Genomic DNA, 288,358 nt, shown 5'->3' with positions numbered 1-288,358 from the left:
CTACATTAAAATAAACGAGTATTAATTTTTGGCAACACAAAACCAGAGGACTGCGATAAGCCTGCCTGAACTTGCCTCTGGGACACAGTGGACGCATCTTCTCTTTTTAATTAGTAGTAATCAGACATGAGGGTTGTTTGATGGTGTTGGTCGAGCGATGAATGCTTACTGTTCAGTGCATCTTAACAGTAGTGTCAATTTTTCCACTTCAAACGAGACTCTTTCCCTAACACCGTTCTGCTCTATTTAATTACAATTCTGCCAGGCTTAGGCTTGTTGCTTAGGACGATGACCGAAAAAGCACCATTAGAAACCCCTCCACGTGCTGATTTTCTAGCATTTCTCTCCAAAAACACCCCCAAAACTAGTGAAGCTAAGGCTCCGGTTCCTCAAAGGTCCCGAGGGCTGCGTTTCATCTACTTCACTGACCGAAGATGCAGCCATGTTATCAGGACAGAGGCTGCGCTGTCAGAGCGACCAAGTCTTAACTCCGTCCTTTTAGACGAAGGCGGTCTCCACGCGTACGCACACATTCGGTACAGGCCTCATCTTCCCAAAAAGAAGTCAAGTTTCACAACATAAGCAAACTTGTAACATTTTGTGGCTGATTATTGGGGGGGGAGGGAAGGGGAAACACTGCAGAAAGGAAGGAAAAAAGTGGAACTTTTTGGCTATCAGGGGGAAGAAAAACCTGGGTTAATTCTTGACATTTACTGTAAACAAGAAGCCAGAAGCATTTCAACAAAACAATTTGTTTCAACTAGGCATTTCTGTTATGCCGGGAAGGTACGGGGCTTTTCTGTTGTTTTTTTTAATTACTGAATGTTGAAATAGAACACCTCCTTGAAGCATTCATGTGCATCAGTCTATCAAACCATTTACTCAAATTAAATGTGTAATCCTTCAAAATGCCTCCTTTTAAATTAATGAGTTTAAGTAGCTTGAGTTCACCTGAAAAGATCGTATGGGCACCTGACCTCATGAATTCTTTCTATTAATTATATCGGAAACTCGTTGGAAGGGATACTCTGCGTAATCTTACTGTACCCCAACAGATGCAAGATTAACAGGGCTTAGTTCCCCCTACCCAAATCTGTGGCATTTAGAGCCAACAGCTTCAAAAAAAAAAAAAGAAATAAAGGGCAAGAGCATATCCCTCCTCTCCTGCCCCCTGCGTTTTCTGTACTGGAAGTTAAGAAAAATGTCGGTTCCAAGCTTCTCCCTAACAATGCAGAGACAAACATGATACCACTGGTTTTGGCTATAAGTAGAGTCGGTGGCCCTCCAACTGACGGTTAATCAGCTCTTTCACAAGGAGAGCAGAGAATGAGTCATTCTGTTTCCACTCAAAGGAGTTTAAAGGTGCTTATGTAAATATCATAATTAATCAGATACTAAAGCAGGCATTGCATTATTTAGCACCTCCGCCACAGCCTTATTTAAGCCCTATGATTTTAACATTTACCGTTCAGATATGCACACTTCTCCTTCAACACTACAACAAAGCAGATTAATTTAGCCTCTCTGATTGCTGTTTATTTTTAGTTAGGACTTGTTTTGTGCTGACAAACCACTTTAAAGTTACAGCCGTCGTTCCGCCCCCCCCCCCCCCCGCCTCCCCCCAACTCTTCCCTCCACTTGGCAGCCACAACTGTGCCCTGGGCTAGGCGCTAACATCCGTCTCCGCACCCCGCACGTCTCTCCGCTCCTGGTGAAGGAGCCATCCTGAGCCAGCCCACCCCACGCCACGGGCACCCACCCGCCAGAAATGAAAAATTAAGAAAAAAAAAAAAAGGGGGGGGGGGAGGGAAGGGGAGATGAAAGGCAGCGAGGAAAGAGGGTAAGCGTTCCCCGCCAGGGCGGCCGCTGCGTGCCGCCGGCGCCTCACCTGATGTAGTCGTTTCTGCAGAGGATCATGCCGCTCTTGGTGTAGCAGGAGGTGCCGATGTCCCCCAGCTGGGCCTGGCAGCAGGAGCACTTGAGGCAGCGGCTGTGCCAGTAGCTGTCCATGGCGTAGAGCAGGAAGCGGTCGGCGATCTTCCCCCCGCAGCCGGCGCACCTCTTCCACGAGAGGGAGCCCGCCGTCACCGGGGGCGGCTGCGAGCTGCCGCCGGGGTTCACCATGGCCTGGGCGAGAGACGGGCGGCGACGGGTCAGGGGGGACCCGGCACGGGGGGGGGACACGGCGCGGGGGGATGGGTGGGTGGGGGGCGCGGGGGGGGGGGGGGGGCACACGGGGCCGCGCAGCGGGCGAGGGGGCACAGCCACCACCCCACCGCCCCCCCAACCCCGCTCCGGGCTTGTGCAGCTGCAGCTTCACAAGTCGGGAACAGTCCCGGGGTTTGTTTTGCTTATGGAAAAAAAAAAAGTAGAAAAGTGTGTGAAGAGTAAAAAAAAAAAAAAAAAAAAAAAAAAGTTGTGAAACTGGTTTTTCAGTCTGGGAGAGGCTCGGGGCGGTACCGAGGGGCTCGGGACCGGCCGTCCGCACCTCGGGATTTTATAAATTTTTTAATTGTTATTATTATTATTTTGGAGAAATAAAAACACCCAGAGAAAACACTCCAGACTGAGGACACTGGCCCGAATAATAGATCATTGAACTTTGGACGCCTGTTAACTTCCTACACAAACACACTCAACTTTTGTCTCGCTAATCTGCCCTTGATCAGCAGTTTAAATGCTAAAGCTTTGTTACTCAAAAAAAAAAAAAAGTTTCCCGAGCGTAGGAAAGCAGCAGAATCACGAAGCGCACCGCTCTGCTGGAGTTACTCTGGCCGCCTCCAAAAGTGCTACCGAGGGCATTTTTCACTTTCTAATAAATGCTGTAACGCAAGCAGGACAACCGAGACATAATATAGGAATCAATTCATAAAGCTTACTCTAAACCGATTAATTTGTTGCCTTCAATCCAGAGCCCAATAAACTCCCGGTGTTCCTCCAGTCACTTATACTATAAAAAGATCAAGTTATTTACTGCCAATTAAGCAGCATGTTTTGTCTTTGTCCTTTGTAAGCCGTATGTGCTCATGCCGAGGCATCTGGCTATCTGCTCAGGACCTTCAGACTGATACCTCCCGAGCGGCGAGGACGAACTTTTCCTGACACTGGCCCAACTCGGCTGCAGGAGGAGGAGAACCCAGGCCGATTTTAAACACACATTTCCTCGGAAAGAGTACCTGGAGGTATGTCCAGTGACCGCACAATAAACCAGAAGAACTGCACCAATTAAGCTGTAACAAAAACCCCGAGACTTTGGAAAGAAAACCACTCTAAAAGCCATTAGCATTGCATTTATCCGAACGCATCATATACCTTTATGTAAATTGATTTCTGATGCATTTGTTCAAGGAATTGCCTTTTGTTACAGTTTCCAGCTACAGCCTAAATGAATCTGCATTTCCTGCTCCGAGTCTTTAAACCGTTTCCCTACGCTTTAAATCACTTCGAATTTCTTAACAGAAAGAAAGAGACTCCGTGCCACCACCTTAGCCCGTCTTTGTCGAAGGCAAATATATATAAATATGAAACGGGAAACGTTATGCTGAGAAAACCATCCAGTAACCCCATTAAGCTAAAGCTCTTAAGGACAAGCAATACCTTAATGCTGATTAAATCTAAAAAGATGAATCAAGAGGACTGACCAGAAAGTGACTCCCTTGATAACTAAGGACGGGCCCTCATCAAGTTTCACGTAGAGGTGGGGGGGGGGGGGGGGGGGGGGGGGGGGGGCGAAAAAAAGCTTTTAACTTAAATAGGCTTACTCTAGTAATTACACAGCCAAGCAATTTAGGTCCTGGGATAGGAGTCAGTGAAATAGAAAGCAGAGCTGGAAGCTAGAGGCAAAATACCCCCGCCCCCCCCCCCCCCTTAACAGCGTCTCTGGTGTTTTTTTAATGGAGACCAAGGGAGGGACAAGCCGAGAGCTGGCAATTTGTAGTACAAAAATGGATGCTTAATTCATGTCTTGGTTTTAATTAGGTGATTCACCGGATTTCTCCTGGATTGAAACAAAAGACCGTGTGGGGGGCAGGAAGGGAATTGGAGAGGAGAAAAATAGAGAGCTCACTTTGATCTTTTCTGCCACTGTTTCAGAATAGTGTTTACTACGGGGGAAGCGGGTGCCCCGGCCCCCCGGTCCCCCCGTTCGGAGCCGAGGCAGGCAAAGCCCCTTCGCGGCGGCAGCTGGAAAGGGGGGGGGGGGGAAAGGGAAGCCGCCCCGAGCAGCGGCCGCCGCGGCCGCCAGGCTTTGTAGGCGGGGGCCGCCACAACGCCCGGCTCCGGCGGCTCCCCCCGCTCCCGGGGCCGGGGCCGCTCCGCGCCCCTCCGCCGCGGCGGGCAGCGCGGGAGGCCGGCGGGGCCGGGCCGGGGCGGCGGGGCGCGGGCGGCCGCACACGCGTACGCTGGGAAATAAGGGGTCGTTACCGGCACTTCTTACCTGCTTCCCCTCTATATTGCAAAAAGGCCGGGGAGCAACGTCGCTCGGGGTGCCTGAGGAGGTCTCCTTGCAAAGAAACAAAAACACAGCGCTCGCCCTCTCTCTGGCTTTCGGGAGCGCTGGAGGGAAGCCCCCCGCCCGGCAAGGGGCAGCCCAGGCTGGAAAAATATAGATATTGCTATGAGAGGCGTCTGCCTGGGTCCTTCCTCCAGCTCCCGCTTCCCCGGAGGGGAGCTGCAGAGCTCAGTCCCCGCCGCCGAGCTGCACACGCAGGGCGCCGCCGCCGCTCGCTGCTGCAATCGCCGGGTAAGTTTGGCAATGTGGCTTCACTTTGTACCGCTTCCCCCCCGCCCCCCCCCCCCAACCACCACCTCCGCCCCCTTCTCTGGGCTGTGGTGGCTCCCGAGCCTCCCGCCGAGCGGCGCGGAGCGGAGCGGGGCCGGGCGCGGAGGAGAGGGCGAGAAGCGGCGAGTTTGAGAGGGGCCGGGCGCGGAGCTGCTGCCGGGGATCCTGAGGCGGTGGCAGGACGCGGGAGGAGGCCCCTCTGCTGCGTGTGTGTGTGCGTGTGAGTGTGCGAGCGTGTGTGTGTGTGCGTGCGGGTGTGCGCCCCGCTGCCCCTCACACATGTGTTACTGACAGAGCAGAATCCCAACTACACTCCGGCTCGGCTCCGCCGTCAGCCCGACGCAGCCAATCCGCCCCCGGCTTGTTCAGGCGGAATAATAAAACCTGCCAATCGCCGAGAAGACAAAGGAATGAGTGAAAGGGGAGGAAGGAAAAAAAAAAACCACACCAAAAAATGAGAGAAAGGGAGGGGGCGAGGAGGAGGAGGAGGGGAATGGAGAGGAAGGAGGGAGTCAGGTGGGCAGCGGTGGCCGCGCCGCCCGGGCGCTGAGGGGAGGTGCGCGGCCGGCCGTTAGGGCGCCGCCCGCCGCGCTCCGCTCCCGGCCACCAGTTGAGAAACTTGGCGGCTCAGGGCCGTCCCGCCTGTCCCCCACCCCCGGCCGCCCCCCGAGCCCTTCCCGCTGCTGGGCGCGTCGCCCCGTCCCCGCCGCCCTCCTGGCGCTCCCCCGGGGCCGCGCACCCCGGTCCTCAGGGCGGGCGGGCGCGTCCCTTCCCTCACGGCCGTGTCGAGCCGCCGAATTTTAAACGTTTCCCCCGGTGAAAGCGTCGGGGATCCGCGTCCGGATCCGGCCCGCTATTATTAGCACCCTGTAAAGGTTTAAAAGGGTTAAACTGCCGCAATTGGCTGGCAGTTGGCAGCGCGGCTTGTCGTTTGAGAAGACAACTGCATTTCTGAGGAAGAAGCCCAAGGATGAGGGCAAATCAGAAGAAGTAATATTCAGTAGGGACACTTAAAACTGGAAAAAAAAAAAAAAATTATTAATTGCACATTTTTGAGGCCTAAGCATGGAACATGGGATAAGGAAAAGTACAGCACCATGTAGCTAAAAATGACCCTTGAAATAATAAGAATATATATAAACATGCCATAATTAGTGGGTGTTTTCCCCGTGAACAGTTATTCCTGCAAGTGGCGGGGATTTGCCCAGCTGCTGGAATAGGCTCTCGCCCGGTATCGCCTCACACCCGGCAGATGCACGCACGCCTCTGTCACGCAGCGTACGCAAGCGTGCTTCACCGAGCGCGCCACGGCTAAAGACTCGGATAAATTACAGATCTCCAGGATCTGTGAAAGAACAGAAAAAACTTCACGATACAAATTTCTTGATTCCAGGCTGCTGACGTAAGTAGCAGCCAATGCAGCGAGGACGGTGGGACTGGCTGGCCGCTGCGGCCGCAGCGAGGCAGGGGCAGCTGCCCTGTGCGCACACACGCTGCCCCTGACCTGTGCCACTGGAGAGGGCAGGACGGGTCCCAGCACCACTCGGGGCGGGGGACAGCTAATTTCTGTTAAATAAATATGTAGTGATGGCAGCGTGACTGAATTACGAGTTTACGTGCATCCACTGTCCACTGTCCAAGGGAGCAAGTATTTTAAACCTGTTCCTGCTGGCGGCTAATGTAGAAGGGTATGTACCCACACAGGTATACGAAACTTTAGCCGGGAGTGCTTATTTACAAATAAGTGCATGGGCACAAAAATGCAGACCGACTTCCCTCTGACAGGCCGACTGGTATATCTGGTCTCGGGAATCACAGCCCAGGTGTACTTTAACCACATCGCCACCTGTGGGCCTCCTTCGTTTCTGCATCCCTGGCCTTAGCTGGACCACAGAGGCGTGTGCCCAGTAACCCCTTAAAATTTAAGGAAAAAATGTCTAGCTAGGAAAAATGTACTCGGGAAAACATAGGATACTGTAGATGTATATTTTTTTCTAATTATGTAGCAAATAAAACAGTGAAACTTGAATGCTGCCACAGGTATGATTTAAATGCAGGAGAAAAGTCTATTTCTGCCTTTCTCCATAGACTGGGGTACATCCAGAGTCTGTGCGTAAAGCGGCCTGGGAGCTTCCAAGGGGAAAAGGGGGGAGAGGACCAGTGCTGTGGTTAAAAATAATCTATTTTTTAAGTATAGGTCTATGAACTAGATCATCTGGATGTAATCTCCATGTACCTATAACATTTAAACATACTCAGCAGTTTTAGATTTGTTATTTAGGATCTGGTACAATTTAAAATAAAGTAACAAGGCATGCTACAGATAATCAACAGTCACTGTTACTCTAGCTCTCTGACAGTTAAGAGCACAAGAATAGAGGAAATGCCAAGCTAAAATAAAATCTAAGTTGTCTAATTATCTAAGGCTGTAATGGCTGGAAGCTACCAAATTCAGGCTCTGGAAGAGCCATCAGGACCTCTCCTTACTGGAAAATATATTCTACCAAGAAACTCTGCCATAGGCACTAAAATGTTTCCTAGTCTTAAAACGGATAGTGATGCAAAAAAAAAAAAAAGGGAATTACCTTCTCAAGGAGCAGAGTTCTAAACAGCCTTCCCAATGCCATTACAATGCTCATATCTTTTTCTGCAATCTGATCTTCACTAATTTTTGTGATTAATTTTAACAGAGGAAACCTTAACTGAGAGCATTTTGCAGAGCAATATTTTTCTAATTTTTCTTTTGTGCAGCATCTGCTGTTGCTGTGCTGTCATCTTCGTTATGTTTTTCATTGTCTATGTGCCATAATGTAATTAGTTAGTTCAACATCATCTGTGCTATTAGATGAGATGTTTCTATGGTAAGTTAACAGAGTTCTGTGTAATTGGTAGATTTCAGCAGTAGGCATGAATGTATCCATCAACTTCAGGTCGATTTGAGTCCGCAAGATTTAAATTCACTTGGCATACGTTATCCTCGAAGACTGTTAATTTTGGCTGAATGGATAAAAAACACAATGCAGAAGAAAATCTGGCTGCTTATATCGCGGTACCGTTGGAGTGAGGGAAAGGAAAGCATAAAATTGCTGGCTTCGTAGCTGCAATCTGAATGTCTGGAAAATGTTACAGCCTGTGATCCAAATCATTCTCAAACCTCGACGTGCCCCTAAGATAGCAGGTAGTCCAGAATTCATCAGGGTTATCTCTCTATTCATGAAAGGAGTCTTGGTTCTCTCCCTAAATACTGTGTTCCTTTGGGACCTCGACTGTCTTTGCCTTTTCTCATTAGAGGGAAATGTTGAGGCTGCTGCTTTGTCTTGAGGTCTTCCATGCTGCACTTTGCTAGTCCTTGTGTCTTGCGAGCTACACCTTTTGAACAAATTAGACTTTTAAAACAAACCCTCTGACCCCAGTCTCTTTGGAAACAGTGATGAAAAATCAACAGCCATTTGTTACTTTAAAGTCATGCATCCTCTTACTCGCATATGATCTTCTGTTTTAGGGCCTCAAACAATTTAAAAATGTGACTGGACTAAGTATTTAAGTCAGATATCCAATGATACAGGAGAGTACGCTCCCTGGCAGAAGCTGGGAAGAATCCTGGATGGCTTTACTCTCAGCATTCTTTTCCAAGCAGTAGACTGTACGGTTTGCCCCAAAGAGCAAGATAATTCACTTTTAGAAATATGTGTATAGATTTTGACTTGCTTATAAATATATGAGTAACTTTATTTACAGGAACCCAGAACCATGGAAGGTAATTAGTAAGTGTGGACCGCTTAGGTAAGGGCTTGCAAGATCCTTTTATCATCACTGTATCCTTAACTTAGGACAGGAGCCAAATAATATAAATGACAGTAATTATAGATATATATTTATATTAACAATGAAGTCCACTTTAGGAAGAGCTGAGGTTATATTTGTAATGACCTCATATGGCTAAAATTATGTTCACTAATTTGTCCTGTGCACATTCCTCTTGGGAGAACTGATATATTACCACAAGCCATCAGTAGCAGAAAGTCCTGGAAGTGAGTTCTGCGACTAAAGTCAAAGACATCAGAGTTTGAAATTATATGTAATTTATGTTTTAAATTAAAAGTCTCTAGAGGCCACTAGAATATGCATATGTAATAATAAGTTCACTACATAAAACAATCTTACAATAGGAAATGCTGTATGGATTTTGAATGAGGGCTTTACATTCCACAGCCACAAGGCACTTTTTAAGCAAATCAGTTTAAATTATTTTGATATTCTTAAAAAACATGGACTGAGGATTGATTTTTGTTATGACATATCTCTAGAGTGATATTTTGTCATAAATATAAACATGAATAGACTATTTTTACGATTCACATGTCACCATCTTTAACAGGGAAAAAAAACCCCTTTGCCAAATACTTAAAAATATCAACTCATAGGGAACTTACCTTTTAAAGTTAAAAAATCTTTTCTTCACAGGTATTTTTATAGAACTTTCATTAACATGTTGCCACTGTTCACTAGTCACCATAACAAATGGTCAGATTAGAGGATGGGGCAGCACAATTTGGTGCTGTTTGAAGGCCCAAATTATAGATTAAAGTAGCCACTGAGCGACTTTAAATTTACAGAACAAGAAAGATCAGCTGGAAGTGGATTAAAAAAGAAAAAAAAATCTAATTCAACTGACCAAAATGCTCTTACCTAATGCAGAGGTACATGTTTATAACACTGTCATTTATGCTTCTGAACATACATCATGTTTTGTAACAGTATGGTTTTGTTAAATCACTGCCACTTCTTTTCAGTCAGGATTCACTTCAAAAAATTTCAGCAGAGAAAGTAAACTTGTCTTCTTTTCCCTCTCAGATAAGAAATCATTGAAACATTAAATGTTTTCCACTCAGAGCTGACTATTTTTTTCCTGTAGCCATTTTTTTAAAATTTCCTTTGTCAAAAGCACATATTTTGAAGAACATAGCTGGACTTTAGTATGACTTCTGAAAACAGTCCTGTGCAGAATTTAGAAAAAATTATGTTCTGGAATAATGTGTTACAGTGAAAAATGAAAACTTAACTCTAGCCTGTGTTACTTAATTAATTAGCCAAGTGAGTTTAAATATGCAGAAGAAATTAGTATTATGCCCAAGTGAATAAACAGCATGTTTAATATTTTTTGATGGTGTTGTCCACGTATAATACCTTTATAATTGCATTGAAATTATTTTCAAAGATGTGTGTCCAGTAGCAAATCCCGTGTCATTAGAATATCTGCCTGTTATGAGTGTATCCAGGAAATGAGTTATTTACTGTAGCTCATTGCCGTGGAGGAGTACGTCTGATAGCCTTGTAAAGTTCCCATACCCTCTGAACGACACTGGAATTTACAGAAAGATCCACGACTGATCTTTTCCACCTATTTTGCACTTGTCCACCAAGAAGACCCTTGTGATACCTGGCTTGGGCTATCGGAAACCAGCGGAGGAACATTTGCAAGAGCCACTTTCTCTGTAGGTCTTCTGGGGAAGTCCACAACCTAGAGTTTGAGAGGATTCTGTTGTATGATACATCATTGACGGGAAGGCATTGTTTGAGCTAATACATCTAGATGTTTGTGGTGACTGTTTCGGATGGGAAGTTGACATTAGCCATTGTTTCAAAGAGCTGAGAGAAAGCAAGGGACGGACTGAGAACTGAAATGCACACATTACAGGGGTCTCCCGTTGAAGTTGTCTTTTTAATTTAAGGGCTAGCAGCACAGTATGAGAAAATGGAGGGTTACAAAAATAAAGAGGAAGAGCAGCCTGGTGACTTGTGTCTGGCAGAAATGCCTCTATCGTATTTGATTTGAAATTTACATAGATGCCAGTGGTTATGACACAACTGTCACTCTAAGTTCACTTAACTGGACATGAAACAATAATGACAAACAATCAGAATGACAGTTCTCCTTCTATTCTGCAGCGAGGTTCTTCATATCTCAATTCTGCAACGTTCCTTCTGTTCACTCCGCCAGACAAATGTGCTTCTGTTATTATGATTTCTCCATTTGACTTGGTGCAGCCTTGCTTTCAGGAAGAGTTTCCAAGCTTTCTATTCAGTTTTCTAGTCATATCATTTATCAAAGCAAGAGTTTCTAAGTAACAGTTTTTAACATTAACTCTTTAATAGTTACTTTGCTGATGTAATCCTTTATTTTAAAGCATTCTCTTGCGTAAGAATATTACATTATTTTTCATATAAAAATATAGCCCTCTACTTTTCCTAAGCTGATTTTCAGAACAGGAGCGACTACTATACTCCATGACCATAACTCTTTTTATCATTCTACTATGATTCAGTAGATTTTGCTGTCTTATAAACAATCTTACAATTAAGAGCTAATGTTAATGGAATAGATTGTTGTCATGGGATAATGGTTTCCTGCTGCTAGATGAATGCTGTGGCAATGCTAGGACATTTATTGAAAGTAATAGCGAAGACAAAATGAAGAGATTTATTTTTAAAGCAGGTGCCACAGATCCAGTGACACCATTCTGTTACAATTGTTTTATTTCTATTTCACTAAAAGACTGATGAAGATGGAAGCATTTTGCCTGATGTGTGCAAGTGCAGCAAAGTGACAGTGGCTCATTTCACTGTTACTGAATAAGCTGCGCTGCACTTGGCTCAGGAAGAGATTTATTGTGCGGCTCACCCAATCAGAAAACAGTTTATCCATTAACTACAGCTTTAAAATATGTTGTGTTTCTATGAACAAGATGGGGCTTGATGCTTTCTTTCACAGAAGCAGTTAGGCGTAGTTCGCAGAAAAGGAGGAGAGCGAGGCCGTACAGCGTTCGTTCCGTTCTGCCGGTCCATCCAGAAGCTCCCTTTCCCCGTGCCCCAGGGAAGACAGGCTACGGAGGGTGAAGCTATCCATTGCATCTTCCCTTCCTGCCCAGTCAATGGATCCTGGCCTCCCTTCCTCTGCAGCAGGGGCTGTTGCCTCAGCTGAGGCAGAGCAGAAATGGCAGAGCATTGCTCTCACCAGCACTACTCTGCAGGGCGGGGAGAGGAAAGTCTGTGACTAGTTTAGTGTTTCCTCTGTTTTTGAGTACACATGTGGAACTGCAATAAAACACCTTGATTACCCCAAGTATCCAGCTCCTACAAAACTGGAGCTGATTGTCTGGAAGTGCATGGGATCCACTCAATCCAACACGCTTTCTCTGGGCAGGTATGCCCCAGTTCCCTGACTTAGGCCTCTAGAGATCTTTTGTCTTTTCTTTGGAACTGTAGAGCAGCTATTCCGAGTGGCAGTGTTGTAGCTATGACAGCTGAAGGATATCCCAGAAACAATAAAAAATATGATCCCTTCCCACAAACTTTGATCATTCCAAAGCATCTTTAAAGCTATGTTGTAAAACAGCATAATGACTTTATATGACCATAAAGTCCCTGCTGGGATTTCCTTAAGAAACAAACTAATTTTATTATTAAGGCCCAAGGACCTTGATATCAAACCAGCAATTCACTGTTCCAAGGACTTACTCTCCGTGGCTGCTCACAGCACAGCTCTGAATTAACTTCTAAGACCAGAGCTTGAAGGCAGTAAACAACTTTAACCTTTTCTTGACCCCAGACACATCTCACAAGTAGGAGTTCAGTAAATGCATGAATTTCACTTTAACCCATGTGCAGACATTCTAAGAACTAATTCACTCTTCCTTTTCTGAGTTTTAAGACATTTTTTATATTAATAAATGGGCAAGCATTACAGCACTTGTGCCAAAAATCCATCAGATAAGGATGGTCATCTGCTGAGCCTAGCTGTTTATGAAAGGCAAGCACTAGAAAGAACATCATGGAGAAAAGCAGAAATGGGAGACCTGTAATCCCGACAGAATGAATCCTGGCAGCTGTGAGGTCCATCAGGTTACCTGAGGAGCACGCAGGCTACAGAGCTCCAGCAAATACATACTCTTCCAGCTAGATCGCTGTAGCAGCAGTGTGTCAGATTTGATCTGCTTGTGCCTTCCAGCATCAGTCTCCTATCTGAAGTTCAGGATTCACAGGAAAGTTCTAGGAGATGGAGAATTTCCACATCTTTAAAACACTGGAGTCACTTACCTAAGTACCTTTAAGGACGTGACTCTAAGTATTGTAAAGTCCTATGATTTTATCAAAATATTTGGTGTATCTATTTAAAAGTCCCAACTCTGGAATCATGGTCTTTATACAAATCTGCTTTTAACTTTTTTATTAGGAATTTTGAGTCTTCCTAGTTAAGTAAAAACATTAATTCTTAAAGATCAAACAGAAACAAATAAAAATTATTTCTTTCCATTTAGAATGTTATTTTTAAAATAGCTCTTCATTTGCTCTAATAAATAGCGAGGAGTCATGACTTCCAAATTTTTGGGATTGCCAGTCCAGTAAGCAAATGTCCTACCACCGCATTTTGAATCTGCTCAAGGAATCCCCCGCAATTCAAGGAATTATTAAACCTATTTTGTCAATAGGGTTCTCCATATCGCCCAGGACTACACACAATCAATCAATATTGAACTTCCATACCGCATATTGCTCCCACAGAGGGCCAGAATTCCCCATGTTGGTTATCCTATCTTAAAGTGAATCCCCAGCCTCTTGCAGCTCTTTTGACTAAGGCGGCTATGTATAGCCCGCCTGGATCCAGCCCAGATGCTTTATTTCTATTGCATGAGATGATTAATTATGTGGTTTCTTTCTGTTTGTCTGATAGACGCTGAGGTAAGAGAGTGATGGTTGCTTAGTGCACTATTATTAAAAAGCTGCTTTTGATAGCCCTGAACAGGCTTGAGTTGTGTGCTACAACTAATCATAAAGCTGCTTACTTGGAAATGTAATGCTTGTTAATACTATACTGTACTCTTATAAGTAAACTCATTTTTGATTGGCTAGATTTTAACTATAATCAGTAATTAAGGGTCAGCCATCCAGTAAACTCATTAGTTTACACCAATTACATTTGGTATAGTAACTAATGATTTCAAGGATCAAGCCATTTATTTCTAGGCTTTCAAAGTATAATTATTGTGTAAATCAGATAGTGTGTAAATCTTTTCCATACGTTTTGGTTGGTAATTGAGAAATAAAATGGTTTCCAAATGTATTCTCTGTCCAGTTTTTGTTCTGCAGTAGATCTCTCTGGGGACTCTTTAAAGTATATGGAAAAGGTGATGTCAACAGAAGTGTACGCTGGGCAAACTGAGACAGGATTAATTAATAGAGATGAAAGAGAAAAGCCAGCCCCTTGCAAATCATGGTCCGGGCCTCAACTTGGACATCACACCTTAAACGGCAGTTTACAATCCTAAGCATGAGTCACACAGATTGACAAGTATTCAAAATAGAAGATAATTAAAAATCCTTTATGTTTAATGTATAAAGGCCTTTCCAATACGCAGTCTTTAAGATGGTGTAATCTCTGGAGCATTTTGCTTTGAAGTTTAATATGTAGTTCCTCACATCCACATAACATTTTCAACACGTTAAACAAATTAGTCTCTGGTTACAGAAGTTTTTAGACATTTACAAGTTGCCGTTTAACTGAATTTAATATGTGCCAGCGAAGTTGCTCATGCACTTGTTCATTTAGAAAAATGCACTTTTGGAATGTTTAATAAATAAACCAGCCTTTCCTATCCCTTCAACTTTGGTGTTTATTTGAAAGCAATCTACTTTAAAAAGACATTAATATCCCTAGAATTATTATTAGAATAATTGCTTTTACTCTTCTCAGAACACACATTTTTTCTCATTTCCCTTCAGCACAGACAGCTTTCGACTCAGATATAAACTTCCTATTATTATTCCCCGCTCCCCACCCCAAAAATGAAGAATAGGAATTATACACTTTTCACTAAGGAATAATTAATTTGTCTCAAGTATTAGAACAGAGAATTGTAGAATGACTTTGAATGGTAGTCTCTAAGGAGTAGCATTGTTTGTTCTCTTCGGTCTTTAATGAGCTTTAGTAAATGGCCAGGAAAAATTACCTTCTTTCTGTAATATGAGAGAAGCAAAGAATGAAGGAAGCTATAGAGTCCCTGGGAGAAAAAGGAGCAGCCACACACAAGCGCACGCATACAGCCCCTTGTACCACGTCGCTCCTAATGGTTACTGTTCTCCTTTGGAACTGGGCACTAAAGCTCCAGTTTTTCCATTACAGTTAAAACATATAATGTCCTCAATATTTTTGTAGGAGAGAAAATTCCTGGATGTCTCCCACGTACTGACAGTGTCTGGCTTATGTTGGGGGACAACTGCCTATAGCTGAGCTCTGGAAGTCATTCTGGCTTCCCCTGCTTTGGCATTGATTTTGTCTTTTAAGACCCTTTAGTCTATTTTTGTTGTATTTCCACCTTTAAAAGCAATTTCCCGTATAGTGCCCCAGCCTGCTGCCCTGTCTTTTAAACAGACTTTTCCCTCCACCACATATTCATTATCACTCCTGTCCAGAATGGGAACTGAGGCGGCTGCAGCAGGTGCTTGTTTCAGCTAAGGATACAGACCTGCCGCCAGGGATAACAGAGTATGTTCAGGAGCACCTTCTCCTTTCCTTCCCTTCCCTCCCACCTCCATGTGTGTCCTCACTACCTATTGCCATAACGTGCCAGCAGTGCTGAGGCAGCTGCCGCTGCTGCTCTGGGGTGTGAGAGGAGCTGACCCGCAGCAGCCAAGTGGGAACAGCTCAGTCTAAAAGCATCTTGTGGAACAGGGGCTCTCTCCAATCCATCCTGTTGGAGCTGTTCCAGTTTGTATGGAATAATTAAATATTAGCTGGATTGCTATGTGTGCGTGCTCTCAAAGCATTACGGAGAGCAAGAAACCTGGGTTCTGTTACCTGCTTCCAGGGAACGCTTCCATACTTCGTATCAAGTATTCATTGGGGCAGGCCCAGGCAGATGTGGCTTCCCCACCTAGGTGAGCATCTCTATTACAAGGCTGGCAAGGCAAGCGCAAGCTTTCCCACTCGAAGAAAGGACCCAGGTCACACTCCTCACAGCTAATCTCTTGGGGAGGGTGCTAATTCAGGGGGCAAGAGATTCAAGTTCAAATTGCCTCAGGCAGAGGCTGAATACGTGTCTCCCATATCTTGCCTAAATTGCACCAGCCATGAGACTGAACCACAAAAGCTTGGGAGAGGAAGGGCACAGAAGCAAGGAAGAGGGACGTGCAGAAGGCGGCAGCGCTATCTGTCATTATTCTGTGAGAAAAACCTGGTGCGGGTGTCCAGTTCCTAGAAAGCGGCAGAGCAAGCGTGGTAAGTAGGTAAAGCAAAGCACAGGGTTACAACACCTTCGTCTGATCGTGGCTCTGGATCGTGGGAGGTGCTCTCATGGCAGACATCAGATCGCTGACTAGAGTTCAGGGTCACGAGGGATGTGAGGAGAGATGATGAAAGTGGGGAGAGCTGCCTGGACCCATCCCAGACATTTAGGGAAAAGATAAAAGTAAAAAGCTGCTGCCAAAGTAAAAATAATTTCTCTCCATCATGGGTCCTCTTCAGTGCAATCATTAGAGAAAAATAAATGGAGAAAGATGGTTGAAAGGCAGATAGGAGACAGCGAGGACACAACTAGTAAGTGAGGCGGAAATGTTGGAAAGAAGACAAAGAGGAAGAAACATAAGTAAGCAGCAGGAGGATTTGACAAAGAAAAAGGAAAAGGAAAAAAGCCATGACTGACCAAGACACTTCACCTCTCATTGCCTCAATCTTCTGGCAATAAAATAACAACAGTAACACAGTCACAGAGCATTTCAGTGACTTGGAAGTCCATAAATGTTTAGGAGGCATTTAAGCGTCCTGTTGATGAGGACTGTGTTGAAAAGAAAACAGGAAAACTTAAGCGAATGTTGTGACAAGTCTGAAGCACTGCTATCAGGAGGAAAAAAAGGAGCAGGAGTTACATGCCTAATTTCATATGTGTAACTGAGTATTAAAATCCACACCTAAGCATGCTTAGCTTTTTAATAGTAGAAAAGATTGGGCCTATTTCAGACCAGTAAGAACACATGGTTTAAGGCATGCAGCCGCTCTTTCTTCAGTAACAACCTACTGTGACTCCTATAATTTATTCCTCCCAAGATTCATTTGAACATCTGCAGTATCATTATTTGAGTTTGTTATACTATTAGCTTTAAAATTTTATAAGCCATACAGTAGGATAGGTGACAAGTTGAAAAGTTAAGGAGGGTTAATTTAGAAGTTTTAAAGCAAAGCTATTTTTGAGTTATACAAGTACAAAAAAGCATCTGAATCCAAACCTCCATGGTTACATTTAAATAACTCAGAAACTGCTGAAAGGATTTTCTTCGAACTTCACTCAAGACAAATCCCTCTGGGCTAAGACCAAGCATGAGAATTTAACTCAAAAGGTGATTGTTGTCTGAAGGGAATTTTCTTTCCCCACCCCCACCCCTCTTTTTTTTCCCCTTCTTTTGCTTGTTTTGTTTTCAATGCTCTGAAAAAAAAATAAATAGCACTGAAAAATAAGGGTTTGGAGTGTAACTGTTTCATATCCATTTTAACATTATAATAAGAAAAATACTGTTCGTAAACTACCTTTTTATTAAAGCCAGACCCCCTGCTTTGCCTTCAGCCATTACCAGCAGCCTTAGTACCCACCTCTAGCAGGCATTTGATAATGCCGTAACTGGATGGCTCAACAGAGAAGTATCGAGCTGTACTCTTAGCCCCATCTGCAGCTTCTTTGCATGCCTCAGCAGCTCAGTGCAGCTATAATACTACCCTAAATGGACAACTGAGGATTCCTCTTAACAGGAAGTCTTTGGAGATCAGACAATCAACAGCTCTGCAGCACTCTTTCCTTCGCTTCCCATCCCCAGTTCATGGGAGGTGAAGCGTACTCTATACCTGTAGGCTGACCTTAACTATGTTTGGATTTCTCACCGGTCCAGGATTTGGAAAGCAGAAATGTAGCTGGTACTCATGCTTTTCTCAGCTCACTGACTGTTAACTTGGGGCATCTAGCAACCTCATTCATTCTTCCCCTTTACAGCTAAGACCAAGGGACTCACCTCCTTGTCGTAGCTGTAGGAAATGCTGTAAAGGAAGAATCTAAACAATGAAGGTGGAATTTTCTATTTTCTTTCTCAAAGACCTTGAAGTCAGTCCTCTTTAATAGCAGCATCATGGGTCCTGGCAGCCTGATTATCTGGATTTAAAAAAAAAAGACAGTGGATTTTTTCTCCCCCTGTTCATTTCAACTCTTTCCCACATTTTGTTTTCTACAGATTGTCCCAGTGCAGACAAGAGCCTTTCCCTCCCCCTTCTATCCAGGCTTGTTTCTGATTCTCTGGCAGCACCTCCCACAGTTACTCACTCATTTGTTTGTTTGTTTTTCCATTTGCAAATTTTGCCCCCTCCAAAGAGCTGGCTTGCCCAGGGAAATTACAGTAACTTATTTCATTTCAAATGCATTCAGAAACGCATTTGAATTGTTCCTTTTCATTTAGAGCAGCATCCAAATTTGGAACTTGTGAAAAACTGAAGGGGAAGGTTTAGAATATATTTGCTGAAATAATTCACCACATTTAACCCAGGCAACTCAGATATATGCGGAAACAGCTTCCCTTGCCTATCTTCCATATACATGACCTGGATTAAAAGCTGCTTTGGGCAAGGGCCAACTCATTGTTTGTGGCCCTAACACAATGCGGTGTGCAAGCTGTGGCAATACTCTAATACCTAGGGATTTGTTTCAGGAGACCCTGATTTTGGAAACAAAATACATGTTTCCTGATGACTGCTAACACTGAACAGTGGGAAGTATAGCTGAAACGGGCATAGAGAGGAGCATCAGGAATCCAAAGTCGTGGGTTCAAGTTCAAGTTTTAATTTTGGGGAAGTCTACTGTGGCAAAACAGAAAAGCCTTGAAGTTGCTATCAAGATGTGGTAGCTTACAGAGGGATAAGGAGCTCCTGGAAGCTCCCTGCTGCACCACCCTACAGGAGCAGGGAAATTCTGGCAAACATTGAAAAAATTGAGAGAATTTAAGAAAAAAATAATTCACAATGTTTAAATAATCAGAAAGCTTTTCCATTCATAAATGTCCCATCTGCTCTCCACCACCAAACTTCTGGGGTACCATTTTTCAGTCAGCACTTGGCACTCAACACTTCAGGCTGTCTGCTACTATCTCATTCATACAGCTTTTTCATTGCAGGTCAATATTATCTGACTAGGTTCAGATTAAATCTTAATATACCGTTCATGTGGAAAACCCCAACTCCAAGCACATTAAAAAATTGCAAACATAAACAGTGCAGTTTCCATGGATGACAACGTATTAAAACGTATCTCAAAGGGAAGAGGTGCATGAAAAGGAGGAATCACAGAAGAGAATGCCCTTCTTTTTCAGCTGAGATTTTATGTAAGAGTGAGAAAGAACGTGGCAAAGAGAAGAAAGTTCTGCCTCCTCACTTCTGGTTCCGTAGCAAAGAAGATTTTCACATCAGCCATGGTAAAATTAGGCAGAGAAATAGCAGATCTGAATATCGTATGGGAAGATGTGAAATGAGGAAGAGTTCACTGCAGTTCAAGGATGGCAAAGTATAATGAAGGCAAATGGAAAGCAAGGGCTGAAACTGAAAGCGATGAGCTGAAGGAACCTGATATGAAGACACAAGTTTAATTAATTAAAGACAAGGCAAAGCAAGCTGAACAGAGAAGACCCATTTAAAATGTCAAAATATATTTTTAGTTGTGGCCACTAAAGTAAAAATAAATACAAGGTATGTAGAAAAAGCATGAAAGTTGAGGGGTGCAAGATGGGGTTCAAGGATGGGAGTGCTTTCTCAGCCTGAGACTGCAGAGAAGCTCTTCTGAGAGATAACAGGACTGTCTTTAGTGCTTATTGCTGCCTTCCAAGTGCTCAACATACTACTCCATCATTGAAAGGGATATCACATTACCTCCTAATCTGTTTAAGCTAAGTCAGACAGATTCACTTCACCTGATGATGAACATGGATATGAGCTAACCAGGCTGGCTTTACTCGTAGTGCATTAGGGAATGCTTGCTTGGCCTCTTCTGATGGCAGAGCTATGGGGAGGGACCAGGGCAAGCAGCAAAATGTGGTGTAGTTTCCAACTAGTAAATGGTGGCTAGGCACTGGGGAGGAAATGTGTTTGGTCTAGGAGAGCGCATGAACATGTAAGACTGGAACAAATCCAGACATGTGGAAGGATGCAAATTTTTTTAAGGTTGAACAAGACTCAAGGAAAAAGTCTTCATCAGCAATAGAGAGTACAAGGAAAGTCCATTTCTCTACGTCTCACTGATATGAGTAAGGAACGCTTTTAATACCTTCGCTACTGGTGCAAGGATAATCTCTGCAGAGGTGTATCTATGTGCTTGGGAGAAATTACAGTTACTGGTTGGTTAGTGACTAACAGGAACCATAACCAAAGAGATTAATGATTTTACTGTCTCTGGTCCAATAGAAAACTGTAGTCTATGCTACTTCAGCTTCATATACTCAGCATTTGCAAATGCCAAGCAATCAAAATTTTTACCAACATAAAAGTGAGCAAAGTTGAAGAGCAACTGCACATAAGGGATCACTACAGAAGATACAGTGGCTTTCACTTCAGGGTAATAGCATAATACCCACGTTCCTTTAGGGACTTGTGTGAAGTGAATTGGTACTGTTAGGAAGCACATCAAAAACTGAGCTTGCGTATCATTAATTTATTCCTATTATCCAGAGTGGTTCGGTTCTCCAAGATAGGTAGATCATGGGAAGTTTGTTTTGCTTCAGCTGTTGCTATAACAATTCAAAGAGAGGGAACAAGAATTTTTGTTCTAAAAATGGATAAGTTTTAGGTACATTAATATAATGTCTTGAACTGAAACATGAAAATATTCTTGGTAGCCCCCTCTGTGGCGCTCCCTGTAATTATAGCTGAGAATAATCACAAATCAACTTTTTGTGAGAGGCCACCTCATCTGCGTTTTTAAAGGGACTGCAGCTGTAAAACCTTTGTAATTACTTTTATATCTATCTTCTATGTTATCATTTAGACTGAGGCTTTTAATATCTGACTCAGTAGGCCTTATGTTGTTTAGTTCTCCACCATTTATCTCCTTATTTTGAGCCCTTGTCATTCACATTTCTGTACAATTCAGCTGAAACCAGTAGTGCGCTGTTCATGTTACTGGTACATTGCATTGCACACATTAAGAAGTAGAAATTGCAATCCAAGTCATGCACAGAACATTCTTACACAGCACATAATTTGACAACAGCTAAATTAATCTGTGTACATGAGGTTTCTGGTACAAAAGGCTCCAGTGAAATCAATGGTACAGGCATCATATTAACTCAGACCTAGCGTTTTCAGGTCCATGAAGCTTAGTCATGTGTCTGCTAATTTAGAACTCAAATGTAAGCAAGAATCTCAGCTATCCTTCCTGAACAGTGTGAAGTTTCAATCCAATTTACCTTGCATAGATGAAAACATAAATCAGTAGCTGGTCCTCACCACACATACTAATTTAATGAGCTGGGGATTTGACCACATGTGTATATATACTCGGGGAACCTGAAGACCTCTCCCTACATACTGCATTTGGTTTGGATGGATGCCAAAGAACTATCTACAAGCTAAAGGGAGGAGAGAAAGGCAGTTTGGCCTATAGGTTAGCACCAGGGCCTAGAACGAGGGTGTGAGCCACAGGTCAGGGGTCAAGCACTATCCATACATTCCAACTGATGATCAGTCAAAGAAATGTATGTGCTGCTGCAAGCAGCATCACAGCCCAGACAGCAGCCCCAAAACATGTCCCAGGACAATGTCTGGGGTGACCACTGCTCAGCTAGAAGGCCTTTTCCGCCCCTTCCTTCAGTTAGGAGAGAAGCCAGTACAACACAGATATCTCCTGGAAGAAAGCTCCAAGAAGAGGGTGACACAAAAGCTTCTTCAGACCTATATTTTGGCTCATTGCCAGGTGTACTACAAAACAAAGCTCATTTCGGGGTTTTTTTCTAGTAGATCTTCAGAGAAGGTGTGTAATTACAAGTCTGTCAGAATGGAAAATGAAGACAAAAATAAAAAGACAGAGGATAAATACTCATGAACAACCATCTAGTGTGCTTTGGCACCATTCACATTGCATGACTTTCATTGATCTGACAAGACTGTGACCTGAAACACAGACTCCAAGCTGGCAGTGTCTCCTCAACTTCTTTCTCCTCTTTGCCTCGTCCCAAAGACCATTGACCCAGAGGGATGAAGCCTTTCATTTATCATTCTCAGACCTCCATGCATCTGAGTCCATCCATAAACAGCTCCCTTCCACTGAACTAGGCTAAACAAATTGTCTTCATACACTTGTCCAGGCAGCAGCACATCAAATCCTAAATTGTTGTTTCAGTTTTGCAAAACAGTGAAAACAGACTTCTTTGGACGGATGCTCCAGTGGGAACATGCTGCTGCCCAGGTGTCAGGGTGTGCCTTCCACCCAACCAGGATGAAGAGGCAGATGAAATAGTCTATAAGCAGCTGGGATAAGTCTCACAACCACAAGCCCTTGTTCTCATGGGGGACTTCAAATTACCAAATGACTGCTGGAAATACAATACAGAGGAGAGGAGACAGTCTAGGAGGTTCCTGGAGTGTGTGGAAGATACCTTCACACAGCTGGTGAGTGAGCCAACTAGGGAAGGTGCCCTGCTGGACCTGTTTGCGAACAGAGGACTTGTGGGAGATATGATACTTGGAGGCCATCTCGGGCATAGCAATCATGAAATTACAGAGATTTTGTTTGTTGGAGAAGCAAGGAGGGGGCTCAGCAGAACTGCTACCCTGGACTGCTGGAGGGCAGACTTTGGCCTGTTTAGGAGAGTGGTTGACAGACTCCCTTGGGAGGCAGTCCTGAAGAGCAAAGGAGGCCAGGAAGGCTGGACATTCATCAAGAAGGAACTCTGAAAGGCGCAGAAGCAGGTCATCCCCATGTGCTGAAAGATGAGCTGGCAGGGAAGAATACTGTCTTGGCTGAATGGAGCACTTTGGCTGGGACTCAGGAAAAAAAGGAGAGTTTATGACCTTTGGAAGAAGGAGCAGGCAGCTCAGGAGGACTACAAGGCTGTTGTAAGCTTATGCAGGGAGAAAATTAGAAGGGCCAAAGCCCAGCTGGAACTTAATCTGACCACTGCCATATGTTATGGAGCCGATCATCTTGAGTGCCATCACATAGCTTGTACAGGACAACTGGGTGATCAGGCCCAGTCAGCAAGAGTTAATGAAAGGCAAGTCCTGCTTGACTAACCTGATCTCCTTCTATGACAAGGTGACCCATTTAGTGGATGAGGGAAAGGCTGTGGATGTTGTCCACCTAGACTTCAGTAAAGCCTTTGACACCGTTTCCCACAGCATTGTCCTGGTGAAACTGCCTGCTCATGGCTTGGACGGGTGTACTGGTTGCTGGGTTTAAAACTGGCTCGATGGCTGGGCCCAAAGAGTTGTGGTGAATGGAGTTAAATCTAGTTGGTGGCTGTTGGTGTTCCCCAGAGCTCAGTTTTGGGGCCAGTTCTGTTTAATATCTTTATCAACTATCTGGACAAGGGGATCAAGTGCACCCTCAGTAATTTTGCAGACAACACCAAGTTGGGCGGGAGTGCTGATCTGCACAAGGATAGGAAGGCTCTGCAGAGGGATCTGGACAGGCTGGATTGATGGGATGAAGTCAACTGTATGAGGGTCAACACCTGCACTTGGACCAAAACACCCCCATGCAATGCTACAGGCTTGGGGAAGAGTGGCTGGAGAGCTGCCCAGCAGAAAAGGACCTGGGAGTGCTGGCTGACATCCAGCTGAATATGAGCCAGCAGTGTGCCCAGTTGGACAAGAAGGCCAACAGCATCCTGGCTTGTATCAGAAATAGTGTGGCCAGCAGGAGTAGGGACGTGACCACCCCCCTGTACTCAGCACTGGTGAGGCCACACCTTGAATACTGTGTTCCATTTTGGGCCCCTCACTGCAAGAAAGATATTGAGGTGCTGAAGCGTGTCCAGAGAAGGGCAACAAAACTGGTGAAGGGTCTAGAGCAAAAGTCCTGTGAGGAGCGGCTGAGGGAACTGGGGCTGTTTAGCCGGCAGAAAAGGAGGCTGAGGGGAGACCTTATCGCTCTACAACTACTTGAAAGGAGGTTGTAGCAAAGTGGTTGTCAGTCTCTTCTCCCAAGTAACAAGAAATAGGATGAAAGAAAATGGCCTCAAGTTGCACCAGGGGAGGTTTAGATTGGAAATTAGGAAAAATTTCTTCACCAAAAGGTTGAAGGAAAGTGGTTGAGTCACCATCCCTGGAGGTATTTAAAAGCTGTGGTGCTCAGGGACATGGTTTAGTGGTGGACTTGACAGTGCTGGGTTAATGGTTGGACTTGACGATCTTAAAGGTCTTTTCCAACCTAAACGATTCTATGATTCTGTTCTGTTCTTGAGCAGGTAATCTCAAAAACATGTCTACCAATGCCAGCTGTGTTTGGCCTCACAGAGAAGGCTGAGCTTGAAGAAGCTGGGAAAAAGCAGAAAAAGTCAAATTGATTGGGGTAGGATATAGAAAAGCAAAATGCTTTGATTCACTACAAAAGCAGAGACTGCAAGACACATTCAGATAGCACTACTGCTGGTCCCCTCTGGTTAGACTCTCCCTATCTACCACCAGAAGAATTAAATATAGGCCAGATTTTGCTTAGGTGCCAAAGGAAATTATATTAACCATCTCTGTGAATCTGAACAACATAATTAGTAATGATCTTTACACTTGAAATTTATTTTTAAAGTGTGTTTAGCTTATCTTATCATATCAAACTTATTAAAAAAATTAAAAATCAGAAGTCCTGTGATGTGAGAATAAGTGACATTGAGAGTGAAAAGTCAGCACATCCGCAGCCTGTGGGATGGGAGGGCCATCTGCTATCAACATTTCAGAAACATGCTTTGGGTGGAAAGTTTCCTTGCAGCCTCAGGCTTTGTTATAGTAACCGAGTTTAGCTCTTAAGCTCTTGTTCTACCTGTAACTCTAGTTCAGAGCACCTCAAATCTAGGCCTTGGTGAGGGCCCTAGTGTACTATCCTCCAAAAGGGGGTAGTCCTCTATGCTGGGGTCTCTTGGTGGAGTCATGCTGGAATAAGAAGAACTTCACACAGGGGCAGGAATCCCTGCTGTCAGGTCCCAGATCATGGTATAAATAAAGCTTGTCCAGAAAAGACACACAGAGGTTTTCTTCCTTGAAGAAAAGCCAGCAGAAACAATTTGATTCTATTTCTTTCCCTCTCTCTTAGCTATACAGGAGTGTCATTTATTTTTGCATATTTTCGTTATGCAGAGTCGCACTGGACCCAACATTGCAAGTATCCCCTTCATTCCACTGGTGTTTGGCTTCTTATTAGAAATGTTATCAGAAGGTAAACACAACACACAGTAAGGTTTGCTGTGGAGTAACGAGGTTTTAATACTATACCATGCCATGTCAACAACTCAGAAATGTTTTAACAGGTTAAAACTATTTTGGGTAATTACAAAGAAGCTGAAAGGAAAAGCATTCCCTCAAGCTGACAACATACATTTTATACAGAAAGAGACAAGATATGAGACCATGAAAATTGCACAGACACAAATATTTGAGATGTAACCGAGAGGCAGAAAAATATATTAAAATGATCATTGATTGAGCAACATGGAAAGAATTCTCTCAGCAGGGAAAAACAGATTTTTGCAGGTCTCTGAGAAAGCACAACAGACACCATTTTTGTGGCAATACTTAACACTTCCACCTGAAATTTTAAAGCCACTTCTGGATATTGATGACTGTCTCTTTTGATATAGCTATTACTGCCTTTTTTAGAGATAGAGAAACCAGGTTTCCGGAATGACTAAGAGACTTTCCTAAGGCCAAACACTAAGTCAGGGGCAAAGACAGAAACAGTCTAGTTCTCCCCAATCTTATTCTCAATCTACCCCATTAACAGATTGTACAGCCATGAAAAATTATCTCTTCCCCCTGAAAAGGTAGGTTTTGCGAGGAAAATAACAAGTTCCACCTGTCTCTCCAGCTGATACTAGCAGTAGTGAAAATTTCATTCTGCAGAAAAACTGCCAATGCAGCACTTGTAAAAAACCTCCAAATTCATGTGCAGATCAGAAATTGACGGTGCGCTTTCAACAGCTGCAACTACCACACACCTTCAGAGAGTCATTTGAACTCATCAGCTCTGAGTCTGGGATACACGGCTGTCGTGGTTTAACCCGGTGGGCAGCTAAACACCACAGAGCTGTTCACTCACTGCCCCCACAGTGGGATGGGGGAGAGAATCAGAAAGAAGGTAAAACTCGTGGGTTGAGACCAAGGACAGAAAAGGAAGGGAAAATAATAATAATGATAAAAGAACACACAAAACAAGTGATGCACAATGCAGTTGCTCACCACCTGCTGACTGATGCGCAGCCAATTCCCGAGCAGCGGCTGTGACCCCTGGTAAGCTCCCCACCCAGATTTTTTGTTCAACATGATGTCATATGGTGTGGAATATCCCTTTGGTGAACTGGGGTCAGCTGTCCTGGCTGTGTCCCCTTCCAGATTCTTCTGCACATCCAGCCTTCTTTCTGGCAGGGCAGCGCAAGAGGCTGAAAAGTCCTTGTAAGCACTGCTCAGCAACAGCTAAAACATGAAGGTGTTATCAACGTTATCCTCATCCTAAATCTAAAACACAGCACTATACCAGCTACTAGGAGGAAAATTAACTCTATCCCAGCCAAAACCAGGACAACAGCAAACAAAGCCCAGGTGGCCTGGTTGTACATAAAGTTCTGTGCTTCACACAGAGTGGAGCAATGCGAGGTTGGGGCCCTGCAGATTTGTGCAGGCCCCAGGTTAAGTTGGGCAGGCCCGTGCTGCAGCCCTGGCGGCCCTCCCACAGTGCCGGTAAATGGAGGATGCTGACAGGACATACGCACGTGCAAGTGTTTAAATACTCGTTGTTGGGGACTACAGGAAAGCCTACAATAGACATTTTGCCTCAGGATGTTTTCCCTACTCTGTTGCAAAAAAGCAATAAAAACATGTGCTACTCTGAGGGTTCTTTCTCTACTTAACCAGCCCTTTTGTTATCATCCAGCTTCTCTAAGACTCTACCCTTTCTCCCAGCAAGCCAGCGCTGCTCCAAAGGGCAAAGCTCAGGTCTCAGGCAGGAGTTGTCAACACACTTTTTCACTTGCCTGATTTCTCGCCACTACAGGTCAAACCAGGATGGATTTAAGGGTGTCCATCTGCAGGCCTGTACAAAGCTGAGCCCTTTAGCTGGGTCAGGTAACCCTTGCGCATGGATCGGCTACACGGGGCATGAGCACAGGGCGCCAGATACGCTGTCCCCACAGGCAGCCCCACAGCACTGGAAGCATGCAGGGCAAAAAGGTTTTCAGGAGTGCCGGCTGTCCATGTCCCTGGCATAAACCAACTGGAGGAAACTTGGAAAGCCTGGCCTTTTTATTGTCCAAAATTAAGACTTTGATTAGCTGCTGGTGCAAAACCAAAACCAAAACTCCACCTTGGGAGTCTGAGGAGTGCATGCCATGGCCCACTCCTCACTGGTGCCAGGCAAACACAAGGGGGAAAGAAGGGGGTGAGGAGGTGGGTGGGAAGAGCACTTCCTGGCCCCCTACGCCCTCAGGAGGAGCATCCTTACCTCCGCACCCACACCGGCATGCAAATGCCTTTCAGGGAGCCCTTCAGGCCACCCCAGGCTTGCCTGTCCCTGGCCGCCCCGGCGGTCCCTTGGGCTGGAGCCTGGCCTCCACTCCTCCTGCACCCGGCCACGGCCATGGGGCCTTTCCCTCCCCTCTCCATCCCCAAACCCCCATGGACCTTCATGAGTCCCCGCAACTTGTGATAAATTTCATAATTATCCAGCCCTTACTACCAACACCGAAATTCATCACTCAAAGCAAATTAACCGAGATTCATTAGAATAAGACATCTAGTAGGCACATGTACTTTATTAGCCTCTTACACCAATAGTTTTAATTAGGTACATATTTCACAGCTCTAGAGCTACTTGAGTGAAGGGCTGCTTTTATCTCTTTTATTTACAGTAACAAGCTATCAAACAAATACCACCATAATTAAACTCAGATGCCAAAAAAAAAAAAAAAGAAAGGATATTTTAGAATTTTTATTAATGGTGACCTACTCAAACCTCAGGTTTGGTAAACTTGGGTTATTTAATTAATGAACAAAATGCCCTGCAGCCAGGCAGGGTGCTGGGGCAGGATGGCACCCGCCCCTTTCCCCTTTTCGCTCCCTCCATGTCACCTTCAGGTAGGGGAGGAGAGCTGGCCCTGGGATAGATGCCATCGTGAGGAGAAAAGTGATTAAAATCCAGAACGTTGCTAAATTATTAATGAGGAATTTAAATGATGTTATAAAAGAGGGAAATACAGGCTAAAACGTTACACATTCATGGAATTTTTACTCATGCATAATAATAAGTTGAAAACACTTTAGTTATAATACTTCCTAAATTAAAGGGCGGGACACACACGCGCGATGTGTTTGTCGGGCCCGCCCGCGCCGCCCGCCACTCGGCGATCAAGGGCGCCACCTGCCGGGCGCCGCGGCGAACCGCAGGGCCGCCGGGTGCCGGGGCCGCTGCCCGCCCGGCCGCGGGGAGGGGGCCCTGCTGAGGCCGGGGGGCTCTGCCGAAACCGGGGGGCTCTGCCGAGACCGGAGAGCTCTACCGAGAACCGGGGACCGGGCCTGAGCCCGGGGGGCCTTGGGCCGCCGTCGCTGGGGCAGCGGACGTGGCTGTCGCAGCCCCACTACCGGGTGGGCCGCGGGGCTGTGGTGGTACTCCTGCCGCCTTACACCGTTATCGGCTTTCTCAAGTGCAGTGTAAAGACAGGTTTTTAACTTGACAGATGTTAACAAAGCCCGCTTGTTTGGAGAGCGTACCTTGCCTGCATGCATTTAACCACCTTGTCAACCTTCTGGGACTCGTGCTGCTCTATGCTGTGAATTTGTTAAAAAAAATTAATATTGCAGGGAATAATCATGTGAACAGAGCCCCTTTCTGCCCCCCTGCATATGCCGAGTCTGACCTGCTCCCATTGGGCCCACCAGCCCTGCAGGCCCGGCCCGGGGGTCTGTGTGCACCCACCTAAAACCCCACGGAGCCGCCTGCTTGTGATTCTGTGTCCTTGTGAGTAACAGCAGCAGCTGGTATCAGGAGAACAAAGCGTTTCCCCAGGTCCAAGCTGCAAGTGGCATGTACCTCACATGGCTGTTTTTTTGTGTATTTAGTCTCTGCCGTAAAGACTTCCCACGCTGCCTCTCCAGACTCCCCGTGCTGTTTGTGGGATCCACAGAGTCACAACACTTGAGGGTCTCATCTCTAAAGACCTGTTTAAGGTTTTACCCAGTCAAGCAGTCATATGTATCATCTACCACAAATTGCAGGCATCATTTTCCTCTCCCATGGCAAGGTAAAAAACCTGCAAGCCCACAAAAGTAGCTGTCACTGGAACACAACCTTAGCCTCGGACCTGCGTGTCCCTCCAGCTGAATTCCTCAGGGACATTCTGTACTTCCAGGTACCTTTCAGCCTGATAAAGCTGCTTTTGGTAGCTCTGCAAAGCAGAGAGCCACCATCCGATTACAGTGGCAGCAAATAAGACAAGAACAATCCCAGGCCATTCTGGACTGTAAGGTCTATACAAATGCTGCAAGTCCGGCTGAATGCTAACTGGCAGCTAGCACCAATTACTGAGTAATGGGCTCTCCACATGCCCCTTTCCTTAATAAGTAGACACGGTCTGCACTCACTTTTGGAGCTCAGTTGTCTCTGGTTGTAACACCAGCTGAATGCTTTGCAGTGGGCTAGCCTCACAGTGACTAAAGCTCAGATCGTTATAGCAAAGTCTCAACCAAAAGGAACTGCCACACTCTTCTCAATTGGAGCAGATGAAATAAAGGCTCTTGGACACGGTTCCTACCTAGGAGCCTGCCAGAGCCTAATAACTGCAACATGCTGTGATTCTAAAATAAATGTGTCATGGAGAGATACCCAGGCTAATTCATAGGGAGGTAAGTTTGCCGGGGCGAAACTCTTCATTAGTGCAGTGTTATTTCTTCCACTGCTCTAGCCGTTCCGGTCCCTTTCTCCGTGGCACTCTACAGAGCACACTGGCTGTCGTGACCACGGATGGCAGCCATGGTCCCTCTGGACAAAGCGGTGACATTCAGATCAGAAACAAAAATTGATCCTTTCTTTCCGGCTTTGCTTCCTATGAAATCTCCACCGACCATTATTCCTTTGCCTGGACAACACTACCTAAAATTTCCGCTGCATTTTGGGCACTATGGTTCCTTCACAATTTCTGTCACAGGAGAACTTATTGCCTGACTTTAGCTAGATGGAGACATGAACAGGGTTTCACTGAATGCTCGAGTCCCACATTTTCTCCCTAGATCTTCAAAGGAATATACTGAACAGAAGATAACAGAGAAGATCCCTGTGAAATCATGGTGCAAAAAGGAGTTACTGCCAAATAATCCCAAAGCATCTGAGATAGTTTCCACAAAGAAAGCAGCAGGGACTCCTAAAACACAGTTCCCATACATCCTTATTAGGAATGTGACACCATTACTTTCACAGCTAACGCTATGAAAGGCTGCTGAAATGTTCAAAGGAACTTCGGTGGGTTTATTTTTCTCTTTGGAAAACAAAAGTTATCACAAAAGGCATTACAAAAAGGAAGAAACTTCCACAACCTTGAGTCTCTGCAGGCAGCAATTACACATAAAATGTTGTCCCCAGTTTATATCCTTAAGCTGTTTTACATTTTTGACACGGGGCGGAGGGCCTTTGTAGCCAGGTAGTTAGCATCGGATTAAGATTTAATACAAGCAGCTGTGCTTATTGCAATTGTGTGCAATGCTGTGACTGAGATTTTTACATGGATGTACGTCAATGAATTCAAAACCATGGCTTATGCAGCAGCCATGGTTCGCACCCCATGTATTATAGACTATCTGACAGTATTATAGACAAGGAGACATCTCTGTGTGTGCCAGAAGAGAGAAACCAGCCACTGTATTGAAGGCCAGCTGAAGTTTTAGGTGCCCCAAAAGGCACATTAAATTCCAACTTCATGGATTTATTACCGTACGCTAAACTGATGTGGCCATCTTTATCTCAAATTAGTTTCTTCCTAATTTTCTATATATATATGCAACACAGTGAAGTGTTGATGGCTGTTCCATACTCCTTCCCCTTCATGTATTTTGGTTCTATGCCTTGACATCCTGTTAAACATAGTTACCAGGACGGAATTTCCTTCGGTGTTAGTTTTAAAGTGCATGTGGGAGGTGGGAAGAAAACCCACTGACGGCACTAGTTCATTGTGTGAACCAGGCAGTAAATACAGATGTGGAACTCCATATTCATGCCTCAGCACGGGTAACTCTTCAGTGTCGCACCTGCAGGTATTTATACGATCACACACTGAAATAAATGCAGCGTGTGTGGGTGTGTAGAACTGCACCTGTACATATAATGAGACATTCAAATAAATCCACTAAGTTTTGTTGCAATCCCGCTTGACAATGTTCTTGTACATTTTGTCCTGCATGTTCAGCAGCCTTATCCCTGCTGCTGAATCTTTCTCTGGACAGGGTTAGACGGCCCTGTGTACCCATCTCCCTCCCTCAACCCAGGAAGAAAATCTCTTACTTAGTCACTTCCTCACTGCTTTCATTCTAAAAACCAAATCCTGTGAACCACCTGCCTGCACAACTTCTGCTGAGCTTTAAGTTGCTGGAACTGAAACTGGGCACAGAAGGCAATTTGCACACCCTTTGGATCTGCTTATTTGCCTGCTTCATAAAGATCATACAGGCTTTCCCGACTAGGCAGCTATTGAGTGGTGAGTCCGTGCTGGCACAGCAGTACGATACATCCTGGGATTGGTTTTGAGAGCCCTCTTTCAGCTAGTGAAAGGATACAAACCTAAAACCTCATGGTTTTGTGCAGCGTAGAGCCTAGTACTTAGTATACTAAAAATACTATTACATTAGTCAATGAGCACAAGGAACACAGACATTGTTCTCCCCGTTTTTCAGAGGAGGAAACTGAGCCAAGGTATGCAAGTAAATTGCCTAAGTAAGCATCAAACATTAAGCTGAATTTTGGAACATCCCTACTTACCTGGAATTTAAAGCTGTGAAGTAATTCAAAGCTCCTTAAGACTGAACAATTGCCTGCCAGGATGGGTAGGAATTTCATCATCAGTGGTAACTTCGAGTAGAAGAGAAAACACAGAGAAAATTAAACCATTATGGGCATGGAAAAGTGCTGTAACCTCTGGATGTTGGCTTAGAAACATTTGAACTTTGTGTTGTAGTTCAACCCCACCATAAAGACACGAAGTCTGCATATCTGTACACATTTTAAGAAAACAGGAATACTAAGAAATATAAGTTATTCTTTCACACATTACAACCAGACTCAGCATTTCCTAATGGCAGCTGTAGATGGAGAGAGTACTGCCTAGTCTTTAGGCCAAGGTTCTGTGAGTAGAGAAACAAATTCCACTCTGGATTTTGCTCATAACTGGCTAAATCAGTCAATCATTCGATGCCTTAGTTAACACATCCATATCACAGGTATTATAATTTCTCAAAATATTTCCCTTTACCAAAAAAAAAGAGGTCCCTTCTTTGTCCAGCCACATATTCTGTTTCCCCTTCCTTTCTGATGGATGATGTGGTGAAAGAGAAATTTGTTTTATGACAGTTACTGCGTTTGTTGTGCTGACATCATAGAGTCAACGAGAACAAGTATTTATACTTCTATTATGCCTTCATTGAACTGAACAAGGTGTTCAACAGGACATTTTAATTATAAACCCACTTCTAACAGCATGAGTAAAGGTGTTTAAAAAACACAATCAAGCATGAAATAGAACAGTAAACATGCCATTTCAATTACAAAATTATGTATAAGCACATCCTTGCACAGCACAACATTTGAAGACTGAGAGAAATGCTAAAATCCTATCTGAAACCCTGCGAGGCTTTGTGCATGGGGTTGAAGGAGTTGAAATGCTCTCTCCTCACACTCTTCTGTGCACTCACACTGAATTTTTGACTCTAGAGAGAAACTCGCGAAGTCCCAAGCTGACAATTTTTGTACAGATTTCCATGGAAGGAGGCTAGCCTTAAGATTTTTGCGTTGCAGTGTCATGTCATGTTCGGGGAGCTGTTTTTCACTTCCCGGCCCAACGGTGCTGAAATTGAAAAGCGAATGCACGGGCACATCCTTGCATTGTTATCCACCACCATCTACCTGTACCACTGCGAAGTGCTCTCCACCAGGAATGCAATGGAGTAAATGCTGTATCGTGTTTATAGATACATGCGACCCACCAGAAACTCCTGGACATCTGTGGTCCGCGGGCACAGCAGCATACCAGGCTGCCCTGGAAAGTCCCACACTCAACACCACTGTCCTGTGGACTTCACTGAGACCCTGGTTCAGGGAACTGATGCAATATATTGTTTTACAGCGGACGCTCAGGGGAACATACTGAACTCCAACATTGCACTCTGGAAACAGCAGTGGAGCTGCCTTCCCATTGCAGAGCCACTCACTCCAGGAGCTTCTGAGCAAGTAAACAATGCCTCAGTTTGGCAAAGTCCACCCTCTCTCCAGTGAATCAACACACACTGCTTAAAATAATACAAGGTTGTCACAGAAGCCTGGCAGTTGTGACAGACTGCTGTAATTCAGGGATTTTCGGCGTTGTAGGCAAAAGGGAGTGTTGGTGCTCCAGTGGTTAGGGCTAGGGACAGGGCAGGGAGGTCTGTTCTGTCTGAGTGGAGGCAAGTGTGCAGGGAAAGGGCAGCTGAGATGGGAAGCTGGCAGCTGGCAGCTGCAGGTAGGCTTGCTAACTTTCTGCAGCCAGAGAGGAGTGTGGACAAAGGCTGCTGCTAGGTGGGACTTTCCCCTGGCCGTCAGGGAAACTCCTCTCTCCAAAGCAGCAGCAGGATGCCCACCTAATTCTCCAGCACTCTGGAAGCACGTATCAAACAGGCAATGAGGCCGCAATCACTTAACTTCCCTAAATAATTGCCTCCTTAGCAATGTGTAGAGCCAGCTCTGATGGGCACGTGTCAGAAAGACCTGGGCACAGCACTGTCCCACTAAGCAAAGGCGACACCTTTTCTTTTCTGCATGTGATACCACTTGGTGCTCCAGAAGCAGTTGGCAATGTGGTCTGTATTCTTACCAAAGCACGGCCAAACTACCCCAGCCTGTCCTCTGCAGCCCTTGTGGAGACAGTTTCTCTGAACAACCCCAGAGAGGAGAAAATTGGAACAACCCGCATTTCCACCATGCAGATTAGACCTGAACCAATGCTGGATGCATTAAGTTCCCAAAGGCATCTGGAGATCATATGTAAAATCTGGTGCTACCCTGTGATCTGGACTATTATCTTTTCCACAAACCATACTGTTCTGTTTAATAGGCCGTGTGACTGTCCGTGGTGTTGAAACATCTTCTAGAGAATCTGACCTGGAAATTACTCTGTAACTGTGATTTGAAATTAATAACTTTCTCAAGAAGTTTATGACCACTTAGATGAACCTGTAAATACAGCAGATAATTAAGAGAAGTATATAAGAATCAGTATTTAATAATCTGCTAAACATACATGTAAAAGCATTTGATTGACAAGAAACAACTGGCACCTGTAGGTACTTAATAGCACAGACAGCATTAAAAGTTTGACTGCTATCCCTTTTTTTAAACAAAATTTGTTACTCTCTCCCTAGCCTTTCAGACCTGAAGGAAAAACTCGGCATATTTTTTCCGTTTCTGGAAAAGGAAAACCTGTCTATCTCAAAATGCCAGAGCACCTCATTAGTGGAAGCCTTGGTTAGCTTGTAGATAGCTGGCAGAGGTGTTTTGTTGTGCTTGTTTCCACTTCGTTTTTCCCCGCTATTATGAGTAAGTAGAAGTAAAAGCATAGTTTTCATTGCCTTTAATGGGAGCAGAATCAGCTTTTACTTCATAGCTATTTTCCATTCTTCTCCTGGCACTACACAGAAACACATGTGAGGTGAGACGCAGAGGTGAGGTGCCTTGGCGGTGAGGGTTCCAAAAGCCAGCACTAAATGCAGATAACATATTTTTGGCTAGTTATGCACATTTACAGGCATATCTGTACAGAAATTTAAGAGAGGCACTATATGGAGAAGTCATTAACTGAGATTTAAATTTGGGAAATACAGGAAATATGGGAAAAACTAAAATTTAAGGCCCATGTTTAACATCTCTCTACTTCAAGCAAATCAGCAAATGCAGCAAGGCTGTGAAGTTCCTTTGTACTAGAAGAAATGAACATGAGACCTACCTGACTCCTGCATCTTCTCTTTGAATGTACCACTTCTGTTAGAGGAAAGCCATGTTACTTTTGCTGTCTTTCAGAACTGCTGGAGCCAGTTCAGGTCCTCCTCAGCTTCTGGATAAATCAGGTTGAACCTCTACAACTGACCAGATCCACAGAAGGTTCTCCATGGGTTTCTCACCACCAGATATAACTCAGGGAATAATTAGAAATTGGGATCATAACTAGTTAGTCCTGAATAGTTATGAGAAGTAATGATGCATGGAAAGGAAAACATCTCATCCGATGAAGAGAACATCACTTTCAGGGTCAATATTAAAAAATCATATGTTTTTAACTGTACATTTGACTCAGAAGCAAGCATGGAGCTTGGTGTTTGAAAGGTCAGGTTTTAAATTGAAGCCATTGTTCAAACATCTTTCTTTGCAATGAGAAGCAGAAACAGCCCAGGCGAAGACAATCTTCATCTGACTCCTAGCTCGCTGTCTGGCTCTCCTGTGCAATTCAAGAGCTGTCCTAGGGTTGGTCTGCCCGAGCCTGCCTTCAGTAGGTGTTTGTTTCTCTTCCCCAGGCACGGTCATGCCCAGGAGATGAAGCCTGTGCAGGAGGACTTCCTGACTGTAGCTGCTGGGCATTGCTGAGCCCCAGAGCCCAAGCTGTGGCCTCTGTAGCCGCCAGCCGGGACACTGTGCTCTGGGGCTGGGCACCTGGAGCACCAGCCAAGTTCACAGATGGAGAGGGAACAGAGAGTGGTGACACCAGCTCATCAGCAGGCCCAAGGGTTGTCAAGACCTTGCAGGCATGAAGGCAAAGGGGAGTGATAAGGAGGTAGCTGAGACATGATGCAACTGCTTTGCAGAGTACAGCCACAACGGGAGCTGTAATCACAGAGAAAACAGCGTGTCTGTGTGAAACGGTATTTCTGCTTTGTTGTGTAAATACAGGAACTATGACTTTATGTCTCACACTTCGAGAGACGTACTCTTGGTCTTGTTTTCTTCAATATCAGAGCTCTAAGAAATACAAAATGTGTCTCTATTTCAGCTCTGGCTCGAGGTTAATCTCTAGAAACAAGTAATGTAACATTTCCATCTATCTTTTCTACTCTTTTGGCGGTTTTAATTATACTAATATGCTATGACAATTTAAACAAGACATATCTCAGCTTCTGGCCTGGTCTGTAATGGTTCAGCTGCTACATGTGCTCCAGCATATTTTGCTCAGACAGGCTGCTGCTGGAGGCAGGGGGGAGGCAGAATAGTGCCCTTCTGTCATGAGAGATTTCATTGCACTGATCATTGTATGTTTGACAGATTCTTTGTCAATGTCAAGTGTCTTTTGTGGTTAAGCCCAGTAAAGCTAAAACAAAAGGTCTCCTAGATATTAGATATATAGTGACATTACTGAATTCACTTGGAGGCAGTAATTTTTTGTCAGCCTATGAAAAGAAAAATGGAGCTAGTGGGAAAACAAAAGGAAGATGCCGGCATGCCTTTTTAGCTATTTTTGTTTATGTCAGACATTATGATTGACATCTGGCCCAGAACACCCCTTCAACCATTGAAGCTGGTGTCATGAAACAGAACAAAGAGAAATTGCCAGCCAAGAAAACACCACTGGTTCAGAAAGCACTGCTTTTTGTTTATTTTCTTTTAAGTGTTTCATTTTCAGTAATCAGTATCATTACACAAAAGCAGTTCTTACTAATTGGACTTCTTAGTTTCCTTCGTGTTTGCTTTCTTCCTGCCTTCTTGAATGGCACCAGAGTGCTGGTTTGGTTGGATGACAGTCTGTCATAACAGTGATGTTTGAGGTTAGTGAAAAGTGACGTGAAAAATACAATCCACTGGCCTTTAACTAAAATAGCAGCTCTGGTTTTTGTGGAGTTGGCAGGCAGCGTTTTTAAACCCCTTTCATGGTGAAGGCAGTTGCAACATGTTTTTCTCTGTATCAAGCAGTTCCATCATGAAGTACATTATCTACGTCTGTTGTCATATCAGGATACTGCCTTTGAAGAGCACTTTGCTGTTTGTTGTGTGGGTGCTTCTCTTGTTAAGTGACCTAAAAGGGTTAAGGGAATTTCACGGTTATTCTCCAGGGCAAGGCCAATTACAAAGCTTTAAAATTTGTTTAAGAGTGATTTTGGGGAAATATTGGTGACCAGAACAGGTCCTGCAGACACACAACACCAAGGACTCCTTGCCACCAGCGTTCTGCAAGCGGTGTAGAATTTCAGAGACCTGGTCAAAATTATGTATCAGCAGGAGGGAATTATTCCTTAAATTTCTAACTTCATCTTGAAAGTATGATGCTAAATTAATAACAAAAGAAGACTTTTCACAAGACGAGAGCAAGACAGTCTATCAGCCACTTCCCTCCATATGGTTATATGCTGAAATCGTATCAGAACTCTTAATCACTTAAAAAAATTCTAAGGGAATTGGCCCTTGAATGCATCACATATGCTGGAGCTAAACACACTTGCACTTTTTTAATAGGGTACCTTTCAGTATTGAACACTGGGGTATATTCTCCTGTAGAAGCACACACTTAACTCCCCTCAGCATTAATAGCAGATATGCTCACACATCGAGTGGAGAATTTCCCTCTGTCTCTTTGCACAGTGCTCTAAAAAGAACTTTGAAGAAATTGAGAAAAACAGAGAGAGCAGTGTATTAATTTTAATGAGATGAAAGCAGTACATGTCATTCTTAAATTTCATGGAAAATGCACCGTTAGTAACAAAGATGAGTAGAAAATTTCAAAATCCTTTTGAGCAGCATTAAAATCAGTCTTCCCTGATGTTCTGTTTTCCCCTACTTTTCAAAGCACATACATTAAACTCATTTTATGCTTATAATGTATATAATGATTCTAGACAACATAAGAAGGACACTGGGATTCTTCCTATTTCAACGTATAAAGTGGCAAGCCAATTTATGCAGCTTAAACCATTGCTAAAGAAGATGTATCAAAAATTGCCTGTGATCATTACAAATAACAGCCTGAAATGTTCACAAGAAGCTGTTTGCTTATCATATTTTCATTAAAACATCTTTTCACCTGCTTTGCTTTTCCCATGCCTGTAACCTGCATTGTAATCAGTCTTATTAACTGAGAACATAAATATGATTTATTACGGTCTGATAATGGAAGCTGCATGGACCAAGAGAAGGGATATATTGTCCTTTGATAAAATGGCTCTTTTCTCTCAAATAGAGCTCTATCATGAGAGCATGCAGAATGTAGTGAGTGATTATTTCCTGAGGGTGAATGATGGCAGAACCCTACAGAAAATCTTCTTGTTGGCCATGACAGCCTCCGAGTGTCCCCAAATCTCACCGAGTTTGACAACCTGCAGACACTTTTGATGAACTGTATTCTTCTGTCAGAGACAGCCTGTCTGGGAGGAGAAAAGGGAACCTTTATCGTCTGATCTGCTATTATTGTCTTGATCTTTTATAAGCAATCTCTAATGCACATGAATATAATATGCTTTCACACAAGTGCCAAACATAATAGAAATGTAGTTAAAGGACCCTTTTCCCGGTTATGTAAATGTCCTAATACCAAAATTAGAAAAGATAGTTTGTGAATGATAGCAGTAAGGAAAGGGTAATCAAAATGTTTTAACATTATCTTTCAGTTTTAAAGACCAAAATCTGTGATAAATAGCATTTATGGTAGATATGGGGAACCAGCTTGTGCTGAAGCTTTTACCTAAAAGAGAATAGTTTTGAGCATAAAAGTAGTGTTATATTTTCATAAAACACATAAATGGCAGCTGGTCTTAAGCCAGGAATGATTACTGGCAGATATGACTTAAAGAAAATGAGTATTCCACTCAAAATCCCTCCATGGCCGTTATAGAAAGAACAAAGCGTTATTATTAAGTAGTGTATTTGGACAAAGGGGTGTTCAAGACCAACTAAAGTTCGCCAACAAATCTCTCTTTTATCTACATCCAGAAGAACAAGCATAACGAAAATCTTTTCAATTAACAGCTGTACACATTAGCAAAACACTCGTCTTTCTCAGCTCAAGCAGTCTGGCTTATTTATCACAAAAAAATGAAACGTTGGGGAGGAAGGTTTCCAAGTTGCCCAGTAAAAGCAAGATACTTGATTTTTCATTAACCTTTTGACATCTGGAGCTGGGATGTCCCAATATTAACTACTAATGGTCTTTTGCATTACCAGTTGGTGTTGAGAGAAGTCCCAATTGTCAGAGTCAAAAGGTTAATCAGCAATTTCACGCCGGTGGTGTGGTCAGAGTTTGCATGTTACTGTCTGGACAGGAGGAAGAAGAAAATGAAGTCGTTAACAGAAAACTACGTCCCAACATATAGATTGCATTTTTTTACTGGAAAATATTTCATGATCTATTTACTAAGTATTCTGACTCTCTAGAGGCCTTTGCAAAACTTTGCTGAGAAGTCTGGGTCCAAATATGTGACCAACTTGTTTGGTTTATTCTACTTTTCATAAGGAAAAAAAAATTTACTCATCCACCAAGTGTTCAGCCTAGGCCAGTGTGAGGGAAAGCCTTCCTGGTCTGTTACGGAGATTTAAAAAAAAACCTATCCAACTGGGGCTAAATCAGCCTGAGAGTTGTGTCCTGTCTCCTGGAGGTGAAGGCACCTGAATGCCCACTCATTCAGGGTGAATTTAGTAGTGCAGATGCCATATGAGGGATGAAGTATGTGCAACAGCAAAAACGTGAGTGTAGAAAATAAGTCAACAGCAGCATTCCCGTAACAAGTATGGGCAGCAATATTATTTCATGTGAAAGCACTCATATAAACAGCCATGCCAATACCTCAGCTGGTATCATTTGACCAGAAATAGCCATAGCATACTTTGTTTTGTGGCCCAAGAGCTCTCCTAGCCATAGCAAAACCAGATCTATTTTCCAAAAGAAAATAAAAAATATTTCTGAAAACATTACAGCCTGGCACTTGCTACCAATAACAATGTTCACACAAAATGACTTCTCATTTGCCCTGGCAATATCTGAAATTGTTAACCATTGTTTGTCTTGTGTTTAGTCCTGATCAAAAGCCTTCTGATGTAACCATATGGATCAGGCCAGTTGTTCTATGCTTTTGAGACATTCTATCTTTTTCCTATGGCTAAGGCAAATAAGTAGTGTATCTGGCCCTAAACAACAGCCTTCATCCTGGATATTTTCTGCATCACATAGTTCCTCTCGTCTCTTCCTCCAGTTCCAAAAAAATTGACGACTAAAATCTTCTCTTGATTGCTTCAGTTTTAATGGGGAAGGGTTTTACCCTGAAATGTTCTGAAAAAAAATTACCAATCTTTCCAAGTGCCCTATTACTTAGTCCACCAATTAGCTGACTGTGGAGCCTGAGTGTCCTTGTACATCTTCCCAGTCCCCATCTGTATACTTGGCTGCATATGTTTATGTAATTAGAAATGGTGAAAATCTAATAAAATTAGGACAAACCTGAGTGAGCCATAATTCTGTTTAATCTCTCAAACTGGATTGTTGAAAGCTTGCTGAATTCCCCAAACCTCTCTCAGGTGCCAACGAATGAGTCAATATCATACCAAAGATCTCACAGCATAGCAGACGTAAATTGTACTTCCAGAATCTCATACACACCCTCAAATAATGAATCTAATGCCTCTAAAGTAATGTCAGGGAAAAAAAGCGGTTTCCTCCGGTTGCCAGCAATGTACTTGGTGGCCCAGAATGGAAAAACGGTGAATACACAGCAGATTTGCACGGGGAAGGAGCAGTCGCTTTAAAGGCTTGTGCCTTCCTATGGCAGTAATAGAGCAACCCAAGCCTTCTGCTTTCAGGGGAGGACCACTGACATTATCACACTGGGCTTTGCTAGATCCCCTAGGAAGATATGAAAAACTCAACAAGATGGGAGAATGAAGCTTTCTTTCATCTCAATGCGATGCCTCTCCAGACTTTTCTTTTAAAAGCCTGTTTTAAACTTTGTTTTGTACTGCGATGGTAACTGGTGGTTTGCATAGAAATAATCATCGGTCTGGAAGAATCCCAGACCACTCCATACCTCTGTCCTCTCATCACCCACCATTCAGGGGAAGCCAGGAAAAGAAGTGAAGAATGATTTTGGCTGAAGCTAGGGGTAATTTTCTTTGAAAGGAAGAACAGAATTATTTAGAGTTGAAGCACAGTAGAGCAATTAATAACTCTGTTCTTGGAAGAAAGGCCCCAAGATCTTTTATCTCAAGTTGCAAGGGCTTTGGTTTTGCATCTAAGCCAAGCTATGTATTTGTTGCAGAATGGGGCTCTTCAGTTTGAGAAGATGTAAGGGTTGTGGCTTTGGGTCCTTAGCTTGGAAGAAAATGTTGTCTTCTGATCAACCAGCTCCTTTTCATTTTTTCTCCCTGTATGTTCGTCTTCCTCATAGACTTAATCTCCAAGTACGTGCCTTGTTTACTCTGTGACATCTGACAGAATTTCTGCCAGGAGGTGACCAGGCCAGAAGCAGGTCTCCCATAAGCACACAACTGAGGTACTGCTCCCAGTCATACACTTTGGGATGCTGAGGTCATAGAAAATAGAGCTGGAAGGAATCATAAAAAGTCCAATACCTGACAGTATTTCCCAGATTTTTGACTACTCTACCACTGAAATCCTCCAGTGATGGAGGCTTCATCACTGCTCCAGTCAATTATCCCAACAGAAAATTGTCCTTTCCTAAGAGACAAAACCAGTCTAACGGTAGGAGGGACTGATTGCTTTCTTAGACGTTATATGATTTGCTCAAATACCACTTAAAAATATTTATGCGTTTCACCTTGTTTCTTCTCTATTTATTTCTGTCTGTTACTTCTCCTTCACCATTTTTTTTATTTCATCTCCCTATTACCTTACCCTTTTTCTTTAAGGCACTCCCTTCCTTTTTTGTCTTTGAGCTACGTGCTCTTTGACATCCTTGTATTTCTTCTCTTCTTTGTGTCTTTCCAAAACCACGAAAAACAGACTCTCATGTGCCAGTGGCCTCACTATGAAGACCCACATCTCTCCAGAGGGGAGCCAAAATGCCACATTTTCATTCATTGCATCAAAACCACTTTTCTTGAACAATGAGAAATTATACAGATGTATTCAGATTCAGGTCTAAAGGTGATGGTCTTGAGCTGTAACTGAAGAGCATAGCTAGCTATGGGAAGCACACAATCTGCTCTCACCATGCACATGCATAGGTATGCATTACATAGCCTCTAAAAAAGGAAATCAAAACTCCTGACAGTCATGTTAACAGATGGCTGCTTCCTGCTGACTGTTAGGGTATTTCATGTGTAAAATTAGTCACAACACAGGTCTGGACACCAGATTAAGTGACTTTGTAATTCATGCCAGGGAAAGTACCATCAGAGAGTTAAGGTAGAGCATCACTGTAGGCAGAGACGTGTTCTACTTTTGTCCCCTCAAGTCAGGCCCATTGCTTTATTTTAATGTACATGTAATACATAAGTACAGTAGTGTCCCTGTGGAAATCCAGGCTGCTTGGCCTAACAGGTATTTGGGGATGTCAAGATAATCGCCAAAATTCAGTGCAGCTCAAACACCAGTGTTTCATAAAAAACAACTTTTTCAACTTATTCTTTCAATTTTTGGCAGAAAATTATCAAAGAGGCAACTACCCCTGCTGTGGCAGGAAGCAGTATGATAAATAAAGGGGAGGGCTAAGGAAAGTTATTCTGCACTTAAGAGTAGAAAACAAGTTTGTTTTCCAGCATATCTGTTTCATGGCACATTTTTGCTGCAATATAAATTTTTCAAACTGCAGTATTTTCCTATCTGCTTTGACCAGGGTCTGCGCTTGAAAGGGCTGAGTGCAGTGGTCTGAAGCAAGACTATTGTGGGCATCTGATAAAGGGGCTGTTTGCATTAGCATTGAGGATCCACAGCAACGAGAGCTGAGAATGTGCCTTTCCATAGAAGGTCTGAACATAAAGCAGGGAAACTAAACTTGGTGTTCGGAGGCAGAGGTCCTTTGTCCCCTGCATGATCTCAGACAACGTATTTCCTTTCTCCAAGCCTCAATTTTTCCCTGAAATAGGGGCTGACAGCTTCCTATCTTCTCTCTCTGGACTCATGGCTTTTTTGGTTAGTGGCTGTTCCTGATTATGGGGAGGTCTGATGACTGTGAGTCTGACCTCCAGGAGGCCTCTGGACACTTCTATATTGTATTTGATAATGAAGCCTCCTGTCTTATCCAATCAAGACAAAAAAAAGTAAGTCAGACCAGAGGAAACTGGCTCAGCACAAAATGGCAGCCTCAGTGGTGTAAAGTCGGAGCCATTAGCTATTGGCTACTATAGAAATACTGAAACTGCATCAGGGATTTCTTTTTTTAATTGCTATTTAGGGATTTAAATGAGATTTTTAAAAAGAAAGGAAGACAGAATGTTTAGTCTACAATCACTCTTTGCTGCCAATACAGGCTATCATATAAATTACTTAGACACTTTTAAAAATACATTATTTACTCAATAACCCATAATGGGTCCAGAGCTCCTTTTACACGCTATTATAGAAGTACATAATTGCTGAATTTTCAAATGGATATTTCTTCTAGGCAATAGTCTGTAATGGCTCCTTCAAAGCTCTTAGGCTTTTATCATATGAAGGCCTAAGTAGAAAATGTTTAGTTCACTGATCATTGACCTAATAGAGAGCAACAGCTTCTCTGGAACAACTATTGTCTGCTAGGGCAGATGATGTATGAATGACATTTTTAAAAATTCTTGGAAGTATGTGCTAGGGAAAAATTACTGTTCATGTGCAAAGCAAGTATTGCTGATGAGATCATCAGAGTTCTTTTGTTTGGTTCTGCTTGGTTTAGTTTTTTAGTTTCTGTGCGAGCCCAAGATCAAAAAAAGCCAGTGGGATTTGTGTATGAAATGAGGACTCAGCCTAGGACCCATTCGTATCAATGAGAGACATTTCCGTGTTCTCAGAGGTCATTCAGCTCAATTAAAAATTGTCTCAAATGAAAATGCAGGTATTTGGTACACATTACAATGTAAGAAGCTGAATTCTGAAATCAGGGGAGTAAGGAATGCTGCAGCGGTTGCAAATCACATTTCTTAAAATCATACTGAATACAGGAAAACCCACAGGTCTATCCTGAGCATGATCCAGAAAGGAAAAAGGCAACTAGACATGTTTTCAGCACTATTGCTATGAATCTCACAATTACTGGGTAGCTGTTCTCTACTTACTTTTAGCTTTGAAGTTTGCTGCTTCCATTTCAGACACGAAGAAAGGTTCAGGTTCCTAAAAGCTTGCTGTAAGAAAACATATTTTCTCTTGGGCAGTAAAGCCCAAGCAGGCACTACTGCCAAGTGAATGTCAACTGGGTCTAAGTGCAGGCCCAGGGAGGATGGATGTGAGCTGGGGGCAGAGTCAGGCAGAGACCCTCAGGGAGGCCGAAGGACACCTCCAGCTCTGAGCCTGGTGGGCCAGGGGAGAGGTCCTTGATGCGTGGCACAGCTCCCTCATGGGCTTGGTGGCAGCAGGAAGTGCAGCTCACCAAAGGAGGCTACTGAACAGCCAGCTCGGGAGCTGGCTGTGATCTTAACAGCTTGTGCCATCAAACCAGACCAACTATCCCCAGCACAGCTCTGGGTTGTATGCGACCTGACGTGAGAAGCTCGCCCATGCCTTTTATCATGGATTTCTCCAGCCTAGTAAGGCTGCCTGGGATTCCTAGTATTCTGGCATGATTAACAGAAAAAAATACAGTTGCTGGCAATTCCAATATTTCCTTCTGTTTGATGCATCTGATCGAAGAGAAACTGAAATCACAGACCAATATGCAACCAGGCTGCACCAGTTAGCCTCATCATGCAAATGAGGCGTACTTACAGATGAACTTATTAGAGGTCAAATAGTTTTAGGCACCACGGATAATGAAGGCAGACCGCTTATGTTGCAACAGTCAGAGCTGGAATTTAATCATGTTGTTGATATCTACTGCAGCTGTGAACAAACACAGAAACAGCCACAAAAATCAAACCGTTAGAATGAAAGGAAGGTATAAACCAGACAAATAATAATAATAAAAAAAGACTCAAACCAAGAAACTTAGTGGTTTCAAGAAGGAATAATCTTGCAAGTTAGGTCTGGAAAGACTGAGCCCTGCTTCTTTTGGCTGAGCAACTGGAAAAGTACGGGTTGCAAGAAGCTGATGGGCTGTCACTGTCCATTCCAAGAGAGAAACGGCTCCTGTGTACCTGTGGGGATGGCCCTGCAAGGGGAGAGGGGAATGCCCCACAGGACGATGCTTGGAAATCAATCTCGAGGTGAAGCATAGCCCATGCTGGGAAGCAGCATCTCCTAGGAAAGAATTCAGAAAGAAAAAGAGAAACAGCCTCCTGGGGTGGAAGTTATAACAGAAGTTACGCAACTGACAGACTGGATTAGCAATCTGGTAGACATTATGAATAAATAAATTCTGCAGAGGCATTAGCCCCTTCTGCCTCAACAAACTCCTCACAGGCTCCTACCGTCCTTTATGCAAACACCTGGGGAGACCCCGAGCAGACCCACAAAAGTTTGCTTGTTTTAAGGAGCAAAGATGAGATCCAGCAGGTGAAAGCCACAAAATGGAAACATTTGGATTCATTTTGGCAGACAGAAATGGCTAAAAATACCGTTTGGCATTTCTTCTGATACCAGTTGGTAGTAGAAGAGCTCCAAAGATGTCAACAGGAAGCCCTAGAGGTTAGAGGGAATGATGTAAACGCATGTGACATAATGCTTGGTGTAGAGATTTCCTGGAATTGATTAGTGCCATTCATGATAACAGCAGCCAGCGAGAGTGTGAGGACTGGGTGAAGGCCCAGGCAGCACTCAGGCGTTGGATGTTTTTCTTTCCCTTTTAATGCGATGTCTGGTCTCATTGTTTCGGATGCATAATACAATAACTGCATGTCATTCCCATGCAGCTTTGTCTGGGAAGACTTTGAAGCAGCACACGCACCAGCAACATGCAGCTACTCCCACACGAAAGGTCGCAGAGACAACTGCAGAGGTGGAAGGACAACGAAGACTCCCGGGTCTTCCTTCCTCTAGAATATCCTCCCCTCCGTTCCTCTATTATTCCTTGAAGTACAAGATGCAGTCAGGTCATCCTCATCAGTATATTGTTCTATGCCTAGTCTATACACAAAAGCCGTGAAGTGCCATCTATATTTAACGGCAGGCCTCTGATCTGTGTGAGTGGGTGGAAATTGATAGTGAGTGACATGGACGCTGACAACGGTACACAAACTCCGCGGCACTCTTAAAACTTTTAATTGCATTTTAAAGAAATGTAACAAGGCAATGTTTAATGAGTACTTTGTTTAAGAAATTCTGACTTTATAAGCTAATTAAAGAGAAGGAAGGGTTACTGCACCAGGGCAACAAATCCAGGCTGCTGAATGTCTATTCTACAGCAACGCATAGCTCAGATTCCATTGGCAGCCTTGCAAATCTCCAGCCAGCCAGCATGAATGATATTTTTTTTTTTTTTGACTGGCAAATAAATTATTGTTATCATCATGATTATGTTAATAGGAAAAAAAGTAAAGGATAGGCGAGTAGTTTTTTGCTAGGGCTGGTAAATTTTCATGACACTTTTTGCAAAGCTATCATATGGCTGGCTTAGATGAAACTGGAAGGCTTTATGTGCGTAGCATTTAACTTTAAACATTCTTCATGGAAACTTACACGGCACATAATTTACATATTCAATACCAGTGACAATTTACTTCTCCCATCTGAGCAGGGCTTTCAACTATGCCACTTGAACTAAATTAATAAACAGTAATTAGAGAATGTTGTGCGAGCGAGCTGTTGATGTTGAGAAGATTCTAATCAACACCTTCTTTTAAGGGCCAATTAAAGCTCAATGTATGCAATATAAACATCTTCTTGTATTTAGACATGAACTGGCGAACAAGGTAAAAAATAAAAATCAGAACAATTAGAGAAGGTTAGAGATGATCTAATGGAATGATCGTGAAAGCAGCAGTAATTTCTGAAAACCACTGGCCACCTTCCATGGTGAAACACTAACAACTTGTGCAAGTTAATTCTGACTAGGATAAACCTTCATGCTTTTCTCTGAAAGCAGCTCTGCCTCTGCCTCCAATTTCCACTGCAGTATTCACCTGTCTGTAAGACAACCCTGCATCTAAAGTGACTCCAGAGCTGCAGTGGAAAGAAGGCTTCCCTGGGGGGAGGCAGTAAAGGTGAATGTACCCATCCCATTAATGCTGCCTTGTAGCAGAGGGAGAGGCTCCCCGGCAGGTGGTATGGGGAGGATTTGCACGGCACAGCCCCCACCAGCACCGCTGGTGGGAATACAGACATGAGGATGAGCCTGAGCAAGAGGTAAATCTCCCCCAAATTGTCTCACATCTATTACTGGGGAAGAGCAGCACAGGGGCAGTTATGCCAGAGCAGCCAATGAACTTGTGACTGTTGCCCGTGTGTACTCCTTCATCCCACTGGAAACATAATCTGGTTTATTCCTGAAAGGTGAATTTAAGACAACCCTTGTTTCCAAAATTCCTGAAGGACAGAGGAAAGGCCACCTTTGATTAAAAGAGATGATCCTTAGTGTGCCAAAGGGAGCCTGTAGTAGCAACACAGACTTGTGTATCACCATTATGAACTGTCAGTAAGTTAAAAATAAGCATAACTTCATCCAAACCACTGCTTCCTAAAGCACATCTAAATAAAAAAAATAAAAAAAAAAATCATCTAAGCTGGTGCAATGAAGCACATGCAGAATTTGTCCTCCAAGATAGAAGTTACAACAGGCTAATAAAGGTAAGCGAAACATCTGTTCCAATACTGCACCAGTATCATTTGGAGAAAATGACTGCATCACTTACGGCCGTTTGGTATCCAGAAATACTACCACAGTAATAGGATGTTGTCACCTCAGGCTTTACTGAAATCTACAGGAATTTTACTTGTTTAAGAATTATAGGATTAGGCACATGATCAGTATTTCTTCCCTTTGAAAATAAACATTTCCACTTACCATTTCTATAGCAGTGCAAGATCATTATCTTGTGACAGTATTTGGTTCCACTGGCATTATCTCCTAATTAGCTATTTAAAAATATATGTAAGAGGGTGGAGGTGGCGAGTGGACTTGTAAACCTGACAAGTCTGATATGTTCTTACAAGCTCTGCTAACCCCAACCATTGAAAATATATTAGTAAGGCCAAGCTAGCACTTTAAAGAACAACACAGCAAAAGCGTCATGTCTTGAACTCCAGGAGTTCAGCGCACAGCAGAGGGGCTCTCACTCCCGGAGCAAAGCCCTTGGGCAGGGGAGGGGAGCAGAGCAGGGAGGAGGGGGAAGCAGCACACCAAATGGGAAACCAGCCCTGGGAAGAGGGGCAGCACTGAAAGGCTGACAACCTCAACGGTGTGGTCAGCCCCACACTGCAGTTGTATCATCACCAAAGGTGTTTGGTGTAGGACTTTGGGGGACTTCTGAAAAGCAGAGAAGTTTACGAGGGATGAGAAGATGGAAGTAATACAAAGGGAAAAGATCTAACAGATTGTCTTCAATATCCTCTGCACTGTCTCTATATCCTGGGAGATTATTGCATTTATAGGCACCAAATCATAAAAGCTTTCTCCAAGATGCTTCATAATATAGGAGCAGGTCTGGGATTTCAGTCTGTGGCATGGTAAGAATTAGGAAGATGGGTATTCTGGTATGCTGGACTCGTTTTTTCTCCCAAGAGTTAGGTTTAATTCCTAACAAACTCTTTGTAAAAAAGAAACTAGAACGTATGTATACACAGCAGGTCATTTTGGAGGTACTCAGGGACACACAGGAAGCACCCCCCCAGCAAAAGTATTCTTCTAACCTTCAGCAGAACTAAGAACAATGATTTGTTTCTGCTTCTGTGTTGCCTTTAAACCTCAGTTCAGTAAAGGTGTTGGTGATTTTCAGAGTATTCTGAACAGTGGAAGGCGGCAAAGTTAATGTCTGAAGAATACCAATAGTATGAGACAGGCTCTAAACTGCTGTTTACTCCAGTATCTGCAGGTCGATTCGATATGCAGCATGCAATATGATTTTTATTCTGATCAGATGGAATTTCTAGGCCTGGATCTGCTTGCAATAACCATGGTCCATCAGTAACTTCACAGCAAACAGGGAGGTGCAGAGGGAAAAAAACTGATGTAAGCAGGAGGGGAATGAGTCTACATTAATGTCCTCTGTAGATTTTTGTTTTCCAATGAAAGTTTTCTCTTGCCTAAAGTAACTTCTGCCCTTTTTTCACACCTCTTCAAGTCCACTTGATGAATACATTAAATGAAATTCCTCACTTGCCCTTAATACTTTTTAAATGCAAGCCAAGCCTCTTGGCTTTTCATACTGGGACATCTTCTTTTTTTAAAATGCTATTGGATAATTTCTCTCTCTTTCATAGGCTGGTGCTTTGGCCCGTATGCACCCTGTACGCTCCCCAAGGCTCATGCATAACTGCAATGGACCATTAGTCCAATTAAGTCTCCAGCAATTTCAATGGCTTATGCAAGAGTAGATGGGGCACAATATGTAATTTCAGCTTTTTTTTGTGAGGGTTTTCAGTCCTTCCGTGAACTAAATCATTTTATCAGTTTCTCTCTCTCTCTCTCTTTCTTTCTTTTTTTTTTTTTTAAATTTGTCCCATTAAACTACAGAACTGGAACATATTCATGAATAGTTTCTTTCTGCTTTAACTCAAGGAGTTCCTGACATAACAAAAACTGGTAATTAACTGGCTCGAAGACTTTTACAATAGCCTCTTTAAATAAGTCCTAGTATGCGGCACTTGCAGCACTGACTCCACATTGCTGATACCACTGCAATGCACCCGCTATTAAACAAGGTTTGCTACTCTACCTCAGCATCAATTCTTGGCTGTTTTCTCCACTGCTCTCCTACTTGGAAACATCAAAGTCCTCCAGGATTTCTTTGTGTGGCAAAGGCTAGCGATGTCCTCCACAGCAGGTCCCTGCTCTCACTCTGCTTCCTTAAACACGCCGCTATCAGAGGGCCACTTGCCACCAGCGTAAGGACCAAGTGGCGGGTGTCCAGCAGCTGGGCATGGCTCAGCCTCTCAGCTAGTGCCACAGGCTGCTCTGTGCTTTCAGTGCTGATGCATTTTGGCACACGCTGGCCGGCCCCACTACCTGCCCCTGCTCCACACCTACTCAGAGCGGGGAGGGGCTCCTCCTGGTAGAAGAATCAGGCTTCGATTTTTCAGGTTTCACTCAGCAGTTTGTGATTTGTAGCTGCTGCTGCATGTTGGTTGTAAGCATAGTCGGTTTTGCCTACTCATGCTTATCTCCCCTGGTTACAATACATTCTGTTTCTGATGAAAATATTACTCTGATGAGTGTTTCTCAGGCTCCACCATACTCTCATGCTTCCTGCTAACTAGCGCAAGCCTTATTGTTGCAGTTCCTAATATTTTGCTTCATTTGTAGATCTAGCAATTTAGTTTGTAAGTAGCAAGAAAGAAAGTATTAATCTATATCTTCCCCCAGTGCTCCAGACAGATTGGTTCACTACGGAACAATTACATACATATGTGCTAGCCTATATGTCTTGTAAAATCAAATCATATAAGGATGCTTTAGCCAGAACAAGCCATAAAGCTAGACAAGGCATGGAAAAAAACATTCCCAAATATGTACTGCTTAAATTATAAAACTATAAAAAAATAAAGCGGAATTGAAAAGGGCAAAGGAGACAAAATGTAAACACAAGCTTTTATATGCTCTGTGTAATACAGAGTGAATGTCATTTTGACAGGCTGGTATCATGAACTGCCAATGTAGTTCAGAAAAGAAAGGGATATCTCCAGCATTACAGCAATGCTGCTTTCTCACATCAAAGCCAGTTACAAGATCTATGTCTGTGGTTGCCAGGTCTAACTGCCTACTTGGGAACTAAACCAGGGGAAATCATTTCCTAAGTAATTGTATTTAAAGTGTCCAGAAAGATCATGAATCTTCAGAATCTCCTTTAGAGATGCAGCCTTTTTAGTGGGGTCTCACAACAACCCCCCTCAGTGCAACGAGTGCCTCAGTGCAGCTGAAAGCCCCCCCAAAACCTGCCGCAGTCAGGCCTTCTGTAGGACATCAGTGAGGCAATTGTAACACACCGCTAAGTTGATTTTGTGCCTTTGAAAAATCTCCTCCTTAACACAAATACTCCATCACTGTCAGCTGAACACATTTAACTTTTGAATTAATGTTATTTTCAAGAGGTCAGACATGTGACAGTAACAACAGTCTTTTGCCAAGCCATGTATTTCAGGTCTGCATCTGAATTTCCCCAGAGCCTGGTATTGTATAAATACGAATAACTGACTCTGGCTCATCGCTAATGCAAAACTTCTGTTCTCTGGACTCCTTCAGGGCTCCACTCGTGGCTTCCATCCCCACGCAGGCATGGGGAGGCAGAGCCACTCGGTGCCCTCTCCTGTGGCACACACTGCTTAGCAGGTCAGAGGGACCTAACAGCCAGCAGCTAAGAATAACAGCACTCATTTTTCCTCCCATTTTGTCCCCATCCCAAAGACCGCCAGGTGTCTCAGTGGAGGTTTAGATGATCGCTACATGGTTTGTGAAGACTCACGCCTCCACCGAGGGCCGCAGCTGCCAGGCTGCGCTGGGCGCTGGGCCGGGGGCACCTCCAGCGCGGCTGCTGCCCGGCCTGGCACTCGTGGGTGGCGCAGAGGAGCAAAAGCCTCTGGGAAGAGGGACGTGGCTGCCTACACCCATGGCTGGGCTATCGCAGAGGAAGAGGAAGACAGCCTCCACTCTGAGAATGGTCTATTTGATATTACATTGCAACTGGACGAAATACCAAACCAGTGCTCTGTACAGTGTCTTTTGGTGGTTCTACAGATCTAGGATGTTCAGAAGTATTTGTGGAAGCGCTATTTGTGGAGGCACATGCAGCTGGAAGGTGCCTGGGCTTGGGCTTTGGTGGAAACAAGCAATGGGTCTGCCCCACCGTGCCAATCCCTGCGACTCTGGCAGCGTCAGTGAGTAGCAGCGGGCTTTGGGACAGGCCTGGGGTGTGCGTGGTGCCTCAGCCCAGTCCCCGTGGTAAGTGAAGTCGCAGATTTCTGCAGTACAGTTTCACTGCGACCCTGCTCTCGCCCAACTGACTATTAAGAATACCAAGCAATACTGCATAAACATTGACATTAGTTTTCCCCATGCAGTAATGCTATAAATCCTGCTCTGCTGCTGTGAGAAGATTTTGGGGGGCACAGCTCCCCTCTCTGGACCTACCTCCGGGTACATGCCCAATTCCTGGGATTCCTTTTCTCCCTGTCTCTCAGCACAGGTTGCGTCCAGATCTTCTGTCAGTTAAATTTTATTTTCCAGCCTGCTTTGTAATTCAGAGAGTGTTTTGGTTCACTTGGCTGGCACACAGTATTTTCACCACACCCTTGTCTCTTCAGACAAACAACCTCTTTTCTAACCTCTGGCAGAGCTAAACCGAGTGAGTAAGAAGAAACAGTAGTTAAGGCACAATAAATAAAGCCACCCTGAAGAAATACCTACACAAAGCAAGATGAATGGGCATCATCTACCTGGACAGTGTTGCTGCTAAACATGAGAGGAATAAAGCAGACATGTCAGGTGCACTAGGACACATGACGAACAGGGAACGACGTTTCTTGAAACCGTAGTTTTATCTCTGCTCGTTTGGATCAAACACTTGTAATAGTTGTGGATTAATTTCCTTCCCGTAGTCAAAACAATAAGAGCCAGGCACCATTTTATTAATTTCCAAACCAGCGTCAGATAAGCAGAATTGCATTTAAAAAAGTAAACACCCTGCTATAGAATTGGAGGATATGTAAGTGTTTGGGGCTTTTTTTTTCCTGTGTCTATAAAGGGGGAGGTTTTTAGCACTATGAATAGATTTCATTTTGTAAGTTGTGCTACAAAGCACTGATAAGGCAACGGGAAAGCAGCAGAGATTGGGGCAGAGCAGGAAGAAATACCACCCGTATTAGGAGACAGCCACTTACTTAGTCGCTCCCATTTGAATAAAGATGCCATTGTTCAGCCAGAAGAATGCACATATTCACAGGCCCGGCACAGAATAGCTCAGTGTATCTAGAACTCCAGAAGTGTCCAAATTACAGCCCCAGGGCCAAAACTGCCCTTGAGTCTTTCTGAAGAATGACCCTCTGCTTAATTAATCAGTGCTTTAACTGTGAGTGATCCCAGGACACACTTTTCTCAGGCCTTTTTCTTAGCCCTGCTTGTTCAGAACAAACCTTTAAATGTTCTCTGGCTGATTTTTGACCATTTTTTTTCCCCTTTCAAGATTATTATTTCCTGTTTTACTGTGAAAGCTCGTTAGAAACGAAGACCAGCATCTAGATGATCTCAGTTCAGTTTACTTGGATAGGGAATGATTGACTCGGGATGGAGAGACACTGGCTCCCTTTCAAGGCCTACCGAAAAAGATTAAGTCTACAGACTCCCAGAATATTGCTACTGCAATTTTCTTTCCATATACTAAGGAAGAATTATAGCAGGGCTGATGAGTTTGTACATGCCATTTTGTTAGTCATATTTGATCCCATTGCCATAACTCCAGCTGTTGTGCATGGGATCCTTACCAAGATCTCTTTCCCATTTACTCTGCACGAGACAAGTTTGAATTTACAGCACTGAGAACTCCTGCTGGTTGTCACAGTCCAGGTTGTCTGGATTCTCATAAAGCTTTCCTTTCTGTCCGGAACAGAACTGAGATTCGATGGCAACTAGAAATGCATGAAAACAATGAAAAACTTTGTGCAAAATTTCTCTCCAAATTGGGCTCCACCTTGTCTACCTAGCTTTGATGATAAATTTCATCTTACTCTAATTGACGTTAAAGTTTAAGAGGGAAAGTCAATGGTTCTGCTTAAAATGAAAACAGCAGTGTCTTTTGGGTTTTTGTAAACAGTGCTTTTTTCAGTGAAAACCAAGTGAATTTTGACTATCTTTACAAACTTGTAAAAAAATATACAAACTAAAAAATGTCAAGGTTTTAAAAAAGTCAGCATGAATGTTTTGAAAAGCTATAATGATAATATAATCTGCAGCTAGGGAAGCTGGAGCCATACTGTTTGATAGGCCCTATCTTATGATATCCAATATTAAGCTAAGTAAAATGATATGACCGGATGGCCTAACTAAATTTAGTAGTCTGGTGAATTGCCACTCTACTAAATTTAGTCAGCCCATAATGGGCATTAGATATCTACAGTCGAAATGATAAAATCTGTCTTGCTTTTTTAGGCTCCCAGCGAATGCACAACATACTACGTGGCATTATTAAGAAATAAGCAAATCTGAAAGGGAAACCAGGGGAAGAGGGAAAACAGGACCCTAAGGAACACAGAAGGAATCGGGGTGTGCAAATCACATCCTCACACTCAACACTACACCGGCAGCAGGCAAAGGTACACGGGTGCTTCTCAGATGTGTGAGCTGAAGGGAGGAGAGGGGGAGGAGGAGGGCTCTGTAGGTGCATTGATCCTCCCCACCATAAAACTGCCACTCCAAACGTACTTTGTGCTGGAGCCATGGGAAGAGGCGTGGTTATAGGTGGGAGCTGGGCTCTCTGAGCCTTGCTGCTCTTAGAAAACATATGCTGGCTGCATTTTCATACCATTCCTTCTACATTTTCCATTCTGTGCTTTGTAATCCTGGTGGTAAACAGGGCAGTATATTTCTGTGTAGATTTCCATGCATCTGTGAGCCAGCTTTACAGCTATGAAAACTGCTAAGTCACTTTTCTCAAAACCATATTCAAGGTGTTACTTACACAATTCCTGCTGTTTAAGGGGATTTCTGCTGCTCAGTCCATGTGTGCTGTTGCCTCTCTACTGATGTGAAACCATGTAGGACACATATATATATTTTTTTTAAAATGTGGAATCTCATAGGGTTAGAAGCTATTCTGGTATTAATGAGTAGAGAAGAATGGTAATTGGACATGAAAAGGAATCACCATAACATTATTCCCATGACCTTAAAAAGAGTTGCATCTTTCTTGCCTCATATAAGAAGCTACTGGATGCCCCATGTAATTCAGTGATACTTCTTGATTACAGACAAGAAATAGTGCCCTTGTCCTCACTTCGGTTCCCAGTGCAGCAACGGAGACTTAGACCTGATATTCAGCAGGTTTTGCAGATCTGCCTTTATACTGAAGGTTGAATAGCATAAACTGTAAGTTAGCTTTGATCCCCTCCCTACAATAGGCAAATTTAACCTGTTTGAAGTTCTGTGTGCATCATTCTCTCCAAGAAGCAATTTTTACTGATCATAGCTGGGTGTACATGTTCAACAGTCAGAGACTCAGAACAGTGGTTTTAAAAAAGAATATATCTCAAAATAATCAGTGTAAAAACTCCTCATTTCCTTAATCCTTTACACTAAAAGGGAACAAATAGCTGCTTGGAAAAATACTTTGTACTTTTGGTGAGGTGGAGGAGCTTCTAAAATAGTAGCTAAGAAGTAGGTATGAAAATAAGATCATTACAGCTATTACCTGTATGCAGTTCATCCGTGCAGACACAGCGTTTTAGAAACAAGAGAAAGGAGAGGGACAGAGCCTCAAAATTCAGAGCATTTTGTTCCTTCGTGACATTCCAATTTTCATTTAGAATTTACCCTTTCACAAGATGTTCCCAATAAATGGATGTGGGAAATGTGATCACCCTCTCCGAGCCCCCTCCTCATAACTTTTGGAAAGGCTGGCCATTTCAACCCCAGTTGCATTTGGAGGTTGTGTAGGTCTCAAACGCACACAGCTATCACAGGTATCCCAAAGCGCACCCCTACCTATGCCCCCATCGAGGCACGAGCCCGCCCCCACCTCGGAGGGGCTGTCACAGAGGAAACCTATTAGACGCCAGAGAATCCAATCACAGCACCTAAAGACACGGGGAACCAGGGTGCCCTAGTTCTGCTGCTCACACAGTAACTTGTTTTTCTTTTTATAATTATGTCTTAATCATTCTTTATGCTGAAATAATCATAACATATTTACAACCAGACTCTATTTTAATTTTTGTCTTCAGATCACTTTCTGTGTGGCCTCATACTGCCATTTCCAGCCCAAATGACACCCTTCCTATCAAACCCAATTTGGATTTCTTTTCTCAGGCACAGGTTTGCAAGGTATTTTTGTCAAACGATTTACTCAAGTTCAGATGTTACAGATAGACCTGCTGGTGTAAAGAGGCAGAGCAGCAACTCTGGATCGGACCCAACACGTACTGGGTTTCTCATCGCTGCATTGTCAAACTCTGTAACAAGACCTCGCTGTGTAGCATGGCTTTGTAACCCAACAGATGTGGCGCTTCCCAGCTCACTCCAGTTGTGCTTCTCACTTTTAGTACAAATGAATACTTACTGGCCAGTAACCACCAGCGTCGTTCTCCCAGACATCATTAGCCTTTTTGTGGCTGTTGTTGCTTTTTTCTTTTCTGATACGCCTTTACCCCTGTCTGCCATATTTTTTCCAAATTACTTGTAAATATTTGGAAAAATGCATTAGTTTCGCATTGCTCTTAAGAAGAGTTTAATCTAAAGACAAGTTTCATCTAGGCTTGCTCATTTATGTATATTCATGTTTTACAAGCTTTCCCCCTTTGCTTTTTAATCAAACACCTGTTTTCACAAGGACTTCACTTCTTCCTAATTGTCAGTCCTTATTATTTTTGTTAAAGACTGATTTAAAAAAAAAAAAAAACTGTTCTATTGCTCATCCATTTTAAAATCATAATTAACTTCATCTCCTTCCTTATTTGCTAATGGGTCTATTTTCTCTCCAGTATTTCCTTTTCCCCTGATACACTCATAAAGTCTCTCTTGTTTCTTTTATCCCCTTTGGCTAACTTTAACTCACTCTGCCTTAAGCTGAGGAAAGGGAGACCTTCACAACACAGCTCTTAGAACTTCCACACCGTTTTATACTTTCAAAGTCTTTTGCAGACGTCAACTCATTAACTTTCATAATATGCCAGAGAGGTAGAGAAGTATTATTAACAAACAGCTTTATTTTGAGAAGGAAAGTGGAGGGAAGGTCCTGAATAATCAATGCTGACTGCAGAGGGGCTGCCTCAAGGGCCAAAACCCCCATCCGTGTGCCCAGGCAAGTAGACAGCTAAGCCTGGTAGTGGGCGCAACATCAGCAGCAGCAAAGTTGGAAAGCTGAGCTCAGGGAAGGGATTGCAAAATCTCTCTTTCAGCTGCCTTATTTCAGTTTATTTTTTAGGTGAAGACTCCACAGAGGTTACCCACCTAGTCAGGTGTTTCTACACGATATTAATACATCTGGTTAAAAATGCTGCGGGAGAAAGCAGTGCAATTGTTTGCCTAGAGGATATTTTTAAAAACTTGTTGTTGCTTTATATAAGTGCCTGACAAACATCTTTACTCTTTGATAGCCATTACTCTTTGAAAAACAATTTCAAAACCATATGCTCAAGGTGCTTGAACTAAGATTTAACTAGCCCCATTTACACAGGGGCATATCAAGGATGTATATTCTCATGCAAATATGCCGGCCTGGGCTTCCTGCAATTTTCTTTGGTTTTGTTATACAGGATTCTCACAGCGTTTCGTAGCTTGTGGTCCATGGACCACTGGTGGGCTACAAGATATCAGGAAGTGGTGGATGAAACAACTGCACATTTTCTGAGGAAGACTGAAAGCCTAAGCTGTACAAGCATGTTCCAGTGAGCAAACAAAGAGCAGGGGGTGAAATCAAATTAACAAATGAACAATCAAAGCCTATCTTAATTTTTAGTTGGTTTGCAAATGAAAAGCATTTTGGTTAGACACGCAGCACAGCCTGGGGATATTTTTTTCATGATCCTAAACAGTGGTTAAACACTGCTTTGCGTGTCTGGAAATCTAAAAAGTTAAATGATTTTCATAAGACTCTCTTCTTCTAAGCTGGTGTCAGCAACATCTTCATCACCCTTGCTTGAACTGAGGTGCATCACAACACTGCTCCCTGGCATGGAAGGCCTAGAGCTTACTGTGATCCTGCCCCTTACGCTAGCTGACCCAGGGGATCCTTACTGAGCCCCCTGAGGAGCCCTCTCCCCTTCCCCTTCTGTCCATGCTGCCCTCCATGCCCACCATGCCTCTCTCCCACAGGCACAGGCAGGATGGGCTCCCCTGCAGCCAGGGCAAGCAAAAGCTGGTGCCATGCTGCAATTTACGGGGCTGGCAGCCAGATGAGGTACAGAGCTGTGATTTTCCTCTCTCCTGGGGAAATTCCCAGGGGTGGAAAGTGAGATGTGATGGTCTAATTCCTCCACCTCCAGTGCCTTCCCCAGAAAGAGGTCCAGGTTATTTCCCAGATCTCCATTCGTGTATGTGTGTACAGAGGGGAAAGCAGGGGAAGTATCCAGCCCCTGAAAATGACTTGGTGCTGTTCCTGCTGAGCAGGAGAGGCTCTGCACACAACCTGCTTAGCACTCCCAAACTGTGCTGGCCAAGTACCTAGTTCAGATGTTTATGGAGGTTTCTTTCCGAGGGCTGAAAGCTTGCATCTGTGCTTCCAGTTCACATTCTCTCACAAATTCGAACAAAAAGCTTGTAAAGTTCAGCATCTTCCAAATTGCCCCATATAAGTCACTACTGAAACCATATCCAAATGGCTCCCCCCCGCCATACCTTCCACAGAAATGACCTAAACTTTGTCAGGTTCACATGTCCCTAGAGATGATCTCATTTCACTGCTTCAAAAGAGCTTTGGTCTGCACAGCCTGTAGCAGCAAATTTACACTTCAAAAAGCAGACAGCTTTTTCCACATCTTATTCACTTAATGGGTGAGAATGTAAAATTAGTTCCGTTGCTGATGAGGACCTTGAGCCAAATGAAAAGTGTTCATTTGTCAGCACAGACTTACAGCCTGAAACATGATTATATAGCTAATCCAATAATGGGTTTTGATGCTGAGCATTTATTTATATACAGTATGTCTTGTTATCTGTTGATAATCAGGCTCTACAATTTACTCCCTTTTGTGTCATTAGACATAGCAACATCTTCCAGACATATTACATTTGCGTGTCAACATACAAACATACACAAAACCTTTCTGACCAAAATACTCTCTTTGCCTATTTGCTTTGAAAGACCATTTGAAACTGAGCTTTTTGTGGTTTAAAATATTAGTAGCAAATTAATCATTTTAGACTGAGAACCTCTCTGCATCTTAGAAGTCTTAATAGATTAAAATTTGAAACATAAATTTAGTTTCCTTATCTATAACATCATATGAACTGATTTATTCTTTTTTTGCCTGATGTGAATACCAATATCTAATTATCTCAGGTATAAATTTTTATACATTAAATCGTCCCTGTCCTAAAGTATTCCATGTCCTAACATCAGACAGTATCTTACACTTTGCTAACTATGCAAACACCACTATTTGATGGCTGAATGGATTAATCTTTTATAGAATAGAAAGAAAGTATAACTTGTAATGTTAATAGCAGGCAGGGTTCCTACATCAAGTACATTAAATCAAACAGAAAACCAGGAAGTTGTTTGTTTGATTTTTCTTTTTTTAAGCTTTTGACTAATCCCTGTTGCTAGCTAATGCTCCTGCAGTTGTGTGAATGACTGTAAATATCTAACACTGAATTACCGGGACAGTTTACTCCTCATTTAAATATAGAATACACAAAATTCAAATATTTAAAATGGGGAGACATGTTAATAGCTATGCTATAGTATGATACATTGCAACATTCACCAGATATTTTTTTTAAAAAAAAAAAGTCTATGGGAAAGTAAAATCACTCCAGTATTAAACTGGGAGTTAATTGCAAATGTGGGGCACACCTGCAAACTCTGCAAACAATCCTGCAACACTACGCAAGGCAATTTCTGTGCTGAAGGATAGCTCTGCCTGCAGAAACACCCAGGAACACCTCTGAGGGTTGGGTGAAGTCTCCTCTAAATTTGGCAGTCAGGAACCTTTTAGAAGTAAAGCTATTAAGTAAAATTTACCTCAAAGGATACTGCAAATCAAGGGTGCAGGTGAGACGCAAATGATGTATGAGCCAAACTCGAGCTTTTGCTGCTGCCTCTCCTACGAGCAGGATCAGGCCTCCCTGTGTGCTTTTGTTTAGCTGAAATTTACTCTACAATAAATACTTATATATTGCTGCAACATGATGTTTTATTGGGCTGCACTAGTTTACAAAAAACAGCAGGCTGGTAATAGCAGTGCTTGTGGTTTTGCCTGTAATTCATTTGTGCATGGTAATGCACAGGGAGAGATATGATACAAGATAATAAGGCAAATTAAAAAACCGACTAAACTCAGTACTTGCAATATACAGTATATTAGGACCGTGTTCAGACAGGCTGATTCTTTGGATATTTTTATTTTTTGTTTTACCTCGGCAAGGTAATTCATTAGGTATTCGCTTGGGTAAAGAATAAATGAATATAGCGTACATTACATCCTCACTTTAGTTGCAGAAACAAATCTTTCCTGTACCCGCCAATGTAATCTTCAGAGTTTTCGTTATATAAAACACCTCAAGAAAAATGCACCTCGGTAAGATTTACACTTTATTACTCTAATGATTCTACAAACACTGCCACAATGTGATGAAAGGCAAAGCAGTCCTGATCTGATTGAGAGCTAATAAAAATCAGTACTGAAAACTGAAAATAGCACCCTTATCATCTTTCTTTCATTTAGACCTGATTACTAGGGGATTATAATGCAATCACAGCTATGTGTGAGAGGTAGCTATGGGAACCAGTTTTAACTGTTTATCTAGCCAAAGATCTTAATTTAAGTTTGAACACTCTGATTCATTTATATGTAAGACACCAAGGAGACAAAATGCAGAAGAAACAGATGCTCACTTGTTCTTTCCATTTAACTTCATAAGCTACCAGCCAATTTGTCTTTCAGGGACAAAATTAATTTCTGATGACAATGTGAGCAAGTAATAAACTAGGAGTTCCTGTCCTGGGAAACTTGTTAAGGCCATGTAATGTTCTGGAGTTATTTAGAAAAAAACAATTTGCTCATAGACTTGCAGGGACATCTGTAACAGAGTTTTCTTTGTCCCTGTGCTGTTACTCATTTCTGGGGGCTTTATGACACCTTTTCCAGAGGTTGATTTGAAAAAGTTCAAAAGGAAACATATTGCCCATTATTTCTTTCCTGTGGGGTATTTTTTTTCAGACTGCTCTTTTTTTCCCCTTCATATTCACAAATCATGCAAACCTCAACACACTTGCTTTGCTACTTCAACACAGCCGAAGAAAGTAACCAGCAGCCAGGCAGCCTAACAAAATTAATCAAAAATTATCCGAGGAAAACAGTTTTTCGGAAATTTTGAGGCAAGTACACACCTGAAAACATCTGACAGAGCACTCAGAAAAAGTCTGCTATGCATGTAGATGGAAAGAGCTTTGCCCATTAATGCTGTTAACTCTGTTAAGCGGCCATCATTAGCAGGGGAAAAAAATAGCAAAATGGTGGGGGGGGAGAGAAAAAGAGAGAGAGAGAGAGATCCACCCTAAGAGCTTGTATTTTTGGTATGGGCTGTGTGTACATGCTCCTGCATCAGTTACTTAACTGAAACGTTCTCTATCTTTCATTATCTTCGCTGGTGCTATTTCCCCATTTTGGTATTTCTCTTGCATGTACAGCTCTTTACTCTGGTAACACTTTTCTGCCATTTGGCTCATTCATTGGGGTTTTATCCCCACCTGGCAGTCCCTCCACATCTGAGGTTTTCGGTAATTTAGGTAAATTTCTACAGTCTAATGTCTGTCCATTAGTACATTTAAAATCGCTCCGTCTGCTGTGCTTAACATTCGTTTACAGCTTATGTTCTTCACATGAATGTTCCTTTTCCAGCAGTTCTTTTGAAGAAAGTTTAAAGTAAGTTGCAAAATGTTTCTTTTTCATCTAAACAGGGAAATGAATTTAAGAAAGGAAGAGAAGAGCCTGAAGGTTTAGCTCTTTCAAATTTTAAACAGAATTCAAAACACTCTTGGAACACATCTGTCGGAGAAAGCACAAGAGCACCTGCATTTTAAGAGTGAGTCTCTTCCCTAACTCCTTCCTTGATAATAGCCTGCATGAACAGCACCTTTAAACCACATCAATCCCAGACGCTTTCCATCCATCCAGTTATTATTTCCCTTGGCACTGAAGTGCAACTACCTCTAGACCGCAGCTTCCCAGCGATGTGCAGCCCACCGTACAGCACCACGGCTCACAACAAGAAGCGTTTAAAACTGTTCAGCTGAAATTATAAAAAAAGGGGAATTTTAAACAGGTAGTTCAGACCAGAGCTCCGCCTGGATACTGCATGGAGCAATACTAAATCTTGATTTAAAGGCCAGATGGTTTCAAATATAAATGATAAGAATGAAGTATGGAATGGAAAAACTAAGAATTTAATGAAAAATATTAACTTTACCATGGTTCTTTTTGTATTTGCTTAGCAGGACCTCACCAGCACACTGCCTGAGCACACAGTGCATGGCCCGACTCTGTATCTATAGGGAAGGGTACACCACGGTTCAGCTGTTCCCTTCTATTCTCCTTTACTTTCAGTTAGTTTTCAGTGATCACGTTAGTGCTTTGAGACATGCCCACCCAAGTGTGGTGGCTTGGCCATTAGCTGAGCACCAATAAGGGTGTCACCAGCAAGGCCCACTGCAAACTTATCAGTGGGACTTAAAGAAAATTTAAGTTCATTCCTTTAATGGAGATTTTTTTTCATACCATCCTTGCCACACAGCTTTGAAGGCTTGCGTGCAAAGGCAGGATATATACCGAGGCCATACAGATGAAAACAGAGCATTAATTCATGTTTCAAGAACACAGAGTGAGGAAAGTTCACACACTTTAGAAAAAAACACAACATTTTGCAAATTAAATTAGTGGTTGGGAGAGATGAGATCAGCCAGTGCTCTGACATCCTCTTGCACAGGCAAGCGGGAGATGCAGCAGGGACATGACAGCAGTGTGCCTCTAAGGGGGGGGGTGATGAAATTTCCCACTTAAGACACTCCGCAGGTTTGGGACATATTGATTACTGAGGCAAATTTAATAAAAAAGAATGTAAGGATATAAACGAAAGACTCTGTCAGGAAGGTTTGGGGGGGGTGTGGTTGGCTGGTTATTTGTGGAGCTCTGCGACAAATCTGAAAATTGGTGTTGGCCCGCTGGGAAGCACAACAGCCACCCTGGGAAAAAGATAACAGTTTTCTGGGCTGCGAGTTTAGGAGAGCAATAGCTGGAGTAGGGCTATAGTTTATATAATATTAATCATCCACAAAGCAAAATGTTAATTAGCATGCAATTAAGGTGGAAAGCATCCTTACTTGGATTAAAAAAAATCCTAAACCAATAATGTCATAAAGTACCAATATTGGGAAAATTGAGCATTTCGGTCCACTTTACCAGTCACTCAGAGCCCCTGGCAAACTGGCTCAATAAGAGCAATTTAAGGTGGGGAAGTGCATAAAGGGGGGGCGGGGGGGGAAGATATGGGCTGGGGCAACTTTGGGAAACCTATTCCAGAAAATCACAGCTGCCACTTCGTTCCTGTGAAGGTCTGAGACCCGACTCAACACCACAGAGCAAGATTTCTTAGATGTCTCGTTTTAAAATTTGCAACAGTCTAATGATTTACTTTTTAAAACTTGCAGATCAGGAAGACATTAGTAGAACAATGAAAAACTTGGCATCTAAATAACTCTATAATGTATTTCCAAAACCAAACAGATATTTTCCACTCTTCCACAAAACTCAATATAGTATAATATATTACACATTTCTATGCAGAAAGTCTTACATAACCTATCTCCGTTTCAATGAAGCTGTAAATTTGGCAGTCGGATATCTGAAATGCAATTTTGATTAAGTTAAGAAGTGGGAAAACCACAGCTGGGCTGGAGTCAGGTGAGTCTGAGAAAAGAGAAAGAGTCCATAGGCCTCTCTAAAAAGCCCGCAACACAAAATGAACATGTAACATTGCCTTTAGGGAACTGAGCCCACAAGCCCAGAGGACAACAGACTTGTTTAGGGTGGGAGATTGTAAAGGAGGATGCCTGTCCCCTGGGCTAGTTTAGTGTTTTACAGATTGTAACCACCCTATTCCTGCTACAACAGAAGCAACATGAGCTCCCTCAGCAGTACATTAGGGTGCAAATCAACAACAATGAATGAAAAGTTTCTTTTAGCTTCAAAAATCAGCACAAAAAACATATGTGAGCTATACGAGAGCTGTGTCGGTAATACCTCAGTCTTCAGTGAGATAATCCCAGACTGGGTCACCTCTGGTCTTGGAGGGCGTCAATCTTTGGAAGACCAAGAAGTCAGCAGATGCTCATCCTTTCTGCAATGCCTCAGCAGAAACCAGGTCTTTGTTTCATGGTGCATAAAGGCGGTGAAATCCATGAAGCTCAGAAATCTCAAGGACTACAAAATAAATCCACTCCCTTGCAGTGCTAATACAGGAAATTCCAGTGCGAGGGAACGCAGCCTCTGTCCAACATACCACAACCAGCAGAAGAATGTGGCTTCAGAGGAAAAAAACTTTTAACTGGTTCCTAGTGGGGACGCCTATAAGTTGACTTTGCATTACAGTAACAAGCCTATCGATCTATTCAGTTGTGGATGTATTTCTGCCGGCCTTGCCGTGAGAGCAGCAGAGCTGCGGCGGAGGGCCTGCTGGGCGTCCCGCGTGGGCAGGCCACCCTTCACCTGCGAGACCAGGCACACGCGGAACATGGAAAAGGTGATTTTCTTTTCCTGATGAGCTTGCGAGGAGGCAGGCAGGACTGTGAAAGTCTCTACCCTTTCCGAGAACTCAGTAAAAACTCACCTCTCCCCCTCCTCATGAAGTCAGTAAAACCCATCAACACCAAAGACATTAATTTAACTATGCAGCAAATACAAATTGAAGCTTAACTTGTACCATGAAAAATGCTTTTTGGTGTCTCCTGCAGCTGCCAAGACTACCAGTTAGCACACATGATATTGTCCGTACCTGTCTAATAGGAACCTGACTACTGAGAGCTGAGACTCAAACCATGAAGACCACATGTGGCCTTCAGAGATAACTATTCTGGAAACGTCAGGGGAAAAAAGGGAAAAGATGAGAATTGGGCCCTGAACGTGGCATAGCTCCAATAACGGCATCTTACAGCCTGCCACTCTCATCTTCCCTTTGATAAACAGGTGGCAACGGAGAGCAAAGCACGTGGCGGGGTGCAGGTCCCAGCGTCCGCCCCTTCCTTCCCTTCCAGCTCTACCTGCCTCTGTGGCACGGGGCAGGGACAGCATGGACACACCTTGTGCTTTGAATTTCTGACCCAGGACTGTCCCTTACAGCAATATGCCAGCTCAGCTGTAGTAAATCTAGGGTTTTTTAGGTTTAACCATATTATAAATGTTAGCCAGTAATCACAAAAGCAAAATCCCCCCCTTTTTACAGAAGGGCTCTCTCCATCACCCAGGTAAAAGCTAAGAACCTGAGAGTGACGGTTACTGACACATGAAAGCTTGGCTGTTCCAGCTAGAGGAAAGGCACCAAACCTGAGACAAATATTTTGTCAACCCTCATGGGGAATCTTGTAAAGCCATCTCCCATCCTGTAACCGTTCTGTGGTTAAATAGTAGCTTCAGTTCTCTGATGTTGCAATCCAGCACCTTTCACGGGCATTAAATTCCCTCTAAATGAATTCTAAGAAGAAAAAAAAAGCATTCTGGTCAGAGTTATTTCTATTGCCCAGTTATTTTATAGGAATCTGATAACTAGTTTCCTGCTACAGAGATTACATCTTGAATACTTAATGTCAATTTGGAAATTTTTTAGACAAAACAAAAATAGATCTAAAATATAACACACACAGTTTAGCTAAGTGTAGAACATTAATGCAAGGCATGATTGGAAAAAGAGCAAGTAAATTGGAGGAGGAGAGCAGACTCAATGGATATCTCTCTGGGTTAGTACATGCTATAACTGGTCATTCAGGCATTTCTGGTTCTGAAAGTACATTTTTCTTAGCATAAAAATCTCAGAGTTCAACAATTCAAAAAAAAAGTTAGAATGAAGGATAGAGTGCAGCCAAAGGATAGCCTTTAACAACCATTTCAAAATGAAATCTAAATATGCTTACATATTAGATAAATGTTGGCTTCCAGGGAAGCTTTACAACACTTTAATTCCATCCTGGACTGGGATATATGGAAATGTTTTGAATTTCCATAAGTGTCCAGAGCTCTCTGCTAAGCTAACAAGCTGATATTTCTATTCATATAATAGAAGCTATTTCTTCCCTGAAGTAACTCACCGGACTGTCTTTGGTGACTTTTCTTTCTTACTTCTTTTGAGCTGCAGTACAATTTCATTAATAAGACTATACAATAATTATTCTTCTCATATTCTCATCAGCTACTGATAACTCAACTGCCCTATTTTTTGCCACCTGGATTCCAGGATCTACTCCTTTTTTTTAAAAAAAAAAAGAGGTTTTTTCCCCTCTCATTACTTAAATCTCAGCAAAGCTAGTGGGTCGCATATAGATAGAACATCTCACTGGCCGCTCTCACTTCCCCCCGCCATGGCACAACTAAGTTCTCTGGAAGTTTTTCTTACCCTTCATAGCCAAATCATCAGCGCCCAGTCCACGACCCATGGCCCATCACACACGCCACATGCACACAACTCCTGTAGAATAGACAAATTAAGGCTGGCCTTAACTTTCCTGAGCCCAGGATATTGTAAGGTGAGCAGGGAGACCCAGTGAGTTGTCCGAATGCTGCAATGACCCAGGGAAAGCGTTGGCAATTGTGCTCCCTGCAATAGAGGAGGAAAATGCAACCCTGAAGTCAAAAACATTTAGCGCTAGCTGAGATTTGCAGACACCTGAGAAGAGCAGACTGGTACCCGTTCCCAAGACATGCTAGGCATCCCTCCATCTGCATTTTGTCCTTGTTCATATACAGGTAAAATGAGTAAAAAAAAAATCCTGTAACTGGCTAAATCAATCAATGATCCTTAACATGAAGCAATATATCAAGAAATGCCTCTTGACACCGTACCTTCAGGCTGGTACAGGCAGCCCGTTCCTCACTGCTCGCCGCGCTGACGCTGTGGCTGGCTCCAGGTCACGCAGAGCCCAGCCGGCTGCCGTGGCAGCTCTCATGCAGCAGCTGGCAGTGCCCCGTCATCCTGTGCTGTCCCAGAGCTCCTCGGAGACCTGAAAACACAGTGGCAGTGGTTCCTCCTCAGGCAGGACTGCTCAGCCACTGCCTTCATGGATACAGCACCGGCAGCTTAACACACAAATCCTTCTTGAGGAAAGTACGGACGCAGAGTCCGTAGGCTCATGGGTGCAGCCTGCAGTGACCATGGGCACTGGTGATGACAACCTATTTACCCACACAGAGTTACAGTATTAATTTGCAAGCAACAGACAGAAGCAGGGCTGTCAGCCAACCAGTAATATTTTGTAGAGCTGGTGCCATGTGTCATTTATTAAAGGTCTTACTTCAGCAAAACACATGGTTTAATGCTAAGCCCAAGGGTGTCCCAGTGAAGCCAGTTGCACCTCTTATGGTCTTCAAGACAGCTACCTAAAGAGCTGAATAAACGAGGCTTTAGTTATTTTACCAGAACTTTTTCTCTGTATTAGCCTTCTTTTTCAGCCTCTGTGTTTAAAGTTGAAGGAAATTACACAAAAAAAGCAGAACATAATTAAAGCGGGATTCATAGCAAAGAAAGGAGGTGCTTTGATTTTAACTGTACTTAAGGAGGAACTTGAAGGCCAAAGAAAACGGCCCATGGTGCTAAACAATTTTTATAACTTGTCGTTGTGCATGATGCCTTTAAGCGAGTCCATCACTGAAGGCTGTACTCTGTCACTGAACCTGAAATCCTATACAATGTTTTTGTCTGGTCTAGCTTCCCGTGGCTAGTGTATCTCAAGACAGGAGGGAGATCTTATCAAAACAGGAGAGATTAGGAACAGCACGCAAACCTGCTCAGCAAACAGATATGAATCTTGAGAGACACCCTCTCCTCACAAAAGCAGAGCCTACAGATATGGGTTAAAATGGGTGAGCTGACTCTTTCAAAAAGATGAAAAACCATTTGGCTTCTGCAGTCTGAAAGGTGATTCCGCACTGTAACTGCTCGTCGGGCAAGGGCACACGCAAGCCCTTTAATACGGCTGCCCAAGACATAGTCCAGGAAGAGCAGCTTTCACAATTTGGCAGCTGGGTGTGGAGATAATCATGTGGATACGGGCACTGACCTCTCTGCTAGAACAGATAATAGAACAAAAAAAGAGGAAGATGCCAAGGAGATACTTGATTTCTTTGGGTAATTGTGACTTGCAGTTTGTTATCACACTCAAGTGGAACATCAACAGGTTTTGGGTTTTTATGTGAATCTTTAGGGAAAATTGATAACATCAGCAGTCAGCTATCTCCTGTTGCCACTGTCTTGGTTCCTAACACAACTAGTAATTCAGACCCAATGGGCTTCTTATGATCATTGTGGGTCAAGGTCTGGGGTAACAGAAAATGATTGCAAAAGAAAGCAACGGAGAGGAGGCTGTCCTAGGCCACGGCACGAAGCTTTTGTACAACTGAAAACCCACACTACAGTTACGGTGTTGCCCTTTGTATTCCCTCCACTGTGGAGGACCACTACTACTCTGGCCAGGTGGCCTGTTCCCTGGATGCAGGAACCTGCTCACATCAGCCCTTGCCTTCTCTCCGGCATGAGGGAGAGGTTCCTCTGCCTTTGAAAGACTGAAGTGGATACCTCATTAGGCCTTGATTATCCTCAAGCAATTGCTTAGATTTCTGCCCTATTACCAATCTGCCTTTTTTAGCAGAGGTCGTGGAATGGGCAGTGGCTGTCATGTCTTCGTTATAATGCATCATTTGAAACTTTTCAATTAAGCTTCAGATCAGGCCACAGTACTGAGACCGCTTTAACGAGGGTGAGTAATGACCTTGTGCTGCACGTGATTTCTGGCACACCATCAGTTTTAATTCTTCTTGATCTTACTGTAACCCTTTGATACTTTGGATCAAGGGTTCTCTTGAAATGCTTTAAGCACATCGTAGGACTTTCAGGGACTGTTCTGACATGGTTTCTATCCTACTTGTCTCATCGTAGCCAGACTGTCACCTGTAAGTTTTCCATATAAATTCAAATTGCCAAAGATTAAAAGGGAGCTGAAAATCTGGCCCTTGCGTAGAACCGGGGAAATCTGGCGTGGGTCCCCAGAGTGAGCGAACCTAAGGAGGATTCTGCTATGAGAGCAAGGTAACCCCTTTGATGTGCCAGGCCCAAGTACAGCAACACTATGATTAGAACAGAAAGCTACATTATGCTGGAGAAGTGAATTTAATAAGAACTACTAAGAGAGAGACTTCCAGAAATTTAGACTTCCCAGTTAATACCCATCTTTACATTACATATAGGTCAAACTAAAACTCTGTTATTCAAAACACAGCATGGACCCTCATGCAGTTAAGCCAGTGATAGACGTCACATTGACATCAGCAGGGTAGAAATCTCACCTTTAACTTAAGGGATATTTGGACCCAGATCCAAACCCAAGCCTTGTAGCCAGGACCAGTTTTTAAACCGGCTGTGTGTGGATGAAGCAGATCAGCCTTGGTATTTTCAAGGTGCTTTCCCAGGTCTTGGAGTCTCATGAACCTGGATTTTGCTCTCTGGTAAGAAAGAACAGCATCTAACTATAAAATTCATTTCAGTAAGAATTTCCCAGAAGCCCCTTGACTTCTCCAAAATTCGCGGGCTCCCAATGGCTGACACAAGACTTCCATGAGCATGAGGTGATGAAACAGATAGAGATTTGGTCATAAAGCCTCATTTATAATGCTTCCATAGCTTTTAGGTATGAATGTTTCACAATGTCTGGACGCACAAATCCTCAAAACACAGCCCTTTTCAACAGGAGCAATCGGTTCCTATGAAACAGCATGAGACCAGATGCACTGAGGGGCCAGACTCAGCATCCACAAGGGAGAGGAGCAGCGACAAGCCCCCACCCCAAACCATGGGGAGCACCTGCAACTTAGCTATGGAGGAGACGGGCAGCGAGAGTGGGACTGCAGCCTGTGCCTTGCAGGCAGGTATGTGGGAGCCATCACCATTAGGCCCATGGCCCTGGTCTGTCCCATCAAGGTAGTCGGCACAGGGACTACGCTTGCTGAGCTTGCCAGAGGGGTGTGAATTTTTAGGTAGTTGTTCTCATCTGAAATCTTCCCCCAAGCACCCCAAAAATCTCCCCTCCTGGCTCGCAGGGCACATCCTGGGCTGTTACCCCTGAGCAGGCTGATTTATGTCAGGCTGCTGACAAAGTCTCAGAGGCTGCCTACAAACAGAGCAAAGCAACAAGATGTTTAACAGTTCCCCTCCTGCTATAGTTTAGATATTGTCACTCTTAAAAGCAATGGACTGAGCTACTTAAAAGTAATAACTCCCTGTACCTTTTTTTTTTTTATTCTTGAAGCTCTCCTTACACGCAGCATGAGGGGGTTTATCTGGAAGGGCAGCAGAGAAATCCATGTGTTTTATTGCAGTTGGATGGCACTACCAGGGAACTGAAAAAGCTTTCAAACTTGCTATCAATCACTTGATATATGCAGGAGGTGATATTTATTGATACGCCTCTAGTCACCAACTGAAACGGTTTGTCTTTCATTATACGCTTTATAGGAGGCCTTTTTCACGGCACTTGCCTGGTGGCTTCTGCAGACCTGGTAACGGCGAACAAAACTCATTTCCCAAACCAAGCTTATTTGATAGAATATACTTTTTTTTTTTTTTTCCTGGGATGTAGCAGGCAGAAAACACTCTAATCTGACACTCTTTTGGCTGCAAGGAGAGCAGATCAGCGGTACCATTAGTGTCCTACAATAGCAGGCACAGAAAAGAGGTGAGGGAACTCAATGGATTTCACTCTAGACAAAATTATCATCGCTATGTCAGGATTGACTTCTTTGTTAACCCAACACTGTCACACCTATTAGCATGAAAAAAGGCAGGGGTCATTTAGCACAACCCTATTTACTGTGCACTGGAAACACACCTTCCAGCTCCTGCAAGCCTTAACAAAGCTGCAAAGAGCAAATCGCAGCAGTGTGCTGTATCCCCACCTCAGGTCCTCTAGGCAGCAATTATAAAAAACGGTTGTGTTATCGCCACATTTCAAAGTCAGGGTACGGCCATGCTGATGTGTGGCTCTGAACCCAGCAGCGCTTGATCTATTAAACACATAAAGGGGTCTGTGTGCCAAAGGAGTCTGGCCTAATCATGGGACAGAAACCACAAACTCCCAAATTCGAAACCCAGGTTTCTTCGGCTACTTGACCAACATTTCAGAGCACATCCATACATTTTAAATTTCACACTCTAATAGGAATACATAGCAATGCTCCTTTCAGAGGTGTTGCATTGATTAATAAGCTTGTCACCAAGGATGGAAAATGCTACATAAGTGTTAAGCGTTGTTAACTAACGAAAGACAATTCCATACATTCTGGTGGAATCCAGAGAACTTCAACAAAATTTATTAGTTTCATTTGCATATATACTCTGTCTGACAACAGTGATCAAGCTGGTGAAAATTATTTCAAATGGTTGTTATGCTCCACGATTGCAGAAAAAATTAGAGTGAAAATTCTGGCTCACAAGGCAGAATTGTGCCTGATGAAAAATCTTTAATTTCTGAAATATAGAGGGAGAACAAATAAATATTTCTCTTGTCAAATTTGCACTCACCTCAGTGATATTTAGCTTAATAACTGTGCAAAGAAGGAACAGTATTGATGAATTAAAGTACAGAACAACATTCTGCAGGAAAACTGCAAATGCTTTCCATTTCAGCCACATGTCCTCACTAAGGGCTCAGGCTTCTTGGCAAACTACAGAACATCTGGTTTAGGCACCTCTAGCTCAGTTTTTCTGTGATTCACCTTCAATGCCACATCACCAATGTGAAACGCTATAGACGACCTGAGACTTTCCTGGCACAGGGCACTGATTTTGGATTTTCAGAGGGCAAACTGTGGTTTTCCTCAAATGAAACAATTTGATCAATCTCTGTATTTCTAGATAGTATCATCCTTCCTGTGAAGACTTCATGCAGCAGAGTTTGAGATTAGAAACTATGTCCTTAAGCTCTCATTTCTATGCCTTTGCCATAAAACCATGGTTTCTCCTGATCAGCGTTGTAAACAAACAAACAAACAAAAAAAAGCAGTTGAGCAAGTCTGGAGGCTTCTGCCTCCAGGACTTCCAGAGAAGAGGCCCACTGAGTTTGTGACCTAACAGATGGGAGGCTGCAAGAGTCTCGAAAACACAGGATACTTGTCTGACACTGCCTTACTCTGAGATGAAGCAAATAATTTTACCCCAGATCTTTCCCTTTCTGTTTTTCTGGGCCAAGGCTGTCTTTTAATTTATGTTGGTGCTGCATCCCCCAGCACAATGGGGTTCAGATGGCTCCATGTGCTGCTGGAGTATGGCTTTGTCTCTTTTGTTCTAACCAACCATTTGGAGATGGAGAAAGATTTATATCTCTTTCCATTACATTGCCTTGGAAAGAAAAAAGAAAAAAAAAACCAAAACCCATAGGCATAATTTCCTGACATATTTGTATATGCCCATTTTTGCCAAGGGATGTGCTGTGCATCCACTGTGAATCGCTGGAAATGTAAGGTAGCTGTCATACACCATGTTCATGTGTTTACCAAGAACCACCAGCCCTTTGCCTTTAACAGAAGATCTGTAGCCTAAACAGGCAGCTTTAAGAGCTCTCCTGACTCAGTTGCAATCAAGATACCATCTACTTAAATAAGCATTTGTACTCCCAGTGATTTTAGGAGATGAATTACTGATCTTATTACCATAGTAAATACCCTTGAGGCAACGTACAGGCCAACAGAATATTGCTTTCTGCTGGTACAGTACCCATTTCCAGGAGAACTCCAGGAGTATTTCTAGCCATATGGTAATAATAAAAGATTTGCTTAGTCTATATTTGCCAGAAAGTCCCATTTGCAGAAGTGGCTTTTAAATCTTTGACACTGTTCATGGGAAACAGCTTGTCAGCTATGAAAATATTCCTACCAGCTCCTGTGTATCAGCCTTACCGGTGGGGTGAAGAGATTTGCAGGTGGCATAGCTCAGTACCAAGCAGAGGAGGTTTTCAGCTGACATGATGACTGGCAGAGTAACATTACCTGGATAGGCAAAAGTGGTTCTTGCCTGCCAGCAGCGGTGCAGCCTGCGGTGCCCTTTGAGGCCAGTCCCCTTTCCCTGCACAGCTCTGCGTCCAGGCAAGCAGTGGGGAGCCGGAGAAGGGCAGGGAGTGACGGCATGTGGGAGGGCTCCAGCTCAAGCACACTCCATTTATTTATCACTGAACCATCATCTGGTCAACAGGAAAAGTTGATAAAACTGTTGCCTCTGGGGCTCCGTTCTCCTTGGGTACAACAAAAAGGTGAAGCTGGTTAAGGTCAGTGCACAGGAGGCCCTATAGAAGGTGGGAGCAGGTTGGTCATGAATTACTGAGCATCATCTGGTATCACAGATAAGCAGAATGGGTAAGAGACTAGGCAGGCTCTACAATAAGGGATGGATTTAATTAACAATTGCACAGAGGGAGCAGACCGTAGCATTTTGGCATGAGGACGTCCTACATCTGACAGTTAATTAAAGAGACAGGGAGCACCCTATTATAAAAAAATATATTAGTCCTCAATGTATTTTAAAAATTACATGAGAAACAAAAACATATTGTATTACCCATTCTCTCCAGAGCTGCCTGGTTACGCCAGCGCCCAGCAGCGCAGGCTCTCTGCTGATATTCTGCACCGGGGCCTATTTAAAAACACTGGTCCAAACTTGGTTCCAAAAGTACAACTCTGCTGAAGTCAGGGGGTTGTGCAGATGTAACTAAAGGCAGATGTTGATCCATATTAACTAAACTATTAAATACATCAATCTTACCCAACCGTCTGACGCCTTGCCCCATTTCGCATCATTTTGTTTCCCAAAAGTTTATTTAAATTCAGCCAGCTGACAATTTGCAAGCTTCTGGGTAACCCCATTTTTGTCACTTCTTGCTTGGGTTTGGGGTTTTTTTTTCCTTCTCTCTTTCTCTCCTTTAAAATTATTATTTAATGTTAAGCAATTCTTTTAATTATTTTGAAAGTTAAAGAAGATCATCATTGCGCAGTTCTAGCTGTTCCTCTCCTTAGTCAGTAAAAAACAACAACAAAACAGCCAAGGAAAGAAGCTGAAACAAACCAGAGTTCAAGTCTTACTTCTTTTCACATATGTGTTATCAAAACAATTAATTAATTCACCAGCTCCTCACCTTATGGGTCTGCGTTCAAAGGAGAGCAGACAAGTGACTTTGATGATCCCAGCCTCAGCCCCAGCAGATGTTTAACCACGTCCCACAGATCAGTGCAGCTTCAGCGGATGGACTCTCCCCCCGGGGAGCCAAGCATGGGACACACCATTGCTAAAATGGGCATATATGGAAAATAGAAAAGTACATCCCTGAGCACACCTGCCCAAGTAAATAGCCTCTGTTCTTCACTCACCTGAATAAAGAACTGCCCAGTCATTGGAAACAATCAATGAGGGGGGGAAACTCTTTACTAATCAATCTATAGGAAAAAGGGTTCACAGACTTCAGAGCTTCCCTACTGGCAATGCATCTGATTTTCTATGTTATTACACCAGCTTTGAGGCCATACAATTTGACTTACTCTGGGCCTTTTCACTGACGACAAGGAAGACCCACCACTGTATCTCTGTCTTTTTCTAAACACATCCATTTACTAGAGCCCATCCTGCAGAAGCAGAGTGTTTTTTCTGAATCATATTTAAAAATCAGTGCTGTAAATTGTACTCTTAAAAAAAAAAAAGGCCATAGAAAAGGTGTGACCTGAATGCATAAGAATTTTTTGAATGAATAGAGCCCTTAATATTTAGTTTTGCCTAATGAAGTAAGGCATGAATGTAAAAGGATTACTATTCCCGTAACGTTCAGTTCACACACACAAAGTGTAATTCATGGAACCTGGCTTTAATTTTTTTCATATAAATAATTAATGCTGCATTTAAAGCATGTTAAAATGTTTTATTTCTTAATCAGCTAATTTGACTCAGAAACAAAGATACCTTTATTTTCATTTTCCTTGACTAGAGTTACTGTAGTAAAAGGTCCCCTCTAGCTTTGGCCTTCACTCTCAAGTTTGCTGCTGCCAATTAGTTTTCTAAAGTCACTATTTTACAAAATGTTTCTCACTTTTTAAAAAATGTAATTGAATGTCTGTACATCACAGAGTTTCTTGTGTTCAGACACGGGGTGTTAAACATTCTTTGGGTTGACTTGGGTCAGCTTTAAAAAATCTCAGACACTGAAACTTGAGAAGCAGTCGTGTGCTATAGTGTTTTCTCCACATCCTGTTAAGTATTAAGTGGTTATTTAAGATAGAGTTGTTATACTCAGCAACTGACTTAAAGTGCTCGATATAGTTTACAAGACGATTAATTAAATGAGAGCATTGCATGTGATGCACATGTATTTCCATAATCATTCACATCGGCCTATAGTTGCCCTTTAATTTTCATACTAATTAAAGTAACACATTGAACTGCAAATTGTAAATGACTGCATTTCTCAGTAGATGTTAACACTGATGTAAGCTGAATGGCGAATAAAAAAACGCAAGAATTAAGCAGAGTGTTTTTTGACTCTGATCCATTCAAGTTTCCCTACTCATTCCATTACTGGACCATGTCCATATGTTAACAAGACAGCATTTTTTCCTGTGTTTTCAGCCCCATATTTTTCTGAGGTACAACGTGCTTATTTTTTTGTATTGTGGTGTCTGGTTAGTTGATTTCCATCTGATACAATAGAGCAGTTATACAGGGTTCGCAGTTACAGATCAGGTTTTTTAAGTGGTGGTGGGACTGAGGTTTGTAATCTGATGGGCAGGAAGAAAGGAAACCGAAATGTGCAGCTATTTCGCCAGTATTTTTACCTCTTAATTACATCTGACCCATTATCCTCCTTGATTCTTGTTCAAATCTTGACACGGCTGACTTGGAACCTGAAATGCAAACCGGACGGCTGTACCTTCAGGTTGCATCAAGGATGGGGGAAGTTACTCCCTAGAACATTTACTGGGACTCAGGAAAGAGAAGCAGCAGATAGGAACAATTATCCCGTGGCTCACACAGCTGCTGGCATTTCGACTTGGCACACGCTCTGATGGGGACCACTGCATCCACCTCAAGCAGTCTCTAGCATGTAACAGACATATGGTAATTGCTATTGAATGAGAAGTAACCTTGGACTATAGGCATATGAAAGACACCTTTAAAAAAAAATCCCTGACAAAAAACCCCTCTGTCAGGGCCAACAGCTCAAAAATTAACAACTAATCACTCCTTTCAATGTGTCCTCCATCTAATTGCTTCCATGATGAGGTGAGGGTTTTTTTCCTTTCAGAAATGAGCATTATAAAAGATTTCTTTTTAATTTAAAATGAAAAATTCCTCCACTCCCAGGTGACCTATCCAAGAGAAATAATAATAAGCACTCAATTGCTCAGAGAGCATCAGCTCTCACACATATTACAAGGCTGAGTGTTCATGCTCTCTTACACCCCCCTACCCTGCTCCCTTCCCGCAGCGTGTCCTATCTCCAGATCCTAACTTGGCTCGGCCCAAGATGTTATTTGTTAAAATTAACTTTCAGATCAGGCTGGAGTCAGTGTACTTGGCAAGGAGAGGAACCAAGACTGCAAGGGAGGGAACAGCTTCAGGAGGTGGAGAGGAAAGCTGCAGCCTGGAGCAGCGTTTTTCAGGGAGGAGAGCAGGACACAGCAGTGCTGCAGCGGGACACAGCAGCAGAGCCAGGTTTGCTCCCAGGTTTGTTGCTGCCACCCTGGGCACCGTGCTGTCCCCAGGTCCCTTCTTGTGGGCCAGGCAAAAGCTTCACCTACATCTGCCTCTAGCGCCCAGGCTGCGGCCACGCAGGGCCGAGCCCCTGCTCCTGCCTTGGTGGGGGCACACTGACGTGACCGTTCCCGTGGTACGCTTTATTCTAGAAAAAGTCTTCTGAAGTTCTGTTGTGGCAATGCTGAACAGCCATGCATCGCAAAATGAATAGAATCACGCTGAGGGAAGACTGATAGACTGTGGAAATAATGCAAGACCCTTTTTTCCCCTCATAAACCAAATTTCCCATACATTTCTGGAAGATTAATTTAGATTTAGGGAGGTTTTGAGTGAGGTACTGGAAAAAAACACTCTAAATGCAAGGCTGGTTTCTACCTGACCTTAACTACTACATCAGCTACTACGGCTCCAGTACATTTATATATGGAAATGTACATGCACTTCAGCTTAATTACCTAAGGACTCTACAAAAGAAAGCCTTTAAAATGTTTTAATTGCAAATTTAGTCTTTCCAAGAGCTACATAACAGTGGTATTATCCATTGACTAATTAACCATGTATTTGAGCAAAAAAATAAAATAACTCTCAGCTACATGGACACAGTCCTGCTTGCCTTAACTAGATGATGCACGTAAACGTGTGCACATACAGAATTAAGAAGTAATTTAAGTTTGTTGGATTTTGTTTTTCCTTTGAGACTGGTTGCTGTAACGATAGATTTACTTTCAAGTTTACCCTCAAACTCTCTTGTAAGAAAGAAAGGGTTATAAAGGAAAAATAATTCCTAGAAGTAAAACCTCTTGAAGCTTTCTGACTCCCGTGACACAAAAGGACTCGATGCCTGGTATGTTTCTGAGTGGGAGGTCCAGCTGATTCTTCTACTTGGATGCAAATCTCCTCTCCCCCTCTCTTGCTCCCCTAACTTTTCCTTTGCACTTACCTACTAAATATAGCATGGGCTTTCTCTTCCTCTGCTGCAGCCTGCAGAGATTGCCTCAGGTGGGATATGGCTGGTGAGGTGCAGTCGGCCAATTTCAGTTGCTGGCAGTGCAGTTTGCTTTGCAGAGTGCCAGGCTGGCACTGCAGCCCCAGCAGACCACGGAGCAACCCGGAATAAAAGCAGGGCTGCTTCAGCTCAGCAGGGTGCTGAGCATCCAGGAAGGGCACTTACATGAAAGCTGAGGGCCTGGGAAGTCTTTCATCTATCCAAAACCAAACCCTTTTTACACTGACTCATGACAGCTGGTTATGACGAGGAAATTAAAACTAATTTCAAAGTCACTCTCGGGCACAATTGTCAGGCTTTCATTCAGGAAACTCTCTGAACAAGCACTTAACTTTAAGCAGGTACCTAAATCCCATTGAGCAGAACAGGATTTATACACCTGTTTTAGTGCTTTCTGGGGCAGGGATGGCCCTCAGCAAGTGGTATGTCATATTCCCAGGGGTCCCAAAGTCCAGGTGGCTTAGTCTCATTCAGGTTTAATTGCCAGTGCCCAGCCAGCGCTGGGATCACACCACCACTAACCACATTTTTATTTTAGCGCGCATCCTGCCGTACTGCAAACCTGCCACAGCCCTGCAGGCAGCAATCCTGCTAACGAGCTGCAGCACGGAAATCTGAGCACGAGAGCCGCCTAAGAAGGTTCACAGTCACAAACTGCCACTGTGGATAGCCACGCCGCTCTTTCAAGCCATGAACAGCACATTAGAGCCGTTCCTTGAAGTTACAGCTGGGGCTTTTTTCCTTTTTTTAATTCTTCTGATGACCATCACTGGGGTCCTGGCACAGCCGTGATAGCACTGGGAGCCCCAGTCCTCTCGTACCACAGAAGCAGTGTGTGCAGAGGGGGCACATTTGCGGTAATCTGCCTTTTACAAGATACAGATGAGCCTGCTCAGCAGCAAAATTAGCATGCTGAGAAGAGCTCTTCTCACCCGAGAGTAGCAAACTGCAGAGCTGGTGGGAGTAGAAGGGAAAGGAAAAGGGGAGGTTGGCAATATGACAAGTAGCGTGAAGTATTTTTTTGAGCATTAACACTGACCTAGGCAAGACACAAAGTTGAAAAGTAGCAAGCATTTTCAATGAAGAACCCTCCATGTTTCATAAACTTCCATTCATTCTTGTTACTTAATTGGAAAGCACAACCAGAGTTTTCATTTCTCTTCCTCTTCCTCTGCTGGCAAGATGGGAAAGAAAACAGAAAGAAAGGGTCACCATTAAGCTTTCTAAGGTCTTTACTTTTGATACTGTGACTTGCTTTGGTTATTTTTTCATTACTTATTTTCATTAAAATAAAAGGTCTCCAGAAAAGCATTTGTTTTGGTTAAAAGCAAAATTAAATCTGATCTACCATTGAGGAAAAAAACAACTGACTCTAAGGAAGACAACCTTCATATCACTGTGCGTACATATTAAAGAGGGCATGTGCGAGTCAAAAATGTACCGACAGACCAGCATAGGTCAGATCTATGAAAAATAGAAAAGGATTTTTAACAATCTTTCAGCCCTCTCTTTATTAGACCTTAATTAAATCAATGGGTCAAAGCAACAGAGGGGAAAAAATGGTTCAGCTAGGGGACACTGATCAACCCCTTTCAGTGGACTAAAAGATCTCTCTTAAGCAAGAGCTAAGCTTCAAAACAACATCTACCTCATGTAATATGTAAGCATAGACATTATGTCTTAAGAAAAATTATTTGTAGGACTACCTTTTCTTGAAAATAAAAACCTATTTATAAAAAGAAGTATTGCTAATAATCACAAGGTAGGTCAGTGAGCATGCTTGAATGAGGATAATCAGGCAAATCTTTTGGGTTTTGGTTGAACATCATCCTTACACATGTTGTGAACTTTAGAGAACCCAGTGAGGAACTGAGCACCAGCTTTGAGTTGGTTGGTGGTGTCGGATTCAGAGGATGACACAGCTGTGTTGACCATTAGACCCATGAGTAGTAATTGAACCATTTAACTAGATTAATTGAAACTCTGGATTTGCCCTTTTTTGTCCCCGCAGACTTTGCCGAGAAAGCTGAACCCTCCCTAAGATGCAACCCTTATGCATGACAGAAGGGACAAATTCAATTACGTCAACACAACCTCAGTAGCATCAGCAAAGCTGGAAGGCTTCATCCCTGTGATGCAGGGTGGCGCTTGAGCCACTGTGGCCAACATCACTGACAGAGTGAATGCTGGCAATGCAGCAACAGAGTCTGGCCCCAAACTAGCAGGTAAACCCCCTGCAAGAGCTGTATTGCAAACACAGACAAGGCTGGGAGAACATATTGAAAGAAAAAATGGTTAAGATGAGCATTCTACCTTGAAGACATAAAAGATTACTTGTGAGGATATTCAAATGCTAAGATACCACCCCTGTCCTTCACAGCATCCGTACAGCGTGCTTGCACTGCAGAAGCCAAGCCAAGCGGCGAGGACGAGCTGGCACCCAGCATGGCCGTGTCCCTCCAAACCAGCACAAGCCCAGGGGAAGGAAACGTGACTCAGAGCCGGAGTTTTCTCCCCTGCTCACCCCTGGCTGCAGGGGAAGTTGACTACCCCGTGCCTGGGTCGTGGCCAGGGACAAGGAATGCCTCCCTGGTTCCTGTCCCTCTCCTGGGTTTTGTGCAGATCAGGGAAATCTTGAATACATTTGTCTGATCCTTACTCTAAGTGCAGACCCAGGATCCAGGAAGCTCCTGTTATAGCCCTACAAAAGAAAAGAGAGATTTATTGCCTTCTTGATCTATGCCAAATTAGGAGACAATCTAACATCCTAAAGACAAAATAGTAGACTTTAACCAAAGTGTGGCAATCAGGAATTAACAAAGTCCGATACCAATATTTATCTATTAAATAACATAGAATACCTCAAATTAGGTTACAATTGCAAACCTGCTGTTTCAGGTCCTGTTGGTCGTGGCCAGTTCTGTAACACTACTAAGGGAACTACTCTCCCTCTTGCCTGAAGAGCATTTGGAGCCATGTTACATGTGCCATTTAGCCCAGGAGAGCGGTCGTCTCTCCAAACCCCCAAACAGTTCTGTGCAGTTTTCATGACAGGATGCATCCAGGAAATATCACCAGGTTGCCATACAATATCTTGCCTTATTACAATAATTATTTGTCTTCACTACTTAAACCACTGTTGCATGAGAAAGTTAATATTTCCAAGCCACTGGGTGGGATACCTTTCCTGGAAAACATGCTCTCAACAGGAAACCCAAACACAGTGCTAGAGAGTTCTCTTAAGTAGATTTAAATAATTAAATCCAAAATTCTCAAACCACTCGCTGTTTCAAATTTATTTCTTTAATAACAAGCTTGTTTCAGCAACACACTGGATTAGGGTTTCATTTATTCAAAATTTAAGGTCTGTCCCACTCTGAGTGTTATTTTAAGTATTTAGGGGAATTTTTGTGCTTGTGAAAACGAAGAGATTGTTGCATTATAAATTCATTTCCTCTGTTATTGCACAGGCCATGCACTGTGCAGCTGTGAAAGCGCCGTAAGAGCCCCAGCAGTGTCCTCATGCTCAACTTAGACGGGCGAGCCTTTGTTTTTGCAGAAAGAGAAGCTGGCCCTTTCTTACATCTTCAGCTACAAGTACTTCCTAAGCAGCGATGCCGACACCGCTCGGTTGTGCCGAGCGAAGAGCGGGCTTTCAGTGACAGCAATGACTGTGCACTGGGGAGGCGGCCCAGGCGCAAACAGCCGTCTTCGCGCAGGACTTCCAAGAGGGGCTGAGCCCGGCGCCCACAGCGCTGCACCAAGGGGCGTAAGCAGCTCCTCCAGCAGGTGTTACCTCGTAAGGAAGGGCTCAGCCGCGCTTGCCATCCGCACGGGCAGTTTTACAAACAAGCAAGTTTCTTATACGTTCCTCATCACCTCCAGGCATTCATATTCTTTTTAAGTACAGGAACATTAATTAGATTTTGACCACAGACCCCGGATTTGACTTACCCTGACAGGGTTTCCATTAGTGTAATCTGTAGGGGAATTCACTGTTTTAACATCTGTGCGCCTAAGGCCTATCTCACATTTACTGCCGTGGTCTGAAAAGCCTCCCTTGTACGGCTGTGTGTTTCTTCATGCTCCCAATTTCACAGAAGTCATTTCAGCACCAAACGGTAATTAGCAAAGGGATGGGCCTCAGCTGACATGAATGCAATTTATTGTTTTCCACAAGGCCCTGAACCGAGCAAACAAAGAACGCAGTCTTGCTGTCTGGCATTTTATTAACTTGTATTGTGCGACATACCTTACTGAAGGGAGATCTCCGAGTAAATGCAGCAGCTAGTATGCAGTAACATGCGTGCTTTTGAAGAATATTAATTTCAGTTCAATTAGGCAAGTTTTGTGGGACCTCAGCCTCTAAAATAGGACAGCCACTTTTATAATTATCTTCTGTATTAACTTTATCACCACCCGACTTTTTACATAAATGCAACCTTTCATCTTTAAAATGCCAACACTTCTTCAATTTTGGCAACCGTACAGCATTGCTAATTATTTGCTCATTATGTGTGGTTAACTGATGAATCATTAATAAATGAATGAATGGCTAATATATTTTTATGGTAATTGGAGATATAACTGATTGCAGACTTCCTTTGCTTCTCAAAACTGCCCTGAATGAGCAGTAGCTACTTAATTGTTTACAGATGATATTTATGCCACTGACAAGCTCTTCTCATCGCTGAGGTTTACCAGAGGTGAGCCCCCCCCGTGCCAGCCGCCGTGGGCACGGAAGGGTGATGCTCTCCCTTCCCTGCAGCTTCGCAGCAGATGGGCACATGCACACAACTTCGGACGGGTTTCCCACCAGCTCCCCACGATGGCTGGGAGCAGGAGGACCAACACTATCGCATTTATTGTCGGCATTTCCAAGTAATACCATACCGTGACATGGAAACGATACCTTTCTGCAAGTGTTCTCCTGCAGTCTGGGTGTCTGCAGTGAGTACCGCAGACAGGACAGAGAAATCAGGCTCTGGTGACATTTTGTTTTACCTCCATACCGTGCATTACAGTAAATGGCTTATATAACCTCTCGCTGCCAGTGCACAGTTAATGAATTCAGAGATAATTGCTGGGTTGATTTCTCTCTTTTTTTTTTTTTTTTAATAACCTATCTTTCCATAAATCATTCTTAGAGTACACAGTTCCAAAACACAGCATTTAAATCTGCTTGACAATTCAAATCAAAAAGAAAAGATAGCAAGATGGCCAAACAAGGCTCCTTTAGCTATGCACACACGTCCTGAAGATCAAGTTAAAAATGCAAAGGAGATTACCAATTCTTAATTATAATTATTTAACCAGGTGGGTAGTTTCTCTAATGAACATTTCTATGAAAACAGAATAACTAATGACGGTCTTAAAGAAGTCTTTGTCTTCCCGTGTACTAATGATCACATTTATAAATATGCAGGAAGGCCCCCATGTACATTGCTAATGATAAGTAATTAAGCACCAGGCGTCAAAAGCTATAGAAAAGGGTCAGGGTAATGCAAGAGAAAATTAAAAATGCAATAAAATAAGTTGTGGAGCAAGATTAAATTTCTGGCTTCTGGAGGCCTGGCTATAAAGAAATCTTTGCCCCCTTCAGTATAAAGCAGGGCTGCTGTGGGGTATCAAAACAAAATCTTCTAAGCACTTTCATTAGATTTTACTTGCCTCTGTGCTTGTACTCATATTAAAAACAAGTGAACCACCAGCCATTTAAAACAGACGCTATATTTAGTAAAGCTGCAGTTTCTCTCAATGTTTATGAGAAATCACTGTAGCTGAGATTATGACTATCACCAACCTCCTCAGAAGCACTTCAAAACTTCTGACAAAAGAAAACTGGGACATAGTAAAATCGAAAACTGATTTTGTTATTATTTTTTTAATGCGGAGGTCCACCCACAAAGGGCCCGTGGTTCGATCCCTGACGGGGTCCCCACCAAGGAGGACTCAGACCCGAGATGCGCAAAGGGTTGGCTCGAGCCCACACCTTCGGTTCAGCCACTGAACCCACACCACAGCCTGTCTGGAAGCATTAAAGGCAGTTTCCAAATTAAAAGAAACAGGTTGTCTTTGGTAGCAAAGACATGTTTGCCTCTAAGTGTAAAGCTGTTAAATTCGGGTAACGCTGACATTCTTTCCTGGGAGCTCGTCATGGCGTCCTCTGGCCACGGCTCCTTGCCACGGCAGATCTCCCTGCGCCAAACCTCAATTTTCTGCTGCTGCAGTTCAACAAGATGACAGTCTGGGTCTAAGAGAAATAATTTGCTATTATTATTTCTCAATGAAAGCAGAAATTAAACTTGTTTTTAAAATCATGGTGAGGAAACAGTAAAGCGGGGGGGGGGGGGGGGGAAGACAGAGTGAGGGGAGCACAGACAAGCGCCGTCCCCTCACAAAATGGCCATGTTTCTGTAGCTGCTGCAGCCCTGCAGTGCTGCGGGGCCACGGCCTCCCTCGCCACGATTCCCCACGGGCAGCAACTTCACAAGCTTCTTGGCCTGATCTCAAATTTAACCAATAGGTTAGATTAAAACGCAGACAGTCCTCGTATTTAGACCTCATGGACACCATGGCATTAATTGCAGATAGTGCTGTGGCATTTATTTCAGGTGAAACCAGTGAGTCTCCTGCATGTCTAGCCTTCCAGGACTTCTTTTTGAAAACAATCTTAATATTAGACTTCCAAACTGACTTTTCATTGCCCCAGGCCGGCTATTTCTAGCACGGCCTTTAGCCTGGCCGTGGCTCAGGCTCTCACACGAAGCACCACGACCAGAAGAGCGTGCAAGCCCTCACCGGGCAGCGCGGCACATGCTGACAAGTCAGCTTGGTTTTCACTTTTATGGGCTGTGCAGGCCGGCCTGCCTGTTTGAGCTGTTTCATTTTGTCTGCAGCCGAAAATCAAATAACCTGAAATAAAGCCTTGACGGCGAGCCTCTGTGGTACAAGCGAGCACGCCTGGCCCAGTGAGCGGAGCGCGTGCTGCTGCGTCGCGGCACGTGGCCAAGCTCCACCTGGGGCTGAGGCCCAAATCCACCCCCCAGAGGCAACTGTCCCCTGAAAAATGTCCGCAAGGATATCTCTGAAGGAAACATCCTCGGGGAGTTCACGATCTCCCGACAGAAGACTGTCGTCTTCTCCCCTTGGGGGTGAGCCCGCACGCGCGGCTGCACTCACTCTGCCAAATGCCACGCAGCCCCACGCCACTGCCCCATGCAGCCCCACGCAGCTGCCCCACGCCTCTGGGACTGCCCATGAGGGATAGCCCAAACTGCCACGGTGTTGCTGCCATGGCCGGGGTCCACAACGAGAGGGGACAAGTGTCTGCGTTGCTGCTTGCAACCGCTAAAATACAAGAGGGATAGGAAAAGCAGGTATTGAATTACAGTTATCTTCAATTAAAAAAATGTTTGTCTTTGAAAATACATATCTGTTACTGACAAGCTCTGAAAACCACTGCTCCAAGCCTGTCAGTAAAACCAAATGTTAAATGGAAAATATTTGCCAGGATTTAAAATTAGACCTACACATTACTTACAGATGTTTCAATGAAAAACACTTGAAACTCAACCACATAGAGTAATAAACCCCACAATGGTGTATTTTTTTTATACTTCAAGTTAATTTTTATTATATAAGTAGCCATACGAAGAAGCCATTGCATACTGCTTAAATTAAATGTGGAGGAATGAAATCAGCAGTATCCCTTTACAGCATATGGTCCAGCAAATCAAATTACAAAGCTTTCCACATCTCATTAACTGCAATGAGTACAGTGAGATTTCTAATAAGTCACTTCTTTTTCATGTGAGAGGTGAGCAGTGACTTATTGTAAGTATTCTCACAGGATGACCCTTGCGCTGAAATTAAGAACTAATCTAAAATGGGAAAGGTCATTTGGTCAAGTCTGATCATAACATTTCCTCGTTATTGTTTTAGTTGGCATTGAAGCACATGCTTTCCCGGTGCACCAGCTGAAAAATGCCTTTGATAATTTCACTGACAGCGAGTAACCCACACACTGCCATTTAATGAGTTTGGTCAGGATTAGCTGACAATAAAGAATACAGTATAAATGTTTTTATAGAATGAATTTTTCAGCAGGAAAATTTCATATAGGCGTACTTAACTAATTTATTTGCATTTACCACTGAGATGTCAGTCCAAGTACCACTCTGGTGAATACTCCTGGTCCCCAACTAGACAGCAGCCTCCTGAATCTCACCCTCCCCTTGGAGGTAACCTGCTCCCTGCCCCCCGCTCACAGCCCACCTGTAGCCACGGCTTCAGTTGCAGCGGGCACGCCAAGGAGAGAACCGCATTCAAACACTCACTTCCTCCTCTGCACAGAAAATCAAATCATCATACAAATGCTCATCATGTGGCTTTGCTTTATGTGGATTCCTGATTTAGTGGCAGATCTGGTCCAGGAACTGAGGCATTCCTGGCTCCCCATCTTGGGCTCAAATCTCTAACCTGAACCCAATCTCCCTTCCGCCATCAGCCTGAAATTGTTTGCTATAGGATATGTTGACTGTAAAAACACAGCACAGTGCACAATGAGAGAAACATCTCAAGACAGTGGAAAAGAGAAAGCTCAGCCAGGCCAGCTGAAACACTTGGGAGGAAAATCAACAGGCTGTTTTTAGCAATTACAAAGTTGTTGGCTGATCTGATGTAGCTGGGCAGGAAATTCCATAGTTTTTGGAAACCATTGACAAAAATGTTCTGGCACTTGTGTTCTCCATTTTGTACTTCAAGAAGAGTTAATGCACTGTGCCCAAGAAGTTCAGCATGCAAAGGAAAATGGGAGAAAGCGTTTCAAATAAATATGGAGATGCATTGTCTTCCACAGTAGAAGAAAAGTATTGCGACTTACTCGAAACCTCCTGACGCACCATTCTAATGACTGGGCAGTAGCGGGAACGTGATCGTTCCCGCCAGGACGTTTCACTTGGTTATTAACCTTGTGGAAAATTCTGGAGGACTGTAAACCAATCCTCAAAGGATGGATTTCTTATTTGGTCTAAAAACACTGCCTTATTTTTGTGCAGCCACTACTGAGAAGGCTGAAACCAAGCTACTGTTTAGTTTAATTTAATTCCCCCTTAATGTTCATTAAATACTAAGTTGTTATTTTAGGGCGCCTCAAGATGAGTTGCTAGAGCTAATTTTTGGAAAAAGCAGTGTTTGAGCGCAAAACCCAGCGTGCAGGGGATGTTCACATCATTTCCTTTGAGCTATTTTAAGCATCTAGCATCGAACCTGTTCAGAAGCCCTGAGGTCCGCAGGCCCATGAGTGGGGACCGATGGGCGCTTACGCCCAGGTCCCAGCAAGAGGGGGACAGGGGCTCAGAGCACCTCCGTCAGATGGCAGGCAGCCATGGGCTTGCCTTGAGCAGAGGCTAAGCCCAGGATCAGCGGCAGCGAGGAGGAGAACAGGAGAGGGAGGTCGGGCACCGCGAGGCTGTCTGGTCCCACCACCCCACGGCTGCACCTGTGGGGCACCAGCTCCACTGTCAGCTTGTGCTTCCCACGTCCCCTCAACAACAGCCAAGGCTGCTCTGACCCTGCTTTCCAAAACACTGGGTGGGTTGGGTGGTGTTTTGTTTAAGTTGCGTCTGAAATATTAAGGGGGTGGGGAAACTTTAAAAACACGAGTTGGAGCAGTGACACTCAGACTGCAGAATGCCTGAAACAACAATTTTTTTTGGCAAACATGGACAACTCTCACATATCTCACTAAAATTAACTTTTGACCTCCAGACCTCAGAGAGTCGGAGTTTCAAAAAAATGCAGCTTTGCACGATGTGCGCTGAATTACTGCAGTTCTCACGTGCATACAATTGGGTAATTATGTTTGCAAAAGTTTAAATTAATTAAGGCCAGATAGAACAACATACTTTAAAACAACTTGAGTTAAGCTGAATGCAACAAAGAATTTACTGAATAAAAGCTCAGCCTCTTCCTTTGTGCAATCGTCACGTTGCCCAGAGTAAAGTCCTTCGGCACCCCCAGTTATGCGCCACTGTCTTTAGCATCTGCTGAAGATCTGCTGCAGAAGGACAGCGTATGATGGCACAGTTGCAGGGCCTTCAGTGAAAAAGGATCTCGTTTAAGAAGTCATTTGCCCCTCTCCACTGAATTCATCTGATGCTCTTGATTGCGCCTAGTTACTACATTTATTTAACTACATATAGACATTCTGGGCATATGGAAAAAAAAACGGAAGAAGCCAAAGTGATGATACACTTGAACGCAGCACCCTGCAGCTGTTCTTGAGGGATTAGTTTTCAAAACATGGGGACCCTTTAGTGAACTTCTGGCTCCCACTCCAAGCTTGACCAGGCTGGTCTGCATGAAAGTTGAGGGCATACAGCGTGGACACGAGGTCACCCTCCCAGGCTCATCAGAGCCACAACTGAGCAAAGCTATCACTTTCTAAGCACCAAATGTAGGCAATTGCTATTAGCATTTCCATGCATGTTTTACTTTAAATAGTTGCTGGTTGCTCATCCTTCCCGTAGCTGAAAATTACCTACATACCTAAACGCATACACTTGTTATGTGCCTGCATATATTTATTTTAAAATAGCTTATGCATATATAACACAGAGACACAAAAGTTCTCCGATGCTTGTTCCTGGAGGGGTAATAACACAGAAATATTTAAGATGATTCAACAGTGGACGGCTCGGCAGATGTCTCCAGCGTGGTGCAAGACATTAACGTCTGCTGACTCATCATCGGAGTTAATTCTGCCTGGCTCATGTTCCCGTCATCTCAGCAGCAATTTAGTACTTGGTAAATTTTCTCTCATCAGGAGTAAATGTTATCACAGACTTGTGATTATGTGCTATTTGAAACTGGTAGAGCTAAAGCCATGTGTGATAATAAAAGGTAATTGTTTACCTTTGAAGTTGATATCTACGGCCTTCGCTGCGCTCTGCAGGAAATTGGGCCAGTCCACGACCGCTCGGGTGGCCAGGCTGCATCTGACACCCCTCGCCAGGGCGTGAAAATGAGGTGGGTGCACGTGCAGAAGATGAAACAAGCTAGCGGCACTTTTATAGACTTGTTTTCCCCTATTGAGTGAAGCCGAACACAATAAAAAAAATTCAGTAAGGAAAAGGTTCCCTTCTATTTAATGTAATGACATTGCTGGCTAGTGTGGAGTAATCAAACTTTCTGCCAGGATGAGCGATGCAATACCATCCACGTATCCGTAAGCATACCTGAGCATAGATGCAGGTGTCACGGTCATGACGGAAGGTACGGGAGCGCATCAGCATAGGGCTGCCCGGTGGCTTAAGCCCAGCCCTAAGCCAGCCGCGCTGTTTTTGTGGGGTCCTGCCACACTTTGGCTGCGAGCAGCATCCGAACACCCGAGGCCACAGTTTCCTGTGCGTACAGCCACCATCTCCGGGGACACAGCGCGGCCATCGTCACCTCCATGCCTGGGACAGGTCACCCCAGCATCCCTGCAGACAATGCACTCCAGCTGGTGGACATGGTGCAGGGGACAGCATTTTGGGTGCTCCAAGGGCAATTGCTCCTTCAGCAGGCAGAAGCTGGGGTGCAATTTCACACCAACCTTAGGAAGAGGAGCCATCAGTGCCCAAACCTGGCTCTCCAGCGACTGGCCTGGCCACAGGGAGCCACAAGCTCCAGCTACCACGAATTCCCTGATCTAAGAAATACAGAAAGGCGTAAATCAGAAATACCAGTTGAAGGGATTTAGTGTTTGTAACATATGCTATTAACATGCTGTTAGCTTTCACAACTCATTTTCAGGGGATTATAACTATTCCTAACAGAAATGGCCAGGGAGATGAGAGGTCTCAACATTTTTGCCTGCTTTTCCTTATTCTGCCTTATCCTCCCAAACAATCCACACTGGAATTCATAAATAAAGACATATGCACATTTGGAGCATGTTCAGATCAATTATCCCACATCTTTTTTTTGGAGCTGGGAAGAAGGTATATTGCCTAAACTCTAATGCCTGTGGATCTTTAATATTAATGTGATGCTCAAGAGATAATTACTTCTCATGAACCGGAATGAGTCTGGCCAAAAAGGTTGAACACATCCAAAATTCAGCTGATTTCAGCGCAGCTAATTCTGGTTGAGGTTTTTTTTTTTCTCCCCCGCTGGACACACTGCCAGATGTAATAGAAATAAGCCCCACTGAAACTGGCTGAGGATACATATCATATTCTGATTGGTAACAGATCTGCGGATTATTGGAGGGGGAAGAAGAAATTACTAAAAACCAAAAGTCAGTTAAAATACCATTATGGCTCAGGCATGACCCCCCCCATGAAATGAGAGTCTTTCCCAAGGAGGATCCTCAGATGGAAACATACCTCCTGCCCTGGCACAGGATCTCAGAAGGAAGCGAGAGGAAACCGTTTACTGTAACCCTGCCCATGGCTGAACGCAAGAAAACGCTGGCGCCAACGGGACTTCTGGAAAAAGAAGAAAAGATTAGGTTTGGATTGAACTAAAATCGAGGAACGGCAGACCTGTGGCAGTACGCTTTGTGGGTAACCTACAGGGAACAGCAAGGTTCAAAGCCAGAGTGAATAAAAGCTGCCTCTATCACTTTACAGAGGGAGAAGCATCTCAGTCTCTTGTATCAAGGCACGGGAAGAGGACAGCCCTCACGTGCCTCCCCTGCTAAGCAACACTGAGCCCAGCTGCCACCAGCACGACAAGTTAATTCCTGCAGCCTGGCGAACGGCTCCTCACCGTGCGACTGCCCAAAACGGGGCTGGGAAGCGGGGAAAGGAGCTCCCGGGCAGCCCAGCTCTGCCCTGGCTCCTCCATCCTGCGGCGGATGAGTCATGTACGGAGCCGGAAAGGAAATAAATGCAAACACATGGCAGTCAAAATGGCTTTCACAGAAAAGAAAACATTGGGCTGGAGCTGCTGTAGGTGTGCAGCACGGAGTCGGTCCCGTGTGGGACGGGCATCTCTCTGCGTGCAGCTTTGCACAGCCGTCTGCCATGGCACCGGGAGTGACGAACATTTCCTGCCTTGCTAAAGCTTGGGCTATATACCCCATTTCTTCATAGCTGGGCTTTAAGTGTTTGATTTACATGGTCCTGTTTGACATGAGAAAGGCTGGAAGAGGGGAAAAAGGGGCAGCAAAGCAAAGGGAAAAGACAGCAACCCTGGATACAACAGGAGCGGAGGGAGGTGAGAGGAAAAAAAATCTAGCTGGAAAGAGTACATCCGTCTACTTCTAGTATTAAATGCAAATATACACTTAAAAATATAGGTTACAAATTCAAATCTGGAAACATAACCCGTGCCACTTTTATTTCACTTCTGCATACAAGGGTTGTTTAATATTTTTTAATTGCACTATCATATCCTCACCGCCCTGCAAAGAAAGGTGGCAGCTGAGAGATTAACCGTGGTGTAGCAGATCCCTGCTACAGGACCTCTGTTTCCTTTGCTTTTGAAGAAGGCTTTCTGCCGAGCCTGGTGCTGCTTCTCCCCACGATGTACCCCTGCGGCTGCTTTTGCTGAGCTTTCTGCTCTGATAGGAGTTTAAAAGCACCCATAGAACATCCCCATGATTTTTATTTTGGTGGTCTGACAGCATCTTCCCAACAAGTTAAAGGGAAAAAGATTACTGTTTTCAACAAAAGCCCGCAAAATTTGATGGGACAACAGACAAAAAGAATTTACTCTCCTGGCAGACTTTCTCCACTCCCCCTCAGAATGATGTGACTTTTTACAAACCGTGCCAGTACTGCAGCCTCCTAAAAAGTCATTAACGGTGTTTCTCTAAGCACAGTAAAATAATGAATTCTACCAGACTCCTCTACCAACACAGTCTGGACCTTGTTATGTGTTCTTGGGCCTTATTCCTTTTACCACCTAGGAAGACCTTTCCATTAACAAAGACAACGCCCTGTTCTAATAACACAACGTGTCTCCAAAGTCAAAGAAAATACTCATGATTAAAGATACTCACGGAGCAGGGCCATGACTTTTTAAATGCCTGAGTGATAAAATCTTTCAACCCATTAATATCAGGACTGCTTCAAAACTGGGAGGAATTCAGTAGTTATTGCCACAAATACTCTTCATACGTATAGCGTACTCTTGGATACCAGGTTCTTATTTTGTGACGAATACACACATACGTTTCGGGTGTAAAGGTGTAAGAGAACAGTCAGCCACAGCGTGTTTTCTTAGCATGAGGCAAGACACTCTGCTCAGCTTTTGCATAATGATTCAGCCATGATTTTAAGTATTCAGTTCTACTTGTATGACTTCTTAAAATTCCCTGCAATATAATTATACTGATGGGAATGCAGAAAGATAATTGCTTTTAGAGAAAAGTTTCTCTTTTGTTTCACATTCATCTGGCTTCCATAAATAGAACAAGAGACCTTGAACAGCAGCAATATGCATCCATGTGTCTCTAGTTATTTACTTACAAAGCTAGACCTTGACAAATGTAATTTGTTCAATAAAATTAAAAAGGATGCACAATAATTCATTTAGACAAAAAGGCTTGAAAAAGAACGTCACTGGGAGCGTGCCTCATCACTGGAAGTGATCAGCTGATTCCTGAAGAACTGGCAGGTGCTCTCCTTTCGGAAGGCAGCAGTAAGGTAGTACTTCGGGGAAGAAAAAAAGTGAGCTAAGAATCGGAGCAATTCTTTATTCAGGCAATAACTATACAAATTAGATCCATGAAAGCCAGAGAATGACTGTGCCTTGAACCCTGTCTGTGTGCATAGAACAATGGAGAAATTAATAATTAAATCTATTACATATGCTCATAACTCAGCACAAAAGATACTTCACTAGCTCAAACAATTCTGCATTTTCATTTGAATAAAGCTTTCACACATTTTTTTCTCATTATATATGTATTATATTTTAAATTTAACAGCTTATTTTGTTGCCTTTATGTCTTGAATTAATAAGGCCACACTTTAATGCACTAATGCTGAATAGCATTAGCATGCTTTACAGTCATTACTTGGGGGAAAAAAAAAAATCCCTAGTTTCCCAGTGGTGAAATCAATTTGCCCATAACTTCCTGTCTCTCATAACTTCTGCTAGCAGAGCTTGAAACTTTGTGCTGCTTTTCTTACCAAAAGACTTGTTTATACGTTCTGGCTGTGGAAGGGGCAGGATCTGAAGGTAACACTATTCTGTGAAGTTTGCACAAACAGTTCATGAACAGGCCGATATCTTTTCAGCCAGTTAAAGCAATTAGCAGGCCAGATACAGCGACCTAATGCTATTTCCCTTGCAAGGAATAATTTAACCTCAGAAGCACAGATGGCTCAGTGAGTTCTGACCCAAAATTATTTTCCTTTGGCCGGGCAGGGGGACGCAGACACCCACAGAGCTGGCAGGGGCGCGGAGGAGGGCAGGGGCTGGAGGACCCGCCGACTTCACCCCTTCCCAGCTGGGAAGGACGACCGGCTGCAGCATCCAAACGCTGAGGGTGGAGGGAAGAGGAGATCGGAGAGAAAAACTACTGAGACACTTCAGATGTAAAAATTACCGAGAGTTCCTCCCAAGTCCTTCCTAGACGGAGGCTGACTCCAGGCCCTCGCAGCCTGCAGCCCACGCAGGCCCTCCGAAGGCTGCCAAGTCAAATAACGCTAATTGCATTACAGATTGCGAGCAGAATTCGCTGTTCTTTTCAACTAAACCGAAGACTTTCCATTTCCATTTTGTTTGGGGAATTTAAGTGGCGTGCGTATTCCTACCGCCGGCCGGGATATGGGGTTAGGAAAGGGGTGGCAATTGCTCACGCAGAGACCAAAAGCAGATCTGTAAACTTGAGAAACCAGAGAGGGGAACTGAAGGAGCACACTGGAGACTGTCAGCTGTGGAAATAGCCACCTTGGTGGAGGCTCGCTGCCCCTCACACGCGTTGGGCAGCACGTCCTGATAGGGCTGGCTGCACCCCAGCCCAGCGTGGGGAGTGGGGACACTGCTGTGGCTTGCCCACGGCAGGCGCCAGCAAACCTCCCGCCCCCCAACATGGGGCACCTGCACCCACACCCACGCTCCCCGGCCCGCCACGGGAGGCACCGCTGGGGTCAGCCTGTGGGGGGCACCGAGCCACGGTACAGCCCTCACCCACCCCCGAAAATGAGAATTTGGGGCAAGCAGCGCCGAGGCTGCTCGCTGGGTGCCAGCGGGGGGAACACCCCATCTCCGGGGGCACAACCACGGCTAGCGGTGCTTCCTGCGGCAGCACGCAGAGGAGTGATTTTCAGCTGTTGCTAGCATCAGGGCACAAAATTCCCCCCCAATTCCCCAATACATTTTTGAGAATATTTAAAAAGGTTTCATAACTCAAGTAGGAAAACCAGACACCCATATTTAACTCAAAAACTTTACATCATCCCATTACTTCCTCAGAAATCTATAATACAGAAATGCATGCATGTGTCCTGTCTCTTTTTGCTTAGCTGCACATGTCACATTCAAAAATCTAACGCGACGCAGTCTGGAAGTACTTTGCAATTATTAGGATGGCTCCTGTTATCTGGCAGCTCCAAGGAGAAATGAACTCCAATTTTTAGAGCGAACAGAAATTCTGACAAACCCTCCCATCATTCATTTAATACGGGAAGACTCTAGTCCTCTTGAAAACCTCTTCAGGATTGCTAACCTCACTCCATCAGCTGCAACGTAATATACATTTCGCACTGCAGCATCCCTTTCATTGGTGTTTCAGCTGAACAGAGATGTTATACTGTCATGCTTATTTAAGCAGAAGGGTTATCACTGTTCCTTCATACAATACTATATAGCTCAAAGGTGCAATAAGAAGCCAAGAAATATGCCAAAAAGGTTTGGGAAAATAAACAACGTCAATTTGCTCCTTTAAGTATCATCATGACAAATTTACCGGGCGGCTGGTGAGATAAAATGCAGCACTTTAAATACCTAAACTAATCAATAGAGAGAACCGAGCGCACAATCCATTTTCTGAGAAGGGCAACCTTTTAAGGTTCATTCTTCATTCGCGTAAATGCAATGCAAGGGTCGTTATTTCACTGAAAGCAACCCTCCGTTATATTATAATAATTAGGCTCGATTTAGCACAAAAACCGGCCACCAAAAAAAAGCCACCTGACTTTAAAAAAGGGCTAAGCCCCGGAAATAAAGATGGGGCCGGGGTTTATCCCCAGAGGGGTAGGAGGGAACTCCCACCCCTCGCCGGGAGCAGGAGGTGCCGAGGTGAGCTCGGTGGTCGTGGCCGAAGGGGGCAGCCGCGGCAGCCCCCTCCCCACCCCGCCCGCGTCAGCCCCCGCCCCGCGCAGCTCCCCCCCCACCCCCCCCCCGCGGCAACTCGCCCCCCGCCCGCCCACGGCCGCCCCCCCCCCCCCCCCCCCCCCCCCGCCCCGCCAGGCCCCGCCGCGCCCCCACCCGCGTCCGCGGCGGCCCCGCCGCGCCGCTCCTTGGGCACCATCTAGTGACGGCTCGGCTCCTCCGCAGCCGCTGCCAGCCGGTGCCGCAGCCCAGGGGGGCCGTTCCGCTCCCCGCCGCGCTTTGGAGCGGGTTTGGCTGTGCGGAGGCCTCCCAGGCCTCTGCGGGGGCCTCCCAGGGGCCGTGCGTTCCCTTAACGCTGCGGTCCGCTGGCAGGAGCCAAGGGCGAAGGGCGGCGAGGCGGGGGCAGCGGGTGGGGGGTAAGAGCTTCTCTTGAGTTTGTCCCTGCTGTTTCATAGAACGGTTTGGGCTGGAAGGGACCTTTAGAGCCCATCCAGGCCCACCCCCCCTGCAGTGAGCAGGGCCATCTTCAACTAGACCAGGTTGCTCAGAGCCCTGTCCTGCCTGGCCTTGGATATCCCTAGGGATGGGGCCTCCACAGCCTCTCTGGGCAACCCGTTCCAGCACTTCACCACCCTCATTGTGAAAAATTTATTCCTTAAATCCAGTCTAAATCTCCCCTCCTTTAGTTTAAAACTATCACCCCTTGTCCTGTCACAACAGGCCTTGCTAAAGAGGTTGCCCCCGTCCTTCCTATAGCCCCCCTTTGGTACTGAAAGTTTGTCCCTGCTGAGCTTGTCCCTGCTTGGGTTTGTCCCCGCTGAGCTCTCCCAGCTCCCGAACTCGCAGCCCTGCAGCTGCCTCCCACGAGTTGTTCAGAGCCCGGGAAAGACTGAATCTAGCAGCTAACAGTTTATCTGTCCCCAGGTTCAGCTCTGAACACCGCCAGGTTAAAAAGCAGGCCCTCTGGCAATAGTTAGGGTGACAAAAAGCACAAATGCTCTCTCCAGTTACCGGTCGTGTCACCGTAACTACACGATTGCCACCCCCTGAAAAGGGGAGGGGGACAGGTGAGAGCCTGCACACAAACCCAGGCGCAGGCATCACCCTGGGTGCCCGCAGCCTCCTCTCCCTCCCCATGCCCCACCAAGATCCTGTGGCACCTTGGCACGGGCCGAGGTCCTGTCGCCACCCCTGGGCTTGGGCAGCCACATGGGGGTCCGTGTTTGCAGAGCAGGGTCTTGGCAAAGAGCGGGTGAGCACACGGCCTCGTCCCACTCCGGCACCACGCTCCCAGGGCTCTCCGGCAGCACAGGACTTCAGTTATTTGTTGGCCAGAGCACTCTGTATGTTAGTGCCAACAAAAAAAAAAATTCCTGTATGCCCTTGGGGAAGCCCCTGAATCTTGCCATGCCTCAATTTTCCCCTTTATAAAACACAGCTATTTACTTTTTTTAACCATATAATAGCACCGTAAAAATCCAGCGCCATTTCCATTATCCTCATCTCTGAATGTCCCTCCTTTTCTAACACACTACCTGATTTCTGTCCTGATAGGCTCAACTGTGACTCCATCACCCTTCAAATATTGCTTAGAGTAAAAGACAAAATGCCTGTGATTAATCGAACAAAGAAGCTCTTTGCAAACCTTTCCCTGGAGCATTCTCCACTGTGTCCTAAGTGACGCCAGGGAGCACCGGCATCACCATCTGCTGAGGTACAGCACCCGAATGGGGACCGATACAAACCACCCCCACAGTCCTGGGACAGACAGGGCTCTCGCAGCCGCCGGCCCACCACACTGTCGGTATTCATGCACACTCAACTTCAGAAGAAGGAAAAGGATTAGCAGCACTTCTGGTCAAAGCAGAGGAGATAGCATGAGTTTAGAACAGCTTTCCCATGGCGGCACAGGAAATCTGCAGTGAGATGGAGGGTATGACCGGAGACTTGTGATCACGGCTCACGCTGGGAGCAGCGAGGGGCCACCCCTTCAGCGGCAATGGAAGGGCACACGCACTCGCTTCCGAATACAGAGCGAGTTTAATGCCATTCCTCGGCACAACCTATCAGCAACATGGTTGCAACTGGCCTAAAAGCTGAATTAAAAGTGAACTCCCTCTCCAGTATTTGCAGTGGATTTCTTTGCTTTTGACTTTGTTTCTCATAAGCACAGCATTACTTAAATCTAGTGAACTGAACTTCAAGAAGAAAATAATTTCTTATATCTATTTATTTAAAAAACCCACAAAACAGATCTTTTGCCTTCCATGAGAGTCACCTGCAACACGCAGCCACGGAGGATCTGTCCCCTCTGCGTGCTGAGCGCCGGTGGTGGCCAGCAGCAGTTCCAGACAGAAACTGATTTCACTGGTTTTCTGAAGGTAAGTACATTGGCACAGATCCCGGCCGAGAAGCCAGAGCGAACACAGGAGGCATGCAACATCTCCGACAAGGAGGCCAAAGGAGGTGGCAGAGCTGTGGGACGCTGCTGGGCTGGCGGGGAGGGGATTGCTCGGAAGCAGGGGCAACGGCAGCATGCTCCTGGCAAGCACCACAGACGTCATGTGTTCTGGACAGAAAGATCCTTGTATCCCCATAAAAATGGAAAAGCTTCTTTTGAAGGGGGCAGGGGGATGAGGGGGACAGGACAAAGAGATGTAGAAACACCCGGGTTCAAACAAAGTTTTATGAGAGTTGGAGTGCACTCAGCCTGTAAAACAGCCTAACGGTAGTGGCAGGCCACCGTGTGATGCACTGCCTGGGCAAAGGTATCTCATGGTGGTGTATAATCAGGATATGCTGCAAGTTTTATGAGAGGGATACCACTGTCAACAGGTGATTGAATAGCTTTTCACATAAGGAGCAAATGACAGACCTTGCCAGGGATCACCAAGGGGAAAGACAGAGACCGCCATTTACCTTGACATGTTTCTTCCACACAAGCCAAACTAATTGCACACGTCAAAAGGAAAAGGCAACGCATGGCTTTCGTCCGCTCCCGATAACGATCAGATAGGGCTCTTCCTGTCTTCTCCAGCAGCCCTTCCTCCAGCATAGCATGCAGAGGAGGAAGAAAATACAGCTTTGAAGGTCAGGTAATGGCCTAATTAAAGCAGAATTCCGACTCCAACGCTGCAGCCCTGCCCTTTTAAAGCACAGCGCTGGGTCAGGCTGTCAGTTGTGGTTTAGTGCACTGGTGCTGTTAGCACACCCCTAGTAATATGCTCTTTGGCTTAACGTGGGTCATTTGACATGCAGGTTTCTAAATAATTGCAGCAAGTGCAAAGAGAAACGTGTTAATTTTAAAGCAGTTATTGCCCTGTGAAGGGCGCCTACCCCCAGCCCCTCTGGAGACGGGGAGAGCTTTCAGAGGCTGTGAGAGCAAGTCTCACCTTCAAAACCCAAACCACAGAGTGGATGATCAGGGATGGGGGGGACAGTACAACGGCCTTTGCAGCAATGCTCGGGCAGAGTTTACATCTGTTGTTTGCACAGACCCCTAAGAAGTGTGCTGCAGTCCCATGGGCATGGAAAGCCCTGGGGCATCGCTCTCTAAAGCAGATGTGATGCTACAGCCCTCAGCTTGCAGGCCCATATTTATGATGGCCCAACAGTATTTCTTTAGCGTGTAGGAAAAGGTAATGCTGCTTTTGACAGCGTTACTGCATGGCAAGGGCACAGGTGCTCTTGGGCGTGTTTTTAGTTAAACATAGGCCTGAATGTATAGCAAAAACTTAAAGGGTTTTTTTTTTGCGTGACCTCAGCCCATATTCTTGTGCTTTCGTTTTGTATGACTGGTCCTTGCTGGGGAAGGGGAAGATGCTTGCTTTCTTTTTCAAAATGAAGCAAAAATAACCCTGGTAAGTAAAGATTAGTAGAGTTTGAGCAAGAGGGATGTTAGTCTGGGAACACAAGTGGGCAGGTTCTATATAATACGAAGTTTTCTGCCTCTCCCCAATACTTCCCACCGGCTGCATGCTTCACCACAAGGGTATCCAAAGCATTCACTAGACAGGGCTCTGAAACACTGCTGTTCTCAACGGCTACAGATGCCTAAAAGGATCAGATCACCTTCTTTGATCTTTTTCTCCGTGGATTTTAAAGTGGTTAATATAGCAGACCAACGAAGAAGGTAATTGTGGCATTTCTTTTCTCCAATCACACAAAACTTCAGAAGCACAAATCAGACTTAGGAGGAGAAAAGCAGGTGCAATTGCTGCGCTCTAATCCCCTGACGCTGCCAGCACGGACCCTTTTCCAAATGAGTCAAAGGAGTTAGTTCCAGCTTTCAGAAAGTTGCTGTATGTTGCTTTATTTCCCATTTCAGGGGCTAGGATTTTAATTTTGGAGTCTTAAAGAACATCTTGTACCCTGATATAACAACATCAATAACTCATGACCAGCGCTGCAAATACAGCGCTCCCCAGACACCCACACCTGTTCTTTGACCCTTCCCGGTGCCTGAAACATGACAGGCAAGTACAAAAATTAAATCCCGTATTAAGACATAAATTATTATTTTATTATGTTAAAATGCTAGAGGTTAGTACACGTTAATTGAGAGCATTAGTCATGCCACAGTAGAAAGTTATATGGGAAGAAGATTAGCAAAGAGACATAGGAGGAGCCCTTGCAGGGCTCAGGAGTTCTCAGCTGAATTCCTGGCTCCCCCACAACGTTCTTGCATACCTGCATGCAATTCACCTATACCAGCATCCCTGCTATATTTGCAGGCACCACACTCCTGGTTTACGAGCGCAGTCAAAAGCCCAATCTTGCCATTATCTCAGCGCAAATCAATATCGAAACACCTCAGCAGGCATACCCAACCGGGGCAAAGCCCCGTTCCTCAAAATTGTTCCTGTTTGCTGTACCCGATGGCTGGCAGCAGCGTTCTCGTTGCCGGCAGGAATGGGAATCCAGCGGGGCCTTTCCCTCCCCTGCACGGGCGTCCCTGCCGGAGCGCCGGCGGGCCCACGCCGTAGCTGGGCGAGGGGTCAGCCTGCGCACAGGCAGCAGGAAGGATCGGAAGGTGCAGTTTCTCAGGACAGATGAATCCCACCTGTGTTTCAGTGCCTTACCTCTGATACAGGATTACAGTACCAGGTTGTCTAACAAAAACATTACAATGGACAAGAGGACTCTATTCAATACTATCTGGTAATAATCAGATATTATGGCAGCCACATGCCAATACTGCTTACCGACACAGGCTTCCCTTTGATCTACAGCACTATCGGTTTATGTGCCAATAAAAATATTTATGTGCGGTAATACTAACACAGCTCTTACACCAAGTTATCTACAAAGAACAAGCATCTATACTGCTCTGAAGCAGGAAAAGAAAGCTCTTACCTGATGGAGAAACTTCTCTACCGGATAGATGATGATGACGACAGATGCCCAGAGATGGCTAGAAAGACGAGAAATGCAAGATGCAGGAATTCACCTCCTCCGTCTACGTTAGTCTACTTGCTTCGCACGTGCAGGGTGAAACATCTCTTTCTGATGAGTAGCTGCGGGGAAGTTGCTTAAACTTCTCAGTTATGCTCTATGTCACCTGACAGACTGGAAAATAACCATTCCTAAAACCGGACACCAATATTCCACAACTAACCTTCCTCCTGCCTTTCAACAGGCAAATCTTCGCCCAGCAGCCAGTGTCGCCCACCACCTGCATGTTCTTCACAGAAATTGAGGATATGAACAAATGTTGCTAATAAATCTTATTTGATGCATTTATAGACAGCTGATCTATTGGTAGCTGAAGCCTAGAAACAATCTGCAGAACCCAAAGAAACACTCGTAATCTGAAGGGACGTTCAGAGACTGGAATCCTCTCAGTTTTGAAGTGATGTGGGTGAGGTTTTGCGCCAGCTTTGGGCAGGTAGAGAATTTGGCTTTGTTTATGTTGTTTAAACATTGTTTTGCAAAAATCTTCTAGGATTTTGTCCCTGTCCTGGTTTTTATGGCGGTGACATCAAATGAGAACCAGCTATTTATTCCTTGAGGGTTCCCCTTCCCCCTGCCTGATTTGGGCAGAACAGCAGTATGGGTTTCTTTTTGATTTATATGGAAAGAGGAAACCACCCTGGGCAAAAAGTCTACAGTCAGCAGAAGCGGCACTTTGTCTTCAAAGACTTAAGACACAAGACTCCCAAATGATTAATGTTCCTAACTCACATTTTTCTTGCAGATGTGACTACAGAGGAGAATATGAAGAGGAAATGATTTTAAAAAATTGTTAGAAATATATTTTCGTAACAAGGAGCAACAGAAAACGATTTCCTGGGGGGCTTTCAAAACATAAAACCAACAATTACAAACTCAGATGCCAAACTGTGAATGGATGGTAATACCTTGGCAGCAAAACTAGATATTCTGCTTTCCTAGAAAGTTATTGATACTTGATCAACCTGAAAAAAAAAACAACAAACAACCCATGAACGATTTATTAGATATCTACATATTAACATAACCACCTAAATTCAGGCTCTGCATTTGAAAAGCCGACAAACAGTGTTATCACACCACTCAGTTTGCATCGCTCCTAGCTATGAAATATCACAGACTCCAAGAAATTTTAGAATATCCTGTACGGCTGCGATAGCCAGGTCCCCATTCCCTAGTCTTCTGCAGTATCTTTGGAATTAGGCAGTAAGACTTCCAGTTATCAATCATTATTTGAATTTGGATAAACAAAATGAGATTGGCATGGGGGAGAGTCTACCAACACAGCCTACAGAGAAAAGCAGAGTCTTTTGGATTTGAACACATCTTTTTCATGCATATGAGAGAACACAAGTAAAAGAATGAGTTTAAAATCAAGACATAGAAGCAGAACAGAATATGATGAAATACGTTTTAACAACCATCTCAATGTATACAACAAACCACGACATCAGGGTTTCTCCCTCCTCTCTCGGTCACGAGGTACACGATTGTCTTGGAAAACACCGCTGTTAAAGGAGCAATAAGATTTAACATCAGGATCTTTCATTGCAGAGAGCTCTTTTAGATTTGTTTCCTAGATACTGGAACTGAGTAAAAACCAAACTGGACTGCTCAACAGATGCCGAGAGTCTGTTTCAGATACGCAAAGAAACTGGGCTTTGAAAGCGCACTTGAGCGGCTGCCTGGGCATGCTTTGCTCCCTCTGACTACTGACAAGGTTTTCAAACTTCCAAAACTGTCTTTGAATGACTTTTTGGCTTTGCAAGTCACTCTCCATTTATCTCAGTATGATCAAGTGACGAGAACTATGACTGTGTATGTGTGCGTGTCTACACATACATGTGTGAGAGGACGTTTCTGGATGGGTGAGTTGGGGAGGAGGGTATGGAACCAAAGCTACACGAGCCAGCTGCAAAGCCTTGGTCAATACAACCTGTGGACTACAGCCTGATTCTCATCTTGTCAGGCACTTGCCCTGCAAAAAGATTTTTTAAAAGCAAAAAATACACAAGTTAAATATCCTTGCTGGGTTAAGTGACTGTCAGATACATCGGGTAAACGTACCCAAACTGCTGTATGCACAGTCACTGGTGTGCACAAGCTAATTCAGCACAATACGCAAGTACTACCTCCGACGCATGGGACAGGGACCTCTATTGCCACCAGACTCTCAAAGGTGATCCTGAGTAAACACCACGTTTGATAAACTCCACGCTGGAGCGTGATCTCATGTGCTACAACAATACCTGCAAGATAAGACTTGTCCTTTGGAAGGTTTGTGAAGGAATGAAACCTTTTACGCTATCTCGCCGAGCCAGCTGAGGAAAGGAAGAGGCTGAACACAGATGCCATACACTCTTCACGCGTTTTTCCATCCACTTGGGGGAAAATAAAAGGTCACTGACAAAGACTGTTTGCTGGGGTGGGGTGGGGGGCACTGATGTTTTCCTGTTTTGCTCTGTTTTTAAGGGAAAAAAATCCCTTTGTTTTTTATTTTCTTAAGACAAAGAAACCTCTGATGAAAAGTTTTGTGGAAAACAACATTTACGGCAATTTTTGCTAAAAGTAAACCTTAGGTTTCCAGTCATCTCTCCGAAGTAGCCTTTAGTATTAACAGATGTCTGGTTGGAATCTGCCTGAGCCAGTGAACTCATTCTGAACGGACACCAAAAAATAGTGCACAGTTTTTGCTCTGCATAATCTGAACATAAGATGCCTTCTCCCAGACTTCATGGGTTTGACTTCTGTCACGCAGTTACTGACTATTTTATCTTCAGGAAGCAAGGATCTCAAATGCAGAGCAGACGAACCTCCCCGTCAATGTCATCTGCTTTTCCAGATCTATAGCTTAGCCATAAGTATTACTGGAGCAAAGTGCTGGAAGTAGGTATTTGGTCTGGGGTTATAAAGAGCAGAGATTTCATTTGTCGGCATACAGGCCTTGCTTATAATAGCAGTGACCTTGATGGCTGCAACGTTGAATTAATTAATTCAGTCAAGGGAAGGCACTGAAGATCCAAAGCAGATAATTAGGCCAAAGATAGCCATCGTAGCTGCTAGCTTAAGGATCTACTGCAATCTCATATAGCGCTTTATATTTCTGCCTGCACTTTCCTCTGCATTCTTTACATACCCTCTTCACAGATGCATATATACCCTTTATTACCGTATCAACTGCTTTACGCAACGTTTGCCCTTATGGTCACTCATCGTTACTGCACTGAGGCAGTCTTGACAAAGCCAGCCTGTAACTGCACAAGTCTCTAGCAGTTCAGCATTCCTTTTCCCCTTGCCAATTCTCCGAGTCACGCAACATTTTAAAAGTTATTAAATTCTAAATAAAGGAGATTAGGGATGCCAAATTCTAGTCTGTGCTAAAAATGGCAATCAATATTTGTCAAGACAATAATGTCTTTAGGGCCAGAAGGCTGTTATTCTCTAGACTGATTTTCTTTTTTGGTAAAGAGACAGTTCATAATATTTTCCAGCAACTGCTGCAGCAAACCCAGAGTTCTGGTCGAGTTGGGGCATTTAAATTATCATACCAAATTAGGTACTTTTCTCTCTCAAAATGGAACAGCGTTTTTCCTTATTAATACTGAATTTATGTTTGAAATAGCACAGATGAGTTCATATCAATAGCAGGGTGAAACAACACATGCATGTATACAGTAAGGTAGTGAAACATCTCTTAAAGCACCAGAGGAAGGCAATACCTGTATACTTTAACTATATAAGTATACTACATAAGTAATATATAGTAAGTATACTACATACGTAATATATAAGTAACTATAACCACAACTCCCATGAATGACCATTTTAATCTATTTTGTTCTGAGATACATTTTTTTTTCCCAATAGGAATATAGGTAGTCATTCTTTGTGCAATTATTTTGACAACCCTGTTTATTATGAGAAGTTAATGTCTGCGTGCAGCAAATCTGAGAGTGGATTCAGGACCAGCCTTGTAAACGTGCAGAAAATGGGCAGAGAATGTTTATCACAGTATTTTCCATTTTTATGAGGATGCAGTTGGTTATTATGACAAGGTGAAGGGTCTCAAAGCCTTCATTTTTAGGCCACAGGTGTTCTTTGTAGAGGGTTTTTTTTAATAAAGAGTATTATTAGTCCTTTAAATTAGCTCTTATTGAAAGTTACCACATCTGCGTTATGTGGTAATGAAGCCAGGGGGAGGTCATAGCAGGGGACTTGTGCTTGAAGAAAACATCTGGACATTGCTTTGACATTCACTAGCAACTTCTTGTATTTTATTAAGAAGCAAGGAAATTATACCGAAATCAAATGCAAGATTCAAACAATAAATAAAATGAAAATATAGGACCTGAAAAAAAAAGAATCTAGCTTTGAACAAAAAACCCCTTTCCCTTCTTTCACTCCCCTCCCAGGAATTCCAGCTGATGAGATTAATTACCTGTGCAAATGGCAGCATCAGTGGAAAAACAAATGTTCAACCAGTATTTAACGCAAATCTGTAACTCTACGGTTACTCTGTCTTTCACAGGAGAAGCTACAGTAATTTTAAATAAAGGATATTTTTGTATTGTAACTTTTTTTGGCTGTCATTTTGTTTACTACATCATTTCAGAAAGAGGTGCAGTGACCTTAGGAAGTCCTGTACCTTTATATAGGCAATCTTTTCCTGCACTTCACCCTGGCTGATATAAGCAGAGAGACTTTGTCTGCTGTGCACAATTACACCTCTCACTTCCACCAATGGAAGTAAGAAAAAAAAATCTACTTGCAATGAAAGGGGGATTTAAAAGCCATCAAAATTCTCAAGTGGAAGCTGTTGAGTAACTGCGGGATGGTTCTTGATCACCAAGGCTGACAACTAAATATTTAGGAACTATCACATTAAGAAACTTGGCTGGGGCAGATGACTGTTCAGCTCCATAGCGCTCGCAGCTAGCAATGTTTATAGGGCAATGGCTACAGCATGCGTCAGAAATCCCAGACAGAGTAGCGTACCCATGCTCACGAGAGTTTCTTGTTTTAAGTGCTTGCTTACAAATTGAAATGGCATTTCTATTCTACTCAAGTTCTTACACCACACTCATCACCGCAGTAACTGAGCGTCTTCCAGTACCACAGCCATCGGTCAGGTCATTTGTTCCCTCAGGCAGGGAAGCACATACGTATCAATGCAGTTTTAATGCCAGTTTTCTATTCTTACAAATCTCTGTTTTAATATTAAGAGCTTTTCACTGACGCTTTCAGCACAGCATATACCCTCTGCAAATTTATTACATTTCTGGCCAGAAAACCCCATGGCAAATTCTAAGGGCCTATAAATATATTTGGTTTTAGGTATCTGACATTATTACAGACGAGCTACAACCCAGCTCGCCCCTCCCCTCCAAAATCACATTAGCTGCAAACGAAGTTCACAATTATGCAAGCAACATCTTCTAGAAAAAGAGCATGTAATATGAATGTGACATGCAAATATTAACACAGGACACCAGACTTCTTTTCTTTCCCCTTCCCACTGGGTGTTTTATTTTATAGCATTTGCATTAGGTAATCAACTGAAACACTTCAACAACAGAAAGCTGGCAGCATAGTAAGGAAAAATGGAGATTATTTCTCAAACAGCTGTGACAAAACGGTTTCAAGTTGGAATAGTATTGCACAAGCGAATCAATTTATGGAGGGTGAGTGGGAGCGAGCATCTTCAACATGGATTGTGAGGAAAAAAGGCACTATTTAGCTGTGTGTGTGTTTAAAAAGAAAAAAAAGTCATGAAGCACAGTCCATGTTTTTCAAAGTTACATTCAGTACTGCTTTAGAAATGCTCACAAACCTGTCTCTTTTTACAGAAGCTACAGAAAGCTGCTGATGTAAATATCAGACAGTACAAGTGTATGAACATTTACAATTATGCTCCAGAAAAGTCTCAGGAAGAGGGCTCTTTCTATAAATACTGCTGCAAAGGTTACGTAGTTGCATAGGCTTACAGCAAAGGAAGCATTCATGCAACTAAGCAGCCTTACAGTTTCCTTAAGTTTAATCTCTAGTAGTCATAAAATACGCTCTAATTTTGAAGAGCTGAATTGGCAGTGCACTCGAATCAGGCTTTTCCACTGGCTGCTTAAGCAGCACAGTTCAGACTGCATCATCCATACACCTTTTGTCATATACACATTTAGCAATGCCAGGTAAGCATAATGGAAAATTTTAACAGAATTATAACAGAAAATAACAGAATTTTCCCTGATATAAAACAGAACTGCTCTGAGACCATAAATAAGCAAATGTTTATTCCTGGAAAGTAAAAATAGCTAAGTATCTTCAGAAAAACTAAGTACCCAGAAAAGGCATTTCAAATGAGCAGGATGGGCTGCTTCTTCCTCTCCCGTATGGTACAGCTATAAACTGTCATTCTTGTTTGAAAACGAAGCCATGATCAGCGTACCATTAATAGAGAGGCAGCTTGAAAATCAACCCAGAGCAAGCGGGAGTATGCACGCAGGACATTCTGCACCCTAGCCTTGTGTCTGCTTGTAGATGCACTAACAAAACATGAGTGAAATCCTAAGAGTGAAATCCTTGTTGCATGGCTGCAGAATTATTATGGGAAAGAGCTAAAAATACTGTTGCTCTCCTGTCAACGCTGCCCAGACTATCACAAGTGCTCCAGGCGCGCTGTGGTTATGGCTGTGTCGTGACCAGCGCAGCTGGACCTGCCGCCATTGTGCTGACATTAAGAGTTTCAACAGGGCTACAGTTTTGCACAAAATCTGGGTGTTAATTTTGTACGAAAAGTACAGAACAATGTAACAAAACCTACTCTCAAATATATATATTATATATTTTTATATATATATATTCAGTACCTTTCAAGCAAACTTAGCCCTGCAAAAAGTCAATCTCGCTCCTGTACAGAGACTACAGTGACATCAGTTAAAAGATCCATGTTTGGGAATTTGGGAAGCTGCATAGTAAGTTTACCAATCACACAACCTGCAACAACAAAAATCCATGTATTGCTGCTTTTCACTATAAGTCATTAAGGGAAAATACCCAAGATATGTTCTGTTTATATACTGTAAAATATTTTTACTACCAACAAGTTGGATTGTTTCTGTTTCTGAATAGAAGATGAAAAGAGCAGGTTATTAAAAATCTGTAAAGCTCCTTTTCCTATCCAAATCTGATAGTTCTGAATGCAAAGGATTCTAAAAAGTTCACAGTTGACTTAATGGTTGCACTAGATATAAAAGTAGACAGTTCTGATTCCTTCTGTGTTCCACAGACAATAATGTTTTCAGAGTACGTCCGGAATGAATACCTCTCCACCTGTAGCTAGCATTTTGAAAAAATATTCCTAAAATTGTTTGTCTCAACCCCGTCAGTTCACAGCAAAGAACAGGAAGTGATATCTGATCAAATAAAATACGTTATCTTATATGAAATATGAAAAATATATTGCTCTTTTAAAAGTAAAAAAAAATTGCATTGTTCTATTATTTTTGTTGTTGAAGACTCATAATTAAGAAATTCTAAATCCTGGAAAGGAAAAAAGGAAACAGAGCTTTTAAAATTGCTTGCAGAATAGAAGAGGTCTCTGCAGACCCTGCTGAAATCAGTAGAAGTTTTGCCTACTTATTTCTTGTCAGTACCGTAGCATTTGTCTGCACGCCGCTTTCATTACCTAGGTGAATATTTTATGTGTTCCCTTAGTAAACTCTTCTGCTCGCTTAGAGGTGCTCTTCTGAAAATTCTGAAGGAGACTCAAGAAGATAAGCTGATCCAAATTATTCTGAAGGAAACAACATAGTCAAAATAGTATCTAACATAAAACTCACTGAGTGGACAATCTTTCCTGGGATTATAAACATTCATTTTGCTTCAAAAAAGTTACTGCTTTGTTTTGGAAATTTTTAGATCTGCATAAGCTAATTCTTGTGTATGACTCCTAAGTTCCTTTCTTTAGCTAGGGAACATGTCTTCATGCGTGAACTAACACATCCTATTCCCAAACACGCTGGCATTATTAATGATGTCAACAGACAAGAACTAGAACAGGAAACCTTATGCTATGCTATGTAAATGGTAAGCTATCAGAAGGAACTTCCCTGATTATTTGGGAAGAACAAAGAGAGACCTATTTTTAAAATTCAAAGGGAAAAATCCAAGAAAACAAAGAAAATGCAAGACGTACTTGTTAGTCTCTCATCATCCTCTCTGTAATTGGGCTGTTGCTTTTGGCTGCAGACATCCAGTTCACAGACCATTTTCCATTTCCTTTGTTTTCATTAGAAGAACAAGCTGGTTAAAGAAACTCCGCTTGGTGATTTTAAACTACGCTTTCAGCATCACCCCTTAGGAATTTAAACCTTTACCACCATTCCTTACTTTGTCTCCTCAGTGCCTTCCCCCATTAAACCTGTGAAAAGCACTTTAAGAAAAGGCAGGTGTAAGATGTGTAAATACTCAGATCTTTAAGGAAATTCAATAGGAAACAAATTCTTGTAGTTCTCCACTGCCATTTGCTATAATGCAGTGGCCCCAAACATCTGTTCTCAAATTTCAATTTGCTTCATCTACCAGGTGTTTCACATTCTTAATAATGGCAACTCACAAATTTACAATAGTCACATAAGGCAGGTACATAAATACAATGATGTCAATCAAGTTCACCGCAGCTTTCTCAACCAGACTACACACGACATTTTTCTTCTTTTCCTCTTACCATAATAAAAGGATGAAGACTACATTTCTGTAAAGAGAATCCCTGGACAACATTCTGATATTGAAGTCAGAGGGGTCACCGAAGTGCATTTCAGCAATGTCCAACAGTTAACTCAACCAGGAAGTAGATGTGATGTTTTTCACTTCACACATAACAGAACTGGTGCAAAAACCCCACTTTAAACTAGTTACTTTAAACCTTTTGGTCCAAATACATAAAATAAGCAGTATTTACAGCATTTTACTCCTTTTGTAAATGCAATGCTTTAAAACACGTTATAAAGCACCTTAGTAAAAATATTCTACAGGTAAAAGTATCGAAGTAGTAGGAAAACCCTAACCATACCACAGCTCACTAATGGAGTCATAATATGGATTCACCAATACCTCAGTTTACAATTATTACAAAGAATCCATGGAGAAACTTAATGCTGAATTTAAGGTTTTTATACCACTGTGGAAGGATCAACTAGAACTGCAGACAATATCAACTTTCTTCGTAGTTTTCCCAACCTCAGTCGGCGGCGGTGGGGGTAAAAAATGAAACAAAACCCCCACTGCTCTGATTCTTTAACTTTTTACAACATTAATGTGGAAATGATGTTTTAATACTAATGACTAGTTGTAATTTTTTAATAAAACCACATATATAAATATGGGCAATTTCAGCAGCAGCAGCATTTCTCAGCAGAACATGATTAACCATCCCAATTAATATCGTGTGACATGATTCACAAAAACAAAGCACAGATGTCAATCAGTTATTAACACTACTCATATTGTATACAACCAAAATTTCCATGTTGAAAGCTGGGAAAAATTATTTCCTCTTCACAGAAGTATAAATGAAAATAAATTGCTCTGAAAATTAAAAAGAGCATCAACAGAAGCATTTTTTGTTTGTTTATATTTTCAACTAGAACTGCTGTGTATTAATTGCTCCGAATTAAAGTGTAGATTTCTTCAGGTAAAGGATATTAACTCCCACTGAAAATATTAGTTGGATAAAAGAAATGAAGCCTTTGCTTCTGGATTATCAACATAATTAGCCAGTATCCAATGCCCTGGAGGTGATCCACAGCCCACTTTTCTCAGATCTATAAGGAAACGTCTTGGAGGTCTACAAGCAATCTAGTTTCCATGGCTGAGGACTAAGATGATGATGTGACCAAAGATTTAGGTCCATAAATCTAACAGTATAGTGTTCTTAGTTTGATTTAGGGTAAATCTTTTCATAGAAAAAGTTTTGAGCCAGAATATACAATTCTCCATCTTTTTCCCGAACTGCATGTGCTCTGACAAACTGAAATTGCTCCAGTGCAAATTCGTAGAACTCATTCTCCATTTTCCAGATTTCAGACTGTTGTAGCTTGGCAATTGTTTCTTTTGTGGGAAGTTTTTTCTCAGTTGTTTTCCTAAGATGAGACTTCTTTCCTAAATGCAAAACGAAAGCAATAACTTCACTTTAAAATTCACGTGATTAAAAAATGTTTACAGTCCTTTTACTTACAGGGTTTTATACTCTCAGCATGTTGATAAACTGCATTAGAAGTGACAGAATTTAATCCAGAATTTATTAACATAACATGCAGGGTTGGAAAATTGCAGTCCCTCTCACTAAATGTTAATGAATTTTGCATCAGTTCTTTCAATTCTTTCTCCTTACTCTAATAAACCCAGGGAATGAACACTTCATTTAAGGAACACAATTATTCTACATAATGTACTTGGAGCAAGACTGGTCTTTCAAAGTTAATTATTTAGATGTTAATCTGGTATCAAATCTTAAGAATTTTACAAACTGCAGAGAGAGAGACCTCTTTCAAGAGACAAAGATGACCAAAATGACGACAGCATTTTCCTTAAGAAGTGCTATCTGTGGCTTTATAATAAACTTGTTAATGCCACACAACTAGGCTATACCTCAGACCCTTTTCTCCCTCTGTTTGCAGAGAGAAGCCCTGCTAAGACGGACCTTTTCTTCATCACAAGTTGCATGGCCAGCTCCTAGAAACTGAGCTACTAGCTATAGGACAAATGTCTCCTTACAACCCCAGGAATATAAACACGTACTTGGGCCTTTGCATCCCTTGGGGCTTTTTGTACCGCCAACCAGGTTGCATCCAGCACTGTTAATTTCAGCAGGGCTTCTCAGGAAATGGAAATCTGCCACTCCCAGACATTTTACAAAACTGAAGCCCCTGCAAGACCTTTCAAAACTGGACTGATAAACACGTCACGATTTTGTAAGTGTGGTATACCTACACAACTGCCTTCACCCGAACTGTAAATGTTTACAATGTGTGTAAAGCAGGAAGCTACTCGGGCTTCCCTCAAAAATTTGTACTGAGTATCTTTAAAAGAGTTTGTCTCTTCTATAGGAACATCAGCCAACTGAGGGGCAAACCTGGCAGAGACTCAAAACTATTCATCTGGGTCTAAAGAAGTCACGTTAAAAAAAGTGAGAAGAGGATGAAATAATCCATGGAATTCATGGAAATCAACCGTTTCAATACCTGTCCGGTACAGTTCTGTAGCACCCCTGAAGAACCGGGGCAAAGCTGCCTCCAATAACATGATAAAGTCTTCAAGCTCTTCAGTAACTCCCACTAGGAAGTATTCATTAATCAGATTGTATTTGGCTTGTTCCAAAGCCCATCTGCTTCCCACATTCCTAAAATGGCAAAGAACAATTACAGTGATTTCTGATGTCAGCCAACAATCCTTGGTCCCTAGATGGCGATTACTTCATAACAGGACATTTGTATAGGAAAGGCAAGACTCATTTCAAGTTATAACCATTCCTAACTTCATTTCCCTTTCCAGTTTCTCTCATCCGTGTTCTTATCTAAAAATTTGACTTCTGTAGTTATTTTGACTTATAACTAAAAAAAAAACCCCATGTGCCTATATGGTTAATGTCTCTATTAATGCAATTTTGGAGGATTTGTATTTTCTCAATAGCAACATTCAGTCTCCACTTTCACATTAGATACCAGAAATGGTTCTGGTAAGAGCACACCTTCCCTTTTGCATCCTACAAGCACAATTCTGAGCTACAAAGTCATTGCATTTAATGGGAGGACTTCGCTACTAAACAACAGACAGAAAATAAACTGACATTTTTTACTCCTGTTTATAGCTCTAGACAGGGTGAAAAGATAGGTTCAGAGTTCCTTCTTTCTCTGCTTCTCCACCTGGTCCAGGTGTAGATAGGTCTGACCAACAGCCACTGAAAAAGGACCTCCCCCAAGGGGTCACTTGCTTTGCTTATGTTTGGATGAACAGTACCTCTGATGAATAATTGCCCTTGATTTCACTCAGAATGCTTCAAATCATCTAGTTCCTTTTTCTTTCTTCCTTTTTTTTTTTTTTGCGAAACAGTTTTTAAAGTCTGTGCCATTGTTATAAAACATGCTGCATTGACGTCTGAACACTAGTTGCTTTTGTTTCAGTTTTTACCAAGTAGCATTGACTACTGGATGTCTGGTAAAGGTTCAAGAAGATAAATTTATCCTGTTCTCAATTATTTTATTCTCCCCAGAAACTCTAGGAGCTTGAACAAAGTATCTCCATTCAGAAAGACAGATATTGTAGACTGACATAATAGAAAAATGTCAAGACTCCAAATCTACAAAAATTATTTCTAAAATCGAAAACATCTGCTTTCCCTCACAGCACTGCTGATACAGTATCCTAACATATTGCTTGTTTAAAGAACTTCAAGACTGTTTCACTAAAATCCATATTCAAAAGAAAATCCATTACTAAAGTACCTGCTGTCCAGTCCGTCACACTTTCCCCAACTGTGCTACATATTAAAGTTTGTTAAGTTTAGATTTCAGCGCTGATATACCTGACTAACAGCTTAAGCTACATTTATCTCCCTACCAGCATTCGGAGCTGTGGCCACAGAAGAATGGAATTTGAAGCCAAAGTTTCTCTGGAGCACAGTCTGAACCTCCAGCTGCCACACATTCATCAAAGGTCTGAAACAAAGACAAAATTGAGCTGAGCTTTAAAATCTAGCCTAGATATCAAACATCTCACCATGGTTAGTTGCTAAATGTAGTGGGGACAGAAAAACAAAAAATATGATGTGAAAGAAAAAAAAAGTAATTTTTTCAAGTCTTGCTTTCAGTGTTATTAGGAGGACCTATTTGTCTCAATTAAAATAGTATTTGGACAGTTTTTTTATGGTTAGAACTGCTGAACAATTTAATCTTACCTGATACATTTGATATACCTTTGATACAACCTTGATAAAGGCTATATGTCAAAACAAGCAAAACCAGTCAGTAAGTGGTGGTATCATTATTTTTCCCATACAAAAGAAATCACTAAAGATACAGCGTCAAATGCCATCGGGGTTTGTGTGACACTGGAACAGCTGGATCTTTATACCATAGCACACTGCATTTTGTGTTTTAGATTAAACAATGTTCAATTACATTTTAAATACTATGACAAATAAGTGCCATTTCAGAGGCCAATTTGGTTTTGGCAGTCAGAAGTGAAAGCAAGTTGTTCATTGCATAACAGAATATCCCATACAACATCGTCTACATGGACAGGCAGCTGTAGTGACACAGAGTTTCAACTGCAGTAGCACAGTTACAGTAAGAACTCCATTAGCATTGGAAAGAATTTGTAAATCTTTTACCCACTCACCATAAACTAAGTATTTACGATACTTCTAATCAAGATATAGGCCATGTATCTAGGATAGATTTTTAAATATTTACTTAAAAACAAATAAGTGATCACAGAAACAACTTTTTGGAGTGTTTCTTCTGCACCATTACAAGTTTCTGTTCAAAAAAACTATGTAAAAATATATTTGCTTAATTTTTCAGTGTCCTTTGCTTCTATTTTGAAGTGAGGTTCCTGAGATAATCTGAAAAACTTACTGATATCAGGCCAAAGCAGGGATTAACCTGTCGTGCCTTGGTCCATGTTGCACTTTGAGTTTAGAATAGCTCGTACATGTCACGTATGACAGATAAAAATGCAGCTTAACTAGGAAAACAAGACATTGGTATGCTGCTTCTAGCATAGTTCTCTAGAGAAGTTCTGCACTGATCTATCACGGGTACTTTGTAACATCAACATTACCTAAGAACTAAATTGTTTAAAGGCACCTCCTAACTTATGAATGTATATACTAAATATGAACTGGCATCTCTCAAAAGAAAGACTTCTTTGCTTGTACCTGCAGGTTATTTTATAGTTAATACACAAAAGCAAGTAATTTTCTGCGTAAGATGAAATACGACAGGCCTCCTTCCCCACTTCTGCTTACATATTTCCCCCGACTACTCCATCCAGAGATTATATTATAAGAAACACTTGTCTTTACAGACTCTGTTCTTAGAGCCAAGCTCTCTATAAGTGTGGAAGCACATGGATATAGAAAGAAAATGAATGAACAACTCTTCTATGTGAATGCTGTGGTATGACTGGGAAGGGGCCAGGGTGTAACGTATGTTGAGATTCCTTTCCACTTAATAAAAGAACAATTGACTTCCATTAGAAAGACTGCATTTTTGACCTTCGCTACTTTTCATTTGAAAAGCTCTTAGTGAATCTACTATAACACGGATTAGAATAGATAGTGTTATAGACACTGCAATTGGGTCAATCCATTGTTGAGCTTACTGAATTTTAAGTCTAATGTATGTTAAAACTGACACCTCTATATAGGTACAGTTTTATTGGAAACATCATAGAAAAATAGTATTACCTGATTTAAATGAAAGAAACCCTAAAACTTGGCATAGCAAATCAATTTCACTTCAAATGAACTAGAGATGCTTACAGTATGAGTTAAATCTGTACGCACAAATCTCAGACTTAAATAAAGTGGTATGATAGTGACAAAATGAAAAAAAGCATCTTTAATAGAAAAAACATAAAATTATTAATGCAATGCATTACAAACAAGAATGCATTTCAACTTCTTCCAGCAAATCAGAGTTTACGGCGCAGTCCACCAAGTAGGAACATTAGGGATTTTGGCTTAATGTTTCCCAGTGAATACCTAACAAGGTTGTCCGGATTATAATTCAAAACTAAAACAACACTGTTAAACTTCACTCTTTTTAATAAATATTAAGTCCTATACTTGGTGTAGGAAGGACTTGGTAGCGTGCTCAGCTTTCCAGCTCATTGACCTCTACCAGGAAGGAATTCCACTGGCCAAACTGTGCTCCTCATGAAAAGGATCAGAGTAGGTTACAAAAGATGAGATCTTGCCTCTCTTTTTAAAAATACCTTTGTGATACCATAGGACCAGATCACCTCTGTAGCCAGTTCTATGAAGATACATTTTTTAAGCTTAATTTCAATTTGTTATGCTTGAAAGCTTTCCTCAACCTATGCTGTAGGATGTCGGGATAAACTGAAATGCAGTAGCAGAAGATGGCGCCAAAACCTAAATAACAAAGGAGCAGTTATCAGCTGGAAGGAAAAGAGGAATGGTCTGTTCCCAATATCTAAAAACCACAATTTGGATGGGCAGGGGAGCACACGAAGTGATTAGTCACATTTATTAGCTCTTACGGTGTTTAGACACTAAGCTGTATTCGGTGTGATTTTTGCTTAGTTATTTTTTCAATGTCTCTTGGTATTCGCACAGTGCTACACTAAATTGTAAACATTACAGAAAAATTTCATCAGTTTAAGAAAATACTGCCACTGAAATTTTAAGAAATGTTTAGCTCTGTAAGTACAAGACCCCCTTACATTTTATAAAAGCTTCCACACTGTTCTAACTATAGTTTTATGAAATATATTCATATACTTAATACCCTACTTTTCTTCCTGATTTAAGAAAAGCCCAAAGCAACATGCTCCAACAAATGTCTTACTGTGAATCATGACAGTGGACAAAAATTCTTTCTGGCATAAATATATTATGGAGCCTAAATGCTGTTGCATTCTGAAACTGTATTAGCAATCAAGGTTTGCATATGCTAACATAAACTACTCCTATAGTCACCTAAGACAGATGGGGGAAGTATAGAAATGTGTGATTCATACTCAATAGTTATCAAGGAGACTCTTTATACAATTACTTTGCAATATTTACATTAAAAAAAAACATACTGGGCTGCTAATTATAAAAAAAAACCCTCATCAAGCCAAAGCATCAGCAGTTCGACAGCTTTTGGTAAAAATGTATCTCAGTCTTCAGCAAGAGGAGATGAAAATTTCTTACGTAGGAGGATAAACTTAACTTCATACTTACAACTCTGGATACCTGAAAACATTTTTTTGTTTTATTTAATTTCATTTTTTTAACAAATTGCAACATGAAGTGAATTTATAAGGTTACAAAGAACATACTTAATATTACACTCTGGTCCAGTATGGACACGAAGGGGAGAATATAACTTACAAAACCAACATCATCACCAAGGCTGATACAAGAACTATTCTGCTTTTGTCAGGACATTTTAAAAATTGTTTTCACATTAACTTTAGTAAGAACAACATATATAATAAAATGTACTTTACCTTCTTATCCCCCTGTTTTCGCCTCCGTAGACCTGGTCTGTAATCATCTCCAAAGCGCAGAAAGTAATAATACGAAACTAGTCGTTCTATAGGATCTCTTATGACATTTATGTAAATTGGTTTCTTTTTAACACCAAATCTAAAGTAAAAGAGGAAAAAAAAATCCTTTAAAAGCCTGTCTCTATTGATACAGCTGAAATCTATATACAGAGGAGATGATGGTGGGAGGAAGTTTAATCATCGCTTCCTCTCATCCTCATATCCAGTGTGTTACGTGGATGTGAAAGTCAATTCAATTTCAGGTTTCCTAGGATTGCTATTTTAGGTTATTTTTTTAATTAGAGAAACAAATAAAACTGAAATATTCTCACACAGTAGATACTAAAAATCTTTATACAACCATCCTGACTTTAGAAATGCCTTAATTAGTCTAGCAGCCACATACTTGTTTATAATAAGTACAAAGAAGTTTGATATTGAGTTCCTGCCCTCCTGAACTGTGCTATGCAATGCTGCAATAGTTCTCCTGGCAGGTCTCCAGCTGTCAGAGACATGAACTCTAACAGAAGGAAGACAGAGATCAGAGCCCATCCATTACCTGGGTTGAATTCATATGGCTATGCTTATTAAATATAAGCCTAAGATAGTATTTGTAACCATATTAACTTCTCTATCTAAAGGCATTAAATTTTTCCTTAGACATTTACCCTAAGCAAATTTTGATTTACTGTGGTACAAACTGGAAGCTTGATGAAATGAGGTGGTAAGCTCACGGGACACACGAGAAAGATTTAAATCACCCAAACTGTTTTGTGCAAATGTTACCTGTCAATGATCTATGTTCAACACAGCTTCTCAGTTTTATTTTCTTTTCCATTTGAGATGTTACTGTGGCAAATAAATATGGTATCTAAACATTAAAGAGGTTATATCACAATGGAAATTGCAAGTGTGTCAAGTGCCCTGAAGTAAAGCTAGGAGCTGGGGAAAAAAAAAAAAATCTCTTCTGTTCCCATGCAAAGCGGGAAGTGTTCTGCATTGCAGAGGGCCATTCAAGCCTCCTAGCTTGACTAAACCAGAGCGCACTCATAGATTTAAGATGCAGTACCATTATTGTTAAAGTGGTACTCTGTAAATTATAATACCAGATACTGCTCTCATGAGGAACCTAAAAGTTGAAAAGCTGAAGAACAGAAACAGAACAAGCAGCAGAAGAGAGGAAGTTGGAAAAAAAACCCAAAACAAAACCCTATTAAAAGGCATAACTGGCAAAAGAGACCAGCACTACAGATACAGGGATTGTTCAAGGCTACAGAAAGAGCAATTGATTCTTCAGATGTTGCCAGCAGAGCACCAGTGAATCAGACTGTAGCAGTTAAAGGCGGCATTGCTGACATCTCTCTGTATGCCAGCTCCTACTCCTCAAAGTCCGCAGCATAGGAGTGTCTGAATGTTTCAACCATTTTGATGCAAAGTCTAGACTTGGAACCGCACCCTCTTTCAGGGCCCCTGAAGTGCCTGAGACAGGCACGCACGTCCCCTTCTACAGACTCTACTGCAAGTACTGTAGAAGGCTGTAACAAACCATTTTGATGTAGTAGCAGCCTCAACCAGCAATATGTATCTGTGGCTTAAATGAAGGTGTCAGAGCCCTCAGAAATGTTTGTGCTGGACTGTACATTCATATGGATTTACACATGATTTCGCAAAACTAGCTTCAGCTACGATAACGTAAGCTACTTACTATTATAACTTACTAATAATGATAGATATTTGGCAATTACATTGTCAAAGAACTTTTTTCCCCAACCATTTACCAGAGAAAATAGAGAATAAGGGTGGATCAGAAATAAAAAAAAAAAAGAGGGGAAAAAAACCCCCTTTTATTACTGTACTTTTGACATGGATAGGTTATGATAACCTGTCGTCAATACTGTAAGTCATCGATTAAATCTAGTACTTTAAGCTTCAGCATAATTTAAAGAGGTACTTCTGATATCTGACAGCGGACCTAAGTTTGATGTCTGTGTATAAGCAGGCACAGACTTTTCCAAAATATTTTACACTTCTCAACTACAAGAATGTTCCCTACAAGAACATACCTCACAGCCTCAAAAGTGTGGGCCTGGCCAAGCACAACCAGAGTATCTGAGATATTATTTTAATAAGGAAAACCCAAAGTATGAGAAAGCAAGCTGTTGTGGGGGAAAAAATAAATCATTTAGGCGAAAGGAAGACAAACCACAAACACAAGGATAACACAGTCCTGGAGGGAAGATGCAGACGAAAAATCTCTAAAATGGCTTAGATGCTTTCTAGATGTAAAATAATTATTTTAGGTTAAAAAGTTCCAGTATCTGAAAATCTTTTCAGCTTTATGAAGTGGTTAATATATAAAATAACATTCACCCTCGCTGTTCCAGAAAGCTGTTATTCAGTCCCACATTTGTTAATGGTGCAGCTTTAAAAACTTTAAAAAGGCAGAAAGGAGGCTAGTGAAATTTGATACATTTTATTTTATTGATTGATTTGCAATTAAGACTTCTTGCCTGTTACTTTCTGTAAGCTTCGAGCTTTTACTTGGTGCCATTGGTAATCTCCAGCTATTACTGTAGCTTTTAGCATTTTCTACTATATAATATACTGTACTGGGAATGTATGAAGCTCTTACTTCCCCTTCTCATTCTTTGTAATAAAAAGCTAGAATTAAAAATCAGTGTATATAACAGAATGAATAATTAAAAACAATGACTAAACAAAAGAAATTCTTACATACAAAAACTCTCATTTCATTAAATGTTTTAATACACAGAAACAGAACATTACTTAGGACTGACCAGCAGCAAGAGGTAAAAGTAGTGGTTACTATTGTTTGTGCAGTCGAATATGCTGAGATCTGAAAAATCCACTTTCAATTTTAAACCATTTTCCACACGCTGCAAGTGCAAGAGGAAGCACTGCCTAGTAAGTATCTTAAGCAAAAGTGACTTGCCACTTCAAGGAGAGGTTTCACAGAACTGAGCCGCTGAGGATCACTGCTTTAGATCCAGAAGCAAAAATAAGACAAGAAAAGAAACACATGGAAGCGGGAATACAGATACGATCCTGAAACTTTGAAGTCACTAGGACGGTTTTTACCTCATTTTCTTTTGAACTAATTTTAGAAGTAGTACGGGATTTAAGTCCACAAGAATTATTTCAGTGCTTGTTACAGAAAGTCATATACTATAGGCCAGAAAACTGCTTTAAAATACAACTTTTAATATTTTGATAAACTGTAAAGGGATACTCTGATAGAGAAAAACTACGTAACTTAAGAGGCAGGCGGTATTACTTGTTATATGAAACATACCTGAAAACAGGTCTGCTGGTTTTGGCTGGGATAGTTAGTTTTCTATATAGCAGCTAGTGTGGGGCTGTGGTTTGGATTTGTGCTGGAAACAGTGTTGATAACTCAGGGGTGTTTTCGGTACTGCTGAGCAGGGCTTGCACAGAGCTAAGGCCTTTTCTGCTTCTCATCCCACCCCACCAGCGAGTGGCTGGGGGTGCACAAGGAGCTGGGAGGGGGCACGGCCGGGACAGCTGGCCCCGACTGACCCAAGGGATATCCCACACCATATGACATCATGCTCAGCATATAGAGCTGGGGGGAGAAGGAAGGAAGGGGGGGACATTTGGAGTGATGGCGTTTGTCTTCCCAAGTCACCGTTACACGTGATGGAGCCCTGCTTCCCTGGGGGTGGCTGAACACCTGCCTGCCCATGGGAGGGAGTGAATGAATGCCTTGTTTTGCTTTGCTTTGCTTGTGTGTGTGGCTTTTGCTTTACTTGTTGAACTGTCTTTATCTCAACCCACAAGTTTCCTCACTTTTACTCTGCCAATTCTCTCCCCCATCTCACTGGGGGAGGGTGAGCAAGCAGCTGCATGGGGTTTAGTTGCCAGCTGGGGTTAAACCACGACAACAGGTATCTCAAACTTTCCAGAATGGGAAGCCAATCCTAAGGCAAAACTACCAACGTTCCAGAAAAAAGCAAGGATTTGCAGTATAAGCAGCTTGTAATTCAGACAAGAAATACTAAACCTAGCATATGAATAGTTTTGAAATGAGACTCAGCTACATTTTATCATGCAAAAAGATGAGAGAAAACTGAAAATCAAAACCAAATATTGCTCATCACAGGAGTTTCAGTGTGTGAATTTTTCAAAAGTGCAGTTGTCAGACTCATCACTAGAGGGCATTAATATCCCAGCTGGAGCCAAGCAACTTACACTACTAGGCTACTCAACAGATCAATCCAAGGGTAACATACTTTGCAAAGTCCAAATAGGATATATGTCCATGGTAAAATCCTGGTTTCATTTCCTTCCAGGAAGTCACATTCTTCACAAATCGGACCTGTAAAAGTAGACAGCACAAAGTGTTTCTGTACAGCTGGAACATCTTAGGCTTCCTCATATCTGGTGTCTTCTGGTTTGTAAGTAAAATCTTACAATGCATTAGGAAAAAAGTCTATTTTGAATATTACCCAAGAATTTGTGCCAGCTAAAATAGACTTTTCTGCAAGCATACAGATGACTCATTTTAGATCATAACAACTTAATGATCAGAAACTAAACAAAAGCAGAATACAGCAATCAGAAGGGCATTTCAAGGAAAGCTACCACAAAAACATTAGCAAGACAAACATTTAAATTTTTGTTAGTCCATTTTATTTGTAATTTGAAAGGAGTATGAAATTCCCTCAGTAACAAGCAGAAATGCAACTGCACCTTCAGTGGAATTGTTTGACCTGTATTTAGTCCCTCAAATAAAAGTGTACCCGATTTACAAGCATGTTCTTAGACCTATTTTACTGGGACATAAGAAACAAATCTGATGTTTCATTTGCTCCCCCATCCCAAAAGGCAATGCATGAATAATCCAGAAATTTTATAAATGTGTACAGTGTAAATTAGATCTATAGTTTACCATTTTGAGCAGTTACCTCAAGCCTAACATTTCAGTGAAACTTCCCATGTTAAAGAATGAAGTAGCCCTCAAACAAGGGCTGATAAAGTAGTTATCGGCAAACTTCACAAAAATAGGAATAGCTTTACATTTCAAAGATAAAAAACAAAATAAGGCATAGGCCCCAAACCAGAAAGTATGATCAAATTAAGTGGGACATGCAAATCCTGATATAGCTTGGCTTTATTAGATGAACAGAATATTTTAACATCAAAGCATTTAAGTCTGAAAGTTAATTCAAAACTAGTGAATTGGATAATAAAGAAAAGATGATAAATTTGTACTGCCTGAGCTGTTTGACAATGATATGCCATTTCTGAAGCTGAGACTTAGAAGATAGCGTTCCCTACACATCTACAATATCTTTTCTGTCATACAGTGACATAGATAACCACGAAGATATTGAGGTGAGACAAGAGAGTCAAAAAAGAACAGTTTGGGAGCTCAAGACAACACACTAACATTCTGTAAGGTCTAATGGATTAAGGGTGTCCTGAAACATAATATTTATTATAAACAACCAATTGAGGATTTTAAGAGGCAAGGCTGGCCTGCTGCTGTTTCTTCAAATGTGCAAAACTTGCAGTCTAGGATTTAAGAGGTTGATAACCTTTACTTAATTCTTCAAACACTGGCTCTTGAACTCTCGGGTAAAAGAAATGGTTATTACTTTTTAGTAACAGGCAGCATTCATTTTTTCAGAGTACAAGTTTCACACTCTGCGGTATTTCACAATTTAAACCATATATTGCACATGAAAATTGTGGCAAATTTGGCTGAAAAGCACAGTACAATGTTATACAATGGTGTTCCATAAACTGCATTGGCTTTCTGTCTGGTTTTGTCCACAGCACACGCTGATAATATATCTATGAGACTTTGAATCCAGTTGAACTACCTTTACTGCAACTGAAACAAATCACACTTTCATTGACTGTACCTTTCAAAGATTAACAACAAGGTATTTCCAGTGGAGAGCCTCAGCTATGAATACTTCTATACCTGAGAAAGAAGTTTCCTAAATGCAACATATACATTATCCTCCCTTCCCTCACCCCAAACCCCAAAATGTCACAGTCGGTTGATACAACTCCGCAGGTAAACCAGTTATGCCATCTATTGTGTGTAGTGCAGCATACATTTTAAAGCATACATTTCGGTTACGTTTCCATGAACAAGCTTTCTGATGCACCAGCTAGATTTCAGTTTCTAATAGACTAGGACTAGAAGTTAAGTGCAAAATCCCAAGGGTCAGTCCTGTCTTAGATCCCCATCCCACCATCTAGCATCAAACCTTAAATAGTTTAATAGTTTAAAAAAAATCCTTTATTGCCTTTGTCTTCCAATGTTGTTGTCTTCTAAGGGAATAATTATTATGAATATAGGATGGATGTTCTAGCCTTTTATTAACTTTAACATCAGGCATGCTAAGAGAAGGCTAGGAAGGTTTTATAAGACAGCTGTGCCATTTACATCTGCCTTAAGATGGACCAGCAACAAACTGTGCCCCTGAGAATTTAAGCTTTTAATACCTATAACTAGCCTGCAGGCAAGAGATTATTCTTACACACACACAGTTTGCAGCATTCCAAAAATCAGAATAGTTCCAGGTCACAGACAGCCTAATGAGTCTGGATTCACACATTTTAGGGCAGATGAATATTCTTGCTGCTTCATACTGTTAAATATGATCAATTTTACCTTTCTTTTCAGGGCTTAGCAGATATTGGAGATTTCAAGAGACCGAGCAAGCTTCCCCATCTGAACCCAACTGAATAAAATTTGAGGTTACTTTGAAAGTTCAGATAGACGTGAATGGCATTCCTGTGAAGTTGTTTCATGGTGCTTTTATATAATCAGCTACAAAGTTGCTTCACAGCCTCTAGTAAGTGAGAAATCAACTGAGCTTCACTGAATTAAAAAGCCAGATCAAATGTACTCTGGGGGCGTAAGATGTCCTGAAAGGTAAGTTAAATACATTCAGTTTCTAGGACGATAAGAATTTAAAACAAGTCCCAGTGAGTCAAAAGGGAAAAAAAAAACCACCCCAAAAACGAAAAACCAAGCATTCGTGGTCAAGCAAAAAGCCCTGGGAAATCAGTGCGTGCAAACCGAAGTGATGCTGTAAGCTGTCATCTCTGTCCACTAACTGCTTCCATCAATCCCTCTTCTCCACAGTCTGAACACACAGATACATACCCTCTGCCCCCAAGAGGTGGTATGGTCATTACCCTGTTGTCTGGCATCACACAGACTACTGGATACCAAAAAAGCCCCAGCTTTTCATGTCATTATATTCTAGTTTTGCTTGTCAGTTGCTGAATAACTGGCTTAAAATTACAAATAACGGGATGGATGAATATCACAAGCCCAGCCTGGTGAGGACACATGAGGATTTTCCATTTGAACTACAGTAAAAGGGCTCTCAGGTAAGACTGAAGACCCATTAAAGGAAATCTTAGATTCAGATTTAAAGACCAAGCATGATGACTGAACCAGAATCCCTCTGCAGGAAGGCACTGGTAGCTTAGCTATCCAAATTATCATAACAAGCGAATGACTTAGAGTGAGCTCTAAATCAGAGGGTCAGGAGCACTGGAAACAGGCTAGCAGCACACTTTTGGCTGCGTGCCATGAGAAACCACCAGCGAGCTCAAGACGAGGGCAGCTGAGAAACAATTTTGTGAAATGGTGAAAAGACAGGGTTCACCAGTTCAGCCACAGTCCAGCCAGGATACCCGCCTCGTGTGAACAGTTCTTTCTCAGAAGGAAAAATTCAATTGGCACATGTACAGCAGTGGACACTAGTACCCACTAGGCCATCTAACTCCAAGAGAAAAAAATGTTAAATGTTCAGGAGCACATGGCAGTACTTCTAACAGAGCTGCTGCAACCCTTCACCAGCAGAGGAAGTAAATGCTACTAAAGTCAGTACAACTCCAAGGGGCCACTGTTTTAGAATACATTTGGAAGCAAGACTGTATGTTTTCAGGTTGCTCTTTTGGGAAAAATGGAGAGATTAACTGTGGGAGGAAAAAGAACAAGGAATAGAAAACAGCAAGCCAAGGTAGCAAAAAGCTGGAAAATTGTACCATGGCTTTTCTATGTTCACAACAGTACAGAAAGCATGTTCTCATACCCCTTTTTCTAATAATATATTAAGAATACATGCTGTGAGATAGAACAGTAATTTTGTTTTAAATGATTTAGATGACAACTTTGCCGTAACAAAAAAGCTGAAGTTTGTGTAGCTGGTATGCCATCCAACGAGCCATAACACAGGCATACTTGTATGGCCGAAAAGTATCAGTACTGAAACGAGCAAGCAACAAATAAAATCCAACCAAACAGCTACTCTGACTTAATGAAAGCAAGTGTTTTTGTTAAAGACCACACAGGTCAGAAATGCAACATGGGCAACACGGCACAGCTTGCTGCAAAGAAAAGGCCCAACCTTTGGAAAGAGGGGCAGTTCCCAGGATCCTGCTGTCAGAGAAGCTGCAAAAGAAAGGAGGGCTGCTGGGAGAAGTTCCATCTGCAACTAAAATGGATATATTAGGGACCCTTATCGGGTTGTCTCAAATCAGCTACAGATTATATCCGGAGTGGACTTTAAATAAGTATTTTTTTTTCCATATTGCGTTCAAGAAGTAAGTGTTTCACATATGGGCAGAGAACAAAATCTCTTACAGAATTAGAATAGTTTGGAAAGAGTACAGAAGAAATAGTGCATAGTAGAGGGCTTACAAATTTATATCAGGCCCAAGACAATCTTCACCTTGCTTAGGAAGATTTGTTTTAGCCAACAGTATCACTGCTAAAACAATTTTGCCTCTATGATGTATTTACATGTTTTACTACTGGTGCGCATACACCTAATGCACTCGAGTCAGCTATACTGACGAAGGTGGCACGTGAATATTTCATGCACACCCAAGACCACAAAGAGTACACCTACATCAGCTACTACTCAGCACCCTTGCCATCTTCACATTTGTGTTATATGACTTACAACGGCAAGTTGCTATCTTGATACACTAAAGAGAAATAATTCTTTGTAGTTGAGCAACTATGCAATACATAAAGTTTTTCATTGTCAGCGTTTCCCAGTTAATGGCTACTAAAGAAGAGTGTCAGTGGTCTAATTAAACAACATAATTTACCACCTTGGACAATAGCTTAGGACCACGTCAGTGTAGGACTGCTGGTATTGTATACCTGCCCAGAATTGATGGATTTTCATTTTTCATTAGCTAATTATTAGGGGGAAGATGAGGAAGAGAGGTTCTCTTAGAAAAAACTAAGCCAGTAAAGAACAAATTTGATTTGAATGAAATTCAAACGAAAGTAGAAATTTAAGGCACGGTTGCCTATGTTTAATTTATACTATCAACGGCTAGCTCTCCTATCCTTCAAGACAGACCACTATGACTCAAAGAGACACCGTGACAGAAACAGAATCTGTGTTTGGAAGTGCAGCACTAAGTATGACTGACCTGAGCAGGATTTTTAATTAACAGATATAGGGTTGTTAAGTCTTGTGAAAAAAAAACCAAACCAAACAAACAAACAAAAAAATCACACTGCTGTTGGTGCATAGGTCTTTAGTACTTGTTCTGTGCAGTGGACAGGACTATAGGGGTGGCTACCAGATTTACTCTTAGTAATAATATATGACAATATCACTTTCATATTTAGGAAAAGATTTCACAACAGCAAAAACCTCAGAGTAACACAACCCCACTATCACAAAACAGGTTCCCAGTTCCACTCCAAGTACAGTCTGTGTCTGCTGCACTGAGATCCCTGCTTCAACCCTTCTCCCACACAGAGACTGAAAGCAGAGGGCCCGTTACCACCTGCCTCCCCTCACCCCAGTACAGCAGCCACGCTGAGCTGCTTCTGCCTGTAGGCACGCACTTAAAGGAGCTGGAAGCCTCAGTACTGACATACTGCAATGCAGAACAGCTCCTGCCTCTACTGCATATCAGCTTAAGATGATCAGCATACAACAAGTAGTACATACCCAAGAGTTTGGAAACATTTGTTTTACAGACAGGGATGATGATAAAGTGATGTTTCAGATCTCTGACCTTGGTTCCTTGCATGTGCACCCAGGATGAGCAAAGATATATTATTTAAAAAAATAAAACAAAAAACCCTACTCCCTCACCACATCACATCCCAAGAAAAACAGTGCATTGGTCCTCCATCAGCTTGTTTTAATACCCCTCATCTGATGCAATGGTAGCCATGATCATCTCTAGCCTCAGACTGCACTGATTTTAGCGAGAGCTTTAAGTGAGTGCAAAGTCACCCATCCTTTGGAATGCATGCTATTTACAACCACTTCTTTTCCTTCTGTTTTTTTATCACCTGTGAGGTCTGACCAGACCTAGTACCAAAGGCAGAAGTATACCCTGACAGCATGGCGCAGTGCCTGCCCCACTCAGAGAGGAAGGCACGTAAGACTGCATTCACTGCAGATGGAGATGACAGGCAAGTATTATTACACAGCCAAAAGGGAGACGGTTGACAATACAATAAACTTTTACATTTGTAACAACAAAGGTCATTTCTGCACCAGCTGTATCCATTTTTAGCTTTGGTTTTGCCTGATAAACAGATACTTACCACCTCCAGCAGCCCAGCAAAACCCTAAAGCTATTACTTAATAAATAATATTAATTCTCTACGAAGAAAATATAAACACATTAGAATTAATTTATATTGGAAAAATGTGACATAAAAGCCAATTCCATCAGACCATGTAAGCTTGCAATAGCAAAAAAGTTTTCTATACTTTCCCCTTGTTTAATAAAGACATCCCAAATGCAGCAGCTTACCTGATCTTGCAGAGACATAACAGGATTATTTTTGGTTGTATTGATATGTAGAACATGATATTTGTTTTTTGCACAAAGATCATAGGCAATATTTGTGAAGGATGTGCTGGCAGTCTTAGGTACTCTGTTGTAAATAATCACCACATCATCTTCTTCATCCAGTGTCACATCTTGTCGGGGGCCATCTACTGTGTGACGTTGTTCTATTTCTCGGACTTCATGCCTGGCAATAGCCCTTTCTGTTAAGGATGACAAATACAAAATTTCAATGTAAATATCACCAGTTCTGAAGTTCAAACCATAGAATGCAAATAACCTGGTGAAAAGCAATAACTCCTCAGCGATAACAGAAACGCTTGCTGTCATGTATATATTTCTGACGCATCTGAAGCAAAACTTAATCTATAAAATGTATGAATGCCAAAAGGTGAGTTAGTCTGACACAGAACATGAAGACTAGGAACAATATACTTAGGGAACACATACTGTATTCTATGACTCATGCTAATGCACTGAAAGCCATTGTCTCTAAAGAAAAAATGTCTATAAAGTGCTATCAAAATGGTGGCATCCCCAAAACAGTCCAAATAATTTGTGTACAACGACTATTTAAAAATTATAATAAAAGGAGTAACTCAAGCAATTTGGAGAATATGAATTTTCTGAAAACAGCAGAAATACTAACGCTAGAGATTTAGTCAATTAACTGTGTAGAGGCACTGGAAATCAGATGAAACTGTTGTTTTGTTATTTCAACTGATACAAGCCCAAGTGTTAAAGCATTACAATAAATGGGTTTGCAAAAATTCAGTGAGATTTATTAATTTCAAGTTTGACAAGAACAGAAGTAAGAGGTGCTTACAAAACAGTTAACATTAAGGTGAAGAATGATCTGAGCACCAAAATACATCAAATACATCAAAAAGAAAGAAACATGGAAAAGCAAGCTATGAACAAGACATTTTGGCAAGGTGAGTATGTTGCAAATAAACCATTTTTCCTTTTATACAAAGGGCAATACTCTGAATAATTGAACTCTGCTTCAAGTGCTAAAAGCCTATTTGGAAAATAAAATCCACAGTATAACAGCTTTTTCCCCCCCGCTGCTGAATATAAAATACTTTGTGCTGATTCAGACACAGCGTTGTTCTGTTCTAGATAAGTATATACTTTAATACGATTTGTAATACAGATGTCAAAGCATCTTTTCCAATCCATTTATTGTGATATTGCCTTTAATAAAAGAAATCTGCGTCGGCCAACAGTGCAAGCTGAAGTCGGTACTACAAGAGTAACCTGTATTCTCTGTATTATGTTCCTACACAGGGTATAGCTCTTTCTGAATGACACACTTTTAACGGCAGCAGCTCCTGGCGTTTACTTCCCTTGCTTCCTGTAACCCAGCTCCTTCTATTCTCTTTCACCACATCTCTTTAATTATAACATAAAATCACTTTTAAAGCAGAATCATTAAGCTGTGAACACCACTAGCCTGTAATTCCACATAAATTGTCTTCAACCACAAACTTCCATCTGTCTGAAATGCTTCAAAGCTTAAACTCACTCACTCTCTCATATGCTCGTATCTCACACCCCATAACTAAGTTACATCAGTATGAAAATGTTTGTAGAAAATGCTTATTGAGTATATCTCAATTTTCCACATGGCATCTGTTGCTCCCCACTACATCAGTCACAGTTTTTGCTCCTTCCTTTCTCATTTGCTACCTCTCCCATCACTGCTGGCAAACATCCTACTTTGGAAAGAGATGAGGCAACAGGCTCAGGTTTCATCTATCTGAAGATGGCTTCAACACAAAGGCACTGGCAACTCGTCCCTTCCTGCCAGCAATGGATCAGTGGAAGCATTTGGTAGGGGACATAGTTAACCACATGGCTGCCCAAGGCTACGTGGATACTGAATACCACCTAGAGAGGCTGAAATGAAACGAATTTCATTTGTGTTTTCTACACCAGAGTAGTGGATCTCAGCTAGATTTGAATCATAACTGCACAGAACCCCAGGGCTGATGAGGCTGGCTGGGGCAGAGGGAAGCTTCCCCCTTTACATGCAAGAAGTAAACATTTGTGGAAAACAGACATGATTTGCAAGAGGAGCGATGAGAAGTGTTCCTCTAATGAGGTGTTTGAAACCATGATGATTCAAGAATGAACACGATAATGGCACTTAAAAGGCCAGGTATAAGATATAAAAGATGTATGATGGGATGCAATTAGCTGAAAGTCTCTTGCACACAATCACCTCCAACTTCGTATGGTGAGAGAGGAAAGCGAGAACCCGTGCAAGGAGGAGAACCTTCATAAGCATGAAGTGCACAGACAGTTGCATTATCAAAGAATAAGGAGGCTTTAGACTTCAAATTAAAATGAAAACTAATCTTTATGATGAAGAACTGAAATAACTGCAATAACTAAAAACCAAAAGCTGTGATGAAGCGCAGGATATAAACTGCTGAAGTGCAAGGGAAGCTAAAGCTAGTGAGAAGCAGATGAAAAACCTGAAAGAGTCTAACCTGGCCAGCCACCCTAAAGGCCTCTTTCATTGTAGTCCATCAATAGGACAACAAGGAAAATTGCAAGTTTTGTAAAAAAATGCATGTTTTTTCCCAGTCATGAACAGTTTGCATTTTTTCCTGTGAAGTCAGGAAGCTTTTCTGTTCAACTGAAAATTCAGTTTAATGGTTAAATGGCAAGTGATTTGATGTATATGAATTTTATTCGTTTGTTTATTGGGGGAAGGGGAGGAGGTCCAGCAGTGGTAACATGCAACTCTTTACTAGTCTTTGGGAAAACTATGTTAATCAGGAGTTCCACAATTTGAGGAGCTGGTGAGCATTTGATTAACTACGTCATTTGCTGTCCTATAAAATTTAGATCATCCTGGAAGTAAAAGTCCTGTAATGGCTGAAAAATGAACATTGCTTATTCATGTTTACAAGTACACTAGAAAATGCAATGTATACTTTAATGACTTTTTACATGTGGAAGATGGGGAGGAAGAAGATGCTAGGTATATTTCGGTTAGCAAAAATCTCCTTAGATGACAGCCCTGCAAATTTAACTTTGATGAGAACTTGTATACCTAATGTTGGATTGGTTTCACTGAAATCAATTGAAAAAAAAAATCAGGTCAGGTCATTTCTTTCCTTATCAGAGATCCTGTGGACAAAACGATGTCCTACACTCTCACTGCTTTCATTGCATCGTACTTAAACTTGATTTTGTAAGAAAAACATCTAGGCAAAATTATTAAGAGCCAAACGTCTGGGTTACGACTGTCCACGCTAAATTTTGCACTAATTAGGTACATCAGTTAAGAAAGCTAACTGGGATTTAAGCAAGCAGTACTTTGAAAACAAGACAGTTTTCATAGTAATATAATACATGATAATGCTAAAGTATAAAACATTCTGTCTCACACTTTTTTATTACTGCCTGTTTAGGTTCACTGTAACAAATAATTACTTTACAGTTGGGAAAAATCCTGTTCTGTCATCTGCAGTTGTCCTACGTGCAAACTTTCATCAACTGCTAGGGCAATTTGCACACACGCAGTACCATATATGATCAGCGTAATAAAGGTTGCTAGTTGCTACACTGGTTCTTTACCAGCAGATGAATTATCTGGAGAAAGTCTTCAGTTGGCAGCAGGTTGTTTTGTGAACAACAGAACAAGCTTATTTTCTCACCCATACGTCTACATTCTCTTTGAAATCCTCCTTTATCCCATTTCTGTAACTGCCAGCACCTTCCCATGACTTATGTTTCTTGAGCCATCCTCTTATACCAAAAACCCCAGGAATTACCATGGCTAGCAGCAAGTCGGTTTGCCAGTCAGAGACTACCAGAAAATAACACATAATGGCGAAGTCATGTCTCCTCCTTCAGCAGAAGCACTAATAGCAGCATTCGATCGCTATGCCACCACTGATTATGGAAAAAATTGAAAATATTTCTCTTCAAGATTGCTGCCCTTTCAAGTCATCGCAGTTTATCAACTTGGAAAGAAATGGACAGACTAAGTTTTATTGCTTAGCTCTATTTTATTAGGGTCCCAACTAATAAAATCACCTGTGAAAATGCACTGGATACATACATACCTACAGAAATATTTGAAAACCCAACTGAACAATATTTACATAATGATAAAACAAATCACTGTGATCACAGGCCGTTATTGCCTACATTTCTTGCACATTCAAACAGATGAATGTTTTAAAAGAAGTTTATTAGCATTTACTTCAAATCCAAGTGTTAACTACATGCAAAATATTATCTTCCCAAACAAAATAGAGTGGTATGGATTTTTAACAACTTAAAGGTTAACAAAACCACATATTTCAAATTCCTTACATTTTTCACAAAAGCACAAGGACCTCCTGGGATTTTTAACTAGAAAATCTACCAAAACCACAAACTCTTCTGTCCCCTATAGCTTAGCACTTACTGCTCTTGATGAAGGATACGTTTTGAGCCTCGCTGACTGTCAAAGTCAAGTTAACTGAGGATCTAGAAGAACAATTCAGAGCATACGGCCCTACTTCCCCAAACCATGCACTTTGTCCTCTACGTCTCTTTTCCTTCTGTATGTATCTACAGCTAGTATTTAGGCTCTCTCTTCAACATGTCTTATGCGCCTGCCATGCTTCCTTGTGAAACCTCCCACTCAGATAAGGAAAGGCTCAGCCTTAAAATAAATTTTAGCTCAGCAGCCTTCAAGTGTTGCCCAACAGAAGAGAAAGATGTAGATTCAAACTTCGCTCACACTGACTTGATGTGAAGGAACTGGACAGCGAGCATTGATAGCACCACCCCTGAGCAAACAGTTGCTGTATGTCTATGACACTGGATGCCACATCAAACCAATAAGCAGGTTTCTTCCAGTTGGGAACAATATTGAAGCCAGATGACTTGGTGTCTCAGCTTTCTTTCCACTGTGCTCCCAGGCCAATTAGGCAAGCAGCTGGTAGCCTGAGGCACCGAGCTGCTCTCAAGCTGTTTCCCTGCCCAAAAGCTGCACTAAACACAACTGGCCTAAATACTGAACCAGAGCAGGACCAAAAACCTACAAACTGTTGGCTCCATTCTCCTCTGATGAAGAATGAAAACTGAACAGCAGCTTAAAAATGAACCATAATTATGCAGCCAAGTTAATGTCCTGATTCATTTTCAAATTATATACACCCACCATATACACGTTGTCTTCATCCTTCATTGAAATGCAGCCTCCTCCGGGAGCTGTTTAGCAGCACATTCTTATAAACCCGAGCAGTGCTGCCGTACATGGATATCAACACTTCGGGGATGGAGAGGAGGAGAGAAAGAATCAATGGTGCTATGACAATTTATGGCGATGGAGGATTTGTGCCACTATACCCAATTAAAACTGCAGGAAAAATATAGACTGAATTAATAAAAAACACCTAAAGTTAAAGTTGTTCAAGGTATCAGTATTAACATACAAACTCTTTCAAAGACCCTTAAGGATAACAACTCTATCCTGCTCTAGTTTTAAGTCTTACGGACAGCAGAACTACCACACTGGTTCATTAGCAACTTCGTGACTTAAAAACCAACGTGTGTTTTGGGCAAGCCTGTGGTTTCTCCTACTTCCTTTTCCTCTGTAAAAGTATTCCATGAAGTCTGCTTTCTCTTTATTGCTGATTAATGAATGTTTACTACTTTCAAAGGCAATTTTGAGTGAGCTGTTGTGGGAGGAGGTGGAGGGGGTGTCAGTAAAGTGCAGCAAACTTCTCGCTCCAGTAACAACAGCGTTCTGAAAACCAGTCTGGGGGGCTTCAGGTTCTCTCAGGTGCGACTCCTTACAACTACCTCTAGGTGACCATACTTAAAACCGTAATTAACTATTCTGATGCCCATTAGCAGGGGTAAATATAGATATTACAATCAATATTAAGGAACACGGAAAGCAAAACGCTTGCTGTTTGATAAAAGTACAAACTGCCAGCATTGCAAAGTGCCTCTGCTTATCAGAGCAGAGTGACTTTCCACCGGTAAAGCAAACACAACCGAAGTGTGAAGCAATACAACACAGGCAGACTTACCCTCATCTTGCCAATTATTTATTAACAAGAATAATAAAAGGATTGCTCAGAAAAAAACCTGCAATTTTAGTTAACTTTTTTCAGTCACCAGTGAGACCTGATGCTAGTGAGAACATCGGTACTCAAGCAGCAGCCCACTGCCCTTAGGCAGAGGCTAGATGGTCCGATAGCGCTCCTGGCCCCCCCGCCACACGGCCAATCACTTCACACCTTCATGAACTTTGGTTAACAAACATACCATTCCAGGAACCACGCTTGTAAAAATCACTGCTAATGCCATATGCAATAGCCATAATTTATTCTAGTTGAAAAGAATAAATCAGGCGTTTTCACTTTCTTCTTTTATTAGATATTTATCTGTGCAGCTCAGAACAACTTACATAATTAAAAATGTCTTAACCCTTAAGATATTTTATCTATTTGCATTTTAGACAAGAGAGACTGTTGGTCTCGTTGGCAAATCTAGCTATCTTTAATCAGCCTATGAAATATGTACTAAGCCCTTTAATTTAACGTTTGTCTTTAAAAAGTCCTCAAATTCCAGGACAGTCTCAGCACATACATGCTCTGAGCCCAGTTCTGAACTACAGCAAGTGAAGATCATGTGCAAAAAGCACATACATGGATGGAAACAGAGCACAAAACTTAATAATACCAGGAAAGGTATTTTCATTTTTTTCAGTCAGGACAAAAAACCCCATCTTTTTCTTCCCTTCCAAAAATTCAGTTGCATCAGTGTAAAGAGATTCTAATAATAATTTTAAAAATTTCATTCCAGCTTGTTTTTTTCCTAGTAAGGCATGAGAAGAAACAGGTATAAAAGATCTTCTGTAATAAAAACCAGTAGTTTAGTGAACAATTAAAACTCACTAACATTGTCAAAACATTTTCCTTAATAGTGGTTAATGCATTTTCTGAACAGAAGGAAAAGAAACAGTCTAGACAGAAGAGAATTATTTTCAAACTTCAACAAATGCACATTGGGACAGATTAAAAGCAAAAATAACCCCCCCCCCAAACCCCCAACACAGACCAGCTAGGAGGCACCTCCAGCTAGGCACTGAGATTGTTAACTAAAATCTAATTTTCAGACAGCTGCTGCATTAGAAGTAGTGATGCTGAAAAGCCTTCTACAGTTTCATTAGCATTTGATACTCGTCATTTAATTTCAAGATAGCATTTCTGCCAGGGCTTTATTTTGAACATGTAAGTAGAAGCATATTGATTAGTGTGTGATATTGTTAGGGGTCTGATATGAAACTAAAAAATAAAAATGTTTACCCAACAGTAAAATTAATATCCCATATATACATCCAAGCTGGTTTTCACGTCAGAGCCTGCATTTCTTATTTTTCTGCGATTTTGTTTTAGGCCGTCAAATGCATTTGTAAGGAAGAAAGTATTTAAAGATTAAGCTCTGACCAAGTATTTCCTTTTTTATCTTTTCCCCTCCCCCCTCCCAAACTACAGTTGACATACAACCTTACACATTTTTCCTCCAGCACTCCACTGGGCAGAATATTTTAATGAAAGACTATGTTGCGGCCCTTTTTTGATACAAGACCAGACATACCATGCACATACTATAAAGTCAATCTGTGTTTAGTTACACAATACATAGGGCAGGTAAGGGCCTACATCTCAAGTTGCCCTAGGAAGGGCAAAACTAAACAAATACCCATGAAAAGTCACAGACCAGATGAACTGCACTGAGAGATCAAAGCCTAGGTACCCCAACAAGCATGGTTACTTTCAGAACAAATGCGGTTTATAGCACACACTTTTGTGTAATAACATGCAATAAAACAGAAAAAAGGAGGTTTTGTTCCACCAAATACAAAATTTTGAAAAACTTGTAAATGCTTGAAAAGGTGCATACTAAACGCACATCTTCAGCTTTAACCATAGCATCACTGCTATGATTCCTGAATACTGCAAATAATACTGATTAAAGGTACATAAAATTTCACAGAAACACTTTAGGCAACATGGTGTGGTAGTAAGATTTAAAAATAAGCATACGTCAAACAACTCCATAAACTCTCGAAGTTCAGACTGAACTGTTTTGCTTGACCCAAGTGTTGAATTCAAGTTAACGAGTTAGCATGAGAGCGAACACAATAGACACGATTCATCTTTTTCACCCCAGTCACTTGCAATTTCAGATTTCTATAGGACAAGGAAACTTGAATAACAGAGACCTGTTAAGAGAAGGATGTAATCACACAAGGAAAGGTTTGTGACTTTTCAGAACCCCAAAACTATCTGTTAACTGTTACTATAATAATGAAAAATACTTGCAAATCAGGGATTTGTCCTCTAAATAATAAACCACAGCTGAGTTCGTAACAGCAGGGCTTGCTCTCATTTATAATGCCTTAATATTGTAATGCAGGTCTTTGGTGTTAGCAAGAAAAGTTAATGAAACTGTTTTATACACAGATACAATTGTCACAAGCGTTCCAGTATCCAAATATGCATGTCACTCCTTCAAGCAAAATCCAATTCAAATAATGAAAGAAAGCAAGATCAATACAGATCATTGGACTCCATTTAGTAAGGCAGCCTGGACACTAGTTATTTTATACAAGCTTTCTCCAGACATACAAATCACTTAGTTTTTCTAAGAGGGTACTGGGCTAGCATAAAAGCAAAAATGACCACTAAACTGTTAAAATCATTGAAAGACCTATATGTATGGACAATGCCATATTACAGTAAGTCGCCATCACATTTAATAAAACTAATTAGCAAGATATACTGTTATTTCCAACATATTATACCTCTCACTTCATGGCTACACCAACAAATCTGAAGAATAAACTCTTGCCAGCTGGTCTAGCAGCCAAAAAAAGGAACAAACAGCAAACAGCGTCGCCTTCTGATGAGAACAGAGCTGACGTGGTTAAGGTAGAAAACCCAGATCTTTTGCTAGGAGTCTTAGGAAGTTAGAGTACCAAGAATAAGCTTATGATAACTCTATGTAGTACCAACAGAGACACCATGATATTTGCTTAATTAACATCGGCTGAGTACAGACTAAGCATTTACAGTGATAAACATTATTTCTAACTTTAATGTAGTTAAAGGAGTTTGTGTAAAGTCCTTTGAAAAAACAGAAAGGAGTCTGCATGCTGAATGAGCCCCGCTGTTGTTAAGTCATAACAGAACTAATTTTAATTACATTTTTAAACACTGACTCGATAAGCTCTTGATTATATTTTTTGTTTTCTTTGTGAAAACCATTTATCTTGCTCTTAGCTTCATTTTAAGAGCTTCATTTTAATTCTATACCCTAGTTGCTTTACATACAAATCAAAAATATGTCTTATTTTCCCCAAAAAACTGTAAATTGTTAATTGAGAAATTTGCTAGCTTATGTAGTTTAAATAACAACATATATATAAAAAATATTGCCTTATCTCTTATTCCAATCTTAGGCTTGCAGCCTAAAGACCTCATCTGAGATGGAGATGAAAAGATAAGCATGAGTAAAGAAAAGCTCTAAAAACACACAGACCACTCAAAAATTACATTTCAGGAACCTCAAAGCCATTTTAAGTAAATGAAAGCACAAGAAAAACTCTTTTTTAATTAAATGCTAGAACTCCAATGAACACTAAATTAAAGTTTTTAAACTACCTCAGGAAAACTCTTCTAGCCGTATCCTACACTCTTCACACCAAGGGGTCCAAGCTATACTCAGGCAGAACTAGGAAACCAAATACATGCAGCATCAACCTGGTTCCTTTCTCAATAAAATAATCACCTGCTTTACAGGTCACGCTTCCCCTCTGACTTTCAGAGGATACCCAGCAGCAGTGGCCCTGTGGGCTCAAGAAGGAACATTACAGAGGAAGGCCTGCAAGCCCTCGCAACAGGAACCCTCCCAGGTCCTACCCTGGAGGTTCTGCTGGGCTTTCATAACAGAGCCCAGATGAAATCCCCGGGACTAACTTGAAATCATGCATTAGAGAAGACTCGTGACACAACTAGCCAGCTAATGCAAACCTTCCACATCCATTCTCTCCACGCTAAGAAACAGTGGCAATCATATTCAGTTCAAACACACCTGCATACCTACAACACATCTATAAAAACTCTGCTGCAGACATTGATTAGCAAAATCAAACTGCACAAACAAGAGCTTTATCTAGTTTCACATCAGTGCAATACAGAGCTCCCTGCCCTCGGTAAAAACAGGAACAGTCCAGGACGGGTGAGGTGTGCCGTAAGGGGGTTTTGTACAAAAAACTTCCCACTGGTAGCAGAGCCAGCTGCTCACTGAAAGCCTCTGGGTGTTAATCCTGATTTAAATTGGATTAAACTTTTTAATTAAAAATGAATTTGTTTCCTACATGCATGAGAAAGATTTTGTTCTCACCCCAAATCTGTCCTTTTTTGAACAAGGAGGACTATTTGATGAAAATTTGGCCGGAACAAAAGGGCAAGCAATTCCCTTGCTGCATCTTAGGTAACTGGTGCAAAAACAAAAATAACTCCAGCCCCTCACTCAGACCTTTGGTCCACCAGCAGTAAGGTATACAACAGATCTGTATTCATCCATCTACAGTATATTACAGTCAGGATTGATTGTTGTAACTATTCACTATCAGAAGGTACATCATCACTGAGCTTACTAAAAGTCAGAATTGAAGGAAGTTATGCTGGATAATGCAATGCCACTGAAATAAAAGTTAAAAGGAATTCCTACAGACACCCCCCAGTAAGACCAGAGAAAAAAGAAACAAGATTCTCTTTTTAGCATTTCAAATTCATTAAAACATTCATTTTATGAAGGCCCCTGGAACAACGAGAAAGTTAATTTAGCTTTACATATCATTTTGTGGGCATCTGATGTAGAATTGCACAGTATATAAAGAACTGACTGGTCTTGAAAAGAAAAAAGGCCAAACCAACCACCAGGAACACCCACATATTTGGCCAGATTATCTTTTGCAGACATTAAGACTTTAAATTGTCAGATTTTATTTTATAGAAGCAAAGTAATCTGCTTCCAACAATAGTCAATAGCCTAAAATCTAGCATTAACCCATTTCTAATATGGCTGAAACCTGTAGAGCTCCATAAGGGAATAACCCTTTTGCTGTCATTCAGAGAGAAAGTGTTCTGAACTGTCAATACCAAGCCACTTAAAATACCTTAACTTGATTTTAAAGAGTGTATTACACGGTCAGCCAAGAGTAACAGCACTAAAACTATGTTTTGAAGCAAAGATTTGTTGAAACGTCGTGGCCCATGTTCCCGAAGAAAGGTGTGTGGCGTTGAGGACTAAGTGCTCTTACCAGAGATGCAGGCGTTGGTCTCAGCTCAGCTTTCCCCAGAAAAGAGGTACAGCTGTAACACTTCCTTTCTATACCAGTATTAAAGCTACCAAAGAGTCACCTAAAATGAGCTTTTACCCTCTGTTCTTCACATCTCTACACATGAACCCCAAATTTCCTGAGTTGCTTTTGGTTTTCGTCTCCAGTGACCACAGATGGTTTCCATATGTATAAATTAAATTTGCCTTGCTGTTGCATTAAGTCATCATCCTCAAATTCTATTAGTCTCGACTACTATTTTTGTGTTAATGAATAGTAAGGTTGAAAAGTTCATTTTTATGTTAACAAGCTGTAACCACGTAAGGACACACATATATATATTAATATCTGTTGGTAATTCAAATAGAGCATGTGTGGAAAAACACACAAGCTTTCCTTTTTGCCATATGAAATGGAAGTTGTTTCTCTGGAGTGTTAAGACAGAAAAATATTTTAATCCAAGCCTTTACTCTGTGGGGGGCGGGACTATTGTAAACTTCTGTCGGAGGATTATACCAATTGATACATTTTTTGGTAAGAAATAGCTTATTGATCTGGGATACTTCAAAGCAAGAAATACCACTGGTGAATTCTGTTTCCAGGGAGATGACATATTACCTTCCAGAAACATGTCACACACTGAAGTTATTCCTCAGATTGAGTGAGCAGGGCAAAACACGAAAAGGACTTCTTTGCCATGACACAGGCTCTCTGGCAACATTGTTTCATAAGGAATAAAATAAAGTAAAATCAAGTAAAATAAAATTAAATACAAGGAACTTTGACTCACGATCCTCAGCAAATGTAGCTGCAGTGGTTAGAGAGGGAACTACCCATGTATCAACAGAGCTCTAAGGGCATCATATCGGCAAGAACAATTCAGACACGAGTTTGGGCAGAAAAGAGTGAGAAAAGCTGAGGCAATGCTCCCGTTGTAGTACCACATGGTTCAAGCTGTAGGATAAGTAATAGTGAGAATGCGTGTACCCGCAGCCTTCATCTCCTCAAAGCCACTGCTCTAGATCCACCTCATCTACAATTCCTCTCAAGTTTTAACGTTATCCTCATCTCTTCATGCCTTTTTCTCTTCACTGGAGTTTTCTTAAAGGAAGCAACAACATCATCCCTTCTAAGAGAGCAAGCAGTTGTGCAGGGGAAACAGAATGATTCTCCCACACAAGTTCAGTAAATCTCTACTTAGAAATAAATAATAGACAAACTTATACTGTTTGGTAACAAATAATTTAGCAGTACGGCATGCCCATTACAGACTAGCACCCGCATGCCAGTCTCCTTCAATTGCATTATCTCATGTCTTCTTAAACCTTTCAGTTTTTTGCCACATCTTCCTCCTCTGAGCCTTTCAGATAGCTATCGCCTCTCCTCATGCACTCCTCGTGCCCTGCTAATAATCATACGCCTCTGCTCAAGGTTCCCCGTGAATCATTTAGACTTAAAATGACCTGTTAGGATACAGCAAGAATCACATTCCTGCTGCCTCCTTGGAAGGCTAGCGTTAATGCACATCTCCCAAATCCTGACTTCTGCAAACGCTTTTTAAAGACATACACAAAAGCCACATTCCTACTGCACGTTTTTGAAGTGCAAAGTCACTTGGGCCTTTTGATTCAAGTATGGGGTTTTGGGTTGCTGGTTTGGGGGTGTGTTTTGTTTTGTTTGTTTTTAAAATACACAATTTATCCTTCAGAAAGAGGAAAGACTTTGGTTGCATGTAAGTTTTAAACAAATACTTCCTTTGCTCATACTAAAATAACTTCTGAAGTCTCATTACTTTCACATTCCCAGATAAAAGTAACTTCTCATAGTTTCTTATAAGCCTTCTCAAAATGTTTTCACACCTCTCTTGACACCTAGTTCGTAGCATGCTATCTTCTTCTCAGGAAGGAGAGGATATCATGGGCTGAAATCAATTGGCAGGATTAAAATTGACGCAGGATAAAAATTCTATGTTTCAAACATCACCCTATCAATGAGAAAATAGGTCACTTTTCATCAAAAGAAAATTCTGTATCGAAATTGTGATAGATCAGGACTTCACATCTCTGTGCACTACCAACCTATGGCCAACCAGAAAGATAAAGAGAACTCTCAAGCAAGATGCAGAGCTGTACTTCAGTACATATGCATATCTATTTTTTTTCAGCAAAATTATGTTAAATTTAAAAGAGGTTATTCTGTCCAAGTGGCCTGCCATGTTCCCAAATGTGGACAAATTATGCCAATGATACTTTGGTTAAGACAGCAGCCTTTTCTTCCAGAGACTAGAGAAAAGGCTTCCCCTCTGTAGTCAATGTTACAAATTTCAACAGGTAGCAGAAATTTAATTCGACTTTACATGCGCCGCTTCAAAAGTATCTGGAACTTCAGTAATTTTTACATGCCCCCTAAACTGTTTTCAACCTGTACTTCAACTGAAGTATGATTTTTTGCAATATATTAATTTCCAAAAACTATATTTATAAATGTACGCAGTAAGGTTTATTGTAAAATATAACATGTTTCCAAACAGCAGGTTCCTGTTGAACAAAAAAGCCGAGCTGCTACAGCTCTGTTCTGGTTTTGTGTCTTCCAGCTGCTCAGAAGGGGAAAAAAAAAAAAAGTTGTTTTAAGTTTTGTGGGGTTTTGTTTTTGTTTTTAAATCACGGCTTTCAGCATCTTTGAAGCAAAGGAGTTTCACGCTGCTTCTCGTAGAGGAGGAAAACATGACTCTGCATCAGAACACAACAGACGTCTCTCCTGACATCAGAGGAAAGATGTCGCAAGCTGCTGTGATGTGACTGGCAATGGGGTAATTGACAGAAGTTTAATGGCACTGTCTAGCCCAACAGAGCTGTGGGAGTCAGACTAGCTGTCTCTGCACATCTGTTGTAGATATAAGCATTTGAGAACAATCCCTGCTTTCAGCCCAGATACTAACTCATTTGGTATATTCATAAAAAAAACCCAGTTGAATCCAATGGCTTTCATTTCACAAAATGATACATCCATACTCCCTCATGACTACACAGATGAATAGTCCCAACTTCTGAACTTCAGATGCATTACTACCTCCTCCTCTGCACAGGGTCACCCTGTGCAAAGCATACAGCCACAGGAAACAAACCATAGGAAGCTAGCTTATCGAGAGAGAACATTTTTGCATTGATAACAACTGAGCTGCATACCCCACAAAAATTCACGTCCATGCCATTAAAATGTCTGCAAACTGTCTTGGTGAAAAGAAATCCAACATGGACACAAAACATTTCTTTTTAGGAAGTGAGAGCTCATTATAATAATTATTTAGGCTATTATAAAGCTAATCCCCACTAGGGGGGGCCCAGCTCTGCCTCCCAGAGGCACTTTCAGCCCAATTTGGAAGTCCCAGACAGCATCCTGCCTCATTTAACACACAATACAGTTGTCCCTAAATTAGTCCTAAACTGATAAATATTAAAACAGTGTTAATTTTATCATTCAGATTATCATTAGATGTGAAAGATGGAAACTCCCAGGCAGTGAAGATATTTAAAAGCAACTTGATTGCAAAGCTTATAAAGAAAAACAACAATAATTTACCATTTATCACAGCATCATAGAATAGTTTGGGTTGGAAGAGGCCTTCAGAGGTCATCTAGTCCAACCCCCCTGCAATGCTTTACAGTCAGTTGTACAAAAATCAAGACTGACATGTGATGAAGTCCATGAATAACGCAAGTTTTTTTTATTTGCCGTGTTTTCCCACCATACAGATTCACCTGGTTCCCATTACCAAGCCTTCCTTCCCAGCTGTGAAGGATGGAAACTTTCATTTTAAAACATATGCTGACATACCTCTTTCAAGAGCTAGTGTTTTAACAGTTTTATCAATTACTCGTAATACTTGAGGAAATCACCTGAGTTGTCAAATTTAAAATAATATCTGTTACCATAAATGCTCTTTAATCTAGTCCTCGCTAGCTGAGAAACGCACGCAGACACCACAGAAGTTAGCTTCCAAAAAACATTTCAGCAACAGTTTTCTGTTTCTACTGCCTACTTTTTTCTTTCCCTCTGAATCTAAGGATGCATTTTATTTTCTTATTTTACCATAGTGGTATAACTACTCAAACCCTTCTTTTAAAAACAACTGCCACTAGAAAAATGAGGCACTACTTTAGTTAATTAGTGGAAATTTTTGCATCAAGGAAGTTGCCTTCAAAATGAGTTACTCTTCTTCAAAATTAAATGAAGCACTCATTAAAAAAAATAATTAGTATGTACAACAATCACTTGAAAGCCTATCTCCTGCTATAGGACATTTCTATTGGGCAGCAATCTGGATGGCATTATAAAACACTATTATACATGAACAGATGGATATCATAAAATGATATTTAGCTACAGATTTCCTGTCAGAAACTTATATAAAAAGAAGGGGGAAAATATGCTCAACATTATCCATTAGCCAACATAAAATTAAAAAAAAAAATATCAGAGGAATCTATTTAATGCCTGTGACACAGCAACCTATTTTTAATCCATTTTTTTCAAGTCTCTTGCATTTGCATGTAAGATAGGCATAAATAAGACTACATCTTCACCTTTAAGGACACAATATAGGATCAAAACCAATAAACTACTCAGAGAACACACATGTAGATGTATTTCAGTTACAGTTAAAAATTAAAGACTTTTCAGGTTTGAATTCTTACTTTTGGCTGAACATCAGTGGAAGTCAGTGAAGCTCTACAGAACTTCTTGGACTCGTCAGAAGAGCTGATTATAGGATCGCGGCACAGAAACATACTAAACTCTCCCATACAAGCAGTAATGAACTGTCTTGGCTAGAATAGCAAACCCATTGTTTATTTCATTCTGATATTAAAGTTACTGCAGTTGCAAAGATCAAGGTGTGTAACATCAACTTAGTATGAAAATAAAGTGCTCCTTAGTTTAAGGGCAAAGTATTATCAGTTGTTGCAATGAATACAATTATGTTGAAACACAGTCTTGGATTACGATTAATCAGAACTTTTAGCTTCATTGCCAGGATTTAAAAAAAGAAGTAAATATTAATGTATTAAAGTACAATACATAAATCTTTATAGAAAGGTTATAGTAAAAACCCAATGTCATAATCACAGTTGCGGAATATGTCATCCAAGAAGAATGTGTGAGCAAGGGAGGTAACATACAGATGTGAAGGGTGAGGCACTCCATGAAATACTTAGCATACCTTATTAAATAGATTGTGTTTGGTTTATTGTGAAATACAACTCTGACGACTGATTTATACTGAACAACTGATAAATTGATAAATAAAGCTACCTGAAAACCAGCAAATCTCCAAAATATTCTTTCATCAAGACTTCAGAATACATAAGTACCACACAAATGTTTCCTTTAGCATGTAAGTCAAATGTAGCATAAATTTTTAGTCTGTACTTAGACTGAATTTTCTATTTTCTTCCTAGAGTCACCAGTGAAAGCTTTTAATGTTATTTTCCATACATTCAGCCTCTTTCATTTCACTTCTCTTCTGCACAAATGGAATACAACCAAAGGAACATACAGACTCTCTTCTGTTTCATTGGTCTTAAAGACAAACCAACCTTCACGATCACTGATGACCTCCAAAAGGATTTTAATAACAGAGGGCCTTACTATTAATTACTCCAAGCTAACAACAGTTCAAGCACAACCAAGCACAACAAACATTCTGAATTCCCCAATCAAATGTGGTGAATTGAGGAGGTGAAAGTACATTAAACATGGGGAAGAAGGAAATGAATTGGAAAGAAAAAATAATATACAAGTTGACTATCAATTAGAATATGCTGTATTATTCCACACCACTAAAGAGCAAACTTTGTATCCAAAATGTCTTATTTGTGCATACAGATGCACGCAGCTGCATAAAAGTTCAAAAGTCTAGGTTATTTTGGTGAGAGCTGGGAATGGAGTCTGTACAGAAAGTAAACCTGGCAGCTCATAGCTATCTCAAGCTTACCCTTGGGAAGGGCATCAGAATTCTGCAATATATGTCATTTATAATTAACAATGTTCTCCTTTCATTTTTACATTACGCAGCTGAATAACAACTCTCCTGTTACCCAAACTGGAGAAAAGGAGTCTTAGACTTTATTGAAAACCTCCATTAAAACACAACTGTAGTTCTAGCAAGTAAAATAAAATAAAATAAAAAAATCAGAAAACCACTAAAAAAGGTGGGAAATCATCTCAGAGAGCAGAAAAATATACCCCAGTATAGTACAACAAAAGAACACCAGACACCCTTGAGGTCTAACCAGGTGCACTGGAGATAAAGAAATAGTGCTAGTTCCATACAGATTAAACAAACAAACAAAAAAAGACAGTTTCAGAAGCTTTTAAAGTTTTTTAGATAGCTTTTAATAGACTTGAATGAGAACAGTCTGAGGCCAGGAAGCAGTGAGAAGCCTGAGGATCCCATCTTCCAACCATCAGGCTTATGCAATCAACTGCCTCAGCCCTTTTTCCATGGTTGCTTTATCAAAGAATGAGCACAAATGCTGGTTTATAAAGCCTCGGGAATTTGAGGGGGAATGGACATTTGGCTTTCTCTATACAGAAGAATGATAGTCTTCATCTACCTTTTTATATGTAAGGCAGTTGAGATAACATTAGGTCTTGTCTTAATGGATTTTGTTTTAGTATCTTCCAACTCAGAGGTAATATAACATGACATACAAAAGGCTTGTGAAGCAGGCTGAAAACACTGGGGACATCACTTTAGCTCCGCTTAAATTCCCTCCAAGCACAAACTTCTGCTCTGCAGAATGTACCTATTTCTATAAAAATAATCAAGACATTTCTTTGCCCATTTATTAGAGACTGAAAAAAGAACCAAGTATATAAAGCCACTGATCTGTTCAGAGAGAGTATACTAGTATTCAGCAATATATCAACGTGAGGAACCAGATCTTTCAATACACTTGGTATTTGTGCTGGCAGACCAAAGTAAATAAGTTTTTTGATTGCAGACCCCCAAACTAAAGAGGAGGAATATATCACAACTCCTTTCTTCTCAAAGCTCTGACAGTGGGAAGATAGAGCATTTACTTCTTTTGAGGGGAAAAAAGATCTAGTACTCAATTATAGTACTCCTAAAAAAAAAAAAACCAAAACCCAAAACCCAAATAAAACACAAAAAAGCCCCTAAAACAAACCACACAACTAAAAAAAACCCACCCAAAATAGTTCCCTGCCACCAACATCAAAAACTGCTTACGAGTACACAATTATGCCAAGTACTTTGTAATTAAGTCCACAATTGCGAGATTTCCGCTACGATGGCCCTGTTTGTATTCTGTTCACAGCTATTAGTGTCTTCTCAAACACCTTGCCACCCTTCACTGGCTTCATTTTAAGCACTAAGCCTCTAGCTCTTCAGCTTCCAGTGTCAAATCTCCCCAGTATTCCCTAAACTCTCCTGCTTCTTATTCCGCACACCGAAGCCCTACTTCTCTGTCATAAATACCCCCAAATGTTAAGGGGCCTGCATCCAAGCTGCTGTTGCTTAGTTTTCCATTTACACTTAAAACCAAAGCAAGAGGAATAAAGAAGCTAAACACCTAAGGACAGAATCATTACTCTTATTACCTAAGAAAATCCACATTTCATCTATCGATGCAGAAACAGTCCTCAGATTTAGATAATAGCAGTTTTAAGACAGCTCCCCCAGGACAAACGCACCTACACAACATAAACAAAAATTCTCCTTTTTTAGAGTTAAAAGAAGAGTTTGTTCTGCTTCGCATTTGGCAGATTCTATCCCATAGCCAACATCTGCTACATCAACTGTAATTTTGAAATGTTTCAGTAGATGTTTATTTTTGGTAATACATGGATGCTTCCTGGAAAGATTTCACCTTCACTCTGAAGAAGCTGCGAACACTATACAAACAAAAATCACTTGGAAATGCTTATTCTTAAGCTCTCTTACGTCTGTCAAGATCTGGAAAATCACTACATGGTGACAAATGGAACTATTTGGGATTTTTTCAGTTTTGTTTTTGTTTTCTGCTCCATGCTATATTTTTAGAGCTTCATCTCCCAATCCAAGCTAGCCATATGCATTTTTATGCCTATATTTGGCTAAAGACATGGAATAGAATGCAAAATTCTTACTTTACACAGAATAAAACAATGATATAGTAAGCATGCTGATGACGAACATATAGAGTAGATGTCTGAAACTGGTACTTCAATTATAGCTGCTCTATTCAACAATTCCCTAAAATGAAACCAACCCGTGACTGATGAAAAATACAAAAATGTCAAATTAAAAGAATTCTTCAAGTTCCAGACATGTAATATCCTGCTGCTTGTACTGGTGGTCTATAATTATGCAGCACAGATATAGCATACTTATGCAAATGAAACTTATGCTAAGGGATCAATTTCTCCATCCTTGAAGTGCAGAGACCCAGTGGAATATCTAATGACACCAAAATCAGAACTTCCTCTGAGTGGAAAAAAAGAATTTGCCAGTAAAAAAATTAAATACTGCTGATGTATATTTGAAAGACTGAGTTAAAGGCACGAGACTTCTGATTTCAAAGTGAAAATACGCACTCATTCTTCCTTCTCTCACAAGGAGAGTCCATTGTCAATATCTATTTCGGAAACAGCTATTACGCATTGGCTTGCAATGCTCTTCCCAGCACTGAATGAATTTAAAGATTACTCAGACCCTTCAAAGGTTCACAACAATGAATTGCTAATTTATTTCCTTTCAGAAGGAACCTGGAATATCAAAACATTGCAGTCCCTCCTCAAAACAAAATCTCCACATTATACACCAGCATATTCTCATTATACAACTCAAGCTACTATGTCCACTTGGTAAAAGTCAAGCTCTCTGTAAAATCAAAAGCAGTAATTGTCTTTATGGGGTTGGTCATTAAACTTGTGCTTTATTACCAGAATGTCTGCTTCTATCAAAGTATTTTAGTAAAGGTGATGGCAAACGTCACATGCTTTTGTTTTGGTCTCCTAAAACTCCAGATGTCAGTGCAATATTCGCCAGCTCCTCTGAGCTCTCAAGTATTGTACAAAAGAGCTCAGACAGACATAGTAGAGGTTGGGAAGTACCGTTCCATATCAGGGATGAGGAATGGGCCATGTGGCTGCTCCTCCTTAGCATTACTTCCTATCGTAGCCCCTTACCACAAACCCACCTCCATCAGTGGCTTAAGCCAGTATAGTAGACCATAAACAAGTGACATAACTTTCAATGAATACACAGCAGAAAGCTGAGGGAAACTGAGGACAGATGCATTGAAATACAGCAAAATTAATCTACCAGGACCATGGAATGATTCTCAGTTTGATCCTCTTACGATTTTTGCTTTATCTGTGTGTCATGGTTTAACCCTCGCCAGCAATTAGGCACCACGCAGCCGCTCACTCACTTCCCCTCAGTTGGATGGGGGAGAGAATTGGAAGAGTAAAGTGAGAAAATTCATGGGTTAAGAACACTTTAATAACTGAAATAAAATAAAGTAAAATAGTAGTAGTAGTAGTAGTGTAATAACAATATACAAAAAAGTGATGCACGATACAACTGCTCACCACCCGCCAACTGATGCCCAGCTCATCCCTGAAAAGCAATCACCGCCCCCTGGCCAACTGCCCCCAGCTCACATACTGAGCAAGACGCCATATGGTATAGAATATCCCTTTGGTGAATTGGGGTCAGCTGTCCTGGCTGTGTCCCCTCCCACCTTCTTATGTACCTCCTCACTGGCAGAGCATGGGAAGCCGAAAAGTCCTTGACTAGTGTAAGCATTGCTCAGCAACAGCTAAAACATCAAGGTGTAACCAACATTATCCTCATCACAAACCCAAAACACAGCACTCTACCAGCTAGGAGCAAAATTAACTCTATCCCAGCTGAAACCAGGACACTGGGAAGCAATGCTCAGGGTGAAGAGGAAGTTCTGAGGAAAAGGCATTTTGTCAAAACCGTCTGCTGCTAAGGAAATGTCCTGGCCAACTGGACTGAAAAAAGAATGTTTGGGATGACAAAAACCAGATCGCTATTTGTTTTGCATAAAGGCAATCATGGCAAAATTTGAAGTTTTCTCAGGAAATCCATGGGCTCTAATCAAACAATTCACAAGGATCAAGTCACCAAATATGATTATTATCAAGAGAAAGTAAATTTTCTTTGCTATTAAGCAGTATTAGTTCCTCTTTTCTTGCTGTTGTCCTACACATGAACACACAGGCATGCTATTTTTCCAAAAGTGAACATGTTGTGTGAGCTTACTGCAGAGTAAAAGGTGCAGCCCAAAGCTCTGTGTTTTAACACCAGCAATGGATGATTTCTCTCAGCAAGAAGATGACAGAAAACAGTGGTTTCTACCTGCAAGAACCAAGATCAGGCACAGAGCTGCTTCACACAATCTGCATATGATTTTTATGATAATTAAAAACTGGGAGACAGTTGGACTACTATGTTAAATGACACCTGATTCTAGTCATATTGGAACTGCACTGAAATTTCAAAGCAAGCCCAAAGGAACCATTAGGAGCACAATTAGTGCTAACGGATGAAAGATGTGGTCACAGAAGCACTAACAACACAAGCCTGCACTTCGAATGACTTGCTAAACCCCATTCAGGAATCCCTTGCATGAAATGCAACAGATCACAGTGTGTTTGTACTGCTGATCAATTCCCTCATAATCCAATTCTTACCATAGACCTGAAAGTGTATGACAAGTCCCTGTAGTCTTGCTTTGTTTGCCACTAAAAAATGAGAAAAGCACATTTTAGCTGTTTCTGAAAGATGGGGGGTGGAGAGAAAGATCCATAGTGTTTTGCTCTTCTTCAAACAAACAGCAGTACTGAAGAAGGCAAAGCAGGAAAGTGATCCTTTGGTTTTTTTTTTAGTCTCACTTCTTTTTCCTATGTTCTCATCCTTCATATTTTTCACCTTTCCATTCTACATCTTTGTGCACTACAACAGCATCTTTTGGCCAAAAAGTTCCATTCTCACAATGGAAGACACACATTTCTCTTACCTAAAATCTCCCCTGTGGCAAAGCTTCTTTTCCCCGATTCCAGAAAAGTGAACGCTAACTTCTGGGTTGTCAATTAGTAAAACAATGAAACACATAACACTCTTGGAATAGGAAGCAAAAAACAACCCCAACCAACCAACCCAATCCCAAAGAAACCCAAGAAAACAAACAACCCCCTCCCCGAAATACCAACAAAACCCCAACCCCAAAAAAGCAAACAGAAAAAACAAAAGTGGTGGTGGTGGTAAATTACACAGTCAAAACAGGTTGCCTATGACTGACACTTACAACTGAAGTGTCACAAATATTTTTCTTATGCTTCCTTTCATCATCTTTTATACAAAATACTATTATTACCAGGAACAGAAGAATCAAACAAATAAGAATAGACAACACCTTGTCTAAAAATAACTATTTCTAACTCTGAATCTATTTCTCTGTTTCTCTTAATTTTAAGCTGATTAGATTTCCACTTCAAAATTGGAGAATTTAAAGAATAAAAAGAAAAAAGGAAAAAAAAGAAGAAAAGAAAGAAAATTAAAAAAGACTGCTTCCTTTAGGCTCCCACACAAACCTCTTCAAGATGTTTTTATTCTCTGGTTCCAAAGATGAAGTGGCACCAAACTAGCAGGAAAGAATTATCACTCCATGAATAGCTAAAAATGGAAAGTGATCACCTAAATTAAAAAGGTTGAGAAAGATTAGGGAAAGTTCAGGTAAGATTTATGCCTAGAGAGCAAGCAATAGGAATGAGTTATAAAATATCAATCCATAAAACATCTTAAAAGAACATTTAATATAGAGCTTGTAGAAGGGATAGTCAATATCAGTTTTCACCGTGACAGCAACTTGTAGTTTAAACTAGTTGTTAAATTTGTGTTAGAGACATGCACATACTAAAAATTAAATTTAAGTCCTGCCCTTTTCCAAATGCTAAGAACAAGTGCTTGATTAACATTATGGAAATGTATTCCTATTTTGGTCATGACCAAGCAGAAAATGTTCATTAAGATGCAAGCACAATATGCTGAGAAAGTGTCAGTCCACTTCTTTCGCAAATTATTCATTAGGAGCCAGGCACTACATTAACACAATTAAATCTCCATGACAATAAATACACATAGATCTGAAGCTTAATGGAGGATGAAATTATGGGAACACTTGCATTTTGTGACCAACTTTAATATACTGCTACGTAAATTTTCACAACTGGTGATGGTGTGAATGTACATTTTGTGAAACAGCGTATTAGAAAGACCGAATTTCTTGGCTCTTCCCCAGGAGTGCTATTAGTTCAGTCAAAAGTTTGTAGAACATATTTTGATAAAAACTGCTGCATATTTACAATTTTTATACAATAAACAATAAAACTACTACTGCTACGGTTAGAGTTTTAGACTGATGTTTACACTGCATTGGAAAATCAAAATCAAAATTAGTGAATAAGCTCATAAAGATTAAATAGACAATGTGCTTTTACAGAGCTTTAAACGAACATTAAGAGAATAAATGCCAGTCACAGAACAGGTATTTCGAAACAACAGAAAAATTAATACAGTTTCTGGTTTGAAGTTTTTTCACATAAAAATCTTCACAGGTGTGATCAGAGAAGCCATTTACCACGTCTAAGGAATCTACATATATGCTTTTAAAAGCGGCTCCACAAGGATGGCACAAAGTTTTCATGTTTGGCCGAGCCTCGTGTTGCCTCAACATGCAGAACTGCTTTCCTCCCTGCTCCATCCTCCAGCTACCCTCCCAGATTCCACAAGTGGGAGAGCAGTCAGAGGGAATGGACCTGGCGAGAACTTTACTCCTTGCAAAACTAATCCCCATCTGAGTTTCTGATAGCTCACAGTGCTTGATTACCCAACTCTGTTTCTAAGAGCGTCTCTTCAAATCTGCAGTGATATTTTTCCCCCCTCTTTGGAGTACCACAAAGGGCTGGAATGTTGCAACAGAGCTGCTCTTTCCTCCCCGGAATCTGCTCCAGTTTCTTCTCTTTCACTCCTAGTGAGAAGAAAACAACCCACCACAGTGTAATTACCAAATTTAGAAACGAGTGCAACTATTCACTAAATGAATATTGGCCTCAAAGCTTACAATTCCTACCAAGTAGAATGTTTTTAATGTTGAACAGGGACTGCATCATAGAAGGAGCGAGAAAGAATAATGCAGCCAATGCCAAGAACATTTCACTGCATTTATCTATAGCCATTTGATTCCAAGCTGGTTTACTCCTAAAATGAAGGATATTCTATATAAAAGATTTTTTAGAGTAGGGGAAAGGAGGAAACATTTCTAAAAAGAACCTAACCAGTATACAATGGTCCTTAACTTGACCATCGTTTCTAGAGCGTTTTAGTGCAGGGTGGTGCTTACTTGTATCTTAGGAGTTTCTGGAATGATCACGATGGCCATATCTGCCATGAAATCCACATGCCTCCAGAATTTATGGATTTAATCTCCCAAAACTCCTTTGAGATTGGAAGATGTATCTTTCCATTTTATAAACAAGGACGCCTAGCACAGAAAAGCCATTTGCACATGCGCGCACACCCACACCAGAATTTTAAGCTAGACTGCATAAATCCTGGGCTCAGACCTTAATCGTAGTATCAGACTGACTTGTCATAGCTCTCGGTAGCCCTGACTGATCCAAAAAAGCAGCTGACATTTCAAGAAGGGAGTCTTGAAATCTTATTCAAGTTTGTTTCTCAGAAGAAAAACTTCAGCTGCACACCAGAACGCACATTTTAATTACTACCTCTTCACCAGAATGTTTTCTCAAATAGCTAGATAGGATTTATTTTGCTGTAGTATTGCCTTATGCCCTATTTTGCAACTAATGCAGTTCTCTAATAAGCATAAAATTACCTGTTTGGGCCCTTGACACTGAAGTAGCTGGATTAAAAGGACGTATTATGCTAGGTCTGAATCCTGCATACTGCAGAGAGTTAAGCCAGCACTGAAGCTGATGCTCAGTGCAGATAATTCAATTACATTATTGCATGAAGTGCAATAATGTTTCAAAATCAGTTAAGTCACTGGGATCCTTTGAGGATGACAATAGACATCACATAACTGCTAGGAAAAAAAAAAAAAAAAAATCTGTCACCAAAAGTTTACCTTTCCCTACTCATTTCTCTGGTGCGCTTCAAATTACACAAAACTGTATACCTGAGGAATAAAAAAAAAAAAACAAAAAAAACCCCCAGAAAACATGCGGGCAAGTGTTCAGTCCCTAAAGTGTCAGGTCTGACAAGAAGTGACACTTCCCAAACTAATTACAGTTCTAGAGAATTGTGCTTAAACTTAACTATACTAATTAGGTCCCTTGAGACAAAAAGGATAGCTGGCTTTCAAAGAGTTTATTAGCATGGGACCAAGTTGCTAGTACCTGTATAAAGAGACACAAAGACTGCTGCATACGTGTTAATGAAGGGTTAGCAGGAGGAAAAGGAAAAAAAATACAATAAAAATCAGTGTCTTTATCAAGAACAAAGTTTATTCGGCCCAATATTAAATCTAAGTCATTCTGAATTATCTTACATCTTCTACTTTTCCCTGAGAACATGGCCCTAGATATTAGTGATATGGTACAGTTCATTGCAATTAAATGTTTATCCATCAGCTATTTGGGAATTTGCCCTCATATTTTAGTCCCACCAACATGGTTTCCCCGTGGACATACCGTGTACCAGACTCAATAAAATACACAGTTGCTACTCCACATACACAAAATTCGTGTACTTTGATGTATTTTTCCGAGCACCCCTTGAGACTTGCAAGCTTTACAATTATTGTTTGAGCAAGGTCTGGTACCACGTGATGTTTGTTGCTCTCTATCAGTAATGGTTTAGTAGAGTGGTCAAGCTGTTTGAAAGCTGGGTAAAAGAGGTTCTGGCAGATTCATTCCAGATATGTGCTCCTCCTCCCCCCAATACAAGCAGTAATTGTGTAATGATTTTTTGAGATTATTAATTAGGGAGTAGGTGACTATGAGAGATGAATATTTGGCAAAAGGGCATCTTACTCTTTGATACTACATTTTTACACAATATTTATTTAGCTTGTTAAAAAAGGGAGCTTCATTTCCCTGAAAGGAATCCTTGTTAAGTGAAAGTCATGCCAAAACTGCTAAGGAGAATGTCAGCAGCATTAGCCTCAAAAACAGATGCAGTGCTACACAAAAACCTGGCTATATTCCTCAGCGTGCGTTGTGGATGGCAGCTAGCTTTGCAGAGGTAGGTTTGCTGGCCTTTGGAAGCCGAGTTTGTTAGGCTGAGCTTATTACTGCTTGCTTTTTCCGCTCTGATACTCAATGTTAAAATTGATCTTAAAAATACTTTAGTCACTTCTTTATGGTTCTGGAGAAGAAAACAATTCTTTGCATCTTGCAGCTTCCATGACCAATATTATCAGTCCTTTCTATCACATACACGTTGTGATTTTTTTTTCTTGAAGGCATTGGGTAAACTCATATTCTAAGCATTAGATTAATTAAAAAAAACAACTTACATACCATTGTACATTTACCCTTCACAAAATTAAAAACTGAATTAGGAGCTTTAATAAAAATTTTAAAATACATCTAATACTGACCACAGTTTATCATCAATCAGTAGGTTTCACTTTCTGGCTAGCATAAAAAAATCATCAATCTATAATCTGATCTATCCAATGAATTATACAATATTCATTAATCAGAGTTTTAGAAAAGGAAATCATGGAAGTTTAAGGTTTTAGAAGTATATGCTCTCTCTCAAACTATATATTTTATAATACAAGATACTCCAAGGTCTAGTGACAGAACTGAGGAAGATAATGCCATCTGTTCCCAGCTTCCACATTCACTTCAGTGCCTGAAGAGCTGCATAACTCTTATAGCTCCCTCAAACAATTACTACTCTAAGAACTTGATAATCTAAATTACTGTTTGGAAGATAGATGCCCCAAATCTGATTTTTTCTCCTAATATCCTAATATTTAGAGGAATGTAAAAGTTTATCACAGATTTTCAGATTTTTCTACGATCCTGGTAAGAAACATTTACTAATAGGAATCTATAGTCCCACAGCAGACCAAGTCAATGAGATCAAGAACTATAATTTACCTACCTGCAAATTACCCTCTATACCTGGCAGTCTGCACATAATTACCCATTTGTTGTTTAAAACAAATACAGCCTTACTGTAACGGATGCCATCAATCAGCACGCAACCGCTGTCTATGCAAATCAGCCCCAGTTGATTTCTACATATTGCAGACACATTGTTTACATTAAATCTTTTAATTAAGGATTTAGTCATATTTTTAAAGCACTGTACCAACAAACCAGCACAACTAATACATTTGGAAATACTGCTATAAACTGTACTGATTTTTTCTGGCAGCAGAAAGAAGCTGAGCTGGTAATGTCAATGTAAAAACCAGGCCTTAATTCACCACTGTTCTCACGAGAAAATATCGTTATGACTAGTTTGCTGTACATTTTGAAGTAACAGAAGATACCCCAAGGAAAACAGCAAGCATTTTAGTGCAGCCCTATTGATGCACTGAAGAGCCTGTCAATGTATTCTGGAATGTCATTAAAATTTATAGTAAAACAAAAGGTCTCTCTTCTCATCTCATTTTGTGCAAGAAAGATAGCCACCTAATTTAATTTTATAATCCAAAACTCTATTAAGAATTTAAGTGTTACTACATACCAAATATGATTTGAATGTTCTTATTCAGCTCCTCTTCCCTCACATGAATAGAAACAGGGGTAAATACTTCCATGTATATTCTACAAGACAATTTTTTTAAAAAACACTTGTTTTTTTGCAGTTTTCCTGGGCAAATCAATTGTGAATGTATAAGCAGGAAAAGCTGTCATTCTATCTCATAAATTGAAAGGAATTCTAGATTTTATATGAGTCACAGAAAAAAAGTGAGAGAAAGTTGCAATAGGGGTCAGCAGCAATAGGCTACTCATCTATTTGCAGCAAATATCCAGACTATCTATTTAATAAATACATTCAAAGCCAAGCACTTAGTCACTGACCAAGCAGTTCCTACCCGGGATTTCTTCTTCACCATCGCAATAAAATGGTATTTATAGGCATAAATTGGAGTTGTTTCTCTCTTCCTTATTTTCCATTATGTCTGGGGGAAAAAAACCCATAACTTCAGTGATTTCTTTCAGGAGTTGTTTCCCTTGTGTCACGTTTTTTACTAATCGACGCATCAGTGATGTTCCTATGTTACCAGATGGGATGGGGGACTTTTTTCAAAATACTTTCCCTAGAGACTGAGGGAATCAGTTCATATGATATCAAAAACAATAGTCAGCAATGTGGTACCTAAAGGAAATGCAGAGAAATAAAAAAAATTAGCGAGCTTCCACCAAGGGAGGTAAAATGTCCTGAGGTCAGGGACATTCCCATTAGTGATATATTAAAGGTGAAGGTGAAAACAAAAGCGCTGTCCTACAAATGCAGACACTATTTGCATCAGGCTATTTCCAGAATTCTTGTACCTTTATTCTTGTAACCAAATGTTGAGGCCATTCTTTGCTACTGTTACACTAAATCAGATGAAAATAGAGTAACATTGATTGCAACTACAGAGAAAAACCTGAGTTAAGTGAAGTATGCATTAGAACATCTTCAGGATCACTAGCACCCGCAATGAATAACAAAATACATTTACTATCCAGATGAACATACAGCACTCAGCAGCGTACTTTCACAGGTCAACGGGTTTTCTATAGAGCTAGTGCTGAGAAATATTTCTAAAGTACCTTCTCAAATACGCTTGTCTAAGTCTGTATGTCCAACTGCACAAGTAAGCTGTCAGGCCATAAATAAAGCAGACTGTTTCGCAAGCTATCTATTTATTTCCTCAAACACTGTTTGTACTGTTGCATTTCCTTTTCAAGTGCTTTATCTGTAAAGGTATTTCAGGTTATGTACGTAAGGAAGTACTATTCAAAGTATCAGCTGCTAAATTGGCTGTTCCCTTCTTTCAATGGCAGCCACAGTATTCATAGACCTTATGAAGTTTCAGAGCTTGAAAAAAGACTGATGCTTGGTTTGAGGGCCTTGGGGCAGGGGGGTGGTGTGTGATATCAAGTGTTCATAAAGAATCCATGAACACCATTTTCAGCAGCTGCAAATTCCAGATACAATCCCTATACTCTTCTATTTTTTTTTTACTGCTGTCATAACTGAAGCCTTATTTATTAGTAAGTGTAGAATTTCAAATATTTTCAGAGGCTTAAAAATAGTATTGTTCTAATCATAAGCAACTGCAAGAGACACTACCAGTTGCATGACACAAAAAACAAGAACTAAGGAAAATCTGTTCAAGCTAGAAAAATATAAGATGGGAGGGATATCTCAGTAAGCAAGAAGGCTAAAAAAATTACTAATCCACATAGATGGCTCAGATCAATGCATCAAGACTTGGAAATGGTAAGATTCAGGCTCTCATGAAAACCAGTATGGTTTCAATTGAGCAGGCTGCTAGTGTGTCCAGATATTTATCAATATATGCCCCATAAAGTCAGTCAGTGGTTATATGAAATGTCAGATAATCAAATACTAAGCAATTCCAAGAGTAAACTTGTAAATAATGCAAAACACAGAGCATGTTAGGCTAGCAAGCCCAATTACAAGCAGTTTCATTTGGAAATGCTGATTGGAGCAAAATGTCAGGCATAAAGTACATAAAGAAAATGTGTGCTATAGTAATCAGGTCTAAAGATGACAAAGATGGATACCTGCAGTTTTGTTCAAATCCTCAAAGAAAAGCTGCAATCACTTGGCCAGCTGGAGACAAATATATTTCCCCGGCTACCCAGGCTATCCAAAGAACAAGCAGTAAATCTCTTGTAGCTCAGACTGCAGTTCACCTTCACAACTGAAGGCCTTGTGCCTTCACATCAAACTGCATTTACCAATCCAGCTAGTTTCTAGATCTGCTGCACCTTCTGGCCAAATCCATCATTGTCTTTAGCAAAACTAAAGTACACGTCAGCTAGCTTTCTAGCTCCCTATCTTTTTTAGGTACTGGGAAGACAAAGGATATTCAATGAATAGATGGAGAAGAAAGTATTAGTAGAGCATGTCTACTGACTTCCCAAGGAACAGTTACCATGGAATATGCAAACGTCTGTGGTAACAGAGAAATGCATTAAACCATTCCATAAGCTATCAAACAGGGACTATGGAATAACCTACACCTAATGCTGAGGTGAAAACGTAGCACAGTTAAGACTCTTTCCTGAGTCCTGAAGTGCAATAGTCTTGATTCCAGTGACTTCTAGCATGCCAACTTAACACAAACTAGAAGTAAACGTCAATCCTTGTTACTTCTCTGTCCCCTTTACCTACCACCCTTTACTCTTCAACAGAGCTCCTATACAATGGGATAAAACACACCTTCAACCATGCTTTCATTAATAGTTTAATTGTACACACTGGTGCACAATCTTAGAAAGCATACATTCTTAAGCTACTTTTGGGGTATATTTTTTCATCTTCTTCCTGCTACCCCTACTGGGAGATCAACTTTGTTATTTCCTGTTCCAATGTCAGCAGCAATACCTCAGCAGCTTGCTTCTCTCTAGGTCCAAGTATCTATTTTCAGAGAAATAGAGGAAAGAAACAGAAAAAAAACCCACCAATATACAGATATTTAAGCAATCTCCACATTCTCCACTGCTCTTGCTGTCCTTATGCCTCCCAGTACCACTTTTGCTGCATGGTAACCCGAAGTCTCTGATTCAGTTTACCTCTGTATCCCACAAAGATTATACAGAATTTGGAACTAGCAGCAAGGGAAGGAGGAGTGCCTAAATCAGCATTGCTGCCAGTAATAATGCATGTCAAAGTACATCCCTAAGACATCTAGAACATTGAGGAATGAATAAATAATATGTCTGGATTCTGGACTGCCTTTCAGAAAACCGACACTCTTCTCAAAGCCTCTTTGCCCTCAGTGTAATATTAAATATAACCTATGTATTACCTGAAAACAAAATATAAAACAGTTAAGATGTTTTAGAAAAGCTGAAGTAAAAAAATAAAAAACAACCAAACAACAAAACAGAAAACCAAACCCCACAATTTTCGAACAAGATCTTCTATATTTCAGTGTAATATGACTCAGCTTTCAGGAAAAAGCTTTACGAAAAGCTAACAACTATTTCATGATATCTGACAAACATTTTAATGGAAAGCAAGCAAATTTAAGTTGTGTATTTCAAGACGTTTGTAGCATTGCTTCCTAAAATTAGGAATTCTGAACGAGTAACAGATAGCTAAAGTAATTTTGCAAGCTACACTTACTTATCTTAATAGAAAAAAAGCTCTGCTCAGTGTTCCAGAAAGTGAGGAGAGCCCAGTTAGACAGCATATTCACCAACAATGTGCCCCAGGAGTTTAATTCTTCGACCTCTGCATGTAAGTGAGATAAACATCTAATCCTGTACTCGTTGAAGATACTGCTAATAGCTCTGTTTCCAGTTCGACAAGATAATTAAGCATGTGAGTATTTCCACTCACTTGTACAGGGCTAGTCACATTTAAAATGATTTGTTATCAGAAACCTTAGCTTTCTGGGCTTTCGTTTGCATTTGTTTAGAGGGCTTTTTTTTTTTTTTTTAATTCTTGTATGGGGAGATATTCACATATCCTGTGTATCAAAGAAGTGTCCCTAATAACACCAAAAATGTATTAACATCTCAGTGAATACACTGTTTAACAGTTAAACACTTTGCTTGTAAAATCAGTATCATTTTGTCGATCACTACCAAAGCAGAGACTGATGTTTGAAGTGTTTGTTCAAAACAAACAAAACGATCATTTTGCTGTCACAAATATTACTTACGTGCAGAGCAAGGCCAAAATTCAATTCACGAACATAAAACCCAGAATTGCTATGCCTTTGTCTATTAAACATCTAGTCCAGCACTTACTGACTCACTGAAGTTGAAACAATTTTAGACTCAAGAAATCACGTAACTTAACTCCTACCTAATTAAGAAAATCATCAACTTATATCTGCACAATCCTAATATGCAAGCGCTTATTTCTATAGCAATTTCTTAGGGTTGTTTTCCTCAGGTCATAGGCTGATGTTGACCTAAAAAACCCTGTACCTTGCAATTCTTAACTGCTGAACTCTATCAGCTGTTACTCACTTCCTTTCTTCTGGAAAAATCATGTCCAAGAATCACATGAGCTCTCCGAAAACAACCTCAGGCAGGGTCAGGTGAGCTGGCTCATATCAGCCTTTATCATCTGTTTAAACTACCAGCCTAAAGCAGACGAGGAAGTATGCACGTAATCCCTTTTTTTCAGCAAAACAGTGAGAGAAACCTCCACCTGGGCAGCAGCAAGACCTTCTGTTAAGCACAGCTAGATCCAGAGAAGGACCTCTGTCCCAGGCCTTAGGCATCTTCTCTGTTAGCTACATAAGCGCCCAAGACTGTTTAGTTTTACGGTGCAAAAAGTCCTGGCTGGGAGTGTCAGTACTGATAAAAAAAGTTTGAAAGGTTGTCAAAGTGCATGAAGGGAAGCAATGTGTGTCCTTGCTCAAAGAGGAGTGCATCTTTTCAGTACTCATCCATTCCTTCTGAGCATCGCTGCTGATTTTATGTATCAATAACTACTACCCTTCTCAGGGCAGAGCTTACATTCCCTGTTTTTCTAAATCAGAGCTATAAAGCTATGGCTGCCTTGTGATTTACTCCATATTCCAGCAGACTCTGTATTCTACTTTTAATGGTAGAGCTTCTCAGTGACACCTACTGACATACCACAAAGCCCTGAACTCCTACCCTGTGTGAAAACTGTGAAAATTTAAAATAGCAATACAGTTTAAAGTAAATAGCATCTGCTTAATTTATATGCGCAAGGCACTTGTGAGGACCACATACCTATTACCTCCTATTGCTTCCTCTCCTCCGCCTCCACGTCATTACACCTCATTGAAACAGGAAAACCACTGCTCATGGCAGGGTTCTAGCACTTTCGACTAGTTGCCCACATAAGAACATCCACCCCTGTTTCAGTAACTGCAAGTAGAATATATGCTCTATCCTACACAAACACACCACGAACTCTTAAATACAGCACAACGTGTATGAATCAACATAATAGTCAATGATACTCCACATGTTGCTTACCATTGAGCCGTGTCACGCACAATTAAGAAAATTACACTAAGCTTTAAACTAGACGTACGAAATCTACGTGACAAGTGCCTTCATGGTATGCTAACACTCCCAATATTTAAGCTATTTTCTTGTATTTATTCTGTATTAACTAGGAAATAGTTTCTCCTCCACACACTAAAATTAACCTCCAGATCTCAAACTCCTTTTCTTTTGCCACCTTTTCTGCTCACAAAGACTTGCTATATCCCTAGCTACTGTAAAGGAATGCTACAAATGTTGAATAATCAAACTGATACTAATGGGAAAAAAATTACATAAAGGAATTGTTATCCATATCATTCTGGTTTAAATCCAGACTATACAGAATCTAGACACTTAAATAATGAGAAACAGATTGAACCTCCATGAAAACACCTGCACAAATTGGAAAGGTCATTAGGGAAATAGGACCTGAACTGAATTAGTAAGAAATATCTTTTAAACTTATTTCTGAAGTTAAAAAGCCACCCAAAACTAACTGAACAAATCACAGTAAGCAAGAAACTCTGTGTCATACTCACCCAAACTTCCATTTACTAAATTGCATCGAGGGAGAAAATATAATCACAGTGAATTGATTATGCAATTATGACATGATTATGTTGCGTTTTCCCTCTTGGTACAATTTGGTAAATGTACATTTATGCAAACGTTAAGCAATATTCCACAGGTAATGCAAGTGACACTTTTTTTTCATATCTTTATTGGAAGTATCACAAAAAAACCAGGAGTCATGAGTGCACATTTAATGCCTTACTATAGCAGATTCTTTCAAATAGGCATGACTGTGAGAAGGGATAAACTGTCTAGATCGTTACTATTACTTCTTACTAAATCCATGTTTGTTTTAATTTATGTGTACGATACCTATTTTAAAAAGCTGAGATTCACAAGTGTGCCGTAAACTTAAAAGTCAGAAAATGTAACAACAAAGTACAAAAGTGGAGGTGAGAGGATGAGATGTTTTTTGGTTTTGGGGTTTGGTTTCCTTTTTTTCATAGTAAGAAATACAAAAAATTGTTTTTGTTAATAAGCCTGCCTGGTCTGCAGGCAGACTTAAACGCCTGTTTTCCTCATCTCGTCGCTTCTAAAACCACAAATTTGTGAAATCCTAAAATAGAAATCAAAGAGATATATAACACAAAATCAGACATGATAGAGTAGTATGAAACATAGTAAAGTCATTTTCAAAGATCTGAAAAGCACACTTCACGTTTTCAATTTCTGCTCTTAAAAGAAAGGGGAAAATAATCTGGCAGAGAGTTTTCAGGATAACTATTTTGCACTATCCTCCTTTCCAAATACTATTAATAAATATTTGTTCTTTGCTCACAAGTCTGTCTTTCCTGTACTAATTAAAACGACTTTCTGGACTAGTCAGCAAATGCTTAAACATTTTTCAGCTGAATTGCGATCATCTTCACTTCATCCCCTTGTCCTGTTCCTTCCTTGGACAATCCTTATTTAAACTGATACAACACAATACCAGAGCTATGAAGCATCAAGTATTTTATAAAGGTGATCCTAAGTCACAGCACAGCGTGTTCCTACATGATCCTAATGTAACACATAGAGCAATTAGTTACAGTGGTTTAAGTAGTAGTTTGAGTCTTTGAATGAAGCTCCTACTTCCTAGGCAATGTCCTCCCCCAGGATATAAGCTCAGACAGGCTTAGGGCACAGTCAAGTTAGTGCATTATTTAGATGGTGATCACCATTAAAAAACAACTCACAAAGCAGAAAGTTCATCTTGATCGACCCAGACTGTCATTAGAAACCTCACAACTTGTCACTGCATTAAATATTTCATTATTCAACCTCAGCTAGAGGAAGCCCCAGGCTAATCTTGCCAAGATCAAATTGCTATTTAAAATGAGCATTAGATCATATAAGTATTCTAAGTTATTTCAAGGTATCTGTCCCATGCAGACTTCTAAATTCCAAAATAAACCTGGCAAGCTTATACCAATTAAACCAGATAATAACGAAGCAGTCAAACTACATCTGTAGAAAGAATTCTATTTAGCAAAAAGCCAAAGTTTATATCCATTTATTTTTTTTTCTACCAACTTGCATCAACATGTAGCATTTACTATGTAAGTCTGTGTTTTAGTAATCTATTTTTCAATGATTCACCTAACCTTGACTTGCTTTAAAAGTAATGAATCACATTATCACCAGATTTCTGCTCAGGACCGAAGCTTGATGGACTTTATTGAAAGAACTCGTGTAAACATAAAGTCCTGCATCATAACGAAAATTCTGTTCCTAGCAGCAAACTACCAAGCACCGTGATCCCACTGTACCATGTGCCGGCCAGCAGAACTATGGCAACAGCAGCTACTTGCTGTGTAAATATCACTTCTAAATAAAATTTTAAGTCGCAACTAATTAACTAACCAACAAATATGTTTGCATTACAATTTAGAACTATGGAAAAGAAAGCTTTTGTATTCTGGTTATCTTATAATGTAGAAGACAAGTTTGGAATCCAGATATTATGTACTTTTAAAACCCCTAATAAGCAAAAATATAGCTTGATTTTAAATATTTTGGCCAGACTTCACTAACGTTAATTAGAAAGATATGGATTCGGAATTGTAAAATGATTCCTCATGTGCTTAGTAACACCCGGAATGAGGATGTGCAAGGTCTCTCATCTACATTCTCCCCCTGGCAGAAGTCACTCTTTAGGAAATGCCTGAAAGCAACTGTAATAGAACACTGGAGTTGTTAAACAGTTGTACCTCCATAATTGAAAAACAAAACAAAACTAATAGGAGGATGTGGAAGCCTTAACGGTATAAAAGGGCATGGGATACATGAAGAAAAATTTTCTCGGGGGGAAAATCTAATATGCCAGAGTAGTGGTTTCTTAAGAAAGACCTCAGAAAAAGGAAAATGCTACATGTACAGAACTTCAGGGATAGAAGTTTTTGCCTAATACAGTAACTCAAGCTCATCTGTGCTTCCAGTACTCAAATATAATGCTAACATTCTTGTCAATGGTAATTACTTCTCTCTCATCAACCCTCCTCGCTTTTGAATTAGACTGGGTAGGATTGATTAGCACGAGACAAATCCTACGTTTAACCATTTTAACAGAGACACTTGAATTCTATGTTTAAAGATTACTTTCAAAGGAACTTTATCAATGATATATACTTTGCTTAAACAAAAGAACATTAGCTATTCTCAAAAGACTTTTGATCTACAAAATGGAGCCTGGGAAACCAGTCAAGAAAAGGCCATTTTGAAATCTCATAAAACGTAACGATTTTCTGCCATTAAATGACAACAGAGAAAAAAAAATTATGCTTTTCTATACAAATATCCACAGAATCATGAGAGATGACAGAGCTTGCGCACTCTAAAACACTACGTTGCTCAGAAAATCTGCAACTTTGCTGTGATGCGGTCTCATGCACTTTATAGAAATTGAGGAATATCACCTGAGCTTGCAGGTAAAGAAAAATTGAAGTGAAAGGCCGTATTTTCCAGGGTACTGGTTCTGAAAGTATTTAAGAATTTTGGTTCAGTGACATCCATGTTCAGTCTGTGATACATCTGTAGTGCTTAAAGAACCAGAAGAAAAACGCTTCATTTGGGTGGCACTTTTTCCGAGAATGCCATCTACAAATTCGATTTCAAAACCTGATGCATGAGCCAAGACTTCAATGACAGAAGTTAAAGCATATTCAGTTATTCATGTAATAACAAAAAAATTTAACCGTAAAACTATTTGTCAGGAAATACAGCTCCATTTCTAAATATGTTCCCAAAAATCAATGTCACTTATAAAGTGAACTTAAAACTCCTATTGCAATCTTCATCTGTAACATATTAAATCAAGAGGGTGCCCTCACTGGTAACGCGAAGCACTGACCTAAGGAGAATGGGGTAAGTGGCACTGTCCACAAACCTCTTCCAAATTGAAGAATACAGGAAAGAATCTGTTGCTAGGCATTTGCTAATATTTTTAATGCTTTTCTTATTTATTAATAGAACTTTGTTCGTTAAGTCATATTGTATTTGGAAATTTCTGACCAGTCAATCTAGTCAGACTCTTCGCATGCCCATGCCTGACTGTAAAGCCTTTCTCTACCCTCACCCCCAACCCCCTCAAATATGTAGTTAGTGATAAAATTGCCCAAATGTATCTGAGCACCCAATCCAAAGCCCACTGCGCATGTACTATGCTGTTCCTTCAGCCAAGAGACTCTGATTCTGATCTGGCCTAGAGTTCATATCAAACCTTGAGGGATATCAGTATAAATGGGTCTGTGAGCTGGTACAAAGCCCCTTCCAACCATCTCTGCCAAGGAGGACTAGCTGTGGCAGATGGGAAGGTCAGGCCCATGGAGCAGAGAATGGCTTAATCCAAGAGAGCAGAATCCATCTGGGAATATGAATCAGAGCTCTTTTATGAGGGAGGGGCACCAGATTTCTAAACACTTAGCTACCATCTACTGTGCTAACATTGACACCACCAGCTCAGTTCTCACGTGGATTTGTAACAGTGCATTTGGAAAGGCTAATTCATATCACATGGGGATTTAATTTTCTTGAATAACTATTCCAGAAATATTATGATCAAACTGTATTACTGAGCTGAGATACGTTAGTCTAGAGGAGCCAGAGCAGAAAAAAAGGAACAATTCTATTATTACACAGGCTGTCCCAGTAGGAAAGGTTTGAACTCTTCAAATCAAAGTACTGCCAACCAGTTACAGTAATGGGGTTACTGAAGTTCAATTAACTTTTTAAGAGTTTTCATGAATTAAAGTGTTACTCCTTAATTGGGAAAAAAATAACAGTATATTATTATTTCCTCCCTTTTTAAGTAATACGGCTTTTGTTCACCAAAATTAAAATGACCAGATCGCCCATTTCATAATTTTATACTAAAGATGTTAAGATTAAATTGGTGACTAGCCAAAAAATTGACTTGAAATATTTGCTTCAGTTGAGTAAAATAAAGCTTCTCTGCTGGGTAGCCTGGATAAAAGAAAATGACTTGCAGACAGATTTGGTTAATCCATCCTTGATTTATCTCTAAGTCTGGACACTCAAAAAAAAGGGTAAGTAATAACTAACCTCATAAAATTTTGGTTCCAGTATCAATCTAAAATCCAAATTAAACCAGAGTTAAGCACAATAAATACGCCAATGCAACCCTACGGTTACAGAGAACTGGCCATGCTTAGGATATTGGTTCATTTGTTTCACTATCTTGACTGACTGTAGCCAAGACTCGTTTTTCCTATTTTGTGAAGACATGAACAATTAGCATCAGAGAGAAGAAAAAATAAATTATAGATTATATAGATTATTATATTTCTATAAGATAGAAATCCTCCGGTTTTCCATTTTAAAAATCCCCTTTGCCAAGGTGGTATGACTTCTTAGTTTGCTATTCCCATCTGCAACATGTCAGACATATCAATTAGATACCATAAAAACACTCTACTCCATCAGAGTGTTTGGTAGGCAGTAGCTGGGAACAAGTGACACTCTAAGTTACAAGTGGATACAAACATAAATAGCACCTCCTTGGAGATCTATATGTGGACCCTAAAGCATCCTAGGAATCAGGTTCCCAGACTCTGAACTTTAGCTGTGCATGGCTGCTGTCTTTATGAAAAGGAGTCTTTGGCTCAGCTACAGTCGTCATGGAAACAGCAACTTTGATTTTTAGATCTTTGGTATACGTGATATTTCAGCCATATGCTGCATGCATTTAAGTTCTCTACATATTCCTCCTCTTTAAAACCAAGGGAAGTAAGGGAAACTGAATGATTTCAACGTTGAAGTAAATGTACGCAATGCACTTCCTAATGTGGAGAAACATGCTTGCAATCCAGAATAATCACGAATTTAAGCTACTACAAGCATACTTGATCGTCAGTCCCGTATTTTTTCCTCTCTCCCAAAGTTTCATTTGTGGCAAGGCTGCATTTGAAAAATTAAGTCTCAGTTTTTCTGATAAAGCCATGAGATGGGCTTAAGCTTGCTTCTTAACACAGTGAACAGCTTGTTGTGCATTACCCCGCCTTAACGTCTGAGAGGTTCCAATACTATCACGCAAGGGGTACTGTTGGGCAGAAAACAAGCTCTCCGAGATCACGATTGGTTTGTCTGTCTCCTTCCAAACTGGGACCAGCATGGCACTTCACAGCACCTTAAGAGGCACAGTAAATACAGTCTTGGCCTGATGACACGCTGATGCTATAACATCGTATACACATGCTCTCCTAAAAAATACCCCCAATATCCAGTGACATACAAGACTGAGCTATGGTCTTGATTCCAGGAAAACAAACAAACACCCCCCCCCCCCCAAACAAACAAAGCAAAAAACCCAAACCAAACAAAACCAACAAAAAACCACCACAGACAGCAAAATAGTGATTAGCTTTTAAAAAAAGCAATTAAATAAAATAGTGCAACTGCTCACACACTTGGCATTACACCCATGATCTCCTGTGGTTCCATATTTTCAGCTTTAAAAAAAATTAACAGAACCATTATAGCTGCTCTATTCCATCATCAAAAAAAAATATGAATAGGCATCCAGGGAGACAAAGAGCACCAACTCTTCTCTCAATCTGGGTGCTCAGTACAGAGTCCCAACCTCAGTCCGAGCAAAGAGCACTCCAAAAATATTTCTTCATAAAACAGAGATCACTTTATAACAAGCTGGTAATCATTTTCTCAGCTACATTCAAACTCTTCACTTCAGAAGTCAGGAACATAGGTACCTGACCAATGATACTAAAAGTTTACATCTGAAGAAACAGTAATTAATTTAGCATAACTGAGAACCAGGTGAATACTAATGGTTAGTATGGGTAAGGTCCTTTGTAACAGTTGACCTGAACACTGTACTGCAGCTAACTCACAGCTTCCTAGATTAAACAGAAATACCACTCTCACAATGTATATCTTTGAACTTTAAAGAGATGCCCTTGTTTTATTTTGCACATTTTCATTAATGAGGCTCAGTGCTAATTAAAACTGTATAAATAAACCAGACCCAGAGGACCCCGGTCTTTTGAACTCAAATGCTATTAGGAAGCATTCAGCATACTCCTTAAATGAGGGCTTTCTCACTCTAGATTTTTTCCTCCCCACTCCTGGGGATAAGTAAGCAAATGGATCAATCAACGGTGAAGAAAACGACAAGACAGCAAGTTACTTTGCCATGGGAACAACTCTTAAAATTCAAAATAGATCACTTTCTCCTATTTGAATATAAACGCATTGTAAAGCAGCTGCTACAATGAATGACATTCTCAAAGTAGAGCTACTACCACAAGGGTTTCCAACCTCTAATGTGTGACAGTATCAGCTACAGAAGAGAAACACAAGCTTCAAATCACTTCATCTCCAGCTTAAGCACATCACAAACAGAAATCAGAATACTCAGGCAGGAAAGTAACTGATGTTCTCCTCTCAAGCAGAAGAAATGAAATTTCAAATATTTAAGGTAGTCAGACAGCAGAAGTAGCATTTGTCAATTATGAAATCCAAAAAGCCTAACTACTTTCTGAAGGAAAACTGGGGAAACAGTTTTCCTCCAGAAGTACAAACAAAAAAATACCTGAGATGTAAAAGTGTGAGCTGCTTTATCTTTCACTGTATTATTACAAGCAATAAAAAAACATGTATCTTAAGAGGTGTTATTTATTCCACCAGCACACTCAGAATGCAATCCATCACTCACCCTTAAATGTGTTCTATCATGTTTCATCCTGTTCTAACACTGAAAATCTATGCAGTGTTTCAAAAAACTATTAAATTCACACATATTTAAACGCTCCCCAGATGCTACTTAGACCTTTAAAATTAAGATCTGAGTTTGGGTTGGGTTTTTTCCCCCCCTGATTTGTTTTCTGTAAAGAAATCCTACTGAATCCCTGTGTATCATGTGGACAAACCTTAAACCAGCTCAAAAAATAAATGCAGCACAGTTGGACAAAGATGGCTCCATGTAAGCTCAACTATAGCGGTTTTGGACTGGAACCAGAAACTCCACTTTACATATATTCACAGGATTTGATAGATGGTAGATGATAGATTTTCCTATCAGTAAAATAAATCAGGAAATACTGCAAGTATCAACTCTTCGAAGGAGTCTGGGGAAGTATTAGCTATACTTTCATCTCTATACCACAAAAGCTCTGTATTTAGATTTACAAACTAAGTCACTACTACCTAGCAAATAAATTGAAACTCAATATTTGTTGGCATTTTCAGTTTGGAGATAATATGATAAATTCTCTGCTTTCAATTTCATATAATATTGCTGTTATCAGAGTTTTATCTACTATTTGCTTTCACTAAAAATTGAGACACGTCGGAGCATGGCATCTGGTTAACACAACCGGGCACCTCAGCCCTATCTGCAGCTGCATAATGCTGCCAATCAAGCACGCATACAAACGGCATCCCCAGGCGGGTCAGGAGGGCAGAACGGAGGACAAACGATGGAGTGCATGGCGGGGAAGAGGCTGTTACTGAAACACTGCATAGTATTTTTGTCCACACTTTAAAGTGGATGGTAGAAAACTAGAGAGGGTGCAGAAGTGCCATAAAAATGATTCAAGGATCAGAAAGCTACCTTACAATGAGAGGCTTAGGGAATTCAATGCGTTTAGTTTTTCAGAAAGATTGAGAAGTGAGATGATTACAGGAGATAAGTACTTTCATGGAAAAATACCACAGGGTGGTGGGGAGGGGAGTACACAGACCATAATAACAAGATCCAGTAGCTGTAACACGAGACCAACCATGTTCAGGTTTCAAGAAACTGAGGCTTTATTTTGAAACGCTTCAAAGTGATGAAAGGGCTTCAAAGGTCATTCATAAATGAACAAAGGAAATGCTCCATTTCTTGATGATATTTTCAAAGCACGATTGGATCCCCTCCTGGAAGAAATGGATTAGCAAAACTTTTGGTAGGTACCACTTGAAATTTCAAGTGACTAATGACAACCAAAAGGTCAGTCTTAAGTCTTCAATTGCCTTTTGAAGAGGCAAAAGCTATGAATCTATGCAATGCTGAAGAACTGCCAGGCAAGTCCTTGCACAGAAAGGAGGAATAGGATGCATTAAGGGACACGTGATATTTAAGGGAAGTGGCCTGGTTCATACATTACCTAACTGGATTTACTGTTTCAGACCAAAGCTCCAACATCCTGTTTCTGACAAAGGCCAACAGATGGCTGTAGAAGACATAAGAACAGGTCAAGCACATGGTCGTATCTTCCTGATATATTTACCACTGTCCACCTACTTGCAACTTAGTAATGAATTTTTCCACCCCCAGTTTGTCTAAACATTTCAGTAATCATTATATGCTGTGGCAGTGTGCTCTATAGTTCACCAGTTCCAGTATTTTTGAAGCTATCAACAAATAGTTTATTTTTGATCATTTCGTACACCTGTATAAAGAGCATTCCTTGCTCACTTTTTCCATAGCACTCATGATTTTACAGGCTCCTACCTTTCATCTCCTAACATGTTTTCCCAAATCTGATGAGCCTTGGTCGACTTAACTACTCCCTATATGGGAGATGCTTTGTTCCTTTGATTATCCTCACCAGTCATATCTTTTCCAACTCTTGCTATAACCTTTCTGGAGATAAAGGGCAAGAAAGGACAACACAGCAGAACTGCTGTATCCAATGGAAAAAAAAGGTCTCATGTGGTTCTTCATTTTTCAAAATGTCTTCCAGCATGCTACATGCATTTTTGACCACTGTTGAGAATTGATCTGATGTTTTCATAGAGCTAACTTCTGTAAGTCCAACATCTCCTTCCTCAGTGAGGACAGCCAATTCAGAACCTAACATATGTAAATTTGAGATTCTTTTTCTCCAAATACATTTAGATATGACAAATTTTAGTTTCACCTGCCATTACCAGGTACTGGGTATTGAGAGATTCTTCCCCTGAATAGCTCATTATCCTCAAACTGTCATCCCACAATGCACAACAATCTCTAAAACAAACAGAAAAGTTCATATCACAAGTTCAAACCATGAGTTAATGCTCAGTAAAAAATACAAGTAACAATTCTAATCACAATCCTCAAAAGATTCAGATTTTTTTCAGCTAATTAACAGGACTGAAAGGCTTTTAAAAAACGTTACAAATCTCATTCAGCTACCATTCAGCCCTCTCTCTAAAGCATTAGAAGGAGCAGGAGTCAGATGTAAAGGAGATACCTGCAGGGGTCACACCATGTGGTTATTTTTTAAAAGCCCACACAGGCCCCAACACTCAATGACTTAAACTCCACTGTTCCAAAATACATTGAAGTAGTTTCCAAGCAATAGAGCTTTTTTTCTTTTTTTCTTTTTTAAACAGACTTCTTCCAAATTTAAGTTCAAAGATACATATGCATATACACTTAAATAACACGCACAAGCATTCCTTGGGTACTACTGTATGCATCGCGACTAAATTAGAAACTTAAGAAATCTAATTGCAGAAGGACACTCCAGATTAATCAATTTTACTATTAACAACTGTCTACTCCTCACAAGACACCAAAACCCCCAGATTTAAACCAACTCTACCATGTGGCTTTATTAAAGACTGGCAGGACAACTGGGGTTTTTTACTGTTAAAACTTTAGCTTCAAAAACTTATACTATTTAATATGCAAAGTAGTGAAAGTGCTGTGAAACCATACAACAAAAATTTCTCATGTAACAAACATGAGATCAGCACAATGGCGACAGAGAAGGAGAGGAATATCAAAATCACTGTCCAGCTCCTATCTCATTTCAGTAAATCTGTGCCTAACATGCCTTTATAATTTCTGTGCAACAATACATCTGCTTAGTGTCTAATGTTCTCTTGATAACAACACTTTCTGCAAGGGTTTATATCACACCAGAGTGCATCATCCTGAATTCATTTTGTTCTCAACCATTTGTGACATTATTATCCAACTGGTTTTCCTGTGCATTGGATAAGAACAAACATTTTGGACGTTTAAAGTTTTCAAAACTTCAAACTGTGTGTTTTATAATGGTTTTTTGATTGTTTGTTTGTTTGTTTCACTTGAGGCCCATTTTCATGGCATAAGTTTCACTACAGTAGGATTTAAAAACATGATTCTGGCAGACATGTCTACAGTTAAATTATTTGTTGTTTTAATGTTAAAGTTATATTTGTGTGGTTTCCAAAATAGAAAAATCTGTTCAGAGGCTGTAAACTTAACAGGCTTGGTTTACGTTACTTAGACCTACTGGGTTCCTATTCTTCCCTAAAGCCAACCTTGCACAGACTCCTGACAACCTTCAGTTGCCTGCCCTCACCCTGTAGATTGTTAGGTCTAAAAATATGGTAATTCTGTCATTGCGTATACAGTGCTATAAGCTTGAATGGCCAGGCTAAATTAGCTTAAGATGATATTTGTTACTCTCAAACTTATGTAACTCATCTTCAGTTCCTCTGCGAGATTACACGCACATTGCCATGTTCTGAAGCAACAGGGTTATGACAGTGGTGGAGGTAAAATAAGACATGAGGCTGGAAAGCACCAAAAATTTTACACTGTTATTCTGACCTTCTGTACTTCCTTTGTTTCCAGAACCAGACTTCATAAAAATCACAAGCCTCTGTGTATGTTTTCTTACAAAATTTTTCCCCCCTTTTTTTCCGAGAAACACTCACTAATTAAGTCCTACACTTTTTTTAAATGTACCACATATTTAGAGTTACAGCAAGGCTTTGCAACAACAGCTAACATTGTTATCATGGGGAATAACTACTATGCAGCAGCTTTTAAATTCATCATCTGGCAAAGGGAGTAGGAGAGAAGGAGAAATTGTCTTGTCCCTTGTTCTGAGGGAGATGGTAAGTTTTCTTGTATCTATCACTAATTGAGAAACCTAAAGTTGGACTAACAAGAAGTGTGTTAATTAGTTGGCCAAAAAGAAAACACAAAAATCTTTATGAATATGGGATTACTCAACATCTCTCTGCTCCCATTACTCTATTCTAGAGCATGTTGGTGGTATGCTTCCATGAAGCACGACGAAGGAATCTCGCCTGCAGGGGTCTGCTATCCATTCACACAGATGTCAGTGAAGTATTCCATTTGCAGCATCTCATAAGGGATTTTTAGAGAAGTCCCTCACTGACTGTTCCACAAATTCCAGTAACAGAAATACTGCAGCAAGTTTTCCACTTAAACAGTAGGGTCATATATTGTCATTAGAGAAGGAACACTGTTAAAGTATGACCAATTTCAGCTCTGTGGTTTCAGATCAATATACCAAGTCTTCAAGGAAGGAGTTAGACTCCTTGAAAGACTACATTTCATCTTTGCAGATAGGGGGGGATAACAAAATAAGAAAAAAATAATCAATACATGAGAGGTTGTTTTCCAGAATGCTATGAAATGTTATTATCTTACAAGCAATTTTACATGTCTTTTCTGTTACCAGCATCATTTACAGTATGCTGCCCTCCTTAGCTGATTTTATTTAACTTACTGCTGAGTAAGTGGTATTCAAGGTGCTCACAGGAAGAAACCATGGAAGAGTCAAAGCAGGTTAAATTCTTGAAATAGCCAGTGAGCTCCCAAGGCCAACAGACTACTGCTTATTTAAGGAGTAGAATAATAATTATAACACATTTGTCCATATGCACGTTAAACATAGGAAAGTCTTTAATAGCATGATTTTATTATGAGGTACCATGGAGAAATTACATACTGTCCCTGAAACAGTCATCAGTCTTGTAAACATACGCTTTCTCCTCTGAAACGTTAGTTTAATGAGCTTAATTCCAATTAATGTAAAACATAACTAACTCTATAAAGGTTTTATTTTAATGCCTACTGAAGATAGTTATTTAAATAATTAACAATCCACATGGACTAATTACTAAAAATATTTCAGGAAATCTTTTAACCCTAGCCATCAAGATTCTCTCAGCGCTCAGACGGGTGCAGGACTCCAAGGGAAGAAATTGCTCCATGTTCTGTGTGATGCACAATGAAACAAATGGCATAGAAAGAAGAGACGACCCGTAAACCCCTATTTTATAGTAACTTCAGGGCAATGCACATCACAAACAGACTGATGCTTAAATCTGCACCATAAATGCAGCACTTCAGAAACATGCAAGTGAGCTGTGGAACAAATACCCGGGCAGAAACATGCTTAGAGGAGCCAAAGCCTTCAAGAGAGGCTGCAGTTACCTGAGGAAATGTACTGGCTCATTTAAACCTAACTCACGTAGCTTTAAACAGGGTAAGGGAGACTAAGCAGTTCTCTGTCAGGCAACACAAGGATACCCATACAGTTTTCTATCCATTGCAATATCTCTCAGGTTTGTATGATGAAATCCCAAGTTTAAACTCAAGTATAAATACAAACAGTGGCTTTTTGTACATACACAAGTTTAGAATGTCACATACCTGCAATAATTACCCGTGGAGGACATGGATCAAACAGACTGTTTCTGTATGTCTGTATTAGGGTGGTCCCTATGGATATTTCAAAAATTGCTTTCCATCTAAATATGAAGATTTTTCATTTATTTTTCCCCCTCATATAAACACATCAGCTGCATCCTTGGGACTCCACAGATTGAGGGGCAGAGGCAGAAGGGCTACTGAACGTTTCTAAGCTTGACGGCCGTAAGTGGCCCACACCATTAGTACTAACCTTCTCCCACCCTGTCATCTCTTGTATGGCTATGAATCACCACAAGACCCTACAGCCCCAGCCTTTGCCCTGCTTCACATACAGACTCTTTAAAAGATGTGGGAAAATTACTTCCTCCACCAGACTCCATTTTATTTGGTTGTTACTCCATGTTACAAGGCTGCATTTTATAGTCTGTAAAAGTTGTTCTGTTCAGTCAGTGGTTCACAAATTAACCTGTAAAATGGCAAAAAGCTCAATAAAAAAAATGTTCTTCATTCTAACATCGCAGCCAAGGCTCACAGAGCATAAAAGGGACAATTTCCACAAAGCACACAAACAAGGAAAGCCACATGTACTTTGTTGATCCAGTGGTTGCTAGACCACTCAAGCCAAGAGATCTCAAATTTTCATTAGAAAATGCCAGTCCAACAGTTGGCATTAGTAAACCTTCTTGGACGTTCACCTTAAAGAAACCACATGCCCCCACAAAAAAAAAACACCACCACCAAACCTAATAGCCACTTCTACACCAAAACAAAGTTTAGCTCTTTAGCAACTGATCATGGAAGATAGTGTCACTGCATAGTTTTATTCCAACTATTATAAAATAAAAAATACTAGCCACAAGCCTGCCACCAGAATATTTAATTGGAGTCTACCACATAAAATTCTCAAGTACAAGTTACACAAAAATTTTCTGGTCAAAGCAATCCCTTTATAAAAAAAAATCCAAAGCACTCTAAATTCATCTGAAATCAACCTGTAGCTAAAAAAAAAAAAAACAACAAGCAAACACCCCAAAAAATCAAATTTAGAACAGTAAGCATCTAATTAATTCTTTAACTGCTACCCTACACAAAATTGTGTCTGGTTCTGTTTTGGAAACACAATTGCTTCATTTAACAAGCATTCTGTGATGCCTACTGGAAGTTATAGTCCCAGAATGATTAATAAGTACTAAAGTGAAATTTAGGAAGTTTGCTATGTATCAGACTATCTCTTATTCCAAAAAAAAAAAAAAAAAAAAAAGGAATCAAAGCATAACTAATTTTTACATGTATAAAATCAGTACTGCTGACAAGGCAGCAGAGTACAATAAAATAATAACAGTAAAATGTGTAATTATTGCAGTAAGCTCGGTCATCGTTTGCAACAGTGCCAACTGTTACTTGTTTTCTAAAGAAATGGTTAGAGAAAAACAGCCGCTATTATCCAAGAATACTTTCTAATTCAGTATTCAGCTAATTCATATGCTCTTTGACATATGCTAACAGCTCTCGAATGGTACACCTCCTAAAAACTTTGCATTTGGTAATAATTTAAGTGCCATACTTTTCATTGGGATATTTTTGGCTAACTTTGACCTTGCATTTAGATCAAACAGGAAGCAGCGATACACTTAAGAAAATAATTATCCTCAAATCATTTAAGTTTTTTCTGTCTACAAACTGCATAAAACAAGGATTCTTTGCTCTGACACCAAACCAAACACTCAAAACCTGTATGAGGGTCTCCCTGGGACAAGGCGAGGACACATAACAACTCATTAGCATACACAACGTTCCCATACTCCATCTTGTACAGCATGTAGTTGCTTAAAATCTCACCACAAAATGCCATATATTAAATACCACAGGAAAATTATGAGGGGTGCTACTGCAATAACATAAGACAACAAGTTTAGGCAAGTTTGAAATCAATGCATTTCCGATCCTTAAATATCATTTTTTTAGCTCCTCAAATTTCTTGTAACAAAGGTTTTGAACAAATGAAAAAGAACAATCCTTTTTTACAGTTTTATGTCTGTACTTAGTTAACCCTTATCAGTTCGTAAAGCTTTAAACTAACCTGGTAGTTCTGCCCATATGTATTTGTGAGGGCTATATACCTTCTCTTCTCTTCTGTAGAGAAGCCAAACATTCTTGCCAAATTAGGTTGCTGTTTAATTGTGGAACCTGATACAGCAGAGGCTGAAGGATTAACAGAATTCGTGGAGAGTTTGTAGATACGCAATTCCATCAAGGTCAGAAAAAGTATCCAAATCAATTCCTGGATATCTGAAAGGATTTTCACATCGGTTTCTCTTGCATACTAGTTATCGCTAGAGTGCCATCTCATGTGTACATTTACATGCATGTACTTAATATAGATTAAGTAAAAGAGGTGGATGTAGGAACTATCACTGTATTTCACATTCCTGCTGCTATATGAATACTTGACAGATTTTGTTGGTTAAGTGTCATGTTGTCAGACATTTAGTAGGTTTTTTCATACTTAAAAAGCACATGGTGTAAGTGCTATTTTCATTTCCATATTGTTTTAAGATGGCATAACAATGAGAAGAAGCAAGTCTAAAAACAGTTTACCGTTTTCCGACATTCATTCTTGAAAACTAGTATTTCAATCTCAGTTAACATTTATAACCCTTTCTCATCATCTTCAGCAAACCAAATATTTTGTGAGTTTTATAGCACCAGTTTAAGAAATTAAAGTTTATTACATCCCATTAGTAATCACAAAACAATACGTGCTTTAAACTGCAACCTTGACACAAGCCTCCACCAGTCAAAAAGTGCACACATTTAAAACTTAAATATAATCACCACTAATGCTCTGGGAAAATATAAAAATGGTCACTCAGTTTCTAAGGGCTTTTTCTCTACAGCTTAGAACAAGAAGAAAAAAAAAAAAAAAGAAAAAAACCTCTTTCATTATCTTCATTCCTCCTTCACATGTGTTTTTTTCTTTAAACTTGATATGTGATTAATTTATCATCTATTTCTCTTTCCTAACTCTCATATTAAGACTGCCTTGCCATCTGCACTTTGCAATCACACATAAGTAGGCACATAAAAATCACTAGAAACAATGCTTTGGGTTGCTCCAGTGACCACAAATGTTTAGAAAAACGCTCCCACAAACATGTTAGCAAGACCATGCTTTTCAGAGTATGGTTTGGAAAGCACAGACAGGAAAACCAGAAGAGGATACATATAAACGTTTTCCTATTTGATTTATCGTTTCTTTCTGCTAAACCACCACCCCAGTTTTATGTTGGTTTTTCACATCAGAAAGGAGAGGAGGGTTTAATAGTACTGTAGAGGGTAAATGACAGAGCAATAGGAATCAGAAGCAAGTACATTTTGAGACTGCTAAGCTATAGCAAAGCCAGCCCTGAAAATAAGCGTATTCCCCAAGACTTTCTGCCTTTTTGTCGGGATCAGACAGACTGTGGATAGCTCACACATGCAAAATTTGCACTGATCCTCACATATACATCCTTTTACTCCTCATTTCCCCTCTTCAGAAGTTCATCTGTAAAATTGTCCTCTAAGCTTGACCACACGTGTACAAGATAAATTTGCCTTTAGGCCAAATGCATTTAACATGCCTCATAAATAACTAAGAAGCCTGACAAATATCTTCTACCCTTTTTTTCTGGGCTGGATGAAGGGGTGGCTGTCCTTTCCTGCCCAGAAGCAAACATATGCCATCTCTGCAGCTCAAAGGCCAAAGCTAAACTGAAATCAAGAGTGCTTTAACTTCATGCTCCACGCTCTGATCTCTGCTGGCGGAGGAGCTGGGCCACAGCTCTGGTTACCACCCTGGCTAGCAATGGGGTGACAGTCTCTCATGAGAGTGCTGGGCACACTGATAGGGGAACAATATTTTATGTGCCCACTGCTAATTTTGACAGCTCATCTGTTGGGTCTTGTGACTTCTCAAGCCCTCTTGTGCACCTCCAAGACTGACAACAATTTTACGTCATTAACCGCTCCAAAATCTCTCCTCAAAATTCAAAACTTTGGAATAAAAATTCTCCAACTGAATTCTGTGGAAAAGTTTTCATGTAACCCTAACTGCTTTGGCCACTGGATAGTTTCAAAGATAAAATTTAAGTTTGCACCACACATGATAGGTTATGAACACTACTATGTTTAAATATAAGCTCAGGAAGGTATTTCTGGTCATTCAGCCTTTGCTTTTGGCTCAGAAAGCATGTTTGTGAGGCACGTCAAGAACTAGAATAAATATTACTAGCCTGCTAAAAAGTAATGCATTCTGGTACTTCTCATAGGAGAAAACACCTAGACTACTGCGTACACATTAAACACACAGACTATAAACCCTAATTAAGAAGTATAAATCAAGCAGTATGCCACAAATTTTTGTTGGTTTGCGTTTGGGTTTTTGTTTGTTTGGGTTTGTTTGTTGGTTGGTTGGTTGTTTTTTTATTTACAGCTTAATCAAATAAAACCATGAAGTTCACTCCTGTTGAAGATTACTTTAAACCTTAAACAGGTTCTGAACTACCTGAGCTACTGCAAGTTTTGTCTTCGCTCAAACCAACAGCAGCTGCACAAGCAGCACGTTAGGATTAATAATTTAGAAAGCAAAGGGAGGGAAGCCCAGAAGTATCTAAAAATAAAATTTGTTTTAATAAAAGTAGGAAGAGAGTAAAAATATAAAACATTCCAATTCCTACTAAATTATCATATTCCAAAAGCCCATTTTGTAGACAAGGACATTCTCCAAAAAGCAAATGCACATCTGATCTTGAAATGCTATGTAAGTGAAATGGAGTTCAAAAACATACTCAGTCCAGTCCCACTTTACATACTTTGAAGTCATCAAATTGGACAGCAAGATCTAATCACTTCATCATGAGACAGCAAACTATTTGTCAGGTACTTATCTTCAAAAGCTTGCCTCATTGGCAGCATCACCAAAGTTAACCGAAAATAGTTAATTTACCTCAAAACCTATTAAAACAGACTAAATTACTCTCAGATAACCAGGCAGGTTTTGTAAGCTTCTTTTGTTTATCTTGTTTTTAAAAATACATAAAAAATAAGAGGGGCAAATGATAAGACATTCAATATTCCCAAAGGTGCTAACTTGATTAAGAGAAAGCATTTCAGTGCTATGGTCATCTCAGCACAGTTCACAGGATAACGTATCAAGAATAGTATGTAAATTTCTCACTTTTAAGAGCACACACTTCTGAAGGTTTACTGACAAATGAGATGCTGAAAAATCTTGGCTCCGAAGTTGTTAGTGGGAGTGCAGCTGAAATAGGATTCCACCTATGAAACACTTCATTCAATACCAGGATACAAAAAATCTGGTATTATGACTTCGTTTCCGAAAGCCTGGATCCTCATACAAAATATTTTGTGTGTTGGGGACAAAACCACAACTTCAGAAAATGATCATACACTTGTGCTCAAGAGTGCTTTGGTCAACAGACAAGGCGTAGTATTTTTGTCTTCAGGATGGGAACAAAACCCTGCAAGATAGTGCTTTTACCACAGACAATGGGAGGGCATGGCTGGGCTCAGCTTTTGTAAAATTTAATCCCCATTTTTTTAAGGAATCAAAAATTTGAAAGTAGATCTTCCAAAAAGTTACTTTCTCTTCAATTTATATCTGTCATTCAAATGCTAAAGGAGTCAAAATCTTGGACTGCTTTGTTCTGTTCTGGAGAGAATTTTTGGTCTGTTTAATGTGTCGGAATAAGGTTCTGTCATTTTCACATCCTACTTTTTGACTTCATTCCCTTTTACTCTAAATTTGTAAATCCTTCTCAGAGTTACAGAAATCCTTCGCGCTGAACGAATGAACAAAATCAACTCCGATATAATAAAATCAATTGCTGGTTGATGTTTTGTATATTCAAGCCCACTGCACATGACATGTTTCTCAAAAAGAGACTTATACTTCTGCAAAACCTCCTCCAAAGCTCCCCACAGAATCAATGTAAAGAAATGTAAATATTTCAAACAAAACAGATTTGCTATTTATGCAATCTTTCCGAATATGTTCAACAACAATATATCCAGAAAAGATGATAATAGCAGAACTGAAAATGGAAAGATACACAGGCAAAATATTCAGGAGAAAAAAAAATAATTATATTAGCTGGATTTCCCTCTCCACTTTGCAGAAAGTGAGAGGAACAGGCATAATCTCAGTTCAATTGCTCTCATATCGCCAAGTTCCTTCATGTTCTCAACAGCCTTTTTGCACCTTCTTCAAAGCGAAATGAAATGCTACTGCCTTTCAATCTGCTGTCCAAGAAAGATCAGTCCTACACTACAACATTGGAAAAGACAGACAATGAGGGTGAGGAATATATACATGCATAATATTTATATTTATCATATACATTATGAATTTATATATGCCTTACCATCCCCTATGTATTTTTTTTTAAATAGCAGAATAAAATAAGATCTTCTGAGAGAAAAACCACTACAGAAGTAAATGGGGAAGATATGCATTTTAATTTAAGGAACCTAAGATCCCATCCCCGCACTCTTTACAGTTTTACAGCAATTATGCACAAGGTTTGCATAAACACTTCAAAATCATCAAAAGCTGTTTTATCAAAACAGCACTTAAGTTTTACATATGTTTCAACACAAATTAGTATTCAGAATTAAACAGCAAGTTGATAAAAAAAAGGATGTCAGCTGTCACTTTAAACTCTCACCGGATAGAGAAAGAGAATGGACATAAAGGAAGGCAGACAAAGACTGGGCCAAAGTGATAGATAGCTTCTTTCCAAATACTTTTTGTAATTTAATTATCTTATTAATTCTCTCACTGCCCTAGTCTCCTAGCTACTCGTGATGAATTTTATCACTACCAGAAAGGTTGAATAATAATTATTATAGTGGTAATGTTATTGGAACCATGATGACACAAGGATATTGCAAAGTAAGGACAACAATAATACACTGAATACTAGAGACAATAAAAAAAGACATGCAGATGTAGTTGGGCTTCCTGCACACATGTTTGCAAAAAATACCTCCATGGTAAAAACATGCTCTTAATTTATAGCCGTAAACCGTTAAACTACAGCAATGAATTAATTACTTGGGACCGTACAGACACTCAATATGAAGCCAGACCCCGACACTCAAGGGCACATCCTGCAATAACACTGATGTCCTGATAGTCAGCATATTCCTGACACAAAAACGTACACACGTGTGCAACAGGAATGCTTCCACATGAATTGAGAATTCATACCTTTAGTGAAGTGCCTGGCATACCAACTATAGTCAGCACTAGCGGTAATTTCAACACAGGCAATTACTGATCGGAACCCCAAATGGAGGGACTTAGTTCTCCAAAATTTAAAAGGTCAAGTGGAGAGGAGTTGGGGGGTGAATAAAGAACCAACTGACCCAATTCCATGAAGGAAAGAGGTTGGCTTTTCCCTCCCAAGCACCTGAAGACATCTCTGACCACTGCCCTTCTCAAGATGCTGGGTTTTGAGCACAACAACTTCATGGGGCCACAAGTTTTTAGGGGAGCAGACAAATCCAACAGAACTGATGGTCTTGAGCATCACATGAAATTAAGGGTTTGAATAAGATACTGCTCACCCCCATCTAGATAGGGAGTAGGACAGATTGCAGATAAGAGTCTGCACATATTTATGAAAGGCTGCAGCCAGGTGGCTAAATTTCAGGTGCCTCTCTCAACACTGGACTCCTTTCACTCAGTTTTTTATCTTTTATTTCTGGTTGAAAAATTAATGCAAATACATGTAACAGTTCAGCTATTTTTCTACAGCATGGCACCTTCATTATCCTTGCTAGGCTAGTATTTCAGATGTATAAACAGATAAATAGCACCATATTTCAAGCAAAGCACTTACCACTATTTTAATACTGCTTGACAAGGTTTAAATACACCTCAGGTAAGTGACAAAAACTACAGATTGCATGCAATTACACAAAAAGGCTGTCTTTTGACCCAATTAAGTGATAATACATGGAGGATTCCATGTGCAAAAGCCATCTATTTCCTAAAGAGAGCAAGAATTTGAGGGAAGACATTCATTATTAGAAGACAAGTCCGGCCAGAATAAGTCTAACAGTGAGTGACTCATGGTTGCCAGTCATCAGACATGGAAGTGACTTGCTCACGAACTGTTCAAATGTCCCTAAATTCAACAGCCAGGGGCAATACAAAGCTGTGCAAAAGAAGAATCCAGCTGCAAATATGTCAGCTTTCTGAAATAAGGAAGAAAAAAAAAATTCCTAGGATTTATTTCTCTTCAGATGTGCATGATAAACTGGAAAGAAATGGTTTAACCTGTTATGCTAACTCCAAAGTTGAAGTGGTTTAGCAAGGGCTGTTTCAGGCTTTTTTTTTTTTCCAGTATATATACATACTTTCTATGTGTTTACATATGTACATACACACATATACATATATAAAATGCACAACCAGTCAGTTTTAATTTAGCGGAGTATTTGGGGGTCTCTGGTTTTGTTAGGGTTTTGCTGTGTTTTAAACCAGTTCCTTTGATAATAGCCTCCAGTGAGAACGAAAAAAAAGACATAGCAACTTCCAGTCATTCAATTGCAAAGGCACACTGCAGACATGAAAATTTCAGTTACTTTTACCATGCTCAGAGGCAGAAAATAGACAAGAAAAACAAAGGCAGTACTGTCATGGCATTGTGCCATAATGTCATTGGTTTAGTTGCTTTTAAACAGAGTAAATAAAGGCATTAAAAGTAGCTTTTTCTGATTTCCAGTAGTACTACCACTTTCCCTGTTACAGTACCAAGCACTTTACTGAAACCTGCCAGGTATTTCATTATTGAAATAAGCCGATCTCCCTTCCTATGTAGAAAAACAATGATATGGAAGAACAGGACCTAGAACTCATTTAAACTGGTTCTCAGTTTAAATGAGGTTCTCAGCCTTGAGCTAACTCCTTACCTCATAGCTACCATTACCAAACCTGTAATACTGCATTAATTCAAAGAGAAGCATGGCACTTGCATTTCTTTGGCTGTCCAACAAGCCTCTCCTATCCTGCCGACAGGATTGTAATGGTGACTCCTTTCAAGGATTTCCCTTAAGGATGGTACGGTAAATTTTTGTGCTCTTCAACTTAAATTTATGCATTAAAAAGCAACATATGTAGATATGTGCTGGCCCAAACTGGACCGTTTCCAAAGGAGATTCTATAAAGATGCAGTACCTTACCTGGTGATCTCCTCATCCACAGCAGCCTGTGGCTGGGGGGACCAGAGGCGTACGCTTTATCTGATTTCTCAAGTCCATTTCATCTCTCAGAGCTGCCCTCAAAATGTTTCTAACAAAAGACACATAACTCTTGCCAGACAACTCTTCAGAACAGCATCTGCTATTAGAAGTGAAGACACAGCCCTCACCACATCACTAATTCTCAAACCTCCCTCACCACATCACTAATTCTCAAACCTATTTCACTAAAAGCATGAGGCCTGCAAACTAGGTACAATACTAAAGCTTCTCCTGTGCAGCCTTCAAGAGGAGGAAAGAAATTTTAACAAGTTGTGCCTCTTATTTCCACCATTAGAAACAGATGTTGGAGTGCCAGCAGAAAGGAGTGAGATCAAGCCTCAGCGCCCCTAAGCCAGTCTGACCTGTCTTGGTATGTGCCTGGGACCATGCACCGTTCTGTATTAGTGAAAATTCAGACATTACCAATTTCATAGAAAATGCCACAGCAGCAGCTGCAATACTTGCTCCAAAAAAAGTTATAAATAAATACAAAAATCACAAACATAAAAAAATTTCAAAAAATCATATAATTACTCTATATCACACTTTTCAATGGGCAGGAAACGCATAGTATGGCAGTAGTTTAAAATTTGTTCTGAAACTGTCAGGAACGACCAGGGCCGTGGTGAAGGGGGAACGGCAAGCGGGAACTAAATAAAAAAGTTTGATAGAACCAGCAAGGCAAAGCAGAAGAATGTTCAACTGGCTGGACATATACTGAGGAAGCAGCACTAAAACTCTTAGTTCAGGAAACCCAGTACACAAGAAAACAGCTTCTGAAGAATGCCTCAGGCTACTCAGTGGAAAATAATAACTATTGGGCAACAGAGCTGTATTTAAAAGAAACGCTAGTAAATTATTTGCATAGCTGTGTGCAGCCAGAACTGCCAACAATCACAAACTACTTTTTATAAATGAAGTTCAAGTATAAATAATATACTAAGGAACCGTGCGTGCTATATGACAAGGGACAACTTAAGAAGTTTTCTGATGGATTTTCCAAACACATGCAAGCGGCAGGCCTACCAGCTGGAGATTTTGTTTTTTCCTAAATGAAGGAACCATAAGATGCCTATTATTTCAACATCCAAAAAAAGCAGAAACTCTTATATTTCTAGAAGGCGGAAGATTTAATCATTGGGAAGTTAAATCATTTAAGTTCAAAAGAAAAATGGTTTGCTAGGTACTTGCACAGTGCTTAGAAGGATACTACCGCAGCAAGGGTCACAGGTGCTACAAAACTACCTTATAAAGAAAAAATAATCTGGTAATCGATTAATTATCAATTAAATTTTCTTCCCTGGGCTTAGGAAAAGAGCCTTAGCCTTTCAAATTATTAATGTATTTTCAAACAAAAAAATTAAAAAGTAAAATATTAAGAATTGCTTTCAAATGACAGACTTCTGTATGCTGAATTCAAGGTGCTGAATTAACAAATTTGCACCATAAGTTTGTTCATCGTTTAGCAGAAGACGTACTCCCACAGTACAGCTAGACAGTGCTTCAACATGATCCGAAGCAATAACCTGAACCAGTAATAAAGTTGTTCAATCTTTGCTCTCCCTGTTATGGTATATTATGTTACTCAGACATGGACTATTTTCAAAATCCAGTTCTAAGTATCACTGAACAGCTAGAAAGTAGCGGCATTGCTTCACTTCCACCCCACCGAAGAGTAACCTTCTCCACCTACCATCCTCACCTTCCCTGATCAATCCCTACAGCCTCTTCCCTGAATGAGGCACTGTCTTCCCCCACCCCTCTGCCCAACCTTGGAGCGCTTCTAGTACTTGCTGTTGTGGAATATAATTAACAAAAGAACTAGAACACATACCAATTTCTCTTCCTTCTCCTCACCAACACATTATAAAATTTAGGGGAAGGAAGAGAAAAGATGGACGGATAACTTTCAGCTGGATCAGTTTTTTGATCCAACTTGCCACGAACACTAATGGCAACGCAGGAGATGGCACGGGATGTGTTTAATGCTAGGTCAGCTTAAACCAGAGGCAGAGCTGCACCCACCAGGCTTGCAAAAACCAAAGGGGATGGTCAGACATTAGTTCTGCTCCAGGAATGACAGCGCAAACCTCAACATTTGCTTTTCCTATGCAATATTCTCTATTAGGGCTGTGCATTCCTAGAGCTAATGGGCAAGTGCCTACACCAGGCTTAAATAAAAACATTAAAGTTCTCACCAGCAACTAGGGTCAGCCTAGTCTGGAGAGAATGCCAATTTAGCTGCCCTTACATGTAAACTTGAAAATAATATGAAAGATTAATAGCTATATGTACAAACCTCACCAAACAAGTACTTGAACCTGGATTCTGACTGGGCTCTGCTCATGATCTCACCACTACGGACTCTTTGCAAAGAGCTTAAGTGGTCCAACAGCTGCAGAGAAGTTACAATGCATATTTTGATTTTCTTTATTTTTTAAATTATTTTATTATGTTTCACATGATGGAGAAATCCACAGGCTTACAAATACCTTTTAAAATTCTACTAGGATCACAATAATGTCATCAGAGAGGAAAAAAGAGCAGCAGCAGCATTTGTGATGGTCATTTGCTTCTATCTCCTGTATTTCTCAACTTAAAAATAGAAAAGTTTGCCAGGGTGACTGAGTTTTGCCTAGATAAAGTCTTACAGGAATAAAGAGGTTCCCATACTTTTTTTTTCCCAGAAACATGATCCAATTTCATTATATTTAAGACGTAAAATTGAAATTAACCCCTCTCCCCCAGCTGTTCGGTACAGAATCGGGATTTGCTCATATGTGAAAAAACTGGATAAAACCCTTTCTATGAGAAAGTATGGCTGAATATTATTAGGACTGCTGATAAGACTGCAGAATTATTTTATTTGCTATCAAGTTTGGAGTCATTCGTTTTTCCTAGTCAGCGCCTAATTCTTAAAATTACTTTCCAAGGTGCCAGTTTATCATACAATATATCAACGCAAACACGTAGCATAGTTCAAAAGCCAGTACCCCGACAATATGCAATGTGATTTCTAACATAAAGCGCCCACGGAAACCCAACTGAAAGACATAAAGAACTGCTTTGTCATTATCATAAAATCACAGTGTCAGATGCCTCTTTGCACACACACGCCTCGTTCTTTTGGGGGACAGGGAGGAAGGTTGGAATTCAAGTCCGTTAGGCCAACTAATGACTTAGATTCAGAGAAAACCGTTCTCCATATTACAGCTCAGGAGAAATACCACCAACTGTGATCGTAAAAAGAAAATTTCCATAATGAAATATCAACATTTGTTAGTCTTAAAATACATACATACACAAAATACATAGGCACACATGTAAAAAGGGAGACACTCAGACAGCCAGAAGCATTTTAACGAAGCGTACTCACATTAAAAAAACCAGAACCCTAGTTCAAAGCTGCTGCAGAAAGCCCTTTTTCCCCTCAGACAGGTTTGAGAAACACTAGTAAATTGCTCACAAAGCAAATCTTTCCATCATACTTTTAATAAACTTTATAATAGTTTTCTCTTCTCCCTAAGAAATAAAATCAGCAGAACATAGTAATTACATTCTTATCCCAAAGCAGTATGATCTGTGTATTTTAATCCTCTAAATATGTAACTTAATCACGCCCATTGCATATATATTAAGGAGGAAGAGGAAGTTTTACCAGCAAAATTCTTTATTCTCACATGCATTATGTTAATCTTTCCATGCCAGGAGGTAGATTTTCCTAAAGTAACGTACACCGTAAGCAACAGAGGCACTGATGCCACGGGCACCAACCAGTTCAAAACAGATGGATACAAAATTCCACTGAACCTTGAGCACTATGTTAACATCTGCTTGAATTATCTTCCAATTTCATTCATTTTCTTCAAGATTTTGTTTACAGTTATTGAAACCCTGCAAAAATTATGCCTTAATTATAATCGGTATGAGCTTTCAGCTGAAAAACATGCAGAGTAAGAGCATCCCGTAACTCAAGCAGTCAACCACTGCCATTTCCAGGATCCTAATGTCTAATATCCAGTTCAGAGAGAGCAAAGAGGAAAAGAAATGCTGGGAAGTAAAATCCCAATGGCATTCATACAGCTCAACATTAAGTTAAGCTGACTCTGGCTCTGTTAAAACCTGACTGTTAAGGTTCCCATATCACTCAAAGTCCACCTCTAGTTTTACCACCAGTAGGTGTGCGACATGTGTGCTTTCCTTCTTACAAACTTGAAGTGTTCATACACTACATACCTTCGTACAGTCAAATAATATGAGAAAACAAGTCAACAATATTTGTAAAGGAGCCCCTGAACTTGTACACACCAGAAGTCTCAGTGTTCTGTCTTTACAGCTCCGAGGAACCACAAACTAGGCTGAGAATGGTATTTTTTCCCATCCCTGAGACACTTAATTAAGTAATGTAAAATCTATGCAAGTTCTGCAGCCTTACGTACTACAGACAAAGTAGTAAGACATTACCTACCAGCCAGATATTAGTCTAAAAAGGTCTTTTTAAGGTAGGAAATCAAAAGAAATCTTACACAAGAGTTTTCAAGTTCATCATTATTCTGTTTAACTACAGCCCGGTGGCAGTCTAGGAGATCACTAATACGCTCAGTAAACTGCAGAAAATAACATCTTATGTTCAATGAGAGTAAAACAAATTACCCATTTGTCACATCTGTCATTAAGAACAATGTCTTTGGATTATTTTTTTGACACTGTGCTCTCCCTTACAATGCCAAGCGTTAGCAAAACGTCTGAAGTAGAAATTAAACGTGAAGAAGATGATAATCCGTTGCAGCAGCTGGACTAGACTCACTTTGGGCACCGTGACTGCTTCTCTTCTCCCTCCCCAGGTGGGAAGGCACAGGCAGGCCAGACACTGCTCCTAATGGCTTTGAACACCGCTGCTCTTTTAAGAAAACCCATTTAGACACGCTACAGAAACATTTATCTTTCCAACACCGCTCTCCCCCAGCTCTCATGATCTCGCAAAACACACACACAGATGAACTCAGAGGCCAAGGCCGCCGCCTCTGCTGCTGACAGCCCCTTCTGCAGAGTCCCCAGACCCTATTGATCAGGTCCGTTACAATTTCGGGTGTGTAAATACACGGAGCCACAGGGGAAAAGCAGCCGGCGGTGTTTGGCCGTGCGCCGTCCGCCCGCCCCCCCGGTGCCCCTCAGCCCCCCGGGCCGAGCCCCCCCGGCCGCGCCCCGCCGCCCCTCACCCAGCTTGCCGCGGGACTCCTCCAGCTTCTGGATCTGATTCTCCAGGAAAAGGACGGCCACCCCGAAAACCAGCACCGCCAGCAGCTGCAACTTGGGCGGCAGCATAATCCTGAGCAGCCCCATGAGCAGCAGCAGCAGCGCCGCCCGACCGGGATCACGACATAACGCGGGGCCCGGCCGCGGAGGCCGGCGGGAGCCGGAGCCGCCGCCGCCGCCGCCGCCGCCGGAGCCTCAGGGACGGCGCGAGCGCGGGGAGGCGAAGGGAGCGCGGCAGGGCCCGCCGCCGCTCTCACATCGCCCCGCGGACCACCCGGCCCGGCCCCCCCCCGCCCACCGTCACCGACCGCCCCGCGGCGGCCACCGGACCGCCCCTCCCCCTCCCCCGCCCGCCTGCGCTGCTCAGCAACCGAACGCCCGCGCCAACCCCCGCCAGTGCCGCCAGTGCCGCCGTCGCCGCCGCCGCCGACTCCCGGCGGCGGGACCCGCCCCCGCGTCCTCCGCCATTGGGCGGTGCTACCGCCAACCCGCCTCTCTCGCAATAGGATTGGACCCGCTCAGGCGACGCCCCGCCCACACGGCGTTGACTCCTCCTCCTACACCTCAGCTCCGTGCCGCCCGACCGAGGCGATGTCCCGCCTACATGCGACCCTTCCTGATTGGGAGACTCTTCTCCAAGAGCCGCCCACCCGCCCGCCCTCATTGGGCACAGGCACAGCGGCACTTGGGACAGGCACAATTAGTATTGCTCAGGCTGACTGTCAGTCGCCGCGTCTAGGGGCCTATATGCCGGTTGGCAGTAACTTCCCGGAACGGGAAAGGACCCTACTCGGGGTTGGTTCCGCAATGCCTGACTAAGTCTGAGGAACGGCGCCTCCTCTAGCCTCGTTGCGAAGCGCTACTCTGAACAGGCTAAAATAGCTTTGCGCTAGGCTTCCCACAGAGATTCTGAGTGAGCTGTTTCTGTTTGTGGTGCCGCGGTTGGGAGCGAGTCTACCCTCTCTCGTATCAGGCAGCGTGTCGGCCACCCGCAATGGGTGAGGTCCTTCAGCGGCCTCCCGGCGGCGCTGGCAAGAGCGATCCGGCATCAAGATGGCGGCGGCCGCCGAGCTGGCGGTGGGGCGTTGGTGGGCCTGGTTGTTAGTGGGGCTGCAGGCGGTGAGCGGCCGATCCGCGCTCGGGGCTGCGTGCGGCCGCGATTTCCTGAGGGAAACAGGGTGCAAGGAGGGCGGGAGCGGGGCGTATCCCGCATCGGGAGGCGGAGGCAGCGGGCCTTGAGCTGCCCACCCAACCCCTGAGGCTCGGCGCTTTCCTGCTCCGGGGCCGCCGCTTTTCCTCTCCTTGTCGGTGAACGTTGTTTGCCTCTGCCCTCTTCCCTCCTGCGCTCGCGCCTCTGCCACTGCTCCTTATTACTGGTCAATCAGAATTGCAGGTTTTTATCAATGCTTCCACTTCTAGTATGCGATTTTCCTGTAACGTTAATGCAAACGTGAAGTTAAAATCCTACTTGCGTGGCTGGTTGAGCAGTTTGGTCTGCTGCATCACTCCCTGGTTGTGCTTTTCCCAAGCTTAGCTGTTATCTATTTTTCAAGTGTGTTTTCGGTGATACGAAATTTACTGAGATGGTTTGAAGAGAGCAAGCTTTAGAGAGCTGTAGCCGTGTGCGTTTCACCTGATTCATTATGTTTGTTTTGTTCTTCATTTGGAGCTAGCTATAGGAAAACAGTTGCATTGTCAGAAGTGTATAAGTGAGTTTTGGTAGGTCTGACACCTTGAAACATACCTATTATGAGTGTCCAGAGTTCGCTATTAGTTTAAGGCTATTCTTCAAAATAAGGTGGCGTTTTGCACTTACGGGCAGACTATTAGGTGTTACTGTAAAATGGTTACAAGGCACTTAGTTGTTCTTCCTAATCATTAAAGCATTTAAAATCTTCCTTTTTTAAAACGACTAACTTGATACTGAAGTATTACATTTTACTGATTTTCAGATAAGTGTATATGGAGCACAGTTGTCATCAGAAGCTTGCAGAGAGCTGGGCTTCTCCAGTAACTTGCTATGCAGTTCTTGCAACCTTCTTGGGCAGTTCAATCTGAATCAGTTGGATCCGTTCTGCAGGCAGTGCTGCCAAGAAGAAGCTCAGTTGGAAGTTAGAAAGGTGGGTTTTGGACCAAGTCCTTTGTGCAATAATTTAATACATTACGTTATGCTTATTAAACTCTTCACTTTTACAATCTATGAGAATCTGGATTGTGATCTCAAGAGGAAAATGCCATGTTTCATGATAGTCCAATACAGATGTGGATTTGCAGATATGCCATACTGCTCTAGAATAACATCCCTGTATGAGCAGAGGAACCTTTGGTTCTGTGACAGCCCTTCTCTAGTGTGAAGTGACTAACGGCAGCTATGTTGAGCTTCTTCAAATGGAAAGGTGCGTGGGGTTTAAAGAGGGCAAAAGAAGAGGTAGAGGAGACTGGTGTTCTTGACAGCAGCTATTGCTTGATCATTGACCCATGGTGTAATGCCTAGGGTAGTTCAGTCCCTGGGAACAAAAGGGTGGTGCAGCCATCAGGTCAGCTCATGAAGTGGCACAAAGCTGACAGAAGCAGGGCTGCTCAGTGCCCTCCTGCAGCTGTGAGAACAGCTAGGTTCTAGCAGCTAGAAATAGTGGGAATGATCTTGGTCAGAGCCCATGCTGTGCTTCAATCACTTAGGCTAAGGCAAAACCTTTCCTTTATCTGGAGTAAATAAATATCTGTCTTGCTTAAGGTACGTCAGCAAGGAATAATTCTTATAGAGCTCTTGAAAAGAGTATATGCTTTCAAATATATTGTAATTTAAGAGTATTCTAGAACAAGTTGAAAATCAGTCAGTTATCAAGAAAGTAGAGATTTCAAGGAGAGGAGATACTGAAATTGATTTTAATGGCTAAGAGATAGCTAAATAACTGACAACAGGAAATTAATGAGGAAGTTTAGCAGGATTCTCCTGTCAATTAAATTATAGCATTGTTTGTAGTATTCTTTTGAATGCTGTTTCAGAAGGTGGAAATTTTTTATACTGTCACCACTGCTTGGAACTGTATATTTCGGATTTGCTGATTTTTTTTTTTTTAATTATTATTATTATTTTTTAACCTTGTACTGAGTAACATCCCTTGAAGACTAGCCAGTGGAAAATTAGTGTTGGGAGAAATAACCATAAATATTATCTTAACAGTTTGTATTCAGAATCATCTCATTTTGGATTGACCGATGTTTTAACATAGTGCTGGTTGTAATAGGTGTCTGTAACTGAGCTTAAGATATTACTCTTATATAAAAATTAACAATCTAATTTGTAGTAGCTTCTTGCCCAAGTAGTTTTTTTATGATACCCATGCAGAAAAAAAATATGCTGCCATGTGCTATATTTTTTTCCCTTTCCCTAGGTTTTTTTTTTTGAGGTTACCATAGAAATCTTCTTTCTAATGAATATTTGATAGCCAAGAGTGAATGGATGTTGAAAGTCTTAAAAGTTTGGGGGTTTCTTCCTACCCTCTTGCTTGAAAATTTTTTAATCTTACTCTAAAAACCTGCATCCAGATGTACCGTATCTGACTTGCTGATTAGCAACCTTGTATGTTGCTGAGCTCCAGAGCAGTGGTGCTCTGGGTTTTGCTAATGCTGTGACTGCATGCTCAAACATCCTCAAAGTACATGAATCCTTTTTTTTCCTGAACCATGATGCCAGTCCATGACCTACCTTGCCCATTCTATGAGCAGGTATTTGTTCCCATCACGTGAGACAGCATGTTGGTAGCCTGTGTTGCAGACAGACTTGCAAACTATTAGAATTCCAGGAAATACTCCAGGATTTTAAGTTAATTCTCCTTGTAAGTATGTAGCAAGTGTTAGAAATGGAGAAAGCAGGAGTTAGATTACTGCATGCCTTGTGCATGAGTTTAAAATGTGAATTTTAAGGGGATAGGTAAAGGGATAGCATGTGTACCTGAGAATTTTTATGTATCATTGGTGCTTTTCACCAACGATCTGAGAAATATGCCCAGTCCTAAAAATACTTTGTACTGCCGAGCATCAGTGCAATCTCAAATGAGATGTTTACAGATTTCAACTCTCTCATAGCATTGGAAGATGTTTATTAATCCTGGTCTTGTTATTGGTCCAGTATTCTGTGAATTGACATTGCGGAAAATAGCTGTGAGGTACTCCTGTTACCCAGTGTTTGTCTTGCTCTTAACTTCTGCTGACACCTGTCCAGTGAAATATTTTAATTATTTCATAATCATCCTGTGGGTAAAATGAAAAAATGATTTTGGTGATTTTCTCCTCTTCTGGAGATTTTGTATTCACTTTCAGACTAATTCAGAAGCTAGCTTAAACAGTATTGCTTTAGACAGCTGCAAGTTTTAAGCCTCAGTCTGTCAGATGCAGAGTACTGCTGGTGTGTAAAACATAGAAGGATGAAATGGAGGTGAAGCTAACTGTGCGTGAAATTGTAGTAGCAGGAGAGATTGTCCATATTTTGCAGCAGCTGAAAATAGCTGCACTCCATCTGCAGCTTCGCTTATGCTGTGTGATCATTTCAGACATAGCTGTAAGCATATTCCATTAATTGTATATTATGATCTCAGATTTATCTCAACAATATATGCGTGACAAAATCCAAATTGATTTTAAGAATCAACTCTGATGAAATTTGCAATACATTACATTTCACAGTGGCACTGTGCAGATTGCTACAACCCTTAAAAGTTATTTCCAAACAGAGCTCTTGACATATATTTTGCTCAGTAAGATGTGTTGAATTTCAGCATTTGAAATGTCTTTTGTCAAGTGTTTGTCATGTTGTAATGTTACGGTGTTTGGTGAATTAGGTAACATGACATCAGGTGTAAGGAAAAGTTGGCCAGGAGATTTGAGATATGAAAATGTACAGTGTAGATGGCAAGTTGTCTGGGGTAACATTACACGTGTCTGTCATACAGAGATTCTAAATTGTTGGTTTCTGCTGTAAAACAGTGCAAATGATACAGAAGTCTACATGCGTATTTTTGAAGTTACACAGAGATGGGTATTAACTGCTGCACTGTACAGATTTAAGCAAAACCATGTAAAATCCTGAGATTTTTAGCAACTTCCTTGTACACATATCCAAGCTTGTCAAAATAAGGTAAGCTGTCAAAGCATGGTTTAATAACTTTTTGGAACATCTGGCCTCTGCATCACTAAAATAGTGAGAGATTTAGGATTATTTTTCATCAAATTTGTACTATATGTAATAATATAAATAACTAAAATATTTGAGAGACTTGAAATGAATTATTGTGCTGTAAGAGGGGAGGTTTCCAACTTGATATTCTTGCCACACCAAATATAAGTTTCCTTTTCATTTTGGCATGAAAGTATTGTGAAATATTAACCTGAAATAAATGTGGGCAGGCTAAACTTTGGCTATTACTTTCCCCAAAAAATATTAAAGCCCAGCTTAAGGTTGCTTTGCATTCAGATCCTCATTCTATATCCTACCAGAACCTAAAATGATTTTCAGTATTTATGACTGCTGTTTGAAAGTTAATGCAGGTCTCTGGACATAAGCGCATTACCTGTAGACAAACAGAATGGATGAGATTTAGAAAACAGTGGTATTTAGTGACCTTTAGTAATTATTGTGTTTTCTCAATATTTTGAAAAATGCTGAAAATGGAGAACCAACTGGGGAGGAGATCCTAAGAATGCATATCAAAACAGTCTGGAAAGTGGGGAGAAAAGTCAAAGCACAGCAGAGGAACCTTTCCTACCTAGAGTTTTATTATGGATTTCTAATGGCCAGTCGGGTAAGCGTGTCTTCATTCTAGTTAGTTTGATCAAACCCTGTGGCAGCTGGGCATGTTGCAGACCTGGTCCCTAGTGGCTGGTGCTGTACTCGGACACCTCTGCAGGAAGATCATAGCAAGTTTTCACTGCATCAAGCTGAGATTCTTTTCCTTGCAAGTCCTTGGTACTTGAAATTTGGGAAGTCATTTTAAGACATGAATGATTCAGCCTGTTTCAACACTGCAAAACCACAGAACTTCTAGTCTGTGAAGGTGAAGGGCTCTGACCCCTACTTCCACATCAGCCACCTGTTTCTGTATAGTATCACACAATTCATGAGAGGTTCTGGGGGTGAAGAATATAGAGGTGAGGGACAATATACAAAAGAAGAGTGAATTATACCTATTTAGCCCATGTAACAAGTAGCTGCTACTTTCAACTTGGTCTTTTCTGAAGAAAAGATAACCCTTAATTTCACTGAAAGGTAAAAAACATGCGTATACAAACTCAGTTTTCTGTAGTCTACTGTATCTGTCGCACAGGCCTTTAAACATTGTAGGGTAGGAAATGAGCATGTATCCAGAAACTGTTCCTCAGAATGGGCTATTTTAATCCTATGATAATACTTATATTCTCCTTATGATGTAGTTTGACCACAACTTAAAACCAGTTCTCTGGGTGGAGTTATTGTTAGATGCCTCCTGGAAATGAAATAAACATTTATTGTAATATTAGTAATAAACATATCCACTGTAATTATGACTGTGTGCTACTTTTCCTAAAAAAAGAAAAAATCAAGTAGAAAGCGCTCTTAAAACTCCACCTTTTTACATGTACAGACCTTTTAAACGCCCTGTTATGAATTACAAGGAGGAATGAGGTGGCATTCTTGCTCAGACTTATGTTTCAAAACAAAAAATAGTTTACAAAACTGAGTTACTGAAACTAGCATAACTTGAAATGCTTTCAGTGCTTTAGGCTACTCTTGTGTGACCCAGTTTAATTTAATTTTCAGGGTTTTTTCTTTTCACTAATTAAAGTGCTACACTCAAAAATCACTGTTGGCTGCCTGCTTGTTCTGCCAGAGGCTCTTAATATGACTAGTTCCAATGAAGCAGTCTCGTATCTTGGTTTTTAACTCGGTGGGTAAAAACAGAGAATGACTTAGAATTCATTGACATCTCAGTGGTGTAACGTAAGTGTAAGTCATATCAATACTTGTATGAATACATTAGAATTTTAGTTTACTTGTAGCTGTTTCTCAAAAATCCTAGCTTTTTCTGTCTTTTGATGTGTTCTATATAATCCTTTGTCTGCTTTGTAAAAATGAAATTGCGCTTTTACATAGCTGTACTCCTTATTTCTAACAGTCTACATAAAAATGTTTCTGCTCGGTGTTTTTACTAAGCATGACTTTTAAAAATAGCATAATTCAATGACAACATATTTTATTTAACACTCAAGTAAATAATTGGAACTCTCTAATTAAGGCTACTATGTCAAATGATCTCCTTCAAAGTTTGCTTTTAACTAAAAAGTGTCCCATACAGTTCAGAGGAATAATTTTATGGGGAATATTGATAGGGAAGTTGGGTAATTGAGATAATTATGTTCTAATTGAGAAAGTCTCTTACCAGCATGCTGTCGCTTCACAATATTATGCACAGCCATTCCTTGTACTAAAAATGTGCTGAAGTGGATGTCCTTGAGAACTTTACCATGTACCCTCTTTCCCTTCCTTCTGTACATGATGTTATCAGCAATGAAAATTGCTGTTGACAAACAGTAGCCCTAGATAAGGAAGGTGCAGCTAGCTAGACAATGCCTTAGACAGAAATTTACCATCTTTTGTTTGGATCAGATTCACCAAAGGTTCATCTCTGTCAGATAAGCTAAGATAAAGTTCATTATCTGTCTGTAGATGTGAATTTGCTAAATGTGAGTTAAGTTGTTGATGTGCATCTGTGCCGGTGAATGGAATAGGTTTAGCTATTTAAGTCTGACCTCCTGCATCTGGATACAGCACTGGCATTTCACTACATTTGTTGAAACAACTTCAAAAAGTACAAAGTCCCCAAATTACTTAAATACACAAAATCAGATCAATAGTTGTTGAGTTCTGTTCTCAATGTTTTCTTTGCAACTCTTGTAAGATGCTTTCTTTTTTAATAAAAGCACAGATTCTGGAGAATTAAGAGGTGTTCAGGGCTTCTACTTAGAGTGGTAAGTAGGTAGATAGCAAAGTTAACTGGACAGTATATTCCAGAATTGGAACTTAAGCTGTTAACGTTCTGCCTCTTCTTTTTAGCTTACATAATTCTGTCACTAGGTCCAAGTGTGATCCGGTACATAGGAGCCCTTTTTCCACCACCTCTATTCTGCTCTGCCCCTCACCCCCACTCACATAAATTGGGCATTCACACCACCTAATCCGTGTTACAGCTCCAGAGGCCTGAAGCTGATGGTTGCTCAGCTTCTGCGTTTTCTCTCTTGCCCTTGCACCAGATCCCTTCTCACCTGACCTTACACCAAACCCTTTCACAGAGGGAAGTTAACAAAAAGTAGTCTGCCAGGAGGGGAAGTTGTTTTGGAGCTTTTTGGGTGGTGGTTGGATTTAAAGAGCAAAAATGTTCACGTAATACTGTAAGGAGGGCATTGTTTAATGCCAAAATAAAAAACTTAGATGGATCACACATTTTCTGTGTGCCCAAGACTGTAACAGTAATGCGCAACTATGTTATGTATGCACAGAATAAAAAAGTTGAATCTCCTATTCAAAGCAGAACTCAAAGTTCTGAAGATCTCTGAGGATACAGATTCTACAACAGTTCTTAGTATACTATTTCAGTGATTAAACACTCTCACTGACTTTTTTCACCCTTATATTCCGCTGGAATTCCCTGTCCTGCAGATAAGTGAGAGCTTAGATTCTGCTTCAGCTTTGTTGAGAGGGAACAGCCTGTAATACGTAGCACTAGTCACTGGAATAGCACTAATTCAGATAATGTTTTTTGACTGTTTGACTCTCTTTGTTTCCAAACTCTTATTTTGAGTTAGGCATCTCCCTTCACAGGATAATGAGTCGTGAATAGGAGCAGTTGCTTTGTTGCTAAATTTACTGATGACATCAGTTCTGAATGATGTGTGTGTAGGAATGACTTTATTGGCTTTCTGCATTACAGACCAGTAATTCATAATGTTCCTGGCAGTGAGGCTTTCTCACTGCTCTCTGCTAACCCACAGATTCTTGTGCATTTTTTATCTCCAGGGAAGGGAAAGACAAGAGTGATTTTGAAAACTTCTAACTGTCCATACAAATACCCTGCATTCTCTCCCCTGTGGAAGAGAAAATATTTTATAGTTTTATAGTTCTCTCGGTGTCTCTTCTTTTTTTAACTAATTTAGTTTTCTAGTAAAAGTAACAAGTTAATTGGTAATTATAAGAATTTAGGGAAGAGCAGAAAAAACTTGCACTGAAATCTGTTTTCTTTGTGACTTCATGTTTCAGAAGAACAAGAATAAATTATTACCTTGTTTTGCTTCTTGGGTGGGACACACTAAAAGTTAATTTGCATGCCTTTCAAAAAAGAGAGAATGCACCCTATTTTAAGACAATACCAGTTTGCAAGTGCCAAGCAACTTTGGCTAATAAGAATAATAATAGCCCTATTTTTCCTGACTTTTCTTTGAAGTAAAACAATATTATGAGTTGATAGGGGATGAAGAGGTTTCTTTGGTGGATCTGCTTATATAGTAATATGAAATTAAAATTATAGTGAATTTCATAAAAAACAAAATTGTTTGCATTGGAAGGAGATTAGTTGTTAGTAAATATTTAGTGGAAGATTGTCTTGTACGTGAGGCAAGTGAAAATTCCAGAGTTCTAGCAGTAGTCATAAATTGTGTTTTACTACTTGTTCTCAGAGTTTAACCTTATTTTTTTAAACTGCTTGATATTAGGAGAGGAAAATATGCAGACATTAGTGAGAATCCAGATACCATAAGACCGTTATTTAGCATTGTGTGGCTTTACCTTAACAGCCTGTTTCATTCCATGTCTTAAGAGATGATGGTACTGTAGTTTTTTCAGCTGATTGCGAACAGCTGTACAAATCCAGTCTGAGTGACATCTGTAACCTGTGTGGGGTCAGGCTTAGTCAGTAGTTAAAAAGGGCAAACTATAGGTGCCATAGAGATAAAATTAGGGATAATTTATTGTATTTCATGAAACCGTCACCATTGATCTAACAGCATTTTATTATGATCAAGGATCAGTGTCTGTTAAGTACTATTTTTTTTCAGTTCGGTTTGATCTGAATTCCTGGTTGGTTGTAAACTCCCTCAGTTACATAGCAGCTTCATAGCATGAACAACTGTAATTTTACTTCTGGAGTTTTCACCATGAGTAATTGTAGTAACAATACCGTACCTATAAATGAAGCACCTCTGGAATTCTGTCTTGCAGAAATGACTTCAATTCCCTTCCTAGTAACAGGTGAAATGTTTTCTTTCACCTAAGTTAAGGTTCCTTGTTTTTAATTGCCAAAACAATTATTTTTACAATACACATATTTTATCTAACATTATTCTTAAGTAACTGGAGGTTTATTCTGTTATAATTACCACTTTCCTTCATCATTAAAGCTGACATAATTGATAGTGTGGTTTTCCTCCTATCAGCAGTGAAGAGCCATCTTCATTACATCAGTGCAAACTATTAGAAGACCTTCAGGTGCTTACAAAAAGCTTTTGAATGAAATTTAACTCAAGTTGATGCTTTGTAAAAGATGAGGGAGAAGTTCAGATTTTGTCACTATTGCCTTAGAAAGCATCCTATTAGAACATTTTTAAAAAAGCTAAGTTATTTTCATAGATGCAGACATGAATCAGCCTGGAAATCATAACAGCACTTGTTTTGGATGTTAAAATAGACACTAGTAATAGTTTAGAGAGCCTGTTTCATTGCTTGTAGTACTAAACTCACTTTCGTGAGCGCTAAAACAAGTGAAGCATTACTTTAAAAAGAAGGAACTTATGAGTTAAGCATTGTGGAATGAACTGACTCGTTGTGTTTCTGTGCCTCCGTGCTGACTGATACATGTCATTCCGAGTAATACTTGAACGGAGTAAACGCCTTCCCAGGGAAGTTTGGAGGATGTCTGCTCTGGACACGATGGGGTGGTAGCAGCAGTAGATACTAACAACTCTGCTTTTGTTGTGGCCTGAGTGATGCAAATAAACCTGTGTTTCTTGCAAAAGACACCTTTGTTTAGAGTTATAAATGAAGCCAATTGATTATTCTTTTTTTTTTTCCTTGTTCTAGACATCTAGAGAGCAGCTGTTTGTCCCAGCATGAATCTGAACTTTTTTGTACCAGCACAGTTGGGCTTCAATTACAGCAGAGTTATAAGCTCAAAATATAGACATCAATGATCGAGCTGTTTTCTTTGTTCAACTTTACTTCTATCACATATTGGCTAGGAGTTACAAACTGGGAGTAGTTTGTAATTACAAGATGTCATGCATATTTTAGATTCTTCCAGTGATCTTGTTCCATAGAAATCCCTGTTTGAAAGGAAGAAATGAACTGTAAGAATTATTTGCAGTAACGAGAATTTTAAAATGCTCATTTTACTGTTGTCCTAAATTTGAGTGTGCTTAGTTCTTTATACACATATATGAAATAAGTAGTTAACTAGGTAGAAGGCTATTTATTCCTTTATCTGCTTCTTTATACCAACTTCTTGATAGAAAAATGCAGATAACTGTCAGTATCAGAGAACCAGTGTAAACATTGAGCATATTAGTGAGTGTGCAAACTAATATCTAAATCTAGGATTGCTGATATAATTGTTGTTGAATGTTTTTTGAACAATAACAAATAGAGACAAGGTAAGTGAATTTTATAATCTCACTATTCCGTGTTACCATCTTTGTAATTGTTTAATGTTTTAAGTCCAGAGGAACTTTAATTATGCAAACTCATATCTGAGCTGTTTATCAGTGCCTCTTTAATTAAAATCTTTACTTGGGTGGTGAAAAAAAGCTTTAAAAAATCTGGTATTTTTGATCTCTCGAGTACTGTTTCGTAGCAGTTCTGGGGTTTAACAGTGAAACCTTAATTTTTATCTAAAACCTAACATCTAGGAGAAAATGTAAATGTAGATAAGCAAATTTCAGCAATGCTGTTCTGAACAGATAATGCAATGTAATATTTTTAGCTCTGTTTCCTGTGGAAGTAATGATTTACTGGTAAGTTCATGTCGGGAAAGAAGTTGTAATTTCCCTGCAAATGATGAGAGTATTTCTTATGTTTCAATTCATAGTATTTAGGAAAATATTGAGCCAACCTGAATTCAGAAGATTCATGTTCTGAAATGAAGATGTATTCTTGGCTGTCCATAATGCCCACATAGATAGGTGACGAAGTGTTAATAAAATTGTCTTTGAGATTTCTGTTCTATTGTGTGTGGTTTGCTTTTATGACTTGTCACTTTTTTCAGAGGGGTTCGTACTCATTAAATTTAGCTTATTTTTAATTACATATATTCATAGTTAATATTTTAAGTGAAGTATGAATTTACTTCATTTCAGTAGGGACGTATTTTTCATGTCCTGACTTGCACATTTGTTATGAAAACACTGTCTAAAAGAAAACTAAAGCAGAGGTCTTAATTGTTTATAGAGGCAATGAATTGAATGAAAAATTTTTAACTGAAGCTTATTCTGTCAACTTCTCCTCAAACAGTGGGGTTTCAGGGTCAGAAGGATGAGATTTGGTGTACAGTATTGACAACTGTGTAAGATTAAAATGCCTGACTTTACAATATGAAGTTCTACTTTAGTAGCCAGAAAAATCTGTTGTTAATTTGTATTTAAGATTCAGCAAACTATAGAATTGGTTGCATCTTGCCAAAAAAATCCCCAAAAGGTTAAAAACGTGGCAGTATACAAGATCAATAGGATTTTTTAATTTAGATACTACATAAAATTGAAATGAACTTATACTTTGCTTTAAGAATGTTGAATCTGAGTACCTTGCATAGCTGACGGAAGTGATTTGACATCTAAGTGCAAGCTTCAAAGTTAGCGCAGCCTGTATATATTTCTTCAGCTAAGGCCCATTAAAGTGATCTGTCCTCTTTCTGCAATCATAATTAACTACAATAAACTACTAGTAGTTAGCCCAAATGAGAAGTCTAAAGTCACTGCCTTATCTTTATTATAAACAGTATTTCACGGTCCAAGTTAGGTTTAAAATGGAAACTAAAATTTCATTTAATGAGACTTTCTCAGCATCTTTCAGGAGCAAGCAATAAATTCTTCCTATTACTAGTCCAGCATTCCCGTTGTAACACATCCAACTGCATTTTTTTTTTTAATGAAGCTTTGCTTCCAGCAACAGTATATCTCAAATTATCTTCTTTTTCCTGTTTTTACATTTTTAAAAGGATTCATGGAGATTATCATGTATCTTGCGTGAACAGTCAGTTGTTGTATCAATCAGGTCTAGAATTGTGACGCTATTTAGGATCTTATTTGTCTGTAGTTACCATCAACACAATAGCATATTGCCTCCTCAAAGAATAGTTCAACAGGTAACACACTGTAAGTAAACTAGTAATTTAGACTTTTTTATGTCATTAACAGCTTCTGTTTATTATTACAGCTTTATGCAGGAGCTGTCCTAGAGGTATGTGGATGAAAATTGGGAAGGTTCCCACAAGTCCAGGGTAAGTAAAGCCACTACTGTTCTTTCAGATACGAAACACTGCCACAGCTGAATGACAAAACGTGCTTTTAAGTACTACTATAATGAGTCATAAATTTTGTATATTGTATCAGGAAAGTTGTGCTGACCTGAGACTCATGGAACTGGTCTCCAGTAATTGATAGATGAAATCATATCATGCGCTTACGGAACGTGTCACAGATCCTGCAGTGTAATTGCTTTGTCAGTGGATAATGGCAGTCAACTGAAGTGAATGGAATACTGTACTGTAAAAGGAAAATCAGTACCATCGGTGTGTGGTGGGAAGAAGCTCTAGGAAAAACACCTGTAAGAAATTTCAGACTGGAATTTTCTTATAAATGGGGGAGAAGCTTAGGTGATAGCCGTACTTTGACTTTTTTTTTCTGTAATGAAGATCCTCATACTGTACTTTGGACATAGAGAAGGAAGACTAATCTAGCTTTAGACATAAAAGTGCACAAACAGCATGTCTCCATATACCATGGCCAACATTACTACCTCCCTGTTTAAGGGCCGACTGGCAAACAAGTTTAAAAAAAAAAAGGATTTTAAAACAGGTTACAATTAACTTAAGGTATGGTGCTTTAGACCCTCTCCTGCCACCTCTACCCACACACAGTTCAGTTAATTGTCTGCAAGACCAGAGCAAAGCTATTTTCTCCTTGCCACTGTTTAAAATGCCAAAACAGGAATTGTTTCCATGGCTTGCCCTACTGCAGGGGTGTGAGATTACCTTTGTTAGCACAGGAGTCGAGATTATCTCCATGACCATTCAAATTTAGCAAATGTAAAAGCATTCCCAACTGTTGTTGCCTGTTCACTGAGCTGCTTTATGGTTGTGAATTTGTAACAGTTAATTGCTCTTTTGAGCTATAGGTTTGAAGGAAAAGGTCAGCCTGTGAGCCTGGCTCCAGCCTGCATTATGGCCTCAGCTGCCTACATGTGTGGGTCCTGAGGGAATGGCCCTCAAGTTCCACTGTGTGCGCACCGTGAAACATGTTCCAAAAGCTCACAGTGCAAAAGGAAAAACTTGAAAATTGTAAAGATTCTTGTCCTTTCAATCCGTGGTTATTTAAACCTGCTCAAAGATTTACATTCCATTAATCATATAGCTTGCTTTTTAAAATGACTGAATTTTGGTGGTTTTTCAGTAGGTCCTCTGTTTTGACTAGCAGTTCTTCCTTGGTACAGTAAGAAGAAAAAAACTGACTTGTGCACTTAAAGATCGCTCTTGCCTTTTCATCACCAATTTCTGCAGTTACCCAATCTCAATTTATCTTGACCAGATTTACTGCTAGGGTATTAGAATAGGAATACTAAGAGCATATTTATAAATTTTAAAAAGCAGTAGAATATATTGTTCTAGCTGGCGTTTGTCCTCACATTAGTATTAATCCCGGAATCCTTTTACTTATATTTTCCCCTTCGTTCTAACTTCTAGCAGAAACAGTATTTAATTCCTCCATCTTAAGACATTAACATTCAAGAAGCATTACGTCAACTTTTCACTTGAATGTTTGCTACGGAACTTAGGTTGCCTGAAGGTCATGCTGCTGCTTTTGAAGCATTATCTTGGTAGGCTTCATTGAACTGTGTAGCCTGTCATTGACAGTGTCTCATTGCAAATAACTCTGATTCCTTTCCCACAGCTTCTGCTAGGATGTTTTTGGGGTTTTTTTTTGCAGCATATACACAAAATGGCACCACTAATTGCAGGACTGTTTATGTATTAGAATTACTTGGATTGGTATATGTTACTTCTGTATCTGACCGTGAAGTCTTCACCTTCATGTACCTGTTAAATTGTTTTGTCACTTGGCTTACTCCCACAGACTTTATTTGTCATGGACAACTTCTGGCTTATATTTTATTTCGCCAAAGGATGAACGGGGTGGGGGGGTGTTTTTATAATGAGCTACACATCTTAAAATAGTTAAGGATTAAAATCTGTTGAATTAATAAAGCTTTTTAAAAGTTGCACAGTATGGAAGTTACACAGTTCGAAAAACCTCTGTGTTGCTTGTGATTTCTAAATGTAATATTCCATGGTTCTCCTCTATCAAAATGTCTATCAAAATTACTGGTTTGATAATTTCTAGCTACAAATAGTTGCTGAATACACCTGTGTCCCTGAAATGTGAGAATCATTACATATGGAATATATTTATAGATACTGAGAAAGCAGAGAAGTGACAAGTGATGAAAAAAATCTAGTCCTCAGCAAATTATCTCAAATCTTAAACTGAACATTATTCTTTGTAATATCATAACAAGCTGCTAAATGCTTTTGTGCATATGGCCAAGGATGTATATTATGTTTTTCAAATACAGCTTCTTGTGATTAGTCAGGTAACAGACCACATTTCTGTAAGTCTCTTAACTTCAAGACTGAAATATTTTTCTTGCTAAGTTTCACTTAAAAATAAATGGCTCCATTATAAATGCTGTAGTGTAAAAGTAATGCCTATATTACATATATTTTGAAATTGTTCTGTATAAAACTGCTCTTAAATATTTATCATCTAAAAGCACTCCATCAAAGTAGAAAAATGAAAACATAAGTGACAAGATCCATAGATGAAGCAATATCTTATTATACCAGGTAACACTGAAAATGTGACAATTTTGGCTGACATCCATAAAACTAAGTCTCTGAAATAGAATAATTAGCTGGGTCAGTGATTAATCTACCATATTTATTTTAAGTTGACTTTTCAGTGACAGCCGTGTTCCGTTCATGATGAGATAGGAGATCACAGTGTCCAGACTCCTACATTCTTTCTGGTTTGTTTAACAAAAACCAAATGAGGCTGGGTTTTTTCACTGAACATTTCTTTCATATTTCTCTGCATTCTTTTTGTTCATTAGTAGAGTAACTCTCACCTCTCCTTGTGTGACTCTAATAGTTAAGAAGTGGATGTGCTCCCAGCGAATCTGTTAGAGAAACAAGGTCCTTAATCCTTGAACTCATGCAACATGCAACTACGCTAGATCCTCTGACTTCAGAGTCAGTAAGCATTCTATTATATTGCCCAAGTTCTGAGGGGGAGTCTTTTAGCTACTGAAATGTAGTTTGTTATGGGTTTGTATTTTTAGGTAAGATCACTTATTTCCTGGTTATTTTAATCTGTAATTCTTCAATACTGGTGAAAGTAAGTTGTATTACTCTTAGAGCTTGCATTGGTAGAAATGTTAGTAAAACTCTTGCAAAGAAATACAGGGTATTGTAGTGGGAGACATGCATCATTTTATTATAATCTTTTGTAAGCAGATGATATGCAAACTAAAACAATACTTCTCTTCAAATTTAGAAATGTCTTGCCCTACTGCTTCTACAAAGTACCCTGTCTTTGGGTTTTGTGAAGTTTCTTCTTCAGGCTTGATCACAGCTCTGTCTTGGATTTGCTTCTGAAAGCCTGTGGTGCTTTGTATAAAATCATGAACACCTGCATTGTAACTTGATTAATAGACTACAAATAGTAGTTATTGATGTGCCATATGAATTCTTAAATTTAAGTTCTTGTCTCAAATTCAGGTCCCCAAAAGGTAAAGAGCTGTAGCCATTAAAATGTAAATGAGTGCCTGATGTCTGCTGTAGTTCTGTCTTTTTGCTAGGCCCTCCTGGTATCTTTTGAAGCAGGCTCATGCAATCTTCAAAACTGCAGAAGCATAGATTTGTCCCCAGAACAAATTATTAGAGTCTGAGGAAAGAAATTAATGCTTTCGGTTTGCCTGCATTCCCAGTGATGTACACATTCACATTTTTAGCAAATATTGCCAGTTGTCTTAGCAATCCTTAGATGTTTGTGACATAATTAAATGTTGGGCTTTCTTGTCTTAATAAAATATCACTCTGCTAGTCTTCCTTTTGTTTTGTTCCTTTTCTTTTCCTTAGGCTTAACGCTTGATAATAAGCAATGCCTCAGTAAAACCATTGTTTTATTCAATTTCATTTCAGGTACAAAACGGTCAAGTCCTTTTTTACTTTTTTTATGTACAAATCTGTGACATTCTGCACAAACACGTGTTCCTAGTAAATTTTTTTTAACTTTCAAACTGCTTTTGTCTAATAATTCAGTGCCAAGTTAAGCAAACTACCCTTTATTTCATTGGTTTATGCTAACCAATATTATATTTGCTTTCTATATCTTGAAATTCACTCAAAACAACTATAGATAATAGATATAATAGATATAGATGTACTTTAATCATCCTCATGTGCTAGTATTAGATCACTTCAGTTATTTCCTATAACACATTTTGTATACATTTGGTCTGTCTTAGTTTTGACTCCTAAAAATCAGTTGTATGTGCTGCCTTGAGCTGCATGAAGTACCATGCTACTGTTTGATAAAATGTCTTTGGACAGGTAGTAATAACTCACGTGCTTCCTATTGCTGATTCCACACGTGAAACATTTAAGTGCATCACAAAAAGACTTTAAATGTGTCTTGAAAATAGATCATCCTTTATACTAATTTTAAAACATTCCTTCTTATGAATGATGATGGAAGCATTCTTTTCTGATGTTGCTCTTGGGCGCTAACGATTCTTTGCCCTGTTGACATAACGGGCTCTTTTGGTGTAATACTGAGGGACAGGAGGGATAGTCACCCTCATCAAAGAAGTATGCGCTGCTTTTTAGTGCACAATCAGCCTTTTTAATGAGGCTTACCTGTAATATGAAGCTGTGTATCTGTACACATCATCAAGAGTTTAGAAGAAACTAAAGGGTTCTGTTTGCTAGAAAAATACCATAAACTGAGAGGGGTATGTCCAGTTTAAAGAGTTGGATGAATCTCCATGGACATACATAGTCCTCAAGTGTTACAACAGTAAGCAATGGAATAGATCTAGTAAAAGCACAGCTTTTTAAATAACAAAAGGATTAGATGTTTGAACAAGTGGACTTTTCCATTATTGGCAGATACATAATCACATTAGATTCTTGCTAGAAGACACGCTGTAGCTTGCCAGGAGGAAAAATTGTGCAGTAAAAATTCATTGCTGACCTTGTGCTGAAGATTTGACTAGCTCTGACTTGTGCTTTTCTGCCATTAAAATCTGAACCTGGTATAATAGAGAGTAAGGTTTTTTTTAATCCCCTCTAGGCCTTTCTGATTTGAGGCCATTATAATCTTTCTGATGTGTGTAGAGACAGGTGAGGTTAAAAATGCTTGTCTCTGTGCATAGTTGTTTGAAAACTAGTGGAGATTTTACTGCCATCATATATTGTTGGCTCTCATTCAAGTATTGAGAGAAGTTTAATTTTTTCTCAACATCATTTTGGATTTCTTCGGTTACAGATCAAGCAGGAGATCTTTGCTCCTGAAACAGGAATCTAAATAATGTGACTGTACCTGAATGTAGATACCCTTGGTAGTCTGGATCATGCCCTTAATGTGTAACAGTAGGTAGTCAACTCTGTTTACAAAGAAGTAATGCCTAGCATATAGATTTGTAACTCTGCACAAAGAGATGTGGTATCATGTCAGTTTTAGGTCAGAAAGTTTTATTATGGTATATCCTACTGTACCTTGGAGAGAACAGCGTGGGTGTGTGCATGCATATACATGGGCATACCGTTTGGGTGTGAGTGATTCTTAGATTCCTTAGTAATCTCCACTCGGGACTCTAGGCTTTAATTACAACAGACTAGTTTTCACAGACTTTCTCTAAACAAAGTTATGTATCAAAGCAAAGTGATATTATAATGATAGGAGGGAGTTTCTCTGTTCTGCTATGCTCATAGGCTGAGGCTGCTCTTAGCTCTTTAAAAGCACTGATCAGTATTACTTTTCTTTGCAGAACAGTTTGGTGCTGGGCAGGCCTTAAAATGCCTGTACACACCTGATCCTTTTCTCTGACCTTTTAGCTGTAGTTGATTGCACAGCAGTCAAGTCTGCTCTGTAGGCTCACCTCAGGGTTGCCTTGAAATGGAAGGCATATGCTTTGGTATTGCACGTGTTTTATAAGAGCATAAGGTGAAGTGATTTTCTTAACATTATGTGAAAGGACAGTTGCAATGCTGGCAGTAGAAGAGTTCTGACTGCTAGTCTGGTGTTTAATTCACCAGAACATAGTGTCATGGCACCAAGCTCAAGAGTTCCACTTTTACTTCCGTAAGATGAAAATGCCTCCCTCGCTTACCCATTGTTGGATTATATAAATGCTTGTTTCCTTGCAGTGTGTAATTTCTAAAGCTGCTACAGGGAGAGGAAAATGGGGAGATAGCTAGGATTTTAGTATTCAACATGAAACTATTACATAGTGGTGTAAAGATGTGCAAGTAGCCTTCAGATATAGGATCATAGGAGGCAACAATGCTGTTGTCAGGGTCTAGAGGGAAAACTGTTGAGGCAGTGCTGAAGGTAGAGCATGTGCACCACGTCCCAGGATAAGCAAGCAGCCATGTGTCCCAAAACGCAGGCGGTAGCTGCATGAGACTTCCTAACCCCATCGATTCCATTCAAAGGCTGTTTATTCAACTTAGGGCATGATTCTGTGGAAGGAAGGAAAAAACAAGTCTGATGGAATAATCTGTATTTTTAATGCATGTCAGTGTATTAGTTTTTTCACTTTAGCTTCCAAAATTGAGACCATACAAATTAAGTTATTTGTACAGTGAGTGTTTTTCTTTGTTGCATTGCAAATACAAATGACTAATGCAGAAAGTCACTGTGATCAGCATTAGAAATAAATATGCCATTAACAGAAACCGATTTTGTTCCAGCTGTCTAAAATTTCAGAAAAAATGTTCTGTAGTGCTTCAGCTTTCAGAAGATTTAGACATTTGACATTGATACAAGCGTGTAATAGCTACTTTTAAAGTCACAAATGTAATACTGCCTAGAGAATACTTTTTTTCCACCTAATTCTGTTCCCATTTTATGCGATCTTGTTCAGTCCAATACTGCAGCCAGAGAATAGCCACTCATGTCCAAATGAGCTGTCATCTGTCACTCAAGTAACAAATCCTCACACCTGTTACAAGCTTAAAGTGCTGTAACCTGAGTTAACCCCCAAAGGCTATTCTTTAATACAGTGGAGTTCCACAGTTCAGACTTGCTTCTGAAACTTTATCCATTTTACTGTGCTCTTACAGTTTTTCTTTAAGGTTTGCAATTAAAGTTACCCACTGCACTGACTGCTTCTTACAAGCTCCTTTTCGTATAAAGCCCTAGAGACTGATTTTGGCTTTAGATTTAAGTTGAGAAAATGTGGAAAAATTCCCCATGAAACAGTTTAACGTGTCGTGGACTTAAAGAATAAGAAATCTATTTGCCACTTTTTTGCATGTTACTGTTGTTGACAGCCAAGACAACTCACAGGTCACAAGGACATGGGAAACACTGAAATTGAAAATTATATCTTTGTGAGTTTAAATCGGAATTGAACTGCAGTATGTGAGCAAGTACTGGTTATTTGAAATCATTATACAAGAACAGCTTACAATGTGACATTAGTGTATAGTTCTGTAAAAAGAACAAAAACAAGCTTTATTTTCTTCTTCAGAGGTCGAGTATGTGTGGCAGCTCACTGGGCTATTGGTATTTTTTCAATTTGTTTGCCTGCCACACCAGCCGTTACACAGTATAGAGTCGATGATTTTGATCTGTACCAGGAGCACAGTGGAAGACGAAAGAAAATAAATGCCACTATGTGTATTCATACTGTGAAAGTGTTACGGTAACTGTCTACACTAATATAAAGCTAGGTATAAAGATGCCAGGGGACATCTCTACAATTACTGAAGAAAGCACTATACTTTGTGAAGCAGTATGAAGCGGTAGTCCTGAGGTTGCCCTCATCTCTATGCACCAGCAGGATACACTGCAATTTGTGAGAGATTCATTGTTGTCTAACCTTGAAAAAGCAGCTTTAGCATGCAGCTAGTACCTTGGTAAGAGCCAGGCCATACTGACAGGGTTCATCCTTGGGGAGACTCTACTGGCATACTACAGGAGTGTCCTGAAGCCACTTAATGGCAGTACAGACACTAAATTCAGCCTTTAGCTTAACCTGAATGTAAGAAGGAGGAATGAAGGCTCTGCTGTTTTTTAAGTAAGTTTTAAATACTTCTAGAACTCGGACATTCATTAGGCTAAAGTGTTCGGAAGTAGGGGATTATGCTCACACTTTGTCCTGAAATAATTAATATTGTCTTTTCTTTTAAAGTTCGGCTGTGCTGTAGGTAGGGAGTATGCTGCTGGTAATGCCTGCTGTTTGCTGACTGGCACTTCAAGCAAAGAACTGTTCATCAGCAGCCCACCTCTTGGCCTGAACTTCCCTCCATGTAGCTACATGACAGGCCATAGAGTCCATCTTAAAACTGCTTGCGTTAGGAGTGTCAAGAGGAGATCCCAGCTTCTCTTCTTGTTTTCTGTTCTTGTTTTTGTGCTGGTTTTTGACATGTAATCTCAGCTATCTCAGGAAAACAAGATTGTCTGTCTTGTTTACAAGAATAACGCCTCTACCCGTGGTTTCCTCTGTGCCATTTCACCTGCACTGCTGCAGCTTGTGTGGAGTGTGCTGGTGGGATGTGTGTTGCATTTAGCCTCCCTCACAAAGCTTATCTTCAGCCAGATTTTGATCACTCTAATGCTTTTCCTCACATTTGAGTATCGCAGCAGCATATGGGCCAGTCTGCTGAAGGCTGTCAGCTCTATGTGCAGATAAACTGATTTAGACAGTTGCACTAGTGTTTGAGGAAAGTCCAAGCAGACACAAAGCTTGTTTGGAATACTAGCAAATATAGGGTGTTCCTTAAGCATAATAGGGTTAGTATTATTAATTTTGTGAGGGTATTAAGAATTTTAACATTAAAATACCTTCTGAAGCATCATTCCAGAACAAATAATTCAGGGAATACTTGCTTGAATGTAAATCTACTTTATGAAAGTGGAGGAGAGTTTGATTATTTTTTATTTTTTTTTCCCCCTCCAAACCATAGCTTTTGTCAGGAGTGATAAGCCAAAACTCTTCAGAGGACTGCAAATCAAGGTGAGTAGTAACATAACTTTTTTTATTTGGGATGTTAGGAAGAATTAAGCTTGGTGGAGACAGTCCGTCTGTGGATTGTTCCTTATTTGCTGATCAAGTAATCCTTTAGCAGAAGACATATATTTGCATTGCCAGTATAAATCTTCACAAGTTCCTGCTGCTAATATTAATTGGGTTATTGCTCAGTAACTGTTTGGTACCAATTCTTTGTGGCTGTTGGAGTTGGGGGGTTTTGTTGTTGTTTTTAATCCAAGAAAAAATATACTGGAACCTGTAAGTAATAGCAGATGGCAAAAGAATGTGAGGAATGCTTGCATTCTGTCCTTATTCTGTAGATACCTTGGATTTACTCACGTTTATTCTGCCATAGTTTCCTTTTCTCCTGTTCTGTTCTCCATTTTCTGATGGAGCTGCCATTTCCAAACATTCAGTTATTCTTAGATTTTTCTCCTCCCTCTCAGAATTTCCTTGCTGTGTTTTATGATTCTGTTTTTATTTATAGTCTTCAAACATCCAGCTTTTTAGAAATGCATATACTGAATGGTATTTCTTATGACTTGCATATATGCAAAGCTGCATAAGCCGCACTGCCTTAAGCTCAAATAATTATTTGGTTTCACAATCTAGTGTAAGACTCACCTTCCTCTTAAAATCCTGTGTGAACTTCCAGCGCACTTCACAGATATACATCTTGATTCTCACATCTTGTGCTCCCATCTCAATTCACCAAATGGCACCATCTGGAATCACTTCATAGCTATGCATGGCTGCAATAAGTGATTTGTCTTCTCAGCAGCAGATTCCATCTAAAACAGATTTCCTCTGTCTCATGTATTCATGTCTGTGTCCTCCAGTTTCTTTCAAAAGCTTTCTCTCCTTCTGCATGTCTGACTGTTTCATTTTTATTTTAAGCTTTGTAGCTGTACTGAACATCAAAGCAGTCTAGACTACAATTGGTACAGAGCACTACCAGGAAAAATTTTGTGCAAATGGATCTGGTATTTATTTTACAAGACTTGGAAAATGGATTAGAGATGCCACTAGCTTCATTAAGTAAAACCAACTAGGTTAGCTCAGTGGGTAAAGTAAGACACTTCTGGGGAAATATTTCCATAAACTTAAATGGTTAGAGCCTTCTAACACTGCTAAAAGCCTCTATTTGCATTACATATCTTGTGACTTAGTGAGTCTTCAGAAGCATTGAGGTATTACATTACCAGCAAAGCCTGGTAGGCAGAGATACAACATGGCAGGAAAGAATGTGATTACATTAGAAATTGGTAGTAGGACTTCGCACTGTTGAAGTGACGGAAATTTCTAACATGGTAAAAAGGCTGTTGATTATATGAGGAAAAACCATTCAGCTGCTTGATTCAAAAATCCAACTATGGTAACTTAAAACAGTTTAAGTAGAATACCATCTTTCAAAGCTAGGCTTATAGCACTGCTCCCCTGCATATGCATTAGTTTGTGTAGCGGGCCCTGGAGAACAAGACGTTTCTCACGCACGCACACATCTCTTCATTCGACTCGTTCCTCCAGTTCCCTCTCTTTGTCATTAAATGCAAGTCAGAAGCCTTGAACTGAAGCCGTTTCCTACCTGTTTAACTGAAGGCAAGCAACTCTGTTCTGGATCTCAAGATAAACATTTACTGCTCTTAAATTAATGTGGTTTAGTTTTCTGTGAATTTGAGGCCTCTTTGTCCCTCCCTTATGCTTCCTTCTCTTCTCCCACCCTCATTCCTTAGAACTAGGCAAACACTGGCCAGCTGCTGCTGGTGGAGTGTGCAGCCTACTGCGCCCCTCTCTTTAAAGCTTCAGTGTGGTGTTTCCCCTCTTAGCTGTTCTTCCTTTGCATGCACACATGCACACAAACTCTAGCTTGGAATATCTACTCTCCTTTGAACCTGGATAGGAGGTGAAAAAATGTTGGAGAGGAGGTAGCAGCATAGGAGAGAAAAAGCTGAAAGACGGATCTCATAAGCTTAACTTCATTTTTATAGATCTGTTTTCTTCAAGGATAGTAGAATACATTGTTGATAAACACTCTAGTAATGAAATTCATAAAATCAGAACAAAATACATGTACTGGAGTATTTATAGCATTGAGTATTGTTCCTGACAATGAAGCTTGTCTGTTTTTTCAGAATTCAAAGCTTTAAAAAGCCAAAGCTTAGGTGGATTTTTTAGCACAAATTGTATTGCCAAAGTTTGCCCAGAATACTCTGATTTTATTTAGTGCTCTGTTCTTAAGTATTCATGCTTCATGGTGTCACTCTTTTGGCTTTTTACTATTCTTGCTTTGACATTTTTTTAACTGATTTAAATCAATTGGGTGGGGAGGTGGGGAGTGTTAATATGGAGAATGCATTTCCCAGTCCAAGGTAACTGACTTTTTTTCCCCACCCCCTCACAGTATGTGCGTGGCTCTGACCCTGTACTAAAGCTGCTGGACGACAGTGGGAACATTGCAGAAGAACTGAGCATCCTCAAGTGGAATACAGATAGTGTGGAAGAATTCCTAAGTGAAAAATTAGAACGTCTATAAATCATTGCTTTCAGTCCTCTTTCCTTTTCATGTTTTGTCATGGTAATCTTCTCAGATGTGGTGTGCTACAATTGAAAAAACATTCCAGCTTCTATATTAATTTTAAAATATCTGTGCTGTACTAAACATCTTGTAAGTAGAAGGGGAAGCTTAAGCACACATATTTGACAAGTTGACAAACAGAATAGCTTGTCTTCATGTATTTCAGCTCTTAATGCATTTATCACTAACAAAATGCTTTGCTTCAAAGTTAATTATGCAAATATCAGTTTGTTACAATTGGACCTGTTTTTACAAATGTTCTTAAAACTGAAGAGCTTCACATAATTGAAATGATTACTATTCTTTTGTCTGCTGGCATTTCTAAGAAAGTCAGAACCAAATGTGATGTACTATCTCCCAAAGACACTTGACTGCTAATGCCCTCTTCTTTCTTGTATTTGAACTGTCCTTTTTATAGAAGCATTGTTTACAGTATCTAGTTCACATGTGTTGAAGCTGATGGAGGAACTCATGCTCCGGTACTGTGAAACATTTACTAAGTACACTTCAGTGAAGACTACATAGAAAACCTCCGAGGTGTATGGAAGTCAGATGTCAGGTGTACTTTACGTTAAGTGTTTCGCTTCAGAAGACACGAGATATAAGTCTTGAAAAACCTTTCCTTCTTACTTGCACAACTTTATTGGAAGTCTGTTTATCAAATAAAATTATAAACTGTTCTTTTAAAATGTGTATTTTTCTTTCTTAGTTGAATTTCATATTAACAGGGAATATAGGCAGTATGTATGGTAATGAGTCAAATCCATTATGACTTTTCAGGTTTTTTCCACTTGGAGTGAATAAATATGGTAATCAGGAATAATGGGGTTTTTTTCTGAAGTCTAATTAGCAAATAAGTCTCCCCTTTAATTACTTCATGCACACCAGTATTTGGTTGAATGGGTGTTATGCTATGGCCTGAATTGTTACTCGGTTTCTCTGTTCTTGAAATATAAAATTAGACAGGAAATTTCTCTACATCATACAGATTTTACTCCCAACTTGAGGAAAAAATCATCAGCTTCACAGCAGAACAGTAAACTTGGGACTGAGACCACATGCCTTTCACTCCTATCCTTGTAAAATGTGCTGCTCGTCTCCCAGGTGACTCAGTGTGGGACAGCCACAATAGCAGTCACTGCTGTCCTAGAGAAATATAACTCTACACAAAAAGCATGAATGTTTGGAGCTTGTGCTAACTTACCACACATGGATTTGTTCTTGGGACATGTGACGTGTTAGTCAGCAGATGAGCTACAACTGAAACATGTGGCATGACAACCCAGTATTTTGGTAGTAAAAATATGCTGCCATCCACTGGTCTTTTAATATACTGTGTCCCACACTTCTCATCCCTATGTTTGCCAGCAAGGGATTTCAGTTTCTGTGTTGATGATTGATCATGCTGTTTTAGCAGAATGTTTTAACCTCCTCCCCAGCCTTAGGTCCTCTTTACCACTCAATGGAGAGATTGTTTGCTTCATTTGGTATTTACCAAATATTTCTCTCTGCTTCTCTTTCAGTATTTCCTCCTTCTTCCCCCTTAACATGATGGCCAGTGAGTTTCTGATGTTTAAGCTCCCTTTTCTTTCCATGTCTTCCTAGTGCCAGCCCACTACTTCTCTACACAAACTTCCTCTTCCAGGGTCAGCTGTGCTTGCTTGTCTTTCACTGAACCAAGGAACTCACTCTTGTATGAGGAGATAACAGTCCCATAGTAGAGGAGGATGACAGGCCAAAGAATTTCTCCTCTAGCGTAACTGGGTTTTACAACTGTCGTCCCCATACTGTTTCTGCAGCCTCAGATCACCTTTCCCACTTATTTTCATGCAGGAGACTGGAAATTCTCTTTTGTCCCAGTTTTCCTCCAAGGTTCCTGATTTGCTGATTCCTGTTCCACACGCTGATCTTGCCTTGTAATACAGATATTTATTCTCTTAACTGAAAAGCATGCACAAAGTACATCCCTAGATATAGGAATATGTTGAGAGTCTTCCATGATTCTGTTACTGAGCTGCCGAGCCCTGAATCTAGTCAATCTGTTAGCCTCTGGCAAAAGCTTAATTACCTGCGCTTCTTGACCTGTTGACTGCTCTCCGTGCTGTTCTTGAAGTGTCAAATTCATACTGTCCTTGCTTTATTCTTTCTCATTTTGTCCTTTAGATGATACTCAGGTTTTTGGCTCTATAGCCACGTGCTAGGAACATTTAACATTCTGGCAAAAATGAGCTGGGCTTTGTGCTAAAAGAGGCAGTTGGAGTGGGGAATAATTTCTTTTGGAAATTATTAAGTTTCTATTTATTAGTGTGGGGTTTTTTTCCTCCAGTCTGCAGCTGTGAAAATTCACAGAGCTCAAAAGGTTATTTTGGCTTGTGGCAATTAACTACACAAAATACAATGTTTGAAGCTCCCCTTTAAAAAGGAAGTGATTTTTACTTATAGCCACAGTAAGGACCCAGTGCTTCATGAAAGGCATTCGCTCAAATTTATGTAAGAATTATTTAGTCTTATATAATGCTCTTGTTGTGCCAAACCTTGAGAGAGTTAATGAAAGGAGGAATAAAAGCAGCAAGCACGCATGGCTGAGCTGAAACATGAAGTGTCCATCTACCCCGCCTATCCTTTTAGAGGGGAGGAAAAAAAAAAAGGCAACTCATCTTGCAGGAGAGTATAAGCATTTAAAAAAAAAAAAAAGTGGCATACATTCCATTTTCTACATATGGCATGTAGATGAAATTGAAGCATAATGTACAAGCTACTTGGAAGGGCTCCCTGGGTATCTGCTTAGCCATAGATTCCTGCAATGTGAACCAGAACAAAATTCTGTTTCAGAGCTGAAGGAAACCTTCCAGCAGACATTAAAATCATGGAAAGAAAGTATTCAGCTCAGCCTTTGTTTTATTGTTTCATCACATAGACAGAACAAGAACAGATTGCCAACTTAATGAAGAGCGCACACAAAAATTTAAGTAGGTGTCTTTGAAAACCTGGGATCCTATTGAGAATGTCACTTTCAGAAACAAAATAAGTAAGTCTTCTGATGTTCCTCTTCAGCCAGGGAGATTAGACCCCTCCCCCCAAAAAAAAAAACCCCAAACAACCCAAAAGAAATAAAAAGCCAAAAATGCTTTCTGGCCATTCGACTTCATTAGCATGGAAGCTGGATTTTTAGAGCTTCTCTACATTCTACCCATCAAGGCAAACAGGCTCAAATCTAACGTAAGATAGTTTCAAGAGTGCATTGCAAGGAACAGCAGCATTTGCTGGCTTTTGCAGTGTGTAAGGAAGGTTAGGCAAAGCACAAAATTTTCTTTGCTAGGGATGCTTTGACCACTTAAAGTAAATAGACTTTGAAATTTGTCAAGTGTGCCTGAGAAGGGTCCATCAGATGCTAAAACACAGACTATTTATATTAAAAGCAGCTAAAGAAAACACCATCTTCTGAATTTGTGTGTTTTAACTTGAGTTGTTAACTGTCAAGGCCCAACCCAATTACTTCGAAACAAATTTGCTGTTGTGTCTAAGAGGACGAGCCCAAGGGACAAGACAGCCAAGGAGACAACAGACAGCCCGCTGATACGGTTTGTTATTGAACACCTGTGGCTCGGAACACCAGCTTCCCTCCCAGATGCGCTCTCCTGAGAAGGCTAAGCAGAGGGCAGCTGGAGACTATTTTCAGTATTTTTTTTTTTCCTCCTTATCACTTGTCATAAAGAATGGACAGAAGGAACTACATTATAAAATTACTGACCTAGTGAGCTCAGACAGGAGACAAACTACAGGAGCAGTCAGAGTATTCTTGCATTTATTGATTTAAATAGGAACCATGGCACCAGGTGAACAGAGACTGTCTCAAAGAGTACCTGATGATCTGTTACGTTTTGAAAGGGATTCCTGGTGCTGAACGAGGCCTAGCAGCTTTGTTGCTGTCCAAGAAACAAGGTGATGCCCTGGACCAACGACATATTTCAGTTGCACCGTTGCACACGGAAAGCCTTACATACAGCAGCACCTGTGTCCACTGGCATACAAATTAAACGAAGCTTCTAACCACGAAGAAATGGAATACATCTCTCAACGCTTCCCACTGCTAAGGCAACCAAGAGCAAGAGAGTTGACTGTGATTTACCCTTACATCGAGCAAGGGTAAGCACTTCTTTTGAATCATAGCTCATTTTGCCTGCTCTCAGGCTGTGCTGTCAAGCACATTTGTTTCAAAGCCCTCGCAGCAATGCAGTGGGCCCAGGTGACCTAGACAGCCTCATGCATACGCTTCAGGTAGACAGTGGTGATATACGTACCCTCCTATGAGTATTCCTACCAGTAACTGCTATCCTTGAAAATACACACACCACACATATTCTACAGTGGCCCACTACGAAGCTGTATTAATGACACATTAATTATGCATCTTTTGGAAGTTTCTAGCAATATTAGTATTTTATTGCATCGGCCCTCAGAGGCCATATATGATGCCTAATATAGTTTAAACATTTTGTGGAAAGAGAATTGATCCTAGTGCACAGGAGTTCAGTTAGAGTTGCAGGTATCTGCCAGGATGAGCCCTTTGGTGGTCATTATAATCTTGAGTAGGGCAGTACCACATCAAATACAGGTAAGAGCACATGTTGTTGTGCCTTGGGAAGTTATAGTCTGACTAGCTTCAAAAAAATAAACCAAGACACTCTGGTATAGGTATCATTACTAGATATAAACACTGTGAGGGGATCTTAGAGTATATACCAGAGTTGCCAAGCACGCATAATGCAAGATTAAATCACATCTTTGCTACAGCCTGCTGCAGTTGTGCCTTCAGTGCTGCTGCACTGTCTCCCTGCGGGTTACCCTTTTTCTGCTTTCAGACTAAGATTAAGATCAGGTCACTTGACTAGACATAAAGTTATGTCCTTAGCCATTTCAGGAATGCAAAGATACTCTCCTCTGAACATCTCCCAAAAGTGACAGCAAATAAAAGGACATATTAGAAATGGGGGGGAGAGGAAAACAATTTCATGTTTTCATAGGAACACTTAACAGTGTTTTATATTTAGTAGGAACGAGGGCATGAACTGAAGGCAGCAGGACAAGAACAACTGAGCAGTAATATGGGTAAGAATTGTTTAGTAAAAATCAATAGATGCTACAAAACTATGAAAGAATGTAGTATTTTCTCATAAATAACTCAGGATTTCAATCTCAGTAAAACAGCAAAGATTTGTACATAAAATAGAGCACCTTAATTCCTTGGTTTAAAAGCCCTGCTTAATTTACTGCTATATTAATTACATAGGCTTTCAATAAATTATTCTTCTAAAGAAAATTAGTTGTACGTTCATGTGCCATACAAAATATATCACAAAAAATAAGGGTTAACCGTCAAACTAGCAGAATCAAAGCCCAGAGACTGGGATATTTCTGCTTTGTCTTAGTTTAAGTGCCTGATTTACTCATCAGCAGCAGGAAAGCAATCGCTCTAGTGAGTCAACATCCTAACAGCACAGTAGAAGAATTTTTTAGTTCTCAGCATTCTAAAGATTTTACTGTGGTGAAATCCCACTATAAGTCATGCTGAATGGAATGGGAAGGAGTAAATGAGTCTTACTGTAAAACCACAAATTCATCTAAGAATATATTTCCTAGTTTATGTATAATGGAAATCCTCAGTGGCAGCTGTGTTGGTATTTGATATATAGGAATAACTGGAAAATGGATTTACTGTGTAGAAGTCTTAACATTTCCAAAATGATTCACTAGAGCAATTCCACACCTTGACCTTCTCAGCCAGCAATCCGGCACTGCAGCACAGTGCGTATCCTGGAGCTGGGAATACATCCCCTAGGGGCTGAGTGCATCAAGCGCAAAGGAAACTATTTCTGAAGTCGTCAGCAAAGGCCGTGTTCATGGGTGAGAACAGGGGAAAGAAAGAGACATTCCACAGCACTTCTCTACCTACCAGGTAGATGGGGCCTGAGCAGATGCCTGGTTAGGAAGGGCATAAAAGTATACTTCGTCATTTCCTTTAGAAAACCGTACGTGGGAAGGTAATCTACATGTTATGTCCCCATAAATGTAGACAAAGGGTTCCACAGGAGGGGTGCCAGCAGCAGAACCTGCATGCCAGGGTGCAACTGCTAAACAAGAGAAAGCAGGAAGACATGGGGACTGCACAGCTTTGTGGCTTAGAGCAGCATAACAGCCTCTCCCATGTAACTTCAATCGGTCTCCAAGAGACACAAAATCAGGACTTTGGGTGGGTAAAACCTTATCAGAAGAGAATCTCAGTGGCACCTAAAAGTGGAAGACCTGTAAGGGGACCTCTGGCTTTTGTTTTCTGGGATATGAACTTGAAAGTCAGCTCCAAATTTTTCCTTAAAATTTTCTAGGTACATCCCTCAGTAATTATAATACCATTATTTGTTAAGTTTTCTATCCTGAAAAGACACTGGAAGATGTTCTCTTGACAGTGAGTTAGCTAGGAGCCCTTCTGACTTCCCCCCAAAGTTTAAAGCAAGACTGGTAGGAAAGCACATAATTTAGTATTTGCTTCTGCATTCTTGGGGCCAAGCTATGGTTAGGAGAGCAATTCATGTTTTGGTATAGTTCAATTCTTTTTAATCTAGAATTCTCTTCATATAGTTATTTCAGTGGAACAATGGCCAAACCACAGACTAAAGCATTCCTCACCTTAAATACAGGCAGATAAAAATTCCCACTTTTCTCTCTTGTAGGATGTATGTAATTTTAAGGCAGGATGTCTAACAAACCTATCTCTAGGCTACAGTTCCTGACTAGGCTCTAAATTCCATGGGCAAACACAGATTTTTGGTGGATGGTAAGCAGAGAACATGATAGCATCATTTTTTACTCCACCTTTTACCCCCGCAGTCAATGACTTGGTTTCTCCAGTGTTACCCTACATTTTAGCCTGCCTGATTCAGTTTCTGGAAAGCGCTGATCTTTGATAAGAAAAGGTCTCGAGAACAGAGACATCTCTAACTAGCAGGTTTAGGTTGCTCATGGGGAAACACCTCAGAGCCTCTGTACTAACTCCTTGCAGCCACACTCCAACCTGCAGTTTCCAGTCCAGTTCAGTCTGACTCGTAATGCTGACAGCTTGGTTTTTTCCCCACCCGGGTCTGACAGAGCAGGGCTGTGATAAGGTAACAAACAGCAGCTTCCATCCGCTCCCAGCAGCGAGGAAACACCGGCATTCACACTCCAGGCATTAGTCAGCCACATATGCCCCCAACTAAGCAGCCATGTTTCCAGAGGGGACTCTCACTAACACTTTTATTAGACTATCTGCATCAGTCACAGAGTATCTAGTTTTATGACTTCTCACTTCTGAACCCCACCACCCCCATGCCACACATGTCCCTGGGAGCCCGGCCAGGCTTTCCCCACCTGGGGCACTCGGCCTCCCTGCAGAGGGTCCCCAGGGGGGACAGCCAAGTCCCACCTCCGTCTTGCCAAAAGATTGCTGAAGGGAATATGACAAAGAAGATCCATAATCTGATTTTCCCCGCTGTGTGCAATAGGCAGAGGTGTGTTACCGGCTGTGTGACAGCCTCCCTGTGACCTTCTGACTCAGCCTGCACCCTTGGATCCACGGCGGCTCCCTCTGGAGCCTGTGCTGGCACCTAGTCCCTGTCATGCCTCCCATGGCCCATCAGAACAGCAAATCCAGAGAAACAAAATCAAAGCAAAGCTTTTTCTGAATCCTGGCTGCAAAGATTCAGGATTTCCCTCAAAAAAGCAGGGCACCTGTCACTGGCCCTCAAACAGATTTGCCAGGCCAAGAAATAAGCCTTACAGATCATTTCTGCATCACTGGAACAAAAGGCGGATCCTGCCATCAGGCAAAGCACATGTTGCCATGAAACAAATATTAGAGGACATTTGACACCCACACAAAGAGGTGTGTGTATATATAAAGGGAGGGAGTGACTTTTATCTGCATTCTTTTGTGGCCCTGCTGCAGGCTGCCCGGCGCCATCTTGGCTGCCCCTCACTCCCGCCAGCAGCACTGACCACCACTGCAGGGACTGAGGATAGTGACTGATGTCAGGCTGACGCTGATGCATTTTCCTAAGGTGATCTGGGAGACAGAATCATATAAGGAAGTACGTGTAAGAGTAGGCTTTTCTTACCTTTTTTTTTAAAAAAAAAAAAGAAATAAAGTAAGTCTAAAGGGACATTCAGTTTGCTTGTCCTAAGCTTCAGAGCTGTGCACAGCTTCAGCTCTAGCCAGCTTCGGCCTCCCTGGATCACCCTTTTCCTAGTTTACTGACAACTTCTTCACCATGAAACTATTTCATTTATCATCATTTATCATTGTAACAGCTGGGGATTGCAGTAAATTATTTCTGTGAAAGGAACTCCCCCCTTAGCCTAACATGAGCATTGCTGCTGTTCACCATTCGTGCATGTACAAGCACTGGAAAGCCACAAAATTTAATAATACTAGGAGCGTTTGTTCCCCCATTTCTTACCTTTCCTGGGACTGGGGTCCAGCCAGATCCCTGCTCAGGATGGGAGCATGATGACAAGGACCGACCCTGATCTTGGCAAACAGCGGGCTGTCACCTGCTGCTTTGTACACACAGGCAGGGCCACGGCTCTGCTAGTGCTCTCCCTCTTACAGGCTTTAAGTTAAGACACACATGATCATATCCCTCTTCCTTTTTAGCAGATAATTATTCCTTTAAAATGTACTCACAAGGAACATCACTTAACACACTGTGAATCTGTATTCGGTAGCAAATTTTACCTGAGTTTCATTTTGCATCTTTGGTTACAAAATCAGAAGGCCAGCATCAGTTCACACCAAGTTGAAAGCATTAACAGTGTCAACCAGGGATGGAGAAAAGGCCCATTTGGACCATGAAGATCACACGTGCATGACATGTCTGCATTGGAGCTGCACGATTACAGATTTCCTCAGTGGCTTACTTGTCATAATGACAGCATTAACACATAAACTCTGTATTGAAACATGCTACTGAAACAGTCACTGAAAAACTCTCTGGATTCATTTCTGCGGAAGAGTCAATGGTTTTCACAGCATCCAGGTAAGAACTGCTGTCATTAGCAGATAAATTCTATACATAGAATTTGTATGTATACATATTCTATACATAGAATTTCTGTACATAGAAAGGCACATGTGTGAGCGGCCCTGCAATGAACTGCCGGAGCGACAAGATGCCTATTACCACCCTCCTCTTTTTCAGGCACTCATTATGAGCAACACCCATAACCCTCACCCCTGAGGAGGAAGAGCCTTCTGAGGGGCAGAGCCTGTCAGCATACCTCTAGCAGGACTTCTGTTGGCACAGGAGGACACTATGACAATGCTGGCATTTTACGTGTTTTTTTTAAAGTGTGTTAGCTATGGTAATTGTCTGTCTCTGAGGAGAAGGGAGGCTGTTTGCCTGCGTTGAATGCCAGTGCTTGTGAAACAAGCACAAGTTGTGATCTTGCTTAAAGCAGTATAATTTCAAGAATGATTTCCAAACTCAGGTAAAAACCTTAATCCAAGCTCAGAGAGCTGTGAGACTTTCTGAAGAGAGTTTTCACTGCTCATCAATGCCACTCACCATCTTCACGTGCATTAGCATGGCACAGAGGGAGAGGATTATAGAGCAAAAGAATTGGTGCTGAGATCCAACATCTACATGATAGCACATTCCAGGTGTGTTCCTAGGAAACACCTTGTGCTTTCATTTCACATTAAAGGAATCCAGACCACGATGACGTGAATCAAAGCACACCAAGCAAGGACAACTGGGAGGTTCACATCAGAAGCATGCTCCCATTGTGAACCAAAACACAAATGCAGACAATCAAAATGTGTCCCTTCCCCACCCCACAGTCCAAGTCTCCCTTCCTCTGAGCACTGCCATTTGACAAAGAACAGCGCCCAATTCCCGCAGATACACATTTAAGGATGGACACCCTCGTCACCATTGTTCATGATCCTACTGTGTGATTTTAAAAATTACATTTAACATATCAGTTACACTGATTTTTGCTGCAGAATTGACAGGATGACAAACAACTACAGTAATCGCCACTGAGACAGAATCAGCATTTGGCAGCCGTGCCACAGAGTGGGCTAAAATAACACACTGTTCTCTACTTTTTTTCCAAATGGTTACCGCTGCAAAGCAGCTATCGTTTAATTCCATCCGGCAAAGACCTTACAAATACACATAATCTGAACATACAAACTATCCTACTCATATAGGCAGGCTTAAAAGGTTTGCTGGACTCAGACTTGTATGTATGCCGCACCTTGCAAGCGCAAAGGACAAAGACATCACTTTTTTTTTTTTTTTAAACTAGAGCAAATAAAAGTTAGACTCAAAATACACAGGATTTTGCATAAGCTGAGAACAGTACAGTGGAGCACAGAAACTAATGCCACTGGCTGTGGTCCTCTATGGTCAGCAAAGCAGTAGCCTTACAGGGTTTGTTGGGACAGAAAGCGTCTGGAAATGCCCAGTTGAGGACGAGCTACCATCTATACAAGTCTCACATACGTAGTGCTTGAAGTGTACAGAATTAAATGAAACTACCTGCACACCCACTCAATATTAATCTGGCACCAAAACTTAAATATCTCTCCAGTCAAATTCTACAGTGCTTTAAAGACGTTAAGCTACCAGTCCAGACCATCACACCCTAGCCATGAACTTGCATCCAACCAGACTTCCCTCATTTCTAATCTTAACCAGTTTCCTTATTTGTCAGCCATTCCACGCCAAATTTAGTTAAACGCTATTTATCCTTAAGCATGTCTTAAATGAAAAAGAAAGAAAAGAGCAATCTACAAACTTTTTTACAGGATTAACACAATTATCAAAAAACTTAACGTTCCTCCCGTGTTACCAGAGATTTCTCCAAGCCTCTCAGCATATTAGCAAACACATGCTACCTAATGACTCCAACTAGGATTACAACAGGAACCACAGTGTTTCCACTGGACATTAACAGGTGGAGTTTGGATTTTGGTTTTCTTATCATTCTTTTCTCACCACCTGTAGCCCTATAACCTCTTACCTTCTTGCTCACCAATAATGGTAGGGTTTGAGCCTGTCTGGGAAGCTGGAAGGGAGGAAGAGTCTGCCATTCTAAGAAGCCATCTCCTGCAGCACAAATGGTGCACAGAAACTTCCAGACTCCGGTGGCACAGCAACAGAGCAGGGCTGGTGGAGGCAGAACCCAGCCCGCCTTTTGGTTCCTGTCGTTCACAGCCGCAAACTTAAGTGCTGCCAGCTGTGTGAGCTCAGACAACTGCGACTTGGAAAAGCCTTAGGGTAGCCATGGTAACTTGGGTATCTTCACCTGATGCACCAGAGTCACTGTATACCGCTTTCTAGAGAAATACTCGTCTCTAGAAGTATCTTAATATTAAAATCTACAGATATTAAAAAGCTAGGAAGCTTTGAATTGACAGGAAAAACCAAATCCCTATGAAGTTGACACTAGCAGGTATTCTATTAGCAGAGGGCAAGTACATCTGTTCTGATCCAGGTTGGACCCTGTCTACTTCTGTGTTCCCCGAGTGGCTGCCAGACCTTCTCACAACTGGTGCTGAACCTGCTTCTTCCTTTTTTCCCTTTTTTTTTTTTCTGTTCAGGCTGTCCAAGAACCAAAGCCACAGAGCAAAATGAAAGTTTGGGAAAATGATAAAATAATGTCAGGGTCTCCTTTCAGGACAACGAGAGAGAATGAATTTAGCCTGAATTATTTTTTCGCTCTTGATGTTAATACAAAATGTGAGCACAGCCCTTGAGAGGTCATCTCGGAGCCAACCTTTGCAGCAGGATATGACTAAGGCCACATCACCACAACACTAAGACAACATGGATGAATCATTCCACATTTCTGTGCTGCAGTTTCTCCCAGGTAAACAATGACACTCACCTTTGTAAAGGAAGTTTATGATCAGCAACATGCAAGCATTACACTGAAAATAATGGATAACTTCTCTGCAGGGGGAACAGGATTAGAAACCTAGAAACTCTCCTAGATGCTTAATATTCTCAGTGGAGAAACACCAATGCTATTTCCAGCTGGTGGCGTGTAAAGGTTGATGTGGGGAATGTCAAATTAAGCTTCAGCGGCATTGGCCTTTCCGTTTTCCAAAGATTTATAAAACATAACTCCCTAAAATCCCCCAAAAGGGGATTTCAACATTTTTAGAACTTCTAACAGGCAACCACCCCCTCTCATTTGTGAGACTCCTGAAGTATATCAACATCACTGTTGAGTATCTAGAGTTAAACGCAATTTAACTCAGGGAAGTAAAATTGGAAGATTTTTTCTGGTTTCAAATGTTTCTCCTTTCGAAGAAGCAATTTCCTAGCTCATTATTCCATTTCCAGTACTTTTACTTCTGCCTATAACTGTGTAAAGACATTTTAAAGCTTTAATTCATTTTGCAATTCTAAATAGCTTCCACTTAATTGCTCACGTCAAACACCTATTTCACATTTTTAAAAAATTTATAAAACAATTCTGTGCTGTCAGGAGGAAAAAATTTCTTAGCATTCAGATTATTAACTGCATGCAAGCTCCCCATGCTAATGTGTTTCCCATCATTCACTTCTGGCAGGAAACTGTTTACAAAAGGCATAACATTCATACAGTAATTTTGTGTTTGCGTTCATGGTACGTCTTCCTGCCACTCCCTCAGCTAAGGTACAGAATTCACCAAGCTACCCAATTTGTTTGGAGGGGTTTTTCTCTGCCAGATGCCACGCCGAGTGCTCCATGTCACTGAACAACAGTAAGGACAGTAGCATAGAAGACAACTGAGGTTGTGTCTGTCAGCTTGACTGATGCCTTTGCATTTTCACCAAACACAAACATGCATGGCTAAGTGAAACTAACAAGCTTGCTATGCACTGCCTCGTACTTCCATTAATAGCTGTGTGATTAACTGGTTACAGCCCGTTATATTAGAACACACCCAGTTAGGAATTCTACTTAAAGAAAAAGGAAATGGACCAGCAGTGGGCTGCAGGCCAAGTTCAGCAAGGATTTTCAGCAATTCATAAATTCTTAAGGTGAATGAAATGGAGCAAAAAACTAAAATGGTTTCAGTTAGGTCTGAGATATGGGGATTCAACTCTTGTCCCACAGGCCTCAGTAGACCTTGACCTTAAATAAATATGGACAGTCCATGGAAAATAAGACAGCCTAATTCTGCAGTCCTTGTTTCCTGAACACTTGTAATTGTAGTGCCGGAAAGGCAATGACTAACTTCCCATCACCTCTTACAGGGGGACACATCATCTACTCACTCTTGCAGGAGTTCTGTTAAACAGGATTCCAGGACTGGACCTTAGTTTATTTATGGCTGGTGGAGCTTTGATAACCCTATTCCCTTCCCCAGAAGTATTTACTTCAGACCAAATGACCACCTGACCCTCTAAAAGACTAGCTTTGAACTGGGATAAGGGAAGCCAAAAACATCTTATCATAAACTACTGATTAGACATTTAAACATTAAATCCTTTCGCTCTAAATTTAATGCAGAGTTGCATGGCTAGGTGGAGCCATTCCACAAATTCTGAAACAAGGATTAAAAATTACCAGGTTGGACTGCAGAACTTCAGGGGGTTTCACTACCTTCCACTGACAATTTCAGTCTCCATTGTTGGGGAACTGAAACTCTGTTTCTCTTTATGCTCAAGTATTTTGTACTGATTACAGATGGGAATATTTTTGCCTGTTTCTTCCAGGTGAAAGCACAAAAATTACTAATGGGACTCCTGCTAGAAATTTCAGTCAGGAAGTACTATGATGTATTTTGAATGGAGAACATTCGTTTCATAAGCCTTTCATATTTGTGGGCTGTCATGAGTGCCTTTTGGTGTACAACGTTCAAATGGCAAATTCTTGGGGCTTTTAAAATGAAAAGAAAGGAAGCAACAGTCTGTTGCTGTTTCCATGCAATTCCACAGTACTGCAGCACCTGGCTTAAACCCCAGACCAATTATCTATTTCACAATGTCAGTTTCTAAGCCCTCCCAGCTTTAAAGGTAGGATGAAGAACAGTTCAGCTATTCCAATCAATTCTGATGGCATTATGTAGACACCAGTACCAAAACTCTTTACAGTGAATAACAGTTTTGATTCTGAAATCCCAGACAAGGGATTTGCACAGTACAGACATAGCCAGCGTAAGTCCTAACAAGTTTTGTATTTGTTCTTATGCTTTCCAAATTGCAATATATTCTTGATACGTTCTATCATTCAGGAAGCCCATGCCAGCTCCTTGTAAAATGTGGAGTAGCTGCATCTTCACTGTACAAAATACAGATGAGGCCAATCCTGCCCAGTTTGCTTTCCTAAGTGATCGTATATAAACCCCTGGCTATGATGCTACACGCATGAGTAAAGATCTGGCCTACCACAGTTAGACTATCAGTAAGCTGCCAGACCAGTTCAGCCCTCACCAAAGCTGACAGGAATCCTTCGATGTACAGCAAAGTCAGTCCTAAATACAGTTTTCCTCCAGGTTTGACCTACAGATCTGTATGGATATAGAAGACTATATCTTATATGGATATAGAAGACTATATCATCTAGCACGTGATACCTGCACTAGAGGAACTTTTTGTACTACACATTGTGAGGAAGAAATTATCATTCACATATCTTGCTGATTGGTGCATCTGCCCCCCCACCGTCCTCTACCGCTCTGTAAAAAAATCCACAACAGATCATACTCAGGATTTCTTCCAATACTTCAGTTGTTAGGAATTAGCAATACCTGCCTTCTTGAGCTGCTTATTTACTTCTAAATACTTGAGTTCGTTTTGGGGGTGAGTATTCTGAAAGCCTTGATGGCCAGTTTAATAGCAAGATTCAGATTTGGGAGTAAGCTAAGAAAGGAAGACAGACAAAGCAAAATATAAATTCAAAGCATCTCTATATTCGGTACCACCAAATATACAGAAAAACAGGAGAATTATTCTAAGACAGATGAGATAGTGCCAACAGACAGATTCCTAGAAATCCAGACCTTTGGCACCACTAATCTAAAAATACACCACTAATTTGATTCTGTTCGATATATTGTCTTAAATGTATCTTCCAGTGATTACTGGTGTTATGCTAAAATGTTCTACACAATGGAGACTTCTTGTCATACTAAACCTTAAATTCTAACATGGCCATCTTAATATGTAAAGGTGTAATGACTTCTGAAGAAAGAGCAGAACCATTATGAAGCAACCCGTATTCCCAGCGGATTCTGCTAGGGTACCTCGCATAGTACCTTGTATTTAATAGTACTTTTTAAGTACCAGTACTTGTTGGAGTCAGCATACATTCTCAAATGCCTGTGCTTGAAAGGGAACATCAGTATAATGTCTGTGTTGTTGCCAAGTCTAAAAGCCAGATGGACAGACTGCTGACGGCAGAAACTTGTTGCTGGAACTAAGCAATCATGACCATAATCTTCTGGCAAAAGCAGCTACATACTTGTACTTTCGATGCTTATTTTGTGGCATGACTGACGGAGACAATAGTAGAAAGCATTGTCATGGGATACTGCAACGACAATTGGTGTTAGAAGTGGCTCTGTGGATGCATCAGTGCAACTATTAAGGATGGACAGAAAACGTTTGTCAAATTTACAGAATGATCTTTAATGAAGCTGCCTGGGAGAAAGCATTCTTTCAAGAGGAGACTGGAAAGGCCAGATGTAATATATGAAAAGCCACTTTCTACACAGATGCACTGAAGCTGCATATAGTACATCAAGTTTTTGTATCGCTAATTATTCTGAAGCACTACAGGGGCAAATTAACTAATTTTCCATATACTATCACACCTAGCCTCCTAGAATACACCTCAGGTCACACTTGCACAACCTTCCAAAAAGAACTGAGTTGACATCTAAGAGGCCAGTATTCAGTGCTGATAATCAAACACTCGGGAATTAACTGATTTCTATTTAATTTCATTTAATCCATTGACGCTTTATCATTAATTCCCAAATTAAACTCCAAATGTACTATTGATAGCAGAACCAAAATGGTTTAAATGCTACCTATTCCCTGGGCCAGATTTAAAAAGTGGAACTGTCATGTGTGTTTCTTCTGCTGAGAACAATACAGCAAATTGCAATTATGAAGCTGCATCCCGAGGCCAGACTTAGGTAGCTGTACAATTGGACCCTACATCCAAAAAATTCAGCCTAAAACTACCATACTTAAGTATTTAATCTGAATCACTCCTGCCACATATTCTGCCAATGTTTTGTTCCAGAACACACCTATACTTACTGTAAGCCATATGCTAAGCATATAGATAAACTACAATTACTTGCATAGTTTTGTCAAAATATCTTTAGGTTTCACATCTGGGCATTTCCCATATTGCTTCTCCTCCCCCAGTACACCACAACCATCTTTTGGAAGCTTCTGTTGGACATGGACTTGATGGTCGCTGCTTTAGCAGCTTGTAAGTAATTCTCTCAAGTTCTGTTTTAACAGAGCACCTAGTTATTAAACTTTTTATTTCCCAAATCTTCATATTACTGCTTTAGTCTACTGCTACCGTACCTGCATCAAAACAAGACAGACACTCTCCTACAGTGTTCCTAAAAGGTACTGGATATTCTGACAACTAGAACGTACGGGCTCAACTCTATCCTTTCTTGCAACTTCTGTAATGTTCAATAAATTGCACATTATAGAGGTGCCTGAGCTGTTGACACTGTAAGAATTAGTATGGCAGCATACCGCTTCACATACTGTACGTGAGATCCAGAGATGCTAGCTCCAATCCCAGAGGCAGCAGAGCTGTAATAACACAGCGTTATTCGTGAGCTAATTATGCTCCCATTTCAGAAGACTCATTACTTTGGGCAGAGCCCTATGTTCGGTATCTTTCCTCAGTGATGTACTTCATGGATGTAGTCCTTCCTCCACCTTCCCACACACATCTGCCTGAATTAAGACACTATATACTGACGGTTTTACCTGTAGCCAAAATTTCCATATGGTAGAGAATCCTGCTCCAAGATACACTACTCTAGAGAGAAACAGAAGCAATGTAACAATTACAAAATCCTCACTGTTTGCAAAAAGTCCAAAACAGGATTTCCGTTAAGAATTAATATGAGTTACTTTTCAAGCTTAGCCTAAGAAAGCATTAAAAACAGCAATTATGGTAGAAACTATTTAAAGCTAGTATTTAGTTTTCTAAAAGTATTCATTTACTCATGCTGACGATGCCTCATATTATCCCATCTGCCACAAAAGCTGATTATCTTTGATGAAAACTCACTCAGGTTTGTTACAGAGTGTACATGGGATGGCTATTTTGATTGAAATCGTCCAAAATCTTAGCATTAATTAGAAAAAATGAAGTAAAATGCCAGTATTTATAGAATAAAGGTACACATTGAACAGCATTGGAAGTATTTATCCCCCCCATGCACATCCTTAGGTATCAATTTAGAATGCACTTACCTTGCCAAACCAGTTATTAAATATAAAGTAATGCACATTCTATGCCTTGTTCCATGTTTGGAATCTGATTTCTCAAATGTTTGGAACTTTCATGTAGGGTTTTTCTAGCCTGATTTACCTTTTATCCTTCCTTGCAACCAATAAAGCTTGTCTAAGAAAACAGGGAATTAACCAAAGAAATGAGAGACCCAAAGCCAAGTTCAGTTACGTTCATATTTGTTGTGAAAATTATTGAGTCAGAAAGCAAAACCAGAAGTCCAGTCAATTTTTGTTTGAAAGTTCCCCACAAAATGACATTTGAAGAGAGTGAGTTTGGGGACTACCCGCAGTAAAGTTCTATTGAATTTAATACTAGTGTTAAACAAGCACTTTTCTACCAGCTTCTGTTCTCAATGGTAGAGCAGAGAACCTCAAGATCGATGAGTTTAAGCAAACAGTAACAAATTTCATTACTTAAGAGGAAAATTACTTTTGAGTTGAAATTAAACAGAACCAGGGAGAACTGAGAATATGGATTTGCAGTTTTGTTAGTCTAAGGGGTCAACTGCAATTTCTCTCACACATAGCTTAAGCTGCTGATGTATAACAAAAAGTAATTTTGACTGCTGCCAAACGTTGCCTTCACAAAGTTGTACTACTTATATTTTACTAAACCCCCACCACCTTTTTAAATGCTGCTCTGTAACACTTTATTGAATTTAAATAGGAAGTAAATGGTCCAGTATAGCAGAGACTCAATTACATTTTTAAATTATTTTACTTATAGATTATTCACGAATACATATATTAGGCCAAATTAATAATATTGATTTGAATTTGAAACACATTTGATGGCAGTTCACATTAGAGAGGACTGGAGAAGACCACCACTGCGGTTAAATAAAGTGTTTGGTCTTTTCCCTTCTGATCTATAGGGCTTTATCTTCCTATTAATTTTATTTAATGCATCATGAATTATTCATGGTTATTTCTAATTCAATGGTAATTATTACAATTGTTTCCTCTAACCTTTGCATTTAACAGACCAAATAAATCTAATATTTTCTTGGTAGTTACCCCAAGAATGTTGCAATTGATGAACCAACTCAATGTATTTGTTTTAATGTAACCTCTGCACTTTAGAAATGAAAGAGACTATTTCTGGAAGTGCAATTAAAAAAAAAAAAATCATCACTTTTAATTAAAACAACCACATCACGTAAATGAGTACAATTTAATCCATCCCACTGAAGTAATTTGTATCACTGAAAGTTTCACCACTGCATGTTTGCAGTGACCACGTTAAAAAGTCTTTAAAGAGCTGTCATTGCAAAGAAAGGTGCTGATCAGAAGCAATTAGCTAAGCACCTGGTACCAGTGTTCCCTGAGAGCTGAAGTGGACTCCTGTCAATGTTGCATCTTCTGCAGGGAGAGTAATTTCCTTCTCAATGCAAGGATTTCCTTCAACCAGTCCAACCCAATTAATTAAATACACTGGAATTTAAGAAGTTCCCCATAATCTATCCTTTTAATCTTTTTACGCCCTTAAAAGACTGCTATTTATGAAACATTAAAGGGTGCAACGTTTAGGAAAGAGTTATGCTATTTGCAAATAAAACTACCTTTGTTAAAGCCTTTTTTAGGCTCAAAACATTTTTTTCTTCCTTCCCACATATTTAAAGGAGGTCCTTTTGCAAAACAAAGAAATGTAACACTAATTGAATCCAATTAGAACATGACAATAAACTGTTGCATAAGAATTGTCAATGCAGATTTTCATAAAAACCTGTAATCTGAACAAATGCACGCTTGTCTATAGGACTACTTAAATGAAGAGAGACAGTGTGTACTTAGTTAGCAAAATGCAGTGCTTAATTTAACATAAGGGCTGATTTGCAGTTGAAAGAATCTAGTAATTACTAATCAAACTGAATTAGCTTCTTTTCTGGAAAGCAATTAAAAGGAAAAAAAATACAAGGCAAGATGAAAACAAGTCAGAACATATGTCACTAGCTTGTGTCAACCCACCTAGGTGCAGTTTAAAATGTTAACATACAGGCATTTTGCCTTACACTTTCAACAGAGAGAAAACAACCATTTTCATTTTTTCAAATGTGATTAAATGTCCAAGTTCCTCAGCAGATAGCCATATATGCCTTGGCACATCTGTACTCCACAAGCGTTGGGAACAGAACCATATGGACTTCTTTAAGGTTTATGTTTCACATTTGGTTTTGGTTATTCAAATAACATGCATTACACCTGCATTGGTTCACAATAATTTTATTTTATGTGAAGAAAAGCTTTGCCATTAATGAAAAATTTCAGTAGAAAACAGTACCTCCTGCTTTCAATCTAGATTACTCAAAAGTAGAAGCTTGTATTAGTGAAAACTTCAGTAGAAACAAATCTGTAGGAAACATGTTCTTGGCACATGAAGTAAAAGCTTTAAACACATTTAGTTTGAATAGAGTATTTACCATGCAACTGTGCTGGCAGAAAAGCCAGTTTGTAATGGCTGGTATCTGTCCCTCAAGCCAATAACATGGAAGACACTTAAACCTGCTTACATAACATTAATTGTATATAAATATGGTGTCACCATAATTGACAGTCTTTATTCAGGCCAACCATCTAGTTTAGCAGTTCTAAATAAGTAATAGGCACTTTGCCTTTCTGATTTCCCCTTTCACCCATCAACCAGTCTGAATCCATGCCAGGGATACTGTACACTGTTATCACCTAAAAAACAGAAACACGTTATTACACCCTTGCCTTGCCTGGAAAAAAAGTTAGAGTCTACGTTCAGGTGATTTCCAAGTTTTTAGAATTGAGATTAACCAAGTTAAACAGAACATTTAATATAAGCATCCATGGAACATTATCTAGGGCTCATAAAAATTATTTCACTGGTCCAGAAGTAGATATAGTAGCATATGTCAAAGTCCCTTTTCTTTCTTATGAAATTCTATTCATTATTGTTTCTTTTCTATTATTTTTATCTATACACCTTGTAGATTGCCATCAACTTTAACAGGAAATCTAAAAGAAAGTTCATTGGATCTTCAAGTACATGATAGAAAGACAGATGGTGTTGATGTGCTACATCTTAACAGAAAACCTTAAGCCACAGCTTCTAAGTCACTGTCTAGGTAGGAAAATGTCAAATAGAAATATTTAAGTAATGCATATTTAAAAAACCAAAAAGTCTGAAAATTGTGTGGATGCTCTTCTTCAGGCTTAAGCTACAGTCACATTACCAGGTGGAACTCTGTTCTAGCACCCTGCTTCATTGTTTAGCTCCATCTGCTTTGTACAGGCTCTCTGACTTAACAGTGCAATTGAATTGGAACAGGAATAAATGCAGCCCAACGACCACCATCAAAACAAGAAGTAGTTGCATTGTTATATTCTTCCCAAATTGCAACATTTAATGTTTCAAAGGCTAATTGTATTGATATCAGTGGTAAAAGTGTGGTAGAAGGCAGCAGAATTGCATCTTTATTGTCTAGCAAATGTTCTTGTAAGCTAAACTGGTGTAAAAAATGTTAAGTCTCACTACAGAATATCAGGGTATATGGGTACAGGACAACACTCTAAGAGTACAACCGAAACTTAATTAAAAAAAATAAACTACAGAGATTTCTTGATGTAGCACATCTTAACTGGTTAGTCACAAGCATTCTGATTTTACTTTTATATTATCAAGGTACATAGAAAACTCTCACCTCATCTGCAAGTAGTGATAATTCACTGCTGTTTGCAGCGTCGTAATCATAGAGAACTCTAGCTTTCCTGTTGCCGCTTGATGACTTCAGTTCACTGATGCCTGAAGTAACTATTGAATTGCTCACTGAAGGCAATGAAGCAGAGGCTGAGGCCAAGACTGAAGGAGTAGAAACACTCTGCACAGGAGTTGAGGAAGACTGATTATTGTTAGAGAGGAAAGTAGATGGAAAGCTGTGGGAGAAAACAAAATGAAAATACTTCTGAGTGAATCAGTTCTACATGGGGAGTTATACATGCCCAGATGCCTAAATTAGCCTTCTTGCCTTCATCAACTACAGAATAAACACCAGCAGACAACAGTAATAGAATAGCACTGATACCTGTATAAAGCTAAACATACTTGTTATTGACTTGTAGCATAAATCAAACCAATATACTTTAAAAGAAATACTGCCACCTTAAAAAAAAACACTTGATAATTGCCTTAAAAAAGAAGGCAAACCAGGAAAGCACTGTTGGTCAGACTTAATTCAGACTGTATTTTAATAAACACTTCTTCTGACAACTCTGCCAGTAAAAGTAGCCTCCACCTCCTCCTGCTCATTCCTCAATTATGCGGCTACATAAAAGATTGTGCTGGTGAACCAGATCAGGGAAATATAATGCAGGTAAAAACACAGCCTCCCTCTGAAAGAAGGGGAAAAAACACCTACAATTATTTTTGTAACCTAAATCAGTTTGTTGAATTAGCTAACTACATGCTGTAAAGCAAAAATATTTGTTATACTAAAGATGAACTTATATCAACTTAAGCCCTTCCTTTCTAGGTCAGGCTGCTGTTTGTTCTGTGCCAGCTGTAGTGTTTGCCAGACTCTTCTATGAAGTCTATTCAACTCATTAACCTGCCTGGAAAAAAAAAAAAGGGGGTAGAAAAAAAATTATGTATCACCATCTAAGTCAACGAGCTGAATCACAAGAAACCGTGATGAGAGCCAGAGCAGATACAAGGGAAAGGACAGAATAACATGGCTGAGAAGTGGAATGAACAGGGAGGAGAGTAAAGCAGCAAGAGATTTTGGGGCAATGGGGTAGGGGGAATGGGACAGCACTGGGGACAACGATAAACTGTGAGATTGGGTCGCTGTCTCATGTCACTCTGCCCGACATCCTGGGGTGAAGTTCCACGGCAGACTAAACTTATTTATCAGCTGATGTAGTCATTCCTTGTCATCTTTGCTGCCTTTGTTCCAACACTCATCTGTTTCCACCTTAAAAGCCAGTCAATGAAGGTTTTGAAAAGTGGCAGAGCTGATGCAGTGAAAAAGGGTCAGCAAGTAGGAGTTAGACTGAGTCAGGATGATGTGGAACTATAGCTGCATTTCCTTCCATTCTTTTGGCCAGTCTACACATCAACTAGTCAGTCAATTCCCATACATAACTTTCCTCATCAGTCCTTCTACACAGATGCTGTTTCATTAACATCTGGGATGTGGATCTATTAGCCCCCCACCTTGCTTTTCTGCCTACTCTTTTGACATAAAGATCTATTCTTATTCTGTGTATGAACCTGTCAGAAAACACAGTCTCATCTCGTCCCTTCCCACCTATCCTCTCTAGTTAAGTTTTCCTTGAAGATGCAGTTCAGTGGCAACTTTAACCATGTAAATCAAGATCAGTATGTTCCCACACCCATGTCAGCAGCATTACTAGTGCTCATATAATCATGAGAGGAGCTAGTTTAGGTGGCTGACACAGGTGAAAACTAAATCTATCAATATAGTGGCTAATTTTTTCTTTGTGTGGCCATGAACACAGGTGGAAATAAGGCAGCTGAAATCTCTATCAGCTGCAGCAGTACTGCACACAAGTTTACAGTTTCACACTATACATACTTAATCTCATAAATTTACACTGCCACCAAATGGGCTGGACCCACTCCTCTACCCCTTTATTGTACAAATGTTCATTCTCTGTCATTTGAGTCAGACCTAGCAATCTGTTGCTTTCGAATTGATTCAACAATCTGATCTAACAAAAATCATCAAGAAGATGGCTAACTTTCCATCAGAACAGCTTGTTAAACACATTCGCCTTGCAGTTATATCTGTTGTATCTGACTGAAGGCAAACAGCAGGAGCATACAAAAAATTGGGCAGACTTTCAGGAGACTATTGTGAGTTTAGTTAGCAGTTTACTACCGTCAAAAGGAAGAAGTCCCACTTCCCCGCTGGCTTACCTTGACCTCATTTGGTCATAAAGAGCTGGTTCAACTCACCAAGAAGAGACTGCCTCTCTGCCAAATATTTTCTCTTTTTCTTTCATTTGCCAGATTAGCTTTTCAAACCAGTTCACCAAGTTCCCTAAGCAAATCAAAACGGCAGAACAAAGGGAGGACCCCACATTTTTCTAGGGATAACTCAGCTGTGCCTCTTGATGTGTTTATTACTTGATTAGTTGGCATTCAGAAGGATTTAATTTTAAATGACAATCAGCTGTTTCTCAATATTGCTAAATTACCATTTAATATACTGCTAAACTTGTTCTCTGTTAACAAAATAATTATTTGTAAATCATTCTGCTCAGTTCAAAGTGTCACTGGTTTGTACAGCTAGTGAAAAAGAAAGCCAAAGCTTTATAACCACTCTGTCAATCAGTAAAGCATTATGCCTCACTCATTTTGCAAAGCTATATGTAGGTGTGTTACTGGAAAGCTTCAGCTGTACAGAGCTTGTCTGGGGGCTTCTTGAACACTTGAGTAGCATGAGTTTCACAGGTTGTAGAGTAGGGGACTAGTAATGGGCCATCTGAAAAAATAATTATGCCAAATCTTAGGCTTGGCTGTCAGGGAAGCTGAGAAAATTCAAAGCAAAAGCAGTTATCAGCAAGAAAAAAAAGCAGCCGGAGTACCAGGATATTTTAAATAGATTTGTTTAGTTCATTCTTGGGAACTGAAAGAAAGAAGAGAGATTGCTTTTAACCTGGGAGAAGCGATTCTTATTTAAGTAGCCCCAAAGGAGGGGGAAGCAGTGGAGGGATAACCAGCTGATGCTGCCTTGAAGAGAAACATCCATCAAACCACCTCTAATTATATAAAGGTAACTGAGCACAGGTTTTCCCTCCACCTTCCCTACAGCTGACTCTGGAGAGTACATCAGGAAAACAGTCAGTGGTCAGCTTTGGAACTTGAATAGTCTCAGCGTGAACCAGGTTAGGGTTTATGCCCTAGGTAAACCATATAATATGCATCTGCAGTGAGAACCAGGTTTCTGCTTTAAGCAACAAACTATCCCACTCAGAGGTTGAACACCTTTGGTTCACCAGCGGTCTCAACCCAGAAATAAGTCCCTCACAGCTCTTGACTTTCATATGAGAATATGGCACATGTCATTCTTAGATGTGTGAGAAAAGCATGTGTAACTCAGCTCTGTATAACCCTTGTCAACCACCAGAGAGCTGGCAAGTGCAAGCAAAAATCTATCTGAGCTGCCCAAGCTATTTATTTGGTGCCATTATCTGCCTACACATAACATAGGAAGAACACCACACGCACATCCTGCTTATCTGTTTATTTAATGCAAGTGCTATGCACCGTATGCCTATGAACTGAGGAACTCTTCCAAAACACAGAGGGCAACTTGAGACCCTATCCCACTGCCCTCCATTATAGTTCAATGGGACTTCCTTGCACAAGGAAGGAAAGACACACCCAAGATTTAATTCCATTACTGTTTTAATCCACATTCATTTGGCTGTTTGAGGCATTTAGGATTTTGCAAAGCTTCAATGCTTTTGGTCTTCTAGCAGTCACAGTAATTTTATTTAAAATACTAATCAGATCGTAGACAGACAAAAGATACGTCCTTCTGTTTTCCTGAAGGCAGTATTTTCTTCAAATATCCTTTTTTATACCTGGTAGCAGTTTACACAAATTTTAAACAAAGACAGCTGTTCTGGTCACGCTATACATCCTAAAGGAAAAGAATTTAGAGAGGCATGTGTTCTCCCTTAGGTTAAGGGTATTATGCTTAAAGCTTTCTGTTTGGCAAATATACTAGATTTTAAAAACATCCTCTCAAAATAGTTGTATAAATATACTTCACTTAATTTCTAATTTAAGAGGTGCTTGTCCTTAATCCAGTAAATGTTTATTTTCAAGCTTTCAATTCTACAACTGCATTTATGCACTACTGAATTTTATAGTTGAACACTTCTTTCAACAGAATGTAACTTTAAAGATGTAGCTTTTTTTAAAATGACCCATTCAAACAAACTAAGGAAAGGAAATCAAACGCCACAGGAAGTTGCAAGTCAGGAAAGGACAAAGCTCAAGAACACTTTTGTTTTTACTTCCTCGTCATGAAAAACAAACAGAGATGGTTTATAGAGACAGTTATTTAGAATAGAAACTACAGTAAACTTCTAAGTACAGATAGTCCTTCAATGCATACACTCACCTAAATAACATGGTCTGGTATAAACCTAAGAAAGGCTGATTTGTGAATAAGAATTAGAATAGGAAAACTTTATGAAAAGTAAGCATGTAGATTTCTTTACATCACCACTGGTCACAAAAAAGTTATAAGCACAAACTAATGTCAAACAGTTTCTTCTCTTACTTTACAAATGCTAAACCCATGAAACATTAAAACTAGAAAAACTTGTTCATTCCACTGTGAGTGCTTTGGATGACTGGTCTTAAATATTATGAAGTATGTTTCTCCTTAGATACAGTATCTATGCTGGCAACTCACTTAACAGTGGAGAATGCAGTTTCATTGAAAACCAGGTAGTGTCTTGTAGCTAATTAAGAGGTAACAGGCATTTACGGCCAGTACAAAAACATTTCCCACATTGCATAGGAGTTTTGAAGCATGAAATATAAGACAACTGAATGATTACATGTACATCTCTAGAAATTCTTTTTTGTGTCATTACATGACGGGTCCACCTTCCTCAATTACAAAAATCTCAATAAATAACCCTCAAAAGGCATTAGTGCTGTGTGTAGGCTTAGGGAAGTAGTTGCATTGGGGTAATCACATATTAATTACCTGAGAACAGATATATTTCCTTTCAGTCCAGCATGCCTGTATGTTCACCAGTTATATCAGTGTAAGTTTTCCTACTATTTATAAGCACTTAGAAAAAACTGGGGTTTTTCTGATTTTTTTACAGATACTACCTTCCAAGTTGTTTCTGGAGATCCAACATATATTGGTAGCATTGTGCATAATAGGTCATCTGAGCTTCAACAAAATCATTCAGACAGCGAAGATGATGTGCCTATAATACAGCAAAGAATTTGAGTTTTTAGTCTGTAGAAGCACTATGCTGCATTAGAAAGACTGGCCCCCTAATCAGGTGCTAACGCCAATATCGGTGCATAGGGCTTTATGCCACATAAACCTAGTGCCTGGATTTACCAGGTAACTGGGATTAAATGTCACAAAAATTAACATATTTGAGCACAAGAAAATAGGTGCTGTACAAGAATCATGCCATTTACCTTTATTGTTTCCACCACAGAAAAAAATACCTTAGCACGTTTTTGTGGTTTCAATATTCAGTTGATCTGATGAATTGGAAGTTGAGTTTAAAGGGTAAAAATGAAAGCTCTTGCACTCTCAAGGTTAACAAGAAACTAAACGTAAATTCAGTGGATACTAAACTAGAATTCAAAAAATAAAGAACCCACAGTTGTTTGATGCTTTAAGGCGTTAAAGTGAAAATTTGTAGCCCAGAGTTTCCAAGCAGCTTCCTGTAGTTATTTTTAGAAAGCACCTTGGTTTTGACTTTCCCCCTCTACCCTATTTGGGTACTCACATGCGTGCTACTGATTCCTTCCAGCAGAAGTCTGGTAATCTCTGCTTGACGGTCAAATTCGCTCTGAGTAATCCGTACTTCCTGTTCAGACTGAAAGTAAGGATGCATGTTAGGTGTTTGTACAATGCACTCTGCTACACCTTCCGACTGCAACAGTTCCATTTTATTCAGAGCTACTCATACAAATGCATTAATCACAAGCTTGGGGGTTTGAAATGCGTGCTTTTTCTTTGCAGATCTTTTCTTGGTAAAAAGAGTAATTGCATTTTGGGTTCAGAAATGTTGAGGCCCCCTGCACACACAACAAACAGATTTTACTATCAGACACCTACCACAAAGAGTCAACGCATGCAAAAGGAAGGCGTTTTTCTGCCAGCAGTATTACCCCACCTCTCCCGATACCAAACCAAGCGCTTACTGGCACAACAGTGTCTGCACCAGGGGTTCTGCCAGCACAGCAGTGGCAGCCAAGGACAATTTTTCTCCATATTTCAAGTTAAACAGGACTCTGACCAAATAATTTAGAGTAAACCTCACATTATTTTTGTCAGGTAACTGCACAGCAATCAACCGTTCATAAATCTTTGATGGGAAGTTTTAACAGGATATTTCATAAATTAATGTCTCATACTGGCCACCAAATTACTACAACTATTTCTGGAGCTTATAATTGATGTGTCTTTAAAAATAAATGAATCTGAACTATAGCAAAAGTTCTAACTTCAATTAGAATAAAACTTCTATTAAAATGATTGGATTTAAGTTCCACATTTAAATTATTCCAATTCAAATTTATTCCTTGTTACATATTGTTATCAGTAATTTTAAGTAAGTTAACAGCTTTATAGCAGTTTTAAAGGACTCCCATCTAACACAAGCCAAAATTACTTTAGAGTATTTGGGGGGGGGGGGGGGAAGACACTATGCAAAACACAAAAATACATAAAAACGTGTGTTGTAAACTAAGATTTACCATTCCAAGATAGAATGTCCTCAGCCTGGAATCTAGATTACCTTGCCTCAATGCTTATATGAATTTTAATAGCTTGTTTCTAAAACCAAACCCAAAGGCAAAAATCTGCATTAAGTCCAAGATACAGCAGTTACTGTTCTCAACAGAACTGAGTAAGGAAATATATTTTCAGGAAACTTAACGAGGTGATACTGATAAAACATTGGTTTCAAAAGGATTTTATGTGTTTGCAAACATCCTGCTCTTGAATTCCACCAACGTTAATCAATATGAAAAGTCGCATGGAAAGATCTTCGTCTCAGTAATGAGCACAGAAAAATGATGCAGTTATCCAATAAATGTTTTTCATGTGAAGACACTGCAGCCGGGAAGGCTTACACATTAATTAAGCAGTCAGGAAGCAGCTACAGAGTACTGTGTGTTTCTCACTTAAAACTGAGATAGCAGTGTATGTATCACCTTACAAACTAATTAGGGGTTCAAAGTTTGTTGAGGAAAGAATCTTTGCTTGGAGTTTTCCTATTAAATCTATATTAATATCAGTGAACTCCATCTGGCAGTCCCTGAGAGAAATGTAAGAACAGACAGAGGAAAAAAGCAAATCTCATAGCCAAGAGAAGAAAAGCATTCCCTTCTGTATTAGCAACATCTTAATTTCCTTTTAAAAAAAAAAAAACACAAAAAAAACCCCGAAAAACAGCAAAATCATAGGTAAACCATTTATCTGAAGGTAGTCTAGTCTCTTGCTTCTCTGAAGCTAATGTGTTTCTTTCTTCCTGCCAGGTAAGTAAATACATGAGAATAGGAACTTCTAAGAAAGGGAAATATCCATCCGATTAATTCCATTTGTTTCAATAATATTTTCACAAATCTACTTTCTATAAGAAAAGGCAAAGCGAGTAATGTGGTAACATGATTAACTTAGCCAGTACAGACTTTAAATACACTGCTTTACAAAAGCCCGATATACTGATTTTGTAGATATTTACATAAACTGACTTATGTGTTCATGTGTTTATTTGTCCATCCCTATTTTCAGTACTACCAGGTGAACAGTAGCAGGACCGTGTATCTATTCCACACCTTGTGGTAAACGCAGAAAACAGCTGACTTGCAATCTGGGAAGCTTATGGCCTGATCATTTCTGTTTCTGAACAGAATGAAGAGCTCAAAACACAAGCCTAAACTTTCCAGTGACCCCCGGCTGTAGTCGTATTTTGTTTTTAGAACAACCAGAAGGCCTCACTGAGTATGTCCCACGAAGATCCCTCAAAATGGCCCTTGCTCTCCGAGTTCAGAATATGAACCCTGTTTGTGAATATAACCATTCAGAAGTTCATAATCTCCCCAAATTTCACATAAGAATATATGACCTCTGAGAAACACTGTGCAATCCTGTAGCTAAGGGATAACACACAATCATAAGAGCACAGGAAATAAAATCATCTTCCTAATGTTGTTTTATTAGACACAGTATTAGAAGAACAGTGGTAATGGATGTATTCATGCTACAGAATATAGCTGGGCCTCCTCATCTCCTTGGTTGTCAAAGAAAGACAGGAGCTCCTCTGATGCTCAAAACCACTCTAACCTCAATGTGCTGAACACATGCTAGAAGCCTCTGCTCTTTCCCTTGACTACACCAGACACTTCAGAAGACTCCTAACAAAATTCATATGTTTATGAAGTGTGTAACATTGGTCCATGTGTTTTATAGTACAGTAGTTAATATCCTCTAATCCCACATTTCAGAGGGGAAGTTAAACACAAGAAAGTTTTTCATTGACACCACGCAGATCTTTCGTTCAAACTCAAAAACCCCCTGCTGATCTAGAGGTTACTGGACAGCTGAAATCCTTGTTGGGAAGCTTCTTAGATTTAAATTGAAAACATCTATGAATCTCTTTCTCCAACTTTCAAACATCGAAGGACTGATTGCCTTTAGAAACCTGCATGAATTACTGTTCCTTCGGCAGAACATGCGTGTTTTAGTTTCTTCTCAATAGTCTCTGCTTTTTATATGCTTAATAAAAAAGGGAACCTTGAATTACATAATTTATTACAAGATTTAAAGCTTTTAGTCTCCTTTATGCTATGGTTAAGCACTTCACATTATTTCTTTTTCTCTCCAAAACACAATCTGTTAGATTTCACTATCCTTAAAGTCACTCGCCATCGTCTCTGAAAAGCAAACAGTTTTATTCATAGTCTTATAGCTTCAAGTGTAGTTTTCGTTACAGGACTACTGCTCCCCTGCCATCTTTTTCCCAAAACAGTACAAACTACTCCAGCACACAGGCTTGTTGCTTCCAAATTGTCACTTTACTTAAACAGTAAAATAATTCTCAAACTTTGGGATGAAAGTTGACCTAACCCTCCTTTTACAGTCCAATCTCTAAACTCCTCCTACACCCTGAACTCTCACTTTACACATAAATTCCTTTGTTTGCAACACAACTCACAGAAAGCTGGAATAGAAAAAGCCTTCATTTATTTTCTCACAACCCCCAAGATTTCCCCCAAAGCTCCGTATCCCAGATTCTAATAGCAGCTCCCTACACGTCCTACAGCTGCCTATCTAGTCCCTCTTTAAAAACCATACTCCAAAGCCCCTGCCCTCCAGCAACCCTTGCTTTCTATTGCTACCCTTAATTTTTACTTCCCCTCCTCCACAGAAATCCCCTAAGAAATTTCTTAACTACCAGCACAGCTTCTCACAGCCTGTTCCTAATACTGCTTTGTCAGAGCCAGTGAGCCTGAGAACAGCCCTTCTCACGGCACCTGAGCAGCCATCGCCCAATGCTCCTTAGCTCCACTGACTTTGCCCCTGTGCACGGGATGGCCTGAAGAGAGAAGGCTGCAGCCCCCATCCCAAGGCTACTGCTGTATTTACGAACCAGCCTTCAGCGCAGGTGCAGTTTCAGATGTGCCTGCCTCCTAACTTCAGTTGCTTAAGATAAAGCACAGCATTCTCTAGCAACACTGGGGAGACAGGTGAGGGACAACACCAAAACACACAAAAAACCACCAACCCCTGCAAAACAGAGTTTGCTTTAAGTTTCTTCCCCGCACTCCAGGATTTCATTTACTGCTCCATGTTCTGGGCAATAGTTGAAGATCAGTGTTTTTCAGGACAGTTCAGATTACTAGACCCCAACCTTTCTGAAAATGTTCAAGTAAGCTCATCCTTAAGAGGTCATTTTTTAACAGGATGCCATACTAGTAAATTTTGAGAGTCAAGACCTGTAGTTCTTTTTCTATTGTATCTCGTCACATGAGAATCTGATGGTACTAAATGCCACTTAACCAGAAATGGCTTTCTATATAACAAGCCCCAGGCACTGTTTCACCACTGGAGCTTGCCCGAGAGAGAACCAGCGTACTCTGACGTGATGCATCAGGCTACCATCATTAGACTGGAATTAACAACATGCAATATCCTTTATTACATCAGACCAGCACAAGTTATGGTTTCAGAATTCTGCAGTTTCCAAATTGTGTACTTACTTTCGTCACTTCCTCAGCCCAGATCTAGTCAGCATTAAGAGTGGGGGGAAAAAAATAAAAACATACAAACTTAGAAAGTGGTGGTGCTTTAATACAGGATGCAACCATACTTTGGCTTTTAACTACTTTCCTGTCCTCAGAACTTCACAGGGCTTTGAGGAGTGCTGTAAGTCAGTTGCACAAAACCCTTTATATACAATGAAACTACAATGAGTATGGATAGTACTATATGTGTGAAATAAAGTAGGTAGTGAAGAGTGTATGATTTCTAGAACTTAACATGTAACATCAATCTGTTTAAAGCAAGGTATTACAACATGAAGACTTAACTACTTAGAGAGTGATGTGAATCAGACAAACTAAGTTACCTTATGGAGGAATTTAAGTTACCTTAATATATTAAAATACTGGAAAACTATGTAAAGCTATTCTAATTTTAACACCACGTTAAGTCAAGACTGAAACAGATGAATGATTTCTCTTGCTAATTCCATTTACCGGTTTCATATTTCACAAGAATTTTTACTGAAACCTAAATTTAATTAAAAATGCTACAGAGGTATGTCAAGCTGAGTATTAACGCAGCTCCAAGTGGAACAGCAAAATCATAGAACTGCAAGGAATTTACTCTAGAAGGTAATTACTTCAGCTTGCCATTCCAATTCCCTCTCGCAATGCAGTTCTCCTTTAACTTCCATTTTCTGCAGACGACGATACAATCATGACTTTGGTAGGAAGAAAAGTGCATAAAGGTTGCAGAAGCAAGTTGTAACAAACAAGTTTATTTCCTCTTTTATCTGATCATGACTGAGAAATCTGGAACACTATTGAGATGAGACCCATGGTGCTGTGCAGATCCAAGACCCAAACCAGGACGGGCTGACCACCACAGTCTATATTGTACAAAATTAATTAACCCCTTCCTGTTCAACTTTTACAATGCTGGTACTGAAAGCAGCTGCACTGATGAGTCCTTGCAAGTTAGGATATACTGTACTCTAAGCCAAGCCATTAATTTGTGTGACATTATTTAGTTTCAGTTATTTGTAAAACAGCTTGAAGAGAGTAATTTCTACATATTCCTGGCTATTTCACATAATTCACTCCTACTCACATTAAAAACATAAGAAAGTGAAATAATTCCTTTCCCTCCAAGGGTTGAAATTAATTTCAGAAGTGATTAAAAAAAAAAAATCAACTCCTTTTACATGAGTTTATGTATGTAAACTTAGGATGCAGTTAGAATATAATACTGTATACTTCAGATTATCAGAAATATTCTGATAAAAACAACATATAATGCTATACTAACATAAGCGTATTCAGTACACTATTCCAGTCCCGTTAGGAACATAAAACATCTGAAACAAGACCAAATGAGCTGGATAGCAAGAGGAAACATTTGATAGGAAAATGAATGAACACAGAAGGCCAACAAACCTTTAGCCATTTTACATGCAGCAAGTTGAGCACGTAAGAGACATTTACCATAATGTTATTCTCTTCAGGCTGAGAGGTGTTTAGTTGCTTAAGTGCATAGATAAAAGACAAAAGCAAGTTACAACACTGAATATAGCAGGTGAACAGATTATCGGCACAAAGCACTGCAAACTTAAGCTAAGCAAGACTGAACTGAATATAGATAAGTAAAACTGTTTAGATTTCTATTTTAAATACTGCTCTAAGCTACTTCAGTTGTACAGTAAACATAGGACAATGTAATTTCATCAAATATTAAACATTTTTATAACGGGGAAAAATAATCACACGTAGGTGCAATTTATCACTTTATCCTGTGAAAGAAAGTAGTGAAACAAAAGTCTGCATCATAGCTCGATACACTTCAGCACTGTTTGTCAGATATCTTACTTCATAAATAAGTGAGCCAGCAGAAGAACAACCATTTGCATCACACCTATATCCAGGTTAGTCATTTCTATATTGTAGAGCATGAAGTAGAGATGCAATTTTTTCACTTCTCTGGGAATTCTACAGTCCAATACTTCTTAAACATGCACACTGCTGTTAAAATGTAATTAAAATTGAAGTATTGGCAAGGTAGTGAAGCCAGAGGCCTAGAGTTTCATGCTCTACCACTGTGAATTACTTGCTATATGAATATTTAAGATTGGTCAAGTAGTAGCAGCAGCAACTGGCAATAATTTTGTCCAAGCACCAAGCTCTGGATAATTACGCTGTGATGGAAATACAACTCAAGTACAGAGCCCTTCTTTAATACTAATCTCAAGGGGAACAATTTCCTTATGGTCTTTCTATTGCTTTAGAAAGTACTGTATATACCTGCTACCAAGCCACAAAGAAGTTAATAACCAAAATACCTTTTTTTTTTTCTTAGAAACTTAACTCTGAACAAATCCAAGCAAAGGAATAATTTACTATCTATTGCTTCCAAATTCCACTATTAGCTGACTAAAATCCTGCTCTGCTCTCCATTGTTAGTCTCAGAAATCAAGAAAGCTTAAGTAGGGAAGTAACTTTTTGGCGTAAAACTTACATAATATAATGGAAAATGCATGCACAGACTTAGGAAATAAAGGCTATTTAAATACACAGGGACGATGTGCATTACATGGAGGATTGAGACACAGAAGCAGAACTTTCAGGTAGAGTTTATGTTGGCTTTTTAGAAGGATTGCCATCTCAAAGATGTGAGGTGCTTCCTCTACAAAGCTCTGCCTCAGAGATCTTCTAAGATCTTTCAGGACAGCGATCCATTTGGAAAAGTCAGCAAAATCTGACAGCCCCACTTCTGCCTCTTCATCATGTACATGGTGCCTGTGCATTTAAATTGTCTGTATTCCTTCACCATCTGTGTCCATCACCCCCACTGCATTAAGCCTTGCCGGAAAAATCACTTTGCTATCCATCATGAACTGCTGCACTTTTAGGAATGCAATCAAAAGATAACTGTGAAAATATGATAAGCATGCCCTGCCGAAATTGCATACGTTCAATTATCTATTCCTCCATTTAGAGGCATTTTAAAAGTTTAAAAAGTAAAAGCTTTTTAGTTTATAGCAATTTTAATCTCCTTGAGCAAGCATTTCTTGAGGGAATAAGAATGGTTAAGAAAAGTGACTTTGAGAATCTCACCCTGTCTGGTGGTGTGAAGTAGTAAACCATATAGAAAGAGTAAACTAAAAATGTTTTTGATAAAGAGAAGTTAAGTCTAAACCAGTTCATCAGTTGGAAGTAATTATACATATGCTTCAACACTTGTACAGATTCAAATGCCAAAACTTGACCTCTGAAGGATTTGTGTTTACAACCATCTTGGCAGACTGTAGCAAGTCATTTTTGGCAGCGTAGGCTCATCTAGTATAGAACAAGGGGAGAATATTTACTTGGTTCACATAAGTTCAACTTGATGGAATATCTAAACATAGAAGACTAACACCTTGATCAGCAATTCACTTTCATTTCCTTGTGTTCCACTGAGGCATTTCTTACAAAGTACCCAGAAAAAATAGTGAGGGTAAGAAGCTAGGACTGGAAGCATAATGAAGCAGTGGAGTTTATAAATACATACCAATAACTTTGAAAGTTATAGACAAATGAAAAAAAAAATCTACTTACTGCAGCTCGAGCTTCTGCAACTTTTGCCTTCTTCAATCTGGTTTTTGCTGCATCCAAATCTAGTCTTTTATTTTGTAACAGTTTACGTTCTTTCTGAAAGTGAGTTAGGTTAGTTCATGAGAATAGGCAGACATACTCAAAAACAAAAGCCCGTCTACTTGGAAACTTTTTTACTGAAGTATCACATACGGAAAGGTTCTTCAGTTGAACAGAGAGCCAGAATTAGATCCTATTTAATCTCACACATTTTATACTCAAGATCACAGAATCACAGAATACCTTGGGTTGGAAGTGACCCGTAAAGTTCATTGAGTCCAACTCCCTGCCCCTCGCAGGACTACCTAACACTAAACCATATGACTAAGAGCGTCATCAAAACACTCCTCGAACTCCTGACAGGCTTGGTTCCATGACTGCTCCTCTAAAATATGGAACGCTTCATGAATTTGCTTGTCATCCTTGCGCAGTGGCCATGCTAGTCTTCTCTGTATTGTGCCAACTTTAATATATGTGCTGCCAAAGCAAGCACAGCTGGATGTCCGCTGAACATCTCCTGTCCCTTTCCAAGAACCCCAAATCAGCAGCCTGCTCAGATGGCAGCAGCCTGTCTGAGGCTCAGTCTATCAGCTTAACTACCATGCAGAAAGTGAAACCTCAGGGTTTGATCAAACTGCTGCCACAAGACCAGCGTTTGTAAAACCAGATCAAGCAATTAAGGTATGTAATACATACTTTTTAATAGAACAATAGTTACAAAAAGCAAGTTTTCAGAGTTATTTTGTTTTTACCTGGTCAAAAGGAAGGAAAACACACCAAAGGCACAAATTCTACCTGACTCTTTCCAAAGCAGTTTGGGGAATACAAAAATGCACAATTAGCTAGTACTTCATTTTGAAGGTCTACGGTTACAATTGTTGTGAAATGCTGAAGAACGCACAATTCAACTTACAGTAATAGTTTTATAGTCTCCTTCAATAAAGTTTCTTAGGGGAGTGAGAAAGTTTATAGCAGAAGTCTGAATTAGTTCTCTGTCTGCTGTCCCAATTCGCTTTTGTGTTTCTCCACATTTAATGAGAGCATTTCCTGCAAAGGAAAACAACAAAAAAATGTTAGTTTCATAGTGATTCAGGCAGATGGTTGAAAAAACAAGTTTCTACAGGAAGGAAAGTTTAGGCCAGCAGTTTGAAAGATAATCCAGTGCCATCACAAGGGCTTTCAAAAGAAATCTGAATCAGCTCGGAAAAAAACCCAAACTAACAAAAAAAAAAAAGCCCCGAGTTCCCCCAAGAAAACCCCAATGACCCCAAACAAACCAACCCACACAAAGAACTAAACCATTTTCATTAATAACAATGAGAATAGATACAGCATTGTAGAAGTGGCACTAACTATGGTAACTCCATTGTGAACACCTGTTTTAGAACTGGGTATCATACCTACTTACCTCCTCACCTAACACCACATTTTTGTTTAAATCTGAAGTAGTGGGTAGCAAAGGAAAACCTCACTTAACTACGAGAAAATAGCATGCTTTTCCCCACCACCATCAACTCCTAAATAGGCATTTGTAAGTTAACTGAACAATACTTTGCAATTTGGTCGTGAGTTAGGTATCGAAACTGAAGTTAGTATACCAAGAATACAGTTGTTATTATGTTTCAGACTGATACAGCTGAGTTAGAAAAGACACTAACTTTTCAGAGAACTAAAATATTTTGTGACACCACATGAAAGCTAACAGTATATCTACCTTTATGCTAACAGTTACTTGCCTGAATTCTAAAAATTCTGCAAGTTAAGGGACAGTGTGCCTGTAAGTACAACTATTTGATGTTAAAAAGCAAGTCCTGAGGATGACGAACAGAAGGAAGGCCACAGGTAACAGCACAAAACCATGCAGAAGAGGAACAAAGCCTGCCATTATTGTTTTTGTATCCGTAAGTCTTCTATAAAATTAAAAAAAGGTAAATGTTTTAAGTGCACTTTCCTGCTTTTGAAAAGGAACTCCATTATTGCCAGATATAAAGAACTCATTCTTTCCAGAACAAAAGTTTTCCCTCACACTGCAATTTTGAAGAAAGCAACTAAAGAGGGCTAACTATCAGACTTTGACTGCAGAATGCATTATATATACAGACACCTATGCATTTCAGTTGGTTAAGTTAAATTAACAGCTAAATCTGTTATAGAGAACACTAGAAGTAGACTTTATAATTAATGCCAGTGTAAAAACATTAGATATAACACCCCCAACCTTCCTGTCACAGGTATATAAATTTGCTGGGGAAGGAAGAAAATCTAGATTACATTCTACTTTAGCAAAATATTATATATTAAGAAAAGCAGAATACTGTAAAGTTAGAGAGGCTTCTTATTAAAGAATTTGATTTCATATAACCTTTTCACTCCACACCACAAATAAAATGCATAAGTGTTGTCACATGTGCTGATGTGTTCCTTTAATGAGGAAACTAAATTCCAGATTTATTTGTTCTGGTAAGAAAATTTTCTGTCCACAAAGACAGTTATCATTCCAACAGCAGGTTCTATTTCGAGATTTGGATAGAAACCTCATTGTTGATCTCCTAATGTGCAAAGTTATAGAGCAGGTCATCCCAAACTAATACAAAAGTCATTGACCTGTTTTATCTAGAGGAAGACAAGAAGTAACCGCTTTACATTGTTAAGAAAAAACTAGATCTGTGCATTTTCGCCCCCTTCATTTCTGCAACACAAGACGTTTTTTGCTTCTACTAACCATAGGCTGTTCCTGGGCCAAATTCATTCCCAGCATCAATCATATACTGGCCTAGTAACTCTGGATTATTCATGCGACTTGGTGCTTTGCGGTCCAGCTTCTCGTAGACAAATTCTTCTATTCTGGCATCTAAAAAAAGTGTATTTGAAATAATTACTGTCACTCAAAACACAAGTTAGAAATAGAAACCAAAAAAAAAAGAGAAAAGGAAAAAGAAAAGAAGAATTTTAAAATCTGGACATTAAACTCAACATTAAGTGAATGATGTTAAGCTGAAGATACTGTTCTTGGAAACGGACTGTATTCCATGTTTGTCATGCTATGTTCAAGTGTTTCTTAGAGCCATCTGTGACAGTGAAAAATTATACTTTTCCTCTTGCTCCTATCAGCATATTTTGACAGTTTTCCAAAGCTTTGCCCAGAAGTCTTCATTTTAAGAGCATAATAGAACACTCTCCTTAACAAAACCAGTCTTATTTTTTTTCCCCCCTCCAGGAAAAAACTGAAAACTGTTCACTAGAATCAGCAGCATAGGAATTAAGTTCAACAGCTACTGTAGGGCCCTGCTGAGATATTCTGAAAGCTTGGTAGCTCCAGAAAATTGATCCTCTCTTTCCCACTCCCACTGCTTCCTTAAAATGCTCTGAAACAACCCACTAAAGATATTAGAAAGCGTTTCACTTTGTACTCCCGTCTCTCCCTAGTTTGAGCAACAAAATTATATAAAAAAACTTGTTGTGACTATATGAGCATTAATATCCATCCACTGCAATATTAAGCCACAGTATGCTTCTTAGGTGAAAAAGCCTCACGGCGTCAACAGGGACACTGTTAATTACAATAGCAAACTCCTCAGATACAACACCCAATCTCTCTGACCAATTGTTTTGGCTTCATAATTAGTTCACTTTATTTATGGCAGTCAGTATGAACTAATTTTAGCTTGCAATAGTACAGAAAACCACAAAGAAGCTCTCCAACGAACAAACGTGCCTCTCTGATGCAACCAAAAATAATGCTGTTAATTAGACAACTTTCATCAGCACTGGATTAAATCACTACTCTCTCACGAAGGTCACAAAAATTAACCTGACACAGACAAATGTGGGTACCAGTAGATTCTCTGGCACCAAGGGTGGACCAAGAAAGATCAAAATTCATTGGGTTTTCTTTACTCTAACCATAACATTTATTTTTGACTAAATGACAAAAGAGCTGAAAAGTAATCTAAAAATTATTGGACTATTACATGGGTCTGACCTAAAAGTACAGTTGACAATGCAACTGAAAGTCACTTTTCCTCCTCCAGGCAGGGTCGCTCCATTAACAACCAAAAGAAGCTCTCTACAGCATGTGACAGTCCCCCCAAGGAGGCTGCCAAGCAGCTGAAGTTACATTCACTGACAAAGACCACTGCATTAGCTGAGTATTTTTAGCAGTCACAAAACTGACTGGTCAGCGTAACTGAGATACTACGATGTATTATCCTTCTACTAAATCTTCCTCACGCAGTTCTACCAGCCTACACTTAGTGATCCAATATTCCACAATCAAAAGGTTCTGAAAAAGTCAATACATATTGCGAATACTGAATTAAATGAAGAGATGACTGTTGTCTCTGGCCTAGACAAAAGTAGAAATTTGAGCTGGAGTATTCTGTAAGTTCTACTGCATCCTTCCCACAGGATTAATTGTTCTGGTTTTTATGTTTGCTTTTAAATACTGCTTTTATGCAACAAACTTCCAAAATAATACTTCAGAGATCAGCATTATAAAGAATTTATCTATTTGGCATTAGAGAAGTTCTAGGAGTGTATGACTTACCCGTACCGACAAATCCTAACTCAGTGTGTCACTACAAGGAGAATATTTATTTTTTCAGTTCAGAGGTATTAGCGGTATTATAATTTTATCACTTGAGTGAACCTAAACAAGGTTTAGATTTTTTTTTTTTAAATAGTAGTTTGCCCAGTGGCTAGCGACCAGGTCTTGACTTGAAATCTAGATCTATACGCTAAGGAGATTCCTGTAGCTGCCAACTCTAGTACAACCACCACAAACGGCACAGATAACTGTAGGATCGGGCTCTGAAATGAATATCCTCAGCATTACTACTCACAGCAGCAATTTCAGAAGCAAATAAAATTAACACACCAGAAAACTAGATTTCTTCTACCTATGTTTTTTCTGTTATTGTTACAGTAAGAGATTCACCAGTGATGAAAGCATATTTGAAACTTTATTGTATTGCCTAAGTATATTGTATAAAATGCTGGCAAATGATAAAGACTCAACATCTGGAGAAAATAATTCTTTAGTAAAGAAATTATTAAAGACAGGCATTTCAGTTCATCTTGCTTGCTTCAAGCTGGATTGTATCATGCAGACAGTTTAAAGCAATGAAATAGTAACGAAATTTCTTGAGCTACTGCTTCTACTCCATGAAGAACTTCAGTTCTTACAGGTACCGAAAGATTTTTTGAATTAGAGTGGGGAAGTCAATTAAACAGGAAACAACTCAAAAAACAGTCAGCCTGAGACTGCCCAGAGTGTGGAACCAATGCTATAGTTTAAAGAGCTCTGCCTAAAGCTTTTCCCATTTGAAGGGTTAAAAAAGTACCAGCAATTGGTACACTCACTCTCGTTCTGAGTAGCTCTTCAGAATGTGCTTTCCCTAATTCCAGCCTTCAAATTTTAAAATTGCCATATTTAGTCAACACTTATGCAATACCTATTGCAGCAAACATTTATACTTGCAAATCTATTAGTTTAAAAGTTGCAAACAAAAACTTGAAGGGCTCCTTACTTGGATTTGGCTGCAATAATACTTCTGTTTGTTTCATTATTTTTTCTGTCCACAGTTTAGTGCATTCTGCTTTGCTGAGAAGGTTCTCCAGGTGAGCATCCAGTTCAGTCTTCTCTGCTTGACCAAGCTTTTCTTCTGTGAACTATGAGACAGGTTGAAAATACTCAGTCACAGAAATAATTTCCCAGGACAAGTTTAAGACAGTAACTATTCACTCATATTAGCTGCAGATCACATTTTCAAAGATATAATTGTTATCCAGTCATCAAATTTATCCTTAGATTTATATCTAGATTTATATCTGAGATTTATCTAAGGATAAATTTGAAAGTTATGAAGATCAACAACACGCCCTTACTATCAGGAAGAGAGAGAGGCGGGGAGGTGTTAATCAAACCAAGACAAGAAAGGTAATTTATGACATTATGAAGAAATCCTCTGCTCTACCTGGTACTGAGTTCTCACTTGAAGCATTTTGTCCAATTTCACATAGTGCTCCTTGAAGCATGATCCGAAAGGAGAGAGTCCAGAGGTAATGAAGGCAATTAAAAGATTACTTCAATCTTGTATATTTTGTAATTAAGTTTGTCCCTTCTCCCACAGTAAAACCTGAAGGCACAACAGATTCTCATTGCAGCTACCTTTGATGTGCTTTAAAAAAAGTTGTCCTGTCCACAGCAAACAGGACAAAAAGTAGTGATTTTAAACTTCAGCATGAAGATTTAAATCTGTAGACATCAGAGAAAGTTTTTAAAGACAAGGATTAAAAGCTAAAACAGACCTCCCTGGAAAGTTGTAGAATATCTGTCTTTGGGGGCAGGGGACATTTTGCTTTTTAGAATAGGACAAATCAACGTTCGATGAACCGTTTAGATATAACTGATCCTGTTATGCCTTACAGAAACAGTAAGATGACCTCTGCTGTTCTCTTCCAAGCTGTGTTTTCAGTGACAATGAAACACAACGTAACTCCATTTAGCTAAATCAACCTGGTGGACAATTCATTCCACTTGATATTAAGTTCATGCCAACTCTTGTTAATACACAAGCAGTTCGTACTTCAATCCCAGTTCTCCGGGAGAGGGGGAAGCCACGCCTTTCACATCAGGGAACCAAGCAAAACCGGAACCCAGGGTTTTGCCTGCCTCTCTCCAGAGTAGTAGCTCCTCATGACAATGATGACCTCATCCCTTGACAGCCTGCTCAAAAGTCAGGCATTTTCAGAAGAACCTGGCTTATGATTAAATCCCTAAGAAGCTTACCGATTAAGCATGTAACAGGACTTGAAGCATTTTTTTACCATCAAACTTCGTTCTTAACAAGTTCTTTGGTGGGATATTTAAACTTGCAGTAAGAAACAAGAATACAATACAAGCTGTATTGTCCAAGTTTGTTTTAATTTCGATCACATGTAGAATAAACCCAACTTTGATAGCATACACATCTAAAGTCTAGATAAATGCTGAGGCACTTCCAGTTCTACATAAAAGCAAACTGCCTTTGTGAGAAAGTTCAGTTGCAGTATTGGGAAGAATGGATTTTATTTATGCATGTATTACTAGTACTGTTTAAAAGGCTCTTTTAAAAGATGTCAGGCACTGTAAATTGTTCTCAAAGTCTTTGTAAGATTCATCATAATACAACATCAATGGTTTTGAAGTTTTTACTAATTACAGAGAAAAGTATTTGTATATAAAATGGGCTTTCCTATTAATATTTCCAAAAATCCTCTCAGCAGCATGAAGAATACTTAGTGAAGATCGCAATGTTAGATTTCACGTATACACTTAAAAGAAAAACTTCGTTTTAGCAATATCAAGCGGCACGGTAAATAGCAGTTTGACAGAATCATGGTTTCCAGCATCAATGTAACGAAACAATGCTGCCACTCTGATGTCCCATCTCGGTTACCCTGGAACCTCAATTTGAACTGGTCTTTCTGTTTTACATCCTGTTTCAGACATTACTCTGTACCTTAAGGATAAGAACAAAATAAGGAAGGTAGTTCTACAAACCAAGAATTTTTCTTCTGCTTAGAAAAACTGTTCCAAGACAGGCAGATACTCATGATTTTCTATGGTCATTAGAATACTAAGAGTTTTTCCTTTTTATTGAAGTTTAAAACATGTCACACAGAGATATTTAATGTAAGCACTTGCTGGAACAAATCAGATCAGTAAGACATCTAATCCATCCATCTTTATTAAATTCAAAATATATACACAAGTTGCCTGACTGTGACCAGCTCACACAGAAGGTAATTGTACTGTTTTGTATACAACTGGGTTATCACAGCCCAGTTGACACTTCAAGTCCAGACTGCAAAATTACTAGAAGTTACATTAAGATAAGCCTCTAACTTCAGGCAGAAGTCATGACCAATAAAAGTGTTTCTGCTACCAAAGCGTAAAAGCCCAGCTCATTCCTGACCACTACGCAGGCGGCTTGTCGATTACAGAGCCTGGCAAGGACTCACATTCCTATTAGTACACCCTATGACATTATTTATTTCCCCTCCAATACCACTAACTATAACCATTTGCTACTTTGTTCCACGAATTGCAAGACTGACCGAGAACGGCTCCTCCAAAGCACTTTCTGCCTGCCAGAAGGAAGGGTAGGCTTTGGATGAAAATGGCCAGTAGCCTTGATTTTTCTGCAGATTACTAGCTAGAATATGGCCATCTGAACACGGTATCAATCTCATCCACAGGAGGAACAGGTTTCCTGGAACATTATTATCAGGTGGTTTTGGGTAAAACATCCCCAATCCCCTTATAACAGAAAGCCTGATAAGCCTGTGAAAGACTAACAGGATTGTTCACCATTTTGTAAAACAACTTAAGTAGAGTTGAAATGGAGATTTTAAGTGGTTTTCCTACGTACCATTTTATGCTGCTGAACTGTTCCATAGGGTTTGGTGGGGTTTTTTGTTTCTAATATCCCATACAGTTAGTGTCAGGTCATACCACATCATCCAATGATGCCTGAGCGTAAGAGTTTAACTCAAAATAGAGAACTGTAATTTTTACTGGAGGACACAAAATCTACACCAGATGACATAAAAAAAAATATCCACAAAATTACTACCCCTTAGTATTATCTGTAGGCCTTACACAGTAACTTAAAAAAAAAACCAAACAGGGAAGCAACAGTAGCACACAGAACATTAATTACTCAGATTATAACAACATGTTAGGGATTTATTCCTGCCCCTCAATGGCTTCATCAAACTTCTCATTTTAGGGGAAAGTGGCAGCTGGTAGAGCAAAAGTATTACTTCCACATTTCCAATAAATTTTAGATTAAGCAGCTAACTAATGTAGCTATTCAGATGTAATCCAACAACGCATAGCGAGCATAGTGGAGTAAACCACCATTTATACCACCTTTAAACCAGGTCAGGCTGCAACAATCTACATTAAATTTAGTGCGATAAACTGATTTACATGTAAAAAGTTAAAATGAAGAGATGAAATCACAAGGTCCTACCACAGGATCTTATAATGGAGAGTGAACTGCATCTCCGTTTTCTCCTTGTCCATCAAGGAAGGGGAAAGGGGTGGAGGCTGGAGAGAAAGAGATGGTCTGGGAAACATGTAGACCTGGAAGAAGCTGAGGGTGGGGTGGAAAGATCTCCTTCACAAAAAGAAGCCACATCGACTTCTTTGAGTTCATTTAAATTTTAACAATGTTTTCTGACGAGTTTGCACTTTCAGAGCTCTGCTACGCTGCCAGTCATTGGTTCTGCTTGAATATTGAGATTTAGGGCAACACATCGAACCGACCAGACCAGACAACAGCTATAATCACGCTCCAAACCTGACCGTGACCCAGCGAGAACTCATGAGAAACCAAAGTGGATTACCATGCCCTGCTTGGACGTCCACCTCCTGACAGGATATCTGTTCAGGTTTCATTATATAAAGAAAGGGGATTACGGCTCAAGACAACAGCTAAGGAACAAAAGCCAATTATAGTGCCCTTAGCGTGAAGAAAGGGGAAGACCGATTCAATAACAATGGGCTATCGAAGAACAACAGAGCTCAAACAGACCCAAAAAGCCTGTGCAGACAGATACATGCACGTGTCACGTCAGAGCTCGAATTTTACCGACCGGGAAGCGGGATGCAGTTTTAGCAGCCAGTAAAAAAATAAGCTGGTGTCAGGCGAGACACACCTTTGTCCTTTCACCCATGAATTCCGAGCGGGTCTCCTCCCCGCTCAGCCCGTCCCCCCGGCGCCTTCTCCCCTCGCCGCCTGCCCTGACCTTGGGCTGCCGCAGCCTCCCCCCGAGGCCAGGCTGGTTTGCAACCGGCCTGGAGGAAATCCCCGGGCCCTGCCGAGCCCCGGGGTAGCGGCGGACCGGCGGGGAAGGAGCTGCCTTGAGGAGGAGGCGGCACCTCGCAGCAGCACGTCGCTACCCGGCCAGGCCGGAGCTCTGGCCTCAGCCCTCGCCAGCGCGGCCGGGCTCGGCGCTCCCTCAGAGCTGAGAGCCCGCGGCGGGCCCAGCCGCCAGCCCGGCCCCGCCCGCCGCTCCGCTGTGGAGCTCAGCTCCCCGGCCAACGCCCCGCGCCCGGCGGCGGCCCCGCGGAGCCAGCCCGCGGCCTCCCCCGGCTGAGGCCGCCGCGGCTGCGGTGCCCCCGTGAGGCTGGTGACCGGGGCGTACCTGCACGGCACGGCTAAGGAAGGTGCCCGCGTCGGCCGCCAGCTTCTTCACGTTGAAGTCCATGATGTTCATCTTCGGCGGGAGGGGCGGGGAGGGGGCGCTGACTCAGCCCGGGCACCGGCGGCGGCGGCCGCTCCGGCCCCTCCCTGTGGGGACCCGCCGCGGGGGCGGTGCCAGGCCCGGCGCGGCGCCGCAGCCGATTGGTCGCGGCCGCGGCGTCAGCTGCAGAGCCCGGATCGGCCGGTGTAAGCGGCGACGCCCGCCCCGGCCTCGCCCCACCTCGCGCCCCCGTGAGGAGGCGGTGCCCCCTCGCGGGGACCCGGAAGGCCTCACCGCCTCAGGGCGATCCAGCCGTTATCTGCCCGCTCCGGGCCCGCGGGTGGCTGCGGAGCGGTGTCAGTCCGCCCGTCGGCCTCGGGGACGGGAGGCTCCCCGGAGCCAGTCGCGGCTTTTACGGTAAAGAGCAGCTAGCGAGGCGGGCGGTGGCGGCCCGCCCGGGGCACGTTTGTCAGCGGCCCTGCGTGTGGTAATTCTGCCGCCCCGTGGGGCTCCGGCCCGGCCCAGAGCCCTCGGACCCGGCTCTGGGAGGACAAGTGCAACCACCCCCCTCCCCGTTTTTTGAGTTTTGTAAGTCAAATCCTGCCCTCACGGGAAACGTTTTTCGAATAGACCATGGAAATGTAAGCTGGGAAAGATTTTTTTAAAGTCTTTCAGAAAAAGGCTGTTTGTTAAAAGAGCTTTTTTAGATAAATGTATACTGAGTCACAAGCATAAAATAGCACCAAAGCATCACAAAGGGGGTAATTGAAAATAACTGGAGTGGTGTAACTTCATGGCAGCAATTGAGAAAATTAGAAAAAGAAAATAGGCTCTCATTTTTATAATTTTCATTATTTTATCATCTCTTCTGATTTTTTGAATGACTGAGAAGAAAGGACTTTTGACATGGGCTAGCAATTAGAAAACAGGTTTACAGTGTGGCATCATTGGCAACAAACTAATATTCCCAGCCTGAAAATGATCCTGGTCATTTGGTTCAGTAATTTACCTCCTGATCCAAATGATAAGTAATGTTTGGCTAAATTTGATAAAGTCACAGGATATCCTAGGGTATTATGACAAGAAGTGAATTCCAGAGAAGGAAAATAACAATCAATGCAATCTTGCTTATGTGCAGTCAAATTCCAGGAATTAAAACCAAAACAGAACCCAGGCTGTGTAAAGTCCCCATTGTATCTTTAGTGCTGATAAGGAGAGGGCCTGAAAGCTATTGTGTGTGTGTTTGTTTTGCCTGAATGCATTATACCTTTTTCAGCTTCTATTGTCTCATTTTTACATGGGTGTATGTATTTATGTATAAAAACGATATGGCATGTTTGTTTCCGTATCTTAAAATGAGTTTTACTAGCATATAAAGGTGTCATGAATCTTTATGTTTTGCTCAGCACTACATGGTCATAAAAGAGCTGATTACGATGTCTTGTGATAGCGTAGGGTATGTGAAAAAGCAGCAACACCAAAGGTTTTAAATTTGGACACACAGATGCAATTATTTCATTTCATAGCTTTAATTGGTGCTAAGCATCAGCGGTTCCTGTTGATTGAGTTCCACGAACAGACAGAGATGCCGAACAACTGAGAGCAGCAGTGCCTGACCTTGAGGCAGAAGCACCACTTCAGGTGGGATGTACCCCAGTAATGCCTTGGGAGAGTGGTATCTTCAGGCTGGAATTGGCAGCAACCAACATGGTCTGTCTCTTCCCAGAACAAAATACTGCTAGTTCTTCCCTGAAGATTGCACCCCTTTGCTGCCTATGACATGAGCCTTACCTGCCCAAGAGGAAAGTGCTGCTTTCTGTGGTATATTGACTGACAGCCTTGACACTCCACATTTTTACTTCAGAAAATGGTTAGTTACCTCTCCTTTCTAGCATAACTGGATGGAAGAGGAGGACAACTGCCATCCTTTAAGCCCCCATGGGTTAGAGTGTTGTAGGATTTGGAATACCTACTTTTAATTGCTGATTTCCTAAGAAGCCCTAACAGAACAGTACCGCTTCTTAGGAAAATGCCTTAAGTAGGCAGTACTTCCACCGTTAGCAGATGGGCTCTTTGGTGCATGTGGGGCATTGGATGTGTATTTTCAGTTCTCACTTTTAACTTTCTTCCTCTTTTCATGAATGTTTAAGCAGTCAGAATGTGAGTGAGAGGGAGAAAACTCTTCAGGCTAATGCTTACTAAACTTATTAAGAGGAAGATCTGTTGTAGTGCATGTTACGTATTTCATATAAAACTAGTTTGGATAATTTTTTCCCCCATTGTATTCTACAATGTAAAAATAAATTCAGTTATTGGATCACAACCTGGAACTCCATGCTTCCTGAGTTCCACAGCATTCTACTACTCTTAAAACACTACTGATTTACTCCCTTTCTTGAAATTATCTTTTTTTCACACCCTATAGGCCTATAACATAGTGTTGAGGACAAACTCTGGACATTATTTTGGCATCCTAGAGGGAACAGGCATTCAGGTATTAACAGCTGAATGTGGGAGATTCCTGTTGTCATTGCAAGAGATTACCACACACAGGCTGTCTGTCCTGTCTTTATTGGAAGCTTCAATTTTAGTAGGAAATGTGCTCCTCCTCTACAGCTGCTATTCAGAGCCAAAAACATTTTCAGGGATTTGAGGTTGGGATAAACTAATGCATCTGGCTCAGGTAAGGAGAGCCATACCTAGCATGTGGGCTTGGTTACAAACTAGATGCTGACTGAGAGAGCTCTAGAGGTATACTCAAAGAATGTACGGTGTGTAGAGATACCCCAGCACGTTCTGATAAAATCAGCTGCAAACAGCTGAGGAGTCAGCATGTTTACTTTGCGACATGTGCTGGAGGAACAGTATCTTCCTTCAGAAGTGCAGGGTAGACAGCACGGATGGTCACTTGTAAAAGTAATGAAGTATAAGCCAAAAGAGAATCTATGGAATCATCTCAGGCTGAAAAAGAAATTGAAGCATGCCATGTCCCCTCATCTCTGAAGATTAAGGAGAAGGTGGGTGACCAATGCACCGGCAGGTATGATGAACACCCTACTTTGCCTACTGCCTGATCTTCAGCCTTGCTTAAAACGTGTCCAAAACGAAAAAATAACCTTTTACAGCATTGTACTGTTGGATATGAGCAGACCCTGGAACATCCCTGCCTATGACCAGAAGTAGAATTTATATAGAGAATGTTAATACTCTTACTTGGTAAGCATTTGAGTGAGGGCTTTGAGGATTTCAGATTAAGATTTCCTGAAGTAGGAGACAAATAAGACCAATGGTTAGAATTGCTGTAGTTCTAGCCTTTTATGTCTCTCTAAATCATCACATTTGTCTGCCTAAATCTTGATCATGTAGCTGTAAAGTTTTGCAGCAAAGTATTACATTTGAATACACTGTAAAATAGGGCAAGAAGCTCAAGATCTGTAGGTTGAATAACTAGATGCTGCAGCACAGTCACTGTTACTAACTACTAAATTTGCTTCTATGTCAGGCTTATCTGTGAAGAATTTAATCTTAAGGTTTTATTTCTTGTCATTTTTCTTGAAAAGTATTGAAGTGTGTGGAATCTTGAGCATTTTTTAAGGTCACTTTGGAGAAACATAGGTTTAGCATAGTTTAGTGTGGTTCAGAATGGCTTGATAGATAATGTCAATTTCTATTTTGTTTGTTCACCTTGCCATTAAGGTGTGCTGTAATTTTAATGTATGTATGATTTTCCTGAAATATTTGATTTTTAAAGTAATCCTTTGACTACCACTTACCAATATCTAGTGTATTCACTGGGAGTGCTTCCAGTATTCTTTCCTTGATGCTAATGAGTCTTAGACCATATCCTTAAAGACTAGCATTTACCAAAAAAACCCAAGCCAACCAACCAACCAAATTATATTAATATAAAGGTTTATAGTATAATTAGGAAAATAAAATATTTTAATATAAAGAATAATAGCTTATAACGTAAATGCTTCTAAGCTGACTCCAGTATGGCTTTCTGACTTACGGGAAGGTAGTGTTTAAACCAAAGGCTTTGGAGTCAAAGATTTAACAAAGACAGCCCCAAAATACCTCCATAAGTCAGTTTATATCACTGTGAAAACACAATAAAATAAATAAACGCATTCTGGTAGCAAGTGTAATCCAAATAATGTAGTACCCATGTTGGAATTCATACATATTTAGTTCTATAATATATTGAGTTATAGGGGTCACACCTTTTGTCACTGCATGTATGTACACTATTCCCCTTCCTACTCATGATTATGGAACTGCCACATATATTTGCATAAAACAGCTGCTTTATGAATATTTATGTATTTATGTCCTTTTTCAGTGTAGTTAAACAGCAGGAAATGAAGAGTTCTGGCAATGTGTTGCCAGTCTCAACTCTGCAGAATGCCGATTAATACTTTGAAGAACATCAGCAATCATGGAACCAGGTTTTCAAAATAGATGTGCGTGGAAATCTGAAGGTAAATTTGATTTAACATTTATTAATGTAGTGAAAAGACATATAAAAGGAGCAGAATGTGTAATTTAAAATAAACATTATTAAATTTTACCTCCGTTTAATAGTCAAAGCTTGTTTTACTGAAATAGGTAAGGACATTTGTTTATGTGTGAATCTATGGCTTCTGTGCCAACATTAGCAACTGTGAGCTTAGCTTGATAATAACCAGGCAAAGATTATAAAATCAGTAGTGCCAGCTGCCTGGCCTGTGTACAATCAGGCTTTCACGAAAAATCTGGGGACTGGATTTGACAGAACCAGAAAGCAGCTGTTCTCAACAGCATGCTTCCGCTCAGAAACTACAGCTATCTGAGTGAGAGTTAATGCTCCTTTTCACATTAGTGCACTCTTCCACTGATCCTTACAGCAGCTGTTGCTGTGCTTCCCCTAAACACTTAAACTGGAGTTGTACTAGGACTGCGTGCAGCAGTTGGCAAAACATTCGACAGGCAAAAGTCCTGACGTTTCAGGGAACTCCACTAGGTAAATCATGTATTGTTTTTGTGATCTTTGTCCTTTCAGTATCATAATTCCTGGAGCCATAGAGGGCTAGCTGGATACCCAGGCAGGATAATAATTCCGTCCCACACCCCAGCTGTCTGTCTTGGTAGAAACTGTCTATCTTATACTTTGAGGAAGACTGTATGGAAAATTCTATAGGCCGTAACTGGCCCCAGTGGAAATAAAATTTAAAGTTTTGGGCTTTCTTCCTTTTACTGTGCAACGATAGTTTAATTACCAGAGGAGTATTTGCAGCTCTACCACTTCCCTGCTGATGACTGTGAGAAAATTACTTTGTCACATGGTACTACAGTTTCTCCATATGGCATAGGAATAATTAAACTTATCTTCTCTGTGGGACATCGTGAGGTCTGTGTAGGAAGCTGGAAGCTGAAATTATTTTAAGAACATTGGGCAGACCATATTGAGGAACGAAGCTTATATGGTTCTGACTTTGACTATCACATCTTTTCTAGCTAGTCTGAACTGGCACGTGGCAGTTGTGGCAGCGACTGGGACCCCAGCCTACATAGCTTTTGAGCATCCGTACTGTTAGTGTAAACACAACCATTGAAATCAATCAGTCTTACCATGTCATTTTGCACTTGTCAGGAAGCGTGAAAGAGCAGATTTTGTCTGTCTTCTGCAGAGTTCTTTGGGGGAGTGCTGAATCCTGTGTTACTTGAACTGAGTTCATCAGAGCTTTTACTACAGACGGAGCTCAGTACCTGAAGCTCCTAATTCAAATAAATCTTCTTCGTGCTTCTGTAGTAAGACCCAGCCTTAAATAAGAAATTCAACATTCGGCTATTCATATTTCATTGTACTTTTAAATATGCATCTATATTAAGGTCAGAGTATCCCACAGAGAGATGCTTTGACCTCAACCGATTTTTTGGAACATTTGGGAAAGCTGGAAGTGGTGTTGGAGCCCACTAGATGTCGGTGTCGCCACACAATAGGCTACTGCAACTCTGCTTGCATGGGCAGGTAGGATTGGGTGTCTTCAGAATAATGCACGAGTTGTCTTGGATCATGGAGATGGGCGATGTAACGTTTTTACGTAACTCTAAGAGACAGTTCCAGGAACAGTGCTGCACCCACTTATTCTGATTGTATGATGTAGTTCCTACCAAACAATTTGTATGCAGCAGAAATCCTTTAGGAAATAAGGAGACACTTCAGAAGCAAATGAAAGGAAATATTTTTTAATAAATGGACAGTGACCTAAAAACTAGAGGAAACTCATATCAGCAAATAATGCTTTGATTTCTGACTCTCTTCTCCAAAAGAATCACCCTCCTCTAAAATGTGACAGCTCTTCTCGCCTTGATAGGAACAGAAATGACAACATTTATTATTGGTTGGGGAAATGGAATTTTAGATCTGAAAACGTGTCCAATAGTAAGGTTCATTAAGAGATGGCATTATATAGAAGTACGGAAATCCACAGAAAATGGGAAACCTAGATAAAGAAAAAGCAGAACTTGCAGAAAGTGTAGAAACAGGAAAGGCAAAGTAGATAAATTCCATCAAAATATTAAAAAGTTGGTGCTGTTAAAATGTAAAAAGTAGGCTAGAACAAAAGGCAATATTTGATGTTGCCGATATAAAGACAGAGAAGAAATCTTCAGATGATTATTCAATGTTTGCATAGATTTGTTGGTTTATGCAGGCAAACCAAAACATCATAGATCAGCCCAGGCTGGAAGGGATCTCAAAGGATCATGTGGTCCAACCTTTCATGGAAAAGGGAGCCTAGATGAGATTTCCTAGCACCCTGTCCAGTTCCATCCTGAAAACCTCCAGTAATGGGGACTCTACCATGTCCCTGGGGAGGTTGTTCCAGTGATTGATTGTCCTCACTGTAAAAAATTTTTCTTGTATCAAGATGAAACCTCTCTGTCATGGATTAGCCCCAGCCAGCAGCTAAGTCCCACACAGCTGCTCACTCACTCCCGCCAGTGGGATGGGGGGAGAGAATCGAAAGAGTAAAAGTGAGAAAACTCATGGGATGATATAAAGACAGTTTAACCGGTAAAGCGAAAGCCCCGCACACAAGCAAAGCAAAACAAGGCATTCATTCACCACTTCCCGTGGGCAGGCAGGTGTTCAGCCACCACTAGGAAAGCAGGGCTCCATCATGGGTAACGGTGGCTTGGGAAGACAAATGCCATCACTCCAAATGTCTCCCCCTTCCTTCTTCTCCCCCCAGCTCTATATGCTGAGCATGACATCATATGGTGTGGGATATCCCTTGGGTCAGTCGGGGTCAGCTGTCCCAGCCGTGTCCCGTCCCATCTTGTTGTGCCCCTGACAGAGCATGGGGAGCTGAAAAAGTCCTTGACTAGTGTAAGCACTGCTTAGCAACCACTAAAACATCTCCACATTATCAAGTCTGTTTTTAGCACAAATCCAAAACGTAGCCCCATACTAGCTACTATGAAGAAAATTAACTCTATTCCAAATGAAACCAAGATACTCTCCTAGTACAACTTGTACCATTGCCCCTTGTCTTCTCCATGTGGCTCCTTGTGAGGAGAGAGCCTTCATCCTTTTTGTAGTTGCCCTTTAAGTATTGGAATACTGTGATGAGGTCCCTCTTGAGCCTTCTCCAGGAAGAAGAGACCTAACTCCCTCAGTCTTTCCTCATAGGGCAGGTTCTTCAGCCCTTTGATCACCTTCGTGACTCTCCTTTTGGACCCTCTCCAGTCTGTCCACATCTTTTTTGAATTGTGGGACCAGAACTGGGCACAGTACTCTAGGTGCGGCTTGACATGTGCTGAGTAGAGTGGGATGATCACAGCTCGCTCCCTGCTAGTAATACCTCTGCAGATGCAGCCCTGGAGCCGATTTGCCTTTGTTGCTGCAGCAGCATACCGCTGACTCGTGTGCAGCTTGTTGTCCGTCAGGACATCCAGTTCCCTTTCAGCAAGGCAGCTCCCCAGCTGCAGAGCCCAGCCTGTACTGGGCTTTTTGGTTATGTCTTCCCAGGTGAAGGACTTTGCACTACTCTCTGTTAAACCTACTACTGGTCTTGCTAGGCCACTCTTCCAGCCTGTCCAGGTCTCTGTGAGAGATGGCTCTCCCTTCTGACATATCCACCTCACCACCCAGTTTAGTGTCATCAGCAAACTTGGTGAGGGTGCACATTCTATGTTATGCTATGCTATGAATTATAAAAATTGTATATTGATTCTGAAGTGTAATTCCCACTATCAGAAATTGCATTAATAGTATCAAGCTTGTAAATTAAAGTACTCATATTTGCTAGACTTGGTATCTATACTAGACTGTGAATGATAATTTGACTGTTGAATTTAACATTTTTTCATTATTATTGTACTTTTTTCCCAGCTTTTGGAAGGCAGATGTAAAAAGTACTTGGCCATGTAAAAGCTTGAAAAATTCTGGCTTGAGCCAGTTGCTGATTTGCTAGTCAGCAACCTGAGTCATACTGATTACCCTTCTCCCTGTATCCCTCACACTCCTTCTCCATTAGCAGCTTTTATATTACGTCTTGTTATATAAAAGTTTGTTCTAGCTCCAAATTTATAGCTTTCTTTAGTCTCCACCTAGGAACATTTTCCATGTGTTCATTCGCGTATACTCTGCAACTCTCATTCTGAAAGTATTGATACGCTCAACCTTTCTACACACCTGTAGATATATATACTGAAACATTTTTTGAAAAATAAACAGCCTGGAGGTACATGTTTTTTAATATTTTTTGAAAAGTAAACAGGCAGGAGGTACATATTTTTTAATATTTTTTGATAAAGAAACAGCCTGGAGGTACATATTTTTGTTCTCAGCTCACTAAGCCTAACTGACAACACGTGAATGATACATGGGAAATCATTGCACTACTTGAAGTTTTCTGATCTCTTTCCCACCTTGCCTTACTCGATTGTTATGTGGAGAATAAAAATAAGGAAATTATCATATTCCTTTGTCTTCATTATTTAAGAAAAAAACCATGCTATATTGGAAAAATCTTGCAGCTGTCATGGTTCAGCCTCAGTTGGCAACTAAACCACGCAGCCGCTTGCTCACTCCCCCCACCCCTGTGGGACGGGGGAGAGAATCGGACAAGTAAAAGCACAAAAAAACCTTGTGGGTTGAGATAAGAACATTTTAATAATTACAATAAAATAAAAATTATAATAATAATTATTATGATAGTAATAACAATAATGATAATATAATAAAAAGGGAAAAAAACAGAAACACAAACGATACAAGCGCTCACCACCTGCTGACCAACGCTGCCCGTCCCCGAGCCGCGATTGCTGCCTCCCTCCCCCGGCCAGCCCCTCCCAGGTAACATACTGGGCATGACGTTACATGATATGGAATATCCCTTTGGCCAGGTTGAATCCGCTCTCTTAGCTGTGCCCCCTCCCCTCCTGGCCTCTTGCGCACCCGGTAGAGCATGGGAAGCTGGAAAAGTCCCTGACTAGTACAAGCACTGCCCAGCAACAACCAAAACATCGGTGTGTTACCAAAATTGTTTTCATGCTAAGTCCAAAGCACAGCACTATGCCAGCTGCAGTGAAGAAAATTAACTCTATCCCAGCTAAAACCATGACAAGAAAAGTATTTTTATCACATGGAAACAAATGACAGTACACATATATCATACTTTACTATAGTTCTGAGTACGTGCTTAGATGTTTAATAAGTATACATGTACTTGGATATAAGACAGACTTTTAAAAATCTATATCTATAAGCCTATCAAAAAAGACAAATATCTGTTTAAAATCAGTGCACTTGCTTTTTGAATGCACTAATACCTCTTTCCCTACTGTGAAACTTGTGTAGCAAAAATTACAGTAATTTCCTTCTATTTTTCACTTTTACGTGTGCCTTTCTGCAATAGCCATTTTTCCTTTTCATTTTTGTAAACCCCACAGAGCTGAGCTTACAATATTCCAGACAACTACTATGCTCCCAGCTCCTATCGTCGCTATTACTGCACTGGTAGCACCATCATTGTCCCCATCATAATCCAGAAGCAGAGATGCTTTTGGAGGAATGAACCATGTCGCTTGTGCTATATTAGATACCTCTGAAGTCAGGTTGATATCATCAACAGCACGTATAGCGAAGTAGATGATGGTGCCATTTTCTATTATGTAATTTTCTGAATTAATTTTAAATGATTCTTCTTTACCAGCCTCCTTAGGTATAAGATTAGAGGAATCCACAGAAGTAGCACGGTCAAAGTGATTTCTGAGGTCCAGAAGATTTCCACTGCTTTTTATTATGTAGTGATCAGCTAGGGAAAAAAGAATGCATGTTAACAACAAAATAATAGAGATGCTTTGATATAATATCCCTGTTTGTGGTGACAGTATAGGACTTCTAGAGCCATTTGTAAAAAAAATGGGCTGCTGATTCCCGTTCTACTACTGACTGTTGCTCAGCATGGAGGGTTGGCAAGTTTGTTTTTAAACCTTACTTTACAGTGGCAAAGGTCTATTGTTGCTGAGTCTGGGAACTCCTCCTTTTCACTGCCCTTAAAAATATTGTTTCACCGACACTCTTAGCTTTGTGCAGACCTGTGCAAAATGTAGCTGAATGAGAAACTGTGCTGTCCAAATACAAACATAAGGTGAAATGGCAATTAAAGTATATGTGTAAATGGCAAGTGTGGACCTTGTATCTGATCTGTATTCCCTCTCAGCATGAGGTTTTGACAGCAAAACCTGTGAAAGACACAAAATGATTCTCCCATTTATAATCAAAGGATTTGGAGATTTTTTTTTGAGTTGTTTTTCCTTGTGTAGCTGGTTATTAAACATTTTAGATAAATGTAAGATTTTAATCTGAAACTGTAATCTGTGTAGCTGTAGATTTTATATTTTGACATGCAATCTTTGGTTTATGCAAGGAAATGCTTGTACATGTAATCTGGAATTAGGTTTCAGTTTTCCTGTACAACAATCTTTCGATGAGTATTTTGGATAGAATGTTACTGCATGTCTGTAGTCCATTTACATCTTTGTAAATAGACTAAAGCTTTGTATTGTCCATGTTGGCTGATTTTTTCTTTTAATTACGCACAGACATGAACTAAGACTTGTTCCTAAAGTCTCTGGTGGTTGTATTATAATTTTATTTATTTATTTATTTATTTACAATATTCCTTAGTTTACTTGGTTTGGGTTCTTGTAACATTAAAAATTAAGGAGAACTAAAACAGGTGTGATACAACAGGGTAACTTCCTGTTTGGTTACGTTTTTAGGCGGGAAAGATGTAACCCTCATCCTCGAGTGGTGGCCCTCAGCCTATGTCCTTTCAGATAAAAGTATCAACCTAATCTCACGAAAATGTAGTGTCTGACTCACCTTTTCCATTGTCAAGGTCACCTCCTGGAGCTGTCCAAGACGATTGTTTTGTTTTCTATACGAGCATGAAGGTCTGTCACTTTACAGGGTGGATAAAGAGGAGCAGAATCTCCTTCTGTATTCACTACAAGAGAACTTGTTGAAATTCTGCTGAAACTTCCCATCTTGACTGGGATTTCTTTATCCACAAATTTAGGTCTCGGTGCATTCATATAAATTTTACCTGTTTAAAACATTTTTCAACTTTCATCATGACAGAACTCTGAATTGCATTTTCTTTTAATTTTTATTATCTCTTCTAATCCTGTAAGTTTTCTTCAGCTTATTCAAATTTAGTGGAAAGTTCGTGAAGACAGAAAATAAGGTGATCTCAGGATTCTCAGCATAAAATTTAGGAAACCCAAAAAGCAGACAAAGTCTGAAATGTGTAAAAATTTGAAATTATGCAACCAGTAAAGCAGGCTGCAGATGTTGGTGAGCCATGGCTGCAATAAGGTGGTTCTATACATCTCTTCACCCATATTGCAGGCCTTAAGAGAGTTTCAGTTATATGGGCCATACTTTGTGACTTTTTTAGACAATTTTTATGCTGATTTTTCTACATTTCACAATGTATAAGCATTAGAATATGAAATTACAACTAATATTTTTTCAGCATTAAGATGAAAAAATACTAAAAAGTCAAGAAATCTCAAAAGCTAAGTTTTCTAGCAGCATTAGTTTGTATACTAATGTTACATGCTGAATTTATTTACTCCAAATCCCCATTTTAAAGCCTCAAGAAAAACTATAGATTTGAAATTCCTGTTGGGAGATGCTGAAATACAGATTCTGAGCAACACTTATCCTCACGGCTGTAAGAAAAAATTATTTTTAGATTAAAGACAACATTTTATGCTATTCCCATACATAGGAAACAGTAGTTAGAACTGGTTGGTTTTGTTTGGGATTTTTGTAGTGAAAATGATAGATGAAACATCTTTTAAGATCAAATGCAATTTTTTTGAATCTAAATGATCCCATTTGCTAAAGCTTTACACACCCCTACGTACAAATCATGCAAAGAATTGTCTCTTTCATAAATGCTCTTTACCATTTTCTCTGTAGCCTGGTGTATACAAGGCTCGATTTTGCTTGAGGCTAAGTCTGGTGGTTGTACTTCTCCCACGGGCATTCACTTTTAGACTGTATCTCCCAGAGCCTTGTAAAGCAGTAAAGTACCTTGAGTAGATTCCATCATTCTTCATCATGTCAGCACCGTGGTATAGAATTATTGATAATTAATATCTCAGACAAGATACCTGCTGGTGAACAAGGTTATTTTTGCTATTCATATGTAAACATAAAAGCTGAACATTACTATGCAGAAAACCTGGCAGTGTTTTTGTTATGTGGACATTTTTAAAAACAGGAGTAGTCCCACTATGACAACCTGCATTTCATATGTGTCTTGCTAAAGAACCATCTTGCATTAACGCTTTAACTAGGTAAATCTCTTGCTACTATATGGAACACCAACTTAATACTTACTGGTGATCTACTACATAAAGCACCTTTAAATTAGAAAAATGTCATCATTTAACCATAAGCAGGAATTTGTCAAGACAGGGTTCCTTCTCTTTAAGTGAACTTGTGCAGTTGCACCTGACTGACTGCAGTAGATGATCTGCTGGTGGCATCCAAGCTAACTATTTTAAAGCCTGGCAGCAATGTAAAAACAACCTCATGGGTTCAGAAAATAGACGATGTTTAAGAAACACAGGATAACACATTGAAATCTTCTTCTACTTTTAAGTACAGCAATGTGAAAGCAAGGACAGAATGAGGAGTCACTGCTGTCTACTAGAGAACTTATAAAGCTACACGTCTACAGCAGTAGTGAGAGAAAAGGAAGAGAGATGAAAGATCAAGGGATGCTGAATGCCAGGAATTTCTTGCTATTGCTCTAAGAAAGAGTATTCTTGACAAGAAGAATAACGCACTTGTTTAACATACAAACGAGATAAAGCTAACGTTTGGTGAGCTAAATTTAAGACTGTAGTCCAGCTTCACAGAATATGAGATGGACTAACAAAACAGCTTGTTTTCTTTTTATGTTGCCTCTTGAAGGCAGATGATGACATGAAGTTCTCTTTCAGAAAGTCGATACGGGCAACGTACCCTCTGCCATGCACAGTTCTGCTTTTGCCCTCAGTGACAGCACAGGAAACAAAGCAGACCGGCTTTTCTGGTAAAGGCCCATGTCTTTGTTTTCCTCACCAAGAAAAAGCTTTGTAGCTTACTTCCATCCTAAAGCAGTAGGGTTCTCTGTCTCCCTTTTTATTTTTCTGTTCTTGATTTAGGGCATAGCCATGACTCGGTCCTTAGTGATAACTCTGAGGGGAACATGCAGACTTGGATTCCAAAGTGCATAAATTTAAAGATTTTTACTCTGTATGTGGAACCTTACCTGCGCCATTATCAAGAAGTTCAAGGGCTACTGGTACAGTGCCATCCTTCTCTATGGTGGCTATCACAGTTGCACTAAGAACAGGCAAGAACCCTTGGCTAACCTCTGTGTAGATAACAACTGGATTAAATGCGCTGTTTGCCCTGTGCGTGTAAGCTGCAATGCTCACAGGAGGAACATCAGAACGTGCTGGTCGAGAGGCAGCTCCTACTGATATAACTTGAGTTGCTGTATGCACATTTTTAATATAAAGCTGCCAATCACCCACCTGCAAATAAAATACAAAAATATGAAAAACTAGTGAAAAAGTGTCATGTTCTAACAGGGCCATTGTTTCCCTTCTATAATAAAAAGTTAGTTAAAGAAAAGCCATATGGTCTGTTATAGGAAATGTTAATTCAGAAAATAAAACGTTCATTCTTTACCTCTGCAGTGCCACTTATACTGAGTGTAGCTGTGTTTGAGTTTAAAATATCAATTGTAAAGTCTGAGCTTCCATATTCTTTTCCTTTGGGATCCATCAGGAAAAAAAACGGTTGAGATGAACTCCATGCAATGCTGAAGAAAGTGTCATTTCCCACAGTTTTGTCAACAGGCAAAGTAGTATTCATCCATCCAGAATGCTGAACAACTTGCTCTTTGCTTCCAAGCTGTTGTTAGAGAAATAAAGTTTGCCTTATTGCTGTTTAGAAAAGAAGCATTTAACATATTTTCAGAGTGATTTCCTCAACCGCTGCACAATATTATATCTGTTCATTGCTGACTTAAAATGGATTAGTCTTGGAGGAGAGAACTGAAAAGCATCTATGCCTTTTGGAAACTAGCATGAAAAAAGTTCTCTGCTTACTTATTTATAACTCAGAGTTATATAGAGAAGATGGCAGGCTTTTTAGTTCTGCTGTCTCTACCCACAGGAAAATTAGGAGGCACTTGGCACAACTATTCACTGAAGAAAACTAACAAAATCCCAGATTCACTTTATGACATGGCTGCTTGCATAGTAACATTGATTTTAAGTGTAAAATTATGGTAAACAGAATAAGAGTAAGTGTAAGTCCTTCATTTCTGTATCTAAACTATTGATCTACCTAGCTAAAGCATTGTGCCAGTAAGCTGTATTTCCACAGCAGTTCGTCTCAAAATCCTGGAAGAGAGAAAAAGAAAATATTTCCATATATGACTGTAAGGCTTATAGGTAATGAGAGAGACAGAAAGAACAGAACAGAGGAGAATATTCAGAAGAGAGAAGTAGACAATATTTCCTTTATTAAAATTAAAATTTGGTGTAATTTCCTCACTCCAATTTTATGAACAATAAAGCCTGCAATTAGAAAACGACCTGCATAAACTTAATATTTTTTTGCCTGTATAGGTGGGACAGAAGAGTCAATTAAAGGCAACAGAACAACTCAAAAAATCCCAGACCTGCTTTTCAAATCTATATTGACTGTTGCTTATAATCCAACTATCTTTGCCAGTGATATATTTTGGATAAAACATAGGACTGGATCTGTGTTAAAATATTAACAAAGTGAGGAATGAGTTGCTAAACTGCAATTAACAACTGGCCTGGATGAAAAGTCTAAAAGTTTATATGTCAAAATGATACATACAGCTTAGGAGAGAAGCTGTATCTTAATTGTATCTTTGTTAAGTTAGACTGTGAAAATGCTCTAAAAGATGTTCCATATAAGAGTGAACTAAACATCCTGGGGGATTTCTGCTTGCTTTTTTTTCTCTCCAAGTCTCTTGGACTTTGACAATTATAAGATAATTTTATATGAAATTTTCTTGATTTTGTGAAATGAAGAATTATATAAATTATGTAAATTATATATATATTTCATTGCAGTGAAAAGTAGGAGATCACTAAAACATGTTATGATCATTAATGTCTAAATTCATTCAGGTACTGGTCAACTAAAAGCATAGGAGGAAAAAGAAGCGTTGAAATTCAGACCTGAATAGATTGTTCAGAAATAGCTCCATTTCTTGATGTAATTGCACTGAATGTCTCAATTAATTTATTGGGGACAGGTCCATCTACAGCATGAAGCTTCAAACCTCCTGAAAGACAAGAGCAAAGTAATTAGAAATACTATTTTTCACTTTAAAATTGCTAAATTTTATGTGACTTCTGGTACTGAATGTGGTACTAAGGCAGCCAACTTGTTATGAATCAAAACATAAATGTATCTTTTTATTAATGTGTTAATGCATGTGTCATAGTAAATACTGGCTTGTGTGATTAATGTGTTTTCTCTCTCATTGGCAAAGTTTGCAAAAAAATCACTCCCTGCAGCATATCATCAAGTGCAGCATTTTTAGACATTTCCTAGAACTTTTGGAGTCACATGTTATCCCTTCAGTGAAATTCTGCTCTGGAAATACCTCTGTAGAAAAGATACAGTGGCATTCCATGGTTTTTCACTCTTAAAATCCAGATCATCTTTATTTCCAAATGTGAAGTCTAGATCTCTTTTCATGCATACTGAGTTCAAGCAGCTCTAGTCCACTGGAAGTTTTCATACTCAGTGCAGGTCCGTCAATGGATTCATTGTGAACATGGCCTCTTAGTGCTCTGCTGAAGCATCTGCACTTCATGCGTTTGTTGCAATTCTCTCTCAAACTAGGATCATACGTGCCAGACGTTAACGGAGCCATCGCTGCGCTCCTAATGCACAGGTCACTGGAATCGAGAGTGTGGAAGAGATAACTGGGCAGCGCTGAGCCCTGGGGAGCCTACCTGGGGTGTGCAGAGGCTGCCCACAGCTCCTCCCTACCGCCTACGGCCTCTCACCCCCATCCCTCACGCACAGACTGGCATAAGGTGTGCAGGTTACGTCAGAGGTATGGCTGTGTCTCATGAGAGAACACGTGGAGTCGTGTGAGCTGAAGAGGTGTGAGCTCAGAGATCTATTCAGTATTTTCAGAGAACTGGTTTTTGTTTCTAAGGAGGAAGGCCTGCTGGTTGAAGACTACATGCTGAAGGACCACCTGGGTTCCTTCTGGCTCACAAATCATTCTTAAGAAATACTTCACAAGTAGAGCTTAAATTACAAATTCTGTCTTAAAATACAGGCCAGAACAGAATTGAACTCTGGACTCTCCCAGAGTCATGTTGATCTAGTGACGTTGAAGAGTGCATAAGGGTATTCAAAGTTATTCATACTGCAGAAACAAGCGGATTGTAGTCTGAAGCAGCACAGCATGTGCACCTCTCAAATAAGGATATTTATTCACCATATTTGTTTGGAGTCAGCTTGCTTTCTAGATCTACGCAAGGAGTTTTCATTCTTCCATGGCATTTGCAGGTGCTGTAGCATGAAGCAGCACCCCTGTGGGTAGTTTTTAAATGGTTGTTTTCAAACTAATTATGTAGTTCCAGCTCAGCTGACAGCTATGCTTGCTAATGACGAGGGTAGTCACTGTGTTTACAATTTCCTAGCCAGTCACTTCAGCCACAACAGTTGGATAAAATTATTATTCTTTATATAATAAAAAAATACTTTAAAGTTAAATCATATAAAAAGTTCTAGCCATTGGATGCAATGCCAGAAATAAAATTCTAGACATTTTTTATGTTAACTAACAATATCATAATTAAACCTCCTTAATACTAGGGTATTGTCATGTTATTTCATTTTTTAAATCTAGACAGCTCTTAAAACAAATCTGTGGATCTAGAGAGTTCTGCTTGTTTGTATGTAAAAAGTCTGTCATGAAAACCAAATTTCTTTAAAATTAAAATTTCTTAAATTTCTTTTTTCCAGACCGATCAATTGCCATGCTTTTACATTTTCATACTTGAATATGCATGCCAGAGAAAGAGTGCATTTAGAATACTTACCTGTTAGTTTTGAAAATTCTTCTAATTCTTTGGCTGCCAATGGCCCCAGTGCAATGGTGTGGATTTTTGCCCCACTTTTTTTCACCAAGTCAAAGCAAGATGCTATACCTGGGTCCTCTCCATCTGTCAGTAACACAAGTTCTGAACCATACGTAGTATGCATTTTATCTTCAATTAACTGCATCAAGAAAAGAATTCATGACATAAGCCGCAGAATCATTTTTAAATGCTTGTTTATCCCAGAGCACAGTCGATGTATGCATTTAAACCTGTTTACTTCAAATATGATAAATTTATTCTTTAATAAGTGTTTGAATTTTTATTTAACACTAAAACTATTAAAATATTAATTATTGCAATTGAGATTGTGACATCTAATTGCTTAGATATAGTGAGTGTTGAATTCTAAATAATTAAAATTTAATATGTTTTCCAAATTGAAGATGTCAGAAGCATTCTGCCTGTATATGCTTTGCTGGTTCAGGACTGGATGTTTAAGGGCATCACGTTCAAAACTTATGTCCACTGTCTAGAACTACTTTTTATTCCCCAATCAAAATTTCAGGAGTCGAGAAGGACAGGTTTCTGTCTGAGGGTGGACTCTGAGGTAGCTGAAGGTGGGGCAGAAAAGGATAGGGAGCACCCATAGAGGAGGCCTCTGTCCTGGCTGTTCCATCCCTGTCTGGTTGCCAGTCTTCCCCCTGATGTCCCCCTGTCCTGAACCTCCTCTCTGCCCTGGACTCTCGGCTACCTCAGCAGTCTCATCCTTCTCTGTTCAATTTCTCTCTTTCTCTTTCTTCCCTTTTCCTACACGTTGCTGCTGATTTTCCAATTTTGCCTTCAAGACTTCAGACTGCCAGGCCAAGGAAGTAAACCAGACAAATAAATAATAATATCTATCCATCACTCTTTCCCAATCTCACAATTTGTATGTGGTTTCACAGTTTTAGGGGTTTGAGTCATGACTAGTGGGCCGTGGAAATTAACAATACTGCCATTGTACAGCTTCCTTTTTTAACACTTATTTATTCTATATGTTCATTCTGATTCATGAGTCAGATCTCTGGTGTTTCTTCAGTCCACATTACTAGAAAAAAATCTTAGAGATAGCAGGAATACAGTGTGATGTTCATTGTTGTATTGGTCTGCAGCCTTCTCTCTGTATATACAGCCAGCAATGTGATCGGGCTGTGAATTTATGCAGTTGTGTGAGTTTGGGCTGCAGTACTGCATATTTCTTTCCACTAGGAGTCATTAAAGAACTGTATTAAAGTAACATCTTAACTCTCTTAAACGAACTACATAGAATAAGCTTCATAGGTTTCCAACTAGAAATTTGATTTTCCAAAATGTAGATCATTCTTGTAGTCCATTTTGGAATTTGACCTTATTTTTCAATATCCTTTTTGAAGCATGGACATCACATCTGGCCTGTCTTCTGGTAATACCCTTTCTAATGCCAGATAATGGTAATGATACATAGTTCCTATACCAAATTTTCTCCTGATAGATTCAAGAGTCATATTATCTTTCTTAAATCTTCCATTGCATAGGAAGTCCATGTTCAGTGGACTATCAAGTATTTTTCTCACTTGTTCCTCATTTTCCATACATTCCAGGAGGTATTTCCACATTGTACTTTACCTTAAGTCCTTTATGTATGCCCGCACAGATATTGGTGTTTCCACTAGCAAATCTAGGCAAACACTGAACAAGTTCTTGGCGTACTGTGTGGTTGGTTATTTGTTGCAATGGAGCTTTTTCAGATGCATAAGAGTCAAATGTGACAATTCCAACCCAGGAACCATTTTCAATAATATGGAGCAGAAACCGCTCTGCAGCACAGCGGAGATGTCTGATGCGGCTGGACTGTATGTGAAAGAGAACAACATCCTTAGAATTTAATCTCTTCTGAAAAGCTTTCACTATGAACAAAATACAGGAATTTTTGATGTTGATCATGTAATTAAAAATTAACTATCTGCCATAAGGTAACTCATACATATGCTCAGTTCTAGAAGAGAGGAGATGTAAACCACGTTCTGGTATTGTGAAAGTGCAGCAAACTGCAGCTTCCAGGAAAGATGTCACCAGGCAAAGTCTATCTTCTGATGTTATGACTTCATTCCTAACCAAGATTTTTGTCACCTTTCTTTTTAATAACATGGTGTCAATGCAAAAGGACACCACCTATGGTGCCTGAGGAGCAGGTTAGTCTAGAGACTAAGTATTTTGAAAATATAAATAATATTGAAGTAAAAGTATGGCTATTTTCAATACAAGTATATAAAGGTTGTATTTGAAAACATTTATCTCTGGAGCTAGCTATTTTTGCAGTATTTATTTCATAATCATCTTCATTTTGTTTTTTAGCATTACTTTATTTACTAATTGATTTAGTAAAATGTACTTTGGTAGATATCTGTATTATAAAAATAATATCATGTATTACAGTTGCAGATCTTTGCTGAAGGTCAGTCGCAGGAACAGCTCTGGACTAGAACGGCGTGTCAGGAAATAGATCTGTTGATCAAGCACTATGGGAGAATCTCACAATTATCGTATGTGCCATAACTAAAGAAGTGGAGCATATACTGCTTTATGCTTCTTCCTGTATATTTTGGTTTAAGGTATGACTGTCAGATATTTAGGAATATTTCTTAACATGGTTGAGCTTTTTGAATTACCTTCTTTAGATAAACAGTCTTATTTTTAGGCTTGACTTCATGTGAGAAATGAAACACTGAACTTGTAGTATTTTCAGTAAAAGAGTCATGGTCATTGGCTCACTACTGAACTGTGGAAGAGGTAAGTTATGGGTAAGAAAACGCAGTATGACATCAAAAGAATATATAGGCTGATTTTTAAAAGCTGTTAGAGTATGCATAGTGTTTTGAAGTCTGTCAATAAATCATGACATAGCTGCCTTACCTACCCAGATAATTTTGTCATCTCTCTACAGAGGATTGCATTGCTTACAGCTTTTTAAAAGTATTAGGATATTTATGCAAATGAGCACATATTCAGGGACATTTACTAAACCTTGCATCCATAAACAAGCGTAGTACCTCATGCCACAAGAAGTTATGAAAGAATAAACCTATGCAAAGTTTTATGGGGAAAAAAAAGGAAAAACAACCTCAGCCTTGTTAAAATGACATAACATTATGCCAGCTCACATTCTTGATTCCAAAGAGCAATATTGTAATGAGGAAAGAACATCTAATTTATTGACATATTATGACCTACATATTCACTTCAAATTTTAGAATAATTCATAACAAAAATAAAGTGTGAAGCTCCATCTATGATACATTTCCTGCTTGGAAGAATACAATGGCACTGTCATTCTAGGTCTGGAACAAAGGACGGAAAGTACATAAAATTGAGATTTTACACGAAGAAAAAAAGACCAAGGCTGCCTACAACTCTCAGTATTTTGAAGTGATACCTTGTAGGAATTCCTAAATAAAATTACCAAGAATAAGAATAGTCCTTTTTTTTTCTAAAATAATCAAGCTAATTACAGAATTGACTGATTTTTTATTTTGTAACTTTTCTGTTTCTTACAAATTTTGCTTAAAATTGCTTATAAGATGCATATTCTTACCATTGACATGCTCCCAGAAACATCCAGTACTAAAGCGACTGCTCTGTCTTGGGTCTGCAGTGGCCTGAAGGTAGTCTCAGAGGGGGGCGCCGAAGCATTTACAACAGCCGAGTTGCGAAAGTCATCAGATTCCATAATTACTCCCCATGTGCTTTTGTGATTGCATATCTTATTCTGCATGTTTGGAGTGTTCAGACAGACCAGGTTGCTCTGCAACAGAGTGTAATAGAGCTAACCAGGTAAGACAATTTGGGTGCCAGTTTACATAAGGAGTGATCAAAACCTGCAGTTATCTTATGGACAAGGCATTTGGCAAGAATGCTTCCCTTTTATGCCTGTTGACCCAGTTCTTCAAACATGGAGCAAGAAGGATTCTGAGGCTGCTGTACATCTCACTCTTATTGGCAGGAAACAGCTGTCAACTCATTTCCAGTAGCTCCTTGATCTTCCCTTTTGAACAGATTTTAACAGAACTGATCATGCATGTTCTTTGAAATGGAAATTAATTAAAGAAACACCTGACTGATCATTCTCCCCATCTGAAATAACTGACTATACCCCAAATTTTACTAAACTTTCAGTCCAGAAAGGTATAGTAATACTTACAGATGGTAGGTGTTGCGAATACATAATAGAGCATGAGGTTTTTTGGTCTATATCTGGAATAAATGTACATCCTTTTTCATATAGCTGACCATCATATCTACAGCTCCTTGACTCACACTTGTCTCCGCTGCAGTTTTGGAAAACAGGTATACCAGTCACACCAGCTGGACAGCTAAGGGAAGAGAAGATAGGCGGGGCTGGTTAAGATCCCAGTGTGTAACTGGTTGTTTATTTGAATTTTGGCTGCCCAAAGCCAAATTGCTGTTGACACAGCACTGTACTAGACACTGCACAAGAAGATAGGTAGGCTGCCTCTATGCCTGGCACGGTCCTCAAACTAATCTAGAAATAGTTAGAATCATAAAACTCTTGTGGTCTTTTGTGATCTTCCTTGTGAGTACTGTGGAGTCCTGTGTACAGTTCTGGTCCCCTCTATACAAAAAGGATGTGGCCAGGCTGGAAAGGGTCCAGAGAAGGGCCACCAAGATGATCAAAGGATTGGGAAAACTGCCATACAAGGATAGGCTGGGAGAGCTGGGTTTGTTCGGCCTTGAGAAAAGGAGGCTCAGAGGGGATCTCATCCCCATGTACCAGTACTTAGGGGGTAGCTACAGAGAAGATGGAGACTCCCTTTTTACAAGGGGTCACATGGAGAGGACAAGGGGGAACGGACACAAATTGTTCTTGGGGAGATTCCGATTGGACATCAGAGGGAAATTTTTCACACTGAGGACAGTCAACTGTTGGAATAATCTCCCCAGGGAAGGGGTTGACTCAGCCACGTTGGACACCTTCAAGAGTTGTCTGGACAGGGTGCTGGGCCATCTTGTCTAGACTCTGCTCTTCCTAGAAAGGTTGGACTAGATGATCCCTGAGGTCCCTTCCCACCTGGGATTCTGTGATTCTGTGTGATAATTACAGGGTATGCAGGAAAGGCATCCTGCTAGTAGCTGCAATACAAAAAACTGTATTGGTACACCTGACCTAGGCAAGAAAGCAAGCCTGAACTAATTCTCTACATCCATTCAGTTATTGTCCTTTGTAGAAACTGTTCAAAATCACAGTGGTTTCTGTAGGCAATTTCAATGTCGTTGACAACTGCTATTTGATAAAATTACATTAAATAAGTACGAAACAAATGGTAGCTGAAGTCTGCACCTGCACATAGAGGAAAAGATTATCCAGCCTGGTCTCCTGAAACTCTTACAAAACAGCACCATAGGTAGCTGTGGTTTTCTGGGCTGCAGAGCACGCAACAGATGTTGCTGACTAAGCATCTTTTAATCATATGAACAGGTCATGGACAATCTACAAAGTACAAACTCAGCACAGATGATGAGAATATTGAAAACGTTATTGAAATGTTTAAACCTGTGTAATGTAAAAGCAGAAATATGAACAAAATAATACCTCGTTGCTTCAATACTTGCTTCTTTAGAATTTCTAGACACGTAAAAAGGCATTTCACTACTATATTCATTGAACACCCCCCACCGATAGTGAGCCCATTCATGGACAAAAACTCGACCTGTTGAAAAAGAGTAGCACACACACGTTCTGAATACAACCGTTTAAAAGCTAGTCAGTGTTTTACTTAGACATTTTAACAATTCAAGCTAGTTCTTATCTGAGGTAAGTTAGGAGATTGTGAAATACTTAAGCAATTGGGATAATATTTCTGTAAGGTAAAAGTAGGAGGGCATCAGTTGAGCAATCAGGACTAGAATTGTTATTGATATTTGACTCTCAGAAATGTAGGAACTGTTCTACAGGCTTTCTTCCAAGATGTCACAAATCTCTGGAGGAAATTTAGGGTTTCTGTCCCACACAGCAGCAAACATTACATTTTTTTCACACAGTGTAGTACAAAATCAGATACAGAAGCACTTGATAGTTTATTTGGGAAGTGATCATAAAAGGAAGGCTAGTGCTGATGGCAGTAGTTAAGTGCAGAAGAATAAGCATTGAAGGTTTTCAAAGGGATGAACAACTTCTGGATCCAGTCTTTGGACATTTAACTTCAGGCATTTCACAGGTATTTACTTCTTCTGAAAAATGTGTCTCTCAAAGTTTTTTTCATTTTGGCAAGCAAATTGAAGTACCCAAATTCATTAATCACTGAAAAATCTAGGCCATTTCATGCGAACAATAGAACAGGCAATTAAATAGCAATGTTACCTTTTTCTCCATAAACTTCAGTCAAATTGTCATTTAACAGGAAGTTAGGTGTGAAATGGATGTACCGTCCTTTCTCTTTACATCCTCCATACTGTAAGGTGTAAGGATCATCATCCCTGTTCATGTAAGTGTCTGCTATGATGGCATCTGCCTGAAAAATAAGACCAAAGTTATATATAACATGGGTATAGAGAACAGTTAAGTGATTCTTGTTGAATAAATTCAGTCCTGCATTATTTTTTTTCCTTACAAACACTCTCAACACCTGTGAGTAAGGACTTCCAGGATTAGTCCTAGATTTTGCTGTGATTCATAATGTCGCCTTATCAGTCTAGCTTTTCCTTTTGTTCTAATTATAAGGAGTTCTCTAAATCATACCTTGTCATATGATTCTGTTTTTAATCTTGAATAGTTCGTGTTTTTCTTCCATGTTTTAGGAATTATAATTTTTACAGACTTGAAGAAAAATCGATGTTTTGTCATTTCAAACAAGTACTTAGAAGCATCTTTAATCATGTTCTGAGGAATGAAATAAAATAAAATATTAATATTGATGTTAGTATTAAAAATTTAACCATTGTGCTGGTTTTGGCTGAGAAGGGGTTAATTCTCCTCACTGTGGGGGTCGGCCGCCTTTCCAGCTTCCCGCGCTCTGCCGCGTGGCGGGGGCGGGGGGGCTGGGAGGGGCGGGGCCATGGTGGGGGCGGCTGACCCCGACTGGCCAATGGCAGGTTCATTCCATACCACGTGACACCATGACCAGTATGGGGGGGGGGGGGGGGCAGTGGCAGCGCGGAGGCGGCGCGGTGGCGGGTCGGCGGGCGGCTGAGGCGGCGCGTGCGGTTTGTTCCGGCGGTTCGTTCCCCTCCCCCGGGGCTTTGCGCCTCTCATTGTTCTCCTTCACATTGCATTTCTGTTGTTCTTTCTTTTAATTTTAATTATTAAACTGTTCTTATCCCAACCCACGAGCGTTACCCTTCTGATTCTCTTCCCCCATCTACCGGTGGGGGAGTGAGCGAGCGGCTGTGTGGGGCTGAGCTGCCGGCTAAACCACAACAGTCATTTATGCAATGAATAATTTAGCCTTATCAAGAAACAGCAGTAAAATAAAGTAGAACGAAGTACGTAACACAAAACTAAGGCAGTATTACAATCTTGGTTAGGAAAAGAATAAACTAAGAACTATGGGGCTGAGATAATCCCACATCAGGGTCTAGCAGGCATTAGACATACTGCAGAACCTGGGCATTTGTCAGAAGTGTCCTGTTCGGCAGGTTTTCTCTAAAATTATTTGACTTTGTAGAAAATAATTTCTTTGCTTTGAGTCCTGGCCAGCATCTTATTCTAGGGGAATTTATCCACTGAGGCATCTACATGGATCGCAATAACATTTAAGCCCAGAAATGCCACTACACCTAACCTTTTTTTTTTCCCTTTACAATTCTTAAAGGAACATTATGAGACATACTAGCTAATGACAAACAATAACATAACCAATGGTTATTAAACAACTACACATAGGACATTCTTACAGGTAAATATAATTTGGAAAGCTACTTAAAGGGATTCCAGTCTCCCACCCAACAGAGCTATTAAAGCATTGTCTGAGGGAATTAGTGCTCTCAGTAGTGACAACAGATGGCAAAACAAATTAGAAATTATTAGTTTAGTAACTATGGGATTAATTAATGATTAATTCAAAACAAGAAAAAAACCTGCTGACAAGAATGGGAGCTGGACCTGAATCATGCTACTTTCCAAGCAGAAAAGTCAAGTCAGAACTACTGAGAAACAATGCATGTAAATGCAAATGTTCTTACCGTTGTGTTCAGGATGATGTTGTCATTTCCTGGCACCTGGGGATCAATTGCAACAACCAAATCCTCATAGCCATTCTTACTCAGCCATACCATAGAACCTTTTGCCACATGCAGGAGCTGAAAAGACAGCAAAAATATCAAACTCCTGAACACCCCCATTATTTGTTCCTGCCTTCAAGGTTCCTGGTTAGAAAAGCAATGGCTTATCAGTGTTATTTATATGACCGCCTGTAGGGTTCGAGAAGACTTTGTTATGGTAATCCAAGATAGTTCACCTCCCCCATCCGTGTATGCAGAGTCACAAGAGCGTCTGATCTCATTGTCAGAGTAACCTAGGGTCATTCGCTTCCCCTCCATTACAGGGTGCCCAACATGACTGCCAGCTGCGGATCTTGGCATTTGGAAAAGGCGACCTGCATTACATCAGCAAGTTCACTAATGAGCCAAACAGGACATAGCATACGTATGATATGCTAATCAGCACAAGTTTTATTGTCCACCTCTGCCGTGCTTTCCCTGGAGCTTCACTCCCAAGCAGGGCTTCGCTGCATCACATCCCCATTTTGATGAGTGTCAGTGTCCTGGTAATGCCACGCTTTCCATAAAGCCAAAGGTTTCACTCACTGAGGTTTGCGCCTCATCCCTGAGGGATTTGCACCCGCTCTTCACTCCTAACACTGCATTTGTGTCAAAAAGAGGTGTAACAGTTTGCAACAAGACACTGATGTTCTATGCCAGTACAGTTATATCAGGTATGTTGGCTGCATTGGTTGCTTGCCAGTGTGACACCCATCTACAAGTTGTCTATCTTGCCAGAACAAGAAGGAGGCAACTGAAATCTGGCTTTTCATAAACTAAGAAACAAGCTGTGATAGAGGCAAAATGATTTCCTGGGGTAGTCCACGACAAAATGACCTTATCATCTATCTGGCATCAAGATGAATAATTTTATATGGTGGAAACACATCAGCATAAGGTCCCGTTGGAACTGCAGACGCTATGAAGGAACCTTCTGCAGCTGTTCTATGGAAACCTCCTCTTCTGATCTGAATATCATTATTCATAGCTGAGGGTCTTGATGGGTTCATCTCCATTTTACCTCAAGCTTTAACAAATGCTGATTAATCTTAACTATATGCATATTCTTGTAGTATGCAGGTGACCAGAACGTCACCTCATTTGCATGGTTTTAGATCTGAAAAATCCATTAACCTCACTTAAGTGCAATAATTTCTAGTGCAATAGCTATTTCTTTACAGTTTCAAGAGTGGTAATTGCTAAGAAAGCTAATATGAAATTGAAGTAACTGTTACTTGTTATAAAATAATTATGGGAGAGTTTCATTTACTAAAACTTCAACAATTGTTAATTTAAGATGACTGATTATAGTACTCTAGCTAATAAATCTGCAGTTACTCTTTTCACATGCAAAACACAAATCCTGTCTATCTGTAGTACACAGATACTGCTTTGTTATCGGTGTTTACAGTCTACTTCAAATCTTCTGGGCAATACAGACTTTTGTGTTAAAGTGAAACAATCACGCTTGAAAAGTGTTCAAAACTAAATACCTCTTAGCTGGGCTGTCACTGCTCTAGTGCCTACTCTTCGTGTTTGTGAAGGGACTTGACATATACAAGTGCTAGAATAAATAGCTGTAGAATTTTCTCTGCCTTACTTTGCTGTACCATTCTCTGCATGACCTGGTACAGACGTGGCATGGCTCCGTGGCGTTGCAGTTTGTGGCACAATAGTTCTGTTAGCTTGGGTGTAAACTTTCAGGCTGTATCTGCCTTCTCAGGGAAAGTAAACAAGTACTTGGAATAGATCCCATCGTTCTTAATAATGTCAGAACCTAGCTATAAAAATGACATAAATTAGCATAAAACAAAAATGATTGTATTTATTTATGCCTTCTACATTAATTTATCTAGATTATAAGAATAACGGGGAAATTGTCCTCTGATATGCAATCTGGTTTTGATGGTATGTTAAAACTGTTTGAGAAGACTGCAGTCTGAAGTTGATGCCTTTTTGTACTGTGTTTTAACTCAAGGAAATGCTAATTTCCTAGCAAAATCATCTATTATGTCATTATAAAGCTAAATAGATTAT

General features: G+C 40.5%; 5 protein-coding genes, 4 long non-coding RNA genes and 1 other non-coding gene across 12 annotated transcripts in view; 3 read left to right on the top strand and 7 right to left on the bottom strand.

The window, feature by feature from the left end:
* Nucleotides 1-5,077, bottom strand: part of LMO4 (LIM domain only 4) — a 15,651-nt gene extending 10,574 nt beyond the window's left edge. The window contains exons 1-2 of the mRNA XM_075098079.1: nucleotides 4,436-5,077; nucleotides 1,889-2,127 (exon numbers count right to left, since the gene is read on the bottom strand). Of these exons, the coding sequence (XP_074954180.1) occupies nucleotides 1,889-2,124 (236 nt within the window). The 5' untranslated portion in view covers nucleotides 2,125-2,127; nucleotides 4,436-5,077. The remainder of the gene's footprint in view (nucleotides 1-1,888; nucleotides 2,128-4,435) is intronic.
* Nucleotides 5,078-25,249: 20,172 nt separating this feature from the next.
* Nucleotides 25,250-64,823, bottom strand: LOC142059335 (uncharacterized). The gene is made up of 3 exons (XR_012661290.1): nucleotides 64,595-64,823; nucleotides 32,020-32,109; nucleotides 25,250-26,477 (listed from the first exon to the last, which is right to left on the bottom strand). It is a non-coding gene; the product is annotated as an uncharacterized LOC142059335 (long non-coding RNA).
* Nucleotides 64,824-83,479: 18,656 nt separating this feature from the next.
* LOC142059334 (uncharacterized) lies at nucleotides 83,480-97,405 on the bottom strand. 2 transcript variants are annotated; one of them, XR_012661289.1, is made up of 4 exons: nucleotides 97,265-97,405; nucleotides 90,717-90,818; nucleotides 89,583-90,037; nucleotides 83,480-84,595 (listed from the first exon to the last, which is right to left on the bottom strand). It is a non-coding gene; the product is annotated as an uncharacterized LOC142059334 (long non-coding RNA). The 2 variants fall into 2 exon arrangements; XR_012661288.1 differs by lacking the exon at nucleotides 83,480-84,595 and having other exon boundaries at nucleotides 85,968-90,037.
* Nucleotides 97,406-110,410: 13,005 nt separating this feature from the next.
* On the bottom strand, nucleotides 110,411-190,113 carry HS2ST1 (heparan sulfate 2-O-sulfotransferase 1). Its single transcript, XM_075098061.1, has 7 exons — nucleotides 189,812-190,113; nucleotides 128,164-128,402; nucleotides 121,620-121,705; nucleotides 117,310-117,448; nucleotides 113,683-113,780; nucleotides 112,308-112,465; nucleotides 110,411-111,225 (listed from the first exon to the last, which is right to left on the bottom strand). Exons 1-7 carry the CDS (start codon nucleotides 189,933-189,935, stop codon nucleotides 110,999-111,001), a joined length of 1,071 nt encoding a protein of 356 aa, XP_074954162.1. The 5' UTR covers nucleotides 189,936-190,113; the 3' UTR covers nucleotides 110,411-110,998.
* Nucleotides 190,114-190,513: 400 nt separating this feature from the next.
* Nucleotides 190,514-215,664, top strand: SELENOF (selenoprotein F). The gene is made up of 5 exons (XM_075098062.1): nucleotides 190,514-190,967; nucleotides 191,801-191,968; nucleotides 203,299-203,362; nucleotides 212,336-212,385; nucleotides 214,802-215,664. The coding sequence occupies exons 1-5, from the start codon at nucleotides 190,902-190,904 to the stop codon at nucleotides 214,931-214,933; spliced, it is 480 nt and encodes a 159-aa protein (XP_074954163.1). The 5' UTR covers nucleotides 190,514-190,901; the 3' UTR covers nucleotides 214,934-215,664.
* Nucleotides 193,939-202,049, top strand: LOC142059333 (uncharacterized). Its single transcript, XR_012661287.1, has 4 exons — nucleotides 193,939-195,649; nucleotides 196,645-196,771; nucleotides 200,953-201,521; nucleotides 201,956-202,049. It is a non-coding gene; the product is annotated as an uncharacterized LOC142059333 (long non-coding RNA).
* A 19,055-nt stretch (nucleotides 215,665-234,719) lies between the features above and the next one.
* SH3GLB1 (SH3 domain containing GRB2 like, endophilin B1) lies at nucleotides 234,720-260,493 on the bottom strand. 2 transcript variants are annotated; one of them, XM_075098059.1, is made up of 10 exons: nucleotides 260,315-260,472; nucleotides 259,138-259,260; nucleotides 255,646-255,787; nucleotides 252,840-252,968; nucleotides 251,031-251,164; nucleotides 250,082-250,174; nucleotides 242,005-242,094; nucleotides 241,364-241,464; nucleotides 236,181-236,412; nucleotides 234,720-235,194 (listed from the first exon to the last, which is right to left on the bottom strand). In XM_075098059.1, the coding sequence occupies exons 3-10, from the start codon at nucleotides 255,680-255,682 to the stop codon at nucleotides 235,087-235,089; spliced, it is 924 nt and encodes a 307-aa protein (XP_074954160.1). In that variant the 5' UTR covers nucleotides 255,683-255,787; nucleotides 259,138-259,260; nucleotides 260,315-260,472; the 3' UTR covers nucleotides 234,720-235,086. The 2 variants fall into 2 exon arrangements, with proteins under 2 accessions (XP_074954160.1, XP_074954159.1); XM_075098058.1 differs by lacking the exon at nucleotides 259,138-259,260 and having other exon boundaries at nucleotides 260,315-260,493.
* Nucleotides 250,504-250,610, bottom strand: LOC142059447 (U6 spliceosomal RNA). Its single transcript, XR_012661346.1, has one exon. It is a non-coding gene; the product is annotated as a U6 spliceosomal RNA (small nuclear RNA).
* A 122-nt stretch (nucleotides 260,494-260,615) lies between the features above and the next one.
* LOC142059330 (uncharacterized) lies at nucleotides 260,616-266,106 on the top strand. The gene is made up of 3 exons (XR_012661286.1): nucleotides 260,616-260,994; nucleotides 261,880-264,834; nucleotides 265,395-266,106. It is a non-coding gene; the product is annotated as an uncharacterized LOC142059330 (long non-coding RNA).
* A 3,789-nt stretch (nucleotides 266,107-269,895) lies between these two features.
* Nucleotides 269,896-286,402, bottom strand: LOC142058397 (calcium-activated chloride channel regulator 1-like). Its single transcript, XM_075095517.1, is given in 15 exon segments — nucleotides 269,896-270,657; nucleotides 271,731-271,768; nucleotides 271,770-271,953; nucleotides 272,824-272,990; nucleotides 274,182-274,447; nucleotides 274,605-274,829; nucleotides 276,140-276,246; nucleotides 278,030-278,207; nucleotides 279,674-279,898; nucleotides 281,640-281,849; nucleotides 282,246-282,417; nucleotides 283,656-283,773; nucleotides 284,424-284,574; nucleotides 284,802-284,942; nucleotides 286,244-286,402. Coding segments are annotated over 15 exon segments (2,727 nt in total). The 3' UTR covers nucleotides 269,896-270,271.
* Between the last annotated feature and the right edge of the window lie 1,956 nt (nucleotides 286,403-288,358).

The sequence above is a fragment of the Phalacrocorax aristotelis genome, chromosome 6, assembly GCF_949628215.1.
Source record: "Phalacrocorax aristotelis chromosome 6, bGulAri2.1, whole genome shotgun sequence".
NCBI lineage: Eukaryota > Metazoa > Chordata > Aves > Suliformes > Phalacrocoracidae > Phalacrocorax > Phalacrocorax aristotelis.
This window is presented reverse-complemented; position numbering and strand designations above follow the sequence as displayed.

What these genes read in the sequence shown, in the direction of transcription:
- HS2ST1 (XM_075098061.1), bottom strand. Translation starts at nt 189,935, where the DNA reads ATGGGGCTGCTCAGGATTATGCTGCCGCCCAAGTTGCAGCTGCTGGCG. An exon ending in TTATGTCTCTGCAAGATCAG is followed by an intron (nt 121,706 to 128,163) that starts GTAAGCTGCTGC and finishes CTACTTTTACAG; the next exon opens with GTCCGATTTGTGAAGAATGT. An exon ending in GGCCACAGCTCCGAATGCTG is followed by an intron (nt 112,466 to 113,682) that starts GTAGGGAGATAA and finishes TTGCCATTTTAG; the next exon opens with GAATGTGGGAAGCAGATGGG.
- SH3GLB1 (XM_075098058.1), bottom strand. Translation starts at nt 260,386, where the DNA reads ATGAACATCATGGACTTCAACGTGAAGAAGCTGGCGGCCGACGCGGGC. An exon ending in ATTATTGCAGCCAAATCCAA is followed by an intron (nt 252,969 to 255,645) that starts GTAAGGAGCCCT and finishes CACTTTTTTTAG; the next exon opens with ATGCCAGAATAGAAGAATTT. An exon ending in GAGACTATAAAACTATTACT is followed by an intron (nt 250,175 to 251,030) that starts GTAAGTTGAATT and finishes ACTCACTTTCAG; the next exon opens with AAAGAACGTAAACTGTTACA.